Raw genomic sequence first — 285,392 nt, 5'->3', positions numbered from 1 at the left:
GGGGAGTTGGAGAGTAGGCGCGCGCCTCCTGCCAAGTCACGGGAGCCGTATTGGCACGCCTGCCAGTGAGAGCCTGTGCACTGTGAGGCACATGTCCTAAAGAAGGCGGTGAGTCTTGTACTCACGCCTGCCACTTCCACGAAACACATCACCACGCGGCTAAAATGGATTACCGCGTGAACTAGATAGTCCCAGGGGAGTTGGGGGGTAGGGTAGCACCTCCTGCAAGTCACGGGAGCCGTGGTGGCACGCCTCCAGGTGAGAGGCTGTGCACTATGAGGCACATGTCCTAAAGAAGGCGGTGAGCATTGTACTCACGCCTGCCACTTCCACGAAACGCATGACAACGCCTCCAAAATGAAATCCCAGGTGCACTAGACCCAGGGGAACCTCGGCAATAGACGCGCAACTCCGGAAAATCACGGGCGACGGAGTGGCATGCGTGAGAGTGGGAAGCTGTGCAAGAGGAAGGGGTGAGCCTTGTACTTACGCCTGCTACTTCCACGAAACACATTACCACGCGGCCAAAACGGAATCCTGGGTGCCCTAGATAGTCCCAGGGGAGTTGTGAGTAGGCGCGCAGCTCCTGCCAAATCACGGGAGCCGTAGTGGCACGCCTGCCAGTGAGAGGCTGTGCACTTTGAGGCACATGTGCTAAAGAGGGCGGTGAGTCTTGTACTCACGCCTGCCACTTACACGAAACACATCGCCACGCGGCTAAAATGGATTCCCGCGTGCTCTAGATAATCCCAGGGGAGTTGACGGATAGGCGCGCACCTCCTGCAAGTCACGGGAGCCGTGGTGGCACGCCTCCGAGTGAGAGGCTGTGCACTATGAGGCACATGTGCTAAAGAAGGCGGTGAGCCTTGTACTCACGCCTGCCACTTCCAGGAAACGCATGACAACGCCTCCAAAATGAAATCCCAGGTGCACTAGACCCAGAGGAACCTCGGGAATAGACGCACAACTCCGGGAAATCACGGTAGACGGAGTGGCATGCGTGAGAGTGAGAGGCTGTGCAAGAGGAAGGGGTGAGCCTTGTACTCACGCCTGCTACTTCCACGAAACACATCACCACGCGCCCAAAACGGATTCCCGGGTGCACTAGATAGTCCCAGAGGAGTTGGAGAGTAGGCGCGCACCTCCTGCCAAATCACGGGAGCCGTAGTGGCACGCCTGCCAGTGAGAGGCTGTGCACTGTGAGGCACATGTGCTAAAGAAGCCGGTGAGTCTTGTACTCACGCCTGCCACTTCCACGAAACACATCACCACGCGGCTAAAATGGATTCCCGCGTGCACTAGATAGTCCCAGAGGAGTTGGGGGGTACGCGCGCACCTCCTGCAAGTCACGGGAGCCGTGGTGGCACGCCTCCGAGTGAGAGGCTGTGCACTATGAGGCACATGTGCTAAAGTAGGTGGTGAGCCTTGTACTCACGCCTGCCACTTCCACGAAACGCATGACAACGCCTCAAAAATGAAATTCTAGGTGCACTAGTCCCAGGGGAACCTCGGCAATTGACGCTCAACTGCGGGAAATCAAGGGCGACGGAGTGGCATGCGTGAGAGTGGGAGGCTGTGCAACAGAAAGGGGTTAGCCTTGTACTCACGCTTGCTACTTCGACGAAACACATCACCACCCGGCCAAAACGGATTCCCGGGTGCACAAGATAGTCCAAGGGGAGTTGGAGAGTAGGCGCGCGCCTCCTGCCAAGTCACGGGAGCCGTATTGGCACGCCTGCCAGTGAGAGCCTGTGCACTGTGAGGCACATGTCCTAAAGAAGGCGGTGAGTCTTGTACTCACGCCTGCCACTTCCACGAAACACATCACCACGCGGCTAAAATGGATTACCGCGTGAACTAGATAGTCCCAGGGGAGTTGGGGGGTAGGGTAGCACCTCCTGCAAGTCACGGGAGCCGTGGTGGCACGCCTCCAGGTGAGAGGCTGTGCACTATGAGGCACATGTCCTAAAGAAGGCGGTGAGCATTGTACTCACGCCTGCCACTTCCACGAAACGCATGACAACGCCTCCAAAATGAAATCCCAGGTGCACTAGACCCAGGGGAACCTCGGCAATAGACGCGCAACTCCGGAAAATCACGGGCGACGGAGTGGCATGCGTGAGAGTGGGAAGCTGTGCAAGAGGAAGGGGTGAGCCTTGTACTTACGCCTGCTACTTCCACGAAACACATTACCACGCGGCCAAAACGGAATCCTGGGTGCCCTAGATAGTCCCAGGGGAGTTGTGAGTAGGCGCGCAGCTCCTGCCAAATCACGGGAGCCGTAGTGGCACGCCTGCCAGTGAGAGGCTGTGCACTTTGAGGCACATGTGCTAAAGAGGGCGGTGAGTCTTGTACTCACGCCTGCCACTTACACGAAACACATCGCCACGCGGCTAAAATGGATTCCCGCGTGCTCTAGATAATCCCAGGGGAGTTGAGGGATAGGCGCGCACCTCCTGCAAGTCACGGGAGCCGTGGTGGCACGCCTCCGAGTGAGAGGCTGTGCACTATGAGGCACATGTGCTAAAGAAGGCGGTGAGCCTTGTACTCACGCCTGCCACTTCCAGGAAACGCATGACAACGCCTCCAAAATGAAATCCCAGGGGCACTAGACCCAGGGGAACCTCGGCAATAGACGCGCAACTCCGTGAAATCACGGTAGACGGAGTGGCATGCGTGAGAGTGAGAGGCTGTGCAAGAGGAAGGGGTGAGCCTTGTACTCACGCCTGCTACTTCCACGAAACACATCACCACGCAACCAAAACGGATTCCCGAGTGCACAAGATAGTCCCAGGGGAGTTGGAGAGTAGGCGCGCACTTCCTGCCAAATCACGGGAGCCGTAGTGCCACGCCTGCCAGTGAGAGGCTGTGCACTGTGAGGCACATGTCCTAAAGAAGGCGGTGAGCCCTGTACTCACGCCTGCCACTTGCACGAAACGCATGACAACGCCTCCAAAATGAAATACCAAGTGCAGTAGACCCAGGGGAACCTCGGCAATAGACGTGCAACTCCGGGAAATCACCGGCGACGGAGTGGCATGCGTAAGAGTGGGAGGCTGTGCAAGAGGAAGGGGTTAGCCTTGTACTCACGCCTGCTACTTCCACAAAACACATCACCACGCGGCCAAAACGGATTCCTGGGTGCACTAGATAGTCCCAAGTAAGTTGGAGAGAAGGCGCGCACCTCCTGCCAAATCACGGGAGCCGTAGTGATACGCCTGCCAGTGAGAGGCTGTGCACTGTTAGGCACATGTGCTAAGGAAGGCGGTGAGTCTTGTACTCACGCCTGCCACTTCCACGAAACACATCACCACGCGGCTAAAATGGATTCCCGCGTGCACTAGATAGTCCCAGGGGAGTTGGGGGGTTGATGCGCACCTCCTGCAAGTCACGGGAGCCGTGGTGGCACGCCTCCGAGTGAGAGGCTGTGCACTATGAGGCACATGTGGTAAAGAAGGCGTTGAGTCTTGTACTCACGAATGCCACTTACACAAAACGCATGACAACGCATCCAAAATGAAATCCCAGGTGCACTAGTCCCAGGGGAGCCTCGGCAATAGACGCGCAACTCCGGGAAATCACGGGCGACAGAGTGGCATGCGTGAGAGTGGGAGGCTGTGCAAGAGGAAGGGGTGAGCCTTGTACTCACGCCTTCTACTTCCACGAAACACATCACCACGCGGCCAAAACGGATTCCCGGGTGCACAAGATAGTCCCAGGGGAGTTGGAGAGTAGGCGCGCACCTCCTGCCAAATCACGGGAGCCGTAGTGGCACGCCTGCCAGTGAGAGGCTGTGCACTGTGAGGCACATGTGCGAAAGAAGGCGGTGAGGCTTGTACTCTCGCCTGCCACTTCCACGAAACACATCACCACGCGGCTAAAATGGATTCCCGCATGCACTAGATAGTCCCAGGGGAGTTGGAGAGTAGGCGCGCACCTCCTGCCAAATCACGGGAGCTGTAGTGGCACGCCTGCCAGTGAGAGGCTGTGCACTGTGAGGCACATGTCCTAAAGAAGGCGGTGAGCCTTGTACTCACGCCTGCCACTTCTGCGAAACGCATGACAACGCCTCCAGAATGAAATCCCAGGTGCAGTAGACCCAGGGGATCCTCGGCAATAGACGCGCAACTCCGGGAAATTACCGGCGACGGAGTGGCATGCGTGAGAGTGGGAGGCTATGCAAGAGGAAGGGGTGAGCCTTGTACTCACGCCTGCTACTTTCACGAAACACATCACCACGCGGCCAAAACGGATTCCCGTGCTCACTATATAGTCCCAGGGGAGTTGGAGAGTAGGCGCGCACCTCCTGCCAAATCACTGGAGCCGTAGTGGCACGCCTGCCAGTGAGAGGCTGTGCACTGTGAGGCACATGTCCTAAAAAAGGCGTTGAGTCTTGTACTCACGCCTGCCACTTCCACGAAACACATCACCACGCGGCTAAAATGGATTCCCGCGTGCACTAGATAGTCGCAGGGGAGTTGGGGGGTAGGCGCGCACCTCCTGCAAGTCACGGGAGCCGTGGTGGCACGCCTGCGAGTGAGAGGCTGTGCACTGTGAGGTACACGTGCTAAAGAAGGCGGTATGTCTTGTACTCACGCCTGCCACTTCCACGAAACACATCACCACGCGGCCAAAACCTTTTTTCGGGTGCAATAGATAGTCCCAAGGGAGTAGGGGAGTAGGCCCGCACCTCCTGCAAATCACGGGAGCCGTAGTGGCACGCCTGCGAGTGAGAGGCTGTGCACTATGAGGCACATGTGCTAAAGAAGGCGGTGAGCCTTGTACTCACGCCTGCCACTTCCACAAAACGCATGACAACGCCACCAAAATGAAATCACAGGTGCACTAGTTGCAGGGCAACCTCGGCAATAGACGCGCAACACCGGGAAATCACGGGCGACGGAGTGGCATGCGTGAGAGTGAGACGCTGTGCAAGAGGAAGGGGTGAGCCTTGTACTCACGCCTTCCACTTTTTACCAAAGACATGACAGCGCGGCCAAAACGGATTGCCGGGTGCAGTAGATAGTCCCGGAGGAGTTGGAGAGTAGGCCGGCACCTCCTGCAAAATCCCGGGAGCCACAGTGGCACGCCTGCGAGTGAGAGGCTGTGCACTATAAGGCACATGTGCTAAAGAAGGCGGTGAGCCTTGTACTCACGCCTGCCACTTCCACGAAACGCATGAAAACGCCACCAAAATGAAATCCCAGCTGCACTAGATGCAGGGCAAACTCGGCAATACACACGCAAGTCCGGGAAATCACGGGCGACGGAGTGGCATGCGTGAGAGTGAGACGCTGTGCAAGAGGAAGGGGTGAGCCTTGTACTCACGCCTGCCACTTCAACGAAAGACATGACAACGCGACCAAAACGGATTGCCGGGTGCAGTAGATACTCCCAGGGGAGTTGGAGAGTAGGCGGGCACCTCCTGCCAAATCGCGGGAGCCGTAGTGGCACGCCTGCGAGTGAGAGGCTGTGCACTGTGAGGCACACGTGCTAAGAAAGGCGGTATGTCTTGTACTCACGCCTGCCACTTCCACGAAACACCTCACCACGCGGCCAAAAGTTGTTCCTGGGTGCAGTAGATACTCCCAGGGGAGTTGGGGAGTAGGCGCGCACCTCCTGCAAGTCACGCGAGCCGTAGTGGCACGCCTGCGAGTGACAGGCTGTGCACTATGAGGCACATGTGCTAAAGAAGGCGGTGAGCCTTGTACTCACGCCTGCCATTTCCACGAAACGCATGACAACGCCACCAAAATGAAATCCCAGGTGCACTAGTTGCAAGGCAACCTCGGCAATAGACGCGCAACTCCGAGAAGTCACAAGCGACGGAGTGGCATGCGTGAGAGTGAGTCGCTGTGCAAGAGGAAGGGGTGAGCCTTGTACTCACGCCTGCCACTTCCACGATGACAACGCGGCCAAAACGGATTGGCGGTTGCAGTAGATAGTCCCAGGGGAGTTGGAGAGTAGGCGGGCACCTCCTGCCAAATCGCAGGAGCCGCAGTGGCACGCCTGCGAGTGAGAGGCTGTGCACAATGAGGCACATGTGCTAAAGAAGGCGGTGAGCCTTGTACTCACGCCTGCCACTTCCACGAAACGCATGACAACGCCACCAAAATGAAATCCTAGGTGCACTATTTGCAGGGCAACCTCGGCAATAGACGCGCAACTCCAGAAAATCACGGGCGACGGAGTGGCATGCGTGAGAGTGAGACGCTGTTTAAGAGGAAGGGGTGAGCCTTGTACTCACGCCTGCCACTTCCACGAAAGGCATGACAACGCGGCCAAAACGGATTGCCGGGGGCGTTAGATAGTCCCAGGGGAGTTGGAGAGTAGGTGGGCACCTCCTGCCAAATCACGGGTGCCGTAGTGGCACGCCTGCGAGTGAGAGGCTGTGCACTGTGAGGCACACGTTCTAAGAAAGGCGGTATGTCTTGTACTCACGCCTGCCACTTCCACGAAACACCCCACCATGCGGCCAAAACTTATTCCCGGGTGCAGTACATAGTCCCAGGGGAGTTGGGGAGTAGGCGCGCACCTCCTGCAAGTCACGGGAGCCGTAGTTGCACGCTTGCGAGTGACAGGCTGCGCACTATGAGGCACATGTGCTAAAGAAGGCGGTGAGCCTTGTACTCACGCCTGCCACTTCCACAAAACGCATGACAACGCCATTAAAATGAAATCTCAGGTGCACTAGTTGCAGGGCAACCTTGGCAATAGACGCGCAACTCCGGGAAATCACGGGCGACGGAGTGGCATGCGTGAGAGTGAGACGCTATGAAAGAGGAAGGGGTGAGCCTTGTACTCACGCCTGCCACTTCCACGAAAGACATGACAACGCGGCCAAAACGGATTCCCGGGTGCAGTAGATAGTCCCAGGGGAGTTGGAGAGTAGGCGGGCACCTCCTGCCAAATCGCGGGAGCCGCAGTGGCACGCCTGCGAGTGAGAGGCTGTGCACTATGAGGCACATGTGCAAAAGAATGCGGTGAGCCTTGTACTCATGCTTGCCACTTCCACGAAACGCATGACAACGCCACCAAAATGAAATGCCAGGTGCACTAGTTGCAGGGCAACCTCGGCAATAGACGCGTAACTCCGGGAAATCACGGGCGACGGAGTGGCATGCGTGAGAGTGAGACGCTGTGCAAGTGGAAGAGGTGAGCCTTGTACTCACGCGTGCCACTTCCACCAAAGACATGACAACGCGGCCAAAACGGATTGCCGGGTGCAGTAGATAGTCCCAGGAGAGTTGGAGAGTAGGCGGGCACCTCCTGCCAAATCCAGGGAGCCACAGTGGCACGCCTGCGAGTGAGAGGCTGTGCACTATGAGGCACATGTGCTAAAGAAGGCGGTGAGCCTTGTACTCACGCCTGCCACTTCCACGAAACGCATGACAACGCCACCAAAATGAAATCCCAGCTGCACTAGATGCAGGGCAAACTCGGCAATGCACACGCAAGTCCGGGAAATCACGGGCGACGGAGTGGCATGCGTGAGAGTGAGACGCTGTGCAAGAGGAAGGGGTGAGCCTTGTACTCACGCCTGCCAATTCCACGAGAGGCATGACAACGCGGCCAAAACGGATTGACGGGGGCAGTAGATAGTCCCAGGGGAGCTGGAGAGTAGGCGGGCACCTCCTGCCAAATCGCGGGAGTCTTAGTTGCACGCCTGCGAGTAAGAGGCTAAGCACTGTGAGGCACACGTGTTAAAGAAGGCGGTATGTCTTGTACTCACGCCTGCCACTTGCACGAAACACATCACCACTCGGCCAAAACTTATCCCCGGGTGCACTAGATAGTCCCAGGGGAGTTGGGGCGTAGGCGCGCACCTCCTGCAAGTCACGGGAGCCGTATTGGCACGCCTGCGACTGAGAGGCTTTGCACTATGAGGCATATGTGCTAAAGAAGGCGGTGAGCCTTGCACTCACGCCTGCCACTTCCACGAAACGCATGACAACGCCACCAAAATGAAATCCGAGGTGCACTAGTTGCAGGGCAACCTCGGCAATAGACGCCGAACTCTGGGAAATCACGGGCGACGGAGTGGCATGCGTGAGAGTGAGACGCTGTGCAAGAGGAAGGGGTGAGCCTTGTACTCACGCCTGCCACTTCCACGAAAGACATGACAAGGCAGCCAAAACGAATTCCCGGGTGCAGTAGATAGTCCCAGGGGAGTTGGAGAGTAGGCGGGCACCTCCTGCCAAATCGCTGGAGACTTATTGGCACGCCTGCGAGTGAGAGGCTGTGCACTGTGAGGCGCACGTGCTAAAGAAGGCGGTAGGTCTTGTACTCACGCCTGCCACTTCCACGAAACACCTCACAACACGGCCAAAACCTATTCCTGGGTGCACTAGATAGTCCCAGGGCAGTTGGGGAGTAGGCGCGCAGCTCCTGCAAGTCACGGGAGCCGTAGTGGCACGCCTGCGAGTGAGAGGCTGTGCACTATGAGGCACATGTTCTAAAGAAGGCGGTGAGCCTTTGACTAACGTCTGCCACTTCCACGAAACGCATGACAACGCCACTATAACAAAATCCTGGGTGCACTAGACCCAGAGCAACCTCGGCATTACACACGGAACTCCGGTAAAGCACGGGCGACGGAGTGGCATGCGTGAGAGTGAGACGCTGTGCAAGAGGAAGGGGTGAGCGTTGTACTCACGCCTGCCACTTCCACGAAAGACATGACAACGCGGCCAAAACGGATTGCCGGGTGCAGTAGATAGTCTCAGGGGAGTTGGAGAGTAGGCGGGCACCTCCTGCCAAATCGCGGGAGCCGTAATGGCACGCCTGCGACTGAGAGGCTGTGCACTATGAGGCACATGTGCTAAAGAGGGCGGTGAGCCTTGTACTCACGCCTGTTACTTCCACGAAACGCATGATAACGCCACCAAAATGAAATTCCAGGTGCACTAGATGCAGGGCAACCTCGGCACAAGACGCGCAACTCCGGGAAATCACGGGCGACGGAGTGGCATGCGTGAGAGTGAGACGCTGTGCAAGAGGAAGGGGTGAGCCTTGTACTTACGCCTGCCACTTCCACGAAAGACATGACAACGCGGCCGAAACGGATTGCCGGGTGCAGTAGATAGTCCCGGGGGAGTTGGAGAATAGGCGGGCACCTCCTGCCAAATCGCGGGAGCCGTAGTGGCACGAATGCGACTGAGAGGCTGTGCACTGTGAGGCACACGTGCTAAAGAAGGCGGTATGTCTTGTACTCACGCCTTCCACTTCCACGAAACACATTAGCACGCGGCCAAAACTTATTCCCGGGTGCACTACATAGTCCCAGGGGAGTTGGAGAGTAGTCGCGCACCTCCTGCAAATCACAGGAGCCTTAGTGGCACGCCTGCGAGTGAGAAGCTGTGCACTGTAAGGCTCACGTGATAAAGAAGGCGGTACGTCTTTTACTCACGCCTGCCACTTTCACGAAACACATCAGCACGCGGCCAAAACTTATTCCCGGGTGCACTAGATAGTCCCAGGGGAGTTGGTGAGTAGGCGCGCAGCTCCTGCAAATCACGGGAGCCGTAGTGGCACGCCTGCGAGTGAGAGGCTGTGCACTATCAGGCACATGTGCTAAAGAAGTCGGTGAGCCTTGTACTCACGCCTGTCACTTCCACAAAACGCATGACAACGCCACCAAAATGAAATCCCAGGTGCACTAGACGCGCAACTCCGGGAAATCACGGACTACGGAGTGGCATGCGTGACAGTGAGACACTGTGAAAGAGGAAGGGTTTAGCCTTGTACTCCCGCCTGCCACTTCCACGAAACGCATGACAACGCCACCAAAATGAAATCCCGGGTGCACTAGATGCAGGGCAACCTTGGCAATAGACGCACAACTTCGGGAAATCACGGACGACGGAGTGGCATGCGTGAGAGTGAGACGCTGTGCAAAAGGAAGGGGTGAGCCTTGTACTCGCGCGTCCCACTTCCACGAAAGACATGACAACGCGGCCAAAAAGAATTGCCGGGTGCAGTAGATAGTACCAGGGGAGTTGGAGAGTAGGCGGGAACCTCCTGCGAAATCACGGGAGCCGTAGTGGGACGCCTGCGAGTGAGAGGCTGCGCACTGTGAGGCACATGTGCTAAAGAAGGCGGTGAGTCTTGTAATCACGCGTGCCACTTCCACGAAACACCTCACCACGCGGCCAAAACTTATTCCCGGGTGCACTAGATAGTCCCAGGGGAGTTAGAGAGTAGGCGCGCACCTCCTGCAAGTCACAGGAGCCTTGGTGGCACGCCTGCGAGTTAGAAGCTGTGCACTATAAGGCACATGTGCTAAAGAAGACGGTGAGCCTTAAACTCACGCCTGCCACTTCTACGAAACGCATGACAACGCCACCAAAATGAAATCCCAGGTGCACTAGACCCAGGGCAACCTCGGCAATATACGCGCAACTCCGGAAAATCACGGACGACGAAGTGGCATGCGTGAGAGTGAGACGCTGTTCAAGAGGAAGGGGTGAGCCTTGTACTCGCGCCTGCCACTTCCACGAAAGACATGACAACGCGGCCAAAACGGAATGCCGGGTGCCGTAAATAGTCCCAGGGGAGTTGGAGAGTAGGCGGGCACCTCCTGCCAAATCGCGGGAGCCGTACTCACGGCTGCGTAGTGGCACGCCATGCCTCATAGTGCACAGCTTCTCACTCGCAGATTGGCCACTACGGCTCCCGTGACTTGCAGGAAGTGCGCGCCTACTCCTCAACTCCCTTGGGACAAGCTAGTGCACCCGGAAATAAGTTTCACCCGCGTGGTGAGGTGTCTCGTGGAAGTGACAGGCGTGAGTACAAGACTCACCGCCTTCTTTAGCACGTGTGCCTCACAGTGCACAGCCTCTCACTCGCAGGCGTGCCACTACGGCTCCCGTGATTCGCAGGAGGTGCGCGCCTACTCCCCACTCCCCAACTCCCCTGGGACTATCTAGTGCACCCGGGAATAAGTTTTGGCCGCGTGGTTATGTGTTTCGTGGAAGTGGCAGGCGTGAGTACAAGACACACCGCCTTCTTTAGCACGTGTGCCTCACAGTGCAAAGCCTCTCACTTGCAGGCGTGCAACTACGGCTTCCGCGATTTGGCAGGAGGTGCCCGCCTACTCTCCAACTCCCCTGGGATTATCTACTGCACTCGGCAATCCGTTTTGGCCGCGTTGGTATGTCTTTCGTTGAAGTGGCAGGCGTGAGTACAAGGCTCACCCCTTCCTCTTATACAGCGTCTCACTCTCACGCATGCCACTCCGTCGCCCGTGATTTCCCGGAGTTGCGCGTCTATTGCCGAGGGTGCCCTGCAACTAGTGCACCTGGGATTTCATTTTGGTGGCGTTGTCATGCGTTTCGTAGAAGTGGCAGGCGTGAGTACAAGGCTCACCGCCTTCTTTAGCACATGTGCCTCATAGTGCACAGCCTCTCACTCGGAGGCGTGCCACTACGGCTCCCGTGATTTGCAGGAGGTACGCGCCTACTCCCCAACTCCCCTGGGACTATCTAGTGCACCCGGAAATAAGTTTTGGCCGCGTGGTGATGTGTTTCGTGGAAGTAGCAGGCGTGAGTACAAGACTCACCGCCTTCTTTAGCACATGTGCCTCACAGTGCACAGCCTCTCACTCGCAGGCGTGCCACTACGGCTCCCGCGATTTGGCAGGAGGTGTCCGCCTACTCTCCAACTCCCCTGGGACTATCTACTGCACCCGGCATTCCGTCTTGGCCGCGTGGTGATGTGTTTCGTGGAAGTGGCAGGCGTGAGTACAAAACTCACCGCCTTCTTTAGAACGTGTGCCTCACAGTGCACAGCCTCTCTGTCGCAGGCGTGCCACTACGGCTCCCGCGATTTGGCAGGAGGTGCTCGCCTACTCTCCAACTCCCCTGGGACTATCTACTGCAACTGCAAATAAGTTTTGGTGGCGTTGTCATGCGTTTAGTGGAAGTGGCAGGCGTGAGTACAAGGCTCACCGCGTTCTTTAGCACATGTGCCTCATAGTGCACAGCCTCTCACTCGCAGGCGTGTAACTACGGCTCCCTTGACTTGCAGGAGGTGCGCGCCTTCTCGCCAACTCCCCTGGGACTATCTAGTGCACCCGGGAATATGTTTTGGTGGCGTGGTGATGTGCTTCGTGGAAGTGGGAGGCGTGAGTACAAGACTCACCGTCCTCTTTAGCACATGTGCCTTACAGTGCACAGCCTCTCACTTGCAGGCGTGCCACTACCGCTCCCGTGATTTGCAGGAGGTACGCGCCTACTCCTCAACTCCCCTGGGACTATCTAGTGCACCCGAAAATAACATCACCACGCAGCTAAAACTGATTCCCGGGTGCACTAGACAGTCCTAGGGGAGTTGGGGAGTAGGCGCGAACCTCCTGCAAACTACGGGAGCCGTAGTGGCACGCCTGCGAGTGAGAGGCTGTGGACTATGAGGCACATGTGCTAAAGAAGGCGGTGAGCCTTGTACTCACGCCTGCCACTTCCACGAAAGGCATAACAACGCGGCCAAAATGAAATCCAAGGTGCACTAGACCTAGGGAAGACTCGGGAATAGACGCACAACTCCGGGAGATCACGGGCGACGGAATGGCATGCGTGAGAGCTAGAGGCTGTGCAAAAGGAAATGGTGAGCATTGTACTCAGCCCTGCCACTTCCACGAAACGCATGCCAACGCCGCCAAAATGGATTCCTGGGTGCACTGGATAGTCCCAGGGGAGTTGGGGAGTAGACGCACACCTCCTGGAAATCACCGGCGCCGGAGTGGCAAGCGTGCGAGTGAGAGACTCTACACTATGAGGCCCATGTGCTACAAAAGGCGGTAAGACTTCTCCTTATGACTGCCAGTTCCACGAAACATATTACAGCGCGGCCAGAATGAAATCCCAGGTGCACTAGACCTAGGGGAGCCTTGGGAATAGACGCAAACCTCCGGGAGATCACGGGCGACAGAGTGGCATGCGTGAGAGTGAGAGGCTGTGCAAAAGAAAAGGGTGAGCCTTGTCCTCAGGCCTGCCACTTCCACGAAACGCATGCCAACGCGGCCAAAATGGATTCCCGGGTGCACTAGATAGTCCTAGGGGAGTTGGGGAGTAGGCAAGCACCTCCTGCAAATCACGGGCGACGGATTGGCAGGCGTGCGAGTGAGAGGCTGTGCAAAAGAAGAGGGTGCGCCTTCAACTCAGGCCTGCCACTTCCACGAGACACATGACAACGCGGACAGAATGGAATCCCGGGTGCACTACATAGTCTCAAGGGAGTTGGGGAGTAGACGCCCACCTCCTGCAAATCACCGGCGCCGGAGTGGCAGGCGTGCGAGTGAGAGGCTGTGCACTATGAGGCACTTCTGCTACAGAAGGCGGTAAGCCTTGTCCTCACGCCTGCCACTTCCACGAAAGGCATAACAACCCGGCCAAAATGAAATCCTAGGTGCACTAGACCTAGGGGAGCCACGGGAATAGACGCACAACTCCGGGAGATCACGGGCGACGGAGTGGCATGCGTGAGAGTGAGAGGCTGTGGAAAAGGAAAGGGTGAGACTTGTCCTCTGGCCTGCCATTTCCAAGAAACTCGGCGCGTTTTCTCGGACTTTGCAGGCATGCCACTCGGCCGTGCCCTTTGTCTCAGACGCGCGCTTTGCGCGACCAGTTACCCATGGGACTGCTCTACGGGCGCATTGAGTTTCAGCTGATTGGCCCACGTTTCAGATCTTATGCAGGGGTTAGAACATGCCTCCTCGGCGCGTTTTCTTGCACTTTCCAGGCATGCCACTCGGCCGTGCCCTTTGTCTCAGACGCGCGTTTCGCGCGCCGAGGTACCCATGGGACTGTTCTGTGGGCTGATCGAGTTTTAGCTTATTGGCCCACGTTTCAGATCTTTGGCAGGGGTGAGATTATGCCTCCTCGGCGCGTTTTCTCGGACCTTGCAGGCATGCCACTCGGCCGTGCCCTTTGTCTCAGACGCGCGCTTTGCGTGCCCAGGTACCCATGGGACTGCTCTACGGGCTCATTGAGTTTCAGCTGATTGGCCCACGTTTCAGATCTTATGCAGGGGTTAGAACATGCCTCCTCGGCGCGTTTTCTCGCACTTTCCAGGCATGCCACTCGGCCGTGCCCTTTGTCTCAGACGCGCGTTTTGCGCGCCCAGGTATCCATGGGACTGCTCTACGGGTTCGTCGAGTTTCAGCTGCTTGGCCCACGTTTCAGATCTTTGGTAGGGGTTAGAACATGCCTCTTCGGCGCGTTTTCTCGGACTTTGCAGGCATGCCACTCAGTCGTGCCCTTTCTCTCAGACGCGCGTTTTGCGCGCCCAGGTACCCATAAGACTGTTTTACGGGCTCATCGAGTCTCAGCTGCTCGGCCCACGTTTCAGATGTTTGGCAGGGGTTAGAACATGCCTCCTCGGCGCGTTTTCTCGGATTTTACAGGCATGCCACTCGGCCGTGCCCTTTGTCTCAGACGCGCGCTTTGCGTGCCCAGGTACCCATGGGACTGATCTACGGGCTCATTGAGTTTCAGCTGATTGGCCCACGTTTCAGATCTTATGCAGGGGTGAGAACATGCCTCCTCGGCGCATTTTTTCGGACTTTGCAGGCATGCCACTCGGCCGTGCCCTTTGTCTCAGACGCGCGTTTTGCGCGCTGAGGTACCCATGGGACTGCTTTGTGGGCTCATCGAGTTTCAGCTGGTTGGCCCATGTTTCAGTTCTTTGGCAGCGGTGAGAACCTGCCTCCTTGGCGCGTTTTCTCGGACTTGCAGGCATGCCACTCGGCCGTGCCCTTTGCCTTAGACGCGCGCTTTGCGTGCCCAGGTATCCATGGGACTGCTCTACGGGCTCATTGAGTTTCAACTGACTGGCCCACGTTTCAGTTCTTATGCAGGAGTTAGAACATGCCTCCTCGGCGCGTTTTCTCGGACTTTGCAGGCATGCCACTCGGCCGTGCCCTTTGTCTCAGACGCGCGCTTTGCGCGCCCAGGTACCCATGGGACTGCTCTACGGGCTCGTCGAATTTCAGTTGCTTGGCCCACGTTTCAGATCTTTTGTAGGGGTTAGAACATGCCTCCTCGGCGCGTTTTCTCGGACTTTGCAGGCATGCCAGTCGGCCGTGCCCTTTGTCTCAGAAGCGGGTTTTGCGCGCCCAGGTATTTATGGGACTGCTCTACGAGCGCATCGAGTTTCAGCTGCTTGGCTCGCGTTTCAGATCTTTTGCAGGGGTGTGAACATGCCTCCCCGGTACGTTTGCTCCGACTTTGCAGGCATGCCACTCGGCCTTGCCCTATTTCTGAGAGCCGTGTGTCTCATGCCGAAGTTCCCATGGGACTAGACTTCACGCGCCCAATTGAGTTTCAGCTGCTTGACTTGCGTTTCAGATCTTTGGCATGGGTGAGAACGTGACTCCCCGGTACGTTTGCTCCGACTTTGCAGGCATGCCACTCGGCCTTGCCCTATTTCTGAGAGCCGTGTGTCTCATGCCGAAGTTCCCATGGGACTAGACTCCACGCGCCCATTGAGTTTCAGCTGCTTGACTTGCGTATCAGATCTTTGGCATGGGTGAGAACATGCCTCCCCGGCACGTATCCTCGGACTTTGCAGGCATGCCACCCGGCCTTGCCTTATTTTTGAGATGCGCGTTATTCATGCCGATGTTGCCATGGAACTAGTCTACGCGCCCATTGAGTTTCAGCTGCTTGGCCTACGTTTCAGATCTTTGGCATGGGTGAGAATATGCCTCCCCGGCACGCTTTCTCGGAGTTTGCAGGCATGCCACTGGGCCTTGCCCTATGTCTCAGAGGCGCGTTTTTTATGCCGATGTTCCCATTGGACTAGTCTACGCGCCCATTGAGTTTCAGCTGCTTTGCCTGCGTTCCAGATGTTTGGCATGGGTGAGAACATGCCTCCCTGGCCCGTTTGCTCGGACTTTGCAGGCATGCCACTCGGTCTTGCCCTATTTCTTAGAGGCGGGTATCTCATGCGGAGGTTCCCATGGGACTAGAGTCCACGCGCCCATTGAGTTTCAGCTGCTTGGCGTGCGTTTCAGATCCTTAGCATGGGTGAGAACATGCCTCCCCGGCACGTTTCCTCGGACTTTGCCGGCATGCCACTCGGCCTTGCCCTAATTCTAGAGGCGTGCCTTTCATGCCGATATTGCCATGGGACTAGTCTACGCGCCCATTGAGTTTCAGCTGCTTTGCCTGCGGTTCAGATCTTTGGCATGGGTGAGAACATGCCTCCCCGGCACGTTTGCTCGGACTTTGGAGGGATGCAACTCTGTCTTGCCCTATTTCTGAGAGGCGTGTGTCTCATGCCGAGCTTCCCATGGGACTAGACTCTACGCGCCCATTGAGTTTCAGCTGCTTTGCCTGCGTTTCAGATCTTTGGCATGGGTGAGAACATGCCTTCCCGGCACTTTTCCTCGGACTCTGCATGCATGCCACTCGGCCTTGCCCTATTTCTTAGAGGCGCGTATCTCATGCCGAGGTTCCCATGGGACTAGACTGAACGCGCCTATTGAGTTTTAGCTGCTGACCTGCGTTTCAGATCTTTGGCATGGGTGAGAACATGCCTCCCCGGCACGTTTGCTTGGACTTTGCAGGGATGCCACTCGGCCTTGCCCTATTTCTGAGAGGCGTGTGTCTCATGCCAAGGTTCCCATGGGACTAGACTGCACGCGCCCATTGAGTTTCCGCTGCTTGGCCTGTGTTTTAGATCTTTGGCCTGGGTGAGAACATTCCTCCCCGGTATTTTTCCTCGGTCTTTGCAGGCATGCCACTCGGCCTTGCCCTATTTCTGAGAGGCGTGTTTTTCACGCGGACGTTTCCATGGGAGTAGTCTACGCGCCCCTTGAGTTTTAGCTGCTTTGCCTGCGTTTCAGATCTTTGGCATGGGTGAGAACATGCCTCCCCGGCACGTTTCCTCGGACTTTGCAGGCATGCCACTCGGCCTTGCCCTATTTCTGAGAGGCGTGTATCTCTTGCCGAGGTTCCCATGGGACTAGACTCCACGCACCCATTGAGTTTCAGCTGCTTGGCCTTTGTTTCAGATCTTTGGCATGGGTGAGAACATGCCTACCCGGCACGTTTCCTCGGACTTTGCCGGCATGCCACTCGGCCTTGCCCTAATTCAGAGAGGCGTGCTTTTCAGGCCGATGTTCCCATGGGACTAGTCTACGCGCCCATATAGTTTCAGCTGCTTTGCCTGCGTTTCAGATCTTTGGCATGGGTGAGAACATGCCTCCTCTGCACGTTTGCTTGGACTATGCAGACATGCCACTCGGCCTTGCCCTTTTTTGAGAGGCGTGTATGTCTTGCCGAGATTCCCATGGGACTAGATTCCACGCGCCCATTGAGTTACAGCTGCTTGGCTTGCGTTTCAGATATTTGGCATGGGTGAGAACATGCCTCCCCGGCACGTTTCCTTGGACTTTGCAGGCATGCCACTCGGCCTTGCCCTAATTCTTAGAGGCGTGTTTTTCATGCCGATGTTTCCATGAGACTAGTCTACGCGCCCATTGAGTTTCACAGCTTTGCCCGCCTTTCAGATCTTTGGCCTGGGTGAGAACATGCCTCCCCGGCACGTTCGCTCGGACTTTGCAGGGATGCCACTGGGCCTTGCCCTATTTCTGAGAGGCGTGTGTCTTATGCCGAGGTTCCCATGGGACTAGACTCCTCGCGGCCATTGAGTTTTAGCTGCTTGGCGTGCGTTTCAGATCTTTGGCATGCGTGAGAACATGCCTCCACGGCAGGTTTTCTCGGACTTTGCAGGCATGTCACTCGGCCTTGCCCTATTTCTAAGAGGCGTGTTTTTTATGCCGATGTTTCCATGGGACTAGTCTACGCGACCATTGAGTATCAGCTCCTTTGCCTGCGTTTCAGATCTTTATTATCGGCGAGAACATGCCTCCCCGGCACGTTAGCTAGGACTTTGGAGGCCTGCTACTCGGCCTTGCCCTATTTCTGAGAGGCGTGTTTTTCATGCCAATGTTCCCATGGGAGTAGTGTACGCGCCCATTGAGTTTCAGCTGCTTGGCCTGCGTTTCAGATCTTTGGCATGGGTGATAACATGCTACCCCGGCACGTTTGCTTGGACTTTGCAGGCATGCCACTTGGCCTTGCACTAATTCTGAGTGGCGTGTTTCTCATGCCGAGGTTCCCATTGGACTAGACTCCACGCGCCTATTGAGTTTCAGCTGCTTGGCCTGCGTTTTAGATCTTTGGCATGGTTGAGAACATGCCTACCCGGCACCTTTCCTCGGACTTTGTAGGCATGCTACTCGCCCCTGCCCCAATTTTAAGAGGCGTGTTCTTCGTGCCGATGTTCCCATGGGACTAGTCTACGCGCTCATTGAATTTCAGCTGCTTTGCCTGCGTTTCAGATCTTTGGTATAGGTGAGAACATGCCTCCCCGGCACGTTTGCTCGGACTTTGTAGGCATGCCACTCGGCCTTACCCTATTTCTTAGAGGCGTGTGTCTCATGCCGAGGTTCCCATGGGACTAGACTCCACGCGCCCATTGAGTTTCAGCTGCTTGGCCTGCATTTCAGATCTTTGGCATGGGTGAGAAAATGCCTCCCCGGCACGTTTCCTCGGACTTTGCAGTCATGCCACTCGGCCTTGCCCTATTTTTGAGATGCGTGTTTTTCATGCCGATGTTGCCATGGAACTAGTCTACGCTCCCATTGAGTTTCAGCTGCTTTGCTTGCGTCTCAGATCTTTGGCATGGTTGGGAACATGCCTCCCCGGCACGTTTGCTCGGACTTTGCAGGAATGCCATTCAGCCTTGCCCTATTTCTGAGAATCGTCTGTCTCTTGCCGAGGCTTCCATGGGACTAGACTCCACGCGCCTATTCAGTTTCAGCTGCTTGGCCTGCGTTTCAGATCTTTGGCATTGGTAAAAACATGCTTCCCCGGCACGTTTGCTCGAACTTTGCAGGCATGCCACTCGGCCTTGCCCTATTTCTTAGAGGCGTGCTTTTCATGCCGAGGTTCCCATGGGACTACACTCCAAGCACACATTTAGTTTCAGCTGCTTGGCTCGCGTTTCAGATCTTTGGCAGGGGTGTGAACATGCCTCCCCGGTACGTTTGCTCGGACTTTGCAGGCATACCACTCGGCCTTGCCCTATTTCTGAGAGGCGTGTGTCTCATGCCGAGGTTCCCATGGGACTAGAATCCACCTGCCCATGGAGTTTCAGCTGCTTGGCCTGCGTTTGAGATCTTTAGCATAGGTGAGAATTTGCCTCCCCGGCACGTTTGCTCGGACTTTGCAGGCATGCCACTCGGCCTTGCCCTAATTCTGAGAGGCGTGCTTTTCATGCCGAGGATCCCATGGGACTAGACTCCAAGCGCCCATTCAGTTTCAGCTGCATGGCCTGCGTTTAAGATCTTTTGCATGGGTGAGAACATGCTTCCCCGGCACGTTTCCTCGGACTTTGCAGGGATGCCACTCGGCTTTGCCCAAATTCTGAGAAGCGTGTTTTTCAATTGGAGTTTCCCATGGGACTAGTCTACGCGCCCATTGAGTTTCAGCTGCTTTGCCTGCGTTTCAGATCTTTGGAATGGGTGAGAACATGCCTTCCCGGAAGGTTTCCTCGGACTTTTCAGGCATGCCAGTCGGCCTTGCTTTAATTCTGGGAAGGGTGTGTCTCATGCCGAGGTTCCCATAGGACTAGACTCCAAGCGCCCATTGAGTTTCAGCTGCTTTGCCTCCGTTTCAGATCTTTGGCATGGTTGAGAACTTGCCTCCCCGGCACGTTTCCTCGGACTTTGCAGGCATGCAACTCGGCCTTGCCCTAATTCTGAGAGGCGTGTTTTTCATGACGATGTTCCCATGGGACTAGTCTACGCGCCCATTGAGTTCCAGCTGCTTTGTCTGCGTTTCAGAACTTTGGCATAGGTGAGAACATGCCTCCCCGGCACGTTTGCTCGGACTTTGCAGGCATGCCACTCGGCCTTGCCCTAACTCTGAGAGGCGTGTTTTTCATGCCGATGTTCCCATGGGACTAGTGTACGCCCCCATTGAGTTTCAGCTGCTTTGTCTGCGTTTCAGACAATTGGCATGGGTGAGAACATGCCTCCCCGGCACATTTGCTCGGACTTTGCAGGCATGCCACTCGGCCTTGCCCTATTTCTGGGAAGCGAGTGTCTGATGCCGAGGTTGCTAATGGATTGGTCTACGCGCCCATCGAGTTTCAGCTGCTTGGCCTGCGTTTCAGATCTTTGGCATGGGTCAGAACATGCCTCCCCGGCACGTTTGCTTGGACTCTGCGGCCATGCCACTCAGCGTTGCCCTATTTCTGAGAGGCGTGCTTTTTATACCGAGTTTCCCATGGGACTTGTCTACGCGCCCATTGAGTTTCAGCTGCTTGGCCTGCGTTTCAGATCTTTGGCATGGGTCAGAACATGCCTCCCCGGCACGTTTGCTCGGACTTTGCAGGCATGCTACTCGGTCTTGCCCTATTTCTGAGAGGCGTGTGTCTCATGTCGAGGTTGCCATGCCAGTCGTCCTTTGCAGGCAAGGCCGACTGGCGTACCTACAACGTCCGAGCAAACGTTCCAGGGAGGCATGTTCTGACCCATGCCAAAGATATGAAACGCAGGCCAAGCAGCTGAAACTCAATGGGGGCGTGGACTCTAGTCCTATGGGAGCCTTGGTATGAAAGACACGCCTCTCAGAAATAGGGCAAGGCCGAGTGGCATGCCTGCAAAGTCCGAGCAAACGTGCCAGGGAGGCATGTTGTGACCCATGGCAAAGATCTGAAACGCAGGCCAAGCAGCTGAAACTCAACGGGCGCGTAGACTAGTCTCATGGGAACCTGGGCATGAAAAGCACGCCTCTCAGAAATAGGGCAAGGCCGAGTGGCATAACTGCTAAGTACCAGCAAACGTGCCGGGGAGGCATGTTCTCACCCATGCCAAAGATCTGAAACGCAGGCCAAGCAGCTGAAACTCAACGGGCGCGTAGACTAGTCTCATGGGAACCTGGGCATGAAAAGCACGCCTCTCAGAAATAGGGCAAGGCCGAGTGGCATAACTGCTAAGTACGAGCAAACGTGCCGGGGAGGCATGTTCTCACCCATGCCAAAGATCTGAAACGCAGGCCAAGCAGCTGAAACTCAATAGGCGCGTGGAGTCTAGTCCCATGAGAACTTCGGGAAGAGACACACGCCTCTCCGAAATAGGGCAAGGCCAAGTGGCATGCCTGCAATGTCCAAGCACACGTGCCGGGAAGGCATGTCCTCACCTATGCCAAAGACCTGAACCGCAGGCAAAGAAGCTGAAACTCAATGGGCGCGTAGACTAGTCCCATGGTAACCTCGGCATGAAAAACACGCCTTTCAAAAAAAGGGCAAGGCCGAGTGGCATGCCTGCAAAGTCCGAGGAAACGTGCCGGGGAGGCATGTTCTCACCCATGCCAAAGATCTGAAGCGCAGCCCAAGCAGCTGAAACTCAATAAGCGCGTGGAGTCTGGTCCCATAGGAACCTCGGCATGAGACACACGTCTCTCAGAAATAGGGCAAGGCCGAGTGGCATGCCTGCAAAGTCTGAGCAAACCTACTGGGGAGGCATGTTCTGACCCATGCCAAAGATCTGAAACGCAGGCCAAGCAGCTGAAACTCAATGGGCGCGTAGTCTAGTCTCATGGGAACCTCGCCATGAAACACACGCCTCTCAGAAATAGGGCAAGGCCGAGTGGCATGCCTGCAAAGTCCGAGCAAACGTACTGGGGAGGCATATTCTGACCTATGCCAAATATCTGAAACGCAGGCCAAGCAGCTGAAACTCAATGGGCGCTTGGAATCTAGTCCCATGGGAATCTTGGCAAGACATATACGCCTCTCAAAAAAGGGCAAGGCCGAGTGGCATGTCTGCAAAGTCCAAGCAAACGTGCAGAGGAGGCATGTTCTCACCCATGCCAAAGATCTGAAACGCAGGCAAAGCAGCTGAAACTATATGGGCGCGTAGACTAGTCCCATGGGAACATCGGCCTGAAAAGCACGCCTCTCTGAATAAGGGCAAGGCCGACTGGAATGCCGGCAAAGTCCGAGGAAACGTGCCGGGTAGGCATGTTCTCACCCATGCCAAAGATCTGAAACAAAGGCCAAGCAGCTGAAACTCAATGGGTGCGTGGAGTCTAGTCCCATGGGAACCTCGGCAAGAGATACACGCCTCTCAGAAATAGGGCAAAGCCGAGTGGCATGCCTGCAAAGTCCGAGAAAACGTGCCGGGGAGGCATGTTCTCACCCGTTCCAAAAATCTGAAACGCAGGCAAAGCAGCTAAGACTCAATGAGCGCGTAGAAAAGTCCCATAGGAACATCGGCATGAAAAACACGCCTCTCAGAAATAGGGCAAGGCCGAGTGGCATGCCTGCAAAGTCCGAGGAAACGTGCCGGGGAGGCATGTTCTCACCTGTGCCAAGAACCTGAAACGCATGCAAAGCAGTTAAAACTCAATGGGCGCGTACAAAAGTCCCATAGGATTACAGCATGAAAAACACGCCTCTCAGAAATAGGGCAAGGCCTAGTGGCATGCCTGCAAAGTCCAAGGAAACGTTCCGGGGAGGCATGTTCTCACCCATGCCAAAGATCTGAAACGCAGGCGAAGCAGCTGAAACACAATGGGCGCGTGGAGTCTAGTCCCATGAGAACCTCGGGAAGAGACACACGCCTCTCCGAAATAGGGCAAGGCCGAGTGGCATGCCTGCAACGTCCAAGCAAACGTGCCGGGGAGGCATGTTCTCACCTATGCCAAAAACTTGAACTGCAGGCAAAGAAGCTGAAACTCAATGGGCGCGTAGACTAGTCCCATGGTAACCTCGGCATGAAAAACACGCCTTTCAAAAAAAGGGCAAGGCCGAGTGGCATGCCTGCAAAGTCCGAGGAAACGTGCCGGGGAGGCATGTTCTCACCCATGCCAAAGATCTGAAACGCAGCCCAAGCAGCTGAAACTCAATAAGCGCGTGGAGTCTGGTCCCATAGGAACCTCGGCATGAGACACACGTCTCTCAGAAATAGGGCATAGCCGAGTGGCATGCCTGCAAAGTCTGAGCAAATCTACTGGGGAGGCATGTTCTGACCCATGCAAAATATCTGAAACGCAGGCCAAGCAGCTGAAACTCAATGGGCGCGTAGTCTAGGCTCATGGGAGCCTCGCCATGAAACACACGCCTCTCAGAAATAGGGCAAGGCCGAGTGGCATGCCTGCAAAGTCCGAGCAAACGTACTGGGGAGGCATGTTCTGACCCATGCCAAAGATCTGAAACGCAGGCCAAGCAGCTGAAACTCAATGGGCGCGTAGTCTAGTCCCATGGAAATCTTAATGATACTCGCATGATGGCGTGCGGACGTGTATCTGAAGGCTCCACGAATTCCGCCGAATTTGTTGCCACTGAACTTTCTTCATCTCCCTTAAACCAATATCTACATTGGGACGACAAACAAAGTCTATTCAAGTGGAAAGGGAGCCTAACACAACTTCAGGAATTTTGTTCGAAAGTCCTAAATTTGGAAGTTTCTGCCACCGCGAGTCCCTCTGAAAGGTCTAGTTCTTTGAAGTCGAAGACAATCACGCTGGTTTTATTTAACAGTACCGGTACCCTTCAAGTCCAAGGTCCGGATACAAAAGCAATGAAAGCCAAACTGAAGAAGCTACTCCAGATACCGGCTGATGACGACTCAGTTATTCTCGTGAATGAAGAAGCTTCTACTCCGGCGTTCAACAAGAATGCCAAATCAGTACAAGAGGAGTTGGACTGTCTGAAATCTGAAGTGCTGAACATATGGGCTCATATAAAAGAGAAACCTAATGAGGAAGACCTGAGATCCGAAAATTCTCGACTTAGGGAGATAATTCTATCTTTGAAGGAAGAGAATAAAAAGTTAGTCCAAGAACGCGATTCTTTAAGTTTTGCATTGCAAATCGTATCCAGAGAAGCAGCTACTCAATGCCGTTCAATGAGTAACACCTCTAACGAACATACCATTGTCCAAAATATGGATGAGTCAACACCTTGCGCCAACAAAGAACAAGGCTTCATTGTGAAATCAAAGAACAAAAGAAAGAAATCGAAAGGTAAAGGAGGTCCTAATAACACCCTGACAGGAAAAGAATCCGAACCCGAAAAACAACCAAAAGAGCGCACAACCCTGCTCATAGGAGATTCGATGATCTCAAGAATACCTGGAAAAGATCTGGGAAAAGCAGTTGGCCACAGGGTTATAGTCAAGCCTTTCTCGGGCGCTACGACAATGGCCATGAATCACTATCTCAAGCCAAATCTGGAATCTTCGCCCAATGAAGTGATTTTACACATTGGGACTAATGATCTTAAAACCAGGGAACCAAAGGCTGTTGCGGAATCGATCGTGGATCTCGCGAGACAGATCGAGAGCACCTGCGATACTACAGTTACGCTGTCGGAGCTTGTATGCAGAAAAGATAAGCTGGACCAAGCAGTGAAAACAGCCAACAAGCATCTAAAGAAGTTCTGCCATCAAAATGGATGGAAATTAATCCATCATGAGAACATATCTGATAGTGGACTCAACAAAGGTGGACTGCACTTAAATTTTAAAGGTAATGAGCAGTTTTATAATAATTTTAAATCGCACCTAGAATGAGATAATGTGCTGTCCGTCAATGCCGTGCGGGATCAATTAAACAACCAAAAAGACGAAAAATCTGTCTCAATATTGCCTCCTTTGCGCGGTTTTAGAATGGCATCACTCAATATTAATCAATTAATTACTCATATAGACGAATTAAGAATCATATTAGCAAATAATGATATCGATATTGTTTCCATAAATGAAACGAAACTGAACGAGAGTATTCGAGATCAAGAAGTTCATATTCCGGGATACGTAATAGTTCGCCGCGACAGACTAACAAAATGCGGCGGAGGGGTATGCTTCTATGTAAAAACTTTAATCAACTTTACAGTACGAAATGACCTACACATGGATACACTAGAAAATCTTTGCTTGGAAGTCCATAAGCCAAATTCAAAATCTTTTGTGATTGTTACTTGGTACAGACCACCTGACTCTCCTATTGGCATTTTTTCACTTTTTGAATCCCTAATTGGGAGATTGGATAGTGAAAATGTAGAATTTTTTGTACTGGGAGACATGAACTGTGACATGATCACGACTCGATATGACAATAACACATCCAAATTAAGGAGTATTGCTGATGTCTACGGACTCGAGCAGCTTATCTCTGAACCGACAAGGATAACACCCACCTCATCAACTCTAATTGATTTAATCTATACCAACTGCTCGGATAAGATTGCATGTTCGGGAGTTTGTCATATCGGAATAAGTGATCATAGCATGGTGTATGTATATAGAAAACTTTCCCTGAATGGGATGTCTAACGGACATAATTCTATTACATACAGAAATTTCCGAAATTTCGATCGCCAAAAGTTTCGTTATGATATTCTATCTCAATGTTGGGATAATGTATACGAGTCTTCCAACCCAAACGTGATGTGGCAGCAATGGAAATGTACATTTCTGGCTATCGCTGACAAACATGCCCCACTGAAAACGATGCGCGTTCGTTCACGGAGTTCTCCGTGGATTACCTCTGAATTGAAAGACCTTACGCATAATAGAGACATATTAAAAATCAAAGCTGGCAAGACAAATGATCCTAACGATTGGGCATTATTTAAGAAACAAAGAAATATAGTCAATAAGCAAATACGCTCAGCTAAGCCAGCTTATTACCAAAATAGTTTTAATAAGCAAACCATTGACTCCCGAAAGACCTGGCAGACTATAAACGAGCTAACTTCTCGAAAATCTGGGAAAACGCCAGTGGCGTCACTAAAAGTGAACGGATTAACGATAACTAATCCGTTGGAGCTATCAAACGAATTCAATAACCACTTTGCTAATATTGGTCCAAAACTTGCCAGTGAGCTAAATTGTGATAGTGGTAGCTATCAAAGATATCTTACCGCAACAGATAAACGGTTTAAGCTCCAACCCACCAATCCAACTAAAGTATTTTCACTTTTAAATAAACTAGACAAGTCAAAAGCAACAGGCCTTGACAAAATATCTGCTAGGCTTATCAGGGAATGTGCTGATCTCATTTGTGTGCCGATATGTGATATTTTCAATCAATCTATTAGCCAAGGGACGTTCCCAGACGACTGGAAATAGGCAAGGATTACCCCTCTTTATAAACAAGGTGACCGCGGTGATGCTAACAATTACCGCCCAATATCGGTGATTCCAATAATGGCGAAGGTGTTTGAAAGGATAGTTTATGAACAGTTATATGCCTATTTGGAAGAGCACGATATTTTATGTCAAAACCAATCAGGGTTTCGTGCTAATCATTCGACTGTAACAGCTTTGTTGGAAGCGACAGATTCTTGGGCATATAATATTGATAACGAGAAAATCAATGGAGTCATTTTTCTAGATTTTAAAAAAGCTTTTGACACTGTTGATCATCAGATCCTTCTATAGAAACTAAACTATTATGGTATACATGGAAAATCTTTCAGATGGTTTCAGTCATATTTGGAAAACCGAACACAAAAATGCTCTGTCAACGGGTCGCTATCCAGTAGCTACTCGTTGACTTGCGGCGTCCCTCAAGGGACCATTCTCGGTCCATTATTGTTCTTATTATATATCAACGATCTTCCAAATTGCTTATCAAATTGTAAACCGAGAATGTATGCCGATGACACGCACCTCACATATGCGGGAAGCAATCTTGAGAACGTTCAGTTTTGTCTAAATGAAGACCTAGAAAACGTCTTCAACTGGCTACAAGCGAACAAACTCACGTTGAACATGACTAAAACCGAATTCATGCTAATAGGGTCGAGGCAGAGACTGAATACTCTCACAGCTTCACCAACAATTAGAATGAACAATACTCAAGTGAGCCAGGTTTCAGCTACAAAATCGCTTGGTGTAATAATAGACGATAAACTCGATTGGCATAGTCACATCGAAAAACTAACGAAAAAGATCGCCTCTGGTATCGGGGCCCTAAAGCGAATTAGGCACCTGATCCCAGCATCAACCTTACATCTCATCTACCAAGCTTTAGTAAAACCTCACTTTGATTACTGTGACATTGTTTGGGGTAGCTGTGGGAAAACGCTACGAGACAAACTGCAGAAATTGCAGAATAGAGCAGCCCGTGTGTTGACATTCTCTAACTATGATGCTGATGCAACTGAGCTACTCGAGTTTTTAGGGTGGAAAAATCTTGCACGCCAGCAGGAAATCCATGATGTTTAGATGTCTGCACGGGCTAGCTCCAAGGTATCTATATTCAAAGTTTACGTGGCGTGACTCTGCTTATGACCTCAGGGACTCTGAACATAAGCTTAATGTTCCACTACCGCGCGCTAATTATTACAGAAAAAGCTTTAGCTACAATGGCGCTACATTATGGAACAGTTTACCACGCGATATAAGGAACACAGAGTCTCTGGGGTTATTTAAACGTAAGATCAATGACATTTTTTAAGTCTAACGCACGGCATTCACGGAAAAAAGCTTTAGTGTTATAGTATGTAGTTTTTAATTTTAAATATCTTAGCGAATGTGATATGTATTTTTATAGGCTGATGAATTGATCGTGTCTAAATAAAGATTACAATACAATACAATACAATACAAACCTCGGCACGAAACACACGCCTCTCAGAAATAGGGAAAGGCCGAGTGGCAAGCCTTCAAAGTCCGAGCAAACGTGCCGGGAAGGCATATTCTGACCCATGCCAAAGATCTGAAACGCAGGCCAAGCAGCCGGAACTTAATAAGCGCGTAGACTAGTCCCATGGAAACCTTGGCATGAAATACACGTTTCTCAGAAATAGGGCAAGGCAAAGTGGCGTGCCTGCAAAGACCGAGCAAACGTGCCGGGGAGGCATGTTCTGACCCATGCCAAAGATCTGGAACGCAGGCCAAGCAGCTGAAACTCAATGGGCGCGTGGACTCTAGTCCCATGGGAGCCTCGTCATGAAAAGCACGCCTCTCAGAAATAGGGCAAGGCCGAGTGGCAGGCCTGCAAAGTCCGAGCAAACGTGACGGGGAGGCATGTTCTCACCCATGCCAAAGATCTGAAACGCAGGCCAAGCAGCTGAAACACAATGGGCGCGTGGAGTTTAGTCCCATGGGAACCTCGGCATGAAAAGCACGCCTCTCAGAAATAGGGCAAGGCCGAGTGGCATCCCTGGAAAATCCGAGCAAACGTGCTGGGGAGGCATGTTTTGACCCATGCCAAGGATCTCAAACGCAGGCCAAGCAGCTGAAACTCAATAGGCGCGTGGACTCTCGTCCCATGGGAACCTCGGCATGAAAGGCACGCCTCTCAGAAATAGGGCAAGGCCGAGTGGCATGCCTGCAAAGTCCAAGCAAACGTTCCGGGGAGGCATGTTTTCACCCATGACAAAGATCTGAAACGCAGCCCAAGCAGCTGAAACTCAATGGGCGCGTGGATTCTAGTACCATGGGAACCTCGGCAGGAAAAGCACGCCTCTCAGAATTAGGGCAAGGCCGAGTGGCATGCCTGCAAAGTCCGAGTAAACGTGCCGGGGAGGCAGGTTCTCACCCATGCCAAAGATCTGAAACGCAGGCCAAGCAGCCTAAACAGAATGGACTTGTGGACTCTAGTCCCATGGGAACCTTGGCATGAAACACACGCCTCTCAGAAATAGGGCAGAGCCGAGTGGTATGCCTGCTAAGTCCGAGGAAACGTGCCTTGGATGCATGTTCTGACCCATGCCAAAGATCTGAAACGCAGGCCAAGCTGCTGAAACTCAATGGGCGCGTAGACTAGTACCATGGGAACCTCGGCATGAAAAGCACGCCTCTTAGACTTAGGGCAAGGCCGAGTGGCATGCCTGCAAATTCTGAGCAAACGTGCCGGGGAAGCATGTTCTCACCCATGCCAAAGATCTGAAACGCAGGCCAAGCAGCTGAAACTCAATGGGCACGTGGACTATTCTCATGGGAACCTCGGTCTGAAGAGCACGCCTCTCAGAGATAAGGCACGCCCGAGTGGTACTCCTTCAAAGTCCGAGCAAACGTGCAGGGGAGGCATGTTCTCAGCCATGCCAAGGATCTGAAACGTAGGCCTAGCAGCTGAAACTCAATGGGCGCGTGGACTTGTCCCATGGGAATCTGGGCATGAAAACCGCGCCTCTTAGAAATAGAGAGCCTTCTCCTCACGCCTGCCACTTCTACGAAACGCATGACAACGCGACCTGAATGGATTCCCGGGTGCACTAAATACTCCCAGGGAAGTTGGGGAGTAGACACGCACCTCCTGCAAATCACCGGCGCCTGACTGGCAGGCGTGCGAGTGAGAGACTGTGCACTATGAGGCACATGTCCTACAGAAGGCGGTGCGCCTTGTCCTCACGCCTGCTACTTCCACGAAACGCATAAAAACGCGGCCAAAATAAAATCCCAGGTGCACTAGACCCAGGGGAACCTCGGGAATAGACGCGGAACTCCGGGAAATGAGGGGCGACGGAGTGGCATGCGTGAGAGTGAGAGGCTGTGCAAAAGGAAGGGGTGAGCCTTGTACTGAGGGCTGCCACTTCCACGAAACGCATGACAACGCGGCCTCAATGGATTCCCGGGTGCACTAAATAGTCCCAGGGGAGTTGGGGAGTAGGTGCGCACCTCCTGCAAATCACCGGCACCGGAGTGGCAGGCGTGCGAGTGAGAGGCGGTGCACGATGAGGCTTATGTGCTACTGACGGCGGTGAGCCTTGTCCTCACTCCTGCCACTTCCACGAAACGCATGACAACGCGGTCAAAATAAAATCTTAAGTGGCTTAGCCCTAGGGGAACCTCGGGAATAGACGCGCAACTCCAGGAAATCACGGGCGACGGAGCGGCATGCATGAGAGTGAGAGGCTGTGCAAAAGGAAGGGGTGAGCCATGTACTCAAGCCTGCCACTTCCACGAAACGGATGACAACGCGGCCTGAATGGATTCCCGGTTGCACTACATAGTCCCAGAGGAGTTGGGGAGTAGGCGCGCACATCCTGCAAATGACCGGCGCCGGAGTTGCAGGCGTGCTAGTAAGAGGCTGTGCAAAAGAAGGGGGTGAGCCTTGAACTCAGTCTTGCCACTTCCACGAGACCCATGACAACGCGGCTAAAATGGATTCCCGGGTGTACTAGATAGTCCCAGGGGAGTTGGAAAGTAGGCGCACACCTCCTGCAAATCACCGGCGCCGGATTGGCAGCCGTGGGAGTGAGAGGCTGTGCAAAGGAAGGGGCTGAGCCTTGAACTCAGTCCTGCCACTTCCAAGAGACACATGAGAACGCGGCAAAAATGGATTCCCGGGTGCACTAGATAGTCCCATGGGGAGTCTGGGAGTAGGCGCGCACCTCCTGCAAATCACCGGCACCAGAGTGGCAGGCGTGCGAGTGGGAGGCTGTGCAAAAGAAGAGGGTGAGCCTTGACTTCAGGTCTGCCACTTCCACGAGACACATGACAACACGGCAAAAATGGATACCCGGGTGCACTAGATAGTCCCAGGGGAGTTGGGGAGTAGGCGCGCACCTTCTGAAAATCACCGGCGCCGGAGTGGCAGGCGTGCGAGTGAAAAGCTGTGCAAAAGAGGGTGGTGAGAGTTGAACTCAGGCCTTCCACTTCCACGAGACACATGACAACGCGACCAAAATAGATTCCCGGGTGCACTAGATAGTTACAGGGGAGTTGGGGAGTAAGCGCGCATCTCCTGCAAATTACTGGCGCCGGAGTTGCAGGCGTGCGAGGGAGAGGCTGTGCAAAAGAAGGGGGTGAGCCTTGAACTCAGTCTTGCCACTTCCACGAGACACATGACAACGCGCCCAAATGGATTCCCGGGTGCACTAGATAGTCCCATGGGAGTTGAGGAGTAAGCGAACATCTCCTGCAACTAACCGGCTCCGGAGTGGCAGGCGTGCAAGTGGGAAGTTGTGCAAAAGAAGGGGGTGAGCCTTGAACTCAGGCCTGCCACTTCCACAAGACACATGACAACGCGGCAAAAATGGATTCCCGGGTGCACTAGATAGTCCAAGGGGAGTTGGGAAGTAGACGCGCACCTCCTGCAAATCACCGGCACCGGAGTGGCATGCGTGCGAGTGAGAGGGTGTGCAAAAGAAGGGGGTAAGCCTTGAACTTAGTCCTACCACTTCCACGAGACACCTGACAACGCGGCCAAAATGGATTCCCGGGTGCACTAGAAAGTCCCAGAGGAGTTGGAGAGTAGGCATGCACCTCCTGCAAGTCACCGGCGCCGGAGTGGCAGGCGTGCGCGTGAGAAGCTCTGCAAAAAGAAGAAGGTGAGCCTTGAACTCAGGCCTCCCACTACCACAAGACACATGAGAACGCGGCGAAAATGGTTTCCACTGTGCACTAGATAGTCCCAGGGGAGTTGGGGAGTGGGCGCGCACCTTCTGCAAATCACCGGCGCCAAAGTGCCAGGCGTGCGAGTGAGAAGCTGTGCAAAAGAAGGGGTTGAGCCTTGAACTCAGGCCTGCCACTTCCACGAGAGACATGACAACGCGGCCAAAATGGATTCCCGGGTGCACTAGATAGTCCGAGGGGAGTTGGGGAGTTTTCGCGCACCTCTTGCAAATAACCGGCGCCGGAGTGGTAGGCGTGCGAGTGAGAGGCTGTGCAAAAGAAGGGGGTGAGCCTTGAACTAGGGCCTGCCACTTCCACGAGGCACATGACAACGCGGCCAAAAACAATTTCCGGGTGCAGAGGATAGTCCCAGTGGAGTTGGGGAGTAGGCACCCACCTCCTGCAAATCACTGGGGTAGGAGTGGCTTGCGTGCGAGTGAGAGACTGTGCAAAAGAAGGGGGTGAACCTTGAACTCAGGCCTGCCACTTCCACGAGACACATGACAACGCTGCCAAAATCGATTTCTGGGTGCACTAGATACTCCCAGGGGAGTTGGGGAGTAGGCAAGCACCTCCTGCAAATCACCGGCGCCGGAGTGGCAGGCGTGCGAGTAGAGGCTGTGCAAAAGAAGGGGGTGAGCCTTGAACTCAGGCTTGCACGTCCATGAGACACATGACAACGCGACCAAAGTAGATTTTCGGGTGCACTAGATAGTCCCAAGGGAGTTGGGGAGTAGACGCGCACCTGCTGCAAATCACCGGCGCAGGAGTGGCAGGCGTGCGAATAAGAGGCTGTCCACTATGAGGCACATGTGCTACAGAAAGCGGTGAGCCTTGTCCTCACATCTGCTACTTCCACGAAACCCATGACAACGCGGCCTTAATGGATTCCCGGGTGCACTAGATAGTCCCAGGGGAGTTGGGGAGTAGACGCGCACCTCCTGCAAGTCACTGGTGCAGGAGTGGCAGGCGTGTGAGTGAGAGGCTGTGCACTATGAGGCACATGTGCTACAGAGGGCGGTGAGCCTTGTTCTCACGCCTTCCGCTTCCACGAAACCCATGACAACGCGGCCTGAATGGATTCCCGGGTGCACTAGATAGTCCCAGGGGAGTTGGGAAGTAGACGCGCACCTCCTGAAAATCACCGACGCCGGAGTGGCAGGCGTGCGATTGAGAGGCTCTGCACTATGAGGCACATGTGCTACAGAAGGCGGTGAGCCTTGTCCTCACGCCTGCTACTTTCACGAAACGCATGACAACGCGGCCAAAATGAAATCCCAGGTGCACTAGATAGTCCCAGGGGAGTTGGGGAGTAGGCGCGCACCTCCTGCAAATCACCGGCGCCTGAGTGTCTGGCGTGCTAGTTAGCGGGTGTGCAAAAGGAGGGGGTGAGCCTTGTCCTCACGCCTGCAACTTCCACGAAATGCATGACAACGCGGCCAAAATGAAATCCCTGGTGTACTAGACCCAGAGGAACCTTGGGAATAGACGCGCAAATCTGGTAAATCAAGGCCGACGAGAGTGGCATGCGGGAGAGTGAGAAGCTGTGCAAAAGGAAGGGTTAAGCCTTGTACTCAGGCCTGCCACTTCCACGAAACGCAAGACAACGCGGCCTGAATGGATTTCTGGGTGCACTAGATAGTCCCAAGGGAGTTCGGGAGTAGGCACGCACCTCCCGCAAATCACCGGCGCAGGAGTGGCAGTCGTGCGATTGAAAGGCTGTGCAAAAGAAGGGGGTGAGCCTTGAACTCATGCCTGCGACTTCGACGAGACACATGACAACGCGGCGAAAAAGGATTCCCGGGTGCACTAGATAGTCCCATGGGAGTTGGGGAGTAGGCGCGCACCTCCTGCAAATCTTCGGCGCCGGAGTGGCAGGCGTGCGAGTGAGAGGCTGTGCAAAAGAAGGGGGTAAGCCTTGAACTCAGGCCTGCCACTTCCACGAGACACATGACAACGCGGCCAAAATGGATTCCCGGGTGCACTAGATATTCCCAGGGAAGTTGAGGAGTAGAAGCGCACCTCCTGCAAATCACCGGCGCCGGAGTGGCAGGCGTGCGAGTGAGAGGCTGTGCACTATGAGGCATAAGTGCTACAGAAGGCAGTGAGCCTTGTCCTCACGCCTGCCGCTTCCACGAAAGGCATGACAACGCGGCCAAAATGAAATCCCAGGTGCACTAGACCCAGGGGAGCCTCGGGAATAGACGTGCATCTTTGGGAAATCACGGGCGACGGAGTGGCATGCGTGAGAGTGAGAGGCTGTGCAAAAGGAAGGGCTAAGCCTTGTACTTAGACCTGCCACTTCCACGAAACGCATCACAACGCGGCCTGAATGGATTCCCGGGTGCACTAGATAGTCCCATGGGAGTTGGGGGTAGGCGCGCACCTCCTGCAAATCGCCGGCGCCGGAGTGGCAGGCATGCGAGTGAGAGGCTGTGTACTATGAGGTACATATGCCACAGAAGGCGGTAAGCCTTGTCCTGACGCCTGCCATCTCCACGAAACGCATGACAACGCTAGTAAAATAAAATCCCAGGTGCAGTAGACCCAGGGGATCCTCGGGAATAGACGCGCAACTCCGGGAAATCACGGGCGACGGAGTGGCATGCGTGAGAGTGAGAGGCTGTGCTAAAGGAAGGGTTGAGCTTTGTACTTAGGCCTGCCATTTCCACGAAACGCATGACAACGCGGCCTGAATGGATGCCCGGGTGCACTAGATAGTCCCAGGGGAGTTGGGGAGTAGGCGCGCACCTACCGCAAATCACCGGCGCCGGAGTGGCAGGCGTGCGAGTGAGAGGCTGTGCAAAAGATGGGGGTGAGCCTTGAACTCACCCCTGCCACTTCCACGAGACACATGACATCGCGGCCTGAAAGGAATCCCGGGTGCACTAGATAGTCTCAGGGGAGTTAGGGAGTAGGCGCGCACCTCCTGCAAATCATCGACGCGGGAGTGGCAGGCGTGCGAGTGAGAAGCTGTGCAAAAGAAGGGGGTGAGCCTTGAACTCAGACCTGCCACTTCCACGAGACACATGACAAAGCGGCCAAAATGGATTTCCGGGTGCACCGGATAGTCCCAGGGGAGTTGGGGAGTAGACGCGCACCTCCTGCAAATCACCGGCGACGGAGTGGCAGGCGTGCGTGTGAGAGGTTGTGCACTATGAGGCACATGTGCTACAGAAGGCGGTGAGACTTGTCCTCACGCCTGCCACTTTCACGAAACGCATGACAACGCGGCAAAAATGAAATCCCAGGTGCACTAGACCCAGTGGAACCTCGGGCACAGACGCGCAACTCCGGGAAATCACGGGCGACGAAGTGGCATGCGTGAGAGTTAGAGGCTGTGCACTGTGAGGCACATGTGCTAAAGAAGGAGGTCAGCCTTGTACTTAGGCCTGCTACTTCCACGAAACGCATGACAACCCAACCAAAATAGAATCTTAGGTGCACCAGTCTCAGGGGAGCCTCGGGAATTGACGCGCATTTCCTGGTAATCACGGGCGACGGAGTGGCATGCGTGAGAGTGAGAAGCTGTGCAAAGGGAATGGGTGAGCCTTGTACTCACGCCTGCCACTTCCACGAAACACATAACAACGCGGCCAAAATGGAATCCCGGGTGCATTAGATAGACCAAGGGTAGTTAAGAAGAAGACGCGCAACTCCTGGAAATTACGGGCGCCGGAGTGGCACATGTGAGAGTGAGAGTCTGTGCACTATGAGGCACATGTGCTAAAAAGGGCGGTAACACTTGTACTCACGCCTGCCATTTCCACGAAACGCATCACAACGCAGCCAAAACTAAATACCAGGTTCACTAGACCCAGGGGAATATGGGAATAGATGCGCATCTCCGGGAAATCACAGGCGCCGGAGTGGCATGCGTGAGAGTGAGAGGCTGTGCAAAAGAAGGGGGTGAGCCTTGTACTCACGCGTGCCACTTCCACAAAACACATGACAACGCGGCCAAAATGGAATCCCGGGTGCTTTAGATAGACCCAAGGGAGTTGGGGAGTAGACGCGCAACTCCCGGAAATCACGGGCGCAGGAGTGGCACGCGTGAGAGTTATAGGCTGTGCACTATAAGGCACATGTGCTAAAGAGGGCGGTGAGGCTTGTACTCACGCCTGCCACCTCCACGAAATGCATTACGACGCGGCCAAAATAAAATCCCAGGTGCACTAGACCCAGGGTAGTCGGGGAATAGACGCGCAACTCCGGGAAATCACGGGCACCGGAATGGCATGCGTTAGAGTGAGAAGCTGTGCAAAAGGAGTGGGTGAGCCTTGTACTCACGCGCGCCACTTCCACGAAACACATGACAGCGCGGTCAAAATGGAATCCCGGGTGCAATAGATAGACCCAGGAGAGTTGGGGAATAGACGCGCAACTCCTGGAAATCACAGCCACCGGAGTGGCATGCGGGAGATTGAGAGGCTGTGCACTTTGAGGCACATATGCTAAACAACGGGGTGAGCCTTGTAGTGACGCATCGCACTTCCACGAAACACAAGACAACGCGACCCAAATGGAATCCCGGGTGCACTAGATAGTCCCAGGGAAGTTGGGGAATAAACGTGCAACTTCTGCAAATCACGGGCGCCGGAGTGGCATGCGTGAGAGTGAGAGGCTGTGCCCTATGAGGCACATGTGCTAAAAAAGGGGGTCAGCTTTGTACTTACGCCTGCCACTTCCACGAAACGCATAACAACGCGACCAAAATAGAATCCCAGGTGCACTAGACGCAGGGAAACCTCCGGAATTCACGCGCATTCCTAGGAAATCACGGGCGAAGGAGTGACATGTGTGAGTGGGAAGCTGTGCAAAAGGAGGGGATGAGGCTTGTACTCACGCCTGCCTCTTCCACGAAACACATGACAACGCGGTCAAAATGGATTCCCGGGTGCACTAGATAGACCTAGGGGAGTTGGGGAGTAGACACGCAACTCCTGGAAATCACTAATGCTGGAGTGGCATGCGTGAGAGTAAGAGACTGTGCAAAAAAAGAGGGTGAGCCTTGAACTCACGCGTGCCACTTCCACGAAGCACATGACAACGCGGCCATAATGGAATCCCGGGTGCACTAGATAGACCCAGGGGAGTTGGGGAATAGACGCGCAACTCCTTGAAATCACGGGCGCCGCAGTGGCATGCGTGAGAGTGAGAGGCTGTGCACTATGAGGCACATGTGCTAAAGAAGGGGGTGAGCCTTGTACTCACGCATTGCTCTTCCACGAAACGCATGAAAACGAGGCCAAAATGGAATCCCAGGTGACTCTAACTCCGAGAAGTCACGGGCGCCGGAGTGGCATGCGTAAGAGTGAGGCACATGTGCTAAAGAAGGAGGTGAGCCTTGTAGTCACACATGCCACTTCCACGAAACGCATGACAACGCAGTCAAAATGGAATTCCAGGTGCACTAGACCCAGGGGAGCTAGTTGGGGAATAGACGCGCAACTCCGGGAAATCAGGGGCCGCGGAGTGGCATGCGTGAGAGTTAGAGGCTGTGGACTATAAGGCACATGTGCGAAAAGAGGGGGTGAGCCTTGTAGTTACGCATGCTACATCCCCAAAAAGCGTGACAACGCGGCCAAAATGGAATCCCAAGTGCACTAGACCCAGGGGAGTTGGGGAATAGACGCGCAACTCCGAGAAGTCACGGGCGCCGGAGTGGCATGCGTGAGAGTGAGGCACATGTGCAAAAATTGGGGGTGAGCCCTGCAATTACGTATGCCACTTCCACGAAACGCATAACAACGCGGCCAAAATGGAGTCCCATTTGCACTAGACACAGGGGAGTTAGTTGGGGAATAGTCGCGCAGCTCTGGGAAGTCAGAGGCGCCGGAGTTGCATGCGTGAGAGTGAGGCACATGTGCGAAAGAAGGGGATGAGCCGTGTACTCACGCAAGCCACTTCCCCAAAACGCATGACAACGCGGCCAAAATGGAATCCCAGGTGCACTAGACCCAGGGAAATTGGGGAATAGACGCACAACTCCGGGAAGTTACGGGCGCCGGAGTGGCTTGCGTGAGAATGAGGCACATGTGCGAAAGAAGGGGGTGATCCTTGTAGTCACGCATGCCACTTCCACGAAACGCATGAAAACGCGGCCAAAATGGAATCCCAGGTGCACTAGACCCAGGGAAATTGGGGAATAGACGCACAACTCCGGGAAATTACGGGCGCCGGAGTGGCTTGCGTGTGAATGAGGCACATGTGCGAAAGAAGGTGTGAGCGTTGGACGCACGCATGCCACTTCCACGAAACACATGACAATGCGGCCAAAATGGAATCCCAGGTTGACTAGACGCAAGGGACCTCGGGAATAGACGCGCAACTCCGGGAAATCAGGGGAGGCGGAGTGGCATGCGTGAGAGTGCGTCTCCCCGCACTATGAGGCACATGTGCGAGGCAGGGGGAGAGCGTTCAACTCACGCATGCCACTTCCACGAAACGCATGATAACGCAGCCAAAATGGAAGCTTAAGTTCTCTAAACCTAAGGGATTTCGACAATAGACGCGCAACTCCGGGAAACTAGGGGCGCCGGAGTGGCATTCGTGAGAGTGTGTCCTTCCGCACTAAGAGGCACATGTGCGAAGCAAGGGGTGAGCGTTGCACGCACGTATGCCACTTCCACAAAACGCACGACAATGCGGCCAAAATGGAATCTCAGGTTCACCAGACCCAAGGGACCTCGGGAATAGACGGGCAACTCCGGGAAACCAGGGGAGACGGAGTGGCATGCGCGAGCGTGCATCCCCCCACACTATGAGGCACATGTGCGAAGCAAGGGGTGAGCGTTGCACTCACGCATGCCACTTCAACGAAACGCATGAGAACGCGGCCAAAATGGAATCCAAGGTTAACTAGACCGTAGGGATTTCGGGAATAGACGTGCAACTCCGGAAAATCAGGGGCGCCGGAGTGGCATGCTTGAGAGTGTGTCCTACCGCACTAAGAGGCACATGTGCGAAACAAGGGGTGAGCGCTGCACTCACCCATGCCACTTCCACGAAACGGATGACAACGCGGCCAAAATGGAATCCCAGGTTAACTAGACCCAAGGGATTTCGAGAATAGACGCGCAACTCCGGAAAATCAGGGGCGCCGGAGTGGCATGCTTGAGAGTGTGTCCTACCGCACTAAGAGGCACATGTGCGAAACAAGGGGTGAGCGCTGCACTCACCCATGCCACTTCCACGAAACGCATGACAACGCGGCCAAAATGGAATCCCAGGTTAACTAGACCCAAAGGAGTTCGGAATAGACGTGCAAGTCCGGGAAATCACGGACGCCGGAGTGGCATGCGTGAGAGTCAGTTCCACCTGCGTCGAAGACACGTGTGCAAAGCAAGGGGTGAGCTCTGCACGCGCGCATGCCACTTCTAGGAAATGCATGACAACGCGGCCAAAATGGAGTCACAGGCTCACTAAACCCAAGGGAGTTCGGGATTAGACGCGCAGCTGCGGGAAATCATGGACGCCGGAGTGGCATGCGTGAGAGTCAGTCCCAACGCACTCTGAGGCACAAGTGCAAATTAGTGGGTGAGCCTTGCACGCACGCATGCCACTCTTAGGAAACGCATGGCAATGGGGTAAAATGCAATCCCAGGTTCACTAGACCAAGGGACTTCGGGAATAGTCGCGCATTTCCGGGAAATCACGGGCGGCGGAGTGGAATGCGTGAGAATGAGTCCCTCTGCACTCTGAGCCGCCTGTGCAAACTAATGGGTGAGGTTTGTACTCACGCATGCCAGTTTTAGGTGACGTATGCCACTGCGACGCCCTTGATTTCCCGTAGTTGCGCGTCTATTCCCGAGGTTCCTTGGGACTAGTCAACCTGGGATTCCATTTTGGTCGCGTTGGCATCCGTTAGCTACAATATGCGTGCGTGAGTACAAGCCTGACTTCTTTGTTTTTACTTGTGCCTTAGAGTGAGGTGGGACTTACTATCACGCATAGCACTTTGGCGTCCCTGATTTCCCGGAGGTGCGCGTCTATTTACGATGTCTTTTGGGTCTATTAAACCTGGGATTCCATTTTAGTAGCGTTGATATCCGTTAGCTAGAAGTGGCGTGCGTGAGTACAAGTCTCACCTCCTGGTTTGCACTTGAGCCTTAGAGTGCGGTGTGACTCACTATCACCAATAGCTTTTTGTCGCCCCTGATCTCCCGGAGTTGAGCGTGTTGTTGATTCATTTTTGTGCCGGCGAGGCTTTTTGGTAGCATTTCCAGCATTGACATGGTAATGATTTTTGTAGGTACTGCAAAGCCAACAGAGTAGACCGGCTAAGGGAGTTTCGAATGCCCTATCAAGCAATCTTCTTTTTGTTTCCTCGATGTTCAAGAGTGTTGTGCAAGTTCCACCTCAAGACAAGGGCACTGGTTTTAAAGCCTTGCGCTTAGATAAATTCGAGGGAAATTACTTTAAGGGTAGTGATGATGATGATCTAAGCAATGACCCTAACAAGTTTGATAATAGTGATCGAAAAACCGAGGGGAAAAAAACAAAACAAAACAAAAAAACAAAAACAAACTCGTTGGACTTTAGAAAGTGCCCACGATACACTGACTAGTACTGATGAGTGCACTATTTGCCACAAAAACACAAACTCATTTTATTGCCTTTCCACTTTCGAGTTATGGGTGTTACGAAAACGAAGACCCTCGAAAACGAAGACGTAAGACCTAAGACCCGGTCTTCGTTTTCGTAGTACGAAAACGAAGACCCTGCATTAACCAAAAGAATTGCTTACTTTTTAAGGATAATTTTCCAGCAGAGAAAGCTTAACGACCGTCAGAATCTATTTTAGCTATGAAATACAGTAGAAATTGATTATTTATTGACAGAGCCCAAGAGTCATTTTTCCTGTACAGAACGCATTCTCTGTTATTCTGTCACGCAATGCTAACTATAAATCAAAGGCGGCTAGCGTTCGAATTCTGCCTGCTGTTCCAGAATAATAATATGTGTTGTAAGTTTACCCGAGGAAACCCTCGAGAATATCAACACCAAATTGGCTAGCATAGCGAAACAGAACAGACAAGAAGGGCGTATGATAATACGGGTAGTATAATAATGGGAAGAAACGCGTGAAGTGTAATGTATTTTATTACACGACTCGGGCAGTCAGAGGGCCAATAACTAAAATCAACCAATCAAAATGCTCTATTGCCGGTCCAATATTCTCTAAGTATTGGACCGGGCACTGTCCCTAATGGTCCCGAATGATACCGCAATTGTGTCCCTTTGAACCTCAGTCGTATAGTAAATCTCTTATTAACCAAGCTTGCTCGGGACCGTACTGGAAGAATATCGGCCCTCGGTCTTTTTTGTACGGACCTCCCTGCGCTCGGTCCGTACTGTGAAGACCTCGGGCCGATATTCTCCCAGTACGGCCCTCGCGCTTGGTTAATAAGATATATATATTACTAAGCGTTGTTGCTGTTTAATGAGTGTTTAAGTTGTAATTTCTACGGTTTTTTTACTACTGGGTCTTCGTTTTGGTACTACGAAAACGAAGACCGGGTCTTAGGTCTTAGGTCTTCGTTTTCGAAGGTCTTCGTTTTCGTAACACCCTTCGAGTTATCGCACAGATGCCGTGAAATCTAGAACTTGTTGAGTTAGAAGTCATTGCCTGAAAAAAACACTACCCAAATGTCAACAGTCGACAAAAGAGAGCCAAATTCCTTTTTGCTTCTTCTAGGCTTCTTTTTCCAATTTCTGTTGGTGTCGGAAGAATATTTTCCTCTAATATCAAACATTGCAAATACAGTAAAAGCCCGCGTGTAAGAACCTGATGTTTTTTTCATGTCTGGCAAAATAGGTTCTTATGTTTGGGGGTATTTACCGACAACTTAAGCAAAACAGGTTCTTAAAATATCTTAAATGAAAATTCCATTAAATAATTAAACTGTACAATACACTGTGTACTGAACAATGTACTTAATTGTACAGTTTAGAATTTTTACACCCAGGAGTACATTTTTTTTTAAACTTGCTCTGATACATGACTGGGAGCCATGAATACAGTGGGGAAACTGTATTGTTTTTTACATGTTTTATTGAAGTATCAGATGTAAAGAAAACATTTATTTTATCGTTACAGAGATACTTTGCTACAACATTGTTTCATTATCCAGAATGACTCTTCTTATAAGAGCCATGCGGGTTTTGCTGAGTAAACAGATTCTGACATTTTTGGGTATTAACAAAAACATAGGCAATGTTTTGGTCAGAAGTTCTTTTCAGACTAATGACTAACCAGGCACTTTTAAATGCGCTTGTGCACGATGCAAAACGTGTCCCTTCATGCACAACACTGATAAAATATCGGGACCTAAACGATCCATTAAGATCTCCGATCACTTCACGTGCACCTCCGCCAATGTAATCTACTGCATAACTTGCACTTATTGCAAAAAGATATACATCGGCGAAACAGGCAGAAGACTAGGTGACCGATTCCGAGAACACCTTCGAGACGTGGAAAGGAATGACAAAGACACATGGAAACCAGTCGCTAGACATTTTAATTTACCTAATCATTCTAAGCAACATATGGCAATCTGCGGTCTTTCCTTACACTTAGGTAGCACGGAAAGCTGTAAAAATCTTGAACAAAAGCTCATCTTTTAAAGCGGCAGTCTAAATCCCACAGGGATCAACGAACGCTTTTTATTCCACTAATCTATTCTTGTTTTTCTCGTTGCCATGTTCCCACCAATAACGTAGCTCCATTTTCTGCCTTTAAAAGCACACACAACCCACAATTCCTCTATTCGCTTCGACGAAGGGCTAACGCTCGAAACGTCAGCTTTTGTAATCGTTACGGTGGCCAATTTACTATAATTTCAACTTTGTTGATATATCCAAATTATTTCGTTACCCCCACCGACGCAGCCCCAAACAGTTTCTTTCGAAACTATCAGCCTTTATTCTTTTTAAACTAGTTGCTCTACATGATGATAAACTTTTGGGTTATAGATTATGGGGTCTTCTGATGGCCTCTGAAAGTAGTTGTCTTAACGATGCGATTTAAGGAACCGCTAGTTTTTTGGAATTTTCATTGAAACGTTTTACTCCTGACTGATACCTTTTTGTACCAATCAATCTGTGATTTGTTGTAGGAGTTCATTTGCCTCAACGCCAATGGTCGTAGGTTTCGCTGCGAAGGAACATGTGAGTCCCTGGTAAAACAAATTGAAGGTGGAGTGGAAAATTATTTCAAATGTCAGTTAAGGTTTCAACAAGAAGGTCGTGTTGAAGAGCATACCATAAAAGTGATCCCTGAGTTTCAATCTGAGGAGGTAATGTTCTTTGTACTTGACATGATCTATTTTCAAAGATAGCAACTTAAGAAAAAAACCCAAAACACAAAGTTAATGAAATCTGACGTTGCTTCATCTCCCGTAGATTCACATACATCTTATCGACCTTACCATAACCGGTTGAAGGTCGATTTACCGGTACTTGCGGAAGAAATGTCTTTGCTTATTAATGAGCTCCCTAGTTTATATTCGCCCTTCCAGTTATAGGCCAATGTTCTTAGTGAAGAGTACCTTTAATGTATACTCCTCCATAATTTTCTCCAGTTCAAGCCACATCAATAGAATAGTCACTAAACCTAGTGAAGATATTGGAAAAAATTACCGTCACGTCCAATATCGTGAAGGTGGAAGTCCCTGATTAACCTTGAACCGTACAGCCAGGTTCCTAGTCTTTAACTTTTGGTTTTTCTTTTCGTTTAAAGTAATCAACTAATATATCAAAATATAATTTTCATATGAAACGGTTTATTTTTGCACCACCTATATGTCCCTCTGAATATTGAAATTGTTAAACTCCGTATTTCTCTGGTGTAAGAACCATTTTTCAACTTTTAATTGCTTCGTGTGGTTTTAGTGACCGGAGCCTGTAAAGGGCAACTTTGACGAAAAATCAAAAACTCCTTCAGTTATCTTCGTCGTCGTCGCTATGGTTACCATCATGAGGAAAAACAGTGAATCTTCAAATTAACTATCCCCCCAATAATAACCCAAGTCAATTATTCACTTATAAAGTTTTATCGTAAAATTAAATGACTCTCAGATAATTATAATACATATCAAACGAGCGTGTAGTATACATAATTGCATCTTGAAATGGAAGGGAAGCCTTAATATAAAGCAGTCTTATTCGACGAGTCATAACCAGGAAAAATTTATTGACCTAAAAGGTACAAGAAGAACAATTTTAGAAGCCTCTCTTATTTATTTATTTATTTGATTTCTTTTTTAAGATTCAGTTGGTGCATATAAAAGTACCTCAAGTGGCGGCAGTTATTCTTCCTCCTTGCAACTTGTTGGTGAAGACGATTTAGTAACCGAAAAGATATGCTGGGATATCAGCCAAGAAAAAGGAAGTTCTTGGAAAAATCTCCTGCGGAAACTCGGCATGAAATCAGTATCCATTGAACAATTAGAAGAGAACTACAATAAGGCTGGAGTGGCTGAAGTTTGTTTCCAAGGCCTTTTGATAAGGATGAGAAATTCTGGAGGGAAAGCAACACATAGTAGACTGCGTGAAGCGCTCCCTTCACCTCGTATGGGTCGTTCTGATTAGCTAAAGCAAATTCCTGTTAAGATCGTTTAAATAAATGCAGCAGCGGTGGAGGTTAATGTAGATTTATGTTGGATGCAACTTCAAACAGTATAGTGATCGATGTAGTGCGAAAATGTTCTTCTAGCAAGTAGACTGAAAGGCAATGCTCTTACAGAAGTCTGTTAGTGCTGTTGGTCCACCAACGGCTTCGGAGTGTTAATTATAACCCTCTAATTTTTAGGTGATCACATGTATCATGGTGTGCCGGGCTTTGTTTACAGTAATTGTCACTTACTTCAGTTGACCTAAATTTCAATCAGCTCTCAGTTGGTATTTTAAGTATATAAATAGACCTCGAGTCTCACCGATAACTTACCTTTGCAATCGTCATCGTTAAAATTAAGATCTGGTACATGGTGGAGTTAAAGAGTAGAGGTTTAAGAGTTGTAGAGTGGTTACAAAGTAAAGTTCAAATTGTGTTTTAAAAACATCTACTGCCATAGAATAAAGTGTCTGCTCTAGTTTTGAGACTTATTACATAGTCTATACGTGATATTGATATTATATTCGCATATAACTGCTTCTTTGGACTATCGATGAACAGTTTGTATATCTCAGTGACAGGTGGACGATAGTATATATAAACACATTGTTGTAAAATTTTGTTGATGGAATGTTTTTCCATTGTTTCAACCATTGCTTAATTAAATTAAGTCTTTAACAGGAGTTTAAAAAACTAGTCATTGACAGACAACTTCTGCCGACAACAATCTACATTATCATTGCTTCACCTCAAAACACCATTTAACATCCCTTAACGTTTTGCTCCAGAAATACCGTAAGACTGGCAGCAAACCTAAGAATCAGCAAAATACAAACAAAAAAAGCGTTGGCAACACTATAACAAAGTGGTTAAAACAAACTAGAACTAAGGGTGTATCTAATAATGGTAAAAAGTATGTTGAATATTATGTAATGCTATGTATTATGTATGATATTTACTATAGTATAATCCGAAAACCTACCCATCCACCCACCAATGTAAGAAAATACTATATGGATGCATTAAAACTATTAGAGATAAAACTCAAGTCTATGTTGTGAATTCTGTGAATTGCGTACTATATATTGGGATAATAATTCTTTGACATACTTGCCTGAACTGGCTCAGTGTAAGGCATATTTCCAGTAGACTTCTGATGTGTTAAGAATGCTTTAAAATGATTTGGTCAGTTGTTCTCTAAAGTGACTGGCCTAATAGCTGTTTTGAACTTCTTGAAGAGTTTTTCCCTAAATCCTTACATTTTCTTTACCTACAACCTGACCACAATTTACGTAAGTCCTCTATAAGATGATAATACTTGCTAGAATTTTTGGGGCAGCTTTATGTTTCTGACTTTGATGATCATAATAATGCTAATTGAGTAATTTCCAGGAAATATACAAACAGTTCATAGCTAAAGAGTTTTCATGATAATGAATTAATTAGGAGAGCTTTCGATGTTATCATGCTAAAATTATTTTAATAAGTTAAGATCACACCTTGTGATCAGTAATTCCCAGGAGTTCTGTGTTGAAATTTAAAGCAGACTCCTTTAATATCATTGTCACAAAATGATTCTATAGTTCATGAGTCTGTTTGTGTTTAAAAGACATTTTCTGCACTGCAAGTGTTTAACACACACCAGAACAGTTTGAAATAAATTAAATGTTTGACTAACTGTTTAAGCAGAATGGAGAGAAGGATAAAATTATTTCCTCATTCTTCCCCCCCCCCTCCCCCACCCCTTTCATAACAAAGCAGGGAAAAGGCAAACTGTTTGTACGTTCAGAGGCTTGTCATTAATACTTGTGGGACCACAAAGCGAGAGGTCACTTGTCTCCACTAGACTACAGAAAGAGCCACTGCTATTATTACGGAATCTCAGGTTTGCAAATTTTCTACGCCAATGCAGAGCCAACAACATCAGCACAACCAATATGTTGTAATAGGTTATTCTACAGTTCTTTTTCATTTATCTTCCCCCTCTGTTACCCATAATTATTTTCAATACTTTGGTCAATAATAGCCAGCATTTAATCAGCAGCTCTTGGGTAGACAATGCTTGTTTCATGCATAACTTCACGAAGTAATGATCAACTTTCAAAACTGAGGCAATTTACACATCAAGTAAAGCTACATTTCTATAGCAAGACACTTTATAGCAATACTATCATAAACACTAGTTTAAATGTTGATCAGTGGCATAAATGCAGAACAAGATAGACAAAAGCAGACAGGTGACTCTGATAGTAACATGGATCCCCCAATAAAAATTAACAAAGTAAAAATTGTACAAGTACGAACATGAATAAGGTACATGTATCTCATTCAGTATCTGAGCAATTGCACAGCCACCCCTCCCCTAACCTAACATTAACCTTAACTTGCTGTTGGCTGACTGTTGTTCGGTAATTGAGGAGGGGTTGGTGCACAGTTGCCTAGATACTGATACTGATTCAAAACATGTAACAAGAAGGTAAATAAATAAGGTAGGAGGCTTGTTTTCCTTTTCACAATGTTCTTCAGAGCCATGCTTTGGCTTAAATGTTCTAAACATGGAAGCATTACCTTGGAAAGAGAAAAAGAAGTCCTCTGTCTATTTCTCTTTGTTAAATGATCTCTATGTCGTAACTCCTTCTCCATTAACATGTCTGACAGCACTTCCACAGACGTCGTAGAGCCTTAGGCGAGTTTCGGAAGTAAATGCACATAGCAAATCGTTTCGAATTCAGCTCCTTGTGACACGTACAATAAAAGGACTAAGTTGGGCTGGAATGATAAACTTATATTTGTGGAAACAATACAATCTTAGCGAAGAGTGGAGTCAAGTAAGGGCAAGTTTTTGAAGGAACGGTGGTGCTGCGTCGTTGGGGGTAGTACAAGATAATTCGGTTTTCATGATAACCCAAGTTGAAGAAGTAAATTAGACACAGTAAAGAAGTTTTAAAGCTGAAATTTCGAGCGTCAGCCCTTCGTCTGAGTGAAATGAAAGAGGGAGGGCGAGAGCAAGAAATGAAGAGCTAACGTTCGAAACCTCAACTTTGGAAATCTTCACGATAACTAATTTACATTATTGACTCAGTCGATAAAGCCAAATTAAATCATCTCAACAGAAGTGGATTTCCTCGACACTTTGATCTAAAGATAATTTTTTCTCTGTTGTTGTTTGCTTGTTTAAGTTTCTTTTCTTTCTTTTTTCGTTTTTGTTTGCTTGGTTTTGTTTATCGTCTCAAGGAAGTGCCAGATTGAAGGGAGTGCGAAAACATCAACAACCCATTTAAAATTTCTACACTGCAGTGGACGAGTTTAAGAAAAAAATATATATTGATACCTGAATTTAACGACTTTTGCAAGAACGATATAATGTTCTTCTAAGTCAACCATTAATAACGAGCATGAATAGTTGTTCCTAAGCTAAACAAATAAACAGACAAACAAGCAACAAAAACAAACCAGAACTGAGACTGTTACTAACAAATGTAAACAATTCCTTATCAAAGATTTTTAAGAAAATTTAAGAAAGCAAATCCATTTTTAAAAAACCTTTGCAAGCCAACGAGCTTCTGTCAGGGAAAATGAATGCATTACATTTTAACTTAGCTTAGATTTAAAATGCACTAACAATCAAAATTGTACTTTAGATCAACCGCACTATGATACGGAAATCTTTTCTGAGCCTTGAGAGAAAAAACTCTTAACCTCGTAACCAAGCATTGAGTTAATAAATGAAAATTCCTGATTAAAATTTGATTCAGTGAATGCTTTCTATAAAGCCATATTTACCGCCGGTAAATGAATACTGAACACTCTAAATTACTCAACATGCTCGATCACTTAAAGTGTAGCCTGCGATTCGGGACACTAAAACAGCAGGCTTGACTTATCCCAGATTTGATCGCAAAGGCTTTTCATTTGGAGAAAAACTTTCCGCTACATGCAACGTCCACGACACTACTACATTTTAGCATTCCATTCATTTCCTATTTAGCTTGATCTCTTTAGGTGGTGGAGGGTCATCCAAAAAAGCCCTTGCAGTAGGAGACAGATTGTTACTTGGGACTTCCTGTTGACATCCAGTGGTACTTTGGTAATGCGTTATATATGATAACACCACTTGCCAGATCTGCAAGGGTAAAAGTAGAAAGGTCAGTCTTAGATGATTAGTGGAGTTTCCCTTGACCATATGGTAGACAGGCGCTATTAGTCATTGCCACACCCTTAAAAATACCCCTGAAAGACTAACACAATGGGTAGGGGGATGCTATGAGAAACAAGAGGGTTATCTCTTTTTCATGGGCAATGATGGCGTTTCTTGAAGCAAAAAACAAACAAGCAAACGAACGAGCAAACCAACCAAGCCACCAAAAACAAACCAACCAAAATTCCAAAACTAAATTAGTGGCTATGGTTGACTCAGGCTTCGCCCTCATCGATAATCACTTGACAGAAATCTCATACTCTAATTGTTTGGAAGCGAAGCGAGGCCAATCAGATTGAAGCATTTGTGATAGAAAGCAACAACCCCGTACAAAACTGTTTAGACATTTCAATGCAATTTTTAATTTCCCGCCACGCAACAATCGTTTCCAAAAGGAACAAACTTGCCCCCCTCCCCACCCCTAGTACAATGTTGTTGGGGCTTAACAGCTCAAGCATGCATTTCTTGTGTTACCGCAAACAACATTGCAATAGGGGAGGGGGGGAAACAATCTTTGAATTTGCGACGGTTTTGCATATTTGTCAGGGTGAGTGCAAAAAATAGCTATTTTTGTAATGTGTCTCAACAGGTTTTGTCCGAGGTTGAAGCTAGTTACTTTAACTGTTTTCATGGTTGATTCAATCAGGAGTCATCCTAAAGCATGTTCCGATTTTCAACCAGCACTTTGACAAACTTTTACATGTACCTTTCCTTCTTTTACAAGCTTCAAAACAGCCTCAATGTCAGGCGCCATGTATCGGTCTTTCTCCCAAGGCCTAAGGGGCAAAGAAAAAAACAAGAAAAAAAAAAGGTTTGAACTCTGCGATTGGTCAAGAGGTCTCGTGCCACCCTCTCCACCAATCAGATGCGAAACTTGCGTAAAACTCCAAAAGCCAAAATAGAGGCTAGAGTCCGAGCTCCGTAGAACATTATGTAATTAAAATGATCATAACATTTGGTTTGAATAAAACTCCAAAAACTTGTTAAAAATTCCAAACTGAGTGATTTGAATAAGTGTGAAGGAAAACTCAATAACAACAACCAAACTGAAATCTGTAAAGAAAAAAAAAAAAACAGACACGCGACAGAAGTGTCCACGTCGGTTTCCAATGTCAAGGCCAAAGTTCCCTGACGTGATTGGCCAATTCACGGAATCATGCGCGCCACGCGTCAAAAGAAAAAAAATTCGATGGGGAAGAGAAAGGGAAAAAGTGAAATTTAAATTTCAAAGCGAAAGAGATTTCCTACAACTTGTACCGATCGTTACTTAATCATTCACGTTTTCCATTTACTCTCGTATATTTCCATTTGTTCTTAATGGGCTTTGTAATAATTTTCTTTTTGTTTTTGTCTAAGGATACTTGATGGAGATATGCTCTAAAGTAAAATGAATAAAACTTACTTTACAACTTTCCGAACCAGTGAGTAAACAGCTTCTAAAGGCTCTGTTGTCTTTAAGGGCCGCAAAAATTCAATTCCTTGACAAGCTGCCAACAATTCGATAGCAAGGACTAAAGAAAGAGACGAAAAAAGTTCATAATGGTTAACTTCATTAAACAATTATAACAATAATAATGGTAACAATAATAATAATAATAATAATAATAATAATAATAATAGTAACAGGGGTGTAGCCAGGATTTTTCAAACAGGAGGGGGGGGGGGGGGTCACAGAGGCTACTCACCATTTACACCGCTGCTCTCCCACGTGTATCAACGGGCTCAGTCGTATTATCACAAATGGCTTTTACGGGCAAGATATTGTCGTGGCGTTTTCGCCACCTGAATATTGTAGGTTGTTTGCTCTAAAGAAGGCCTACCAAGGGGGTTCACGGGCACCCCATGACCCCCCTGGCTACGCCCTTGAGTAATAATTCTGATGTTTATTATAGTACATGGGCAAATGAAATAACGACAGTCATGTTGTGACATCAGGAGATGTAAGGGATAGCTGGACAAACGCTAAGAGGGAGGTACAATTATAATAACAATAACGATAATAATAATAATAATAATAATAATAATAATTATGATGTTGATTATAGTACATGGGCAAATTAAATAGCGACAGTCATGTTGTGATATCAGGAGATGTAAGGGATAGCTGGACAAACGCTAAGAGGGAGGTACTAAGTTTCTCTTCTAATATGCCGCTGCTCTGCTGTGAAATTTTTCGCGTACAGCATTTATTAAACTTCACAAAAGCCACCGGTTCGAACATTCGCTTATATGAGCTCTCTAACTTTGAAAGTCTACGATCATTAGTCGGGGCAAATGTTAACCACATTTGGTCAACGTTAGCTACACCTGTCAACTAAATGAGATAAAAAAAAAAAATAAATAAATAAAAAACAGCAAAACAATGGAAACAGACAAAATATGAAAAAAAAAAAAGGAAATAAATAAATTCCTTTAACACCGGAATAACTTCATTTATCACCCAAAGATCGAGCACATAACTGTTAATTGTATCAATCTGCATTATGGGAGCAATACCATGCTTGCACTGAGGGTGCTATAGATTATATAACCCTATTTCATTAAACTTTCAGCATACGCAATAACATAGCTCTCTGGCTCCCACAATACCGCCCTGCCGTAAAAGACAATCAGGCTTCCTTTCCTATCCATACACACACACACAAAAAAAACATGTTCTCGCCTTTTTCCACATTCTTAACCACGTTAAGAGCTTTTCTGGCGGAAAATCCTCCCATGGACACGTGATCCTCTTTGGCAGCTGAAGTAGACAACGAGTCAACTGAGGAGGGGTGGCAAAGGACTTTATTTTCTGAAACTAAAAAGAAACAGAAGTTAGCCATAGCAAAAAATAAATCATCATAACACTTGTTTAAAAATATCTCCCCTACCTAAAGATGCAGCGGTGCAGTGCGCGGTCATGAAACCTACGAGGAAAAAAACAAAAATTAAACGGTCAGTGATATTTATACATTAATACTAGAGCAAATGCTAATCTAAATAATAGGCTGAGTTACGTTCGCATTTTGTTTGGTTCTTAATAATAATCTAACTAATAATCTATTGAAGGATCGACGCATAGATGACTTCACCATAAACAACATTTTGTTTTTCATCACGAAAAACAAATAGATTCTATGTTGCCGCAGGTCTATAGAGTGATAGCTTGCAGGAGAATTCAAAATGTGGTGTAAACATCACCGAGTGACACAAACGGCTACAACTCGTGTTCCCCTTTCTTGTTCTTAATGATAATGGTAACGACAATGATGACGATAATGATAAAATTAATCGAGTTAATACCATCAAATATATTGGATAAGGAGATCAGGATGAAATTACAAAGATCAAACCCCACTGGAAGTCATAAAACACATGATCCATTCTTATCGAATTTAATTTAATTTGCTAATTTACTCCATTTTCACTGCATTAATTTGCAGTGGGGAAGGACTAGAAAGGAACATAGGAACCATTCGTGCTAGTCTTCCTTCCCACCCATCCCACCCCAGGGGAGGGCATCCATCACACAGCAATCTCGTGTGTGGGAAATTAACGTCTCCTACCCCAACCCTGCAGGAAACGGGATCTAAACGTCTAAGAGGTGACAATGTCCTCCCCTTTAGCCTTAGCTCGCCCCCTTTAAAAAGTTTTGAGCTGTCCCTCAAAACATTGATAACTGTAATATATGTCAATAAGTGAGGCGGCTTATCAGTCGGTCAGTCGTTGGTCGGTCTTAAAATCTAAAGGGTAATGATGTCTTCAACTTTAGCTTAAGCTCGCCCCTTTTACATAGTTCTGAGCTGTCCCTCAGTCCACCAGTCAGTCGAGTCATCGATAATTATGTCAGTAGGTCAGGCGGTCAGTCGGTTAGTCGGTCAGTCAGACACTCCAGTTTTCTGCCCCATCGTCAGCTAGTTAGGAACTATTACCGGAATTGAAACCTCCGTCCTTTACAAGAAATGCTGGGAGCTCACTGAGGGCTGCAAAGACAAAATAAAAGTATGTACGAAAAAGCTCAAAAGTGATGAAATGGTACGATCGTGCGACCACATTTTCTCGGCTTGACGGGTTTCTGCTATTTTATAGTTACGGGACTACGCTGCGCACGCTTCGTGCGCTCCGAGCACCGCGAATATTACAGAAAGTAAGGTGGCCATTTGTGCGCCTTAGTGCAAACGGATATTCCTGTAAGCTCCTGTAAATGTGTCAAATGTGTGGACAAGGTGCGTGTTCAATCTATTGAGTGCGCTTTACTTTACATTGTTGTAGGAAAGAAAGAGTTTTGAAGAATTTTGACTTGTAGGTAGCTTAATTTCCTCAGCCTTTGAAGTTGCAAAGAAGGTAGCCACAACATGCAGTATACATTGAAATAGTCCTTGTTCAAAATTAAACAGATTACTGAAAAGTAATCGAGATAAAAACAATTTCCGCATTTTGAATGGCTAAAGCAAGATCATGATAGCACAAGGTTTGTGGTGTCCAAAGTTTAAATTCAACGGCTCGAACTTCCATAAAAAGAGCAACTAAACACTCTCGAGTCGAGACGACCGTTTGCAATCAACTCCCTGTATGTCCTTCAACTTTCTGTGATTCTTACCTGGATTTACGAGTCTTTCTATTCTTCTTTCGCTCATGTTAGCCAACTCGTGGACACCAATAGCCAGATAATCAAGCACCTAACCAACGAAAATAAAACGTAAGCTATTAGTTCTTTCAGCATTTTTGTTTAGTTTGAGCTAACCGCCATTTTTTGTTTACTTTGAGCCAACCGCCATTTTTGTTTAGTTTGAGCTAACCGCCTCCCGGTTAGCTCAATGGATAGAGCGCTGGGTTCGAGCCCCGGCCGGACCAACACTCAAGGTCTTAAGATAATTGAGAAGAATTTGCTACCTTTCTATAACATCAAGAAATGGTTAGATATTCTAGTCTTCTCGGATAGGGACGAATAAATGAAGGTCCCGTCTCCTGCAGGGTTAGGGTAGGAGACGTTAATTTCCCACACACGAGATTACTGTGTGATGGATGTCCTCCCCTGGGGTGGGTGGGTATATAGGGCGCACTTAATTTGGAGCCTCGCTCTGTTGTGCAACCCTCACCACACTCTGGTGAAAGTGATTAAATAAATAGTTTTGTTAGCCAGTGAGTTGGTAAGTTAGTTAGTTTGGTACGAGGTACGAGGCTTCAGTGAAGTCTTACTGAGGACAAGAATTAAATAAAAAATAAAAAAACGCAAAAGAAACGGGAAAAAATCGAAAACAAACAAGAAAACAAACGTAACTAAACAAGCAAAAATAAGTAAAAAATCCGAGCAAAATACTATAGAAAGAGAACAATTAAAATCAGTGTTAAACTTTGACAATGTGTAAGACATGTCTATGACATCTCAGATGATACCTTGGCAGGATATTCGCCGTGAAAGTTTCCGCAGGACAAAACCTCTCCACGTTCAGCAAAGACAATCTGATTAACATGGATTAAGTTTACTATCTGGAAATGTTTATATTAATTGACTAACAACCAAACATTTCCATCACATTTTAGTTGTCTAGCATACCATTCACCCGATACCCATCATCATATGATGCGTAGGTTCTACTTATTTTCATCGGCTGAGGAACCATCACATGACTTGCATAACTGCCCTCAAGTAAGAGTCTGGTAATCGTAAGCATCGTCCCATTATGCTTCGCTGCAAAGAATATCGTGCCCCTAGTAAGTAGTAATTGGCCCTTTCTATTGAAAATAGAGGATCACATTCCAAAGTTATTTCTAATGATTACTATGAAAAAAAAAATCAACAACAAGAAAAACAACGATAACAACAACAAAAACGATAACAATAACAACAATTTTTGAAATCAATTGCTGATTTTGGAGATGGCAGAAGATCGTTACTCGTAACTGTCGATGCAAACCATACATTTTTGTGGTAGAGTGAGCCGAATCTAGTTGGTTGCACACCGAGTAAAGAGCTCTCGTTCCCAAAAATAGCCATGCTTGGCTTAGCTTAGTGTTATGAAAAGTGTATTTGTTATGTATCGCATTTCAGTATTCTTAATGTAAAACATCCAAAAGCCTCTGCACTCATTACGTGCCTATAGAGATGGTTTACTAAGCTGAAGGATACAGGATTGTCTGTGGCACTGTTCATCTCAGTTGTGATCACATCCTGTACGAAATCGATGGTATCATTTGCAACCCCATGGACCTATAGAATAAACAGCAACTACACGTTGGAAGAATTACAGGACAAATTTTCACTGACAATTTTCGTTGCCTGCCATACTCTTCTCAAGACGTCAAAACCCAGAAAACGTCGAGTTTAAACCCATTCCCCCAGAAAATAAGAAAAAAATAAAACTTAAAACAGAATGAAAGAAAAAAGATAAATAAAGAACATAACCACAGGCGTGTCGGTAGTAAGAATTTTCCTCTTATTTTGCATATTCACCCCGTTTCCCTGTTAATATTAATCTTGTTGTATCATTGCGATGATGAAGCCTGAACTTTCATCAAGGTTTTTTTTTTCTTTTTTTTAAGAACAAAATCCAAGTTAAATGGCCTGTGAAGCTAACTGTAACGCGTCTTACCTGCGGGCAGCAGCGTAAAGTGTACGCGTCTTGGACGCGGTTGCAGAATCTGTGACTCTCTGATAACACATAATAAATATGAATGAGGTACTTGCTTAAGAACAAAACCTAGTTACAATAATTTCATCAGCCAAATGCTAATTTAGAGAGGAGAACGAAAACTATTGTGAACGTTATCGTCATTTCCAGGCTTTACGCTGGCATCAGAAAGACAGGGCACCCTGGGGCTGGGAACTAATGCACTGACAATTCTTAGATTTTGACGAAACTGATCTCGTCTTTACCATTCGCTGTTTGGCCGTGAGATAAAGACACTAGATCGAGAAAATAAAGTCGAGGCTTCCTTGAGAACTTCCAAGGAGAAACATTGTGAAACGAAACTCTCGTCTTTTTAAACAGCTGTTTCTAAGAGGCCTCACCAATTTTTTTTCTGGTGGTAATCTAAGAAACTGAACCTGGGTTATCGCTCAAAAATATAACTTTGGTGAATAAACGTAAGATCTATACTTGCCTGCTATTTCTGACGGATACACACTTGAGTGCAGAAGAGAGCGCAGTCTCTGAGCGACACGACGCTGGCCAACGTGGGGGCGCGCTCGTTGGATTGCTGAAGGTTCCAAATGAATTGGCTTTAAAAATATTATACTGAACTTTGTGCTTTATAAAGAGGACCCAAATTTTAAAAAAACGTTTTGCTCCACTCAATAGATAGTACAAATAGTGTCGCACAAATAGTGTCACACTAGTGTCTCCTGAACAGTACGAATGAGCAACACTCACAAAACGCTTGTGACATTGTAACGATAAATCTTTCAAGTTAATCTGTCGGTGGCTGGGAAATGAAGCTCTATGTAATAATACTTACAAACATCAAAGGCTCGTGTGGTTCCCTTCAATACTTCAATTGACATGGCGGCAATTATATCGGCCTGCCTCGCAATCATACGAGAACGTTCCACAGCTAAATAAACAAAAGAAAAAGAAATTTGGAAATCATAGTTCTGACACGTCGCTGTGCAAAAATCTAATTATAACTAACGGCTGAATATGTTGTTAAAAATATGATCCGGTCTTCGAGTGATTTTATTGTATTAATAATAGTTCATAAGTCCAATACTGCAAATTCGTTTCTTTAACTTTAACCAATGTATTCGCCGCCGAAGTCTTTTCCAACTGGCGAGCGAAATAACTCCTGAGCTAAGTAAGTTTTGGGTCACTTCACTTTATGATTGGCTCGACCAATCAGATGCACATGAAAAAACAACCGCAGCTACCACCTTCCACCCTCACGTTTTCCCGCACTTCAGGAGACTTCTCTTTGAATTCTCATTGGCTCTCTATGTTTTCTGTTGCTCTGATTGGCCCTTGTGATTATTTAGCTTGAGTTTTAAGGCACGCGATTAAAATTCACCTTACGCATGCGTGAACCTTTTTCAGCTTGCCAATGGCACTTAGAGCATAAGACACATAAAGAAAGAAATAACAAAATTAAATGTTACTTTCCATTTTTACCTTCAGCACCAAGAGAAGTTATAAACTGAGTACCGTTAATCAGAGCAATCCCCTGAAGAACAAAAGAAACAAAATACGTTAACAAATCTCTTCTCTTCGTGAATGATAATTGATATACGAGTAAAGAAAAAAGTAAGTAAACCACCTACCTCTTTCGTTTGCAGCTGTAAACGATCCAACCCATGAGCCTTTAGAACCTGCCATGGTAACAGTTATTAAAATTACTCCTAAAGCGCTTCGTAAGACACTGAATAGTGTAAGGTCATTAATAGTACTTGTTATTAAACCTAAACCTTTTCACTGCCAAGATCGCATTAGTAACTCTCCCTACTGCCTGCCATATAATCGTATGATGTTACTTAAGAAAATGTGGTATTTGATCAACTAATGATCCCTTAGTTTTTCTTTACTCTCGTCATCTGTCTGCTTGATATTGTATTGACAATGTAAGGTCATTTATGGGAGTTTAAGTGTTGATGGAAAGAAACACGAGCACGAAAGAAGGAACACAAGTGAACGAGAAGCGCTACAAAGTATTGTAAACGAGTTTCAGGGTGTTTGCAAATGTAGATGTGATGAAACGCTTACGGGTACGCGTTGATCTAAGCCTGATATGAACCAAAAGCACTGTTTTTATATTTGGAAATTCCTTTCCTTTCCCGGGTTCAGATGATAACCAACTCTTGGTTTATTATCATGAATAAAACACCATTGTAATTATTGTCATCAATATTATGATCATAGTAGTTATATTTTCAGGTGTTCATATGGAAAAACCTAAACTTTTTACTACAATTAAATACATTTGCAAAAACGCTCGTGCGTCATTATCTGTTACCAAGGCAGCATCCGCCCAGCCACTTTTAGGACTCCACATCTGCCCCTCCCCCATTAATCCAAGCGCCAGATGAGATAAGGGGGCTAAATCGCCGCTTGCCCCCACTGTCCCCTGCTCAGGAATCCATGGGAGACATGATTCTGTAAATAGAGAGTGAGAGCGCACACGTGCAAGACTGGGAGCTGTTACTGAAGGTAAGAGGTTAGGCGTGCACTAAAGCTATGTGGACCATCGATTCGAAGCTTATGCTGGTCTTTAATCCTCTAACTCTCACTTACTCTAATCAGTAATTCTCTCCTCTAGCCTCTATGCATTATCTTGTAAATTAGTTACAAGAATATGATGTTAGATCAAGACAGTAACTTCTACCCGGTAAGTTTGAGTATTCTCGAGACCTGTCTGCTGAATGTTGTGTGGATGTTAATCACTTCTGGGGGCTAAATAGTTAAGCATAACTTGTCTATCGTAAGCAAGCTTGGGACTATAAAAACGTTGTGGGGAAACTACTTTAAATTACTGAGAACCAATAAAACATTTAAAGGAAACATGTCGCTGTTTGTGAAAATATTTCCACTCATACCATTAAAGGCTGCCACAAGCTGTTTTAACGTCTTGAGTGAAATTCCACTGAAACATTACAGAAGGACAAAAGTCAAGTGATAGCGCAAAGGAGGTGCAAAAGGCGGTGAGCGTTTTCAGGGGTGGAAAATAAAGGTTGTGGGTTGGGCCTTTGCGTAGTGCATTTTAAGTCAATGTTTTCTTGTAATTCAGGAATTACTAAGTACCAATTTTCCCATATAATCGCAAACAGCTGAAAGATGTGGAGAGAACGATTTCTCAGAGTATTAGATCGTACAGATCCCTAGTATTTTGCCTCGTAGGAGTTGGACAGCTTTTTCCACTGTCACCTTCTCGACTACAACTGGAGGACAATCGAGGGGGCGCTATTTTGGTTTAAAACGCGTATAAAAAGATATGTATGTACAACATGTGTATGAAATGTTTAACCAACCTGTGGCCTTTCGCTAAACCATTGATCCTCAGTGCAAAGAGCATCCGTGTGCGTTTCGTTGACAGAGGTCTGCCCACACCTCGGATTGAAGTAAAGATAACTCGTAAAGAAGAATTGATCATGAAACGTCTTACTTATTGCCCAGAAATTTTGAAAAACCTTTCGAGTACTTTAAAGCTGTTGCCGCCATTCTTCGACATTTGCCATATATAGTCATTTTTAATCACTTAACAATGCCTATTTTTACAAAAGTAGATTGGCTTTTCGTACCTGCAGCGTGCGATCTTACGACATTCTCTTGGAGTTCCCTTAAAAAATAGTATTAGAGAAGTAATTGATAAATAATTAAAGTGAAAAATATATGATTTAAAAACAGGTGGGAAGAAAATAACGCGGCTAAATCATACGGCTTGGAAGAAATTGATATGCCGAGCTATGATAGCGATTTACTAATGCGTTATTGTATAATCTTGTTCAATCAAAAGAAGGAATTTATGGAAAATGACACTTACTCAAGTTTGTCTTTGGGTATCGCTACCTTTGAAAACATTCCGAAGCCGGTTGTCACGCCATACATCACTAAATGAGAATTAAGGAATCAAAACTGACTATACGGTCTGTCAGACGAGTTTAATTAACAAAGAGTTAACATCACAGCGCACACTATTTAGTTATGGATGCGCGAGGGAGGTTGCTAAGCACTGAAGAAGCGTAAGAGTCGCTCGAGGCGATAGCCGAGGGAGAGTCCAACTTCTTGAGTGCTTAGTAAACCTTCCATGTGCATCCATAACTCAATAGTGTACACTGTGGTGTTTACCTTGAGGGCCACTAGTTACTCAGTTGAAATACTGTCCCGGGTTACCCTCGTTAAATAAAGTTGATTGATTGATTGATTGATTTGTTTTATAACACTCCCATAAAAAAAAAAACAACAACAGTTATTTGCGAGATATTTGCTTACTTTGAAACATCTACTCACGTCAGCAGCGTACATCCATGGGCAAATAGTAGACACTGATTTGACCTATCAGAGCGCGCGCTTTACGTGATTTTTGTAAAAAAAAAAATAGTTGACATTCCGGTTTTCCCTTCCGGCTAAATTCTCTGTAAGTTACTCAATAGGGACTTTAAGCAGTCAGGGTGGCAACGCCACGGAAGACGTCGGTTAAAAAATGATTTTCTTCTTTTAGTAAGAACTTCGAAAATGGCTGTTTGTGTTTACCGTCTCATAGGGCGCCAGACATCAAACTCAACATATTTGAATTTGAAAGTCCAAAAAATCTGTATATGATTCATCTTTCAAAGGAGCGAACCAACCTCTCTAAATACAGTGGTTACGAACTGCGAATGCCGCACAAACGAAGGAAAAATTGGAAGAACGGACTGCTTGTCAATAGTGCATTTATTCTGTATAGCAACTCAGTATTTCTGCACATAATTATTTAGAGTGCTTTTCGATTAAATGTCGCGAAACCAAACCAAAGTAATAAATAGCAAAAGCCAATCAGGAGAAAAGAAAATACCTTTCGGAGCCAATGAGAAATCAAAGTATAACTGACTAGACTGCCTAAAGCGCCGGAAACGCCAGCGACCAGGCCGTGATTTGTTTTACATCAGCATCTGATTGGTGGAGAAGGTGAGGTGAGTTTTCTGGACCAATCACAAGGCAGAACAGACCAAAACCAATGAAAACTCGCTCTAACTAGCGGTTAGAACTACAACGAATATCAATTTACCTAAACTATTTATCTAAAACAACTAGCTGATTACCTTTATTTTCTCGCACAATGCCATCCAGTAATTCCCTTGATTTGTTCACCACGTTTTCAGCTTCTTCCGAAAGCTGAAAAGGAGATCAAACAAACAATCAAGGAAACACCATCAAGGGCAAAAGCAGGTAAAACAAGAAAACGCAAAAGAGAACAAGGAGACAACACAAAACATTATTTTGGTCAGCATTGAAACAGTACGATCAGCAAAAGATGAGCAATTTACAAGTTCATTTCTATAAAAGGTCTGCTAATCTAAATGATAAAAAACTTTCTTATGATGAAATAGCAAGGAGCAGTCCTCAAGCGGCCAATATAGATTATCATAGTAACTGTACATGTGACTGCTGACAATCAACAAAGTCTGTCGTTTTGTTTTGATTTTCTTTTTGTGAATAATTAAGTATGCAAGGCCATGAGCCGACATCCGTCCAAAAGAATCTCAAAATGGTGCAAAAGTTCATTTACTTAGTAAAGTTAAGCAGTTATCTACCAACTGATCATTTTCCACATTGAAGGAGTTTCAAAAACTTTTTTCATAAGCAGCTGCCAAAGGTGCAAGAGGCGACTGTGGCCGGAAAATGGGTCGTGAGGCCGAACCAAAACACTAGAGCCTGTCGAAGATGGCAGAAATCTTATTGACGGCGGAAGTAGGTTAGTAATAGCCTTTCAATAAAACATCAGTGAATGCAGTTTAAACATACCTTTATTTTGAACTTGCCTTCTCCCAGCGCAACGAGAGTTTCAGTGGACAACGAACAGCCATCAAGCTCTACGAACTGCAAAGTTCAGTAATTCAAAAGCGTTCATGGAGATATACCCGTCAGCAGTGTTACTTTGATAGACACCAGCAAATAGTCTTTTTTAACATTTAAAAATTGTATTCATTATAAGGTTTTTCATGTCCATTTTTCATGATACTTCTTAACAAGTTCAATTGTTTAACATCATTCACTTCCTTTTTACTCTTCAGTGCAGAAGAGGGTTAATTCAGTGCAAATAAAGAAACGACCCAGACATTCTGATTGGTCAGAATGATTGGTCAATGTCAATGTCAAGGTCCAAGTCAAGGTTAATGTCACTTGCAGGGTTTGAATAAACTATTATTGCACGTGATGTGCGCGCTTTTCTTATGCGTAGTTATGAGAAGCTACCTCGTATTTTTTCATGTTTATTATTAATAGATAATCACATGATTTTCTCGTGCAATTTGGAATAAGTAAGCACTTGTAAATTTTTTCAAAGACCACAATTTGCACTCGCCCTATATGCTCATGCAATTTTGTTAGTCTTTGAAAAAATTTACTCGTGCTTATTTATTTCAAATTGCACTCAAAATCATGTGATTACCTATAGGTATTGAAAATAAAAGGGAAAAGTTTCTGAAAGAAACTGTGATACTGAATCAGTGGGAGGTATAACAACATAATTTGGTTGATCAACTAAGTTGATAATATAAATTGGCCAACAAAAAGAGTGTCGATATTGACCTTTCGAGTGCTAGCCCTTCGTCAATTGCTATGACCAAGGACTACTTACACTCCTAACATCTTAAGAAATGCTCTAAATTATCAACTGAATTGATGAAACTACATTTTCTTGGAAATAAAGGAATGGTAGATGGATGGCATAATAAACCAAATTGCTTATTTTCAAATTCAGACTTTTTTATTTAAGAGATATTCAGCGAGGGAGTTCACCTGTTCATGTTTATGAATCTTGTCCGCCTTTTCTCTTCTGTGGTATTTGATTATAAGTTTAGAAATAACTCCTCTTTTAACAACAGAACTCATTGATGCCTCAAATCCTGCTATGAATGCAAAATGTTTGGAGACAAATGCATGAACACCCCCCCCCCCACCCCTTAAAAGAAAAATTTGGTCCAAAAAAAAAAATAAAAATATAACATCTTCATATGGTCCTAAATTCAAACAGGATGCTAGTGTAGGTAGGACGCTGATTACTCCAGCTCCCACTCCTCCCCTAAGGCTCCTTCCATGCAGGCCCTACCCCCCAGGGGAGATAATAAGATGCTGGTGAAAGTAGAACCCTGACTCCTCCAACCAAGGCCATCTCTATGGAGATAAATTTATGGATGAATGGTTACACCCTGCATTTGAACTGATTTCCCAGGTAGGTTATTGCTTTGTATGTAGTTCAATATGGAGTTAAAGAGGACTCTGTTAGAGTGAGATGTCATGTCCGAGAAAACAACTAATTGACCCAAACCTCAATCTTGACACAGTCTGAAGCATATGGATCTTAAACTAGCATAAACTCTACACACAAGGTAAAGTCATTTGAAATATTTATTAATGCAGCAAGGATACAAAATAGTATCTGGTGAACGTAAGTTGTTCTGTACCAAAGCTCCAACTTCTACACAAAACATTAGTAATCAAAATTTTAATCAATGCAAATTACCTATAACTTATTAATGGCTTAAGATGGATGTTGAAATATTATGATATGAAGATCAGTGTATCGGAAAATGAATTAATTGGCAATCAGGGGACACGAGCTGCATTATGAAACTCCTTTAACTAATTCGTGCAGTCTTAAGTTAAAGTAACCAGCTGAAAAGGTGTTTAGCATATAATCACTAAAAAAAAATGTAACTCATTAATGACCTGACTCCTTTCTCATCAGATGTCAATCACTCAAATCTCTCATTTCCATCACTTGCATAATTATGTAACATAACCTTAGTGAAAAAATTGAAACTAAAAAAAAATTGATTTGTATTAGTTAGGGGTAAGATTTTTCAAAGCCCGACACTCCATTATGCATAATTTTATAGTTAATTCTTAGATAAAGGAAACAATAGCGAATACACTTGATTAACGATTACGGCTTTGTTTTAACGGTATGGCGTTATGCAGAAATTTTCTAATTTTAGCACAACACTGGAAGAACTCTCCAACCAAACGGGGAATGGTTACTAAAGGTTCTAAAAATTGCCAAACTATAATATAAACAATCTAGACAGTACTACGAAAAATGTTTTCGTAAAAAAAATCCACCTTTAACTTTTCTGGACTTATACAGCTTTAGTAAGTTGACAGCTTGAAGTACCTCTAGTGTTCCTTTGAAATAAACGGTAAATATTTGGTCTGCAGTCATGCGTTTTATTGAATTTTGTAAGTCGGTATAAACTCGCCAAAGATCTGAAAATCTAGGTCAAGCAAATTGTTTGGAAGATCACACAAGGTCGAAGCGAGTGTAACTAATGCACGTCGAAAACCCTTTAGTTATGTTCCTTGCTTCACTTTGCAAGGGTGCGTTAAACATTAATTTCATCAAACGAGTGTCTTACATAAAGGACAAAAATTACATCATGCCAGCGTCAACATAAGAGCTACTCACCAGAAATATGAACGAAGTCGTTGTCGTTTAGAACTTCGTAAATTGAATCACTGGGATGCAAACTTCCTCCATTTTGAGCTAAAACAGCCTCGAAATCTTTACCATATTTTTCTGAGTCGTTTGTGTCGCTCGCCCGACGAAGTATCTCCTCGATAAGCCACTGAATTGGAGCTTTACCTTCCCCGCATGGAACAACAAACCATTTTCCTTTAAAACGAGCTAACACTCTCATAATTTCCCTGTTTTTCACTGCTCCGTTCTCGACTGTAATTTCGATTCGTGCGGGTTGTTTCCGATGATGAGGTTAAGGTCAATGGTACTGCGGGCGAATTGCAAAAGAAATGATGGCATCAAAAGAGCACAAGAGATAAAATTCTTGTTCGTTCAGTTCATGCAGTTATCATAACGAATTAACATCGTACGACAACTCACAGGCGGCATAGCGTAAAATATCGACTGGACTGGACTGGACTGGACTAGACTATTTTTTGGACGATTTTTTTGGACTATTTTTTGGACGATTTTACAAGAGGGGAGGCACACCTTTAGTACTCAGGGAGGGGTGGGTGCAGTCGACAAGTACTGAGGGAGGGGTGGGGGAAGAGTGTTATTACTCAGGGAGGGGTGGTAGGTGGTTGTAATTGTAAACACTCCTGGTTGATGGAGCTTTTACTCGATCGTAATAATTATTGATTGTTTTTAAACTGGCGCGCGGAAGGAAATTTAGTGGTGAACAATAAAAACAATAGAGTGTTTATGTCTCAGAATTATCGGTCTGATAGTTGCCCCTTGGAAATTTGATGTTCTTAAAACAAATATTTGCCCGAGAAGCACTGCATTGGTAGAGGGGATTACATGATGCTTTGGTTTTATCAACTGAGTCGATCATGTAAATTGGCTAACGTAAGGGTTTCTGAAGCTGACTTTTTGAGCGAAATTAAGAAGGGCTAACACTCAAACCCAGGCCTCCTATCACTCGAAACTTCAGCTTTGTAAACTCTTATGGTGGCTAATTTACACTCAGTTGATAAAATAAAATTAAATTAATAAAATTAATAAAATTATCCTAAGAAAAGTAAATTACGTTTGAGACTCGACACTGTGATCCAAGGCTAGTTAATTTTATTTCTCTATCATTGTTGTTTGTTCAAGTTTGCTTTGTTCGCTTTCATTTTCTTTATTCTTCCTTCATTTAGTTTTGTTTATTGTCTACAGGAAATACTAAATTAAAGGTAGTGCTTAAAACCAACGACCCTCTTTAAATTTTTACACGGTGATGGATGATTTTGAGAAAAAATATATTGATATCTGAATTAAAACATCGATGCAAGATCGATATCCCGTTCGTCTCAGTTAAGTATTGATAACGGGAATAAGTGAATATTCCTAAAAGAAACGATAAACGAACAAACAAACTCCGAGCCAAACCACATATGAGATAAAATAAACATTTTCTTACACGAAAGTTTTCAAAGGAAATTTAAGACAGCAAGTATAGTTTCCTGTTTATTTATTGTGAAATCTCTTCACTATTTACATAACGGTAATATATATATATATATATATATATAGGAAGTCTGCAAGTCGATTTTCGCGTGGAACAGTGCTCAATACGTTGAAGCAGAGCAGAATAAATATTATGAGAGGAAAAAAGGACGTAACTACATTTCCTGACAAGCCTGTTTCGTGAATCGCTTCACTCTTCAGGGGTTTAAACCCCTGAAGAGTGAAGCGATTCACGAAACAGGCTTGTCAGGAAATGTAGTTACGTCCTTTTTTCCTCTCATAATATTTATATATATATATATATATATATATCTTACAAATAAAAATTATACAAATAAATTATTACCAAACCTTAGCAAGCCAAAGAGCATGTCTGCATATGGAATTGTTTAATTTTGACTTGGCATAACTTTAAAGTACGCTAACAATTAAAATGAAATTTATTACCAAAGGAAATAAATTATTTTATGCACCCTGCGCCGCGTTTTATCATTATCCCGGATGGGTTACATCCGGGACTTACAATGGCAGATACTTAAAACATCCGAGCTTGTGATTTCGGGCAGCACTATGTGACACATCTTTTTTTAAACGCCTTGAGAAACAACTCTCGGCCTTGTAACCATACATCGAGTTAATAAATGAAAATATTCTTGGTTCAAACTCGATTAAATGAAGTTTTCCATAAACCCATATTTATTGCCTGTTAATGAATATTGAACATTCTAAAGTACTCGAACACGATGCAAAAGTAGACAAATAAAAGTGATGCCTGAGAAATCAAAACAAAGTATTCAATTGACATGTAGTCCGCTGTACGAAGTCAATCTCGTCTTCAGAGCCCGCTTAACTTTTGGGTCAGCAACGACAGTGCAATATAACACATGACCAAAAGAGACCAATGAGTATAAAGTTAAATTATCTGCATGCCCAAAGAAAAAATCGGATGAGCTTGGAGAAGGGAGCGGAGTACGAAAGCTGAAGAAACCTCGCCGATTTCTGCTTCTGTGTGTTTGCTTTTTGCTTTGTAAATTTGCAATTTTTTTCGCCTCACGCTATATAGGAGATTAAAATCACAGGCAATAAGTTATGATAATTAGAATTTATCTGTGATGTGATATCAAAAGTTTTTAGCTGAAGAAAACGTTTCCGTTACACGCAACGTCCACGACGCTGCTACGCTATTCACATCCCATTCATTCTTTATTTAGCTTGATCTTCTTAGGTGGAGGATTGTCATCGGACAAAGCACTGGCAGTAGGGGACAGAATGTTACTGTGGAGCTCCTGCTGACATCTGGTGGTGCTTTGGTAATGCGTCATAAATGGTGACGTTACCTCCCAGATCTGCGAGGTAGAAATGCAAGAGTAAGTAATGTAGTAAAGTCTGTTTACGAGCCTAGTGGCCCATTAGGCCGGTGCTTAACTCCGTTTTCTGTAGCATGAAGCGATTAGGAGTATTTCTACTCCCCCCTGGATGGGATGCTAGTCCATCGCAGGGTTACCCCCAGCATTAAATTGTCGGTACCCATTTATCCACCTGAGTGGAGAGAGGCACTGTGAGAGTAAAGTATCTTGCCTAAGAACACAACACAGTGTCCCGGCCGGGGCTCGAACCCAGACCACTCGATCCGGAGTCGAGCGCACTAACCATGAGGCCACCGCGCCTCCACAGAGATGCAAGAGTTATGTTGTAAATGCTGCGTGGAAATTCCACACCCTCGGAAATATCTTTGAGAGAAAATTGGAATATGGAGGGAGGGGATGCTTTATGGCAGAAAGAGGTCACCTCTTGTTCATGAGCAATCGTTGCTTTTCATGAAGCAAGAATATAACAAACAAGAAAGCAAATTAAAAAACATACCAAAATACATAAAAGCCAAGATAACGAATGTTGATTAACAGACAAACTAAGCGCTATAGTTTCTTTGGGCATCAACCAAGTCAAAAATCACGTCATAGTAATCTCGAACTCATAGGTACAGAAGAATAGCGTAGTTAATCAGATTGCAGCATTTGTGATACCACTTTACGGCTGATCATCATTGTTTTTCTCATGCTTGGATCAATCGGGAGTCACCACAAAGCATGTTCCTGTTTTCAATTAGCACTTGGTTAAACTTTTACACGTACCTTTCCTTCCTTCACGAGTTTCAACACAGCCTCAATGTCAGGTGCCATATATCGGTCTTTATCCCAAGGCCTGAGGGCCAGAAAGAAAAAGGAAAAAAAAAAAAAACATTGATTTTAGTAAACCCTGTAATTAGTGTAGTAGTCTAGCACCAGGGACTCTCTCATATAAAAAGATACGAAACCAGAACCAACTGGATCATTTACGTTCCGCCAATTTTATGCATTTAATGTAATTTTCTCTGTCCGGATTGAGTGTGTAATTATTTGTGGTTTAAGGATACGAAATCTACATGCGCTCTAAAGTAAAAAAATGTAAAACTAACTGAGCGACTTTCCGCACGAGCGAGTGGACAGCTTCTAAAGGTTCTGTTGTCTTCAGCGGCCGCAGAAACTCGATTCCTTGACAAGCTGCTAACAATTCGATGGCAAGGACTGAAAAAAACCATTTAACATCAACAACTGTAAGGTTCATAACAAAATAGAATTAGGATCTAAATATAGCTATGCTGTATACGGCGACCAGTGTTATCCTGTCCTACCGAGAATTCATTCTGCCATGCAGATGAACTCGACAAACATATTGTAATCTTGAAATTGAATATATGAAAATCATGTATGTGAACTGCGGGTTATCGTATACATTCACAGTAATTTATTCGTCTCTTCACGGGTTTGTTACGGTACCGGGTGTCGCAGAGGTCATGGGTTTAAAATTCCATGCAGGGCCGAATTTTTGTCAGGCCTTATTTTCACTACTGCTCAACTAGTGTTCATTATCACGAAGATCACTTGGATATTTATGTTCTGACCTTTTTCGACATTTTTAACAACGTTAAGAGCTTTTCTGGCGGAAAATCCTCCCATGGACACGTGATCTTCTTGGGCAGCAGATGTGGACAACGAATCAACTGAGGAGGGGTGGCAGAGAACTTTATTCTCTGAAACTATGAAGAAGGTGAAGTCAGTCAAAGGGAAAAGGTATTGTAAAACTTGTTTAAAAACATATCGCCTACCTAAAGATGCCGCCGTGCAGTGTGCCATCATGAATCCTAGGAGGGAAAATGAAAATGAAAATGAAACACTCGGTAATATCAGGGCTAACACTAATACTCGTAGTTATCACTTTGTCGGGATTTGCGATGCATTTCACGGACTAAAATAGAGATTTTGGCGGGCTAAATTGCATTTGACATTATAACGACCCAACCCCAAAAGACGTTATAGAATCCAAGATTCAACGATCACTGAAAGTCTAAAAGAGTAATGATATATTCTCCATTTGCTTAAGCTTGCCCCACTAACAAAGCTTTTACCAGTCTCTCAGTCAACCAGTCAGTGGAATCATCGATAATTAGTCAGTGAGTCAGTGAGTAAGTGAGTCAGCGAGTCAGTGAGTAAGTGAGTCAGTGAGTCAGTGAGTCAGTGAGTCAGTGAGTCATGAGATTGAGGTCGCATGGTCTGTCGGTCCTGTTTTCTGCCCGCCCGTCTGCTCATCAGTTCAACTGTTCTGAGGAGATGTGAAGCAATTAGAAAATATTACCCGAATTGAAACCTCCTTCCTTAACAAGAAACGCTGGAAGCTCACTTAGGGCTACAAAGACAAAATAAAAATATTTATCTCACTGCTCACAAGTGATAAAATATAATAAAGAAAATACACGGGTCATTTAGATGCCTTGAGTGCAAACGGACATGCGCGCATTGGCAAGTCAATCATCATAAATCTCACGAGTGCGCTTTGTGTTGCACTGTTGCCTCAGAGAAAGTGTTTTGCTTTGTTTTGTTTTGTTTTTTTTCTGTTTTTGTAATTATGTTGACTTTCCAGGTAGTTCAGCTTCCTCAGCCATTGAAGCCAGAGGCTAAAACATGTATAATAGAAAAATGCCACTGTAACTGTTCTGCTTTAGAAAGTATACAGACAATTTTATTCAAAATAATAACAGAAACAAACAAAGAAACAAACAAAAAGCATGTCCTGAACGGTTACCAAATGTTTAGGTACAGTTGCCTGAATTTGTACAAATAACACAAATTTCTGTCTTTTGATTGCTAAAGCAAAATGACGTAAGTGTTCAGTTAAAACTCTCGAAATTCCATAAAAAAAGGAATGTCGAGTCGAAACAACCTTTATCATTCAAAGTTCAGGCATTCCTTCACTTGTAATATTATTTTTACCCGGATTTACGAGTCTTTCGATTCTTCTTTCGCTCATGTTAGCCAACTCGTGGACACCAATTGCTAGATAATCTAGCACCTAACCGACGAAAATAAAAAGATAAGTTATAAGCATTTCATAAATGTTGTTTGGTTTTGTTAGTTGTTAAGTTATTTAATTTCTCTGCTTGTTCGTGGCTGAAGTACGAGGAGATAAGGACGAGACAGGCTACGTTACCCCAGCCCCCTCACGCTCGTATCATAATTTCGCGTCAACAACGAGAAAAAAAAAAAAAAAAAAACAATTCAATCAAAAATAGGAAAATGTAAAACAAACAGTAAAAACAAAACTAACACAAAAAACAGCAAACAACAACAGCAAATTAAAAGAACAAATCCAAACAAAGAGAACATAAAAAGAATACAACTTAAGTTAGTCTACAAATGAGAAAATATGTAAACAACAAAGAAATCTCCTTTCAGATGATACCTTGGCCGGATATTCTCCATGAAAGTTTCCGCAGGACAAGATCTCGCCCTGATCAGCAAAGACAATCTGATCAACATGAATTAAGTTTATTATTTGAAACAGTTTAATTTTGCTACTCACATTCAAAAGCTCAGTATCTGAGCAACAGCGCACACACCCTTCCCTAACCCGACATAAATTCTAACTTGTTCTTGGGTTCTTGTATTCTAATTCTCAAGCATCAAAATGGCTCTGCACGCGTTTCGTGCCTACAAAGACGACTTAATTTATTGAAGGATACTGGGTTGTCTGTGGCACTGTTCATCTCAGTTGTGATCACATCCTGTACGAAATCAATGGTGTCATTCACGATCCCATGGACCTACAGAATATACAAAAAATGAATAAAGGCTGATAGTTTCGAACGAAACTGTTTGGGGCTGCGTCGGTGGGAGTCACGAAATAATTTGGATATTTCAACAAAGTTGAAATGGTAAATTGGCCACCGTAACGATTACAAAAGCTGACGTTTCGAGCGTTGGCCCTTCGTCGGAGCGAATAGAGGAATTGTGAGTTGTGTGTGCTTTTAAAGGCAGAAAATGGAGCTCCGTTGACACGCTGAAGGAATTAAGTCTCAGACATTTCCAGTAAGAAATATGTCGCAGTTCTCAATTCTCGCCGAGTTTATGCCCATCGACCCCAAAAAGAAAAGAAACATAAATCATTAGGTAAGCGTAGGTTTTTAGAATGTTCGTCTTATTTTGCATGTTCACATCGTTCCCCACTTTATTCTAATCTTCTTTTATTTATGTATTATTGAAATGAGAAAGCGCGAAATTTAAGAAAAGTGACTTGTGAAATTATCAGTAAGGTCCCCTACCTGCGGACAGCAGCGTAAAGTGTACGCGTCCTGGACGCGGTTGCAGAATCTGTGACTCTCTAATAAAATAAAATAAGCATGGATGACTAACTTGTTTATAGAGGAGATCGAAACCTTTTGTAACGTTATGGTCATTTCTAGGCCAAACGCAGTCGTAAAAAAGACAGAACACCCTGGGGCTGGGTATCAATACTCAATTTATTCTGGCATTCGTCTAAAGAAACCCAACTTGGGTTGTTGCCCGTCACTTTAAAACAGCAACTTCGCTAAATAAACTTAAGAGTCATACTTGCCTGCGATTTCTGACGGATACACACTTGAGTGAAGGAGAGAGCGCAGTCTCTCAGCGACACGACGCTGGCCAACGTGTGGGCGCACTTGTTGGATTACTGAAGGTTTCAAATGAATTGAATTTAGAAATTTCACGGTAAACTTTATGATTAATCTAAGTGGATACAGATGAATTTGTGCAAAGTAAGTTTCTTCATTCTTAAAAGTACCATCATGTGCGAAAGAATACGACCTCTCTAAAGTAAATATGAATCAGGCTCTGTGAACTTCTGAGAGTTGGAACAAGTTTCTGCTATACTTTGCATGGTAAGATTTTCAAATGCATTCGTCTGTGTTATTCCTACAGAAGCCGAGATCTATTTACTATCTAGATATACGCGAAAACATTCCCTCATCCTTCAAACTGATCCTGTTGTTTTAAATGAGTTTCTCGAGCGGTTTCGCAGGGGAAAAAAAATCGGCTAAAACAGTCCATAATATTAGTACAGAACAACTGATCGAGGATTCTGAGCTCCTTAAGGCATTTTGTTATTGTAACAAAATAACAAACAAACAAACAAACGAAACAAAGGAAACTTATGTACGTAACCGATACTGCTGTGTCAAGACTCACAAATGCTTGAAATATTGTAACGATAAATCATTGAAGTCAATCTGTGCTTGGTTTCGAAATATTATTCTCTCTTATTATACTTACAAACATCAAAGGCTCGTGTGGTTCCCTTTAATACTTCAAGTGACATGGCAGCAATTATATCGGCCTGCCTCGCAATCATTCGAGCACGTTCCACAGCTGGATAAACAAAAGAAAAAGAAATTTCGAAATGAAAATCGTCTGAATTTACAATTTTATCTTTTGACAAGTGTCACTGTGCCAAAAATCTAAATACTTGGTTAAAGATATGATCCGGTCTTCGACTAATCTAGTACTATTCTTATTCGTTTATGAACGACTCCAGAAAACTCCAAGATCGTTTCTTCAGCTTTCACCAATATATTACTCACTGATTGAAGTAACTTTCATTTCACTCGCGAAAGTTCAAAGGATTGACTACATTTTGCGTTAGTCCACCCCATGATTGGCTTCAAAACTCGCCCTAACCTTTGGCTCAACCAATCAGACGTACATAAAAAGCAATCGCGACTTCGCCCCTCGTGTTTTCGCGCCCTTTTAGAAAATTATGCGCTTCTTCTGTGAATTCTCATGCACAGAAGAAGCGCTCCCTTAATTTACTCGGATTGGCTATTGCGATTACTTTAGCTTGAATTTTAAGACGCTTAATCAAAATGTGCCCTGCGCATGCGTGAAGCTTTTTCAAAAACACAGCAATTGATGGGGAAATAAATGTTTTCCAGATTTACCTTCAGCACCAAGGGACGTTATTAGCTGAGTACCGTTAATCAGAGCAAGTCCCTAAGGAGGAATTAAAAAAACACCTTTAACAAATCAACTTCTTTTTAAAAAGATATAACAATAAAACTAAAATAACATACTTCTTTAGGTTGTAGCTGTAAACGCCCCAATCCATATGCCTTTAGGACCTGCCATGACAAAAACGTAACAATACTGTTACATCACTCTGTAAGATAAACTCACTTTTTAATGGACGAAAATAAGCAAGTCTCCAAGTGAGGCATTTCATCTTAAACCGGAGAGAAGAAATATCAGTTAAGGAGAAGCGCAGTGAAGTACTGTAAACGAATTTCAGGGTGTTTGAAATTACAGAAGTGAGTCAGGATGTTAATCTAAGCCAGATATGAACCAAAGGCATCGTCATCATATAGACATTGCTTTGCTTCGACGCGTCAAAACTCTCGCCTAATAATTATTATTACTACCACTGAAACCCTATATAAGTACATATTATGACGTAACTTGCACGAAACGTGCGCTCATATTGGTCAAAAATATATTGTCTATTTGCCAATATATACTCACTGAAAACTGAAAAATATATATCCTGCCAAATAGCGCCACGCGGAGCGAATTCCTAGATTTTAATTTGTAAAGGCCTTTGGCTTAGGGAAACGAAGAGGACACTTCGAACGTCAAAAACATCGCTAAAGATTTTATTTTTCTAACATCACCAAATTTTATTTGTAAAATGCAGTTTAATTATGCAACAAACCACGATTCCTATTAGTTTACCAAGTGTTCTCCCAACATCTTGCGTGGTTTATAATAACCGGTAAATCGATGGAAAGTGTGGCTTATTGCATAATTATGATCATAACATCAATTAATTTTTAGAGGCGTTTACATGGAAAAACCTCAGCTTTACTACAGTTACAATCTTTGTAAAAACGCTCCTGCATTTCTTTTCCTTACCAGGGCAGCATCTGCCCAGCCACTCTTGGGACTCCACATCTGCCCCTCCCCCAGTAATCCAAGCGCCAGATGAGATAAGGGGGCTAAGTCACCGCTTGCCCCCACAGTACCCTGCTCGGGAATCCATGAGAGACATGATTCTGTAAATAGAGAGTGTTACAGTGATTGGGGTACACGTGCAAGACTGGACCCTAATATCGAAGGTAAGAGATTACAACTGCACAGAGAAAAGTGAGCCATCGAGCCGAAATTTATTCCACCTTACACATGCAAGACTGGACCCTAATATCGAAGGTAAGAGGTTAGAACTGCATAAAGAAAAGTGGGCAATCGAGCCGAAGGTTATTCCACATTACACATGCAAGACTGGACCCTAATATCGAAGGTAAGAGGTTAGAACTGCAAAAAGAAAAGTGAGCTATCGAGCCGAAGGTTATTTCACATTACATATGCAAGACTGGACCCTAATATCGAAGGTAAGAGGTGAGAACTGCACAAAGAAAAGTGAGCCATCGAGCCGAAGGTTATTCCACATTACACATGCAAGACTGGACCCTAATATCGAAGGTAAGAGGTTAGAACTGCAAAAACAAAAGTGAGCCATCGAGCCGAAGGTTATTCCACATTACACATGCAAGACTGGACCCTAAAATCGAAGATAAGAGGTTAGAACTGCACAAAGATGAATCGACCATCGAGCCGAAGGTTATTCCACATTAAACACGCAAGATTGGACCCTAATATCGAAGATAAGAGGTTAAAACTGCACAAAGATGAATCGACCATCGAACCGAAGGTTATTCCACATTACACATGCAAGACTGGACCCTAATATCGAAGGTAAGAGGTTAGAACTGAACAAAGATGAATCGACCATCGAACCGAAGATTATTCCAGTCTCTTATCCCTTTAATTCTCAAGATCTGATCGTTAATTCTCCCCTCCAGCTGCTACACATTTCCTGGTAAATTAGTTACAAGAATTTGGAATTAGATCAAGATGGCATCTTCTGCCTGATAAGTTTGAGTATTCTCATTACCAGTTTGCTGGATAATCTATGGATATTATAAAGGGAAGTTAAATCTTGATCACTTCTGGGAATTAAAGGGTTAAGCATAACCGGTCTATCGGACGCAAGTGTTTCGTTAAAAATTAATGACAATCACGTGATCTAGAACATTGATTGACATTTAAGCTTTGTACTTTATATCACATTTGAGTCAGTAAATCAGTTTCAAAGGGAAGGGTCTAGTATAAGTTGCTAAACCGAATCAAGCCTTCAAGCTAACCTGTAGCGAACGGTCCGCCACAGAAATAAGTAAAACATGATTGTCAATTTATATTCTTGAGCTATTTTGGAGTCAAATTATTGTATGAGAATTTAGTTATACATAGATACAAACGGTTTTGTATTGTCCTTTTTGCCAGATCGAATAATTGCAATATCGTCAATAAATAACATTCAAATTAAACGATTTGTGATGGATCAGTTCGTCGGCATTACTTTCTACGCGGAACAACAAGCTTTGGGAAATTGTTGGGAAACTGCGTCAAATGAAAAGCTAAGAACCAACAAAAGCATCTAAAAGGTTGAATAAAGGCTGACAGTTTCTAAAGAAACTGTTTGGGGCTGCGTCGGTGGGGGTAACGAAATAATTTCAATATATCAACAAAGTTGAAATGGTAAATTGGCCCCCGTTACGATTATAAAAGCTGACCTTTCGAGCGTTAGCCCTTCGTCGGAGCGAATAGAGGAATTGTGAGTTGTGTGTGGTTTTAAAGGCAGAAAATGGAGCTACGTGATTGGTGGGAACATGGCAACGAGAAAAACACGAATAAATTAGTAGAATGAAAAGCGTTCGTTGATACCTGTGGGATTTAGACTGCCGGTTTTGAAAGATGAGCTATTGTTGATGAGTTTTACGGCTTTCAGTGCTACCTAAGTGTAAGGAAAGACCGAAGATTGCCATATGTTGCTTAGAATGATTAGGTAAATTAAAATGTCTAGCGATTGGTTTCGATGTGTCCTTGTCATTCCTCTCCACGTCGCGAAGGTGTTCTCGGAATCGGTCACCTAGTCTTCTCCCTGTTTCGCCGATGTATATCTTTTTGCAATAAGTGCAAGGTATGCAATAGATTACATTGGCGGAGGTGCACGTGAAGTGATCGGTGATCTTAATGGATCGTTTGGGTCCCGATATTTTCTCAGTGTTGTGAATGAAAGGACACGTTTTGCATCGTGCACGAGCGCATTCAAAAGTGCTGGGTTGGTCATTAGTCTGCAAATAACTTCTGACCAAAAAACTGCCTGTTTTTGTCGCGTTTGAATGAAATGAGCGGAGGCTGCGAAAAGATGGTGCTTGTCTCTGGATCGTTTTGAAGTAATTTAAAGTTTTTAAGAATGATGGATTTAACTGAGTAGTTGTGAGGGTGAAACGTGAGAGTGAATGGAATGCGGTCGGAAGTTTCCTTTTGTGACGTTTGTAAGTGCTGAATGTCGATCAATAAGTTGGGCGCAGTGGTAACTCGCTTGAACGACAGAATCAGGGTAACCACGTTCATCGAAAAACTGGCACATTGTGGAAAAAATCAGAGTCATCACTACATGAACAACGAAGTCTTAGAAACTGAGAAAAAGGAATGAAATTCTTAACGTGGGATGGGTGCGAAGACGAATACAACAAGTAATTATGCGAGTCTGTAGGTTTGTAATACACACTAGTGCATAAACCGTTGCCTTCAATTGAAACTTTGATGTCTTAAAAGGATAAAATATTTATAGAAATTTCCCAGGTATATTTCAGAGCCGGGTGAAAAGAATTGACTGCTGTTATGAAATGAGTCAGCTCCTCTCTGGTAGAGGAGGTGGCGCCGATACAGTCGTCGATGTAGCGACCGTAGAGTTCAGGTTTGGAGCCGTTGTATTGGCTGAAAATTGGTGTTCGACAAAACCTACAAAAGGATTGGCATAGCTAGGTCCCATTTTGGTACCCATGGTTTGTTTGAAAAAGTTGTCCCCGAATGAAAAACAATTGAGCGCGAGCACTAGTTCGGCTAAGCGTAGTAGCGTTTCAGATTTAGGTTCCTTAACAGTACGTTGATCAAAAAAGTGTTTAAGGGCCCGAAGACATTCGCCATTAGGAATGACAGTGAAAAGAGACGTAATATCTATGGTGAAAAGAAGTTTGTTTTGGCCAAGGAAATTAAAGTCGCGAAAAATTTGAAGAGCGTGTTGGCTGTCTTTAATATATGATGGTAAAGTTTTGACGATGAGAGCTATAATTTTGTCTGGATAGCTGGAGATAAGTTCAGTAGGGCAACTGCAAAGGTTATACGCTTCTGTTTATGAAGACATTTCTACTCATACCATTAAAGGCTGCCACAAGCTGCTTTAACGTCTTGAGTGAGACTCCACTAGAAAACAAAACAAAAGAAACAAAAAAACAGAAGCACAAAAAAATTAATTAAACAAACGAAATGCGATGGCGGGGCGTTTCCAAGGGTGGAATGTAGGGGAAAGGGGGGGAAGGGGGAAGGGGGTAGGGGGGGAGGGTGAGGGAGAGAAGGGGAGGGGCTTAAACCAACTAAAGTACATGCCCTCGTAAAAATGTCCCAAAATTTCCCTTGCGTTGTCCAGTAACAGAAGCAAATCATTTTACAGTCTTAACACTATCCACTCTGTCTATAATTAATTATAATCAGTTTCTGAAAATGCCCATGTGTGCAAGTGTTCAAAAAAGCGAACAAGAAACAAACAGAAAACAAAAAGTAATGAAAAAAATAAACAAACAAATAAACCAAACTGACAAGCAAAAACGAAAAGCACCCTCGCGAAAAATCGTCTCTTAGAGATGCCAACAGAGTACCAAGAAAAAAACAGCCAACTCGTCAACGAGGCTGTCACCTGATCATTCAACACAAGGGAAGAACCATTGCTTCATCTATCTATTAAACCACTTGTATGTAAAGGTGCTCGATCTTGCCATTACCAAACGAGTGGTAGTTTAATAACAGTTCTTTGAAAATTAGCAAAAGTCCCTCACTACTTTCTTTCTCTTGCAAAGTTTCAAGTATCAGCAACATAAGTCCAAGCGGACAAAATAAGTTTTACCAACCTGTGGCCTTTCGCTAAAACATTTATTCTTAGAGCAAACAGCATCCGTGTGTGCTTTGTTGATAGGGGTCTGCCTACACCTTGGGTTGAAGCAAACATAGACCGCACATCATTTACTATTTGACGCAAAAATATAAATTTGAAATACTGTCCGTCCACATTATCTGTTACAAGATGCGAACAGTTTTCCGAGAGCGAAGCTCGAGAGAAACTGTGAGCTTCGAGGAACAGGTAATGTCCACGGGGCAAATAGACGAGCATGTTTTCGCGCAAAATAGAGGCTCCTGTGTTTATCATCCTTCAAATATTTTGCTTATGGTTAAAAGAAAATGTCAACGAACAACTCCCTTTTTATTAAGTGGGATGTTCACCTTTTAGTGTTCTCTCGTCTTAAATTGAACTTTAAACGAAGACCTATTTTAGTTGACGTAAGTTTGAAAACTGAGGAATACCACTTGGATGATATCCTTGGATATCCCCCAGTTTTGGTTAGGAATAGTCGGTCACGTGATGCGTTTAGACCAATCGTGCGCTTTCAAGAATATTTTATGGATCCTAAACAGATTTATGACGTAGTTTGCGCCAAATTAGAGCGTGTGCATGTCTTTATTTAACCGCTGAGCGATGATACAAAACTACTCTATTACCTGCAGCATGCGATCTTATGAGATTCTCTTGAAGTTCCCTTAAAAAGATAGTGTTAAGTTCGTTATCAAAAAATATACGAAGTGTGAATAAAATGGTTTCAATCAGGTGGTCACAGGGAAAGCGAAGGAGACAAAACTTGCCTCTTTAATTAAAAAATCATACTGCTGGGAAGAAATTAATGTGATGTGACTCCATGGTAACGATCAGATGATACCTCATTTTGTAATATTTCGTTCAATCAGAAAGTAGCATCAAAAGCAAATCATACTCACTCAAGTTTGTCTTTAGGAATCACTACCCTTGCAAACATCCCGAAGCCTGTTGTTACGCCATATGCCACTAAATAAGGGGAAAATAAGTAGAATTAAGCAATTAAAACTAATTACAACCAACCGCTTTCTCAGAATTTAAGATTCTCCCATCCTACAAACTCTACATAATCTAGTTCATAAAGACTCGGGTACAGCAAGGGTCTTTAAAAAGGCCAATACATTTAATGAACAAGTAAAAGAACGAGAAATAGGACAGCTGACTAAATAGTGAAAGAGAGATTTCGAATGCGACAGTTCCGACGAGCCAACAGAGGAACAAAGTTATGTATGATTCATAACTTCCAGACGAATGAACTAATCTCTCTAAAGACAGTGGTTACAAACACTGAATGCCGCGTGAACGAAGGAACAACTGCAAGTGGGACTCCTTTTAATGGTACAATGAATCTACGCCAATTAAACCTCACAATAACGCGGTGTATGTGTGCATTTTTAATGACTGAACTCGAGACCAGATGACTTTTTTTTTTTACCTATCATAAATACCCGTCCCCGAGACGGAAGTGTATAGCTAGAAAGTTTCCAAATTAATCCTGCGCCATTACGCGCAAAACAAAAACCTTTGATCGAGCGATTTTCAATTAAGTGTCGTAAAACCCCGACCAAAGTAATCGCAACGGTCAATCAGATGAAGGAGAATACCTTTAAGAGCCAATGGGAACTCAAAGTAAAGACAAACGAACTGCGTAAAGATGAAATAAACAATTTTTAAAACTCGAGTTTCCAGATGGGATTTGAACCCACGACCCTCCGTGATCTAGTCGGATGCTCTAACCACTGAGCTACAGGAGACTCTATGGTGAGCAAGGGTCAATTAGTGGGTATTGACTGGAACCGCATCACGCGGCTACACAGCCAAACATCAGCTAGCGCATAGAAGCTCACTAACAGCATCACGCTGTCACATTAAAGCATCACATGCAGCCAACCAGCCTCCAAAGTGAGCATGTAAAGATGAAATAAACAATTTTTAAAACTCGAGTTTCCAGATGGGATTTGAACCCACGACCCTCCGTGATCTAGTCGGATGCTCTAACCACTGAGCTACAGGAGACTCTATGGTGAGCAAGGGTCAATTAGTGGGTATTGACTGGAACCGCATCACGCGGCTACACAGCCAAACATCAGCTAGCGCATAGAAGCTCACTAACAGCATCACGCTGTCACATTAAAGCATCACATGCATTAAAGCATGAAAAAAGTCGAACACCAACATAGCGCTAACTCGCCGAAAACGCTTCAAAATGGCCTGAGACGCTCGGAATCAACAAAGAAAACAACAAGGCAATAAGGTAAGCCCATTTTATTTCAAAACAAGACATTTTTTTTCTCTCTTTTAAGGCAAACCGATAACATCCCATACAAACCTTTATAAATGTAAAACGTTACGCAACACGGTAAGAGTCACGTCTGCTTTTCTAGGAGTGAGCTTGGGCTGCCTGTGACCTTGCTGTCAGAAATTTGATAATGCCACGCGACCACAAAAGCCAGATAGGGAGTCCGTACCGCTGTCTTTACCTTTAAAACTACACTTAAGGATAGTTCGATGATCGAACAACTCAACAAGCACTGTCAGATCGAAGGATAGCCAAATCTTACAGTGAGTTCAGGTTGATTGCTCGAGCGACATCACGTATCAATTTAGCGTTGACACGACGAAATTAATCCCAAGGCTGTCACGCCCCGCATGCGCTTGACCGTGGTCATTCGCGCCTTTAAAACAGCTAGCTACAAGACGCGTTGCTGAACAGATTACCTTTATTTTCTCGCACAATGTCGTCCAGTAATTCCCTTGATTTGTTCACCGTGTTTTCAGCTTCTTCCGAAAGCTGAAAGGGAACCAACCAACCAAAACTAGAAACAACATCAACAACAAAAGAAGAAAAAGCAAGAAACCAGAAAAAAAAAAAAAGAGAAGAGGAAATAAAAGCAAACACATAACCAACACACAACTTTATTTTTTGAATTTGGTCAGCATTGAAACAGCACTTAACAGCAAAAGACTAAATTTAATTTTTCCTTTGATAAGAGTTCTGCTAATCTAAAGTGGTAAAAAAAACCTTCTTGCGATGTAAGTGTAAGTAGCAGTTCTTAATAATAAGCGTGACTTCAGACAACAAACTATTTTTTTTCTTTTTTTTTTATGAAATATTAATCTTAGGAATGCAGAGACTGCTGACGTGTATAGATAGAAGAATCTCAAAATCGTGCACGTCCATGTGCTTACTATGAAAGAGGTACTCTGGCTCGGAAAGGTCGTAAGGCGAAACCCAAACACGAGAACCCGTGCGGTATGGAGGTTATTCATACCTTTATTTTGAGCTTGCCACTTCCCAGTGCAACAAGAGTTTCAGTGGTCAACGAACAGCCATCAAGCTCCACAAACTGCAAGGTTAATATGAATAGAGTGACGGGAAAATATCCACGGGCGATGTCACTTTGATCGGCACTAACAAACTAGTGATCGTTAAGCGTTTGGAAACCACTTTCATTTCGTTTTGTTTTTCTTTATTTTTGTTCATATTACTCCCTTGCAAGTTCAATAATATTATTTATTTTCTTTTGACTTTCATTTTTCCCCACCAAGTATACATTTGCTTTGATTAACTTAATTTTTATTAGTATTGGAAATAAGGGAAAACTGGATCGATTGAATCATACACTAAATGATTTGTCTAAAATATCATTAATATCATACAATAAATGATTTGTCTAAAATATAATATTAAACTACACATTTATTTTCAAAATACGATTTTTCTATTAAAGGTAGCTTTGGTTAGTGTTGATTTCACCTGTTCACGTTCGTACGCCTTCTCCAAATTTTCACTTCTTTGGAATGTGATCAAGTTAAGTTCCAACTCCTCTTTAAGCCATTACAAGTAATCTTGTATTGCTACATTTATGTCTCACCTCTAGCAATGAGGGCAAAATTTTATATTAAAAAGAAAAACAAACAAACAAACAAATACACTCCCTGTTTTTCAAAAAAAATTTGAGTCTAGAAAAAACAAAAACAAAAAAAAGGAATGATTATATCATTCATGAAAATGTAACCTCCTGATATGGTCCTGAATTCATACAAATAGGACTCTGATTACTCCAGAATCTTCCTCTCCACCCAAGGCTACCCCTAACCAGGCTTTGTCCCCCAGGGGAAATGACAAGATACTGATGTAAGTCAGACCCTGATCACTTCAGTTCCTCCTCTCCACCCAAGGCTACCCCTAACCAGGCTTTGTCCCCCAGGGGAGATGACAAGATACTGGTGTAAGTCGGACCCTGATCACTCCAGTTCCTCCTCTCCACCCTGGGCTCCCCCCATCCAGGCCTTGTTCCATGGGGGGGTATGGTAAGATGCTGGTGTGAAAAGGACCTTGATTCAGCAAGCCCCCCCTCGCCATCCAAGGCTCCTCCTATCCTGTCCCTCTCCACCCAGGAAAGATGAATTTATTGATGCCACAAAAGCAGCCCATAACAGGTTACCCCCTGTAATTTAACAGGTGACATTTTCTTTTACACCTAGTTAAAATCTGGAATGAAGAAGGGCTTTGTTGGAGTGAAGTATCAAGGCTAAAGAAAATGACAAGCTGACCCAAATCAAAGCAAGGGACTCTTAGAACAGAGTTAGTGTAAATAAGGACCCTGTGTCCTTGGTAACATATACATGTAGAACTACATTTATTATTATATACTCAAACTGAAGTACAGGTCACAAGTAAACAGGTAAACAAAAACCCATCTAACCCACTGACTTCTGGGAGTGACCAGTGTTTAATTTCTCCTTACAACATCACCCCTGAATCAAACATAAAGCTCATAAGAATAACAGAAATGGTCACCAATTTAAAGAAGCTCTTGAATGTTACACAGATTCCCCTTGTCCGAGCCCCTTAGGAAATTTATGGAGAACAATATAGAGAATGTGCATACTGATATTAGGGTAGAAAGGTTTTTAAAACTTTTATGGGTTTGCATAAAGCAAGGATACAAAATAACATCTGGTGAATTATAGCCAGTCTCTCTTGAAGCTCCAATATCTGCACAAAATATAAGTAAACATAACTTGAATTTGTGCAAATTGCTTTTGATATTGTAATGTCTGGAGTTATAGTTCACCACTAAATTTTCATATTGGTTTAAATCAATCACGTGACGCGATAGTGTTCATCCGTGGAGAGACACTATCAGCCCATAGTGCCCGCCCACGGAAAATACCCAGATGGATAGTGCCCATCCGTGGAAAATACCTGGATGGATAGTACTCATCCGTGAAAAGTTTTGAATAGTTTGACGACTGCGAAGTTAGGCAGATCAGAAAAACAGTGACTTTTCAATTCTGACAGGTATAATGTATTATTTAGCCAATGTACGGTTGCGAGTTATTGACATTTGTGACAAGCTGTAGGTGCGGAAGAAAATTTAGTGGTGAACAATAAAAACAATAGAGTGTTTATGTCTCGGAACTATTGGTCTAATAGTTGCCCCTTGGAAATTTGATGTTCTTAAAACTAGCATATTTGCCCTCGAAACTTCGCTTCTTGGGCAAATATTTGTTTTAAGAACATCAAATTTCCATGGGGCAACTATCAGCCAATAGTTCCTCGACAGAAACACTCTACTGTTTAAATAGTTGTAGAGATCTATAGATCATTTTACTAGGTAATGACTCCGCTGATAGTCGCGTGACATGTCTTAAATTATTATGTGGGTATTCATCAACCATTATTTAACTAACAGAACTTTTTTCTGCCATAAGCAGGGTATAAATAATCCTCACATGAGAACCGGCCTGCAGGCTTAACAGAAGGCAGCGAGAGGACTTACAAGTAATTGTAGACTGCCTGTTAATAGCTCTTTTAAACCCATGCTGTAGACATTCTGTAAATATCAAACTACTTAAATTTGTTTGAGTATTTACAGTATCCGCTCAAAAGGGTTTTTAATACATAATCACATAAAAAGAAACCTCTCATTTATATGACTAGCATGTATTAACTAAGCAGAACATTACATAACTTTAACAATAGACTGAAACTAAAAGTAGACAAACTACATCAGTTTCATAGCCAATAGTATTACGTCAAGTCATGTCAATCAAACTCAGTCTCAGGCTGCACTACTGACCACCTATTTCTCATATGACCCAATTGATAATAATTTGAAACCTTAGCCACAAAACAGACTTAAGTTACAAGAAAAAACTTCTCATTTGATCCCACTAAGGTTGCTGAAACCACTTCATTAAAACTCTTAATGGAACTCCCAATAAATTCCCAATGAATAAATAAACTCCCAATGAATTGTTACTGAAGGTGTCTAATAGATTTACTTAACAACAATGACATCAACAATTAAGGCAGTGCTACGAAATACTCTATCAGAAATAAATAAGCTCTTTTTCCAGACATAAAGAGCTTTAGTTGACAGCTTAATGAATGCTTCTTTCATTTGAAATGGGCTATAAATCCCTCGCCAGCCATACCTGTTGTTTTACCCAATTTAAAATTCGAGGAAACTTGCTAAATACCTGAAAATCTCGATCAAACGAAACGTTTGAAAAAGTACACGAGTTCGAAGCGAGCGCAATGTACATGGAAAACCCTTCTGTTATGTTCTGTGCTTTACACGAGAAGGTTCAAACAATTTGATCAAAACACGTCTCATGTGACATACAAAAATTGCATCATGCCGGTATCAACTTATTTAAGAACCACTTACCGGAAATGTGAACAAAGTCGTTGTCGTTTAGAACTTCATAAATGGAATCGTTGGGATACAAACTTCCTCCACTCTGGGCTAAAACAGCTTCGAAATCTTTAGCATAGTTTTCTGAGTCGTTTGTGTTGTTCGCCCGACGAAGTGTCTCCTCAATAAGCCACTGAATTGAAGTTTTGCCTTCCCCACATGGAACAACAAACCATTTCCCGTTGAAACGAACTGACACTCTCATAATTTCTTGTTTTTTACTACTCTGTTCTTAGAAGAGGAGGTCGTACGCTATGGCAAATGTATAAATTCGATTCGTGCGTGTTGTTTTTGAAGATGAGGTTGAGGTCAAAATGATATCACGGCACAACAGTAGAAATAGGTCAAATTCTTGTTTTTCCAGTTTTCTGATGCAATCATCATTAAAAAATTAACATCGATTGGGCGGATAGAGATGAAATTTCGCTCAAGTATGCGTTTCTAGAACACTTTTGTGACTTAAAAACACGTAAATCCCCACACAAGTTCGTTCCCACGCAACTAAAACTCTGAAACGGCGGGAATATTCGATTACGTGCAGAAGCCAAAAATATCAACCAATCATTTAAGGACACACCTCGGACGTGCCTCCGAACACACCTCCACCAAGATCGCGCATATGATTAAAAGGACAGTTCGCTGACAACCGGTAGTTCTTGTTATGATCTCAAGTAACAATGGCGTCGTTGAAGGACTTATGCAGTGGTCTTGAAGTTGACCCGCTCCCTCCGCGGAGAGAACGTGACAATTCTGTTCCTCATGCGCCTGTTAGGACTGTAAATCTTACTGCAGATGAACGAAGGGTATGTTTTTCTTTTCTTATTGACATCAAGGATTAGATCTTGGGAAGATCTTAAAGCGCCAACGTGCTCTCTTCGAATAGTCTAAGTGCTTGTATTTGCATACATTTCGAGGATGTAACACTCAAGCTTTAATACGTATCGCCGTATTATTGTTTTACGGAGTTCATTTTGTTGACCGAAAATCAAATTTAGACCAATTTGCAGCTTAATTCTATCCATCGTTAAAATAAAAGATTTTCATTTATTTTACTTTAATCTACCGTTCACTCCACCATTTAATTAAATATCTTGTGACAAATTGTTATCATGATGCTATAATGATGTTAACTTCATGACAAATATCATTATTATACATTAGACTTACTATGAAATATCTTACTGGTCGAGAGCATTCAGTCAATATACAGTGACATGTGAAGTTGATATAACCCAATATCTGCTTCAGAAATAGCTTTTCATGTTGAGTTCAAAATCTGCCTAGTTTCTGAATCTATTGTATGTATAGTGTTCAAACTTTTGCATGAATTGAAAGTTTGATCAAGAACAAAGATTCCTAAAACACCAAGAGGACAACAAAAAGCAAGCGTAAAAATTTCTGAATTTAAGATAACTCAGACCTTCATTTTGATAATTCACTATACCATGCTCAACTTCATCTAATAATTGCTTATTGTAAAGCTGTTATTGTAAATATATCACGAATGGTAATTATTGTAAGCTACAACAGGTGTTGAAAAGTTGATATAGGATAAGCATACAGTGTCGACGAAAAGAACTGAGAATTATGCCTGAAAGTAAAATTGCTTTTTTTAGCTAAGAAAACCAAAATAGGCTAATTTGATGCAGATACCTTCATTTATTGAGCCATAGTACGCTGAAGAATTGCATTAAATTTACCCTTGAAAATAGCTTAAAATATCGATCCCCAAACTGAGGAACACCTTGCAACCACACCCGTGAGCTTGACAATTTGTATAATTGGCAATCTTAGTCTCATGTTTTAGCCCAAAATTGTTAGCCTTGAAAAAATGTATTTATTGTTTAGAAATGAAGGTATACGTTGTTGTCAATTACTTTAATTACCATGCAACACTCAAACTTTACATTTTTAGCATTATACTTTTTATTAAAGCAGTTAAAGTACTCCTTTTTAAAATTCACCAGTTCACAACAGCAATATTATTTTGATAAGGTAAAACTCTTTGAAAAGTAATGTTGCATTAACACCCAAATCCTATGGTTTCATGAATAATAGAGGTTCAGTAGCCAGGGCAATAAGCACACTGAACTCCAAGGAGTTGAAGTTTTTTTTTTTAACTTTAACCTTAGAGTTCCTCTCTTTGCTCAGGTGTATAAATGACCAAATGCTGAGGGGAGTGGCTAATCTGCAATAGACTGGGGAGAGTGATGACACTCCTGGTTGCATCATGCTGTTAAAACAATATTTATTGTGATCTCCATGTAGTCAGGGCTTAGAAAATTGAAGGATTTGAAAGGGAATCAAGTGGAGAGACCATAGCAAACCTAACAAGTAAAGAGCTTAAAGTTCTTTTGGTCAGAGATGGTAGGGTTTGATTTAAAACCAGACAAAATGGAAGAGACAAAATATAACAAAACACAAAACAAAAGCTAACTGAAAACATCAAATACGAGTACAGAACAAAACCGAAAACCAAAACCAGTTAAAACAAAAGTAAAGAGCACCGATGTTCTTTACAATGTTCTTTATTTCAAGAGGGTAAATACATGATTACCCCAGTAAAGAGTTTTCTAACACAAAATTTTCAAATCAGGTGATTTGAAAATTGGTGGGACTGGGTTAAATATGAATCTTGTATTACATAAGTGTTGAGTTTGACAGTTTTTTCTTTCATCTACAGTTAGCATTGCAGAATGCATTGAGATATTTTCCACCTACATGCCACCACATTCTTGCACCAGAATTTGCTGCAGAGCTAAGACAGTATGGACACATTTACATGTATCGCTTTAGACCTGACATTGAAATGAGGTGAGTATATTTAACAATTATTCCACGAACGCGCGTTGGATATGAGATGATAGATAGCCAAATTGCTCTATTGCCGGTCCAATATTCTCTAAGTATTGGACCGGGCACTGTCCCGAATGGTCCCGAATCATGATACCGCATTTGTGTCCCTTTGAACCTCAGTCGTATAATAAATCTCTTATTAACCAAGCTTGCTCGGGACTGTACTGGAAGAATATCGGCCCTCTGTGTTTTTTGTACAGACCTCGCTGCGCTCGGTCCGCACTGTCAAGACCTCGTGCCGATATTCTCCCAGTACGGCCCTCGCGCTTGGTTAATAAGATATATTTAATCAGAGGAAGTATGTCTGTAACTGGAATCATCATCCAAGTACTTTAGATGAGAAGTTTAATGTGAATTTCACTCAGTCTGATCACCTAGCAGTATTGGTTGAAAACTTCACTTGGTTGGCAACCATGCATTACAAAAATATGAAAAAAATGAACAGAAAAAAAATTGTAGAGAAAAGGAAATTAACCAAAAACCATGTGACAGTTTCAGGAAGTTGGTTCAGTCACAAATTGCCAATGAGGATCTTAAGTGCAAACCCAAGGCAAACTTTTCATATTTCGGCTTCTAAAACTATTGAAACTTGAGAAAACACCATATGAATAGAATCATCATGATCATACATTTTTTATACATTTATTTACCTTTCACTTGTGTTTGAAATTTTCCTGCAAAACAAACATGAAAGTCATATGGAGACTGTTCCTGGATTTTACCATGATTACAAGTGTCTGAATACAAAATCAAACATATTTCTAAATTGAAAAAGTTACTTTTTGGAAGTTATTGACAGTTAATTATAAAATTTTATTTTTGACTATAGATCATGCTTTATTGTTATTCAGGGCTTATCCTATTGATGAGTATCCAGCAAGGACCAGACAAGCTGCTGCTATTATGTTGATGATAATGAACAATCTAGACCCTAGGGTAGCCCAAGTGAGTTCATTCATTACATTCAAAATGGTGCCGCTGGTCCAAAATGGCAGTCCTGTCATGAAGGCAATGGACTGTACATTGATAATTCTGAGTTCAAGCTCTAGCAAGCAATCTCCATAAGAAAGATATATCTCTTTCACAAAGTGCCTCTTGCTATGAAGGATTAGAAGGCTTCTACACAAATAAATATGGTATTAGTGTCAAAGAGATAGTGAAGAGGGAGGTTGTGAAACTCTGATTCACTTTGTGCTGTAGAAACTGAGACAAGCTTAAGGTGGCATCTATTTAAGAAAGATAAGTGGGCAGACCTTTGCCGTAAAATGATTTTGTCATGGCATTTTCTTCTTTTTAGTTCCCTCATGAGCTTGTGACATATGGAGGGAATGGTCAGGTCTTTTCAAATTGGGCTCAGGTAAACAGACTTAATCAGAGGTTTTTTACTAAAGTCAAATCTTTCCTGTTTAATAAAAATGAATGAATTTTGTACTTGATGGTAAACTGAAACTTAATGTCCTTTGTTTAGTTCAGGATTGTGATGCATTACCTGTCAGAGATGACAGAAGAGCAGACACTTGTCATGTGTTCAGGGCACCCACAGGGACTGTTTCCCAGCAGTCCATCAGCTCCAAGGGCTGTTGTCACTAATGGCATGGTAACTAAGACAGATTATGTTGTAATAATATGATTATGATCTTTTAGTAGAGGGTGTTGTGATTGAGTTTTCTCTAGCCAAACCCAGTTGATATGCCCTGACATGTCAATGATACCTTAAGTTTCTATAATAAAGAAATGGATAGATATTCTAGTCTTCTTGGATAAGGATGAATAAACTGTAGGCCCTGTCTTCTGCAGGGTTAGGGGTAGGAGACGTTAATTTTCCACGCACGAGATTACTGTGTGGTGGATGTCCTCCCCTGGGTGGGATGGGTGGGTGTTGGCCCTGAAAAGCCCCTATGGGGAGTGGTCAATTAAGCTATGTATGTATGTACTGTAATGATTTATTTTCTTACATGGTTTGATGCTACTCTGGTATAAAGATTTAATCAATGTTACCTGGGAAATTACAATTCATCAGCACAATGTTTCAAGACTCCCGTCAAGTGCTTTCATTAAAGGTTGTTCTGATCATTCCAAAAAGAGGCCCTTTTATGTGCTAACTAACTAGTGGCCCTTTTTACTGACGAGGTGTGAATAGGCATCAGATAGAAACCCACCATCATCATAATTTAATTTATTTATTTTCTTGTTTGTTTGATGAACCCAGGTCATTCCCAACTACTCTTCAAGAGACATGTATGATAAACTGTTTGCCCTGGGAGTGACTGTGTATGGTCAAATGACAGCTGGAAGTTACTGCTACATTGGACCTCAGGGTATTGTTCATGGAACAACAGTAAGCAATATGTAAATCACTGAATTCTAACTTTAAGCAACTTGCTAAATTGTACAAGTGGTACAAGCTTGTTCGGTCAAGATGAATGTTTTTTGTGTGTTTTTTTATGGACTGAGAAGAAGTCGATCAAAAGTCGAGGTCCATAAAAACAATAAAAGAAAAGAATGAGGCCAATATCTAGTCATCTTGACCGAACAAGCTTGGTCAATAAAGCATTTATTATTTGACAAAAATATTTTGCTCTAATAAGAATCAAAAATGACTTGTTCATTCCGAGAGCCCGAAAAGAAAGCTAACTGTGTTTGTAACACAATAACCCTCGAGAGTCGTTTATATTTTCATTGTTTTGACAGTAAGGTACCCATTGTTGCAATTTGTTTTGTATGGTTGCACAACCTTCTTAGGGGGAAAGGTGGTTTCGTATGTGGCACAATGCGGTTCATTCATAAACTTTCATTATTGGTACGTTTGATCCCAGATCGTTGTGTTGAACGCTGGAAGACGACATTTGGGAGTCAATGATCTTCAGGGAAAGGTAAGGAATTCTCTGAATAGTATAATTACACTACTTCATATATATTTACTTTTTATTAATTTTTACATGACTTTGAGAAGCAATAGCCACTATTATAATAATGATTTTCATTTATAATGATAGCTTTCGTGTATGTTTATCTATTTTCCTATGCTCTGTTCATTAGGTTTTTGTCACTGCCGGTCTTGGTGGAATGAGTGGAGCCCAGGCCAAAGCTGCTGTTATTGCTGGCTGTATTGGTGTTGTAGCAGAGGTATGATATTACCGTAACACAACATTGTAATACGCTTTTCTAACTTGGTCAATTGTCGCTTCTTCGTCTATTCATCTGTCCTCTAATCCAGTGGTCCTTCTCGACGCCTTTTAGATCGTCATTCTGTTTCCATCTTTCTTCCGTTCATTCCTTGGTACCTCACTTCGGTTTTGGGTTCGATGTTTTGCTATCCGTGTTCCTTAAGGAGACTGACGTCTTTTTCCTCCAACCACGAGTCTTTGTTGGCGGCCCTAAATCACTTCTTTCAACTCTTTCTTCAGGTTGATGAAGCTGCGTTAAAGAAAAGACACGAGCAAGGGTAAGGTGCTCTACGGAATTTTACTGTTCCAGGCTGTTCATAATCCTCATTAGCGGACCTGGGGCCTGTTTCTCGAAAGTCCCGGTAACTTAACGGGCCCGTAAAGCTGTTCTGTCTTCATTCAAGATGGGGATTTCGAAAGTTTTGAAAATGATACAATAAAACTATCGGCTAAAGAGACAAAAAGGACTGGTTTGGGTGCTAGAACCTGCTTTCCTATCCTTTAAATTTTGCTTTTAAAACATGGCTTCGTGCCCGTTAAGTTACCGGGACTTTCGAGAAACGGGCCCCTGCGTTCTAAAGATTCCGAGTCAAAGTGCTCAAACGGTGACATGTGCACTTAAAGTATCACACTCCACTCCGCAGGCAACTTTTGATTCTTTTGTCTGCTCAGGTGGCTCATGGAATACTCATCCGATGTTGACCAATGTGTGGACATGATCAGGTATGCGCTCCGCAAGGCACTTGAAAAATACAAACATAATACACTTTTTAGATAATTAAGGGGTTATATATTTCATTCTTCTTTACCCTTTTACGTTTTATGTTTCAGAAAAGCGCGAGAGTTGAAGAAGCCTTCCAGCTTGGGATATCATGGCAATGTTGTGGACTTATGGTACATATTCATGTCCTTCTTAAATTACTTGGTTCGTCATGTTTTTTGAAACAATATTTTCAATTTTCAGAGTCCTTTTTAGTTAGGCACGTGAGTCAGAAATAAAACCCTTCTCTCTTCAGATTTCCCTCTTTTAATCGTTTTATATGTTTTCCGAGCTTCTCAAAAGGATTTATGGTGTGCTTCTTGAAAGAACTTGATTAAATGACGGCTCAAATTCAAATAATCTTAGCAAACTATTTGACCTGCGGGAAAAAACGAGTGAGAAATCCGCGAATGGTTTTAATTTCGTATTTGATTGCTTGAGAAAATACCGCGACTCCTGCCTGTGCAAAACCAGTGAAATTCCCTATTGCTTTTGAAGCCCATGAAAATCATCTTTAAGTACTTATTTGTTGCTTGCTTAAAGGGAGCGTCTTGTACAAGAATATAAAAAGACTGGCGACCTTCTTGTGGAGCTGGGCTCTGATCAAACATCACTTCATAATCCGTTTAACGGAGGTTATTACCCTGTTCAGGTTAGTATCAGCTCGAGGGCAAATCTGTCTCTCCAGATCTCGTCTCGTCTTTTATAATTTAATTTTTCTATCTATTTTTTTTTTGTTGACGAAGAGTACCAGGTCAGTGACGCATTTCGTAAATTCAGTTAAGCTTCTTTTAAACGTTGGTTTGGTATATATATCTAGGTAACCTTTGAGGAAGGTAAAAGAATTATGAAACGTGAACCAGAAAGATTTAAAGCTCTCGTCCAAGAAAGGTGAGGGAATAATCTTCTTTCTGCTTCAACCTGTTTAGATTTTCGCCGTTCCAGCGCCAAATGTTGACGTCATGAAGTAAACGCAATTCACATATTTTGTTTCTACGTTGGATTTTGTTTTGTTTTGTGTTTGGTTTTGTTGTTTTTTCGATTCTTTCTTTATTTATTTTAGCGATCTATTTTACAGTTACGTTCTAGGTATTACTTGTTTGATATATGTATTTTTAAGACATGAATGTCTATTTTTTATTAGAATCTCGCTAACGGCTAGATGCGTTTACCGGCTGTTAGCCGCCACACCTTAACTTCAGCATAACGTATATGAGCAGTCTTGAATTTCAAATGGGAACTTAATTAATTTGCCCTGGGGGGCTCCCGTTCTCAGATCGCGCAAATTTGATGATTTCAAGTTGTTGTTTTGCAGAGGACGGCCAAGAAATGTACAAAGTTTTGAAACGCACGTGCTGAGCAATTTTTCTGCTCATTAGATCTTTCGTTTTGGCACGTCTTCGTTACCGTCGCCGTTGTGGCTTTCTTAAGGTCCCTAATAACGTAATGACGGTGTCATATTTGTATTTTGCCCAAATTTATGATAAAAAAGTAAGGGAAGTTCCCCCAGAGGTAGCTGCTTAGCTCTAATTACAATAATGGATGGGCTGAAAATGGTTGGAAAGAGCCGCACTTGGACAGTTCTGTCTACTGTACTATTTCAGCTTACGTCGACAAGTGGCAGCGATAAATGAACTCACTGATGGTGGAATGTTCTTTTGGGACTATGGAAATGCGTTTCTCTTAGAGGCAAGCCGTGCAGGTAAGCACGGACACAACTGATGAAAATTGCTTCCCTCTCAAATCATATTTTTTCGATTAATTTTTTTTTTCACATTTCCGAGTGGCGCTTTTTGCTGCTGTGAAGTTTTTACTTGTAAAGAAACTTTACTTTACTTTATTTAAAGAGGGAAGCGCAATAACCTGTTAAAGATTTCTAACCTGCGGCCCTCAACCCGTTTTAAACGTTTTAGTTCTTATCATTTTTATTTGGGATTCATCTATCTTTCTTCTTATACTTAGTTGATCTGAGTAGAACACGGTGATGTATTACCGTATTTCCTCGAACAAGCGGCTGGGCGCTTGTTTAAAATTTCGACTAAAAGCGATGGGTGCGTAATCGAGGAAGGAGCCTATTATTCTCCCGTAGTGATTCAGCTGTAGTTAAGCTTAAAAGGTTATGAATTAAGTGGCAATAGACGCAGGTTTTATTTCCTTTCCTACTATTTAAGGAAGTGAAAGAGGAGGGGAATGCTTTTTGAGGGGTGGGGAGGGGCGCTTGTTTGACATTATTACGGGGGGGCACTTATTTTGGGAGGGGCTATTAGAACGTAGGCGCTTGTTAGAGGAAATACTGTCAGCATAATTTAATCCCTTCGTTTGTTTGTTTTTTGCTACGCAAACTGTCCAAACCGAAGCGGTGCAAGTTACACCGCCATAACATGACGCTATAGCTTTGAAATTTTTCGGCTACAGGCTGAAAGTCAAACTTTACGTGTTTGGCGGATGAAAATATCTTTAAGCAAAGGGATCTTGGCCTTTTTTTAATTTTTTAGATTTTTTTTTTCTTTTCCTTCAGTTTTGATTTTTTTTCTTTTTCTTTCTCTTTCTTTCTGTATAGGAGCTGATGTTAATAAAGAGAGTGCTCCGCTAGGCGTTTTCCGTTACCCTTCATATGTACAAGATATTATGGGGTATGATTCATGATTAAGGCCAAAAATCATGATTAAGACCAGATTCCCTCAAAACAGTAATTGGTAATTTAAGCAGTTTTGTGGTACAAAAGAGAACTGACGCAATTTGCAACTCAGTTCTTATAGATAGGTGCAGTCTTGTCATATGTCGTAAAAGTATTGCAAACGGTGTAGTATTGCTTGACAAATATCAATCTTTTAGGATTCTTCGTTTTCATCTTTAGTATAAAAAAGGACCATGATCTGTTTCCTTCCTTTCTCTTTGTTTATCGTAGGTGACGTTATTGAGACTGAAGTTGTATGAATAAGCTGCGCTTTGGTTCATTAACAAGACTTTCTTTATTTTCTTTATAGAGATATATTTTCTTTGGGGTTTGGGCCGTTCAGGTGAGTTCATTACAACGCGTTACACAGGTTTCGACATGATCAAAGTCACGCAAGGCATTGATCCTCGACAATGTGCTGCAATAGTCCACTTTACAATTGCGTGCTTAGTTGCTAAGCCTTTGAACAGGAGTGAGGCTAGGGGTGACCTTGTTATGATACAAACTTCGCTGCTTTTGAAATATAAATTACTTTGTTATTCTGCCAACTAGATACTGGTCTCTACCACAACAGAGTCACCCTTAGCCTCACTCCAAATCAGAAACTTGCCAACTAAGTACACAACTGTAAAATGGCCTATTTACCATTATTGCTATCATGGGCGTTATCAATGTTAATGTAATTCATGTTATTGTACATTGTAGTCACCATCTGTCTTCTCATTGGCTAAACGCCCACAGTTAATTTTGGGAAACAGCACAACCTACAGATTATTCACTAATCTGTACCTACAGATTAGTGAATAATCTTTAGGTTGCGCGCGCGCAATGCATGATTTCCGGTGGAACAATATCAAGTTCACGGACAGCGAAGTAAGAATGGCTTCTCGATTGCTTCATCGACCCGGCGAGAGCCGAAGCCGAAGGCTTCGGCTGATAACACTTACCTCGACCTTGATTATTCCGGATATCACAAAAACCTCATCCAGTAATTGTTTATAATTTCATTCCGTAGGTGGGTCTGCACAACAGGCCTGGCAGCTGATTTAGCGACAACAGACGATATTGCCAAAAAAGTCTTCCGAGAAATCATTGCAGAAGGATGTAAGCTGGGATTCATTTGCTTGTTAGTTTGTAGGCTTCATTTTCAGCGGCCATGTTTTAAGCCTTTGAATTATTTTCCTTGTTTTCAGTATCCGCTGATGTCCAGGCACAATATGAAGATAATTTGAAGTGGATTGAGGAAGCTCATCAACACAATCTGGTTATTTGCTAGTTAATTTTTTTTCCTCTATGAATCTGAAAAAAGAATATGTGACATTTCACATTTCCTGAACCTGATGCTTTCCTGTTAATTGCGAGCTCAACTCCTTCTTTCGCATCCACCAATCTCAATCATGAACCGTTGAAAAAAGTTTTTGCACTGCTGCATTCTGTTTGGCAGCGCTCCTCGCTATCTATGACGTGATATATAGTGGTTAAAGTGAGTAGAGGGCTGTTTTGAACAAAATAAATAAAATCACGAGGCAGTCTTGTAGTAAAGTTTTAAATAACTACGGATTTTAAACTAAAAGAATCACATTATTCGCCCTAGATTCCTATTCTTCAAGCAGTGCTAACTGAATGGGCCTTGCCCACATCAAGGATCACAAGATAGAAATCTCGAGCCCTTAACCGAATCGTTAAAAGATGCTAAACACTAACCAGACCCTGACTGACCAAGGGAACATTCCTTGTCTTCGACTTGCAGGTAGTTGGGTCTCAAGCAAGGATTTTATACTCAGATCAGCGCGGCCGCGTTGCTCTCGCAGAAGCGTTTAATAAGGCAATAAGGGAAGAGATATTGTCGGTTAGTGGTTTAGCGTTTTGAGATGTATTTTTTTTTTAACTATGTCAGAAGCTGTCTAACCCTCTTACTTCCGAGATCTCAGTAATATGGATTCTCCTTATGTTTGCCATACAAATCTTATGATGTCAGTTCAGAGAATTTGGTATTGGATCAACTAATTATCCATTGATTGATAATTTTCTTTATTCTCATCATCTGTCTGTTGGATATTGTATTGATATTGTAAGGAGAAATTCTGTCTTGGTCACTCATTGGAGTGAGAGGGTGCAAAAAATGATGTCAGTTATTGTACATTCGCTCTTAGGGGCTGATTAATATCAGTCTACATCTAATTATGATAACAGGTAAACAAACAAACAAACGGACGCCAAGCAGAACACAAACAAACAAGCAACGATAAAAAGAAAACAACAACAAACAGCAAAAAACAATGAGAACTAGGCTTAGTTGCCCTATGATTAATAGTAGAAGTTAACGAAGACTTATTTCTTTACCACATCTGTTAGAGCATACCTTCTCTCTAACTAATGAGTATATTTGTCCGTGGCACCTTTCCAGGGTTGTGTAATTATCAGTCGAGACCACCATGATGTTAGTGGAACAGACAGGTAAACTGATAGAGCTTTATAATTGGTGGAGATTTCGCACTCACCTAATTACCGTCTTTTATTTCGGCTCAGCTCACATAGTGTTCTGTGTTCGGTTTGCAACGTGTTCATTTATGAAAAAAAATCGTGCCTCTGGGTAAGCAGTCAAAGAAAAGAAAATCATGCGTGACTGTCTACTTTATGCATAACGTGCTTCTTTTTTTTTTTTTAGTCCATACCGAGAGACTTCAAATGTTTACGATGGATCCAGTTTCTGTGCAGGTTTGTGGTTTAATAGTACAGCTCTATTCTTTTGACTTGAAGAACGCAAGATTTTTTTTCCTCTTGTCGAAATGTGGTTTTTCTCTACCTTTTCTTTTGTCTGCTTGTAGCTGTTGTTCTTGAAAAAGACTCTGTTGGTTGTCATTTGGTTAAGACAACACATTATCAAAATGATCCAATTGAAATAGTCGTGTAAATGTCGTCATTTCCAGTCTAAGTGATACTTGCGTATATGTTTGTTTGTCAGACATGGCGGTTCAGAATGTAATCGGAGATTCATTCCGTGGAGCAACGTGGGTCGCTCTTCATAACGGGGGAGGAGTGGGATGGTAAGTCTTCATAACGGGGGAGGAGTGGGATGGTAAGTCTTCATAACGGGGGAGGAGTGGGATGGTAAGTCGTCATAACGGGGGAGGAGTGGGATGGCAAGTCTTCATAGTGCTGGGGGGTGGAGTGGGATGATAAGATCGAATGTCTCTGTCTTTTCTCTCCAGGAGCGAAATTTACCAGTAATCAGTCCTCTTTAGTTGGTTTAAATGTGGTCTTGGCCATTCAGATGTTAAGCTACTGATTCTTTGTTTTGTTTTAGGGGTGAGGTTATCAATGGAGGCTTTGGTCTTCTCTTAGACGGATCAGAAGTAAGTTAGGTTGATAGTCGCCTAAAGGTTTGATTATCCAACCGTTCTTGGATATGAAATAATGGTAAATAATTTCCTCGTGCATATCTAAAGAATTTCTAATGGTGAAGGAACACCAAAGGCTAAAAAATTTCGTTATATTTCCGTTTTGATTAAAAAATTCTTTTTTCTTTCTTTTTTTTTTCCTTCTTTTCCTTTTTTTTTTTTTTCGTTCTCTGACAGGAGGCCAGTAAAAGAGCTCGTATGATGTTATCATGGGACGTCAATAACGGAGTAAGAGAAAACTTATCTTTTTTTAACTCTTAAAAATTGGATGACCCCACTCTCATTGCCCCGAATACTTAAACCGTGTCCATGTTGGTGTCGTCCATTCAAAAATGTAATCTTTTATGCAGGTCGCTCGTCGCTGTTGGTCAGGGAATGTTCACGCAAAACACGCTATTTGCAAAGCCATGGAGGAGAATGGGTTACTCAAGGTGACAATTCCGAACCAGGTGGAGGACGTGACTTTATTGGACAACGCCCTGAACAGTAGTCAAGAATTGCCTGACAGTACAAACTAACAAGGAAGGATAGTTTTAATATCGCACGAAGAGTTCATCGCAACGATCCATTGTTCGAGGGCGAAATAAGATCAATCAATCAAAAAAAAAAAAAAGAAAGAAATACAGCGGTGTTAATGAACACCAGTCTACCCAAGTCTACCTCGAGGGAAAATGTGCAGGTTTGCGTTGTGTTTACCAATTTAGATCATTATGATCATAGTTATAATGGTGATATAGTAGTCGTGGACTTGCCAGGACGTGGCTGTTCTTGTCCACTGTTTCCAGGTCAAAATGGAATTTGGGATGTTGGGAGGAAGACCAAAGGACCCGGAGAAAAACCTCGGAACAAGGACGAGAGCCAACAAAAGACTCAACCCACATGTTATGCTAGGTGTGGGAATTGAAACTGGGCCGACAGTAGTGGGAGGCGAGCGCTGTCACCTCTGTACCGTAGGACGGTGATGGCATGGACAATCGGCGTGGATAACTGTGAAAATAAACTAATTTACATTACATCTCATTGCTCTCAAAGGAAAAAAATAACAACTCTTTGTATTCTTAGAAAAATCAATCTTTTATGTGTACGATCCTTCGCAGTAAAGCACTATTTGAGCAATAGTGAAAATCAGACCTGAAAAAAATTTCAGGCCTGTACGGGATTCGAACCACTGACCTCTGCGATACTAGTGCAGCGCTCTACCAATTGAGCTAACAAGCCAACTGGGAGCAGGCCATCAAATTAATTCGACATAAACCCGTAGATGATAAATCAAACAACAACAAACATATGAAACATATGTATGAACTGTGGTTATGAAACGTTTATTTGTACGACCTTCGCAGTAAAGCACTATTTGAGCAATAGTGAAAATCAGACCTGAAAAAAATTTTAGGCCTGTACGGGATTCGAACCACTGACCTCTGCGATACTCGAATCCCGTACAGGCCTGAAATTTTTTTCAGGTCTGATTTTCACTATTGCTCAAATAGTGCTTTACTGCGAAGGATCGTACACATAAACGTTTCATAACCGCAGTTCATACATATGTTTCATATGTTTGTTCTTGTTTAAAAATCAATCTGTTTGCTAAAACATTAACACTATGGAGAATAGGCAGGTTTGCAAATGGTTAAACTATTTCGATAGGTATTTTGCTAACAGAATTAATAAAACGGTTGAAATATTTCGATATATATTTTACAACCAGAGTTAATAAAAATACCCAATGTATGTGCTAAAAAATTCAATCGAGGGTGTCATGGAGTGTGTCTGTGTATTTTACGTTATGTTTCCCAAGGCAGCATTTATAGCTTGAGGAAGAGCTATTGACCAGCAGACATTTCCGTCATTTAATGTATGCTGTTTCAACTTTTATATTTAGGGTGTTTAATAAATATGCTGTGATGAAATTGATTGAACGTATTAACTTGGTATTCATACAGTAAACCTCTCTCTCCATGAGAAACTACAAATTACATCTTTAAGTGACGCAGTAGATGCTGTTATCTTAGTATGTCACCAAACCCTTCCTTGTAATTCGTAAGGAACTGTTCATCAAACAAAAAGGTTCGATCTAGCGAATTAAACGACTGCAACAAAAGAGTGGAACGAACCACGAACAGTAAGCAAAAAGGACAGATCGTCTTAAGATTGCCCACCACAAGACTATTTGGTAGTGAGTTTTTACGACATCCAGTAGTCAAGAAATATTCATGATATCTTAAATCCGCATGCGGTGCGCATCAGTCACGCTCGACTGCGTCTCGCGCACCAATTTTCTCTTCATACCATATTTTGACGTCATACTGAAGAGAGATATGGCAACATGGAAGCTATGTATTAATTTGATACTGATTTTTTTAAATTTTTTCTTTGTCTGGCAAATTTCTGTTATCTTTCCTTGTTTGCAGGGTACCTTCTTGCATACAAAAAAATTTTCATGTTACTTTTAATTAGTTTGGTGCACAGCTACACACTCTCTACTCACTCACGAACCTGACGGTATAAACAGTGACTAGAATTGGCAGTCGTCGCAGCCTTTGCTGTAACACGCTCGCAGACTTAATTATATATTCTCTAACGTGTGCTTAAAGTGAAAAGTGATCGTGCGAGGAAGGGTGAGCGATCACATCCTGAATTTTTTCAGGTTGCATCACGTCTTTTGCATTAAATAAGCGGACACTATGTGACGGAGCGTTGCTGAATTTACGAGAGTATAAGCGAACTCAACTTCGACAACAACACTGTTCAGTTATTGTTTTCACTGCTTGTCTAACTTCCCTTATTTTCCAGAAGTAGATTATTGGGTTTAGAGCAGAGTTCAGCGCGACAAAGGAATCTGCTATTTCCGCGGCAAAAGATGACACGTGTCTATTATTAGCAATGAACGCTCTCTCCACACCGAAAGGAGTATAGCATACAAGCAATGTCAGTTGAACCAAAAGGGCGCTTGATACTGTCTTTCTATAGTGCGAAACATTCAGTTGGTTTCCTCCATTGTTATGATGTGCATGGTGGATATGGTCTTGAATTTGAGCTTGGTGACGAAGAAGCTTTATAAATATCGTAAAATAGCAGAACGTTGAGATAGTGATAAACATCAGAGTACCCAGGAACGAAATGGTGAAAGCAATTCTATTGTTATAAAGAGCTGACAATCCACTAGCACTGCTACCGACCCAGGAAGCAGCTAAAACAAACTGCATTCGTCTTAAAGTCACCACCTGCCTGTATCTTAGCCTAAGTGTAAGTGCAAGAAGTCTGTCTACACTCATCACCGCCAGTGTAAGAAGAGACACTCCACGGAAAGTGATAGACACGATCCAGGAAGCCAGTTTAATTTGAGAACAAGTCTTGGCGTTTTCTTGAGGCATCACATAGGCGATATGAAGAGGCTGGAGTAAAAGACCTACACCAAGATCTGTACAAGCAAGGCACTCAAATAAAAGCTTAGAAGGAGGATGAACGGATGAAACCTTTCGAAATGCAACAAGAATCAGGGTGTTTCCCAGAATGTCTGCGATGCAAATTGCCACGTTGAATGCTAAGAGAAATCCCAGTTGTTTACCATCCAGATCTATCGAGCACGAAATAACATCTACAACTGATATGTGGTTTCTGTCTTTGTGTGCATTTTCCATCTTGAGGTAATCGTCCTGTTTTTTGTTTTTTGTTTTCCCTTATTAACGTGCTTTCATTTGCTGTATCTATTCTGTTATGGAATGATTCTGGCAAAAGTCTAAGATCCTCCTAGTAAATATTGAGCCTCCCATGTTTAGTGGAAGAAAGTCGTCGGCAAAACTCATCAACGTCCTTTTATTGGCTGTTTTTAAATTTTGGACCTAACAATGTTCAATACCCCGGCAATGTCTTTCAACTAAATGACCAATGGAAACTTTCCATAATTTAGCCTGAAAGTACGAGCGCAAAGTAACAATGTATCTTGCCCGGCAAGGGAGCTTACAAACCAAATAGTAATATATTTTTTTTCATCATTAATTTTGCCGGCTCCAATAGCCATTCATTTCTTTTAAACAACGGCCCGTGTTTAAAGCCAGATTGGAATAGTCTCAAATAAAATTTAATTTTGTACTGCCGTGATGTTGTCACGGTTGGCTAATTTTAAGGTCGTCAGCTGTTCTCCAGTTTCTTCGCTCTGATAAACATGTAACACAGGTGTTATGTTTTAGAAAAATGGAGTGCAGCTGACACGGAGAGAAATTAAAGCTTAAGAAAGAAATCCTAGGATACATTGATTCAAAAGAAGAACAGTGAATTCTATTGGAGCAATTTAAAACTGGCATGAGTCATGAGTGTTGAGAGAAAAGGAAAACAGAGTTGGCTGATTGAATTTTCAGATCTGAATTAACGAGTGCCAGACTAAAACCAGGTAAAATCGATAGATCGTATTTATTTCTTTATGACTCTCAACGATTATTATTTTTTGTTACAATTTAAAAGGAAATCAAAAGACGGAGATCAGAAACAGCTCAAAACTGGCATGAATCATCGATAGGTAGTTGGAAACATAGTAAAAAGAAATGACGAGTCAGAAAATTTGGCAATAAACAAATATGAAAGCAATAAGAATTCCCCAACTGTGCATGATGCATGCGGCAATGTTCTTTGTTTTTTAACCCTGACGCTGGCGAAATGAATCACCGGGAAGCTTCCACTAATCATTCAGTCGCAAGTAATTGCAATGCCATTAAAAGTTCTGCACTGTCAGGTCCAAAAGCTAAACCCATAACAATTACAAAGAGCCCTTTAGGCTTTAAATGCAAACAGATTACTTCAACTGATGAGGAGAAATCTTAGGCTTCGCCAAAATTTTTATAAAATCATTCAATTAAATCCAAACCACGTAAGAAGATGAAGAATATATCTACAGATGGAAACCAAAGAACAGCTGAAGATTATATTTGGTGCAGGAATAAACTGGATGGAGCACAATTACTTTTTATCTCAACATTTGATACAGTCATTTCCGTCGCAGCCATTCTGGGAAACATCCTGATCCTCATTGCACTGCGAAAAGTTCCATCGCGATCCCTTCATCCACCTTCGAAACTTCTTTTTGAGTGCCTTGGATGTACTGATCTTGTTGTGGGCATTTGCCTGCAACCTCTTCGTATCGCCCATTACAATTCTCAAGAACAGAGCAAGACTTGTTTTATTGCTGCATTGTCATCCTGGATCGTAGGTCTAATTTTATGTGCAGTGTCTCTACAAACGTTAGTTTTAATTAGTGTGGACCGACTTCTTGCTCTCACACTCAGGCTAAGGTACAGGCAGGTGGTAAATTTGAGACGAGTGCGGATCACTCTTGTTCTAGTTTGGCTGGGAAGCATTCCTACTGGATTTTCATATTATCATTTTAAAGGTGGAATCACATCTATGATCTCCTACTCAGGTACATCGTTGTGCTTAACAATCTCAGCTTTCTGTTTTATTACAATATTTGTAAAGATTCGTCGTCATCAAGCCCAAGTCCACGATCAAATACTCAATGGACAGCAAATCAGGGGACGCAACCAACAGAATTTCTTGCGCTTCAAAAATACCGTAAAAGGCGCTGTGTGGGTGCAGCTGACACTGCTTGTATGCTATATTCCCTACACCATGGAGATAGTGTTTAATGGCGAAACTGGAAAAGGGCCAATTTTCGTCTCTCTTCTAGCGGCATCTTTGGTTGCCTTGAACTCTGCTCTTAACCCAATTGTCTACTCGTGGAAAATGAAGGATGTTAGGCAGGCAGTGAGGGCGACCATTAGACAGTTTTGTTCCTTTACTTAATTCACGAACTGTCCACAAAACTTCGCAAGAGACCATGATCGCTTTTTGTGTTTATCATCTGGGAATGGAGAACAGCTGAGAAGATGAAAGAAAGAAACCGCGGAAATATTAAAAACAATTACAAAATTACGCAGAATTTAGGTATTAATAACTCAACCTTGATTTGAATCTTCACGGTTTTTGAAAACGTTGTTGGTAGTGCCTGATTAGCAAAGCCAGCAAGATTCGAAAATGAAAAACATCGCTGGGAGCTCCCCAACCACGCATACAATGTTCTTTGTTTTTGCACTCTGTCATTCAACACTGTTGGGTTCACAAAACAGATAATGTATAAAAGTGAAGAAACCGGAATTCATAGCAAATCAGTGCGACTGTGCTGAGCCTTGAACGGGACCAGGAAAATCTTAAGCCTAATGCCAAAATTTTAAGTGAATCCATCCCATTACAAAGTAAACACGTTTTCTCAGTGAAACCACGAAAAGAATGGAGACTATATCCAAAGAGGGAAACGAAGCACCATCCAATGAAATTATCGGCAGCAATTATCTGAATGGAATTCAATTGGTATTTATCTCAACTTTTGATATTGCTATTTGCATCGCAGCCATCTTGGAAAACATCCTTTTCCTCATTGCACTGCGGAAGGTTTCCTCTCGAGTTCTTGGTCCACCTTCGATAATTTTTTTTGGGTGCCTTGCATGTACTGACCTTGGAGTAGCCATTTTCCTTCAGCCTCTTCGTATCGCCTTTTATCATTCTCGAGAAAACAGCGAGACTTGTAAAAAGCTTCATCTGCGGCATGAATTGTCGCTATCATTTTATGTGGAGTGTCTCTTCTTACGTTAACTGCGATCAGTGTGGACAGACTTCTCGCCCTTTCTCTCAGGTTAAGATATAGGCAGGTGGTGACCTTAAAGAGAGTACAGCTTCATCTGGCACTGTGTTGGATCGGTACTGGTGCGAGTGGATTGACAGGCCTTTACAACATAAGGATTCCTTTTATGATCTCGTTCGTAGGTGCGCTGGTGTTCGTGATAATCACCACTTTTTGCTACATCAAGATATATATAAAGCTTTTCCATCACCAAGCCCAAGTTCAAGACCATATCCACCAGCAACAATGGAGGGAACCAACTGAATATTTTACTCTACGGGAAGACTGTGACAAGCGCTCTGTGAGTGCAACTGACATTACTTGTTTGTTATATTCCTTTTGGCGTGGAGAGAACGCTCATTGCCACTGAACACTCGAGACCCACCAGTGTTCGCGTCGATTTTAGCAGCGTCACTTGTTACTCTGAACTCTGCTCTAAACCCAATTATCTACTCCTGGAAAATGAAGGAGGTTAGACAGGCAGTGAGGACGACAATTGGAGAATTTTGTTCCTCAATTTGAAGCCGATTATTGTCCTCTAAATCATCCTGTTAAAGACGAAGCATTTTACTTCCCATAGCCTGTAACTCATCGGCTTAATTGAATCTTTCCTTCATGCAAGCCATGGAGGCAGAAGCCATCACCAAGGCCTATCGTGAGATTATGACCTTAACTCTGATATAAACAGTCCTATGAGAAACACACACATTGGCGAGATCATAGTTTACAATCAGTGAGACGTGTAGATAAATGCTAGAATAATAATTGCTGGACTAAAACAAAGGAAATTTTAAAATATTTCATCAATGCTCTCAAGGCAATTCAAAATAGGCAAAGAGCCGACTAAATGAAAAGTTAAACTGAAGAAAGGGCAATCTATAGAGATATTCAGCAAGGTACAAATTTGATTTGATGAAAATGAATCAAATCTTATCGTCTGCCCTTGCTAATGCAACTCTTATTTTTGTGCTTACTCATTTTGTATGAGACACTTAGTTCAGAGTGGTTGCCAAGGTATTGAACTTTCAATCCAGGCCAGGTCTTTTGAAAAAAGCTCTCAATAACCTATGAGAATCAGTTTATTGGCTTTTTTTATCATTTGCCATTGTTAGTTTAAGAAATGTTTGATAAAATGAAAACCCTAGTCTTTAACCGTTAATAGAGGGTTCAGTTTAGTTTGAAATACATCATCCTTTCAAGATTGAAATGCTTCTGCAGAGACCATGCAACTATTAAAAGAGGATGATGAACGCATCGATAAACCTAAACCAAACAACTCCTGAAGATTATCTCAAGTGCGAGATCCCTTTGGATGGATATGAACTGGTATTTTTATCTTGGCAATTTCCATCGCAGCCATTGTAGGAAAAATTTTGATTCTTGTTACATTTCGGAATGTTTTAGCTCGAGCTCTTCCCCCACCGTCCAAACTCCTTTTTGGGTGATTGGTTATATCAACTAAGTTGAAATTGTAAATTGGCCACCGTAAAGAATAAAGAGGCTGACGTTTTGAGCGTTAGCCCTTCGTCAGAGCGACTGGAGGAATTGTGGGTTGTATGTGGTTTTATATGCAGAAAGCGGAACTACACCATTGGAGGGAACATGGCAACGAGAAAAACACGAATAAATTAGTGGAATGAAAAGCGTTCGTTGATACCTGTGGGATTAAGAGTGCCGGTTTGAAAGATTAACTTTTGTTCAAGAGTTTTGTGGCTTTCCGTGTTGCCTAAATGTAAGGAAAGACCGCAGATTGCCATATGTTGTCTAAAGTGATTAGGTAAATTAGAGTGTCTAGCGACTGGTTTAGATGCATCCTTGTCATTCCTTTCTACGTCGCGAAGGTGTTCTCGGAATCGGTCACCTAGTCGTCTTCCTGTTTCGCCGATGTATAACTTTTTGCAATTAGTGCAAGTTATGCAATAGATAACATTGGCGGAGGTGCACTTGAAGTGATCGGTGATCTTAATGGATCGCTTGGGTCCCGATGTTTTCTGAGCGTTGTGAATGAAGGGACAAGTTTTGCATCGTGCGCGAGCGCATTTAAAAGCGCCGGGTTGGTCATTAGTTTGGAATGAAATTCTGAACAAAAAATTGCCTATGCCTTTGCCGCGTTTGAATGAAATAAGTGCAGGTTGCGAAAAGATAGTGCCACTCTCTGGATCGTTTTGAAGTAATTTGAAGTTTTTAATAATAATGGATTTAACTGAGTGGTTGTGAGCGTGAGACGTGATAGTGAATGGAATGCGATCGAAATTTTCCTTCTGTGACGTTTGTAGTGCTGACTGTCGATCAATAAGTTGGGCGCGGTGGTGACCCGCTTGGACGACAGAAACAGGGTAACCACGTTTTTCGAAAAACTGGCCCACTGACTCTGATTTGTGGGAAAAATCAGAGTCATCACCGCATAAACGACGAAGTCTTAGAAACTGAGAAAAGGGAATAGAATTCTTAACATGAGATGGATGCGAAGATGAATACAACAAGTAACTATGTGAGTCTGTAGGTTTGTAATACACACTAGTGGATAAACCGTTGCCTTCAATTGAAACTTTGATATCTAAAAGGATAAAGAATTGTCGGAAATTTCCCAGGTATATTTTAGAGCCGGGTGAAAAAAATTGACTGCGGCTATGAATTGAGTAAGCTCCAGTCTGGTAGAGGAGGTAGCGCGGATACAGTCGTCGATGTAGCGACCGTAGAGTTCAGGTTTGGGGCCAGTGTATTGGCTAAAAAATTGGTGTTCAACGAAACCTACGAAAAGATTGGCATAGCTGGGTCCCATTTTGGTACCCATGGCAGCGCCGTTGGTTTGTTTGAAAAAGTTGTCCCCGAATGAAAAAAAATTAAGTGTGAGTACTAGTTCAGCTAAGCGAAGTAGGGTTTCAGATTTGGGTTCCTTAACAGCACGTTGATCAAAAAATGTTTGAGGGCCAGAAGACCTTCGCCATTAGGAATGACAGTGTAAAGGGATGTAATGTCCATGGTGAAAAGAAGTTTGTTCTGGCCAAGAAAATTAAAGTCGCGAAAAATTTGAAGAGCGTGTTGGCTGTCTTTGATATATGATGGTAAAGTTTTGACGATGGGAACCATAATTTTGCCTAAATAGCTGGAAATAAGTTCGGTAGGGCAACTGCAAGCCGAGACAATGGGCTGACCTGGGTTGTTAGGTTTGTGAATTTTAGGTAAAATTAATACAAGGTATTATTTTAGGTAACAAGGTTACAAGGTAGAATTTTAGGTAAAATTAATACAAGGTAAAATTAATAAATACAAGAAGTTCTAGGAGTGGTTATGATGAGATTTTTTGCAGTGGCCGGCAATTCTTGTTTAACCTTTTAGGGTGCCCTGCTTATACTGATCTTAATGTGGGTCTTTTCCTCCAACCAGTTCGTATTACCTTTTATTATTCTCCTGAAAACACCAAGACTTGTTTACATAGCCTTCTTACATCCGAGTTCCTCGGGGTTATTTTATGTGGAATATCTCTACTCATGCTAACTGTAATTAGTATGGATAGACTTTTTGCCCTAACACTTGGTCTGAGATACAAGCAGATGATGACTTTGAAACGAGTGCGGTTAATTTTGGCTTTTGTTGGCTCTTTATCAGCACTACTGCCGGGATTGGTTACCCTTTACAACAGTACCCTAAAATAACTTTAATGATCTCGTTTATAGGCACAGCGTTGAGTAGATCAATCTCGACTTTCTGCTATATTTCGATTTTTGTAAGCTTTTTAATCAACAAGCCCAATTTCAACCCTAACCCTATACCATCGACAGCTTAACGATAATGGGAGACCGTTGAACATTGCGCGTCACTGAAAAGACGGTAAAAAGTGCGATGTGGGTGTAACTGACATTAATTCTTTGCTTTCTTTCTTTTAGCGTGAAAAAAAAAACGCTCTTCGTGTAAAACAGATCCGAGTCAGCATTTCTTACGAATTTAGCGGGGTCTTTTGTGTCGCTGAATTCTGTTCTAAATCCAATATTCTACTGATGGAAAATAGGGGAGGTTAGGCAAGCGCTGAGGGCGGCGATAGAACAGCTTTGTCTGGCTACTTTACCTCACTGATTATTTTGTAAACTCCCAGAGAGCCATCGGGTAAAACACAAAATTTATTTTCAGTAGCTTTAAATCAATAGCCTTCCTCATTGAAGCTATGCGGGCAAAAGCCACCGACAATCTAACTCCGATGATGATGATGATGATAACCATTAACACTGTTACGACTTCTGCTTAGATTATGAAAGTGCAATCACTCCTACTAAATAAAGTCCTATGCAGGGTTACCCACTTCCAAAATATGAGACTGAAGCAAAGGAAAATCTTAATTATAATGCCTTAAAGGCAATGGAACATGGATGGAAAGGAGTGAACGCGATGAAACATTAAACTGAAAGAAAGAAACCTTTAGAGACATTTAAGAAGCAAACAAATGCAATTTAATGAAAATGATTCAAATTTTTTATAGGCTCTCCTAGCTAGCACAATCGCCTGTTTCTGTGTTTTTCATATTGTTACCATTAGAGCAACGGAGTGGACCCCAAGAGATTGGACCAGAAAACAGGGTCCTTCCAAAAACACGATGGTGGGATGATCTCACCAGAAAGCTAGGACCTGCATGGTCGAGATTGGGTAAAGTCAGATGCCTGTGGGATCATTTCAGGAGGGTTTCCTCCGCCGAGAATAAATTTAGCCCTCATGATGATGGTGATGATGATATTGTTACCGAAGCAACCGGTGAAAAGCTTATATTTAAGAAAGTTTGCAAAGGTATTGATCTTTCAGTCCATGGTCAGGTCTTAAAAACCTCACCATAACCGATGACAATTAGTGACTAGGTTTTCCTTGTCATTCACCCAAGAAGGTTAAGAATTAATTCATAAAAGGAAAAACTCTAGGCGTAAGCCAGAAAAGAGGATCCTGTTTTTTTGGAAGTATATCATCCTATGTGGGTTTAAGATGGTTTGTAGAGACCAGACAAATATTCTAAAGAGGATGGAAAATGTATTAAGAGACGAAACCAAACAACATCAAAAGATTATACTATCAATTGTGGAAATCGTTTGGGTGGATATCAACTGATATTTATCTCAGCATTCGAAGTAGCAATATTTATCTCGGCCATATTAGGAAACAGTCTGATTCTCCTTGCATTTCCGAGGGTTCCAGCGCGAGCTCTTCATCCACCCTCGAAACTCCTCTGAATGTCTAGCATTTGCTGATCTTGGTGTGGGTCTTTTCATTCAAACTCTGCGTATCGTCTTCTTCAATTCTCAGGCGAGGAAGCACCGATTTTTGCTTTGTTGTTTCCTATGCAGGCTAAGTTGTCGGTTCTATTTTATGTGTAGTTTCCCTCCTTACACTAACTTTAATAAGTATGGACAGACTCGCCCTTACACTCGGGCTAAGATACAAGCAGGTGGTGACTTTAAAGCGAATGTGGTTCATCTTAGCAGCGATTTGGGTTATAAGCATTGCTAATGGCGATGTGGCCCGTTACAGCCAGCCACAGTCTGTCATGTACATGTATTTAGATACTTTATTGTGGGTTACAATCTCGACCTCTTGCTACATAACGATTTTTAACAAGCTTTTTCATCACCAAGCTCTAGTTCAAGATCGCAACATCCATATCAATGGAGGCCTAACGAAAGACAGTCACAAGTGCTCTGTGGGTGCAGCTGACATCACTTCTTTGCTTTCTTCCTTTTGGCGTGGTAAAAATGCACTTTCCTACAGTTGGAATCGAGTCATCGTTTTTTTTCAATTTAGCAGAGTCTTTTTTGTCACCAAACTCTGACCTAAATCCTATAATATACTCCTGGAAAATTAAGGAGATTAGACAAGCACTTTGAACGACGATAGAACAGGTTCGTTTGGCTTCTCTTCCTCACTGACTGTAAACTTCTTAAAGGTTTTCCTTTAGGGCGCAAAACGATTTCTTTCCCACAGCATTAAATCCATAGCCTAGATTATTTACCACATGCAGGCCATGCGAGGGGAAGTTATCCTCAGACCCCATCTCTGTTGATGGGGAATTAGACTTTGATTTTCATTACCGCTTAGGTTCTTCAGGAACCTGAATCATTCTACCGTCAACGGTCCAATGCAGGATTAGCCACATGTGTAAGATCAGACAATACATCAAATTTAATTAAAGTGTTAAACCAAAAGCAATAGGTGTAGATGAAATTTTGATTAGCATTTGCTAAATTAATAATAAGGGAAAATCTACTACATCTGGTTACTATACTTTATTGGCATTGGAACATGGAAAGGGGCCAACGCGATGTAAAAATTAAACTGAAAGACAGAAACCTATGGGAGCATTCAACGAGTAAAGATACATATATCAAATTTAATGAAAACGATTCAAATTTTGTAGGCTCTCCTAGCTAGTACAGTCTCGTGTTCAATTCTTACACATTGTCACTGAATTAATTGATGAAAAGCCCTGACTGGTTATGTATTTTACGTAGGTTGCAAAGGTATTTAACTTTCAGTCCATGGTTAAGTGTTGAAAAATCTCTAAAGAACCTTATAAGAATCAGTTCAAGGCTTTCCTCATTATTCAGCACAGGAAGGAAATTGAAAGGGAAAATTGAGCATTGAGGGGAACCAACGCGATGAAAAAAATAATGTGAAAGAAAAAGCGTATGGAGACATGTAACGAACAAACAAAAACAATAAAATATATTTCAGTTTGAAAACAGTTTTAATGTTAAGAGCGCTCCTAGCAAGTAGAATCTCTTGATTTTTTTTTTATTATTAACGCATTGCTATTGAATTAATTGATGAAAAACCTCAATAAGCTATTTAATTTAAAAAGATTGCCAAGGTATTGAACGTTCAGTCCATGGTCAAGTTCAAATAAAAAACCCCTCAATGACCAATAAGAATCAATTCATCGCCTTTCGTAGTCACTTACCACAGGTAGGTTATGAGATGAAATTGTTTTCAAATAATCTTATGCTTTAGCAGGAATGGAGGATCCAGTTTAGTTTGTAAAACATCTTCCTTTTGCATTAATATGTTTTTATTGAGACCAAGCAATAATTTTTAATAGGATGGAAAACACACCTAAAAACGGAAACCAAACCGCAGGTAGGTTACCACAGGTAGGTTGTGAGATGAAATTGTTTTCAAATAATCTTATGCTTCAGCAGGAATGGAGGATCCAGTTTAGTTTGTAAAACATCTTCCTTTTGCATTAATATGTTTTTATCGAGATCAAGCAATAATTTTTAATAGGATGGAAAACACACCTAAAAACGGAAACCAAACCACAACTAAAAGTTATATTAAGTGCGAACTTCATTTGGATGGATGTCAACTGATGATATGTTAGCATTTGAGGTGGCGATTTCAATTGCGGCCATTTTAGGAAACATTCTGATTCTCGTCGCATCTCGTCGGAAGATTTGTGCCGCAGCTCTTCATCCACCTTCCAAACTTCTTTTTGAGTGCCTCGCATGTATTGATCTTGGTGTGGGCCTCTTCTTCCAACCTCTTCACATGATCTCTTACAATTCTCATGAAAACACTGAGTCTTGTTTCTGTGCTTCACTTGCATCCTGGATCACCGGTAAAATTTTATGTGGAGTATCCCTTCTAACGCTAAACGTAATAAGTGCTGATAGACTTTTTGCCCTTACACTTGGGCTACGATACAGACAGGTGGTGACTTTTAGACGAGTGCAGCTGATTCTAGCCTTGTGTTGGATTTCGAGTAGTGCTAACGCATTAGTTGTCCTCCTTTACAACTTTAACATTGCTTTTGTAGTCACGTTGATAGGTACAGTGCTGAGTATAGCATTCTCGACTTCCTATTACATTACGATATTTGCAAAGCTTGTCATCATCAAGCCCAAGTTCAAGATCATATGTGTAGTTTCCCTCCTTACACTAACTTTAATAAGTATGGACAGACTCACCCTTACACTCGGGCTAGATAGGTACAGTGCTGAGTATAGCATTCTCGACTTCCTGCTACATTACGATATTTGCAAAGCTTAGTCATCATCAAGCCCAAGTTCAAGATCATATCCCCTATGGACAACATAGCAATGGTGGAAGCCAGCTGAATATCCCACGCTATCGAAAGACAGTGAAAAGTGCTCTGTGGGTGCAACTGACCTGGTTTTTTTGCTTTCTTCCTTTTGCCGTGGAGAAAACACTCTTTGCCATAAATGGACTCGAGTCATCTTCTCTCTCCAATGCAGCAGCGTCGTTTGTGTCACTGAGTTCTGCTCTAAATCCAATAATTTACTCTTGGAAAATAACTTAGGTTAGACAAGGAATAAGGGTGACTTAAGTACAGCTTTGTTCACACTTGAGTTTATTGTTTGTCTCGTAAGCTTCTTCAAAACATCTTTATGTAAACGAAAAACAAAAGTTTTTTTTTATCTAAAAGGAGCACAAAAATATACAGACGCAATTTAATGCGAACACTTGACTGAATCGTCGCAGATTACAGGAAAAAAAATATTCCGTCTATATTCAGCAAAGTCTATACCTAGTTTTAAATATTGAGGTAGCCTTTGATATGGAGATATATACTCTCCCCAAGTACAGTTTAGTTCTTATTGACTTAGATATACTTGAAATTAGTGAAGGAACATCGATATTATCTGCATATCTACCTACGGGCTAAAGGCATATCTGTAAACAGGAAAAACCATTTAGAGGAAAATAAGACGGCTTCTGTATAGGAATAATGATATATACGTTATGAAATATGATATGCATATTGAATTTAGGTACTTACAAATTAGCCTTAATATAATGTATTCGCCATGTAGGCAATGTGAACGTCACACGTTACACATGACTCACGAATACAAATACCCAGAATTGATTTTTAAAGGTAACGGGCTAGGAAGGATATTCCCTCCAATATTTTCAAAATATATAGTATTACACGACTAACCGTCACTCCCGAAGAAGCGCCCTGCATACATGTTTTATTGAAAGATGGCGGAGCTGTTAACGATCATTTCTTTATTTCGGTTTTGATTGTTGTAACCTCTCCCTTGCATTACAGTATAGGCCTTATTCAGCGCTATGTCTGAGAAAACTGTTCTCTGATTCGTCGCAAGATAACGCCAGATGGGCCGAGGTACATTAGATGTCTATCATCTGATTACTTGAGTCGACTTAGATAAAGGTCTCATATTGAGACAGCTGCGAAGATAATGTGCATTTATGAGTAATTAGTCTCATGATTGCGAGGTGTTTTTTTTTTTTTCTCCACTGGAAACACTGTGCGTATATTATCTGGTTCCAAAGAAATCAAGGTAATAAGCTTCTTACTGCTAACGGATAAATTAAAAAGGTGAGCTTTATTGAGTAGGAAGTGAAATTGTTTATGACTCATAAACGGTTTTCAGCATCTTAATTTTATGGCGTTTTTGTCAAGGGGTTAGTGATTGTTATCTCTTGAAAGCGAACTTATTTAATAGTTTCTTTGAACCTGAGTAATCAAGTTCCCAATTGATCTTTTGAGAATGAGATTGCACTTCTGTCCATACACCTCGGTTAGAAAATTAAATTGGAATGAACTAGTCAATGAAAAGAGACTGATATTGGTCATTTAATGCATAAATGGATTTTCTTATATCGATCTAATGCATGGATGTCAAGAATAAGAATACATCAATCTCCGTCTACCTTTATTTGCATGTTTTTAACTTATAATTGCTATTAGATGACTGAAAACTTGATAACTACCCCTGAATCAGTCAAATTCGCAGGTGATTTTTAAAAGAAACCTTCGGCAAAAAAATACCTCACACTTTTATTTTTCGGTTGAAGAGATACGAAAGGTGTATTTGAATTCTCTACGTGCGTTTTAGCTTTCCCAAAGTGACGCCTAATGCGACTCAAGAAAACATCACCAGCGGACAAACCCATTTGTCCTTTACTTTACGGATGGGTTAAACATTGATTTAATCAACCTGTCGTTAATACTTTTTGACGTTTTTTCTAAACTTACCACTTTATAGGTGGACTTGGAAAGTCGGTGATATCAAAGAACAAGAGACCGAAATCCTGTTATTAATGGCGAGTGCAACTGGGGAGTTACCATCGAGATCATTGTTTGCTTGCTCCAATGTTCTCAAAGGACAACTAATCTATATCTTGTCTTGCTTAAATGTTCTTATAGCCATTACATCTTTTTCAGGAAACGTCCTGATAATCGTTGCCCTTCGAAGGGTATCCTCGATTCACTCACCGTCAAAACTTTTATTCAGTTGTTTAGCTTTCACTGATCTTTGCGTCGGCATCATACTACAGCCTTTGACGATTGTTTATTTCTGGTACCCAGTGGTCTCCGATTTTTGTGTTTATATCGGATACACCTACTCAACTTTAGCCCTAACGCTTTGTGGAGTATCTATGTTCACGTCCACTGCAATCAGCTTGGACAGATTTTTCGCACTGAAACTTGGGGTAAGATACAGGTATTATATCACAAAGAAGCGGATCTGGGTCTTTGTATTTATTTCTTGGCTTGCTAGCAGTGGTAATGCAGTCCTGTATCTATACAACAGTGATGGCTTTGCAAATACCACCATAGTAGCTGTGTTACTCTGCATATCAACGTTAGTGTTTAGTTACAGAAAAATCTACCGCGTACCTCGCAATCACCAAACTCGAGTACAACAACGGCTATATGTCCATCAACCCAATTACCCGATACAGAAAGACGGTGTACAGTGCACTCTGGATATCGGCAGTACTAGTTGCATGTTACCTTCCATTCGTCGTAAATATATTGATAGCCTACTTCATTGGCATAAACTCGCCGATTCTTGTCTTAGCAACGGAGTTCGCAGTAACTCTTGTTCAGTTGAACTCTTCTCTGAATCCATTGTTGTACTGCTGGAAAATTAGGGAAGTTCAACGTACGGTGACAAACTTATTCAAGCAATTCCTCTGCTGCTAGAGTTTATCGAATAATGTACTTTAATCTTGGTTGGGTTTATCCTTTTCAAATCGCTTCCTAACAAAGAATGCGAGAATAAATTGCGCAAATATAATAATGCTTAGAGAAGGAGGAGTATTTAAAAAAAAAATAGGAATAATCGATTGGAATGCGTCTGCAAAATCTGACTTTTGGTAAAGTGCCCAAATTACCACAATAATTAGAAGTAGATAGGTAGTTCTGTAGCAAGCACCAAGATAACGTATATATAGTTGGTATCTTCTGATATGAATATATTGCTATGCGACTTTAGTTCTTATGGGCTAAGGTGCGTGAAATTTGTCGAAGGAGTAATGGCCTTATCTAGAGGAAAATAAATTGACCTCTGGAAATTTATTAACACATGTTGATAGGTTTTGGAATATATCTATTCTTTAAACTTTTTAACTTACCGAATAGCTCAAGTTTAATTCTTTTAACATGCAGGACATGCCAGCATCACACTTCACAGATGGCAGGGGAATTCTAGGGCAATTTTAACAGGTTACAGGAAGAATATTTCTTTCAATATTTTCAAATAGTCTATTTTATTTGCTCGAACAAGCGCAGCCTTCGGATAAACGCCATGTATGCATGGTCCATTGAAAGATGGTGACGCGGTTAACGAACGTTTCTATATTTCTTCTTTGATTGTTATCACCGCTTCCTTGCTTCCTTTCTTTAAAAGCTTTTTTCACTCGTAGGTCATATCACAGGCCATTCGTAGAAAGATTGTGAGATATCTACAAGATATTACAACATTTATCACCAATCCCCCCGCACCTCCAACCACGACCGACGGCCCCCTTTTCATCGCGTTACGGCAGTGACCTGACTCGGCTCTACGTCCGAGAAATAAAACCATTCCTTGATCCGCCGTAAGATATCACCAGAAGGGCCGAGGTACATTAAATGTCCATCATCTGATTACGAGAGGCGACTTAGACTTCACTCTCCTATTGAGACAGCTGCAAGTGAAGTTTACGTGAATCATTTGCATTTACGAAGAATAGAGTCATGGATCCTATACTCTCACGGTTTTTTTTTTTTTTTTTTCATCTAGAACATTGTGTGTATGGTATTGGGTTTCAAAGCAATTAAGGAAAAAAACTTCTTACTGCTAACGCAACAATAGAAATGGTGAGCCCTATTGAGTAGGTAGTGAAATCGCTCATGAATCTAAATATGGACTTCGACATTTTATATTCGTTGTATTCGTGGCACTTTGGTCGGGGTTAGCGATTGTGATAAGTTGGAAAGAAAACTTATATTCGGGTTAATTTTGGTTTGATCAAATTAGTTGATAATGCAAACTGGCCACTGTGAAGAGTTTCAAAGCTGACGTTTCGAGCGTTAGCCCTTCGTCAGAGAAACTTACCACCTTTATTTATTTTCACCTTGACTACTCAAGCTAACGTAGTTTTTTGTGCCTCTTGTGTGCTTCTTAAAAATAATGAAGGAAAACAAAAACAAAAGCGGAAGGAACTAGGCGTTGAAAATGATCAGTATCAGTCATATATATGGATTTATAACATAGATGTTAAAAATAACAAAAATAATTAATCTCAGTCCATGTTTATTTGCATTTATTTTTCAACTTACTATCACTCCATGAATGAAAAACCAATTGAAAAGTAGATAATCCTAAATCAGCCGGATTCGCAATTGATTTTAAAAAGCATTCTTCACCAGAAAAAACCTGCACTCTTTTTTTTTTTTCGAAGAGATACGAAAGGTGTAATTGAAATTTTAATTGCGTTTTTAGGGTTCTTAAATTGACGCTCAATATGATTCAAGCAAACATCACCAGGAAACTAATGAGGCTGTCATTTAATTAAGGGATGGTTGAAAACTAGATCTTATCAACTCTTCGTTAATACTTTGTGACGTTGTTTTTGGTACGTAATCATTTTATTGATGGCCATGAGAAACAAGCGATAGTAAAGAACAAGAGACTGGAATTCTGGTATAAATGGCGAATGCAACCAGGGATTTACCATCTGAATCATTCTTTTTCTGCGCCAATGACCTGAAAGGAGTACCACATTATATTTTGTTATCCCTGAATCTTCTCATAGCCGTCACATCTTTTTCAGGAAACCTCTTCATAATCGTTGTTCTTCAAAGGGTAACCTCGATTCATCCGCCATCAAAACTTTTATTCAGTTCTTTAGCTTTCACCGATCTCTTTGTTGGTGTGATAGTACAACCTTTGTCGATTGTTTATTTCTTGTATCCAGAGGTGTCCAAACTCTGTAGTTATATTGGCCACATCTACTCAGGCGTAGGCCTCATGCTCTGCGGAGTATCTATGTTCACAGCCACGGCAATAAGCGTGGACAGATGTTTTGCACTGATGCTTGGGGTAAGATACAGGCATTATGTAACAAAAAAGCGGATCCAGACCTTTATGGTTGCTTCTTGGCTTGCTAACATTGGTAATGCAGTCTCAATGCTGTACAATGATGCCTTTGCATATACCACCGTTGGAGCTGGGTTGCTGTGTTTGACAACGTCAGTGTTTAGTTACGTAAAAATCCACCGCGTCCTTCGCAATCACCAAACTCAAGTACAACAACAACTATATTTCCAGCAGCCCAACAGGAGAGAAATTCCAATCAAAATTGCTCGATACAGAAAGACGGTGTCCAGTGCACTCTGGGTATCGGCAGTTATGGTATCATGTTATCTACCATATGTTGTCATTACATCAATAGTTTACCTCTCTGACATATACTCGCCTATTCTTCTCTTTGCCACGGAGTTAGCAGCAACTCTTGTTCAGTTGAACTCTTCTCTGAATCCATTGTTGTACTGCTGGAAAATTAGGGAAGTTAGAAGAGCAGCGACAAACTTACTCAAACAATTCCTCTGCTCCTAGACTTTGTGGAGTAATGTATTTTACACTTAGTTGGGTTTATCCTTTCGAAATCGCTTCCTTACGAGAAAACGTGAAGGTCAATTGTGCGCACGTAATAATGCTTGAAAATGAAAAGATTTTCGATGTAATGAAAAATAAATAAGGTAGTTTCCCTTATTACTGCTATAACTTTGATCAGTAATTCTGAAGGAAACACTAAGGTAATATTTAGCTGTTGGTGTGTTCTTCAATTCCTTTGCTTTTAAACTTCGTCGGTTTCTTTTCATTTAGCGGCATTTGGAGATTAGTCACATGGATGCAATGAATCCTCCACAGAAAAAATTCATGATAAGGCAAAGAAACTTTGAGTAGATGCCGGGAAGATAATTAACTATCAATTTAACAAACATATAACATCATTTGCTTGTAAATAGCTTTCATGTCAAATTTGACTGAGCAAATACTTGTCTGCAAAGCATTTGAGAGGAAGGAACAGCGAGAGATTCAACGTGAAGCGAATAAGAGACTATAAAAACAAAATCATAATGTTTTCAAGACCGTGATTGTGTTCTAGGTCAGAGTTAATTTCTGTCGGAATAAAACCGGATACGTTTATAAAACAAAGCTGGCGACCCATCAGTTTATCACAAAAATGATAATTATCATAGCGATTAGTATTAAAAGGACCAAATGTACTCCAATCATGATTTTGTGTTGTTTATTGGTAAAATAGTTCTGAAAATTTAATAAAGGGAGGTGTCCAGTATTTTAACAGCTGCTCACGTAGTTTCACATAATTAACCCCAGAAGTAAGACTTCTTTGCTATTGGGAGATCTCGTAATGCATGTCTTTATCTAAAGAAAAAAATAATCAAGTTGAGGAGAAAAGATATGCTGATGCTCCGAAAGAAAGGTGAGACAGACTTATCTACTCAATCATTTTTAACATTTCTGATCAAGGTTCTACCCAGTGCCTTATCTTACCATTTACTTACTTGAACTAACATGAAAAGGAATACCTGATGGTTTTCAGCAATAGACAAAATGGACAGTCGTTGTTTTAAGTTTTTACGGATCGAAATGTGTCCCGTGCACACATACAATTCTCCTCGAGTCACGATCCTTCAGCCCCCAGAAGTAACGACAAGACAAAATGAATAGCGACATTGTTAGTGGAAGGGCAGATATGAATTCGGAAAAACTAATGAAGGGGATAAGTTTCCACAGAAACTGCGTCGCTGCGTCGGTAGGGGATATTACGAGATAATTTGGTCATTAGCCGAATTTGTAATGTAAATTTGCCACAGTAAAAAGTTTCTAAAGCTGGCGAGTTGACTATTGGTAACTCTCTACATTCGCTCTGACGAAGGACTAAAGCTCGAAACGTTAGCTCTAGTATCACTTTACGGTGGCCAATTTACTTTATCATCATCCTTTCTAGACCGAATTATCTTTGTTGAATTCGAGTCCATACACGCCCCTAATCCCAGCATCAAACCCGGGTCACAAAAGCGACTGCGGCGATTTCCAGTAGGAATATCCCTGTTTGTGTTTTATAGATCCTGAGTTACGAATGAGTAGAGAAGAAGGGTCTCACAAGAAAAGAAAAAGACTGAAATTTTGTCCAATGATAAATACCTTCTAATTGATAAAGATAAATTTCAAACCTTTCCAAGAAACAAGCATTGTTCATGTTTACTAAGGACGTCCACGATTTAATAATGGTCTTAATGTCATTGTGACTGTGAATTCACCTTCGTGAAACTTTAAGGCTTTGAACGCCTTCTCTTTAGTGTTAATTTACTCTAGTGAAGGGGATTTTCAAGCTTTTAAAGTAATAAAAGTAATGACATATAGGTAGTAAAAGTGAATGATTTTTCACTGAAATGTCATAACAAGAATCAGTATTGCCAATGTAGGTTCTGGGATTAGAGATGACTCAGTATTGAACAACATAAAAAAGGAAAGATTTCGATTAGTTTCGCTATTCGTGGATCAGATTTAAAAGCTAGATCTCTGTTTGAAACTAAAACGATCGCAAGCTGAAAACAAAAAACTGTAATATTTCATTATGCAGACGTGATCTTCATCGAAGTCATGTTTCTGGTGCTGATTGCAAGAGCAACTGTCACAGCAAGAAATGGACGCAAAGTGTTTTATTTTTCACTAAATCACTAATGATTAAGAACACGTTTTTGCAGCTAGAAAGCTTCATTAATAATTAATGAAATCTATGAAAAACTAGCAGATACACGCCTAAATCAATTAATCGTTCATTTACATTGATGTCTTTATTTCTCAATTTTACTATTTTAATTATGAAATTAAATATTTTAAGGATTGGCGAAAAAAATTATTATTTCACATTACTTGCACATCTTTTCAGTGTGCATTGCATGTTCGCTTCTTTGGAAAAAAAATCCAATTCAAATCTTGTCAAGTCACCAAATAAACACCTCTGAGCTTTTCATTTGAAATTGGTTTCCAACACGATCGAAAGATAATTAAATAGCTCCCCATCGAGACAAAAACATATCAAAACATAGCAAAATGGTGAAAAAGGGTGTCGGGCGCGAGTGACAGTTAAGAGACAGTAAGTTCCGAGAATCCATCACTAAACCTGACAGCGTAGATTGGTTGTCTCGTCAGCCATTTCCTGCCAATATTTGCAAGTGCAATTTACGAAAAAATCGAAATTAAAATGAATTATTATTGACATGAAGTTACCGCTGACGTGCAGTTTGGTTTGTCTTTCGCATTGTCGTGGAAATCAAGCATTTTGCAATTAATGCTTCACGAATTGTGAACAGAATCGGTAAATTTGAATGGAAACGTCCACGTTATCTTATAAACGATGTTCATTTGCGATTCAAGAAATTTAATAGTAACGACAACAATAAAGTAATAATTGTGTCGGTTCACTTAGCGTAGGAAACGGAGTTTTTCATTGAGTCTGTTTTAGTGTCTTTAAAAAAAGAAATCTCCTTTCTGTCGAAAGCTGCAAACTGAAAACTGTGTCCTATTATGTAGATTAGGAGCGATTCGGCAGCTGTTTCCATAGTGTGATATTATGGTGATAGCTAGCTGTTGAAAGCTTCTTTTCTGGCACCAATATAAGATCTGATGATTCACGGTATTTTGATCAAGGTCGTTCTCAAGAATCGTGACAGCGAACAGGAATTATGTGTAAGTAAAAATGTAATCGCGAATTGTGTTTTCTTATCGCGACAAAACCTTCATTGTCTCAGTGAGCGTGAGGTTTGTTACCGCAAGTTATTTACTCAAATTATAATGGAAAAATTAGAACATCCAGCGATTTTAATATGTTCTGATAAGTCAATTTTGCGAGCCAATTGTCCGATCTAGCATTTTTTTAACTCACCGAAGGGTGCAAAAGCTGAAATATGCGATAATTCAAGTCTGGCTTTATTTGGAGATGAAACCTGAAACGCTTCATTACCGTAATCTTTTTATTTCGTCTGTCATTTGTTTAAAATGTTTTTCTAACTTAAATAACTTTATACTTTTGATTATGTAGAAGAAAAGGCAACTAAGTTTACCACATGTTTGCTGACTGATCTAGCATGGGTTTTCGACAAGGAAATTTGGTTCTAATCCACAAAAAAAAAGTAGAATAGAGAAGTATTTTATACATGGGTAGGGCAGATTCGTGAACTATTAAATATATAACGGAAGCACAGAAGGGTAACAATAATATTTAGAGGTAACGCGGGAAAAACCAAAACAAATAGTCAAATAATTCACCGATATGAATAGCGTAATCTTAGGTCGTAATTTAATAACTTACTTGCAGTGTGAAATGCGAATTGTAGCGCGAGAATGTACAACAAAGAATGACATTCGTGATGTCGAAATATGTTTGTAAGTTTAAAATGTTATTTGTTTCATGCCTCCTCTTAGTATAATTAGTATTGTCATTTCTACTAATGATGGTTTAATACTATGATATTTTTACGTTGTAGGGTACATTGTGCGACCCTTTACTGAAGGTTAATGAGGAATGAGAACGTCTGCAAAAAAGCTAATAGGCCTCTTATGCATGGGAAACGAAATTATATACAGAAGAGTTGAGAGGATTTTAGTTTCAAAAAAAAGTCAGCACATTCGATTCTGAGGAAGGTGAAATGAAGGCGAACATTTCAGGGGCTGGAAACAATTCCACATTTCATGAAATGCTATGCTCCTCATATCTGACAATTGAGCATCGATATATACTACTGCCAATAAACTTATTTATATCCGCCACAGCCTTTCCAGGAAATGTCCTGATTATCATTGCGCTCCAAAGAGTATCTTCGCTTCATTCATCATCAAAACTTTTATTCATTTGCCTCGCTAGCACAGATGTTTGTGTGGGCCTCATCTTGCAACCCGTTTACATAAGTTATTTTATGTCACCAGATAATTCTGTCCCATGTTACTACATTGGAGATATGTCTTACATGCTCTCTATAATATTTTGCGGTGTATCCGTGCAAACATCGACTGCAATAAGTGTTGATAGACTTTTTGCCCTCTTACTGGGCTTGAGATATAGGCATATCATAACCTTAAAGCGAGTATGGATCTTTGTAATTGCAGCCTGGTTCACAAGCACTTCAAATGCAATATTTTATTATTACAACGAAGCTGCTTCCATGTATTTTGCTTGTACAGCATTGTTATTGAGCATAACAACATCAACGTTCTGTTACGTGCAAATTTACCGTTTCCTTCTTCATCACCAAATACAGATACAGGAATATGCTCCCAAAGAACTATCAAACCGTGGAAGCCGTCTGCTGAACATTGCACGATATAAAAAAACAGTTTCCAGTGCAGTGTGGATCCAAGCAGCCTTACTGGTTTGTTATCTACCGTTTGTCATAATGACGACCATATATGTTACCAGTGAGGAGTATACGCCAATCATCGCCTTTCTTTTAGAGTTAACAATATCTTTTGTGCAGTTAAATTCGTCTTTGAATCCATTTCTTTATTGTTGGAAAATAAGGGAAGTGAGAAGATCAGTCAAGAATTTAATTAGAGGTTTATTCGTCACAGTTTGTTAGCAGAGTCCAACAAATAACTATCTCCTGATCATTTTAGCCTGATTCGCACGAAACGTTGTCAACGATGACAAAAAAAAAGATATGAAACTTGCAACAGCAAGGTTGATTTGATATCTTGGCTGGAAGTTGTTATGCGCTCTAGCACAAACAGTGCTTCGCACGAATACTTTCCCATTATGCTGCTCGCGATTTGTTTGGAAGGTAGCTTCGCAACGGACCAAACTTTTGAACACAGCTTCATCTATACGTGACCCTCTTCCCTTAACTACAGGCGTGCTATAGCCCATTGCAGAAACGCGAGAGGACCAGGACGAGTTTCTTATATTGATTACATTGAAAATCTAAACATGTCAACTGAAATGTTACTGAATGAAAAGCTACCCAGTCAAGTTTGAGAGTTTTCAGCGGAAAAGCGTCCAGATCGGAGCCTTGCAAAAGTTGCAAAAATTCCAGACAAACCCTTAAAATTTTTTGGTCTCTCTACCCAATCCATACAAACTCTATTTCAGGGGATATTTGAAGAGCTGTCATTTAGCCATTTTCCTCCTCTAAATACTTCTATTCTTGCTTAAGACTCTCAAATTTAGTTGATCTTTCATTTGAATATCTTAGTTTTTCAAACAACCACGGAAAACAACCACACTCTATCCCAGCCCTCTCATGTTATCATTCGCAGTATATCTTGACGAGTTCATGTCTGTCCCAAGGCACTGCCAGGCAACGCAGAATGCAGCAATGCATGTAAAGACATAGTGCTTGACCGGCCCTCTTTAGAATCGTAATTTAAGATAATTTTACCGTGCAATTAACACTACGGCTGCTCACTGCAAGGGCTTACACTGCTGTTTAACAGCCAATAATGTCATTTTTCACCTATACACGCGATTGAGGTGTGGGCTTACGCCCACTATTGTAAGCATCTCTCCCAAATTGATAGGTTTCTGCAAGCGGGCTGTACATTATGGTTATACCGGCAAATATGTACTTGAACTTGAACTTGAACTTGAACTTGAACTTTATTTTTATTTAGACACGGTAAATCTATCAGATAAAATAATAATATTATTACAATCTATTATTACAGTTACAATCTATTTTAATCTATATATACATGATCTAAAATTTAAAAGTAAAATAGAAAAAAATAAAGAAATTCTGCTTTACATAGATGCCGTGTGTGTTTTGTCGATTCAGAGGAAGAAAATGCGACAACCATCTCGGAAGGATTGAAGTGATTTTGCTTGCCGCAATTCAGGGGACAAGCTATTCCAGATAACCGCACCGCTATAGCTAAAGCTATTTTTCAGGAAATTGGTGCGAGGCAATGGAACAGCTAGTGGAAACTCATAAGTGATGAGATTAAAATCAAAGATAGGCTACCTTGGGATAAGATAATTACTGATAGTACTCATCCCTTTCATGAACTGCTTCCACCCCAGAGAACAAGGAGCATAAGGAAAAGGGGACACCCTAATATCCAGCCACGTGTCAGTACTGAACTTCATAAACGCTGTTTTGTGAACAGTTGCCTTTTTCAATTGCATCTTGAATTGTTATTCATACTTTTCTAAATAGTTTGTCATTAGTTTTTTTTTTTTTAATAGCAGTTAGTTATATGAAATTGTAAGTCCAGACGAATGACCCTGGGCATATTTCTTGTGGTACTTATTACTATTCATGAATAAAGAATTTCGATCAATGCGCCATCTAATTTCTCTAGCTAATATATGACATTCAACCTGTTGCCTCGGCATTACTAGCTTGTAGTAAGTATATAACCAATACAAGCTGATGTGCATGTAAAGACTAATTAAGGTCAATTGGAACGAGCAACTCCTTGAGACACAAACACTTTTAATTTCATTAAAATTTGTATCTGTTAGACCGTAAGCAGGAACACTATAACAATAAATGAAGAAAGAATAATGTATTAAAAATAAATGTGATTATTCAATTCATGAACAAAGGATTGATTTCATTTTATTACTACGGAGTTATAATGCACAGATCAGTTTGAAGCTTCGACATCATCCCACGGGTAACCCTTGGCCATTTACTTGTGGGGAGTTTGAGCCTTGCATTGGTGGTGTGAGAACTTTGAACCGGAACTGTAAATTTTTCTTTTTTTTTAGTAGGTTTAATGAGATTTATCTTTTAGTATGGAGACTGTCAAAGTGAGGCTCAGAAGTAGAGGGCTCAGAAGAAAAGGTCTGAAAGAACGTCAGGGTTGCTAATCTTTAAAAATATTGACGGTCGTATAGATCGATGCATAACAGATTGTGGCGGAAAAACCCGAGAAAGACAAGAAAGGAAACTCCATTAAAATGTATAAACATAAATTTTTTACAAATTTTTGGAGAACAAAAATAAAGAGAACAGTGATAGATGAAGGATTTAAATACACTATAGTTTAAAGAAACCCGTTAAAAGAAGGCAACGTTAATGTTTCTGACGTGATGACATTATGTCTTGATGTAGTACATAGATATGTTGTATCCTACATGGGGAGTTGAGGTTGGTTAACAGTTATTGCCTCCTGCATTATCCTTATTTATAACATAACCAAAGTAAAGCGCGCGCTCTGATTGGTCAATTTAGCGTCCCCCATTTGCCCATGGGTGTACGCTGCTGACATGAGCAAATGCAAAGACTATTTTTCCGCGCGCGCTTGTTTTTTTCTGGTCAAGTAAGATTTGTTAAATAAAAGGGAACTCTAGCTACAGTGTGTTAATGTTATGTTATAAAACAAATGGTAAACACCACAGCGTACACTATTGAGTTATGGATGCACGCGGGAGGTTTGCTAAGCACTCAAGAAGCTAGAGTCGCTCTCGGCTATCGCCTCGAGCGACTCTTACGCTTCTTTCGTGCTTAGCAACCTCCCGCGTGCATCCATAACTCAATAGTGTACGCTGTGGTGTTTACCATTTGTTAATTGCCGCAGGTTGCTATATAAGTAGTTCATCAAGGCCTGTAGTGCATCTCACTCCGCTTGAAAAATGTTATTTCTCCCTCGACAACCAGATATTCTTATCCTAATATAGGGCAATGTTTTCTTAGGTATATGGCTCCGCTAGCATTCCAGGATACTGATCAACTATCGAAGCGGAGTTAAAGAAGGGAAGGAAACAGTTTTTCCAAACGAACATTTGCAGTGGGTATGGCCTTCCCCTGGGTTAAATCCCGTACAGGCCTGAAAAAATTCAAGGCCTTGTTTTCACCACTACTCAAATAATGTTCATTACTGCGAAGATCGTTCAGTATCAGTGTAATGTCTATGTATACTATAGTTTTAGGTACATTGGTGTGCTCAGGGCTTCCATTGATAACAGACAGCTTTTTGCATCTGAAGAGGCTACCCTGAGCGGTATAAATCAATAAAATTTCTTCTTCTTCTTCTTCTTCTTCTTCTTCTTAATTTATTAGATTCGCTGACAGGCAGGGACACCGCAACAGCTTGCGCCAATTACTGCGGGCCCAGTAAACCCACCCATCCCACCCCAAGAGACGACATCTACCACACAGTAATCTCGTGCGTGGGAAATTAACGTCTTCTTCTTCTCGTATGTAAGGTCTTGGTCGTCGGAAGTGACCGATTGTTTGGAAAGCCATACCAAGAGAGAGAACTATTGTGGAAGATTGTTAATTTCAAGGAACTTTGGAGAAAACTATAAGTTTGGGCGGTAATGAGCTAAGATGCAGTTCGTGGAGGGCTTAAGTAAGATATTGAGGACAGTAACTGTATTATCAGTTGGGGTAGCTCCTACGTAAGAACATTACACGTCGTTAACTAAAGTACTCAATTTTATAGGATGAGGGTGTTTTTCTGTCGGTTGAATTATACCGTAACAATAACGAGCACTCATTTGATGAATTCTGAGTGATATGTTTATTTGCAACGAAAAATTTCCGGAAACCAAGTGAGAGATAATATTACCTCTTACAATAATTGCTAGTGCTGCTCTTTACTCTGCGGACGCTTATTTCCCAATGTGACAGGTTAGGTTGATTAAAGCAGAAAAAAAATACTATACACGAGACTTCTTTAATTAACAAGCATATCACAAATTGTCGATATCATATCCTACTGTATGGTCTCTTTTTTAATTTGATGGTCCGAAAATTTCAAGAAAGAATGTAACCTTCATTCAAGGAGAGCTTTAAGTTTCTTCCAAACAGTTTGATGAAAACCTTGTCTTAAAATTCGACAAGTGTTGACCCGGGTGAAAAAATTGTGATCAACTTGATTATAATGTAAAGATTTTCAGCAACTACTCAACGTCTGGGAACTCGATTTTTGAAAATTGTTTATTCCATTGTTACATGCTCACTTTGGAGGCTGGTTGGCTGCATGTGATGCTTTAATGCATGTGATGCTTTAATGTGACAGCGTGATGCTGTTAGTGAGCTTCTATGCGCTAGCTGATGTTTGGCTGTGTAGCCGCGTGATGCGATTCCAGTCAATACCCACTAATTGACCCTTGCTCACCATAGAGTCTCCTGTAGCTCAGTGGTTAGAGCATCCGACTAGATTACGGAGGGTCGTGGGTTCAAATCCCATCTGGAAAAACTACTTAACATGTCCTTTATTTTCTAGATTGACTTTCTCTCCCTCTTGAGGATGTACTCATCGCAGGATAAGAATGGAATATGAAGCAATCGCCACTATTTTGGCACTTCGTACCTTTTTTATTTATTTATTTATTTAATCGCTTTCACCATACTTACAATACTAAAAGGACTAAAATATACATATGAACAAGACACAGAAGAGAACGGAGGACAAGGGTGCGGGACACACAACAGAGCGAGGCTCCAAATTAAGTGTGCCCTTACGAGAAATATACAAATACTAACTATGTAAACAACAGACAGTGTAAAAAGTATATAAAAAAGTATATACAATAATAAAAGCAAAAACGAAAACGATATGAATAAATCCCTTATGCGGCCGATAGAAAGTTCTAATAGCAACAGTTACCATCTAATAGAAGATCACGTGACCTGCTGCATTTGCAGCAGATCGACTTCCAGGTGTTGAAGTTAGTGACGTCATAGTTTGTACGAAAAGCAGCGGAATAGCGTTGGAGTACGTGAGATTTAAACTGATTGAGAGAACTAATAATACGAGTGGATACAGGTAAGGTATTCCATAGTTTAGCGACACGATTAAAGTAACTAAATTGAAAGAGCTTTGTACGGCACTTAGGAATTAGTACGTCTAGATCAGAGCTATGGCGAGTAAGACGAGTGCCTTTGGGCCTGACATAATCAGCTATGGGTAAGGTGTAGTGGCCAACGCGACACTTGAAATAGAAAATTAAGTCTTTCACTTCGTGCCAGTATGTTAACGGTAGCAGGTTGAGGCGGGAAAGGCGCTCATGATAAGAAATATCCTCTTGCCAGTGCGTGTTTAAGATGAATTTTGTTGCCCTGCGTTGAAGACTTTCTATTTTTTTTATGCCACCGATCGAACTGGGAGCCCATATCTCGCTAGCATAGCCAATATGTGATCTGACAAACGTGAGATATAGTAATTTCCTATGATCTGTAGTGAATGACGAAAGACTGTTGCGTCGCAAGAATGCAAGCATCCTATTGGCCTTAGCTAATATAGTGTTGGTGTGAGTGTCCCATGTGAGGTCGGAAGAGATAGACACTCCGAGGTCTTTTACTTGAGTGACGTGATTAAGTGAGATGTTGTTCAACTTATAATCGTAGCGAAGTGGGTAGCGCTTACGTGTGACGGTTAGTACCTCACATTTAGAGGTGTTAAACTTTAGGTGCCAATTATCACTCCAGCCCTGCAGCCTGTCCAGGTCTTTTTGGAGTGACTCACAGTCCTGTAGACTATCAATGACACTGGAACACTTTGAGTCGTCGGCGAAGAGTGCGAAATGATTCTGTATCACCGGCGGGAGGTCGTTCCCATAAACTAAGAACAGCAGAGGACCAAGGATACTGCCTTGAGGGACTCCTGATGGGACTGGGGAACGACTAGAGGTGAAACCGTGGACCAAGCACTGCTGACCACGTCCATCTAGATAACTCTCAAACCACTGGAGAAGTTTCCCACTGACACCGTATTGGGAGAGTTTCAGAAGCAACCCTTGGTGGGAAACACTGTCGAAAGCCTTCGCGAGGTCCAGATACACTATGTCCGACTGCAGGCCCTTATCAAGAGACTGGCCAATCTCGTGATAGAACGTTAGAAGCTGGGTGACTGTAGATCGACCCTGAAGGAAACCGTGCTGAGCATTGTCAAACAAAGGACAAAGAAAATCATTAAAGTGCTTGAGTATACATCGTTCTAATACTTTGGACACAACGCACAGTAGAGAGATAGGTCTGTAGTTAGTAACGTCCTCCTTTTTTCCTTTCTTATAAACAGGAACGACAAGTGCGTTTTTCCATTCAATGGGTAGTTTACCCTCCCCAAGAGATAAATTAAAAAGGGCGCAAAGAGAAGGTGTTAATTCCCTTGCACACGTCTTTAGCACGGTTGTAGGGAGACCGTCAGGGCCCGGAGCTTTACTCGGGTCTAGATTCGAGAGCACTTTGTAGACCTCGTCCTCGCACAGCTCTAAGCTGTCGAAGACGGGCAACCTGCCGTCGGGCGGCGTAAATGGCTTAAGGGGTACCTCAGGCGCATGCGTAAACGTAGAATAGAAAAACTTATTGAAGGCTTCTGCCATCTCCACCCCGGAGGATATCTGACGTCCACCGTACGTAACATTAGCTGGTATAGAGTTTGACTTGGTTCTGTGGCGGAAATAACTCCAGAAGCGTTTTGGATTGGCTTTCAAGTTGTCGCCGAGAGAAGTGAGATATTCCCTTAATTTCCTGTTTATCAGTGCCTTAGATACTTTTCTTAAAGTCCTGAACTTTTCCAGGTTAAAAGCGTTGTTGTGTTTCTTCGCTGCACGTCTGGCTGATTCTTTCCTCTTCAGCAAGTGACGAACTTCTTTGTCAATCCACGGAGGTGTGTTTAAGTCCCTGACTCTGGCTTTAGGGATATTAGCATCGATAACATCCAGAAGGGCGGATTTCCAAATGGACCAGCAGGCGTCAACATCAGAGTCACGTAATACGCTATTACTAATAGCAGAGCTCTGCATAATCTGCCGTTTGAGGTTCTCGAAGTTAGCTGATTTAAATTTATAGGCATAGCGGGCAGGTTTCTTTACCCTACGAGGCCTAGCAACCAAGTTAAATTCAAGTAGGTCGTGATCGGTCACAAGGCCAGCCAGTAGAGGAGTTAAGGTCGCAATGTTCATAATGCGGTCAGGTGCATCAGTTATTATTAAATCCAAAATATTCTCCTTGCGGGTCGGAAAAGGGTTCACTTGCAGTAGAGAGTGGTCGAGTAAAGTTTCACAAAAAGCGGAATCGGCAGAGTTCGTAAAGTTCGAAAAGCCGCAGCCTTCAATCCACTTGATGGCAGGATAATTGAAGTCCCCAAGAATTAAGGAATGGCTCTTGAGGAAGCGAGCAGAGATATTTTGATTAAATGAAAACAAAAGCTAAATCTATATCAATTAAAAGAAGGTTTTTAATCAAGATCCTAATTTTGGACTGAGATATTTTTGATATATTTGAGATATTTTTGAGATATTTTTGATATTTTTGATATATTTTTCGAACAGAGATATTTTGATTAAATGAAAACAAAAGCTAAATCTATATCAATTAAAAGAAGGTTTTTAATCAAGATCCTAATTTTGGACTGGTTAGAAACTGTAAAACAATGAAAAATCGAGATTCAGATCCTTTTTGTCGTCGTTGATATCAAATAGATATCGGCAAAAGTTTCAGGAGTTTTAATCTGATATTTGTACTTATTTGGGAACAGCTGCTAGATGCTCTGAAGGCTTGGTTACACAGGCTTAGGAACAGCTGCTTGATGCTCTGAAGGCTTGGTTACACTCTGCAATAGTAGTTACATAATAACCTTGCCTTTTTTCTTATCAGCACGTGCGTCTTAATATTTCACGAAGATCTTTGAGATCTGGCGCAACGAAGAACGTCTTAAAAGAGCTTTTCTCGCCATCTACTCGTGGTAAATGAAAGTAGCTCGGCTCCAATGGTCAACTTTACTGCATATGATGCCAACGCGACATTGCCAGAGCCATTCTGCGTCCATGGGATTAACAGATTAGATCAAAAGATACTGTTTTCTGTTGTAAATATTCCGCTGTCACTGACTGCATTTTTGGGTAATGTTCTGGTAATGATTGCTCTCCATGAAGTGACCAGCCTTCATCCTCCATTTAAACTACTTCTTAGCTGTCTGGCGAGCACGGACCTGTGTGTGGGTCTCACGACTCAGCCACTCTTCATCTTGGTGCTGTGGACCCAGGAGCACTCAACTCCTTGTTTTTTCGTAAAACTCATTGCTCATATCATGGCAACAATTTTTGGAGGAGTGTCCCTGGCCACACTTACAGCGATCGGCATAGACCGACTCTTAGCTCTTCTACTGGGCGTCCGATACCGGCAAGTGGTAACTTTAAGAAAAGTGCAGATCTGTGTCACGTCATTTTGGCTCTTGGGTATTGCAATTGCTACTCTGTACTTTTACCATTTTCTTCTCTCATTGGTCATCAGTGCCATATTAATGCTGATTCTCATAGTATCATCTATGTTCTGTTACTCAAAAATTTTTTGCACTCTTCGTAAGGTCCAAACTGATGCGTACCTAAGAGAATCGAACAGAATTCCAACCCGTTGCCCACAGTTTACGGGGCGATACAGAAAAACAGTATCAAGTGCATTATGTGTCCAAGTATCAATGGTGTTGTGTTATCTTCCATACGGAACGCTCGTTATCGTTTTTGCAATGACTGGAATACAGTCGCCAGCTTTAGATTTTGCATGGGCCGTCACAGTAACTTTGATTTTCTTTAACTCAACTCTAAATCCGTTTCTTTATTGTTGGAAAAACAGAGAAGTGAAGCAAGCAGTGAAGGAAAAGATTAGACACATTTGCTTTTTCTTAAATTGACTGTCTAAACAAAGCATCGAAAGCAATCAACACGGCCAAATAATATCATCAGCTGATATTCCTTGTTCTTGCGCGACGAAAATTTTCCAAAAATTCAAGGGCTGTCGCACAAGTAGCGATCTAATTCAACCTTGTCTTAATTTTGGCAAATCGTAGGCCTTGCGTCTGCGAAGAATCTTAGCTTGAAACTTTGAATTTCATCCCTGCTCCCTTCCATAAGAATTACGGATAGGCTATATCTCTCTGTAAGGCTCTCGTGTTGCTCAAACCCCCAAGATGAGCGCCAACATCGATGTCTTCAATTAAAATAATTTTGATCTTAGTGTCCATTCGGCGAACAACCGAATAAAAGAATCGACCAAGCGCTTTGGTCTATTAGTGGAGTTAGCGCTATATAAATTATGTTAAATTAAATTAAATTAAAGAAGCGACCAGCTGTCTTCATTATAATTGAAAGATTCGCCTTAAAATAAATTGCGTCCACTCCATGACTGTGGCATGAATCATTTACTGCGAATGGATCATTATGACAATAAAGTCAAACTAGTTAGTTAGTTGAAATATTGGATGTTGAAACTTAAATGTTGTTTAACAAATTACAACAAACTGCAGGTGGTAAAATCTTGATGGCTAAAACAATTTAGGCCACCTTTCAGTGACAAACCATTTCTTCTCATTGTAAACATGGCTGTCTGTCATTTTATCCTCCGATTCCCCATATTGGCCTTAGACCTCAAATAGAAGTGACTTTAAAACCGGAATTATCCATAGGAGATAGGATATGAAAGTAAAACGAATTAAAAAACCGATGAATGAATAAAGGAATAAAGGCTGATAGTTTCGAAAGAAACTGTTTGGGGCTGCGTCGGTGGGAGTAACGAAATAATTTGGATATATCAACAAAGTTGAAATGGTAAATTGGCCACCGTAATGATTACAAAAGCTGACGTTTCGAGCGTTAGCCCTTCGTCGGAGCGAATGACGAAGGGCTAACGCTCGAAACGTCAGCTTTTGTAATCATTACGGTGGCCAATTTACCATTTCAACTTTGTTGATATATCCGAATGAATAAAGGGTTCGATTCATTGCCTCTGAATGCTTCAGAATAATGCTATAGCACCAGAAAACGAAATAATCGGTCTGGGCAAGGAATTTTCGCGATATCTCTCAATAATAATATAATTCATTCATTTGTTGGCTTCAGAGTTATATTTTTTTAAGGAAAATCTAAGTCTGTAGGTGAATAGGTTAGAAATTAAACAAACCACAGAAAGGTGTCGCGATGACGAGTTTTATTTCAGTTTCAAGACAGAAACAGGCCAGTGATTTTAGAATCCTTTGGCTATTTATCTCCAGTTGCAATATGGGCAGGTTTTTTAGCGGTTGAAAAGAACACTTTTCCTTCGACATCCATATACGTCCATATTTTTTCTTATTTTTAATCTAATCGTACGTAATGATTCTGATCACTTTGTTTTCATGGGTTCCATTCAATTTTGAAAACCTCAGTCATATGGAGTATTTGAAAAGTATGCAGCAGACATAAAAATATATTTTCGAAACTTTGAATAGCAATTCTCCCGGAAATGGAGGAAGGAGAAGAAATATGATGCTTGCATACGAGAATAAAGGGAAAATGTTCATATTTTAAAACGCAGATCGCCGCGTTCATAAGAGATAGAAGGGGCTTTAAACACAAACTATAGGTCTCTTTGTGCTCTGGTGTTTACCCATGTCATGTGGTTAAGACATCTAATTACTCAGTCAGCCTCTCCAGCTCTTGATTTTAATTTGGAATGAACCTGAGTGCGGTCTGAGATATACGTTTTCAACAGTGTAGCTTATAATGTAGATTGACCTCTTAGTAAATCTGTCATAGCGAACTTATCACCGTCATGGCTGTTTCATTCTTGTGAAAGTTGTGAATATATCGCGATTTAAATGCAAGTTGTCTTTCGTAAACCAGGGTATTAAATCCTCCCGGTCTATCATCACAAATACCGAGTTTGTAACTTATTTAATGACCACGGACACAAATTTCGGTCGTTGTGATCTTGACAATATTCGATCTTAAACTGTTTGTTTGCAAGTATAAAAAATTTCGCCTTTAAGTCTTTATTTTGTGCTTTTTGTTTTTAATTATTTCTTTTTGAACTGTCAATAAAATGGCAAGGTTAACGGAATCGACAAGAAAACAATCATGCAAAAAAGGGCGTTATGGTTATGCCAGTTTTGGATGAAAACTCTCAATTTGTAAACGAAAGTATAATTTCCATATCTCTAAGGTAATAAATATCGGTCGCAGCTTTTTCAATATGCAAAAAGTAAGTATAACCTTGCGATCAGTCCATCAACAAAATAAATTTTAGAAATTTGAACATTCAATATTGCCATTATTTATTTCCTGTATGTCATGATAAGAGTTAGTCATTACCCTGCATCATGACAAACAACAAAATTGAACAGGACGAATGGCGGGCATGTTCTCTGCCTCACAAAGGATCATTTGAGACTTTACGATTATGCCCATTTCGTAGAAATCTTCCAAGATAATAAATAAGGAAAGGTGGTATGTTGAAAATACTACAAAAGAAAATAAGTGAACGTGAATTTCTAAAAATTCAAACTGATGGTGATAATTATGATGATTTATAGTTAAGAAAAGAAAAAAGAAAACAGAGGACAGCACCTGGTGAATAATGATCTTAACACTTTTCAGTATATTGCTCATCATATTTGACAGTGATCTTTCCCCAGGTCGTTGAGTTGTCTTTTTAGAGTAGGGTAAGCATAGAATCTGATAGAACAACAGCTTTACCTACGCTGACATAGAATTAAGAAGTGGCACGAGAAGGAATTGAGTTACACGCGATAAATACATCGGTACAATATTGGAGTGATTCTTCAACTAATTTTACAAATTTCGCGTCAGATTTCAAATTTGGAGTGCTGTTCTTTCACAAGGCAGGCCAGCCAAAGGACTCAGGGAAAATCTTCAAAACAAGGACGAGATAGAATAGCATTTTGAAACTATACATTTAACGCCAAGTCCAGGAGTAAAACCAGTGCAAGAACAACGGATGATTAGCCTCGCCTGTGTGACCTCCCTGCTTATCAATAAACAAATGCATCAAGATCGAGATAAAAAATGACCAACTGGACTGAAACTACCACCCAGACGATAATTCAAAAGCCACATTGTCATAATTCTGTTGATGGAAAACAGCAAAAAATTCTGTACTTAGTACTCAATATTCCTCTATCTATCACGGCATTTCTGGGAAATTTTCTGATCCTCGTTGCACTTTAAAAGGTTTCATCTATTCATCCACCTTCGAAACTTATGCTAGGTCGCCTTGCTTGCACTGATCTCTGGGTTGGCTTCATTGTACAGCCTCTAACCTATGTCACCCTGCTGGTATCTCCAAGAAACTCTAGAAGTTGTGAGATTCTTAGATTAATTGCAAATATCATGGGTTTGATTCTTGTGGGAGTATCGTTGTCTACACTCGCTGTGATTAGTGTGGACAGACTTCTTACTCTTTTGTTAAATCAGAAATACAGACAAGTGGTAACTTTGAGAAAAGCTAAACTCCTCATCGCCACTTTGTGGCTTTTGAGTGTCACCACTTCGACAATGTTCTTGTATAGTTTCCGAACTACCTTGGTTATCATTTCAATCGTGTTGATAATATGTGTCGCGACGTCAACCTTCTGTTATTCAACAATCTACTTGACCCTTCGTCATCGCCAAGCTCAAGTAAAAGACCATTTCCTCCAGGTACAACAGTTAAGAGGAAAAACTCCACTGAATGAACTGCGGTACAGAAAGACTGTCTCCACAGCTCTGTTGGTGCAAGTCACATTGGTGGCTTGTTGTCTTCCGTATGGAGTAGCAGCGGCCATATTTGCTATACATGATTCGAGAACCCTTTTCATAAATATTGGTTTGTCTTGGGGAATAACGTTGGTTTTCTCAAATTCGACGCTAAATCCAATTATTTACTGTTTTAAAATCAGAGATGTAAGACAAGCAGTTAAGAAAACGATGATAATCCTTTATTCTTTCTTTTCAAATGACTGAGAGTCACTTGAGAGCCTACGAGGCGTTAATTTTGACAGCTTTGCATTGACTGGCGCACTGAGACCATCTCCGTTTATCACCTTAAGTTCCACGTGGGAAATCAGAGTATGTTACTTCTTAAAAAAAAAAAACTCTGTTTAATTTTTTTTTACTTAGTTAAATTTCAAATGATTTGGTCGTGCGTACAAAATAAAATGATTTTGGGATGTTTTTGAGTCGAATAACCTTGATTCGTTGTTTCTTGGACATTAAATCGATTTTAACAGATTTAGGGGCGGACGGGAAAAGTGTCAGAACAGGTTGACACCATGACCATATCAAAAATCTTAAACTGAATGTGACAAGAAAATATCACCTAAGAGTGATAGCCCGTAAATGTCGAACCGAGTCGGACAGACATATTCACCGGTTTGGTTCAAATTTTGCCGAGTAACTTTGTTAAGGGTGCATAATACGAAATGGATATTTTGAAGTTGATATTTAATTTGCATGAAAAAATTGCGGCTCAGGGCTATTTGGAGCCCTATTGGACCTGGAAACGAGGCTGACTAAGAGCAATTTTAAAACGCCTAAGTTTCCTTTGCTTTCTCATTTTTTTTATCTCTTCTTAATATCAACAAATCTGCATCTCTTCCTCTTTGTTTTGTCTAGTAAATTTCGTACAAAAAAAAAAGATAAAGGGAGCCCTATGGAACATGGAAACGAGGCTCACCAAGAGCAATTTTTCAACGCCTGAGTTTCCTTTGCTTTCTCATTTTTTTTATCAGTTTTTAATATCAAAAAATCTGCAACTCTTCCTCTTTGCTTTGACTGGTAAATTTCGTAAAAAAAAAAAAAGATTAAGGGAGGGTTGTAACACGCCAGTCAATTACCTTAGTTTAACGTGTTTTAACATCCCAGAGAAAAAAATCAGTAAGTTTAGAAGCTTTTAGCACCGTTGATATGTCGAGCTAGAAGAATTTGTTAGTTACTACCACAACATCTGTAAAAGGTTGCATCCTGCAGATAATTCAGAGCTCCAGGGCAATTTTAATGCGCTCCCGTACCCTCCAGGGGAATATGATAAAGGTCTTGGGCATCTAAGAGGCAGTCTCTCTGAAAGCGGTACGGTGTAGTTCGGTTCAAAATGTTGATTTCTTTCAAAATTTGGCCATAAATCATATTTAACCTCAAATTTTAATCTCAACTCAGTTCAAAAGTCCAAATGAGACTCAAAGACCAAAAACTTGGCAGTTTCTTAAATGTTCATAGCCTTGATTCTCATGCCACAAATTCCGATTTTGTGGCATTAACATCAACGTTAAACGAGGGAATGCAGCTTCCTAACGCAAATTACGGCAATTGGACTTATCACCGAGTTGTTTTGCTTTACCCCAAGGCATTAGGGCATGTCTGTGTAATGGCAATGGTAATGGTAACTTTATTTATACCCGGTATTTTCTTCAGGTACATTTACATTTAAGTAGAGAAAACTAACTGCCTAACTAAGCTAGAATGTAAGATAGAAAACTAAAAATAATTGAGATGAAAAGAAAACACCTGCTTTTCAAGGAGGCCGTGTGTAAAAATTATTTCACCGAATCGAAACTTAGGTCCCCTTATTTTCCCTTAAATGCATTATGGGATGTAATGTCAACACTCCTTCCCCTCCCAGTCTTTCTGGAAAGATTTTTTCAGTTTCAGTTACAGTTTCTGTAGGAGCAAGTTCCCATAACCCACGTAAAGCGATTACTTCAATGTCGCCAGACTTTTTATGTTTAATTAATAATCATCCTTGAGTGCTTTTAAAGAGTGAGTGCATCACTGATCCGTCACTGCCTGTTACTCTTGTTGCCATACAAAAATAGAAACAAAATCATCGTATTGTATTAAAAGCTTCCGTGTTGGGCTTAAGACTTTGTTCTTTCGATTTCAAAGCTGGTCGCTGTGACTGTATTGGACAAAAGCAAAGACGTTGATTCGAATGGTTCCTGCAAATCTGACGGCAGCACACGTAAGTGTATCTACATATATTTTGTGTAGATTTTAAAGGAAAGTGAACTTTGAGGTATAAATTCAAAGATTCTTTTAAGTTGCATGCCTGTTCATGTTATAATACTTGGCGACTTACATCTGAGTGCAGCATCTTTTATCTAATCGACTTCATACTGAGCTGATTTCCGTTTGCAGACAACCAATATTAATCGAATACTTCATGCTTAGCTTAAATTCAGAGTCTTGTTCTGTCATCTCTTTTCAAGGAAATTCTTTTACATTATGGCGCTTGATTCAATTAAAACTTAATTTCCTCCTTGCGAAACTGACATTACACTCAACTGGGCCTCATCTGTGCAAATTTTTGTTTGATAGTTTTTAATAATAGTTTTTCTAAGAATTTTTCATCCTTTGCTTGAAGTGGATTGCGCATTTTGAGTTGACTGAGTCTAAGGCACCAAACAATTATATTCAAGATGAAATTGCGATATGCAGCGGTTTGTTTAGAAATGTAATCCAGTCGATAAAGTTTGTATGCTTTTCAAGATCTACTCAAATTAAACGTTTTCCTGCATCGGTCTTCCAAATTTCGTGGCTGTCGTTGCCTCTTACAGCATATTTTGATTCCCAAAATAATGAAGACAAATATGCTTTCAATTTATGGCTGTGGGCTGTCGCTAAATACCTTAAATTCTTCTTGAAAGTGTTTATTTCCTCCCATAAGAGTCTTTTAAATACGATTTCATTTATATTCTTTCTAGAAATGATTACGTTGCCTTTCTGAAATAACTTTGATCCGAGTTTTACCACTCTGTAACAAGAAATACGAGTGTCTTGGGCTTCGGTTGAATGATTTGTATTTGAATACTTCGAATCTATCGGACACCAGACGCCGACGGGAATAGAAAACTCGTAAAAATCCTCTAACTTCTGCGACTAGCACTAAACTGGCCGCTCAACCAGGAAAAAATGAATCAATAAGCTACACAAACAAGGAAGAACCAGACTGAAACCGTGAGAGTAAAAGAGATCTCTTAGGTGTTATTTAAACATTTAACTCTTTTATTCTTTGACGTAGTTTCCCTCCAGGCTTCATTTTAAAATATAAATTCTTTTGTGGCTTAGTCCAATTAAACAATGAGAGTTTTAGAAAGAATGGGCGCGTGAACACAAAAGGACAGTGGTCAAAACAAATATATTTGTCATGAATTCTAGTAATTGCTCAGCCACATTTCACATCATCATCAAAAACATTATGACGATACTGATGCAAACTTAGATAGAACCTCTCACTAATGTGTCTTGATTCTTACCTTAATAAAGTCACCGTATCATATGTGGTTGGGGTTTTCAAGGGAAGGAAATTTGCTTATTTTGCAAGACACAGCAAGACACTGAGTACTGCGTAGAATTTTCATGCACTAGTAACGCATACACTTAAGCTATTGAAAAGTTGTAGCTGTTATTACAGCCGGAGGCTTAAAATCGATGTCAGTCATAATAACATGTTAGGGGAACTCCCTTTAAACCCTTTCTCCGTTCCTTTCCCAGGTCTCGATGTAATAAACGTATTTAGTTTTACTTTACTTCCGGTTGCATGCGGTCACATTAAATAAGTGCACGTTAATGAATGCCAAAAGGAACTTTAATGAAAGAGATTTGTAAAAAGGCTTGATCACCTAGTTTAGGTAAAGGAAGATTGTCTGATAACAAACTTGTGGTTTCTTGAAGGTTAGATGTGGATATGGCTGCAGCTTTAGAGTACAAGGAAGAACAATTGAACTACTACAGGATTTGTTATGTCGTCACCGATGTACTGACTGAGGGCCTTCGAATAATCTTTAAACAAGAGTGGGACAATCGATACAAGACAACAATAGGAGAATGGAAAGACGACCCAAAGAATGGAATGGACTTTTGGAATGGTGAATCTCCTCGAAATAGAAGCAGAAACGCTCGTCTGTTGACAACCATGAGAAATGGTGATAGAGCTGAATGGGATTGTACCATGCTGTTTTACGCCATCCTTTTTTCCGATTGCATCCATGGCCTCAACCCAGTCCTTTACTCGCATATAGATGACCTTAGAAAATTTCGAAATGAGGAATTTGCCCATATGCCACGAGGCCATCTTTCAAGTACAGATTTCCAAAATGCACTTTTAAAGATAAAGACTGCATTCCACGCAGCTGGTCTTTCCACGTATAGAATAAATGAAATCCAAAATCAGACAAATTTTCCAACGGAAGAATTGAGAGATGTCCTTGACAAGATTGAAGACCTCAGACAAGCTGTCCAAAAGATGGAAGTGGAACTTCTGGAGAAAGAAAATGAAGTACAAGAAATAAGAGAGCAACGAGATGTCCTCAAGGAACAGTTACACGGCTGTGTCCTTCCATTTTGCATTCTCCCTCCAAAGCCTACACACGATGTTGCAGCACGCGAGTGGGAGATTGATGAAATAATCAAAGAGCTTAAAGCACTTAAAAGCGCCAATGATGGGTTAAGCATGCTGTATTTATCAGGAAATCCAGGAAGTGGAAAATCTCAGTTAGCCCGTTCAGCAGCCAAGCGACTCAACGACGAAGCCAACGAGCTTCCTTTCGCTATTCCATTTGTCATGACTCTTAATGCTGAGAATTCGGAAACTCTTTTGGAATCGTATATTTCGTTCGCTAGGCATTGCAAATGCCCGGAATATTCAGTCACAAACACTGTTAGTTCCAAGGCCCTGAGCACAGACGAGAAAATCTTAAATCTCAAGACGTTGATAAGCACTAAAATTGAGAATTACACTTCGTGGCTTGTGATAGTTGACAATGTCACAAGCGTATCTCGAGTACACTTTCACTTGCCAGATGCAGGGAACGAGCAGTGGGCGAGAGGCCAGATGTTGGTAACAACACAGGACACAGTTTGTATCCCGGCAACAAGCTCTTCCATCCAACATATTTCAGTCAGCGCAGGGATGCGTCTAGATGATGCCAGGTCTTTATTACGAGTGCTCTCTGGTGTCACAGATGCCAAGTTAGAAGAAAAAGTCGCGCAGGTGTTAGACTTTCAACCACTTGCTTTGGCGAGCGCTGCAATTTATTTGAGTCAAATCCGTCAGAACAAGTCTACATTGGGCTGGAGTGACTATCTCATGAAACTAGAGAGAGGGCAACGAAGTGCAACCGAGACCCTTCTTTCTCAGACCAATCCAGGCTATCCCAAGTCCATGACGAAAGCAATTTCTCTTGCTGTCGAAAAAGCTATGGCAGACGACATAGTTTCGCATCATATGTTCACGCTTCTCTCCATGTGCGCACCAAACCCGATCCTACTGGACATCATCATCCAGTACATTAAGGAAATGGATGAAGAATTTGAAGATGAAGATATGATTAGAATGAGAATCAGTCGCTGTTCGTTGCTTTTATTTGAAGAAGAAGAAGAAGAAGAAGAGGAAGAAAAAGACTGCGTTTACATTCGAGTGCATGGAGTCGTCCATGATGTTCTTAACTCTGCGACCAAAGACTTTGCACGGGACCAGCACGTGAAAGTAGCAAATAAGGTTTTAACGTCATTTTCGAAGTTCAAGGACCTAGATTTTGTAATTATTGGCAAGAGGATAGTTCCTCATTTAAAGGCGGTGATCTTGAAAATTCAACATCTATTATTAGAACAAGGGATTCCCCATAACTCCGAAAGTGACTTAACAACTTTGTGTAGTAATCGTCATGTTTTTTCCGCTCTTGGCCGTGTGTGTAGAAATCATTGCGAGTTACACGCGGCACTTATCTATTTCAAAGTGGAACTAGAAATTATCAACTTGGGTAAAGGATGTGGCGACAGCGAAAAGGCAACATGTTACAACGACCTGGGAATTGTCCACATTTACCAAGGTCACTTAGAACACGGAAAAGCCTACTTTAAGAGTGCATTAGAAATTGATCTGAAAAACTTGGGACCTGAACATGTTGATGTTGCAGCTTCTTACAATAACCTGGGTAATGTTTACCGTAAACTTGGCGAAAGAGAGGAAGCAAAACGCTGTTACGAGCGAGCACTAGACATTCGTGAGAAAAAGCTCGGTGCCGATCATGTTAACGTCGCAATTTCTTACCATAACCTGGGTGGTTTACTAAGTGACCAGGGGGAGAAAACGACAGCCAAAGACTATTACCTACGTGGACTGGACATCTGCCTGAAGAAGCTTGGGCGTGAGCACGTCAAAGTCGCAACTTTCTACAATAACCTTGCCAGTGTGCTCTTTGATCTCGGTGACAAGGAGAGGGCAAGGCACTACTATAACCTTGCATTGAACATCCGCCTTAAAAAGCTCGGAGCTGATCATGTTGATGTCGCAGCGTCGTACAATAACCTGGGTATTTTGCACTGTGACCTAGGCAACCTCGAGAAGGCAAAGGATTATTATGAGCTTGCAATGAACATTTTCCTGACAAAACTCGGATCTGATCATGAGAGTGTTGCAATTTCTTTCAATAACTTGGGTAATGTGCTTAGTAAAATGGATGTGATGGAGAAAGCAAAAGACTACCTTGTGCGTGCATTAGACATTCGTGTTAAAAAACTCGGACCGGAGCATGCTGCTGTCGCAGATAGTTACAACAACCTGGGCATTGTACACAAAAAACTTGGTGAGAAAGAGCTGGCAAGAGAGTGTCATTCACGTGCACTAAACATTCGAATACGAAATGTAGGAGCTGAAAATGTCAAGGTCGCAGCTTCTTACAACAGCTTAGGTGGAGTGTACAGAGACCTCGGTGATTTGAAACGGGCCAAGAATTGCCATGAAAAAGCACTGGAAATTCGTTTGAATAATCTTGGACCCAGGCATGTTGATGTCGCGACGTCTTTCAGTAACCTGGGTATCTTGTGCCATGACTTGGGTGAACTCAAGGAGGCAAGGGATCATTATACACATGCCCTGGGGATTCGATTAGAAAAACTGGGATCTGACCATTGCAAAGTTGCAGCCTCTTACAATAACCTAGGTGTTGTCCATTGTGACTTAGGTGACCGAAAGAAAGGAAAACTTTATCACAAGCGAGCACTGAAAATTCATTTAAAAATTCTTGGACCTGACCACGAGAGGGTTACAGTCTCTTGCAAAAATCTTGATGTTGCACGCGGTAACCTTAAAGGCAGAAAAAAAACGTTTAAGACATTTCGATCAAAACCAAAGCCCTGAAAACGTTCACGTAATAGATGCTAAGAGCAATCATCACAGCTATATGAGAGAAGATAGAAAGCGCCGCCTATTGGAATTCTGCAAAGAAGGAGGAAAAATCTTCTAATTCGACGGCTCATTCCTATGTTGTGCATTTTCACTCGAAGTCATCTTGTCTGTTACGTACACGTTGCTCCTCAACCGCTCCACTTCTTTTGTTGAACGTAAAATTTGGAGACTCGAATTGAAGCACTCGTTATATTAAGTAAGGAACGTTAAACTTGAGTTAAGTTTGTTCAGTATAGTCTGATATGGAAATATCCTGAGTACCATAGCTTTCAAAATACCAACAAGTAATCGCTTAAAAACATGCACAGTTGTAAAGAGGTGATTGTGAATAGCTAGCAGTTCATCTTTCAAACCAGTCTCATTCCTTTTCAAGATGTTTCCCCTTTTTTACGTTTCACCGTGTTGTTTCTGATCTCCCTATGAATGTTTGTCCAACCATGTGACGCCGAATCCTTTCTCAATAAAGTTTTACATTTCTTAGTGGTGGCTAAAGTTTCTTAGTTGTCGCCAAACTCTCCTTAGTTGTCACCAAACTCTTTTTAGCTGTTGCCAAACCCAGTCCTTAGTTGTCGCCGTAGTCCCGCTATTGTTTGAAATGACAAAGAGCTTAGGGACCCACATAAACGAGACCTTTACAAGCAATTTCGAAAACAGAAATCTGTTTTCAAACTCGGTCAGACTGTTCCAAAAGTCTCTCCTACCGACTTATCTTAGTTGTCTTCGAGGGAAATTGAATAAAAGGACAGCTCATCCAGAAAATATTCGCCGACTGCAAGCTAATGCAATTTTGCTTGAGTGACCTCATTAATTTTTATCATGTCCACTAATCGGTAACAGCCAACTTAATTTATCTATCGCCCAAGAAAAAAAGGACGATGAGTGTCTTTGTAGGATGGAAGCCTTTAAAACGAAGATTTAATTTAAGCTAACAAAACTTTTTAGCAAAAATATCAAACTATGATAATTTTCAAGCTCTTGTTTCCGTTCAATCCAATTATTTCAAAGAAAATAATTTTTAGTTAATAATTCAATTTCAACGGAATAATAAAGAACTCTCTTCCAAAAGGTCAATTAATGTTTCAGCTAAAGTTAACAGTTGTCTAAAAATGTAAGGAGTGCTACTGGTACGCCAATAAAGAATCGAATGTCTATCAATGATCATCTTTCCAGAAGACCTGATGGCTCCAAAAGGGCTTGAGTGTCAAGTATACTTGAGGATAACGGTAAAATCAGCACTCGAGCCAAGTGACTCATCCAGCCGTACCTAACCTCCCTTTCCGTAGGCATGGAGCGTCTGGGGATATCATTACTCTCCCATGGGTGGCAAGGTTTCCCCCAGTATTTCACCAGGTCTCCCTGGCACATTCCCGGTACCCTTGTATATTCCTTGGTGGAGAGAGAGAGACTGTAAGAGTAAAGTGTTTTTCCCAAGAACACAGCTCACTGACCTACCTAGGTCTCGAACCCGGACCTCTAGGCCCGGAGTCCGGCGCACTAACAATTAGGTCAACGCCCCTACCACATGATATTATATTTAATATTGCAGTAATGTCTCGAATAATCCAGACACAACACCAAGAAATCAATCGAAAACAATCTACTACTAGTTTTACAGCTCAAAGTATTTTCAAAAGTTAAAGAGGCATTACCATCAAATATTGTTTAATGGACTGTTTCACGCAATTCTATAAAGAGTTCTTTTTCGTCTTTCATATTTGAAAGGCTCTGCAAAAAAATTAAACGGCTCGGCCTAGGTAATTCATCGTTGGGTATGTTATACAATCCTGGCCACATACATTTCGATTTCGATTTCAGATTGCCTTCTCTCAAATAATACAACTTGTATTTACTAAAGTTTTCTAAATTTGCCATTTGTTCTCTCTATGATATTTCACTCCTGATCCATCTCCATCGCCATGTATCAAGGAGGATCTATGGCGGAATAACTAATACAGAGGGTCTAGGATTTTTCGAAAGATATATTTAAAAAATTGACATTCATGAAGATAAAACATCACCCTCCTCTGGTTAGAAGCGACGACCGATCAAATGACAAGACTTTTTAAACTTAAGTCAAGACTCGCTGGTTAACATTAATGAAAGTGAATCATGACTAACCGGCTAAAGTGATAGTTTCTGCACCCAGGACGCCACTGTATTATTTCTTAGTTTCAACCCTAACTAACCAACGTAGACCGTATGCTAAGTTGTTGCCAGATGTAATTCTCTCTGGTTTCTTTTTAGGTTATTTTGTCGATATTAACGTAGTGGTGTCTCTTTCCTCACACACTGAGATAAAAATTATAAGTCTATGTCACAAAGTAAAGGATAAAATGTGGTAAAAAGGTGAATCATTGGAAAACATGCAAAAAATTCTTAACTTACAACTCTAACTTGTATTTAAAAATTAAGAAACTTACATAAGAATCTTTGGGACGGTGTGCATTAACTTTGAGGCAATGAATGAATTTGTTTCTAAAATTATATTTTGTCTAAGATAAATGGATTTAAACTTGAGCTCACCAACACAAGGGACACAGATAGTTCTCAAAAGAAATCAAACGATAGTGATATACTAGTTAAGTAAAATATAACTGCGGTTAGATCGTTTGTTTAGTTTAAGAAACTGAAACTAAACAAAACTTTCAAAAGAGAAAGGGAAGGGAGGGGAGGAGAGGGGAAGAGTTGACTTCAACATATATAGTCTCCAATCCCTTGATCTTTCTTACTTTCATTCTTTATGTTGTCAAGAGCAACAGACAGTAACAGAGAGGTGTGTTGGGTGCTTCGACCCTTTAAATGCACGCAGGGCCTATTGTATATCAACAATTTAGTTGGGGACATTGAAGTAGTTGCTTTTAGTGAGTCACTGGAACGGAGCCCCTCCAGAAACTGGAAGTTAACAAAATTTAACAGACTGACAGACTTGGACAGTTGACTAAATCATAGACATCCCATCACGTTTTGGGGTAAAGCTAAACAACTCTGTAATCGAGCGAGCAGTGTTAAAAAGTTGGAAAATTTTCTTGCTACACGCTCGGAATAAGACGATAAAAAATTATTTATCAGCATACTCCGCACAGGTAAACAGAGCTTTTTGCTCGCGCTGATTGGCTAGTTCGGAAGGGAATAGCAAGTACTTTTAACCCTCCAGCAGCCGATGAGACAAAACGCGTGTCAAGAGTTTTTTTCCGGACCATTTTTCGGTGTGTTGAAAGAAATAGACTTAGGTTTTGGTGTCTGGTATATACTAAAATATAATAAAACCATTATTCACCTCAGTGTCGGTGAATTTGAAGGATATGTAACTGGCCGCTCCATTGCTCGGTAAATATCGACCACTATTCGCTACCGCTTTTGTAAACAATAGTTATTATTTTATCCCTTGCTAGGGTAATGACATTTTGGCAGGTCTCGTTGCTTACTTAATTTTTCTTCCGACGACTTACAGCCGAATATCTACTGTACGACTAAGCGCCCAAAATAAAAGCCTGCGATGATTAATTTTTTCAGATCCTTGATTTCCTTCCTAACTTGGCTCTACTAATATGAATACCATTGATTCACAGCAGCGGTAAAAGGTTCAACACTATTTTAAAAGTTGTTAATGCAACAGTCACACCAGCTAGAGATAGCTACATCGCCTTACAATACTCTTAACCTCTTGTCTCACGGCCCTTATCTTCCAGAAATAATAAAATGGATTTAGATTCGAGTTAAGGTACACAATAAATTTTCCTACTTCGGAAAACAGAGAAAATATTGGCCTGCATTTTTCCGTTGAAACTTGACAATAAGAAATATAAGGGCACTTAAATGTGGAAGGTAACAGAACAGAAACGCAATTTGCACGCATAGTGCGCGGGAGACTGGTATCTGATTTTTTTTTTTTGTTATATTTAATACGATTTCCAGCCCAGCGTTCTGCTCTCCTTGGTGAAGATGGCTTTGTACTTGCATTTCTTAGCGACGAAGTCCGTGGAATATTTTCGCGTAACAGCATGTTGAGACAACCAAACACAGTAATATCGCTGTACTGGTGACATATAAGGCACTAAACGGGGAAATGATTTTTTTCACGGCTAAAATACCACTTAATAAGGAAAATGAATCAATGGAAAATTGTACGCGTCTTAAAGTCACAACCTGCCTGTATCATGGCCCTATCATCAACGCAGGAAGTCCGTCCACACTTATCTCAGTAATTGTCAGTAAGGATACTCCAACGAAGAGCGTTGAGGTGAACGTTGAGACGTCATGAAGATAATCACAACGTTTCGACTGCGCCGAAAACCACTTGCATAGGTTGTATCCGTGCAAGCAAGACAACCGAGTACAACTTTCGATGGTGGATGACAACACGAAACCTTTCTCAGAGCAGCAATGATAAGAGCATTCCCCAAAAATGCAACAAATGGAAAAGGGATGTTTATAACTACATGTAACCTTCTACATTTCTTCAATATTTCTTAAGGACCTGGAGATCAAATTAGGGAATGAGACACTTGGTTTTAAACATGCTGATGACTGCACGATTATTGCTCCGATATTTCATGATATAGATTACTCGACAGAATTAATGAATCAGTTTGTACGGCGGTGGGCAGGCCAAAACAGAATGAAGTCAAACTCAACAAAATGTGAAGAGCTTATTATGTGTAAAAAAGGATACATCGCCGATGCCTACAATATTATATTAGGCATACCACAGACTAGTGAAATTATCGGTTAGCTCAATGGATAGAGCGCTGGACTGTTGTGTGGGAGGTCGAGGGTTCGAGCCCCGTCCGGACCAACACTCAGGGTCTTAAGATAATCGAGAAGAATTTGCTACCTTTCTATAACATCAAGAAATTGTTAGATAATGGGGTAGAATTCCAACTTTGCCACTTCATCAAAAAATTTGGAATCAGCACCGCGATTTTATGACGTCCTTTGCAGCTTTTCTCACGCCGTCGATCTTCCAGCAATAAATAAATGGATTTAAACTTGAGTTTAACAGCACCAGGGACGTTGCTAGTTCCACAAAAAACTCATACGATGGTAGTGATGTCGTACCGGTTAGATAAAATATCACTGCGAGTAGATAAGGGACGTAACAAACCAGGAATGCCAGTTGCACCCATACTGCGCTGGACACTGTCTTTCTGTATCGTGACATTACAATCAAGGGATTGCTCCCTTCGCTCATTTCTTGAACGTGAACAACTTGAATCTGATTCTGATGTCGACGAAGTGTTTTATATATTCTTGTGTAGCAGAAGGTTGAAGTTACCATACAAAGCAGCAGAACTGTACATACGATGTGCGGCATAACAAAAAAATAGACTACCAGCATAATGGAAACCACAACACTCATAAGCCAAAATAAAACAATGGTGAGCCCAGCGCGTCTCAATGTTACTACCTGCTTGTATCTCAACATCATTTTCAAGGCGAGAAGTCTGTCCACGCTGATCGCTGTAACGGTCAGCAGTGATGCTCCTCCAAACAACGTAATGCTAATAAAAGTGATTATTTGGAGATATCTCAGACATAATTTGCCGCGAAGTAATAGATTCATGATGTAGAGGGGCTGTGAAACGGCGCCAACACATAAATCAGTAAGTGCAAGGGATGCAAGGAAAATTTTTGAAGGCGGATGAAGGGACGTCATTTTCAGAAGAGCCAGAAGAATAAGACAATTCCCTATTAAAGCGATCATGGCAGAGGGTATATTCAAAGATACAAGGAGGATTATCTGGTAAAATTCAAGATTTATCCCGCAGAAGACCTCTTGTTTTGTCCAGTTTATGTCTTTAGATATGTTTAAACTCGACATGTTTAGTCGTTGATATGACAGGAAATCAAGTCAAGGCTTGTCTTAATGACCTCTCGCTCCAAAACTCTCCGAGCCACACTGATAACGTCAATCTGTAGCATGGTAAAATATTAAGAGAGCACTTTTAAAAAAGTCCGTGAGCATTACATATAATCTAAAATAAAAAATATAAAAAAGGAAATATAACATTTAACTTCAGAGGATCCTTTCGAATTATGGCATCATTTTACTTTTTTCTCGCAAAACGCTGGAGCGCATAAATCAGTAAACCAAACATTCATTTGACATTTATGCAACTACTGAAACTGTTGAAAAAAGGAGCTATTTACGAGGAAAAGGTATATTCAGGAAGAAAAAAAATAGTGTTACCGACACTAATAAAGATGATAAGTTTCTAAAGAAACTCTGGAGTTGCGTTGGTGGGGATTGTAACACGACAGTTTGGTTTAATCGAATGAATTGATAATGTAAATTGGCTACCTTAGAGACTTTCTAAAGCTAGGTCATCATCACTGTGGAAAACCATTGGTTTTTAATTTTTAGATACATTATTTGCCTTGGAAATGGCTCATTTTTAAACTTAAGAGAAACTACATGCACTAGGTTTTCACAATCTTCATTCATTGCTCAAGTAAAAAAAAAACCGCATGCATTATTTTATACCTCAGTTTAAACTCAGTAAAAACGCATCTCGCACAGAGTTTCTATGACTCTGGGGTTGAGCGTTGAAGCTTGCAAATTGACATTTTGATTCAGAATCTTTTCTTTATCTCACGCTCGGGACAAGACAAAATACCAAAACAACTTTTATCATATTATCCCTTGTTCGAGTAATCACCTTGTAGCAAATCTTGCTGCATGGTAAAGTTTTTGCTGACGGTCTAAATTGCCCACAGTATATTTAACTCACCTCTTTTAAAAACGAATTAAACGGATAAGTGGATCATTTCGAATAGTTTTTAAATCCTCGTTCGTATAAAGTCTAACTTGGCAAGCCGCATAGCATGAGGTCATCCTCCCAGAGCCTCGGAACCTGGAATTGCAGAAAACATCAAAACTATGAAAGATCTGTTTGTCATTTGATCTACACAGCTGCGAGGAAACTCAAACTATTCATAGGAAATACAATATTTCACACAGTAAAATCAAACAAGATGAAGGAGATTTTGATGTAAACAATAATTAAGTGGCGCCTATGTTTATCTACGAAATGCGTACGCTCTATCTCGCTGTTTGATAGATATATAATTGGAAATTTGAGCTGTACATGTTCCTTTCCTTTATCGAGACGAAAGTGATCAAACTTATCACTAGTCCATGTGTTAAAAAGCGAGAGCTTTAAGTTTAAATATGATTTTTTGTTATCATTTTTTATAGATGCTATGACCTGGCTTCCTAGCTTCCTCTTCCTTTTTTTATAAACGAAGTGATGTTGGTTTGATTATTTAATGACGTTTGTTTGCACAACTGGTATGTTTTCATATGTAGTTGATTGTCATGACGAGATTTCACTTTGAATTTTAATCAGTTTGTTGCAAATCATATATTCATTTTGGGAACTTGGATTTGTTTTAAACTTTAATAACAAATATTTATCCACAAACAGGGTATAATTCCCTGTGGTAGAAAGGATATATACCAATCAAAAACATACATAACTGAACTCGCACGCTCAGTTAAAGGGAAAGTACGGTCTAGAAAAATTGTATTTAGATCAAAAGTTCCTTACTTGCATTGTCCTAACTGGCTATTCATTTGAGCTAAAAGCGTTTTGTTTGCGAACAATTACGTTCCAAAAATCGACATTTTCAAATTAAAATCCACCATGTTTGTTATGACGTAGCAATAGTCAAGCATGCTAATTATATCCCTGCTGAAATGGATGTAAACAAGAAAAACAACGGCAAGGGGGGCGCCACTCATTCAATTCTCGACTTCGATTTTAACCTAGCCGAGAGGATGTAATACATCCATTTCTTTCAAACGAAACATGGCTCGTCTTCAGGGGAAGGAGATACCTCTGTTGGGGAGAGATGAGAGATGGTCGCCGGGAAAATGAATTTGAAGAAGAAACGTCGACCCGGTGCTCAGTCGCTCATGTCTTGGAAATCGCGAGTCGTTCTCTTGCGGCAACTGTTAAGAGAAACCTACGAAAAACGAGAATGTAACCTCCTAATAAATAAATGTACTAGGACACCGAATCGATTTGAATGGCAAGGGTCTTTTCCTGAAACAAATCCAAGCTGTGGAGTGGTAGTTACTTTGCTAAAGAAGACCGCACTGCCCATCACGGATTAATTTCATATTGCTACCTCTGAATGAGACGAACAATTTTTGCAGTCACAGGAACCCAGCTTCGGTGTATAACAGAACGCGAGCCATTCGGAACAAAGAACAACCCCAGTTGGCATGCAACAATTTAGAAATGGTAGACTTGAAGATCATTCTTCGTATGCCTAAACACTTACTAAACTGATCAGAAACACTTATTAATTGCCAAAATTAACGCAGACAAAGCATGGCAGAAGTTAATTGTTACGAATTATATTTTGTTTGATTCAGCATTAACCTTTAATTTGCAAGGGTGTTTTTTTATCTTTATTGCTTAGAATTAGCTTTAATGCAGTATTTTTCATTCTAAAATGTTTGAAATGTCGCGACTTGTGAGAAATGAGCTTTGTTACTTTCGACGCATGCCAGAAAGTCGCCTCTGTCATACAGTGTTTACATTAGAAACTACCTCAACATAGCTTAAGCTAAAATGAAAGTATAAGCACAGCATAATTACGTAAGGTAGTTGGTTGGAAGACACAAATATTTTCACTTTATTTTTATCACGTCCAATCGGTATGATAAAGCGAAATGTGGGCGCCTGCCTGACGAAGGATAATTTGTATTTATCGCACACGTGTCTGTCTTGATTATTTGCTAGCTATGTATTAAACACCATTAGTTATTTTTCGCAGGTGAATGTGACTGACGGGGAAAAGAAAATTTACTCAGTGGAACCATATCAGACTTAGGAAAGACAAGATATGTTTATAGCCTGCTTGGAAAAGCGTAAGATGTTGAAAATCGGCTACGGTCAAGGGTAATTTGGTTATATCAACTCAGTTGAAATTGTAAATTGGCCGCCGTAACGAATAAAAAAGCTGACGTTTCGAGCGTTAGCCCTTCGTCAGAGTGAATGGAGGAATTGTAGGTTGTATGTGGGTTTAAATATAGAAGCGGAGGTACGCCATTGGTGGGAACTAGGCTTTTGTACATTATGCTAGCATTTTTTCGAGCATTTTAGTGAGGCTAAAGCATTGAGCATTATTCGAGCATTTCAGTGGCATTTTCCCGGAAAATTAATTTTTTGCGAGAAAATAAAATAGAAATTAACATTTTTCAGTGCCGCTTTTAATTCACGAAAAAGCTTAATACAGCTGAGTGGAGACTGAGGACAAGTCAGTGGTTTTACCTTTCAAGACTCAAATGGCGGCCATGTTTGTTTTCTTCGTGACCCGTGTAATTTACACTGGTCACGAAGAAAACATAAACCTGTATAAGTTGTCGTTACTTGCAACACTTGTACGTAAGTGTAAACTTTCAAATTAATTTAAAAAAACCTTTGTATATGAGCATTATAAAAAACTAGATCATTGGATAATGCAATTCAAGACTTTTTATTCATAAAACTTATATTGGCTTTATTCATAAAACTTATAGTGGCTTTTTATTATTTTTATTATTAAATAAAATTTAATAATTTGATTTAACGTTTTTAATAAAACAATTATTCCACTCGCGCTTGTAGGATATGAGATGATTATAGCCAACTCGGCGCTACGCGCCTCGTTGGCTATCTATCATCTCATATCCAACGCGCACTCGTAGAATAATTGTTAATCATCCGAGCATTTTAGTTACTTTTTTGGGGGAGACCGAACATTTTAGTGGGAAAAATGGAGCATTAAGGTGGAGCATTTTAATGAGGAAACAAAAGCATAATGTACAAAAGCCTAGTGGGAACATGGCAACGAGAAAGCATGAATAAATTAGTGGAATGAGAAGTGTTCGTTGATACCTGTGGGATTAGGAGTGTCGATTTGAAAGATTAACTTCTGTTCAAGAATTTTGCGGCTTTCCGTGTTGCCTAAATGTAAAGAAAGACCGCAGATTGCCATATGTTGTTCAGAATGATTAGGTAAATTAAAGTGTCTAGCGACTGGTTTGGATGCGTCCTTGTCATTCCTTTCTACGTCGCGAAGGTGTTCTCGGAATCGGTCACCTAGTAGTAGTCTGGAAAAGCCGAAATCCGGAATTCCGCCGGCATTTCGCCGGAATATTTCAACGTCTGTTTTTTAATTCAAAACGACTCCGATAATTTTCCGAAGAGTGTACGAGCTCCGAATATACTCCGATGATTAACACGAAGATTATTCGATGGTTTCCGAAGTTACCCAGAGAGCCATGAATTTTTGAAGGCTTGGTTTTTTCAATTCTTCTTTTTTCTTTCTTTAAGATTTTTCCGAAGAGTGCGCAAGCTCCGAATATGTGCTCCGAGGATTAACCGATAACTATCCGAGGGTCTCCTTCTAATCCTTTCTTTTAAATGAAGCTAGGAGGAAACTTCTCAAAATGTAACGGATGTGAAGGAAGCTTTCAAAAAGACTCTCAACCTGTTGATAGCATGGCAGTCATTGGACGTTTAGAGGTGGACTGGTATCCAAATCTGTACTTAGATGGCACAAAATGTTGGAAGTTAGGAAGAGCACAAAGAAGATACTACCATATTAACACAGCATGTCTGTGCACACGTCGTCCCTGGTTCCATACAGGCCACTTGCAAGGTCTGTTGAGAAGAACTAAGGGAGGCCTGTCTCTAACGGAAGAGCTTATCGCTTTCGTTAAGCAGCGCTTTCCCGGAATTGAAATTGAATAAATGGCAGACTGTCTAAGGCATTGCTATATTTTCTTTGTACCATTTTAAGGAATAATCGAGATCGCTTAAAGGGACGCTGACCATGTTAACCTATAATTTGACGAATGATTTGCAGTTTATTATTTAGTTTCACGCCGTTAAAAACTAGATAAGTTTATAATTAAAAATAAACAGAAGACGAAATAAAAAAAGTCGATAAAAAACAAATGAAGCCGGCGGTTCGATTGTTCCTCAAGGATCTCCGTGTAACTTCGGAGACCCTCGGATAGTTATCGGTAAATCATCGGAGTACATATTCGGAGCTTGTGCACTCTTCGGAAAAATCTTAAAAAAAGAAAAAAGAAGAATTGAAAAAACAAGCCTTCAAAAGTCTAGGGGTCTCTGGGTAACTTCAGAACCATTGAATAATCTTCGTGTTAATCATCGGAGTATATTCGGAGCTCGTACACTCTTCGGAAAATCATCGGAGTCGTTTTGAAATAGTCTGTTGAATATTTCAACAGACGTTGAAATATTCCGGAGGAATTCCGGATTCCGGCTTTTCCAGACTACCGTCACCTAGTCGTCTTCCTGTTTCACCGTTGTATAACTTTTAATTTTGCAATAAGTGCAAGTTACGCAATAGATTACGTTGGCGGAGGTGCACGTGAAGTGATCGGTGATCTTAATGGATCGCTTGGGTCCCGATATTTTCTGAGCGTTGTGAATGAAGGGACAAGTTTTGCATCGTGCGCGAGCGCATTTAAAAGTGCCGGGTTGGTCATTAGTTTGGAATGAACTTCTGACCAAAAAATTGCCTATGTTTTTGTCGCGTTTGAATGAAATAAGTGGAGGTTGCGAAAAGAGAGTGCCGGTCTCTGGATCGTTTTAGTAATTTAAAGTTTTTTAAGAATAATGCATATAACTGTGTGGTTGTGAGGGTGAAACGTGAGAGTGAATGGAATACGGTCGGAATTTTCCTTCGAAACGTCAGCTTCTTTATTTGTTACGGTAGCCAATTTACAATTTCAACTGAGTCATATAAGCAAATTACCTTGTTACCCCCACCGACGCAGCACCACAGTTTCTTTAGAAACTTTTAGCCTTTATTCATTTGGTCAAGGGTGGCGACTGAGAATTTACCACACACGGTATACCACCATTTCAAGCTTCAATTTATTCGTTTACAATAAAATGGTTCGAAAAAATTCAGAGAATAAATAACTGAAGTTTGTCTTGAATACGGAAAAGGTAAGCATAGCTTTCAGTTCGAAGCGAAGGTCAACAAGGAAAACTTACATACCTGTATATCTCGCAGGAAATCTTCGTTTTGGCAGTTCTGAGGTTTTGCAGGGTTTTTGCCGGCTAACTTTAATATATCACTTTCCGGTAGCTTGTGGAGGCTTGCACCTTTTCCGTTTGAATCTTAGTATGTATTTTCACATTCAACCACACGACAGTTCACCTCATTTCAACTATTAGAGGTAATAGAAATTGTTTTCAAAAAAAAAAGTCAATCATGTCAACAAGGACAAAGCGCCGAACAAGTTTGACTATTGGTACGTCACAATGACGTAAATAAATATCCAAGATGGCGTTTTTCTAACCACGAAAGTGGTAAAAATGGGTAACTTCGAAGCGCTCTTGTCGCTAATACAAAGCAGACTGGACAAAATGGCAGTTATTTTCGAACTCCTGAGGAAAAAGTCTTCCAATCGAGATAAAATTTTTCTAGACCGTACTTTCTCTTTAATTTCTGGCAATAAAATACTAAGAGTGGATGCCAGATAGAAAAAGTGGGGTGGAAAAAAGCTCTTAAAAGTTGACTGAAAACTTTTATGTAAAATGACGTGTGGTTTATAACCTGCCAAAACATCGTGGCTTAGGTCTAAGGGTAAAATTGCAGCTCTGAGAGTAAGCGTCGAGTTAAATAATTCTCAGCTTTAATCTGTGGGGGTTTTTCTCTAAGAAATTTGTCAAATCAGTGTAAGAAAAGGTTACAAATCGATTTCCGTAATAAAGAGCTAATTCGAAAAATTCTCTGTAAGGGTTTCAACTAAAGATGCAAAAGAAAATGGAAAAGCACGGTTCAAGAGATTAAAATAGGCTCAAAATTTCAACGAATAATCCGAAAGCTTTTTTTATTACTTTGTTCAAATAACATGTGACTACAACGTATCAGTTTATAATGGCTACAAGTTACTTCAGTGATCGGTGAGTACCGGTAAACAGAACTAACTAGGCTCTTACTTTATGTTGCCCAGTCACAATTCAAAGTCTCGCTTCCAACATCAGGCTTGGTAGCTCAGTTAAGCACCTGACTACTATCTGGGGGCACAGGTTTGAATACCGCTGTAGCCCGGTTCTTTTGAGGCTTCTCTTCGGCAATCCCTTTAGTGGGGAGTTTAAGAAATGAGGACGGCGACGCCGTACACAACCTCGGTTAAAAAATGAACTTATATTTTACCAACGAGTCTCGCGATACTCTAAAGTCGTTAAGTTTGTTTCTCACCATCAAAATTTTTTCGAAACTGGACCTGGAACGCAGCATTAACTTAGAGATAGAAATGTAAAAAAAAAAATATAGTCATCGTTGTTCACGTTCTCCAGATAACGCAAAGTTTGATCATTTCACGTCGTTGGTTTGCAGAGGACGCAAAGAAATTTACCAAAATTTGTAACACAAGTACACAGCCATTGTTTTGCTCATTAAATCTTGTTTGGTGACTTTTCTGTTGTCGTTGCCACCGAGGGTTTCTTAAACTCCCTAATTACAGCTAATAATTACCGCAACATCAAACGGCTGAACTGAACACCACTTTTGTTAATTTTGCTACAGCCCTTCCAACAACGCCCGAAAAAGAAAAGCTGTTCATTGCCACTGTAAATTAATATCACTTTGGAAACGAAACGGCTGAAAGCAGACAGTAAGTATTTGATTTGTTGTCATTGCTCGCAAACCTCTGTCATCTTAAATCATAATGTTTTCATTTTTAAATTCTTCTTCTTCTTCTTCCGTGATTTTTCGGGTTCAGATTCATGCCCACTTTTATCCTTAATGGGCGTGTTGGAACCCACATTCTTCACCTCTATGGAACTATCTTGATGTGACATGGAACGTGGAAGAGTTTCCTCAAGCACAGCAGATCCCGGGCTTCCTGAGTCACTGGATTTGTGTTTCCTCTTTTTCTTATTTGACTTCAATAAAGAATCTTCACTGTTTCCCTGTTCCTCGAGAACCTCTGTCTTTCGTTTCCTCGGCGATTGTACTGAATACTGCTCGCCATTTGCTATTCTCTCTGCCTTTGGTTCAAATCCAAACTGGGTGAGAACAACTTTATGTCCATCCTTATTCTTTTTCTTACTTGGAGAATAGTATTTCTTATTTTTATCACTATCTTCACTTAGTGTTTCTGCCTTTACAGCTTCCCGTTTATCCTTTATATGTTTTGGTGATTCAAGAACAATCTCTTCGGTAATCTCGTTTCGCTCTCTATTCGTCTTTTTCTTCGCAGATGAACTTGATACTACGTCGTCTGCGACGTTGCTCGATGTTCGCTTTGTTTTCTCTGTTAAATTAAAAAAAAGGTAAACTGTGAACAAAAACAGTTGCTTCAATACAGACGCCAGAAGACACATCTTTCCAGTTTTATGTTGTAAATCGAACGAATTTCGAAGTCTTTCAGTAGTTCAGAATTCAGAAGACTACAAACGAACTCACACTGAAAAAATAATCGATGAAAATCTGATGAAATTCTACTTTTTGAAGCAAAAGTATTTGAATTGTTTGTTGGGTCATTAATTCCAAGATTTAGGATTGCAGACATAAGAAATAACTAACTGACAGACGCTGAGGCATACTGTCACGTGCCGATCAATTCAAAGCTTGAACACTCCCCTGCCCCTCCCCCTGGGCAACCCAAGCGCATTTGACAGTTGTCCGTGTCCAAATGGCGACCAAATACTGACTTGGTGAACTTTTCTTAGGAGATCCTAGGACTTCTTGGTTGGTGGACAGAGGAACAACCCCAGACTGAATGACACTCATCTGTCCACTGAATGTTCCGGCTAAAAAATAACAAGGATTTCCTGAATTAGCAGTGCAAATGACCAAATACTGTCATCGCTCTGATAGTTCCCCAGAGGCTTGAATATACCCTCGTCTTTCAAACAGGGCCTCGTTCAGGGGAAGAAGCTTAGAGGAGAGCCAAAAACTTTCAGGGTCCGAAAAAGGTGTCATCAACGTGCTGGTAGGTCAAAACCCTACCAGCATTTAAATAGAAACTGTTTTAAAAAAAGGCTTTTAAACTCATTGCTATCATTTTCAAGTCTAATTCAACAACTCATTTTAGCCCAAATAAATGACGAAAAAAACACTTTTTTGGAGTTTATTGGGGAAGGAGCAAAATGGGCATTTGTTATTGGGCTGTATGACAGAAAATATGTTTTGTTGTCTTGTAAGTCTTATCATTTTAATCCTTAGGAGTGACTGAAATCTCATTTCTCTTTACAATCTCAGCCTAGGATCAAACATTTAGATCAGGAGAATAAAGGAAATGATCACCAACTAAAGAAGCTCTAACTTGATTGTTAACAAATTCTCCTTGTCAGCACCTCGGGAAATGGATAGAGAACAGTATGGAGAATATGCATCCTGATACAGTGGAACCTCAATTTAATGAAGTGCCAAGGGACTGGGGAAATTGGTTTGTTATATCGAAGGTTTGTTATTTTAAGGTTCTGTGGTGTACATTTTGCTGTAACTTTAGCCAGGCTGAAACTGAAGTATTGTTCGTTATACCGAGGACTTCATTATATAGAGGTTCGTCAAATTGAGGTTCCACTGTTAGCAGGTGTAAAACATTAAATGGCATCACTGTTACCTGAACAAAAGGATTTCTGCTTTGAGGATGGTAGCAAGACAGTAAAAGAAGACAGCTGAGAAAACACAAATGAAAGCAGTTCAGCAAACATTTGAAATCAATAAATTAGAACAAGCAGAACACTATTGCTCCCAACTTGCAGTACAATTTGAAAAGTGGCACAGTAAGTGTTCATGATTACCTCAGCAGTGCTTCCTGCTCTTGAATGCATTTCATACCTTTTTTCTCTACCCTGTGAAAGTATAAACAGACTGTCAACACAGATTTTACTTGGTAAATACAAGTCATTGTAGAACTCGCTTAGTTGGACCTATCAGACTGGTTTCCACATATATAGTTAACAACTCTGTGTCTCATCACATGCAGTGACGGAAGTTGTGTTCTGAAGAAATGTATGTTACAGTTACATGACTTGTATGTATATTTTGGCAGTCATGCTGAGGAAAGCAACTCTTTGAAAGCATGAGGACAGTAACATCTACAATGTAAATTGCTTGCTACTGCATTGGAGAATGAGAATCCTAAGACAAACAACAGACCTATTAAAGTAAATTTGGTTTTATCAACTGAGTGGATATTGTAAATTGGCTACTGTAAGGAGTTTCAAAGCGGACGTTTTGAGGGTTAGCCCTTCGTCAGACCAAATGGTGAAGGGCTAACACTTGAAAAGTAATAATAATAATAATAATAATAATAATAATAATAATAATAACACCTTTATTTAGACACGATAATGTTTAAAGTTGAACAGCTTGTGGGGTCGTGTGTAAATCCAAATTAACTCTAAATTAAATAAATTTAAATGATGATGGTTTTTGAGGAGAGGGGAAAACCGGAGTACCCGGAGAAAAACCTCTTGAAGCAGAGTAGAGAACCAACAAACTCAGTCCACTTATGACACCGGGTCCGGGAAGCGAACCCGGGACACATTGGTGGAAGGCGAGTGCTCTCACCACTACGCCAACCCTGCTCCCCAAAAGTCAGCTTTGAAACTCTTTATGGTTGTCAATTTACATCATAAACTCAGTTATTAAAACCAAAATTACCATGTTAAACTCCCTCACCAATGCAGCACCACAGTTTCTGGCTTTAGAAACTTACCCCCTTTACTAAACTGACCAAATATCCTACAGTTCCCAACACAACAATAGCTACTACACTATGCAATCATGAAATTAATTAAGAGCTGCCTCTTTTTTCTGACAGTCACTACATGAACGATAACATCAACAGTTGATCATGTACATGTACCCTGATCATTGTGATCATCATCATGGGAGAGGTCCCTAAGGAGGGCTGTTGTCATCATCATGGGAGAGGTTCCTAAGGAGGGCTGTTGTCTATACTAGCGACTGACATGTCAATAATCTTAGCAGAAGTCAACATCAACGTCACTGGACCCTGAGTTCAAACCATTAACTGTATTGGGAACATGACAATATAACATGGTACAAAATAAACAAAGCTTACTGTAACCAACTAATTAATCGTAATACTACATTAACCGATTTAGTAATTTTTAATTTACTGAATATCTTACAACAAGCACACCTTGTAAGTACCTGTGTGATATCAGGAGATAAAGCTTGTGACCCATTCAAAATAACGGTCTGGCCTGTTAGACTTTCCAAGTTAAACTGTGAAAAGAAAAAAAGGCAGGTCAGCACACACATGCAGCTGTCATCAGCGGGTTGAAGAATTTGTTCCCTATCAGATTTGTCAATCTAACTACTTAATTGGATCATGAATATAACAGTGATCTTTGTAGAAATGAACACTACTTAAGCAGTAGTGAATAAAGCCTAAAAAAATTCAGGCCTGTATGTAAATTGAACCCATAACCTCTGCAGTACTGGTGCAGTCTTCAAACAACTGAGCTAACGAGCCAACTGGGAGGAGGTCATTATGTTGGTTCATAAGAGACCCGTGAAGTAATGAATCAATGACTGAGAATATATGAATATCATATATGAGAACTTTGTATCAAGAAATGGATAATTTATTACCGTTAGTAGTATTACTGTGAAGATCGCTCCAATATTTGTTTTTTTAATCCACAGTTCACATAAATTATAATATATTCATACATGTGAATTCACAGTCATTAATTGGAACAGTTTCATCTAATAATCTGGGTCTGCTTAAGTTATTTTTAATTCCGCTCAGTGATTGGTCCAGAAAACTTGTCCTACTTTGTCAAACAATCAAGTTCAACTCCAAAACCAGGTAACTTGTATCATTGGTTGGTTGTGTTTCCCTGTGCTGAATGCAGTTTGCTTGTTTTTGCATTGGGTTGCCATTAACTCCTTGTAATATTTCATTCTAATTGGCTGTTGCAATTACTTTGGTTTTGGTTTCATGACACTCAGTGGGAGCATATTTTGGGGCAGAAAATTGAGTTGGATACTTACATCATAGGGTACTCTCATGAGCCAGAGGGAAGAGTGGTCATGATCAGATACAACATCTTCCAGCCCTGGACATTTGTTGGAATCATCTAAATTCACAGCTTCAAAGCCGACAGGACACTGAGATCTGCAGGTGGGAAATAATGGTGATAATTAGGGCTTTTTCCCAAAAGATACAGATGATCAGCTGAAATGAAATCACTACTTCCGCACTAAACCAGATCGGGCTAGTAACCTCAAGTTCTACATCTACATCTACATTTATTAGTCTTGCAAAGGGGGGCCATCACGCAACGACAAGCTGAGCTTGCTTCTATTGCTGCAGAATTCATTAAAAAGATTCAACCAATTATAGCCAATTATTACGGTAATTACAATCATCGTATCAGAGAAGTAGTAAACATTTTACATTTATTTATCAACCAACACTTTCCAGGTACCGTTGTTCCACAAAGATCCTACAGATTGAGTACCCGATCACAAGCACACTCAATACACTCTAGCCAGCATACTGAGAAGTACGGCTTTACTCCCGATCTTAAAGGTAATAGTACTTCCATGAGCTAGGTGAGCTGTATATACATGTATCAATAACTGAACGAAAACTTTAGTATCCAACAGACATAATTATGAATTTTTTTTAGCTTACCTCAAGTCTTTCTGAGAAGACGGCATTCTATTTTTCCTATCCCTAAAAAAATTTCGAGAGCACTAGTTTGGCGTGCAAGATCAGAGCATCGTAAACAATTTCAAATTTTTAACACACGATCTCCTAGTTTCGAAGATTCGAGGCCATGTGGAATCATTGCGACCGTTCAGAAACAGCGGCCCGAAATCAAGTGCAACTTTATGTAGTGTGAATTAAATATACCCCCGAACTCCAGACTACTCTCGGCCGAACGTCCAACTTCTCTACGTGACGTGGCTTTTACACTATTTGGCGCTATATTCGCGTGACCCGTGTGTGACTCGATTTTCACCTTTTCGTTGCATTATAAAAAGCTTTAACACTGATATTTCATTCTCCCTCTGCAAAATGTTCCAAGGACTAAAAGGCCGAGCGAGCGATCTTTGTCATGGACGAATCGGTTTACGCAGAGTGCTCGTTCGCGCTCTTTCTTCAAATGGCGTTATTTCGGGTATGAAAAGAGAAAATCACTCAATGTGGTGCTTCGAAAGGAATAGATGGAAATGTCTTGTGCATTTTCAGAAAAGATACCTGCAAGACATAAGAGCAAAGGTAAAAAATTCGCTCAATACATTGTCAATGACTTACTTTTTGTTTGTTTGTTTTTCTCTCCTTTTGTTGGGGGAGGGCAGGGTGGGGAGGCCGGTGTTTTCTAAATTAGTTAAGGAGGGGGAGGGGGCCTGGGTTAATGGATGAAGTTCTAATCAAATGTATCTAGTCTAAGGTTATCTCATTCAGAAATGCTAACCATCTGGATCTAAGATAAAGTGGCCTGGTAACTGGTCCAGATGTTTTGGTTTATGATTTTGTTGTTGGAAGAGCTTGGATTGCTCTTACAATAATAATTTTTAAAACAGATAAACACATACTTTATTCCAATCTTTTGACATAATACTGAAAATGTACCCAACTTCTTTGGACCAAAGTTGTAGTTGCTTCATGCTACTGTAACAAGGATGTTGCTTTGGCATGTGAAAGGTCACACTTTGGGCTTTGCATATGTCACCAAAACTAACCTATGGAATAATTAACAAATAGATTCCATGTTGCTTTGTGTCTGTTCAGTAACAGATCCCAGATGACATTAAAATGTGGCAAATAAGGTGCAGCAGAGTGCGTCACTGTTTACTTACCACATTTTGATGTCTTTAGTTATCTATTTCTAAACAGACCCAGGGCAACATAGAATCTATTTGTTTTAAATGATAAAAAAGAAGAAAAAAATAGTGATGATGTCCTCTACATGTCTGCCCCTCCAACAGATCTAAAGTAAGTACCAATCAAATTCCCTGGAATGATAAACCAGCCTATCTTGTACAATTTAACACTGCATACAGCCTCACACCAGCATCTTGGCACTTACAAAAAACAAAACCTGTCCCTTTTAACCCTTCAGCTCTGAAGATCTGATTGTTGATTCTCCCCTCTACCTGTTATACATTTTCTTGTAAATTTGTCATGAGAATTTGGTGTTAGATCAAGAGAACAACTTCTACCTGATAAGTTTGAACATTCTCATTACCTGTTTGCTGGATAATGTATGGATATTAAATGAGAGAAGTTACATGTTAATCACTTGTGGGAGTTAAAAGGTCAACCAATTTCAATTTTCATTGTTGCTCCAGAAAGGTGACAATATTATCCTCATGGGAAGTCCTGGAGCAGGAAAAACTTCTGTTGGAAGAATCCTTGGGAGATATTTGCAAAGAGAAGTTATCGACATTGATGATGATGTTCTTGAGAAGGTGTGGAGAATGACAGTTGCGGAAAAGGTAAAGTAAAATATTGCACTTTAAAATATATGTATATGTGGACAATCCTCGCAGTAAACCACTATTTTTTCAGACCTGATTTTCACTATTGCTTAAATAGTGCTTTACTGCGAGGATCGTGCACAGAAAGGTTTCATAACCGCAGTTCAGATAATTATATGTATTTCATATATTCGTTGAGTTTAAAATATGTTCACTGCTGGGCCATATTTTGTTATTTACATTCCCAAGTATGTCTTTTTTCACGTGAAAATTGAGTGTTAACCTTTTTTTATGTCTAGTTGTCACAAGTGGGCTCTGATGGTTTTGTTGAAGTAGAGGGGCAAGCTTTGTTACAGTTCTTTCCCAGCAAAGCTGTTGTGTCTTTGAGTGGATCCAATCCAATGCACACAGCAGCCATGGATCACACCAGATCACTCGGCACTGTTGTCTACTTAGATGTGGCAGATGAAGAGATTTTGAATCGGCTGGCTGCTATGAAAGTAAACAGGATTGTTGGGCAGAACGAAGGTAAGAGATGAATTCAGGGGGGTGATGAAAAGAAAGTGTGATATGAACAACGGAGTAGTGTTTGATTTGATATCAAATCCTCAGAGCAAAAATTGTAAAATACGCCTGGCCAACAGAGCAGAGAAATGATGCATTGATCTTAGAAGTGAAAAGGAAAAGTGAAATTTCAAGTTCATCAGGCGAACAGTGGCAACTTCTTTTAAATGAATGTTATGTGAAGTTTAACAAATGGTAAACACCACAGCGTACACTATTGAGTTATGGATGCACGCGGGAGGTTGCTAAGCACGAAAGAAGCGTAAGAGTCGCTCGAGGCGACAGCCTCGAGCGACTTGAGCTTCTTGAGTGCTTAGCAAACCTCCCGTGTGCATCCATAACTCAATAGTGTACGCTGTGGTGTTTACCATTTGTTTTATAACATAACATTGATGCACTGTAGCTAAAGAGTTCCCTTTTATTTAACAAATCTTACGCGACCAGAAAAAACAAGCGCGCGCGGAAAAATAGTCTTTGCATTTGCTCACGTCAGCAGCGTACACCCATGGGCAAATGGGGGACGCTAAATTGACCAATCAGAGTGCGCGCTTTACTTTGGTTATGTTATAATATAAAATAAAAAAAAGGGAAAAAATGAACACATTTTAGGTAGGATCTTTTGGACTGGACATTATTTGCTGCTGGAGGGGGGGGGGGGGCATTGGAAGATTTTGTTTTTGTCACAATAAAGTTTACCTGATCCCCTCCAAGGCTCTTTCATATTTTTATGCCTCCCCTCCCCTCATTGACAGTTAGTTGGCTGTTAATTGGCAGTCAACGTTCTGTTGTTACGAGGGGAGAGGGGGGAAGTTGGTAGGAGGATTTTGCTTGTGTCACAGTCAAATTTACCTGCCTTCCCCCACTATGCTTTGTTGTATTCCTATGACACCCCCCTCCCTCATTGGAAGGTAGTTGGCAGTCAATTTTATAGTCCCCCCCTCCCTTATACTTTGTTAGCGACGACTGATCCCCCTCCCAGTCCTCCTGGAAACCATGTGATCCCCAAAATCCTCCAACCCCCTCCTCCCTTAGGTGAAATAATGACTGTTACCTAATATTTATGTCTTTTTCTGTCCACTCCTTGCTTTTTTAAGGTATTAGTATGAGTGAAATTCTTCAGTATCGAAAGCAGTTTTACGAATCTAGTTATGATGTTCGTGTCATCTGCGCCAAAGGAGACTCCATCGAAGAAATCGCTAGCAAAGTTCGGAAAAGTTTGGCAGAATTAAGTTTCGATCAGGGATTTACAAGCACAAGACAAGAACACTCTGACACTGGTGACAGTCCGGGATTTTTACAAGTAGTGCTAGAGGGACTGGCGTCTGATGGGGGACTGTATGTACCGAAGAAAAATATACCACACCTTGGTGAAGGTGAGACTAGATCATACAGTAATTTCAATTGAGTGCCGAAAGTTACGCGGGATTCCTTTAGTTCGTTTCAATTCGCCATGCGATTGGTCAACAAAAATCGCGCAATCCTGAAAACCAATCAGATTCTAAACTGAAAAACCAATCCCGACTTGATCAACCGCGTTTTCGTGCGCTTCAAGAAGTTTGGTCGTTTTTGCTTCGAGCTCTCAGCGTACGATTTTGCCCTGAGTTAGCTCCTAGTGACATTTTTGTCATTACTTTGTTATGAATTACACTTTAGTCACTTGCGGGCAAACGCAAGAAACCAAGTACTCATTGGTTCTCCTGTTACATTTTAAAGGTGAAAGGTTTGTGGGAGCGTTTTGAAATAAAAGCAGAGCCTAAGAAGGCTGACTCAAAGCAATTCATCCATTTTTTTGACGCTCACTCGAAAAATGCTCAGTCTCTTTATTGCTGCAAATTATGATACTTAACGATAAAGAAAACACCATCTCCTCGTTACGTTGAAGATAGATTGTTTTTAAGGAGAAAAGTCGTTTCCCTCACAAGTTCTTTCCGCTTTATAGGTCAGTGGGAAAGGCTTGTAGACTGTAGCTATCAAGAAAGAGCTTTGCGAATTCTAGAAACTTGGATTTCACCAAGCGAACTTCATCCATCGAGTTTGCGCCAAATGATTTACAAAGCTTACTCCAGTAATTTCCAGCACAAAGCAGTTGCCCCAGTTGTCAAACTTAACGACCAGTTCTATCTACAAGAACTATTCCATGGTCCTACAGCTTCTTTTAAGGACATGGCTTTGCAGCTGACACCGCAGTTTTTTAGCGAAGCTATCGCTCGAACGTGTTCCTCAGATGGAAATCTTAAGCGTCTCATACTCGTTGCTACATCAGGGGACACAGGGAGTGCAGTACTTGAAGGCTTTAAAGATAGCTCTGACACTGACGTCCTCATTCTCTACCCGGAGGAAGGTGTTAGTTCGATCCAAAAGGCGCAGATGGTTTCGTGTGATGGTCGAAACATGCGCGTGGTCGGAGTGAAGAGCGACTTCGACTTCTGTCAGACTGCAATTAAGACGATCTTTAATGATATGTCGTTTAGCAAGAAACTAGCAGAGTCGTATGGTGTGCAACTGAGTGCGGCGAATTCCATAAACTGGGGAAGATTATTACCGCAAGTTGTTTATCATGCCTCGGCGTATTTGGATCTTGTTCAAGCTGGAGTTATCTCCATGGGTGAGGAAGCAGATTTGTGTGTACCAACAGGAAACTTTGGCAATATTCTGGCTGCCTACTATGCGAAGGTTGGTAAAAGAAGAAGTAAGCTTCACAAACCATATCACTTATCTTTTACATTAAAAAGGAAAATGGAAATGACGATTTTAGCTGTTTTATGAGATTACAAAGAGTACAGGTTTCAAGAATTCTTTTTTTATTATAAACACGCAAGGAACATTACTTACAGCACTTAAATTAACTACGTTAAGGATACGGACACGGAATTCTCTACGTATACCCTACATTGCATTACATTGCTCGCAGTTATGGTACTTATAGTACTCTTAAGATACACTTGATATTTATACTTAGTCCACTTACATTATCCTACTAACACTACTTACAAAGTGATACTGCAAACAACACACATTTAGAGACACATTTTTCTTTTAAAAAAAGAGAATTTTTTCACTGAACATTAACAGTTATGAAAGACAAAAGGCTAAAATGGGAGTGGAATAGATACGAGTAATTGCTTGAAAGGATCCCAAAATTACAGCGGTTAACAAACTTGATTTTCAGAGGCTTCAGATTAGGATTGAGAGAGAAGAATATAGCCTGCGTGCAGGCTCACATTCTAGAATTTTAGAATTCTAGGCATAAATATTTCTCTTTAACGTTAACAGGAAATGGGAATTCCTCTCAAGAACCTGATCTGCGCCTCCAACGAAAATAACATCCTCACAGAATTTTTTCACTCTGGTTTGTACGACATGAGTAAACGAAGGCTTCAACAGACCATTTCTCCATCTATTGACATTCTCAAATCCTCCAACCTGGAAAGATTACTTTATCACGTTACTGGACGAGGTGTTCCTGGGTTGATGAGATCGTTGGAAGAAAATAGGAATTTCCAGGTATGTTTTTGTCCCAACCAAAACCCAGTTAAAGTCGAACTTCGATTATCCGGACTCGTCGGGACCTCGGTAAATAGTCCGGATAATCGAGTGTCCGGATAATCGAAAATATGAATATTAATGAGATAGAAATGTAAACAAAAGGTATACAGCAAAGAAAAAATCATTTTAATTGTGATATCTACACAGCCTGTATGTATTTACAAGTAACGCATCACAATATTTCTGTCTCGTTCACTTGCGAATTTTGAAAAGCGCACAAGATAATACGCTGTTTCAACAGTCTTTTGAAATGATTATTGGGCTTTTTGCGACTCTGAGTTTTCAAGATCACAACTAATTAATATTCATGAATAAAATTGGGACCAGAGAAGAAAGTCCGGATAATCGAGGTCCGGATATTCGAGGTTCGACTGTATATTGGCTTGTTGATATCTTTATTGTTATTTCTTTGTAAACAGTGTACAACTAATTTGGATGTTTTTTTTTTTTTTTTTTTTTTTTTTGGCTTTTGTGATTGATTCATTGCAATGTTACGATCACTTTTTTTAAAATTCCGAGGAAAGTAATCGAGGACATTTCCCCTCAAAGCAACATCTATTGCAGCTTGCAAGAGGTCATAACCTCGATACCGTGTCACACACGAAAACATATAAATTTTATTTTCTTGCTTTTAAGTTGTTGAATATTTTGCAACAGTTAGTTATGTAATTGATGCATGATACTTGCTGGCTTTTCGACACGTGTCAAGTTGGTCTTAAAAGTGTTCGTCCCCTTTTGTGCATGTGTTAAAAAAGCGTCTTCAGTGTCAGATTTTTTGGCGTCACCATCGTCAAAAGAGGAAAAACGAAGGAAAGCAAACAAGAAATATACCGTACTCATTCTCAACCCGTCTCCTCATTTCTGTAGCTTTCTTGGACAAATATTCCGTGTTATTTTCCAAGTCTGATAAGTTGTGTAACCATCGCTGGCGCATGCACGCACACGTGCTCTGTTGACTATATAAAGTTTCTTTTTCTCTTACCCGTGCACTTGAATCATTTTCATTGCTAAGTGAGCAGCAGCCACCTAAGATGTCCAAATTTCTGCCAAAACTTTTCAAATCAAGCGATCGCAAGAACTGGAGGAGAGACATGTTGATCATCCCTTGCCCAAAAGAGGTGTCCGTTTCTACAGAACTAAACAGTGGCCTTGGCAGGCGGCTCCCCTGTTAGGATATAAACGAAAGTGTCATTATCGTGAAAGATGAAGAAAAATCAACCATTCCTGTGAAAGGTGGCTTTGATGAAGGTAGCCTCGGGCTGAAAGAGAAGTCAGAACGTTTGATTCCATCCGTGGACAAAAATCTTCAATTGACAAGAAACTAACACTGGTGGACTTGAGAAAGAGGTGTCCTCCTGGGTTTAAAGAATTCGAGGTTGCCCTTGGATCGCAAGACCTAGAGGAGGAAGTCGCCTTACAGCTGTGGGAAGATATTTTCAAACCTTTGCAAAGCAGTTTCGTAGGAGGGAAAAAATTGTTTTGGTCAGATGTCGGGTAATGTGAGCAAAAGAGGAAATTTTGTTAACTTCGGATTTCTGTTCAAAATAAAAATTCTTCTGGTCTTGCAAAGTTTTTTTTATTGTCGGTAGTTATTGTTTCAATAAGAAATTACGCTTAGTCTTTTTATTTCGAAGTTACTCTCTGTTTTCGCTCTAAACCTACGGGTTTGTACTCGCAAGTGGAGAGCGTAAATTTTTCTTTTCCTTAATTTTTTGCCGTCCTACTTTTTCTTTTTTCATTTCGTTCCCTTCGTCTAGGAATTCGCTTAGCATAGCAATCAAAAGCAACTTGTAATTGAAAAAAAAATTAATGAAAACAAAAAAAACAAAAACAGTACTACCTATCAGATACAATGAAATATATGAAGTTCATATATTTTGAACTGCGGTATTAGATACATATGGTGCACGATCCTCGCAGTAGATAGCGCTATTTAAGCAATAGCGAAAATCAGACCTGAAAATAAATAGGCCTGTACGGGATTCGAACCACTGACCTCTGCGATACTAGTGCAGCGCGCTACCAATTGAGCTAACAAGCCAACTGGGAGCAGGCCGTTAAGTTGATTCGTAATAAACCCGTGAAAGTGATAAATCAGATACAATGAAATATATGAAGTTCATATATTTTGAACTGCGGTATTAGATACATATGGTGCATGATCCTTGCAGTAGATAGCGCTATTTAAGCAATAGCGAAAATCAGACCTGAAAAAATCCCGTACAGGCCTGATTTTTTTTTTCAGGTCTGATTTTCGCTATTTACTGCGAGGATCGTGCACCATATGTAAGTACTACCTATGTAAGTACAATTTTCGATTTCAAAATCCCTTTTTGCAATTGGACAATCTTCCGTAAAAAATTTTGTTTTTAGACGCGATTCAAAAATCCAAAGTGATAAATTAGTTAAACGAATTATTATGAATAGTGATGCGACTTTTGTCCTTTTTAGCGTTTGGACGCTATACAGAAGAATGATAAATGGGAGTACAAAATACCTTCACCGAAATCCTTTAAGAATAAAATTCAAAGAAGAAAGTTGCCATGACAGATCGACTGCGTTGAAAATAAATCGTCCTTTTTTACTTTCCGTTTGCCGACTGTGTTGTTTGTCGACTGTATTGTTTGCCGACTGTGTTGTTTGTCGACTGTGTTGTTTGTCGACTGTGTTGTTTGTCGACTGTGTTGTTTGTCGACTGTGTTGTTTGCCGACTGTGTTGTTTGTCGACTGTGTTGTTTGCCGACTGTGTTGTTTGTCGACTGTGTTGTTTGTCGACTGTGTTGTTTGTCGACTGTGTTGTTTGCCGACTGTGTTGAGACGGACATTTTAAAATGATTGTGATGCAAATCATTTTTCGGTATGCAAGTTAAGAGGTTCCTAATTGCATTAACGTTATAATGGGAAAAAACCAAACCCTCCATTGTTTCTCAAGTTGCTAATTAAAAGACATTTGTCCTTTTTACAAAAATGAACACGAAATATCGAGTTCTGATGAGAAAATCAAAATGTTGTTCAAACGAAATTTTGTCTTTTAATCTAACTTTCAGAATTTTTAACACAACTTTACGCGATTTTATTCCCTTTCTTTGATAATCCCGACAAATCTGCATATTGACATATTTAATGTATGATGGACGATCCTCGCAGTAGATAGCGCTATTTGAGCAATAGCGAAATTCAGACCTGAAAAAAATCAGGCCTGTACGGGACTCGAACCACTGACCTCTGCGATACTAGTGCAGCGCTCTAACCAATTGAGCTAACAAGCCAACTGAGAGCAGGCCGTTAAGTTGATTCGTAATGAACCCGTGAAAGTGATAAATGAGATAGAATAAATATATGAAAATCATATATTTTGAACTGCGGTATTTGATACGTATGATGGACGATCCTCGCAGTAGATAGCGCTATTTGAGCAATAGCGAAATTCAGACCTGAAAAAAAAAAAAAAATCAGGCCTGTACGGGACTCGAACCACTGACCTCTGCGATACTAGTGCAGCGCTCTAACCAATTGAGCTAACAAGCCAACTGAGAGCAGGCCGTTAAGTTGATTCGTAATGAACCCGTGAAAGTGATAAATGAGATAGAATAAATATATGAAAATCATATATTTTGAACTGCGGTATTTGATACGTATGATGGACGATCCTCGCAGTAGATAGCGCTATTTGAGCAATAGCGAAATTCAGACCTGAAAAAAATCAGGCCTGTACGGGACTCGGCCTGCTCTCAGTTGGCTTGTTAGCTCAATTGGTTAGAGCGCTGCACTAGTATCGCAGAGGTCAGTGGTTCGAGTCCCGTACAGGCCTGATTTTTTTCAGGTCTGAATTTCGCTATTGCTCAAATAGCGCTATCTACTGCGAGGATCGTCCATCATACGTATCAAATACCGCAGTTCAAAATATATGATTTTCATATATTTATTCTATCTCATTTATCACTTTCACGGGTTCATTACGAATCAACTTAACGGCCTGCTCTCAGTTGGCTTGTTAGCTCAATTGGTTAGAGCGCTGCACTAGTATCGCAGAGGTCAGTGGTTCGAGTCCCGTACAGGCCTGATTTTTTTCAGGTCTGAATTTCGCTATTGCTCAAATAGCGCTATCTACTGCGAGGATCGTCCATCATACGTATCAAATACCGCAGTTCAAAATATATGATTTTCATATATTTATTCTATCTGACATATTTAATGTTTAATTTCTGGGGAAAAGCAACGTATTAACGACTCAAATGCAAACTGAGGTGCCGAAAGGTTTTTTTCTTCCTGCTCGCCATGGCAACCAAAGCGGATGCAAGCTTGGAGCGCAGGTTTGGTTGCAGGGAAGCCTTTGTTCCTAATATCATTGATAATCTTCGTTTCTTTCAGATTTCTGGTGATCTATGGAGTCACTTGTCAGGTGTATTCAAAGCTGATTGGACAACAGAACAGAGGTGTCTGGATGTGATTCGATCCACATATGAACATAATAACTACATCTTTGATCCTCACACAGCAGTGGCCAAAGACGTAGCGGATCGCTTTGCAAGTCCTCGTCGACCTCTCATCATCTCCTCAACTGCCCACTACAGCAAGTTTGCATTTGATGTTTTGAAAGGATTGTCAAAATTACCAGCATCTCACGATCCTTCGGACTTGTTTGGGAGTCTGAAAAAACTTGGCGCTAACCCTTCTGCGCATGCCAATCTTGAGACTGTTGTCAAGCGAGATCAGAAGCAGAATACCACATGCTTAGCGGAAACTAGTGCTGTCATGAAGGAAATAGACAATTTTGTTGTTCGGTGATTTTGGATCGGGATATTAACTGAATGTTATCGATCCTAGCCCTTTGTATTATTACCGGGACATTGTGTTGTGTTCTTAGGCAAGACACATTACTCTCATAGTGCCTCTCTTCACCCAGGTGTTTAAATGAGTATCAGCAATTTAATGCTGGGGGTAACCCTGCGATGGACTGGCATCCCATCCACGGGGGAGTAGAAATACTCCTAGTCGCTTCATGCTACAGAAACCGGAGTTAAGCACAAGCCTAATGGGCCACTAGGCTCGTAAACAGACTTTACCTTTTTTTTTTTTTTTGTCTCCATACAAAAAGCCATCAACTTTGAAATAAAAAAAAGAGCTCTAAGACTGTATTCAACTCAGAGAACGCTTCGTCTGGACAGTATGCAAGTCAACGTAGGTAAATAAAAACATTTTTTCTCAACATGTTTCCCTGTAATCCCAAACATTGAAGGTTCCGGAATTTTTCCTCACGTTAAAAAACTTTCAATCAAATATAAAGGTTGTGAGAAGAAACGAAATTATTACCGATTCAAAAAGCTTCCGATTGTCGACAAATTCTCCTTTGTCAGCAGCAGAGGAAATATAACAAACAGAACAGTGTGAAGAATTTGAACACTAATATTATCTATGTGCAGGCGTTAGCAGTTTTCGGAGTAGGAATTTTTACAAATTTTTGTAAATTAGTATTCTAAGCTTAATTTTGTAGGTTTTAGTACTTTATCATATTATAAGCCTTTTATTAAGCTTTTATTAAGCTATTTATTAATGGAATTTGTAAATTCATGCAATTCAGCCTTAGATGGCTGTCCGATATGGATTCAATTAAAGCTCTACTTACTTACATGAAGAGGTAAAGGGTTAATTAGATTCAACATAAGATGAAGTACGCTTCCCGCGTTTCTACACAAAGGTGCCAAGGGGGGAGGGGAGAGGGAAGAGCGAAGTATGTTTAGAAATACTTTTACGAGACTCGAGAGTTCAACACTATCGTCTGTACTATGAGAAGTATGATTTCTTTCATTAATGTATAGGAGACCATTTGATCCGAGATTTCTCGCTTTTACTTCCGTCGTCCGCTATCAAATCTGCTTGAAGAGTTAAGTAGTGACAGAGGAGACATTCCTGACGTTTTTCCGATAACCTCACCGGGAGCTTGTAAACCAGGCGTTATGGGAAATAGAGGGCGAATAACAGCCCAACAGAAAACAGTCATGACTTGTGTTAGGATAACCGTCCGAACCCATACTCGTACGGCTTTGCCTATTTTTGTAAATGAAATATGGAGAACAGAAACTTTTGAAAACCAACGAATCGTGAAGTTATTTGCGCCCGACAGGGCTTCACCATGTTCAGAAAGAAAGAGGTTTCCATTCCATGGTGTAAAACATGAATGTAAAATGAAAGACGTCGGGCAGATGGCATTCAAAAACGTGCTTGAGGGAGGTGGTGGTCAAGCCCAGCAAAGGACAACATTGGAAGATTTGAAGCGCAAAAATCCGCCAGGTATAAAGAATTTCAGACTGCAGCTCAGTGGTTCGCAAACGCTGAACGAGGAAGTCGCTTACTGCTGTGGGAAGATGTTTCCAAGCCTCTGTGCACTTTTGATGTGCTGCAAACGGACACTACATTTTTAGAGATGGAATTGTGTAGCTATGTCAATAATGGAAAGTCAGTTGAACACAGGCTGGTACAAGTTGAGCGTTAAAAACTCATTTTGTTGCAAATAACTGTACAGTTACTGGAATTTAAAACGTCAAAAGATTTCTTTGTTTTGATTGGTTTTCACAATCGTTAGCTTTAGAATTATGGAAGGAGATCCAATCTCTTATTGGAAAAGGTATGGTAGTTTGTTCACTTGGTATCCAAGTTGTCTCTGGGCAAAATATTTTGAATTTTATTTGTCCTTGAAGTAAGTCATGTCTCCGTTATATAGCTAACTAACAACAATTTTATTGTTGTGAACGAAAGGAACATTTTATATCCCATTTTCCTCTGTTGTTAAACTCAATAATATGAATTATTTCACTAATTTGTCGAAAGCCCACAGTTGTAGCAGCAAATGATATTAATACCGTCAATGGATGTTATGTGGTGATACAGAAAAAAAAAGAAACAATTGAAAATAGTTTGCGTGCAGAATTTCATTGAAAGACAAAAACACAATACGGGACAACCCCACTTTTTAGGAACTAGTTATTCGAAAAAGCGAGTTCATAAGGTTATTTGATGAAATTTCAAAAGATTTAAGGTCAGTATGTAGTCTCGAATTTCTCGGTCATTTTGTTTTACAAAGGCACTCAAGGGCATCGAATAAACTAAACATATTCTAACTCCTATTCCGATAATATATCGGCAGAGACAAATTTCGCTTAGTACAGGGAAATAAACATGTATAGAATTCATGGTTTCCGTGGAGAGACTTATCAGAAACAATGATCTCAGCCATAGCTGAGAAAATGTTGCATCACGTGGTTCTTGAAGGAGATGCATGCTCCAGAATCAAGTGCGGCCTAATAACGCTGGTAACTACATTGCCATCTTCATCCGGTCAAAAAAGCTCAAGATTCTCACAGTCCCATGATGCTACACGCGTAAGAACATGTGCGCATGGGGTGTAAATACTTCGCACAGCATGATTTACTGTATTTGCTTTCCGCGAATTTCGGCCTTCTTGTCTCCCGAGCGGTAATCAAAAACAGGTTGTATCAAATCATCAAATCATCACTCAGACCGCACGCTGGAAACAAGGTAAACTATGGCTCGTCTATATCGAAAGTTACTCAGGTCAAAACATGATATAAGAAAATGACCATAGATAAGTATAGTTCCCCATTCCTTCTGAAGAGAAATTGTTCGGATCCTCAAAAGTTTGGAATGGCCACAACAAGACCAAGAGTTGCTTCCTGATCGTGAAAGAAATGGCACATCGTACGTCGTTGGAAAAGATGATTTAGAGAAAAAAAAAAAACGGTCCAAACCTGCGGTGCAGAAGGAAGAGAAACCGTGTCAACATTGCAAGATTTAAAGACAAGCCGTCCACCCGGGTTCCAAAAATTTAAGGCCTCGCTTGGTTCTCCAAACCTGGATGAAGGAAGAGGTCGCACTGCAGTTGTGGAAAGATATTTTTAAACCTTTGTATACTGGCGATTTTCTCAACTGAATTGATTCGGGACATTTAGAAATGTAGCGTGTCTATACAAATTATCTAGTCATGGACTAGATATCCAAAGGGACAACATTGAACTTTTTTGTGGTATCAAAAAAAAGAATGAAACGTTGCCATTGAATGTCAATAAGAGGTAAAATGTGCAGGATATAGACTCATTTGTGTTGCTTTGTTTGCTTTTGGGGAGCATTTATTTTCCAATTCCACCATCAAAATATGATTTGACCCAAAAAAGTTTTGATGCAAAATTGATTTGATTCGGCATGAAACGATTCAGTAACCATGACACATTTGCTCAGGGCTAACACTGGATAAGTCAGCTTTAGAAACTCTGTACGGTGGCCAACATACATTATCAACTCAGTAGCTCATGGATAAAAGCAAATTATCGCGAAGAATAAATGTCTAAACAGATTTGCTGACAAGGTTACCTCGCTTCATTTTAGAATTTTGGTGGAGAGATTCACAAAAGCGTCGCCGAGATACGAACAAAAAAAGTCGCGCATTTCAAGCTTAAGGTGTGTTTAGGATATCATGCGTATATTTATCGTTTATAGATGGGCAAATATTGCAAATTTTTTTTCGAACAACCTTAAGTAATTGAAAAATAATTTTCGAGTAAATTAATTTTGTTTGTTAAACCAAATAATCCGTTTGAGTTACATTAGCTGAATAACCAAATATTTTGCAAACTGAGACGTTTGAAATTCAACGTAGTAGGCACTCCTGCTTTTGTTGTTTTGCTTTCTTAGTTAAATTTTGATTTTATTGTTATGAGTTGATCCTTAAGAAATTGATGGAGTTTCTTGCCATCTAAGGATTCGAGAAGCGTAAGCAATGCGCTAATTTGGTAATTTTCAGTGAAATTATGCCGAACAATTTAGAACAACATCGTTTGGATTTTAACTAATTGGCAAACAATTTTCACCTGAGAGTATCTGACTCGCAATCAATTCGCCAGGGTAAATATGCCAACTCAGGTTGACATCAAATTAAAGAGACCGGCATTGCACCATCAATTAGCAACCAATTAGTAACTTAACCATGAGTAAGGCGAAGACAATAACGGCCACTGGAGCCTCATTAGTAATTACTAAGAACTTGTGAAGCTTTCGCCACAACTCTGACGTAGTTTGTTACCATAGTAATTAAGATCCACCGAACGGAATTCGCTGGCGAGCTATCGCTTGCGCTGAGATGGACGAACAGCCATCATCCACATCCACCATTACTTAACTTGATTTTTAACTATATTTTCTTAGGTCTGGGTCTCCGCTCTGAATGCAAGAGCTCCGCTGATTTCAAAATTCTGACTTCAGATTAAGTTTTCTTCATCACAATCTTTTCCTGTAAAAATCGCGAAAGTCAATTCTTGCGAAAGACGCTTTATTCCAAAATAGCGAAAATTGAGTATCCTAATGTCTTCACATGAAGTAGCCCTTTCTGCTTCTTTTTTAAATATAAATCATTTCAAATTCAAAAAGTATGATCAAGGCAAAGAGGGACATGTAATTAATATAGACATAACAGTGAATAAATTAAGCTCCTTGATTGGTGCTAACTTGTGATCTATTAGAGCTAGCATAGATGCAGAGATGAGATCACCATTAACAACATTTTCCTTCTTTATTATATAAAACAAAGAGATTCTATGTTTCTGTGCTCCTTTTCAGTAATAGATCCAAGAAGACATCAAAATACAGTAAGAGTATTAGTGACACAGCTGGCTGCATCTTGTGTGCAACTCATTTGTTCTTTCCACATTTTGACAACATCTGTGATCCACTACAGCACTGGTACAACACAACATTTAGTCTACTTGTTGAATAGACATTACACAGAAGACGGCTTTTAATAACCCTTTAACTCCCTGAAGCGATTCACATGAAACTTCTCTCTATCATTTCCATAAAATTATCCAGCAAACATGTAATGAGAGTATCCAAACTTATCCAGTAAAAGTGGACATCCTAATCTAACACCAAATTCTCATAACTCATCTATAAGGAAATGTGTAGCAGCTAGAGGGGAGAATCAACAATTGGATCTAGGGAGCTAGAGGGTTAGGGAAATGGTTCTTAGATAGTGATTGGTGGCTAACACAAGATGACTTCTAATGGAACAAAAACAATGGGCAAAAAAATTGGAGATGTTTGAATCACCTTCAAAAATCTGCAACATGTCACTGCCATATACTGCTGCAAAAAATGTCCTCTAGTGCATCATTTGACACATCATTTTTAAAGCAACAACACTGAGTTAAAATCAGCAACTGAACACTGGGATTCTGTATCTTCAGCTTTGGATCTACAATTTACAGTATATGACCGTACTATATCTAGTGACTATGGATAAAATTTTATACAAAAAAAAAACAGTTTGGGACTCGTCTTGAAAGAATAAGCACCACTTGCATAAACTGTGGTATCAGCTTTGCACAGCGTTCAGCAACAACTCATAGGAAACATGAACATCCAACAGACATATTCTAGTTTTTAATTTTGTATAGCATAGGTTTTTGTCCACTCCCTGGCTGCAATAGAATAAACAAAAACAAAAAAAAGAATTTTATCAGTATAGTCGTAGTAAGACAGATTCAGAGAACGAGGAAGAAGGCTAGTTGGGAAAGGGGAAGCAAATAAATCATTCATTTAGTGTTCACCCCTAGACTCCCAGGAGTAACCAAGAAGGAATTTTTCCCTAAAATATTAATACAATTTCAAGCAGACAAGTAATAGGAATATAGAAAAGTACAAAGCAGGGGATTATTGGTTGATCCCAAACCAAATTCTCTAAAGTGACATCATAAGAACTATATAGAAGACAGTGAGGAGAATTTTTAAATGAGATCTTGAAAGCTTAAGGGTTTATCCTCTCACTTCCACATTTATCCTGATTTCTCTTAACTGTACACCATATATCAGGGCTTGACACTAACAACAGCCAACTAGCCACAGACTAGTAGAAATTCAGTTTTGGCTAGTGGTTTTTTGATTTCCATTAGCCAGTTTGGCTAGTAAACAAACTGAAATTCTCGTAACATCTTAGTTGTCACTAGCCAATTGGCTAGTAAGTTGAAAAGTTACTGTCGAGCCCTGGTAGTGCTGAGAATCCCTGATTTACTCTTCCCACGCCTTCTTCTCTTCACCTTCCTGCTGGACAACATATTGATTTTGTAAATATATCTTATTAACCAAGCGTGAGGGCCGTACTGGGAGAATATCGGCCCGAGGTCTTGACAGTATGGACCGAGCGCAGCGAGCTCCATACAGAAAAGACCGAGGGCCGATATTCTTCCAGTACGGTCCCGAGCAAGCTTGGTTAATAAGAGAATTATTGTACGACTGAAGTTCAAAGGGACACAAGTGCGGTATCATTCGGAACCATTCGGGACAGTGCCCAGTCCAATACTGAGAAAATATTGACCAGCAATAGAGCATTTTGATTAGTTGATTTTAGTTATTGGCCCTCTGACTGCCTGAGTCGTGTAATAAGAGAAATTATTCACTAGTCTCTGCTGGGAATGAAAAAGGTAACAGCATAAAAAGGGGTTGTGGTCACTCTTAAAGAGTACATTAAAAAATTAAACTCTAAAGTTTGTCTTGCAATTCACCCTTCAACTCCCAGAAGTGATTAACATATAACTTCTTCCTATAATAACTATACATTATTCAACAAGCAGGTAATGAGAATACTCCAACTTATCAGGTAGAGGTTGTTATCTTGTTATCTCCATTGGAGCCCTGGCTAAACTGGGCAGAATTAGTGGAGGAATTGAAAGCACTCCAGAAGTAGATCGATTAAGTCATATCTATATTTAATGGTATGATAATGTCAGATAACAGGGCTCGACACTAACAGTAGCCACAGACTAGTAGAAATTCAGTTTTGGCTAGTGGTTTTCGATTCCCACTAGCCAGTTTCGCTAGTAGTAAACAAACTGAAATTGCCATAACATCTAAATTGCCACCAGCCACTTAGCTAGTAAGTTAAAAAGTCAGTGTGGAGCCCTGGTTAAGAAATCTGAAACAAAGGATATCATGTTTATACTTACCAGTAACAAGAGCTTCACTTTCATTTAATTTCCACTTTTCTGCAACATCATTAGCCAAAGGATCATCTGGGTTTGGTGCACTAAGAAGAGCTTGGATGGACAACAGAACTGTGCGAATCTGAAGAGCGGGGCTCCATTTATCTATTTTTTAGAAAAAAAATTCAAGCAGTTGTTGAAGTGAAGGTATGTCCAGCTAACAACTTTAATCCATCAGGACTGTGGTCTAGCAGTGCCCAGTGGCCCCTGGCACCTTACTTTTGCTCTTGGGCAACTCAGGAATTTTTGTCTTTTCATAAAAAGCATATGCTGGGAACCCTGGATTTCACAGTTTTGGAGCACTAGGCTCCCTTCAATTTTTCTTAGGACACAGCCTAGATCCATTCCTATACAATAACTTTGTTTTGGAAATTTTTATACATACATGCATGAACAGAGAATGCACCAGTGCCCTCTACCTACAATAACGGTTGCAATTACTCCTTTGACTCCCAGGAATGATTAGCAAGTAGCTTCTCTCCATCATTTCCATACATTACCCAGCACACCGGTAATGAGAATACTCAAACTAATCAGGTAGAAGTCATTATCTTGATCTAATACCAAATCCTCGCTGCTAACTTACAGATAAATGTGTAGCAGCTAGAGGGGAGAATTAAGAGTCAGATATTGGGAGTTTAAACACGAAGGCACGCTATAAAAGGAGCCTTAGGTCCCACTGGACCATTTGTCAATCAACTGTCGTGTGATGTAGAACTCTTAGAGTCAAGTCAGCAGCTAATCCAAAGCCGTGATCAGTGGGCACAGTCCTCAAAATTGTTTTATGTCTTTATCACAATACAAGAATTTTTGAGATTTGTATTTCCTTTCTCCAATGGAAACTGTCTTTATTTGTGGCGGTAAATTTGAGATCGAAGTAGGTGGTTCGCATGTTACCTCATGCCACCATGCTGGTGGAAGTAAACAATAGATATCTCATTAGCTCTTTTTGTTTGTCTACCAGCATTTGAATTTGACCCGCACACCTCAACGATAAGTGACAAATGAGCCTAGGTCTTCCCAGGGAAGACTTCCTTATATAGCGTGCCTTAGTGTTTAAGTAATGATGCATGACTAATTAGGCTGCAGTACCAACAAAGAAGTTTCCAGTCAGTTTTTCCCATAACAAACAAACACACAAAAAAAGTTTTTTAAAACCCATCAATAAACAAGTTTATATGAAAATAGAACAACTAGCGTTAACCTAAGAGTAACTAAATTTTCAACGTGTTTTTTTAAAAATAGAGATCAACTCTGATCGCATTTACAAAGTATTTCATTGATTAAGAATCACTGCTGATCTTTTAACCATCAGAAGCCGCAGCGATCAGTAAGAAAGATACGTTACGTAAGTCAGCGTCTTTCGGAAAAATGAAACGTGAATGTGCATTAAATTTTAATCGGCACCGTACCTTTAAGAATATCCAAGCAGATTCGTCCGAGTTTGTCCACATTAGGGTGGTAAATTTTCGTCATAAATCGAACCTTGGGTGCAGCCATTGGGTACTCCTCAGGCAGAAAGAGCTCTAGCTTAAATTTCCCTCCCTCGAATGGAGTCTAGTATCCGTAATCGCAGAACAGAACGATTAGCACATAGAGAATTTGGATTAAAAAAATACACGACTTCGTATCAATCAAACTCATATAGAACTGAGATCAAGATAAAGTCAGTTACCTCAGCGGGACCATCAATGACGACATTAAAGTATCTAGCGTTATCATCAGCTGGGAAAGCTGTTATTCCAGGCACTGGCTCTGAAACTAAACGTTGCGTTTCCTGAAGAGAAACAAAAAGCGGCTTTTTCAGAATTTTGGGATTTCATAGCTGAGGCTACAGTTAACAAGATCTTGGCAAAAAAGCATCAAAGTTCATCATATTTGCTATTCAGAAGCGAAAGAGTGCCGTAAAAACTTACCTTTATAATTCTTCGCGGAAGTCCGCCTGCCATGTTACCGCGACTTCTAGCTGATATTCACCTGGAAGTTTTGTGATGTTCCAAAATGGCGTATCGTCCTTCGTCCTTTGATGAATGCTGGCTCTGTGAGCCCGCAGTACATAAACCCGCTTTTTTTTTCCTTCCCAGTATTCCTCGACCGCGTTAGTTTTTTTCCCTTTCGTGTGAGGTCAGAAGCAGTATGATTAACTTTCAATTCCTCTCCCCAGCTTTTATTCATGACATGATTATTATTTGTTGCAAGGGGAAAATATGGGACCCGAAAATGGTTACATGCTGGCATACATATTTCTTTGAGAAACTTGTTAAATAATATGTCCAAGATTTTTATAGGTTTGCAGCTGATCCCATCCCCTCCCCACCAAAAAAAATCGCCTGCTCACGAAATCCTTGTATTTCATTCCGAGATCGGCCTATGTGAAATTTATCGATATTGCGTGACTCTAACAACTTTTTGGTTTTCAAAGCGTCAGCCTTACGCCAAAAATAAATTGGCCGCTGTCGCTATTTATAGAGAAAAGAAAAGAAAGGTAAAAAAAAGTGTGATTATGCGATAATCTGATTATTTTCAGTTTGGAAATTGTCACGAATATGTCACGCGCGTCACAATCATGTGCTTTCCATCTCAGCTGTCACGAGACTGTCAGGTAAGTTGCGTGGAAAACCAAAATCGCAACATGGCGGCTGGAAAAGGACTTGCTGAGGTAATCCTTAATTTTCTTTCAGCGTTTTAGCGTGAATAAGATAACTGAAATTGAGATACTAAGTTTATCTTAATTAGAAAAATCTAGAGAAGAGATAAAAATGGACGCGTTTGAGAGATAGATCGTCGTGTTTGAAAGACTGCGCTACGAGACGAGACCTGTAGCTAAAAAGACCGGTGTTTTTTCTTCGAGTTTCCTTTAGAAGCTTCCGAGCGGTATTACGGTTTATTCACAGACTTTTAAAATTTACCCTTCGTGGTTCGAATTCTTACTCGATCGACGATGTTGTTTAGCACATGGAAGGCAAAATTATTTACTGACCTAATATCAAGGTAGCCTCTTATTTTGTGGTGCTTTTTGGAATGAAAGATGTAACCCATTTCCTTGCTTTTATGTCTTATTTACGTGATATGGTTGCTTATCTACTCAAGTTTTTTTCTGTGAGGATACTAAACCTTGTAAGATATGGCTCTATTTTGAGAATCTCATTTCTCTAATCAAGTAGTTATTGTTAACTGTTGTACCTTCTTTCCCAGTGTTTTGACCGTCATCTCGTGCATTCGGTTCCAGGCCACCTGTGAGCAATCCTTATCATTCTTTAGCTCTTAACCATTAAACTCCCATAAGTGACCAAGACATAATTTCTCCTTACAATATCAAAACAACAATAAGAAGACAAGTGATGCGAATGCAAAAGAAAAATGTAAATTAGGGAATTATTAGTTGATCCAATACCAAATTCTCTCAAAGTAACATCAAAAGAATTGTATGGCAGACAGTATGGAGGATTATTATCCAATTGTGTTTTGTAGAGTACAAATAATGCGTAAGACGAGTACAAAATATCATGTGAGTACAAATATCATGCGATATTTGTACTCCAGAAATTTCTGCGAAATTCACCCGCACTGAAATAACAATTTAGCGTGTTGGATAATAAATCTCTTATTAGACGTTTAGTTGTGTAGTATCGCGAGTATTTTTACTCGTTGTTTGTATTTTAACTCGCCCTATGGGTTCGTCAAAATACGGTGCAACTCGTAAAAATACTCAACGATACTATACGACAAAATGTCTAATAAGATATATTTACTAATGAGATCTGGAAGTGAAAGGGTTTAAGGCTCTCTCACACCTGGTGGTTATATTCTAGGGTTCTTTATTTTATTTTGTTTATTTTGTTGTTTGTTTTGTTGCTTCTAGTCCCACACTCACAGACTACTTATTTTACTTGTGGCTGTCTATCATATAAGAGATGACAAGTGGTGTAGGTGATCAGATCGCAGAATTTGTGAAAGAATAAAAGTAGATTAATTCTTGTAGGTAACTGCTGTGATTTTGATTTTTATTCATCACCAGGATCAGTTTCTTGACAAAGCTGTTCAAGTTTACAGAGAATGTGCCAAAGTTGCTTCAGTGTCTAAAGCAAGACTATCAATACTTGAGCAAGACTCAAACTCCAACACAGTTGAAATAAGCATCAGCTCTCAGTGGTCTCAAAGAGATTTGGAAAGAAATGAAAATCACAGCTTTCTCAGAAACCACATTGCAAGTTATGACACTACATCGTTGAGTTTAAGTAATATCAGGGAACCTTCTTTTCCAGTGGAAACTCAAAACTTGTAAGTTCAATTTATTGAAAACCCTTAATTTGCATTAATGACCAAGACAGAATTTCTCCCTACAATATCAACACAGTAGCCCAGTTCCGAATTACCCTTGGCCTCATTTTCAAAACAAGTCCTGGTGCTCATCCTTTCATATGATAATAAGTTTTCATTCACATGCAAATTAAACTCATTTTCACAAGAATGGTTGAGCACCAGTCCTCGTTTTGAAAAAGAGGCCAAGGGTAATTCAGAAATGGGCCATTTCAAGCAGACAGGTGACGAGAATAAAGAAAAAGATCAACGAGGGGATTATTAGTTGATGCAATACCAAATTCTCCAGAATAACATTGTAAGAATTGTATGACACAATGGAAGGTAATTAGATCTTGGGAATGAAAAAGTAAAGGTGGCCATATTTGAAGTATGGTTGAGACCACAATATCTTTGTTGTTGTTTTCTAGAGTATTGAGGGAATGGCAATAATAGGTTGCATGTATATATTAGTCATACATTTTCTTAATGGACATCCCCCATTTTTCCTTTACCTGATAATTTTAAACACAAAAAATAATTTTAATGACCCATATATTTTATGGTTGTAATTAGATCAGTATGTCGAGATTCATCTTTCTGCAAAGTTGTATGAAAAGTTCAATTGCATATTAGGTTTGTAGCTACCTTGAACTGACAAAAAAATAAGGTGGCTCTGTACCATTGTTACAGCAAGGTTACTGAATCTTTGGAGTTCAGTTTTACTGTGGTAATTATACTCAATTCTCAGTGTATAGATATTTTGTGAATATGATTCTTTATTTAATTAGACAACTGGGGAGTACTTCTCTGAGTGGACGGTACCAGGCCATTCTACGAAAAGTACCAGGGAACAAGGGACAGGAAGATAAACAATTCCTGGAGGTAAGAAAATTTTGGTCTGTTTGCTTTTAAAAATCTCAAGGGCTCTTTAACCCTTTAATTCCCAATTGCAAGATCTGGTTGTTAATTCTCTTTTCAAGCTGGAAGTGAGGCGCATTCACTCCAAGAGCTCTCTGTCCATCAATTTTTTTTCAATGAATTTTTAAATTGCACAGTGGACTTTGCCAAAAAGGAGGAACAGCCTGTAGTCCATCAACTTCTTTGAACAAACTAAGCAGCAATTGCATTACTTGAATGTGCGGAATCATTTTTGATGTACACTTGTCATGAGATCTGGCAATACTTTCCTCCATAATTAGTTGTAATTTGTAGTATCAGCCACCACTTTACAGATATTGCAATCACCCCCCTCCCCTCCCCTATTAGGTCAGAGGACTCCTCCACACTCTCTCTCTTTAACTATAAAGCTTTATAATTATCCATATTCTGAACAGATCTGGTCTCAAAGTCATCTTGTCAAGAATGTTGATGTTTTAGCTTGTGAGAAGCATGGCAAAATTTACGAAGATTGTGAGTACTAACTTTCAGACATGAAAAATTTTAATTTTGCACAGTACTAGTAAATTATCTTTTTTCTGATCTAGTTAATGGCTAAAGTTATTTGCTTTGTTTTCGTTGTTGTTTATGAAAAAAAGTAGCCATGCTGTTGTATGCTTAAAACACCCTTATAACAGTTAAAATGATAATGATAATATGGCCATAGAGTGCTCGGGAGCTAGGAATCCTGCCTGTTGCCTGCAAGTACACTTGCAAATTGGATGTGATGCAGAAGTGTCTTGTGTACTTCTTGCAAAGTCGTCAGAAGGTGATGAGAGATCTGGCACTAAAAAGGAGACCCAGGTCTGTTTCAAACCTCCAGCTGACTCACGTCACCTTCCAGGGAGCTCGCAAAGCCCACAATATGCTGGTGCAATAACAGCAGTGGGAGTCTGCCAGCAAGTTAGGAATCAGTGCTGGCTTAATTGCCACCAGAATGTATCCTGGGGCCCGTTTCTCAAAAGTCCTGGTAACATAATGGGTCCAAAGCCATGTTTTAAATTCAAAATCAATTTTAAATGATAGGAAAGCAGGTTCTGGCACCCAAACCAGTCCTTTTTGTTTCTTTAGCTGATAGGTTTATTGTATATTTTCAAAACTTTTGAAATCCTCATCTTGAATGAAAACAGAACAGCTTCACAGGCCCATTAAGTTACCGGGACTTTTGAGAAATGGGCCTCTGGTCCCAATAGTATGAATCAACCTAGTGTATCTATGCCATTCCTCGGATGGTTTCCCATTCCATTGGAAGATTACTTGACAGATTTTCCTCAGCATTTCATCAATATCCATATAATTTCCTGAATAATTATAGAGGCAAGGTGATAGTATAGGGTCTTGCTCAAGAACACAACACAGGGCTCTTACCTTATAAGTGTAAATTAATGTGAAATGTCATTAGCCATTAAAACTGACAGTGATTTTTATCATCAAAAATAATTTGGTGTATTAATTTTGTAGCACAGTTTGGTTGTCTGGCTTGGTCAGTATCAGAGAAGTACCTGTTATATGTGGCTGAAAAGAAGCTGCCGAAAGCTGTTTCATATTTTGAGAAACAGAAAGGTACCGTAGACACTCAGCTGTTTTGAGAAAGGTTAGGAGAAAAAAAGGGCAAAAGTTCCTGAGAGGCCTAAAGCACCATACATGAACTTCATAAATATATTAATTTTTTTTCATGGCTTATTATAACTGCATGATTTTTTTTTTTATGATGATGTATCATTAATTATACAATCATGAATTCTTTTATGTTAGGTGAGGTTGCCTCGGACAAACCCCCTCCAGAAAAGGTAATATTTCTGTTCTAGCATCTGCTAGGTATGGTTAGCTTCAATTACTCTTTCAACCTCTTTAATTCATTTCAATTCATTTTGATTTAATTTCAAGGGAAAGAAATTTGATTTCAAGGATGACTGGGGGGAGCAGCTTGTCTCCAAGTGTTCTCCTGTTATTGTTTTGTTTGACATGGAGATTGATGACATCAGAGTATTGGAAGGAGTTCCTGATAACGTGTCTGCAGGCCAAGTGAGTATGAGGATGACAAAATGGAATTGAATCAGAATCTACTGGGGAAAATTACAGGCAAATCGCAAATGTAATTGTTACTCAGCAGTATCAGATGAGCAGTAAATATAGTCAGGGTAAATAAAATAAAATAATATAGTCTGAATAAAGGGTCTTTGAGTTCGGCATACTCCCCCTTAGAGCTGATTTCGGGCTTAAGTTTTCTAGTCTTTAGTGCCTCAAGGAGGCGAAGGTTTCCTGAGTCATTGTGGTTGTCGATTATGTCAAGTTTTATTTTTGCGTTTTTGGTGATCCCTTGGCATACGAGTAAGTGCTTGAACACGGATGATTTGTCTTAGGTTGTTTATTTTCTGCATAAACCTTTTGTTCCGACTATTTCTACCGCATTTACATACCTGCCATTGTTCTGTTCTATTGTCTGCTGAACCTCTATGATCTAGCCTAACACCTCACCTGATATGCTCTTCACTTCAAAGATTCCATCTACATTCCCTGATGATGCCGTAGATCGGCGAAAGCTCGAAAAACTAAATTATCTAGCGTACCTGGCCTCACTTGACTTACACGTCTGACTTTATAAGTTAAAAGGCATCTTGGAATTGATTCAGAATGGAAATGAATCAGAATGGAAAAGAAGTTGATATCTATTTTGTTCCTCAAATCTTGTGACTGACTTTCTGTTGTCTAAATTTGTCTGAAATCGTACTTGTGATTAACAAATACGACGCTCCTTCGCGTCCCTGCGATTTTGATTTCAGTCATTCTAATCACCGCAGTCTTAACTGGACTCCACTAGGATTCATGATCATAACCAAAGACCGATGTAGTTCTTGTATTTTTCAGGTCCGCTGGGGTCCAAAAGATGAAAGTGTTGTGTTTGTCGGTTGGTTCAATGAGCCGTACAGACTTGGCCTCATTTATTGTCCTATTAGAAAGTAAGATCAATTGAAGAGTTAAACTTTTGGGATTTCAAGGTGTAGACAAGGTGGCGTAACGCTTAGCGCAGTCCAGGGCTCGACAGTAACGGTAGCCAACTAGCCACAGACTAGTAGAAATTCAGTTTTGGCTATTGGTTTTCGATTTCCACTAGCCAGTTTGGCTAGTAAACAAACTGAAATTGTGGTAACATTTAAGTTGTCATTTGCCACTTGGCTAGTAAGTTGAAAAGTTCGTGTCGAGCCCTGGCGGCCGTCCGTCACATTCTCTTAAAATTACGGTGTCCAGAAAGGCAATGATCTTTTCATTTTGTTCATTGAAAAAACGGGGTAAATTATCGCGATCACGTCATCTTGTTATCTATACCCCCATAGACCACAGGTGTGGACCTATCAAATTACATTCAGAATCCAGTCATTCTTGCAATAAATTATGTTTCCTCTTCTGTCTTCAGAAATGCCTTGTACTCACTATCGCTAGATGGAAAAAGTCTAGGTGAGTCTCACGAGATAAATTTAACGTTAGGTGATATCTAAGCAAAAGAACAATACTTTATTATAAATGATTCATAAATGCATTTACCAATTGTGTCGTACCCAGGGGATTCGGAGCGAAATAGAAAACGGCGCGAAGGAGCAGAGAAGGTTTGGGACGGGTCGCGTTCATTACAAGACCCGTCCTAAACCACACCAGTTTTGAAATCCGCCGCTTCTATCGTGCTTCGGTTTACTAATTGAACTCTTGAAACAAGTGAAAATATTTCAATTGAGTTTAACATAATTACCTACTTTTGATTTTACTCAGAACAATTGACTGACGTCAAGTACGCCGTCCATTCACCCCGCTTCAATCATAAGAAAGACAAATTGGTAAGGGAGAAAGACATTGGATAGTTCTAACTGTTATAGTATGACAAAAGACTGCGAATTAAGTTTAGTGCGAACCATGTATTGGTACGTTGCAGTAATTCATAAAGGATGGAAAGTGGAAATTCAAATTTTTTCCTAGCCTGTTAGCAGGCACTTATCAGCGCTTTAGCGTGAATGTATGCTCGCCCACGGGTATGTATAAGGCCTTGAGCAACGCAAGCCGGCGCCAGATCTGCAAGTGGTCTCAGGTCTGATTGTTGGCGCCAGATCCCCTGCTAACTCCCCCCCACCCACTCTCCCTCCCTCCCCCCATTTCGTCCCGACTCTTCCCGCGGACGGAGAAACGCGCGTCCTGCAGCGCTAATCATGAGGACCTGGCGCGAAAGAATACAAAAAGAATACGCAGGGTGAGGAGGAAGAGAGAAATTGTAATTTGAAATTCAAAAACTGCTCACAGGAAAATCTTTTCCTTTCAATTACAGCAGTATTCCCAATTTCGGTCTTCCCTTTGCGTTCCGTACGCATTGGCAATATGGTCGTCTTCGTCGTGATAAACAACGAAGTGAAACTGGCTTAATTTCATCTGTCATTCAGTCAGCCGTTTATACCTTGTACATATGTTTCATTAAAAAAGTTAATCCACGTTAAGATAATTTATTGATTTGAAAATCGTTTTGCAGATATACATGGCACTGGATATTGGTGGGGCGCATTTAAAATGTGGAAGATTAATGCAGGTATGGAGGTATTGCCTTCACTTATTAACCGGTATTGCGTCTTTTGTTTTTGTCAAAATGTAGTTTCTGATGATTTTCCAGACGAATGCCGAAAGTCTCGCGAAGTACACCTTTCCTATTTTGGGAATTTTTTTTGTTTGTTTGTTTATCGCCGGCGGAAGTAAATTGACTGACAAATTTCGCATTTTATCTTTTAGTATGACTGGATCGCCAAGACCACTTCAACTATTATTGATGTTGTGGACATTCCAGAAAGTAAGAATGGTCGTTTGCTCTACAAATTTGTTTCTGTCAAAGTGATAGACTTTTATTAAGGAATGCTATGCCCCGCGACATCGGCAAACTTCGTCCACTAATATCGTGAAAGAGATAGACTACGAGCAGGTTCTCATTATTAGCGCCTGGGCACAAGTGACTTCGCGCGCGAGAAAGTGTGAGGCCTTGAGGAACGCGAACCAGTCAGCAGTCTGCAAGGGAGTCTAGTCAAACCCTCGGCGAACCTCTTCCCGACTCTTCCCCAATCTTCCCGCGGTTGCCAAAATGAGCGTCCTACTCGCAGGCTAGGATATTTGAGTGTCGCAAATGAGTTGTGTTTACATTGCCAGTTGTGGTTGAACCACTAACTGTGTTCTTTTCTTGATAGAAGGCGGATTTCCAGGGATATACAACCTGTACTTAACACTCGCTGATCGATGTTGGACGCCAGATGGACACAGTGTCATTCTCTCCACCGTGTGGAGGACTTCACAGGTTTTCTCACAAATCCTTACATTTGCACCTCTTGAAATAATTTTAGTGAAATGATTTGAGTTACTATCAAAACTACTGATAACAGAATCAGCCCTTGATTTGTAGACTTGAGTAATCAGACTTTACCTGTGGGATTTATGAGCACCAGGAGGTATTTTTTTATAGACCAATGAAATTGCACAAGTCCGTAGGGCACGTTCAGTCATGTTGGAGATGAAATAACGAGGCTTCACGTCACCTTTAGGCTTTAAGGATCTATTAAATAGGTCAGTACGTGAGACATAAAACAGTTGGTTCTGACATACATTCACTACTTTTTATTCCTTCAGAAAATTGTCCTCATTAACTGTCAAGACAAAACAGTAACAAATTTGACTCCAGGTGAGTCTGCTTTTCCCATGATGCCAACCGAGCCCAAGAGCGAACCGTGCGGGCCCTTAATTGGGGCGAAAAAACGCGGCTCTGTAATTTACAGTACGGAGCGGATGGATATTGGCCACTGTTGGGAGTCGTTATGGCTGACGTTTCGAGCGTTAGCCTTTCGTCATTCGTTCTGAAGAAGGGGTAATGATCGAAACGTAAGCTTTCGAAACACTTACAAGTGGCCAGTTTACATTATCAGCTCAGTTCCTATACCGAATTACCTTGAAATACTGCCCCCCCCCCTCCCCACCGACGCAGCACCACACTTTCCCCCCGTGAACATCTTTGTTATTAAATGCTTTTCTTTCTTCCCTTCACTAGCTCCTGGATCGTGGAGCTACCTTGATATCAACAGTAACATCCTTTTAGCTTCGTATTCGTCTCCAAACTGCCCACCAAAGTTGGTAAGTTACCTTTATTTTCTTAGCTCATCTTAAAATCAGAGTACTTTTTTGAACACTAGTATCTGAGTTCATTGTTTTTAATTGAATTCGATTTTGGACTCAAGTGTCCGATTTTGCATTTTAAACCGTAAGGTCTGATCTTGGATTTTGGACACCAGTATCTGATTTTTAGTTTTGGACAGTGGTGTCCGATTTTGGACGCTGGTGTTGGGTTTTAGACACTTGTGTCCGATTTTAGTTACAAGAGTCTGATTTGAGGCAATATCGTTCAATGTGGATACCCTTCGCCCTTTTTTTTGTCAGATTACAAGGCTGCAAATAACGGCCGGTCAACGGACAATGTTCGGTCAAAAAATTGGATACTGACCGGACAAATCCTTGGATTGCCGGACATTTTGTCGGGTCCTTTGCCGAGTCGGTAAAGGACTGTCCAAAGAAATTTTAATTTTTAACTGTTTGATAATCACAAGGGACAACATTCATGTTTCCGAAAGAAAACAAAAAAAACAATATAAAAGTAGACAAATTAGTGGTCGAGAAATTCCCGGCAGTCGCAAATTTCCACGATGTCATCAAGTCCTGTCGGCAAAGTGTAATATCTAATTACAAGTGATTTCGCCAGATGTAAAGTAAAACGGACACTTGCGGTTGTATCTTGCGTAACCGTTCCACGTACTCAATGCGAGGCTGCTTCTGCAGTAAAGAGTAGTAAAATTATTAACCTGTAATTTTTATTGCCAGACCGACTTGGATTCAGTTGTTTTTTACTTGTAAAAGGATTACTGTGCCATCTGCGTTCACTATCGCAAGAGTTCCGACTGTTAAAATTTGACCGGCCAAAAAACGGGTAGTGTCCGAGCAAAAGCATGTTTGACCGGACAACGTGACCGGCGACTGCCCGTTACTTTTTTGCAGCCTTGGATTAGAACAAAATTATCCAGGTCATTTCGATACTGTTTTACCAACGTTGTTGTCACTTAAAGAAGCTCATTCATTTTCTCTAGATGGCGGCAGCTTTACCAACTGATATCCTGGAATCTGGCTTGTCTTGGATAGAAGTAGGTCAGTAAACTATTTGATCATATGAACCTCTTTGGAAAATAGAATACATAAACAATAGCCTTAATTTGGCTCGAAAATATGCTCGGATATTTTTCCGCGGTCAATCTCTGTTCCGAGAGGCGAACAGCTTTTCGCGAGCAAAGGTCGAACGAAGCACTCAGCTTTGATAAACTATGTTCGGATCTTTTTCGGCAGTCAATCTCTGTTCTGAGAGCCGAACTGCTTTCTTCGAGCAAAGCAGTCAGCTTCGAGAAACAGATAAGGTATAAGGACAAATATACGAGCATAATTTCGTGCCAAATGGAGGGTAGTGTACTCGTGAATCGTTTTACTCACTAACTGAACGCTTCAACTCGGTGGAGTTCACAATCTTTGCAGTTAACTTCGCAAAGGACAAATATAAAATGTCTGCAATAGTTATATCGAGCGTTTTAAAACTAACACGCTCATTGGACCTGATGCTCTTGACCCGTTTGTTTTAAACTTTCTTCGTTTTGATCCAAATTTCAAAAATATATTTTACAAATAGACAGTTTAGCGTGGTCTGTACTATTATTCGTCATTACAGTGATCAAAATGTTGTAGACTCGCGAGGCGCAGTGGAGTGGGTCGGCAACAAATTTTTACCTCTGTGTTGACGAATATCGTTGTCGATAAGGGTACAAACCACGCTAAACCACTATCGATTTTTTTTTTAACCACAATGTTGACGTCAAATAAAACGATTCTTTCAGTGCGTAAACATTGCGTGACACGTTGACGGGAGCAGCGTTCTATGTGTTCTTATCGACAACGGCAAATTGGCGAATCAGATTGCAACATGACTGCTAATTGTGGTAATTTTATTGTTATCAGATCTCTTTGAGGAGAACAAAAAACCAATTAAAAAAAACGGCTTTTTCCTGAAATTAACGGAAGATTTGGAAATGAAAATGATCCTTCTCATTCCATGGGTCATAAAAATAATTTTCACCTATTTATGATTGAAGATTACGTGACTTGCTACAAGTAAGGTGTCCTTTCTTTTTCAGCTCATTCTGAAATTCTCAACCTGGAGAAGGAAATTACATGGAAGGTGATGACAGTTGCACCCAGCGAGAACTCAGGTAAGAAAGTGATGGGAATAAAAGAAGAGCTGATCATTTTAACGCAGAGGTCTCAATAAGAGCCGGTTAGCAGCATTATTCCGCCGCGTTAGTCCCAGACCTTCCTCAGTTAAGCCTACATTTCATTCACACGATAGGACCTGGGTATGAGTTTACCGCCGCCTCTAAGGCCACTTACCGTTGTTTGTTGAGCCTGCGAGCAGGCTCACGCGTTTGGTTTTCGCCTCATGGTCCCTTTCCGGGCACAGCCACCTATTACACCACTGGCAGTCTCTTAGGGAAAAAATTATGAGAGAGATTGAGTACCACGTTTACGTGAAGCGGTAAGTGTCAGCTTGCCCTTTCACGTTTCACGTAAAATAGCGAGAACCTTGCTGCTTTAGCTTCGCATGAGCTCATGTCATTGGTGGATTTGTAGGCGCCCTTGTATAGGTTAAAAGGAAGAGTTTTGATGTCTTTTCCCGGCAATTTACTTCTACTTTGTGGGAGAAAAAGTGAAGACAAACTTGCGCACAAGGCAAACGTGTAACATATTACTTTCACGTAGAAACGGCAAAGCGCAACCGGCAAACGTGAAAAAATGGCGGGAAAAACAGTCACGTGGTCACTCTTGCCATTCACGTTTCGTGTCAAAGCGGGAGTGCATCTCTCTATTCAGGCTTCTGTAACGTAATGTATCTTTGTTTACGTAGCTTTTTACCTTTGAGCGCTATTTTCTAAAGGAACCTTAGGAATATTAGGTTATTTTGTTCTTAAGAAGCAGTTTTATCGACACTTTACACTTTGCATAAGTAGCGAGTTAATGTAACATTTAACCAGGAAATTCAGCGATAAAAAATTGTACACTTTGTCGACTCAACAGATTTCAAAGATGAATATGAAGCCATTTTCATCAAGCCAGTGTCGAGAGACGAAACGAAGCCCCCGCTTATAGTTTTCCCACACGGGGGACCCCACTCTGCCTTCATGTCAGATTTCTCTCTCTACATTGCTTGTCTCTGCAAACTTGGATTTGCAATCCTCGGTGGTAAAGTATACATTGTTTTGTCACGGTTTTATAAAGTCTTAACGCCTTTGCGGTGAGAAGGGAAGATGCAACAAATCTTGTCTCTTAAGTGGTATCAACATGACAATATTTTCGACAACAAAACTTTCGACGAAAACGAAACCTCCCAACTAAACGCGGCGAAGGCTGACCGTGGAATGCCTCGCCCTAGTAATCTCAAATTACAAATTAGGATCCAAAACAGCACTTTATCCCGATTAGGATTAACTCAAATTTCATGTTGTTAAATCGAACAGTTTTGCCAAACTGTGCGCGCCTTAACCCCTTGATCTTCGTCTTACTCTTCGCTAGTTAACTTCAGGGGATCGTTAGGATTTGGCCAAACACAGCTTCATTCCCTGCCCGAAAACATCGGAACGCAAGATGTTCAGGATGTGCAGGTAATAGTTTGGGGGCGTTTCACTGGTCTGCGCAGGTGCAAATGGTAGCGCTTTCACTTAATTTCGTTTATTTGTAAGTATACAACTTGGGTTTGATAAAATTCTTTGAGCTTGAGAATGTAAATGATAGTCAGTCCTTTACGGTGTTTTAAAACTTTCACGATTACTTTTCCGAAAACTTTGAACGGGACAAAAGTTTGCTTGGGCAAATTATGGTCAGAAATTGTTAACATTGTCTCTCTTTTTAGCTAAGAACTTTTCAACCTTGGACTCTCATGAGTGACCAAGACAGAATTTCTCCTTGCAATATCAGTACAATATCAAGAAGACAAATGATGAGAATAAAGAAACATATCATTAAGGGGAATATTAGTTGATCCAATACCAAATTCTCCAAACTAACATCCTAAGAATTGTTTGGCAGACGGTGAAGAGAATTAGTGTTATTTGGTGGAATTGTGTAACTTTTAAGAGGAAGTTTTACATAAGAAATGTTACAAATCAGTTCAACGCAAATTTCCGTCCGCAGTCATGAAGTCTTTGTTCTAGAATCTTGATTTCTCTTTCTTGTAGCGTGCGGCTCTAAAGGTTCTAGGCAGTGGCGAAGTCGACACATCAAACGTGTTTATTACGGGGGGATCCCACGGGGGATTTTTGACAGCGCATCTCATTGGAAAGTATCCGGTAAGAACACTCGTGATTCGCCTCTCTATGCTAGCGTGCAGAGGAGGCGTAATTTTGGCGAAGCATTTGTACAGTAGTGATATTGCAAGCTCTTGGTGAAAATTATAGCGGCCATCTTTGATTTTATGGCAGCGGAAGGCTGGGGAGAGAAAGAAATTTGACTTTAAATCGAAATTGGCCGGTTGGATGAACAACCGCGAGCTTGCAAAGTTAATGCCCCCTGATAAGACGCCTGGGTTGCAGGCTACATCTCTGTTCGCAATTGTACTTTATGTACAGTTTTTCTTCTCTAAAGGCCACCAAAAAAGCGTCAAGAATGCGCGCCTTGTATGACACCCTTTCGTTCATACCACATTTTGACGTTATCGCTGAACAGACGTACGGCAACATGGATTCTACTTGTTAAGTTCATTTCTATAATTTCTCGTGCTATCTTTTTGTTCCTTATGGCACATTAGGATTTCTACAGAGCTGCTGCTATGCGGAATCCCGTTGTAGAAGTATCATGTGAGTAGATATGTACAATTGCGGGCACCGTTATCGGTTTTTATTGGTACTTGTTAAGTATGTAAATCCCTTTAGGTTTAGAAGAAATAAAAGAAATCTCGGAAGAAAAAGAGAGAAGTGGCTTTCCCCTCCAGGCCACCGTAGTTACTTGCTATTTTTTGTGTGAGAAATATGAGTAAAAGTAAAAGAAATGTAAAATTGTGGTCTGACAGGACAATCAACCCAAATACTTAGGTACATCTTTTAACCTCAGCAATGCGATTTTCTTATTGCACGATACAAACAATGAAGCAAACAATGCTCTTTGAAAGGTTTCTTTGTCGCGTGCGGATTGATTTATTGGAATAGTATGCCATACAACTTTAAGAACATGTTAAGACCGTTTTCAGGCTGAAATCGTTAAAAGAAAGAACGTTCGGCTTCGGCCCCAAAAACGTTTTCTTAAAATAAAAAAGGTGTTTATACACTAAGATATGAATTTTTAATGCGCTTATCTTTATACTCATTTTGTTTTTGTTTCTGTTTATGTTTTTCATGGTTAATAGCTATGGTGAGCTTATCAGACATTCCGGATTGGTAAGTCGGCCCTTTAGTAATGAAGAGAAATTCTTGTTATTTCTGTATTTTTTTAGTAGAACGTTTGTTTTGTGTAACTGTACCAAGTTTGGCCCAAGTCGAGAGTTAGGTGACCTAGATCATGTACAGAGGGCCAGAGGAACATTATCTCAGTAATCTTCGATACAAGCGTGAGACGTATGGTGTAAATAATAAGCGGTAATCCGTAGTTTTACAACTAAGATTTAGAGATTCGCTGTGCCTTCAATATTTTTTTCAAAAGAAAAGGAAGTAGAGTGCGGAAATTAGGAAAACGATCACACTTGGGTTTCTTTCCTTTCTGTTTAAGATTTCTTTCTCTTTTTTTCTTTTTTTTTCTTTTTGTTTCCTTTTTTTTTTTTTTTTGCTTTGTTTTTGTTTTTCATTCTCTTGTTTTCTTCTTCTTTTTCGTTGTTTCAATTTAACAGGTGTTTTTTTGAAAATGGAGAAGAGTTTTGTTATGATGCTGTCCTAGATGGTCAAACATTAGCCAGCATGTTTGAAAAGTCCCCTATCGTCCACATTAAAAAGGTAGGGGACATGCGTGAAAGTAAACGCGTTTTTCGCATTTATGTTGCGTGACGGAGGTAACAAAAGGCACATGTGGGAAGTTAAGAAAACGATAACAGTCTTTTTATAGAAAATATTCATCGAGATTTCATTTTGTTGCAGGTTAAAACGCCAACTTTGATCATGTTGGGAGAAGATGACCTTCGGGTTCCTCCAAGTCAGGGAAAAAAATACTACAAAATTTTAAAGGCTCAAGGGACTAAGGCGAGGTAAGTTCTTACTATAGACGGTTACAGGAAGAGCTCCATTCGCAGAAAATTTTTATGTGATAGGTCGAGAGAGAGTGGTGCGAGCTCTCTGGACCAATCACAGAGCGAAGTAGAGCAAAATAAATCAATTTTGGATTAAATTCGCCACTCCGTCAAAAGTTTCTCTGTAAAAGAGCAAATATTATTGATGTTGACGTTATATATGCGGCTATCCTCCAATAGACTATGAATATAAATGCATGTTTAGTTCAGCTTACTGTACGACATTATATCATACATATTCCAAAATTGTTTTTTTTTTTTTAGGTTGCTTTCGTATCCTGATAACAACCATCCAATCAGCAAAGTCGAGGCCGAGAGCGACGCACTTATAAACATGGCAAGGTGGTTCCATGAACATTTGTTGAAGTAACCTCCGGCCTCTATTCCGTGATCGTCACTGGCAGCGTGGAGAGTGGACTCATAAGTTTGTGTATCAGTTCCTCCGCCGTATAAAGGAGAGACAACCGGAAATAAAATTTGGTGCAGGATACGTTTTCTCTGTCGGACGAAAATGGCTTTCCGTAGGGAGGGGGTAAGAAACGTCTTTCCATCCCCACCATGAAAATAAACCATTTACGTTGAAAAAGATAAAGAGCAACTTTTGAAGCATTTTTTTTTAAGCTACATTTGAAAAGGACGTTTAAAACGTTTCTTGAACTGTCGGGGGTAGATGTAGCTGCTCGATATAGTTTGTTGTATTACAGATATCATTTAAAAAGCTATGGTTTGAGAATATCATTGACAATTAAATTAAAGGTGTAAGGTAATTTAAAACAGTGTGTTAAGGAGTGTGAAGCAATACCACTCCGATGGGATACGTTTGAATCATGTTTTACGTAAGTTGCTGTAAGCCTCGTTTTCAGAACGAGGCGAGAAACTCCTATTGAGAAAGATGTTATTTTGTTTTCATCATCAGTAAAAGTTTGATCCACGATTTATAGCCTGACTTTGCAAGTGATATTGACTCTGTATAGTGCAACAATTGCTTAAATGCTTATTTAGTTTAGTTGAATTCATTCGCCACAGGAATGGCAGGAGAAAGGAACAGAACTTTCCTTACAATTGGCACCTAACCCCTTTTTTACCCACCCATCCCATCCCGGGGAGGACATCCATCACACAGTAATCTCGTGTGAGGGAAATTAACGTCTCCTACCCCAACCCTGCTGGAGACGGGACCTCCATTTATCGTCCCTATCCGAGAAGACTAGAAAGTCTAACCATTTGCAGATATTATTACAAAGGCAGCACTTTCTTCTCAGTTAATTAAAGACCCTGAGTGTAAAGGTGTAGTCTGATCGTCCGGGTGAGTGTAGTCCTGAGAAGGACTGTTGTCGGTGGCAGTGACTGACGTTTCGACAACCTGTGCGGAAGTCATCATCAGAGTCAAGACTTGACTCTGAAGTCATCATCACTTGACTCTGATGATGACTTCCGCACAGGTTGTCGAAACGTCAGTCACTGCCACCGACAACAGTCCTTCTCAGGACTACACTCACCCGGACGATCAGACTACACCTTCACATGTTGCCCCCGGGTTCAAACCATTTACTGAAAGACCCTGAGTGTTGGTCCGGCCGGATTTGAACTCACGACCTCCCGCACAACAGTCCGGCGCTCTACCAATTCGGCTAACCGGGAGGCGGGAGATTTGCTATTTTGTCCACTAGTGGCCGATTTGGGATTTTGTCCACTACTGGCAGATTTACGATTTTGGCCACTAGTGTCCGATTTGCGATTTTATCCACTAGTGGCAGATTTGCGATTTTGGCCACCAGTGGCAGATTTTACGATTTTGGCCACTAGTGGCAGATTTGCGATTTTGTCCAGTGGTGGGAGATTTGCGATTTTGGCTACTAGTGGCAGATTTGTGAATTTGGCCACTTGTGGGTGATAGCCTCTAGTTGCCACTACTGGCATTTTTTCAATTTTGGCCACTGGTGGCTGAATTACGATTTTAGCAACAAGCGGCCGATCTGTGATATTAGCCACGAGCGGTTGATTTGCCGGCCACTAGTGGCCGATTTACGATTTCCTTTCGTTCAGCATGCTCTTCCGAGGAGCGAGGGTAACAGCTGCGGTAAGATGTGAGTTAGTTTAACTTATTGAAACTGAAAGGATCTGCTAAGACTTCGTACGCAACGCCTGCCCAAAGATTCTCTAATTTTACTCTTTATTAGAACCTTAAAAAAAAATAAACGCGTTTTATTTTGCATGAAACCAAAGCATTTACCAAGCTAAAGGGAGCGCTGGTGGCAACTTTGTGGTTTCTAAGACTAGGAGTTTATATCCAATCTATTGATCTAAGCAGTACAAGTACAAAGGTCTGTTAGTGTGGCTCTTTTCCCAAGGCATTCGATTCATCACGCTTTTCAAATTTCTTCTTGATTATTAATTAGCTGACCGGTCGTGCAAACTAAACTTTGCGCCAAATGTATGACGTATCAGCCGATTATTGGCTGAAACTGTTAATCCATATTCATCAGGAATTGTAGAATCTTCAGCAAACAACGTTGTCTATCGAAGAGTGAAGGTGTGTCGTCGTTTTGTAGCAAATATAAAGTTACAACATAGATGAAATGCGACACCTGACTCCCACAGAAGAGCAAGGAAAGAAGTTTGTGTTACTATGAAAAAAGGTAAGCATTTCTTTTGAAATTTTTTCCAATTTTTATGTAGGGAAGCTGAGCAAGTCTTAGCTAACGCGTCAACACGTGTCAGCTGGTTGATTCGAGCGGTTTGTCAGCTTGAAGTTCGAAGGTGTTGCCCTTTGCAGAAGCTAAACGTTATCTCTGCAATAAGCTGTAGAACAAAGAAATTACTATCTTTGTGGATAGATACTTGAATAAAACAATTTTGAGAAAAATCTGTAGTTAAATACCGCCACCTAAAACTTGAAAACTTCTGTGCCAAATTTCTCCCCTGCAGAATTTTTACAGGACAGTACAACAATACAATATCCATCCTTCAAAGCTTAGTACAATTTCTTGTAAGTAATTTCAAGCTGTTCCTAATTACATCTTTAACTTTTTATTTTTAGGAAAATAAATGTTGTCAGAAGGATGGAACTCAAGGATCAAGAATAGAAAATGGATCCACAATTTTTTGGAAGGATACTGCAAAGATAAGATCTATAAAATTGTTGAGTAACTAGCAAAAATGATGGCTGTCTAAATATATCTTGTGTATGTAAGACTTTATTCCGAACCAATATGTACTTAGAATTGGATGGAATAACTTGGTAAGTGATTAGTTTACATTTCGCCACCATTTTTGAATTAGTTTCTAATGATACGGACTGTCACACAGACCTTGATCGACAGTAAGTTCATTTGACATCACTAATACCTCTAATTTGGGAAAAATTCATCTTAGAACCTGTCTGCGGATTATTATCTTATCGCAGGTAGCAACCACATTTTTACTAAAATTTGACCACAAAAATACTGAATTTTTTAATTTCGTAGCAGTGATCGCTTTTTTGCTTGACAGTTCGTATCATTGAAATATCTCAGTTGATGTTACAAAAGGTGATATTTGTTAAGTGGCAATCCAATGAAAGAACTTTGACAAAAAGAAAATGAGAGCCTAAAATTAAAATTTGGGGTTGGAAGGAATAGATTATAATTTACCCTTCTTTTCTTTTTACCTTAATTCATCAAATGACTGAACACAATTGACTTACAAACTACACTTGTGACTGTGACATTCAGCGCTTAATGATTACCTCGCGACAACGACTGACTTTGGAAAGATTGTTTACAAACAGAAGACGGACTCCTCTCAACAGATGTCAAAAACAAGCATCTGACAAACAACTTCTATTTGAAATTGAACTAAACGCTGAACAAAAGCTATTAAGAGACCGTTCTGGATAATTTGAATGACGAATCCAAAGACATCAAGCAATGACTGATCTATGGATTGCACGAAACATATATCTCGACTTTAATGACTTCTAATCAAACTGATGAGACTGGGTTAACCAAAACAGCTCTTTTCTGGCAAGACAACACTTACTACGACAATTACACGTGACCATGGACTGTTTCTGTCTCATTTTTTCCAATAAAAACCAACTTGATTTGATACACGTATTAATCTCGACAAGATCTAAATTCAGAAGTTAAATTTTTTCATAGAGAAGTAGTTCTTTAGCGAAATTGAAACAAAAGCCTTTACAGTGCCACATTAAAACTTGTATCTACCGTTTTGTATTATCAACTGAGGCCGAATCTAGTTTGCAAGAGAACATTGGCTACAAGGTTACAACAAGATTTCCAGTAACTGTACATTGTGATTAGGTCTTTGTGCGTGGCAATGTTCTCTTGTCTTTTTAGAAGCTTTATATTTAAATCTTAATGCCTGGTCAAGAGTACTTCAAAAAACTTGCTGAAGATAGATTGCATTGTTACATAAATCAGTGGTAAATGAGTTCCTAGGAGTGATTAGATAAAACGGCGAGAAATTCAAACAAGCGAGCTTGTCTGCAACTTGAAAAATGAATAGATCACTTTCAAAAATGGCTGCCGGATTAATATTCTTTTGTTCAAATTTAAATTAGCCCTTCTTGCCTAAATATCAATTTTCATTTTTCGAGGAAATGAAATTTAATTGAGAAAAGAAGATGCAGAATTTTGTTTCGCATTGCTAAAAAATGTTATTGAAATTGACGGAGAGCAATTCAAGCTCTCAAGCTTCATTGATTCTTTTAACAAAATCGCAAAACATTTCAATATATTACAGAAATATTTGGCGCACACTTGACACTTCGTTTGGACAATTGATATAAGGGAAAAGATAAATAAATATGCAACCGAAGACACAGTATTCGCGCAAGAATAAATATTTTTCTTCAAATTCTTATCGGAAAGACTTCCGTGTAACCCTTAGCCATTCTCTAAAAGAGACTAGTCCCAAAGGCAATCTGTTTTTCCGCCATTGTTTCTTTTTTTCAAGAACTGAATACATATTGAGTATCTGGCTGAAACCACAATCCAACGATTTATTCTATTGCCTTCTCTTGTTTAGAACTCGGTACTTCTAAATTCTGATGTTTCAATTGCTGTCATTTTTGCTGGTTTATGTAACACTATTTTCTCAATTCGAACTGTAAATTTGGGCTTAATTAATCATGAAGCAAAATTTATGAATTTTTAATACAGTCAGCGTAATAACTTCATAGTTGCTCTTAAGACCAGGCATTTGGTTTTAAATATGTAGTTTAGATGTTCATTGTTTAAGAAGAAAGATCTTTGGTGCTGTCATTCGGTGTAACACAGGACTACATAAACGAAACTTTTAAGAACTTTGGCAGTTGGTTCTTAAGTGAAGAGGAAATTGAGGATTTTCGATTATAAGGAAAGAAAGCAAGCGGAGTTACAGGTCAAAATCTCGTTTTTTATTGCAAAACTGTTTTTCAACGATTTGTTTTGAAAACTATATTAAATTAGTACATAGCTAGCAGAGTCGCGCAGTCAAATTCATTATACGTAAGCGTGCTCAAAATCCCGATAGTGCACGCTGATAGCGTCAGCAAATCCGACTTCGCCAGAAATTTTTTTTTCGCGCGAGCGGCCATTGCTAGTGCGGGGAAAAATAATACATTTCGCGACAATAATGGATACAAACAGAAACTCGGCCTGCTAGTCCGAAAACGAAGACAATGTTTCGACCTTTTCCCATGGGCTAGAGTTCTTAAATGAGGCAGGAAAAGAGAAAAACAAAGGAAAAGGAGACTCGGCATCAGCGCCGTCACGATTTGCTTCAACTGATATTGTTGTCCGTTTTTCGCGTCGCATTTGATGCACAATTCCACCGGCTATGTTCTAAAACAATTGGTTCATGCTTTCAGCTGTGCACTATCGAGTTATGGAGCACGTGGGAAGTTTGGAGAGCACTCAAGAAGCTAGAGTTGCCCTCGGCTATCGCCTCGGGCAACTCTTACGCTTCTCTCGTGCTCTCCAAACTTCCCGCGTGCTCCATAACTCGATAGTGCGCGCTAAAGCATGAACCAATTGTTAATTATCGCAAGTTTTGTTTTCTCTGAATTAGCGAAAACATTTTGACTGGAGCCTAATTGTAAAATGTCTCGGCTCTTGTAACTGAAACCAAATTAAGATTTATATGCTCCAACAATGATAAGATTGTATTTTCTAAAATTGCTCTATGAATTCAGTTTGACTTGAACCTTTGCAATCTGGGCGTACCATTTCTTAGCTCTGACGATTGAAATAAAATACAAATACTGATTTCAATTACTCTATTTGTCGCGTTTTCAATACAAGTCTTTAAGGTATGGATGGAGGTTTTAATGACAAATATACATTTTTGGCTTGATCAAGGAAAGAAATTAAAGAATTAACTTTTATGGTTAAAACCAAAGTGGAAAATAGAAAACAGGTCTGTTACAATTGACGACTCTATTTCGCTGCGCCAATTAGCGCAAAAGTTTTTCCTGTATTACACTAGATAGCTGACTTTATTTAAGATCTTTTTTCTAGAAACAGCATCATGGCAAACCATAGTTAAAGGAAAAAGACATCGGCTTTATAAAATTTCGCCATGATGCTCTCTTATCTTTAGCTGCTAAACAGCATCTCGTGCCCGAAGAAATTGCGTTCAAAAGTTTTGCGAAAGAGATCAGAACTTAATTTTTTTCCGCTGGAAAAGAAATTGGCATCTAGTATGAGATTTTTTTCGCACGAGATGCAGTTTAAACAATTTTTTGGCGGGAAATTTGAGAAAAAACCTTGTTAAAAATTTTTGCCCAGAAAGTTGCCAGGGGAAACTCTGTGCAAATTGTCAAGATTTTCCCGCCAAAAGTCTTGGTATATATACGACAAATTTTTCTTGACACTTTTCTATTAATTTAATTCAAAATTACTTATCTACTTAAAGAGATTTTAAAATATTTGCTGATAGAAACACTTGTTTGTTATTGAGTGGCTATTGTAAAAGACAATATAAGGATTGCACGAACTGAAAAATGACTTTATTTTCACTGACTTCTTTATTAGAATACAACAAAATAGAAACAAAGTCTATTGACATCTGAAGAATTACAAGAGAAATAGTACGAATTCAAAAAAAAAAATTCGGCGCATGCGTTGTTTTGAGCACCGTATTTTTTCTAAGTTTTTTGGCGGGAAAATTGGCCACATTTGAACAGAAGTTACTTACAGAACGAATAAAAAAAATTGGCGCACGCGTATTAGAAGCCTCCCGTATTTTTTCCGGGAGATTTTAATTTTTTTTTTTACATTTGTCTTCAAGTCCAGTTAGTTGTAAGCGTTGACTCGCCGCATTCTTGAGAAAAATGTATTATGCTTGTATTGTTTCCTCGGATTGAATCTTCTATCTTCGATGGAGTAAAAGTCTTTCTTGTTTGATTCACACTTGAAGAACCAGAAGTATACACAAGACGGACTAGTACTGCAAGATAGTAAAAATAAAGGATACATCACCAAACAGCAGTTTAATTTTTTTACAGAAACAACAACTTTACGCGAGATTTAAGCAGCATTATTAATTTATTGACTGTGCTATGCATGAACGTATCCTGAATCCTGCAATAAACCTAAACGTAATTCTTGTTATTAATTCGAAGAATTTGTTGATGTTGCCGTTGAAATTCCTCTGATATCATAACAGAATTAAAAAATAAATATCTCATAAACTGAGTTCTGAAATTTGGTTTTCGTCCCCAATCAATTGTCGAGTCAAAATTTAACTTTAAACAGATCAAATGCTGTGCTCTTTTGTTCATACTGTCCATAAAAAGCCTTTGAAATGTCAAATGGACAAACTTTTTGCAAACCTCTGTTCGCCGAATAAAAACACGCATTTTCAATTGTCTAAAAATTGGTGACTATTCAAATAACAATGAAAACTAAATTCCCGAGCCAGGTTTCTTTTTCTTTTTTTAGCGCAAAAAACTGCATTTTAAATCATTTTTTTACAAACTAGTTGAGTTTGTGAAGGTTATAATGTCATTTCGTTATCGTTCGCTTTGTTTCCTTTTAAGCGACCAAATGCGGCAAGATCGGCTGCATAGCTACAAAGTTTATCATGCCCTTAATTCAGTTCTTGCCTTGAAGAAACAATAAATTGCCTTTGGGATAACATGTACATCTTTGTTTTACAAAAGTATGGTGTTACATGAGAATCTTTGCCAAATTTTATTTTCTTATCTATATTTTCAACAATAATGCTTTAGAAATTTCAGGTTTCTCTTCGCTGAATAAAAACATGCATATACATTCTTTGGCATGAAAACAAGCGAATACTTGAATCAAATTAAATGAAAATGGAATCTCTGGACGATGTGTTTTTATTTTTGTTATTCCTGTGGCAACATACAATTTTAAAATCATTCTCTTTAAAAAAAAATTGAGTATCTGAAAGTCCATATTAATATTTCAAATTTCCAAATTAAATGCTGCACTCTTCAAATACATTTTTGGCTGGAAAGCCTAGAGCATGTCAGATTAAAGATTCGTTTAACTTATCATGCAAGTTTCTTTCCGCTAAATAAAAGCATGCATATAGATCCCCTCGTGCGTAGGTGAAACTCAGTGAATATTTGAATGACAATAAAACAGAATCCCTAAGCGAATTTTTTTCGTTTGATTTCTTCTTTTTAAGAGTGACTACATATATTTTCAAAATAACTTTCGGCAAGATTTCCGTATGACCCCATACAATTCTTGGATAAAAGAAAAACAACAGATTACCTTTGGGACTTCGGCTTTGATTTTGATTGGTATGGGGTTATAGGAAATCTTTCCTAACTTTGTACCAAATAATTGTGTTTCTGAAAGCTTGGATTCTATTTCCTATCGTTAGTCGAGTACAGTAATCTTTTATGTGGTTAACTGCTCTGATCTAGTTCAGATTTTCGATGAAAAAGACAAAAAAGACGAAAAAGATGAAAAAGTCTAAAAGGGTCAGATCGCATAATCCTGCTTTGTTTTTGCATAATTTTGTTCGTTGAATAAACAAATGTTCAGTTATATCCTCTCGCTCGAAAATAAGTGGGCGACGTTATACTGAGAAAAAAAAGCTGCAAACTGTTCTTGAGAGAATTATTTTCCAGAAATAACTTCGACTCATATGTTTGTTTAAAAATTTCAGCTAACATTCTGGTGATTTAAAACTCTTTTAAACAGTGCTTGATATGAAGTAAAGTATCCTATTCCTGAGATGAATTTGTTCCACGTGAACGTTTTTGAGTCATTTTTAATTGTTTTCATTTAAAACTGGACTTCATCACCTTCCCGATATCTAAATGAACACAAACTGAGCTATATACAACATCTAACCGTTATCATTCATTATGTATGTTCAAACTATTTCTCTGGACTACCCTGAATATTTCTCGAGATACCAGCCAAAACTCTGCATTTTTGGTAAGAAAAGAATAAATATGTTCGTCTCGAGTCTAAAGTTTACATGAAATATCTGGGCGTTCTTATTGATCAGAATCTCTCTTGGAAATACCACATTGATACTATTGTTACAACAATTAGTAAAAATGTTGGGCTACTTGCAAAGCTACGCCACTCTGTACCTCGCCAAATACTATTGAATATCAACAAGTCATCAATTCACCCTTATTACACGACTCGGGCAGTCAGAGGGCCAATAACTAAAATCAACCAAGCAAAATGCTCTATTGCCGGTCCAATATTCCCTAAGTATTGGACCGGGCACTGTCCCGAATGGTCCCGAATGATACCGCACTTGTGTCCCTTTGAACTTCAGTCGTATGATAAATCTCTTATTAACCAAGCTTGCTAGGGACCGTACTGGAAGAATATCGGCGCTCGGTCCGTACTGTCAAGACCTCGGGCCGATGTTCTCCCAGTACGGCTTTCGCGCTTGGTAAATAAGATATATTTATTGAACCTATGGTCTTGCTGAGCGCCTGGGGTCAGGCACGCAAGACTTATCTTAACAAAATTCTTATTCTTCAGAAAAGAGCCCTTCGTCTGCTGTACTTCGCAGACTAACATGACATGCAATTCCTTTATTTCTTATAGCAGACATAGTCCGTATCAACCCTAATGCACAATATCAATAATGATAAAGCCTCAGCAAACATACTAAATCTATTTAAGAAAACGTCTAATATTCATTCATACAATACACGATGGTTTACGTCTGGAAAGTTTTATGTTAAAACTTCCAGACTAGAAATACAAAACGATTTCTTCTCTCGGATCGGAGTAAAGCTGTGGAATAAGATACCAAGCTGTATAACGGATCTCCCAAAGAAAGCTTTCATAGTAATAATAATAATAATAATAATAATAATAATAATAATAATAATAATAATAATAATAATATTTAACGAGGGAGCCCAACTCGCCATGGCGGTTTTCAGTGGGGCACTCATATTCAAGAAAGTCCTTCCCAAATTGCTATTTGATATCATAACTATATTCAAACCCCCATGATCATTACAAAAGTAGATACACAGATACACTTAAGTTTAAAATTAAGTCTTATTGTGTAAGTAACGACTCCTTGTCCCTAGATACCCGGTAATTTGGCTGTTGTTTTTGCTCCTAATGTGCTGTCTGAATACGGAAAACAGTTATTCAGGTACTTGTCTTGCCCCGCCACGATTAGCTTTCTAGCTATCTGCGGGGTAAACTATCCCACTTTTATTTTATGTAAAAAGACCAAGGAATAAAAATTGTCAATTGTCAAAATACCTCTTTCGGTAAAGATCATTAGAGTATCCAGTTTTAAAAAATTGATACAACACAGGAAAGTAATATGATAATAACAATTTTTGGACCAAGAAAGAATCATCAATTGTTGTGAAGAATTCTAACCACTATGTTCCTTACTGATATTGATAATAATAATAATAATAATAATAATAATATAACTTTTATTCACTATAATCACTAAAAGTATTTACAAAAATTATGATGAAATGCTTAAAAATCGAAAACAAATACGTGAAAATGTCCAGTAAAAATCCCAGAAAAAGCTCATGGATACACACTTCTTATAATAATTATAATGATCATAATTAAGGTATAAATATTACATATAATAATAACAATAATAATAATAATAATAATAATGATGATGATAAAAAATATTTCGAAAATTTGATGTCATCTTTTCGAGAAATCTCTTCTTATGGGAAATATTACTTTGAGTTTAATCTTAGTCTCAAGAGCTAAAGGCCTTGTTAAATAAAAAGCAAAAAGGTTTTTTTCAGTTCGCGGTAAACTATGAACAAAAAAATATATCTCTTTTGTAAGATAATTTTTATTTTGGTGTTGACATGGCTAACTGTAGCATTCAGGCGAAGATTATTATTAAATGAAGGAAATTACCTTCATTGAACGACATGAAAACAAAAAGATCAAAACTATTGAGTCTATCCGAGATATGAAAAAAAATAATTGAAAATAATTTTAAAAAAATTTGAATCTTTAGAGAACATCCATTTGTTTTCTACTTCAAGAGCTGAGACACCTAACCACAGGGGCTCAGAAAGTACCGTTTTTATGAAACCAAACAATTCCTTTTTAACTGAAGAGACCATTACGCCGATCAGAAATCGTAACAGCGTTCTAGAGGAAGAAAGATTGGGAGAGATATACATTTTAGTGATACTGTGATTTATTTTAGCCTCCATCAGGATATTTGAGGCTCTCAACTAGTCTGGCTTTATGTGGTTAACTGCTCTGATCTAGTTCAGATTTTCGATGAAAAAGACGAAAAAGTCTAAAAGGGTCGGATCGCATAATCCTGCTTTGTTTTTGCATAATTTTGTTCGTTGAATAAACAAATGTTCAGTTACATCCTCACGCTCGAAAATAAGTGGGCGACGTTATACTGAGAAAAAAAAGCTGCAAACTGTTCTTGAGAGAATTATTTTCCGAAAATAACTTCGACTTCTGTATTTGTTTAAAAATTTCAGCTAACATTCTGGTGATTTAAAACTCTTTTAAACAGTGCTTGATATGAAGTAAAGTATCCTATTCCTGAGATGAATTTGTTCCACGTGAACATTTTTGAGTCATTGTTAATTGTTTTTATTTAAAACTGGACTTCATCACCTTCCCGATATCTAAATGAACACAAACTGAGCTATATACAGCATCTAACCGTTATCATTCATTATGTATGTTCAAACTATTTCTCTAGACTACACTGAATATTTCTCGAGATACCAGCCAAAACTCTGCATTTTTGATAAGAAAAGAATAAATATGTTCGTCTCGAGTCTAAAGTTTACATGAAATATCTGGGCGTTCTTATTGATCAGAATCTCTCTTGGAAATACCACATTGATACTATTGTTACAACAATTAGTAAAAATGTTGGGCTACTTGCAAAGCTACGCCACTCTGTACCTCGCCAAATACTATTGAATATCTACAAGTCATTAATTCACCCTTATTACACGACTCGGGCAGTCAGAGGGCCAATAACTAAAATCAACCAAGCAAAATGCTCTATTGCCGGTCCAATATTCCCTAAGTATTGGACCGGGCACTGTCCCGAATGGTCCCGAATGATACCGCACTTGTGTCCCTTTGAACTTCAGTCGTATAATAAATCTCTTATTAACCAAGCTTGCTAGGGACCGTACTGGAAGAATATCGGCGCTCGGTCCGTACTGTCAAGACCTCGGGCCGATGTTCTCCCAGTACGGCCCTCGCGGTTGGTTAATGAGATATATTCATTGAACCTATGGTCTTGCTGAGCGCCTGGGGTCAGGCACGCAAGACTTATCTTAACAAAATTCTTATTCTTCAGAAAAGAGCCCTTCGTCTGCTGTACTTCGCAGACTAACATGACATGCAATTCCTTTATTTCTTATAGCAGACATAGTCCGTATCAACCCTAATGCACAATATCAATAATGATAAAGCCTCAGCAAACATACTAAATCTATGTTAGAAAACGTCTAATATTCATTCATACAATACACGATGGTTTACGTCTGGAAAGTTTTATGTTAAAACTTCCAGACTAGAAATACAAAACGATTTCTTCTCTCGGATCGGAGTAAAGCTGTGGAATAAGATACCAAGCTGTATAACGGATCTCCCAAAGAAAGCTTTCATAGTAATAATAATAATAATAATAATAATAATAATAATAATAATAATAATAATAATAATTAACGAGGGAGCCCAACTCGCCATGGCGGTTTTCAGTGGGGCACTCATATTCAAGAAAGTCCTTCCCAAATTGCTATTTGATATCATAACTATATTCAAATCCCCATGATCATTACAAAAGTAGATACATAGATACACCTTCTAAGTTTAAAATTAAGTCTTATTGTGTAAGTAACGACTCCTTGTCCCTAGATACCCGGTAATTTGGCTGTTGTGTTTGCTCCTAATGTGCTGTCTGAATACGGAAAACAGTTATTCAGGTACTTGTCTTGCCCCGCCACGATTAGCTTTCTAGCTATCTGCGGGGTAAACTATCCCACTTTTATTTTATGTAAAAAGATCAAAGAATAAAATTTGTCAATTGTCAAAATACCTCTTTCGGTAAAGATCATTAGAGTATCCAATTTTAAAAAATTGATGCAACACAGGAAAGTAATATGATAATAACAATTTTTGGACCAAGAAAGAATCATCAATTGTTCTGAAGAATTTCATTCTGCTTTGGTTTTAGCCAAAAGAGTTACTAACCACTATGTTCCTTACTGATACTGATAATAATAATAATAATAATAATAATAGTAATAATAATAATAATAATAATGATGCGCGAGCTGGTGGGAGGCAGAAGCACAGACGTACTGCGAAAGATGCAGAGGGCAGTGCTCTCGGGCACGCTGAATATTACCCGGACTTTCAAGGTGGCAGTTTGACTTTCTGTTAGAAGGAGGACCGTAGACACAACGGAAAAGCTTTTTAGGATTAGTTAATGTACACTTATTTTTTTACTCCATGGCTCACAGGTTACGGTTTTCGCGCTGTGCTGCCTGATTAGAATGTAGCATTCAGTTGATTTCTCTGCGACATAATAATAATAATAATGATGATGATGATAAAAAATATTTCGAAAATTTGATGTCATCTGAGAAATCTCTTCCTATGGGAAATATTACTTTGAGTTTGATCTTAGTCTCACGAGCTAAAAGCCTTGTTAAATAAAAAGCAAAAAGGTTTTTTTTCAGTTCACGGTAAACTATGAACAAAAAAAGATATCTCTTTTGTTAAAATAATTTTTATTTTGGTGTTAACATGGCTAACTGTAGCATTCAGGCGAAGATTATTATTAAATGAAGGAAATTACCTTAATTGAACGACATGAAAACAAAAAGATCAGAGCTATTGAGTCTATCCGATATATGGAAAATAGTTATTGAAAATAATTTTAAAAAAATTTGAACTTTTAGAGAACATGCATTTGTTTTCTACTTCAAAAGCTGAGACACCTAACCACAGGGGCTCAGAAAGTACCGTTTTTATGAAACCAAACAATTCCTTTTTAACTGAAGAGACCATTACGCCCATCAGAAATCGTAACAGCGTTCTAGAGGAAAAAAGATTGGGAGAGATATACATTTTGGTGATAATGTGATTTATTTTAGCCTCGATCAGGATATTTGAGGCTCTCAACTAGTCTGGCTTCATTTTTTGATAAGAAGAATTTAACAAAATTAGCGTGTAGTGAAAGGCAGTTTTGGACCATATCATATTTTAGTTTTAACCTGAAGAACGAAGACATTCAGCATCTAGGCTCTACGAATTTGTTCTGATCTCGATGAAAAATATCAGATCGATTTGTTTATCAGAGATTTATAAGAATTCTGGGTAATGGTGATGTAAGTACTTAGAATATGACAGATTTTTTTTCCGTCTCAACTTCTTGGTGTCAGGCTAACCGATTAAACAATTCTGCATTGTAAAACCTGTGCAATTTTTAAAGATGAATATCGTCCAATTGAAAGTATAAAATGGATATCTGAGTTCGTTCTGCACTTTGTAACCTGATCCTCAATTAAAGGGGTATTCGATAGATGGTCATAATGTCATGATATCTAAAAGGTAATTCTTTGACACCAGTGCTTTTTCATCGAAAGAAAAGAGATGAACAACGCTGTAAACTATTGAAAAGCGGTTCAATCAGAAAGATATCTAAGAAATCAGACATCGAAGAAATTACATTTGATTCTTTGTTTGCAATTTTTCTTTATTTTCGACTCTCAAATGTTTTGAATTGGAGACTGTTAAATCCAGGTTTAAGTGTTTAATGCAGGCAACACTCAATCAGGCAATGCAAAGAACTTCGTTTCAAAAGAAATTAAACACTAACCTTGTTAGAAGTTATCCTTTTTTAATCTTGGCTTGAATTGCCTGATCTCCAGAAGCTCTTTAATTCCATGTTTGACGCTTTCTGCCAGGGAAGAAACGAGAAAGAGCTTATGATTATGTGCATAACCACCATTAGGAAAACACTGTTTATTTTGAACTCTATAACCCGTAAAAAGCTTAGTCTTTCTTTACGAGGCCAAATATACATATCAAAATGCGGCAAGTATGGATAAAAAGTATGGACATGAAAAGAGATAAATAAATTATAATTTGAATATATCAACAAAGTTGAAATGGTAAATTGGCCACCGTTACGATTATAAAAGCTGACGTTTCGAGCGTTAGCCCGTCGTCGGAGCGAATGGGTTCGCTCCGATGAAGGGCTAACGCTCGAAACGTCAGCTTTTATAATCGCAACGGTGGCCAATTTACCATTTCAACTTTGTTGATATATTCAAATTATTTCGTTACCCCCACCGACGCAGCTCCGAACAGTTTCTTTAGAAACTATCAGCCTTTATTCACTAATAAATACATTAGTTATCAAAATATGACAACAATAAATTACAGATTTCTCACTGTTGCCCGCATGATCACGTGGCTCAAGAAGAAGTGACATGGCGGCCGCTACTAAGAAGTTGCCATATTTTGTATCATGTATGACAAGCTAATCCTTTTTCACATCCAGCTATCCAATTTAAAATGATTTTTAGGGCGACGATATCGATGGGACACACGGACACTGTACTTCTATCAAAAATGTATTTATGCGTTGGTTATTTACCTCAAGAAGAATCGTGACAAAATGACTTCCATGAATCCTCGACGTCCAATTTGAACCACCTAGGTCAGCAACGTCAAGAAACACACGCCAAACTTAACAGAGCGGACCATATGTAAGGTTACAACGTCGAAATGATGTGTTTCGTGGCCCCAGAGAAGCTGAAAAAGACGCTGAAATTTCTTGTAGTTCTTGCCTCTTTCCACGTGCAAGACTGCTCGTAGAAATTAATATCAATATTTGAAAATCATTTGTAATTCAAATGAGTTTTCCGACTTTGTAAGAGGGGGCGAAAAGCATCGAATGGCTCTTGAGACACTTTCGTTCACTTCGAAAAACGAAAGAGGTTTTTTGGTTGAAGACTCATTCTTAACATAGTTGGGAAACCTCTTTAGAGAGGTGCATATAACGTTTAAATTGAAGAAATGTTAACTCGAACTAAGATAAAATAGAGCCTTGAACAGAAACATATTCGGCTTGCTAAATTTACCCTGTTGCTTCTATCAAACAAATAATCATTTACATTTCGTTTTGTATAATTGAAGAATCTGTTGCCATGAAAGATGTTTTTTCATTGTCTTAATGATCTAAGAAAGAAACTTTAAATCGTTTGCCTCAGGATGTAAAGTCACCAGTAATCGTACCGAGATTGCGACATTTGGTCTGCTGTATCGCTTGCCCTATTTAAGTCGATGTAATCACTTCAGTGTTTACCTATCGCTGTACATCTACGTAGCATGATGAAGTTCGATGCTGTTGTTGCGTTTGGTGTAGTATCCTTGCTGAATTTTGACCCCAACAAGTTCAGTCAGATCCCTTTGGAGTCCTATTTTTGAAACAGAATCTAAACGAAAGGCATTTTTGGAAGAGTACCATCAAGCAGACTAAGTTTCCGTGTTTTGTCCATTAATAGCAGAGCTGATTGTCTCTTCTTGTGTTAACGTAGACTAGGATCCATCTATGAAGGCTCTCTCACTAAGTTTCCTAAAATAATTTTTTCGATTGGGCGCAAGATATCATATTCATATTTTTGCGCTGTGAGCGCAGCGCAAACGTCAATTCTCAGGCTAAGTCTATCAGGTAATTGCACCTTGTTACTGGAGCTGCCTGTAAATAGAAAAAAAAATGCTTTCTACGCTTGGTGTGAGATCCTTTTATGCCACAGCAGCATGTTTGTGGAACAGTTTGCCCGCTGAATTAAGTGCTATCCCATCATTGACAATTTTAAATCGCAATCTTAAGACCCATCTTTTGGTCGGGTTTTTCTTTAACAGTTTTAGACCAGAAATTTATTTTATTTAATTTTTTATCAAAATTATTTAATCTGATTTGTTTTATTCTATGGTAAGTCTAATTTAAATTTTACGTGGTGTACTCAGATTGTTGTAGAACAGTTTTCAAGGTGAATCAATGTAAAGTGTTTCTAATCATTTCTATTTAAATAGCGCTGTGGAAATACTCGTATTATTATCATTATATTATTATTATTATTTCTGAAATTCTTTTAATACGAACTAGTAGTTGCCTTCGCGATTTTTATATGTAGGTCGTTTTTGTTATCAAAGTTAGTTTGGGTCTGATACGAGTCTGATCCTAGAGAACCGCATTATTATGATTATTATTGTTGTTGTCATCATCGTTACTAACCGAAGCATGTATCCAATAGCTTTTCTTAGATTTTTATCAGACATTTTAAGCCTTTTAACATGATTTTTGTAGATTTTTAGTGATTATGTCAAATAAAGTATTATCATTATTATTATTATCATTGTTATTATTATTATTGTTATCATTATTATTAGACCCTACTTTTCGTGCGCCACACTCTCAAAACTGCACACGGAGTTCTAACTTCTCTTCATTTTGTATTTGACTCGCGCGACGGACTTCGCCGAAAAGGAAGGACTGTTCGTAGTCTACTGAGTTACAGGGAACACATTGGCGAGCTACGCCATAACGAGGTCTAGATAAAAGGCCTTTTGTGTACTACGAGGACATTCAGTGTTCGATACGTGGGGAAAAAGGGTTGCAGTAGTTTAAAGGAGTAAATTACATTGCTCATGACAGAGAAAAAAAAATTCAAGCTTTCTACAGGAGTCTTCACGCCATTTTTATTTCAAAAAGAATCATTTTGACGTCTAAAAGATAATACATCACAAATTCTAAATACCATACGCATATCAGAGACTACTTGGCGTATAAGCGTAACACGCGAGAAACAGAGAGAGAGCAGACTCCCAGATGACTTTCACGCGCGTTAAGTCTCGTTCGCTCGCTGATTTTCCCGAGAAAAGCACTCAGGCCATAATTTAAGGAGTTATTCCGTGCTATTTCGTTTCTGTGAACAGTTTTGAGTAATCATAAGTCAAAAGGAGACAATTTCAATGTAACTCTTACATGTAGGGTTAAAAATTTAATCATGGCAATGGCAAAACTCGCCAAAAAAATTATTTCTCGTGGAAACTTTTTTGGTGGAACTAACAGAGATTTCTCCATTATTATTGTAGACAATATGTAACCCCCTACGGTTGCTCGTTACATACACAAGGTATACGTCTCCACTAACCGCCGATTTCCTAACTTAAACACTAATAGCTGTTATGAGAAATTAGCCACCAATGACTGATTTGATATTTTGGGGACTAGTGGCCGTTTAAAGGCTTCAGCCGCTAGCAGCCGATTTAAGACTTTGGCAAAAAGTGGCCGATTTCCGATTTTCGTTAGAAGTGGCCGTTTTTGGCCATAAATGGCAGACTAGCGATTTTGGCCACTAGTGACCGATTTGCAATTTTGGCCACTAGTGACCGATTTGCAATTTTGGCCACTAGTGACCGATTTGCAATTTTGGCCACTAGTGGCCGATTTGCTATTTTAGCCACTAGTGGCCGATTTGCTATTTTAGCCACTAGTGGCAGATTTGAAATTTTGGCCTCTAGTGGCCGATTTGCAATTTTGGCCACAAGTGGCCGATTTGGGATTCTGGCCACTAGTGACAGATTTGGAATTTTAGCCTCTAGTGGCAGATTTGCCATCGTGGCCACTAGAGGCAGATTTGCGATTTCGCCCACTAATAACCGATTTGGGATTTTGCCTACTTGTAGCAGATTTGGTATTTTGGCCAGTAATGACCGATACTCATAGTCTTAAAATAAGTGAGAAGAATTTGCTACCTTTCAATAATCAAAAAATGGATAGATATTCTAGTCTTCTCGGATAAGGACGAATAAACCGTAGGCCCCGTCTCCTGCAGGGTTAGGGGTAGGAGACGTTAATTTCCCGCGCACGAGATTACTGTGTAGTGGATGTCCTCCCCTGGGGTGGGATGGGTGGGAATTGGCCCTGAAAAGCCTCCCTGGGGAGTGGTCAAGTAACGTATGTATGTATGCATGTATGTATGTATGTATGTATGTATGTATGTATGTATGTATGTATGTATGTATATTTGCGATTTTTGCCACTGGTGGCAGATTTGCCATTTTTGCCACTAGAGGCAGATTTGCCGTTTTGGCCATTAGTGGCAGATTTGGGATTTTGGCCAGTAGCTACCGATTTGATATTTTGGCCACCAGTATGTAGTATTTGGGATTTTGGCCACTAGTTTCCGATTTGGGATCTTGGCCACTAGTGACAGATTTGCGATTTTGGCCACTATTGGCCGATTTGCGAATTTGACCACTAGTGGCAGATCTACGATTTTGGCCACTAGTGGTCAATTCTGGGATTTTGGCCACTAGTGGCAGATTTGCGATTTTGGCCACTAGGGGCTAGGGGCAGATTTGCAATTTTGGCCACTAGTAGCAGATACACGATTTTTGGCCACTAGTAACCGATTTGGGATTTTTGCCACTAGTGGCAGATGCGATTTTGGCCACTTGTGGCAAATTTTCCATTTTGGCCACTAGGGGCAGATTTGCGATTTTGGCCACTAGCTAATGGCGGATTTGCGATTTTGGCCACTAGCAACCGATTTGGGATTTTGACCACTAGTGGCAGATTTGCGATTTTGGCTACTTGTGGCAGATCTGCCATTTTGGCCACTAGGGGCCGATTTGCGATTTTGGCTACTAATGGCAGATTTGCGATTTTTGCCACTAGTAGCCGCTTTGGTATTCAGGCCACTAGTGGCAAATTTGTCATTTTGGTCACTAATGGCAGATTTGTTATTTTAGCCACTAGTGGTCGATTTGCTCTTTTGGCCACTAGATGCCGATTTGCGGTTTTGGCCACTAGTGGCAGACTTGCGATTTTGGGCACTAGTTGCCGATTTGGGATTCTGGGCACTAGTGGCCGATTTGGGATTTTAGCCACTAGTGGGGGATTTGTCATTTTTGCCACTAGTCGCAGATTTGCGATTTTAGCCACTGCACTAGTGGCAGATTTCTGACTTGGCCACTAGTTGCCGATTTGTGATTTTGGCCAGTAGTGGTAGATCTCGGATTTTGGTCACTAGTGGTCGATTTTCGATTTTGGCCACTAGTGGCAGATTTTTTAATTTTGATTACTGGTGGCTTATTTGGGATTTTGATCACTTGTGGCAGATTTCTAATTTTTGTCACTGGTTGCCCATTTGGGATTTTTATCAGTAGTGGGAGATTTTCAATTTTGGTCACTAGTGGCCATTTGGGATTTTTGCAGCTAAATGCTGATTTGGGATTTTGGACATTAGTGGCAGACTTTTTATTTTAGTTATTTGTGGCCCATTTACGATTCTGGCCATTAGTGGCCGTTTTGGGATTTTGGCCACTAGTTGCAGATTTGTGATTTTAGCTAGAAGAGGCCAATTTGGGATTTTGACCCGCACTAGTGGCAGATTTGTGATTTTAGCCAGTGGTTGCCGATTTGGGATTTTGGCCACTACTTGCTCATTTGCGATTTTTGCCACTAGAAGCCGTTTTAGGATTTTGTCTTCTAGTGGTCGTTTTAGGATTTTGACTACTGGTGGCCGATTTGATATTTTAGCTAGTAGTGGCCATTTTGGGATCGTAGCCTTTTGTGGTTAAAAGGATTTGGACGGGAACAAACGGTGGTTCTATTAAGCTCTAAAACCTTGTTTTAGGGAGAGTTACCTAGCTACAGTGTTTGTACCTTTGCATCGTGGGAGTTTCTTGGGCTGGTTTAGCGCCGTTTGGCCCAGTTGCTAAGAGGAAAGGTCAACCGTAGAAACTGAAGACAAAATTTTTTTTTTTTAAAAAAAAATAAAAGAAATTAATTTTAAAAAACTACGTTAATATTAAAAAAGTAACAGTAATTGGCGACACGAATTCTTAATTAAAATATTTTAATTGCATAACTTGCAGTGACTGATTCGTGTCTCAAGAGGCAATATGGGAACGGGGTCATCTAAACTGCATCTGCTAACAAGTGACTGCTTACTTGCCCTCCTTTTTGCCCGGGGCAACTTTTTAATGCCCTCTGAAACTAACAGTCTCTTGATATTTCGATAGACGTTGCACGCTAAAGCACGGGATGCACTAGGTGCACGATCGCGAGTTGCTGAGGGTTCCCGAATCAGTTCAAGTAACTGCTTTTTTTCTCACACCATAGACATTGAAATTTCCAATTGCAATAATACTTTTCGAAAAATTTCGTGTTGCTTCATTTCATTTTGCTCTATATTGGCACCCTGGTTCAGTGCAAGACAACTGAGTCGAAAGCTGTTCCCATGATATTTGGTGGGAAAAAACGTGATTTCTCTTTTTTTGTTAACCATTTTGGCAGCAAATATTGTGACTTTCCTAGGATAGCACGAAAGACTTCCAACTTCTTTCTCTTTCTTTTCGACCTACTGTTAACGGCGGGGAAAACAGCAAATTGTTGCCGTTTTCATTATACCTTATTGTAAATGGCTGGAAAGGTACCAACCGGAAACGGAGTAACTCAAATCAGCCGCCTACAAAAAGCACATTTGATGAAATTAAAATGACTGTTGTTTCAAGATTTTCGTAAACAACTAAAAAACTAAAATATTAATAAACGAGGCTGTAAAAGGTTCGTCTTACCTCTTTAGGTATGGCCCAAAATGCTGTTGATATACTTTATTAAATATCGAAAAAAAAAAAAAAAGAAAAGAAAAGAAAACCGCTTTGTTTGCTAATAAAATAATTACAATTGATATCAGACCCATCGCATCTAAACTGATTTGTCTTGGTAAACAAGTGGAGTGAAAATAGAAAGTTTGTTCTATAAAAAGCCTAGTTTTACAGCTAGTTTTCTTGATCAATATATCCCATATATTAGAATTTTGCATGGGCCATGAGCAGCTTTGCCGGGCGACGATATTGAATACCTGGGGTGAATGAATCAACTAATCGTATCTTACAAATATCGATTCACTCTTTTATCGGTGCTCAGTAATATTGCCTGTGCTTTAGAAACATACCCTCAAGTTACCCTACGTTAACCAGTAAAAAAAAGTCTCGGTGAAAAAAACTACGGGTCAGGTTGACCGTTAACCAAAAAACGGCAAAGAAATTTATTTAATTGAAGGGCTTAAAAATTGACAAGTTAATCGTAAAAAATCTCTCTTTATCCCAACGAAAAGAAATTAACCGTAAGCCGTAGAGTTAAAATGGCCAAAATTTTTAAGCGATAGTCGTAAAAAGCCACCACCCCTTGGAGACCCTCGGCTGTCTTTTTCTTTATGCATGAGCATCCTAGCTGCTAAGCTCTTTAAAAGCAGCATTTGGGAATAATTCAGACATTGATCTTTCTATTCACCGGTTTCTGAAGGGAATGAATATATTTGCAGAGCTGAGGACCAGGCCTTATGGCAGGTGTTTTCCATGGGTAAATTTAATAATAGTAATAATAATAATAATAATAATAATAATGAAAAAAATGTATATTCGAATTTCACGGGAAAACGCGAAAGTTCAGCCGATTGTTTTGGGCCAGATTCATAATTTTATGTACATGACAATTCTTCTTATAATGAACTCTTCAACAAGCTAAAGGCCCACTAAAACGCTAAACATTTCATAAAAGAACCTTAATGCAAATTGTATCTTGCCATCAGTGTATCTGTTTGGCTTCCAGTAAAGCGAGCATTGGTGAATGATTAGCTCTAAATGATTACCTCTCCAGGTAAATTCTATCGATCACATTTTCACGCAATGTCTGGACTTGATCCAACGTCTAAGAAGATAAATTGAATACTAGTACATGCATTTCTTGTTCCTTTCCTCCGATTTGTGGGCAAAAAAAATTAATTTCAAATTGCTGCACTTATATTTTTCCTCTATCAAAAAGTAACATTTTCAAGAACGTATTCACGGAAACTGTCAATAAATTGCTTCATCCGGAAACCTCGCCCTTACCCCCTGTCGTTTTGGCGGAAACTACGGGTCTTTCCCGTTAAAAACAGACCTTGGACAATATGTGACAACACGAATATTAATACCACTCGGATAACGACCGGAAATAAACTGCACGTAGAAATTATGTGCCTTGATCGCTACTTCAACAATTTAAATCTCAAATAGTGCAACTTTGAAAAGGCCTTGTTGTTTGGTTAACACCGGCAAGTGCTTTCCTCTCCACTTTGAAACGGAATTTATTCGTTGTCACGAAAAGTTTGAACCAAAACAAAACAAAGATCGATATTTGTCACACAAAGTTGTTTTGGATTCGAGACAAGCCTGGGCATATCTGCTGCGTACTGCTATATTTTCGCGCCAAATGCACGAAATCGACTGGTTTAATTACGATATGTTAACAGTTTACAAATTCCCCCATTTAACACTCCTATTGACCTTAAATGATATCTTTTTTTTGTATCAAACGTTTTTAAATGCTCTCTAACAAACGTGGCGAAAATTTAACTCTAATTTCGTTTTCAGTCTGACGAGATCTGGGGAAACAAATCTTACACGTGCCGACCGCATGCTGTCTGCGTGAAAAAGTTCGTTTACACAAAAAGATTAGATTGGTTAGCTAGAGTAAACTATAACACGAACAAAGAAGCACCCTTTCTTTCAGTTTTCGTGTTTTGATGATAAAAAAGAGAAATACACGCACGATATCACCCATGTCATCACATGATGAAGTGTTTACACCACTGTTTTTTTTTTTAGTTTTTGTTCCGGCAAAATTTGGCGGGAAATTAATTGGGAGCGAAACTGGCTCAGACCCATCTATACCGTGTCAAGGTCATATAGGATTAAATCATGATACAAATCTTGAAAATAAAACATTTTTTGTTTAGATCTACAAACGGATGTACGTGCAGATGAATAAATTTGCTGTATGTCGCAGGGCTATTTCGCTACAGAACAACCTCCTACCGACATTAGGGACAACTTGGAGACAGAAAAAAATGAATTTTTCTTGAGATAAATATCTGGATTTCTCCGACAGCCTTTAAACAAAGAGTCCTCACTTTCTTGTATAATCCTTTCCGGAGACAATGGCAGTCGTCTATACGACTTATTATCTGATATGGAAATTATTTCACGTCACATATGTACGTGTGTGTGTTATACACACGTGCCTTCTGTTGATGAGTGTTTTTAATGATTAATTCTTCATTATGGGCGAGGATCCAATCGACACCGGTTCCTTCCATATTAACATCAACAAAATAAAACACTAACCTGTACCAAATAGATTCTGTTTTTTGCGACCTTGCGAGAAAATGCAACGTTAATTGCAACGGTGCTACATCATAACAATGCGACTACATAAATAAAAAAGTGAAAGTGAAAGCGCGCTCATCATGTTCGACCTTTTTTTTTCTTTGTTCTTTTTTTAAACAAATGGGTGATGGGTCAAGCGACAACATCGCGTCTCATGAAAAAGGAAAAAAAGGAAGAGGGGTATAATCTGTACCTTGCTCCAGGGTTGTTATTCATAACCCGTTAATTTTTGCTATTTCAAAGCGGTATAATGAGACTCCCAAGGTTAAACGCTACGGATAGTAATTCGGACTTTTGTTTTCTAAGCTGTCAAACTCCAAGCCTTCCTTATTTATGTGACCGATTCCTTATTTATGGAATCTTATCTATGTGACCGAATGAATGCTGTGACGACTACTACAAAATGATGGTTCTTAGCAACGTCGCTCAGGCTTTTTCGCAACTCAGAGAATGAAAACAGACCTAGGTGTGACATCGGGAATTGAAACAGAATAAAACTGGTCAGTGACCCGGTAAAAAGTTGTACTTCTCTGGGGCGGGGGGATCCAGGATTTAGTCAAGGGGGGTTCGGAGAATTGTTCCCCTCCCGAGGGGTCCGAGATTTTGAAAATTAGGTCTTCGGCAACATGATTTTCAGCGTTCTGAGGGTCAATTTAGGGGGGTTCGACCGAGCCATCCCTAGATCCGCCCCAGCTTCTTTGGAAATTGTAAACTGTGTAAATGGCTGACTACTTATAGTTCGTCAACGTTCGAGTCACCAGTAGTGCGTGACGTGCCACACTTATGCAACTTGTTATGCAACGTGACTTTGTTATGTAACGTTCAACAGCAAACGAACCTCTGCCCCACATCAACAAACTATACGTCCACATGTGTACTTTCTAACTTCGAAGATTTTTTTTTTTTTTAAACTCGGACTTTTGATCTCCATGACAATAGCCATCATTTTGACCTTCATCTTTAATTTTAATTTTTTTTTCCACCAAACTATCGATGTCAAAATTGACCGGGTTCGCGATAATAAGATTTAGAAGCCCGAAATACGATTTAAAATTCTTCAACCGTGTTAACAGGTGACCTCGCTTTACAAGTGTAAAACGATCGAAACACAAGAGGAAGATTATCAGGGAAAATCTGCAATATTACGATTTACTATGTAACCTCTCAAGCGTAATCACTCGTAGAATGAGATTTTACGGTCCTTTAATTGTTTACGAACGCAAAACTTCCAGATGAAGATGAATACAAATTAAAACGTTGCCGTTGCCCTCGCGATGTTCTTGGAATGTTACCAATTGACGTCAACAAATGTTTGATACGACCTTGACTTGGGAATGCGGATTTCCGTCGACTATTATTTTTCACGTCTCATCGATTGTTTCTACTCATCGATGTTACTGAAGAGGAAAAACGGGACAACTCTAGAGTAAGATTGAATTTACTTCCACCATGACTAAAGTAGCACAAATAGCAGTTGGGAATCGCATGGGTAAATTTTTTATTCTGTGTCATTAGTACAACTAGCAAGGTCACATGCCTCATTTCATCACTATAAATGACTTAAGTCTAGGGTACAAAACGACATGGCACTCGTCCAAGGTGCGACACATTTAAAAATGTCACGCTCTGCCGACCACAGATTTCACTAGAAGGACGACGAACTGAAAAACAGCACATTGATGTGATCCGTGGTTCCTGTTAAAAAGGAAAAAAAAATGCTTGCGTTACTTTTGAAAGGAAAACAGAATTTTCCGGTTACTTTACCCTGGGTTATGCGAAGAGTGAGGTGGGGGGGGGGGGGGGAGGGAACGTAAGGATGTTCGTCGTCACGTCCGGTTTTCATTCGGTTTAAAACAAAGAAATGATATTACAGTATGGAAAGCGTACGAGGTGAGACCGAAAACAAAACTGGGGAAATCATGCGACCGCAGTGCGTGGAAATTATTTACATGTGACTATCACATGAATGTATTCTCTTGGAAGAAAACATTCCTTCGAACTCTGTGTCAACTATCAGTAATAAAAAGTTTCCCCACAACGAGTCAAATCGGCAACAAGGGTGATGGCAAGTCCACAACTACACCTTCCGTCTTATTTGAAAGGATTACCGTTGGCAAAACAATCTCTAAATACATTTGTTTGTGTACCAAAACGAAAGTGAAAGACATCAATTTTTGGGAACTTTTTGTTAATAAGATTTGTTTCGATATCAACAAAACTTTATTCAATAACTTCCCTGTCTTTAGGAGACATCATCTTTTCTCATGCTTTCCTATATCTCACGAAAAAAAAAATCCGCCATAACTTCGAATAGAGAAAATAAAAAAAAAAAGTTCAAATAAAAATGAATTGTCGGGATTCTTCCATACGCGACATCTATTCCACAAAACATGCTAAAACAAAAAAAAAAAAAACTACAAGAATTTCAAAATCGACTAGACCAAGTTAATCCTTGTCGGCTAGTTTGTTGCATAAAGCCAAGAGTAGAAAAACTGCTGATAAAAAAAAAAAAAAAAAAAAACACTTAACTTGAGAGAAACCGACAAAAAAAAAAAAAAAAGAAAATGATAAATCGTGCTACTGTTATGCCCTCATTGTCGTAACTTATTGATCGATTGAAGGTTCGGCATCAACATCAACGCGGGCAAATTTCATCGTGTCAAAACAATTCTAACAAAGCCGTCAAGGTTGTACAAGGTTGTAATATTTTCCGAGGAAACAAGATCTTGCGCATTTTGCAACAACCACTTTGAATCCAACTGAGTATAACGCATGCTTTTCCTTGCGTTTACGGCAAAACAATATCGCTCTTTGGGTTTACCACTTCAAGTTAGTGTTGTGTTCGGACTTGTCAAATCCGAGAACCTTATCGCTGAAAGTCACTTTGAAACAAGTGTCTTGAATCTCATCGATACTATAAACGTCTTTCTGTAAAGCTTACTGGAAAAAGCTTTACAAAGACTTCTAACCTGATTAGGTGACGATCTGCCAGAAGCACTCACTACTTTTCGGTTTTTTCCATAGAATATTTAGACGGACTGTTTGTGAAAGCGTTTTGATAACATTCATAAGTGTAGCCAATATTCCCCCTTTCCTAGAGACAGCGGGAGGCTTCTTTAAACCCGCGCAGTAAAAGATAGGGAAAACGAGCATAAATTTGAAAACGTGTATTGCTGACAGCGCGATAAATTTACTCTAAAATTAATATCGAAATATCAACATCGCCCCATCATTTTCCGTAAATGTTGTTGTTTTTGATGACTCTCCGCCCAAAGACTAATTCACCTTTAATTGAAGAGAACAATCGCCAACAAATCATATGGTTGAAGCTGTTCAGGGATGCCGGTACTTTAAAATGCCAGGATGAAATTTCAACTCATAACCTCCAAATCGATCTCTTTGAGACAAAACGTAGTTAGCGAGAACAGAAATCAAAAGAACTCTTATCTCGGAAGGATTTAGTTGAATTTCCTCCCTGTATTGCTCATGACACATTAAATTTAGTAATCTCGAACGTGTGGCAGCGAGATCAGTCTATAAATATCCAACACAAAACCCTATTGTTTTGCCACAAAGAGAACTTGAAACTCCCAACTTTTGGACAGTGCGAGTCGTTTGCTAATCTGTAACAAAATCCTTAAATGAATATAAACACCAAATCAAAATCGAGTTTTCCTTCAAGAAGTCTCCTTTATTACAAAAAATAAGACCATTGTAACAATTTTCTTTTCCATCGTCGAATTGATGCAATTCACGCAGCCACACAGAATTGTCTGGTCTTAAGCTGCTGGTAACCAAAAACCTTTGAAAGGCGAATTAACATTACATTACAAATCTGTCGCATTTTCAGCGTATGTAGAAATAATATCATTTAGCTACTTACATATTTACATACGACTTTGGGTGATTATTTACAAAAAAGTTTGATATTTTACAAGAGTCTACAAAGTATTGCGCTGGTTCGATTAATTTAACGGGCTGGATGTAGAAAAGCACCATTAATATTTCCTATTGTTTTGTATTTTCTGTGGCAAAAAGAACATTATTAATATTAAAGAAATTAATCAGAGAAAAAGTTTGGTACCCGCCAAGAAAGAAACCATCTAGAACTCTAAGGTTTCGTGATAAAAGCGCGCGGTTGGGTTTATAAAAAGCAGGAACCTAACTAAATCTTTTTCTGTCACAATACAAATCGACCTAAACTAAAAAAATTGCATACGAAAGACAATAAGAACGTGAATGTTGCCCTGTCCCGACAGCATTGAAGAGAATTAAGTTTTCGCTCGAAGCATACGACATCAGTTCGCCAGCAAACCAAGCAACGTGACTTCAGCGATCTCTTCATAAAAGTTTCCGGAAGACAAATGTCAAGGTCGATGATTTTTATCCTTTACCCTAATTTTTTTTCCCGATTAGCCTGTGTCATTCAGAAAATACAATATCACTAATGATTTCGCGAGTCACAGTCGATCAATTAACCAATGATGCCAGTCAGCGCTGACGAGTAAAAAGATGAGAGAAAAAAAACAACATATTTCGATGAATTAAAAATTTTGACCTTCGTTTGAAAGTTGCGCAATATACAGTGACAGCAAACTACGGAAAGCTAACGCCAGTATTTGAATGTCACTTGATATCTGTTATTTAGCTGAGCTCAATAAAATTAAGCAGATTTTTAAAACAAAATCAGAGCACATCTTCTTCGACAGAACGGTCGGGCCGGGCTTTCAAACGTTTCATACCACGGTTGAGCAGCGTTTGTTGTTATGGAAAATCGATTTTCGTTCTCTCCGCTGTAACATCCTGATCTGCGAAGTGAGATGAATCCCATAGCTTTTAATCTTGTGTTTGTCAACAATGGGGCGATGAAACATGAGCCATCAAGTACAAAACCAAACACAGTTGTGCTCGATGTGCCAGTCTCGAAGCTAGTGTCGTATTGCGTGAAATAAAAATATTTTCCTTCGCCGTGCGATTCGATCATCTTCAGGGCTAGCAAGAGAATGCGTAGTGTCATCTGTAAATGAGAAAAAAAGGGAAATAGAGATTATTTCAGTATTTCTAGAGCGTTACGATCGCTGAAAAAAATTCTAAGGCGAAGGGCAAAGACTATGATTATTACAGTATCATTCCCGCGCTATTAAAAAAGCGGACAGTATGCGATCAAGTCATGGTTATAAATATCTACAAATAACAAAATTGTTTTCATCGCTTCCAAGCACTTACCTCATGAGTGAAACAACACGACAAAAAGACTTTCAAGTGTTGAGCAGATTCCACACAAGTCTCCCAACAACGAAGACGCCGGCAACAGCACACATCGCCTTGATTGCGTCAACAACAATGGCCTGTTCTTTGTCAACTCGCTGTCGTCTAGCGGATGCTTCAAGATCATCCGCGATCTTTCGAAGCTCCCTTCCCACCGAAATGCACGCTCTCCGTTGTGATGGAGACTCGTCGGATGATAGAAAGAGTGTGGATGCCATCCAGATACTTGCACTTTGGAAACAAGACATTCTTATTTTCACCACAAGTTTGCTTTATCTCTGATTTCGTATCTGCTCGTCTTCTGGAGGTTTAATATGGTCTAGCGCTCGCTCGTGCCAAACACACGACTTTATTGCTTCAGTTAAACTAAATTTTGATTGACACCCATGAGCAAGCTCTGATTGGATGCTTACGTGACGAGTGTCATGCCACTGACTTCACGGTCAATGAAAACAAAAGGGGCCCCACTCTTGTGCTAAATTCGTCAAATTAACTCATGCACACATTTTTGCAGTTTCCAAACTCACGTATTTCACGACAATGCTGCGCGACCTTGGGAATTCCCTGAACGCAATATATGTAAACAGTCGAATAACGGGTCTATGCACGACGAATAAAGAAACCGCACACACACCAGCCCTAAGAAACAGCCACAGATCTAGCATCCCCTCCCTCGAATAAATCCTCTAAGTTCGCCACAACCAGATGTATCTTTCGGTCAAGTTTGACCGGGCGTTATGGTTTCCACGCAATCAAAACAAAACTTCTTTTTCAGACGTGACTTCACATTGACCTAAATTATCATACGCAGATCAACGTAGTTCACATGAAAAGCGGTGACCCAAATCACAGCCCAAGAACACAGCTTTTCTGAAGTGCACTAGAAATCGGGGCTAATATAACTCATGGCTTTAAGCCAATGTTGGCTTCTTCGCTTTTATAAATAAAGAAAAACGGGAAGATAAACATTACCGCAAACTTTGATCACAACAGAATTAAAACAGTATGTTGCAATAACAAAATGTTCGGTACCCTCTAAGCAACTTCGAAGTAATTGCTATCTTCAAAGTGACCAGGATAATTTTTTTTCCTTTTCTTATTCAAATGCGACGAAATTACTAGTGCGAAGTTTACGCCAACTCATTATTTGATTTGAAAATGTTTAGAGCAGTGCCATAGCTACAACTGCTGGTATTGAAATAATAATGGCAATTTTCCAGTTTTTGTTTCACCAGTCAACTGACTCATGAATAAAACACCAAGGCGAGAAAAGAATACGTGAAAAAAAAAAAAAAAAAATTCAAGACCTTTTAAGAAGATTAGCGCGACTTAAAATCGTCTCAGAGCCCGTGCGCGTTCACCAGTCTGCGTTTGGTCATCTCAGAGAAATTTGCTTATCGCAATACCGAGGAAGCAGGTTACAAAATTTGAAAATGATATTCTAGTTTTCCTATGTCTTGGCATGCGATCCAGTGGGTTGCTGAATCAGCAGGCGCATAAATTAGGACAGGACATTTTCCAGAGGAGGATCATAACGTCATTAGACGATAAATTCCCTTTCTTTTTTTTTTTTTTCTTCGTGTTTTGGCGTATTACATTGGCCTCTGTTGACTTCGCACTCGACCTTGCAAAGCTTCCGTGGAATGAATCACCCGAAATGAAAGTGAAATATCTGTAGGGCACAAAAAAAAAAATTTACCTGTGTTTTTCGGCCAGAAAATTACCCATTTCCTCCGGCGTGGTTAATGTGCCTGGACAGGAACTTAAAAGATATTATTTTACAAGCCAGCAAATACAAAAACAAAACGCCAACGGCTTACTCAGAATGTCATTGATGATGAACCTAAAAGACTGTTTAGACTAGGTAAAATTACTATTTTTAAAATTCTGTTATTCAAACATAAACATTAATTTCGACATTGGAGTTCGAGAAGGCCTTATTGACTACACTTTGAGAAGTATGCGTGCATCAGTAAGTCGAGCGCTGAGGTATATTTTAAGCAAATTTGGCGAACAATCAGCTTTGGCAGACAAGAACACTTGTCTTTTGACGAGATTATACAAGAACAAAAACAAAACCCGTAGTTTTCCTCGCTGGACAATCGGCCTTTTACATGATCAAATTCTACAAGATTGACGGACTGTTGGATTGAAAGTATCAAGAAAGACCACCATCTGTGAATATCCCTCGAGATTCGTAAGTTTGTCGTCAGTGAAACTAAACCAAGAAAGATAGCCGCGGATTCGTCGAACTTAAGCGCAGCGCTAAATATATCTAAAATCACTAAAGGGATTACTGCTGAAATCAGGCTAAGCCATGAATCAAGAATCAACAATCGAATAAGCTTTGGGCCGCTAAATTCCCCCTAATTTCTTAACAAGGTCACCTCTTTCACCAACAAACACACGACAAGATTGTCCGCGGTATAACGAGTGGTTTTTCAACTGAATGTTTGAATCAAACACTACCCGGTTTTGTTGTTGACATAAAAAAAAAGAGAATTAAAAAAGCCGTAATTAAAATTAAATAAATTAATAAAGACCACAGCATAAAGGGAAACAAAAAAACGCATTTGAATTTAAAAGGCTCTCGAAGGGTTTCCTGGCTTTGAGAGCATGTTCCTCCGCCTTCGCATGGGTTTTTCCTTCATGTCAAAAAGATTAAAAACAAAAGTTCGATCTCAAGAAGCTGTCACGTGGAAATGACGTCGCAACCAGTGTTCGCCCACGATCTTCACTCACTTTCAAAACAACGGAAGAAAGATGCAAAAATACACTAAACAAAATTCATGCCCCAACGCCCTCTCGAGAATATTTGTCCTCGAGTCTAAAGTGAAAGCATCAAGTTCAATTTTGTATTGAATTTGAATGGATTCTGATAGCGTAAACCATTTAAAGTTGGAAAGGTATCGAACTATCTCCAAGACAAAGCTGTCTTCTAATACTAAATTGTGCAACACTGCATGTTGTACTTTGGGTTTTGTGTGTTGCTAACACTAAAAACCATTTCCGAAAAGGAAACGTTTGTCTCCATGCTGTAAAATTATTTCAGGCCAACGTAAACAACCTCGTCGTTGCCCTGTTATCGCAAACAATAATTTGAAGCGAACACACTCGATTATGTCTTCCACTAGACAATAAGTGTTTTGATTTTGATCAAAGATTCTTACAGTTCGAAGCGAGGCAATATCGCAATCATAGCCATTGGCATAAACTCAAAATCTCGGGCACAACTGTTTCTTTAGGCAAAAACAATGCACTCCTCCTCCCATATCACAGGCCGTTGCTAGCGAAGTGGGCAAGCCCGCTTTTTGAACAAAAGGTGACTGTTCCGCGGCGGTGGATTCTTCTCGAGAACCTCGCGAATCTAATCAAAGACAGCCGCAATATCAGGTTAAAGCTTAACTCCAATTGTGGCTTTCAACGTGAAAGCCGAAATGGATCTTCCTTGCTGAATGGTGGCTCTGTGCATTACTGTCGGTAATTATTACAAAAAGACAAATTATCGTTGCAAAAATAGCGTCAAAGTATCGCCGAAAATACCTCAATATCTTCACCCCTTGTAATTTGTCTTAAGTGGAAGAGCTGAAACGATGGCAGACTGACGCCGGACAAGTGGTATCTTTTGTAAACGTTACTTCGCTTCGCTAATGTCAAAGACAAGTTAATTAACGAGGGGTTAATAAGTCTGGAGCACAATCCTTTTCACTGCAGACCTGCTCTAAGTTCAAGATCTACTGATCGATAAAGGACGAAGAAAAAAAAACCTGCTCATGTTTGAATCAAATCTCCATACAAAAACAACACAACACAAGTGTTGTATTAGGGTTTTTCAGGCCCAATCTAAAATGGAAGTACTGTTACTATGGAAAAGCAGTTTCTTTGTCAAAATGGCTCAACTTCCAGACCGATACAATCTTTAAAAAGTGGATTCTTTGCAGAGCAAGCTATGGCTACAATCCAAATCTAGCTACGTAAGAACAAAAAGAACCCTTCTATTATTTTGTGTGATTTAATTAAAACCCCACAACCTATTCCAGTTCACTACACTCGGACAAAAGATGTTTACCTAAAAATTGTTTTGACGCACTTTGGACCAACGATATTTGCTCGTGTTAAGTTCCACCCTACACAACCTCCGACGCAGAGCACAATAAAGCTGTTTGTTCGGTGCATGCATCACAACGACAAAAGCAATTTTCTTTTCAAGTTTAACCGATATACCACAACTTGGAATTAAAATTCAACCCTTTAAGCAATTAACCTTGATTAATTGCTAAAATCGCAGAAAACCATTGTTTCTTTCTCAACCGCCGGAAACACTTAAATTTTCACGGTGTATTGCCACAGTTGTTGCTTCAGCAATGAGGACCGAGTCATTACGGAGAGATAAACCTGTAATTTCTCTTTTCAAAACAATACTAAGATGTGCCTTCCTGTGGAGAGAATCGCTACATTTATCAGGTAAAAAATGACACCATTTCGTTTTCTCAGAGATTTACTGTATTGGCCAGAGCGGTTAAATAATCTTGGTTATCTAAAAGTAGTTTCCTTCGATTTCTAGGCTTTTAAAAACCTGAAACTTCCTTCATTATAATTTCTTATGGACTTAGAAATCCTCAACCACGGGCACAATCGAAGCATCAGTTTTTCCCTTTGTGACTTCAATGCAGAAGGAAATTACATATTCTCTCAGAGTCAATTTCGAAACGTGTTAATTAGCAGGAGACTTACTCCTGTCTAATATACCGAAAGTGGAAACATATCCTTTTAACACTCAGTTCCTCGAAGGAAGCTTTCAAAATGAGTTTGAGGGAAAATCACTTGAAAACACAACTGCTACAGACCAATTAACCCTCAAATTACAGACTGTAATTTTGGCAACATATGGACATACATGTTTATTGGAAGCTCTTTGCTGAAGATCCTGACATCAAAACACAAAATGTCTGATACAAAAAGGTTATATCATGATCGCTGAGCGACATGATTCATCTGTTTGGATCACAAAAACCTTTACATTTTAAACAAAGCAAATCTCGCCTAGGCTACATCAGACAAACAAGCAGATATAAGGCAATTTTTTCTTTCGTTTTTTTCCGGCTTGTATTAATGTTGAGCGTGATCTAAATTTGAGAATATGGCGAAAGGCTTCTCACTGCAAAAGGACAAAGTGGAATTTAACACGTAGAATTCTGACAAACTGAAAATGTGAATTTCCTAAACGAAATTTTGCAGTGACATGCAAGGTCAGCAGTTTCGATCCCCTAAAATTTATGCACACAAATGAAAAGAACAATAAATTCGAATGACGATTGGGAACTACAAATAGCGTTTCAAGCCTGTTTTCCTTGCTACACGTTGTTATATAATTGTAAACTTCGCAAGCCATGGACATTTCGTTTTATTTTTTGTAATGCATTAAAATGAATGTTACGCTTTGTCGCTTTGCAATTTGATTTGTGAATAACACCTTACTTCAAGGGATCCGTAAAATTTACAAAAGCTACGAGGCAGTATTCTAGTATTTCCGTATAGAAAGACGCGACAAGTTGTGTAAAGCGTTCTTGGCGATGAGAGTCACATCCCTCATACATGCCCATTCCAAAAAGCAAATTTAGAGGCGATATTGCGAAAAGGTGTGTCAAAAATAAACCCTGGTGGGTGACTGTTCAAAAGAAAGCTCTCCCTCTGTCGTGATCAGGGAGTTTCGACCTTAAATTTGCATTTATCCTGCAAGTGGCAATTCAAAACGGTTAACGGTACTTCCATGCGGTGTAGTTCATTTTAATGATTAATAAAGGTTCCTTGCGTGTATTTTTCTAATGGTATTTATTTCAAACGGGTGGATCGCCTGCAGTTAAACCAAACGCCTAATTGAACGTTTAAAAATCTGGGTTTCCATGAACAATGGATAGGGTTTGTAATGGTCGCGCGACATGTCAAAACAAATCCTTTTTAGCTCATTGCTTCGTAAAGTGTCCAGCTGTGTCAGAACCACAAGTTTTTATAGAACTCACTCTTCAATTTGAGTTTGACTTTCGAGAGCGAACGGAAACGATGTGGTCAAAAGACGACATATTCAAAACAGATCGCCATTATCCTTGGAAAATCAGCGTATGACCTGGTGACCTCGTCGCTTGTTTTCGCGAGAAGAAAACAATCAAAAGCAATACGGCTTCGTGGCTAGTAACACGCAAAGGCTAAGGGGCACAGAAACACCTGACAATGCAAGAAAGAAACACTGCGATTCCATACGAAAAAGTCAAAATAACAACGTGTTTCCGGTCTGGTCAAAATATGTGCTTCGTTTGAAATCAACTTCGACCGTCGCGTGGTCGAAAACGAAAACATCATAGGCATGATTCTACGTTCTATGAAAAACGGCAGAAATCTCTGCGGACTAATCACCGTTTTGCGTGCTTCTCTACAGCAGTCCGTTCACAATATAGTCACGCGAAATAACGTACAATAGACTAATTAAAGGCTTATAGAAATTAAACTGTAAAAACAAAAGCAAAAACCCCCAACACATAAAACCTATCACTGTTTTCTAATATTACTTAACAACAGGGCGCGAAAGAGCTCAAACGGGTTCTCGTAAATTCATATCTGAGAGGTGCTATTTTTAATTTTTAATCCTCTGTCCACCAGGGAATCCTAGCTCAAACAACATGCTGTTAAATAACAATAAAAACGTTCTGGTTTCTACAACGATAATGGTGTGGTAACCGACCTATAGAATGAAAGAGGGCACGGTTTATTCAACTTTCTCCCGGTACGCAAGGTTTAATAAAACACGGGTGAAATTTCGCCAACGAAAGTTTAAAGGCAACGGAATTATTGTTTCTGTACAATATTATCTTTCATCGCCTACTCTCTCGACAACCAAACATCCATAGTCATAAAGGAGGCATTTCTTTCGCATAGGTCAGACGATATATTGAATTGGGAAAGTAAGTTTTTTTACGGAATCCACACATACAGAACTTGAAACATCAGTTCTAGAGTCAAACGCTAGTACAGTTGTGTCAGCCCGGAATTCTGAATCTGTAAAGAGTGGGTCCTGTTACACAGGAAATTTTCTACACCGGGAGAGTTTCGATCGCATCGAACAAGCAGCAAACGACACAACACTAACTTTCGCTATTTATAAGACGTTTGCGAACTCATTTTATTAGACCGAAAATATTTGCATTTGTTGCTCATGAATAATAGACAAATCTTCGTAGGAATTCCTTTTAAGTATTAGAAGAGAAATAAGCAAACACAGAGATACTTTTGTGCCCATTTACTCTTAACGAATACCTCCATAGACGTCTAATTCTAATCGTTTAGGAAACGGGTACAATCTTGAACAATGTACACAAAACTACTTCATAAAGCTTACCTCCAATGAAGGATGCGCTACGGTGATGGCAAAATGCGTTTGTAAGCAACAGTAAGCTAAATTCTATTTGTTTTACCGACGCGTTTGTTGTACTATTCGGTCGGCAGTAATAAAAAAAAAAAAAAAAAAATGAACATTACACGCCATTTTTCGCATAAATTCCACTAATGTAAGCAATATTGTTCGTGTATGTATACTGCGGCCTTACTCACACTTACGTGCGAAATGACGCCAGTTGTTCTTAAACTGAACGTAGCATTCATTAAGCCTGGGGTTGCACTTTAGTTTAACAAGAAAACCTTGCTTCGTCAAGAAACAGCACTGACTGCACAGTTTTTGCCGCGTTTGACTCGAAAGAAACATCTCAGATCTGTCTGCATCACTTCTTTATTTGTTTCCTCCCCAAAGCAGTACAGTTCGTACCTCACACTACATTTCCTTCGATTTGTTACTCTGTTTCGAGGAATTCTCAGCTAAAAAATGCATTTCCCTGTAGGAAGATCGTTCTAAAAATTTCAATGCTGACTTTAAATAAATAACGCTCCTTGACCGGAATATTCCGAAAAACAGGAATTAAATTTGAACATCTCTCTTACGTTTTCTTCATATGAAAATCAAATACGTTCATCCAAGCGAAACCAAAGGGTGTTGTCTTTTTATCACATTATCAATCTTTCAGAAAAACAGTAACGTCAATAGATCTATTAAGTGCAACATCTCAAAAGCAAATAAATCCAGGATGCTTGCAGAAGAAGCTGCATATAAAAAATCGTAAATAAAAAGCAGTTACTTTTTCGAAATGCAAGCCTCGCACTTCGTTGAAAACAGAAACCACTACAAGTAATAATTGAAGATCTTTTTCTTAAACTACATGGAAACGTTATTGCAACCATTCCATCAAAACGCAGACTATTTGACCAAAAAGAATTTGACCAATAAAGAAAAATCATTTTATACTTCTCCTATTTAAGACAATAACAGAAGAAAGAACGTGAAAAAGCCTCGATTTTGGGCTGGTGCCACCTAAGTAACTGGAAGGAAATAATTTTTCTACAACGTGCTTACAACACCTTTTTTTTTCTAATTAAACGGAAGTCCTTGAAATGGGAAGTCCTTCCTCACGAAATCGTGGGCATAAAAAACCCACTACTTTAATTTCCTCTTTATCAAGATTACTAACTCATTAAGAATCTTTTCTTAAAAACCACGACATTTTTAATTGCAAAGTTCCAAAACAAAGCTCGATGGCGAAATGAAAAAAGATGAACACTTCATAAAAATTTACATCACGAAGGATATTTAGACCTCGGTTAACCATGTTACGTAAGTTTGAAGCATTGAGTGGAAACCTACTTCACTTACAAGACTGCTGACACTTTGCCTAAACATAAATTTATAGAGGATTATAAGAGTTTTCTTGGGCAATTGTCATGTGCAAGTTGTCTTGGCTACGCGGTCAGCTATCAACAAATGAAATCCCTCCGATTATCATGATTTTCTTTACAAGAGTAACGCCTTGAAAAATTTCTGTAACTGTGGGAAGGAAATACTTGGATACGAGTACAATTTTAGCGAGCACGTAGTCAGTTGTTTCTAGAGATAGGCACTTCAGTTAATAAGTTTTAAGCAAACAACTCTGATTGTTTTCCGTTTACTTAACAAATTTTTATTTTATAAACTTTCATGTCCTCTAACCCTGTTTATTGCCTTGTATACCTCGAGGATTACCTGAGAAAAACAGCTACGTGATCTAAAGCACGAACCTCAACAAAACTCTGTGCCAAACAATTAAGGAAAGGATCATAGCGTAGGGAAAAAAAAAAACATCGAGATCTTTAAAAATAACACAGAATTAATAACTGCAGCTAGAATCTTCTTTTCGCTGAGTCAACAATTCGGAAATTAAAAAATTTCGCACATGACGTGTTGTCCTCCAGCGCCATAATCCACAAATAGCCTTTCAAGATACGAATTCCGGCGCATGTGATCCTATTATAGATCAAGCGCCTGGCATGATCAGGCGAAAACCCGGTATCACTTTCTAAATCAACAAATAGAGAAAGAAAAATCATTTTGCCAACGGGTAGTTTCCTGAAATGCTGGAATCATAACAAACTTAAAAATAAACCAAATCTATCAAAAACAGAAGCAATTTTTTTTAATAAAAAGAGCTCCCTTCCAACTTATTTTCGGTTAATTTTCAGTTTCTTTTTTCTGTGCTGTCAAGAAAACTTTTAAGAGTTGTATGAACTGGATTTTTGCCTAAAACCCTTAATCATTATCATCAGGGTTAGAAAAAGTTTATGAAATGCAACGCCAAATTTCCAGAACTGTTACTGTGAAAATTTTCAGCATGCCACGAAAAGAGAAAATATACGGCCTTAAACAAACAAGTTCTACATGTTGGGTGACAGTGGTTTACAAAGACAAAATTTTAGATCAGGAAACTTCGACGGCTTTTGAAAGTCCAGTATTTCGTTGCGCAAAGCAGTATCCTTTGTATAAAAACGAAATGACATCAATTTTGCACGAAAAGGATTTATTTCTCAGCATCACGAGCCTTAAATACAAAAGATTCCACATTCAAGAGTCAAGATTGGATTTGAATAACTTCTACGTTTCTATTTTTAGATGTTACTCAGGTTTCGAAATGTCATGGTAATACAGAAAGTATTTGAGGCATTTCACGTTTGTACTTAAAACACGCGTTTAAAAATAAACAACAAAAAAGGCAAAATTTGAGTTACTACATAGTCACTATCACTTTATCACTGCCGGCTAAAAATAGGCCGCTTGACCCCAACTATGCACTGAACAATCTATGAACTTACAGAAAAAAAGGATTTCTACAAAACTAAACGTACCGTGGAAGGAAAGAGATTAAAACATTAATTTAGTGACGCATTTAACTGATGACGGTCGACTTAAGTTTCGTAAGGACTGAATATTTTCAAGCGTTACGCACTTCCTTGAAAATGGAATTTCTAGAATGTTTCAACCTACGATGATCTCACTTTGCAATACTCACTTAAATCATGGAGAAATAATTTCTTTCCCTTTCTTTTTCGGTATCCAAGAGCAAAAATTAAAAAAGAAAGCGACATAGACGATATCATCTTCCATTCCTTGTAGCATTAAAAATAATTTTGGGGAGTGTTTTTCTCTTCTCTTGAGAGAGGAACAGATTTCCGCGGTCCCAATAGTCTGAAATTTTTGATGGGGACTAGTTTTTACAATTTTTTGTCCAAGCTAGTGGAAGAAATTAAATACGTTCACTTTTTCTTTATTACTAGTTGAGTCACAGCACCCTCTTCTTGAAAGCACCGATCACAACAACAAAATCAAACAAAAATCCTCTTCTTCTCTCTTAAAGCTTTTGCCAGCTTCTCTCGTCGACTTCGATAATTGTACTTTTGGTAGCGTTTTAGTACGAGGGATCATTTTAATGAAGCATTGGCTTTTTTTGACGGTATAAGGGCTGTCCGCTAAAATCCTAAATATCAGCCGACAAAATCTTTCTGTTATAAGTTGTCTACTGAATAGAGGCTCTTCCACCTTCGTTGCTCAAAGACTCGCGAGTTATAGAAACAAGAGCTTTTGTTGTTTTAAATAATTAACTTAAAAGTATTGAAACGACAAATTAAATGGCCAGGAAAACAGAGAGATAAAGAAACACCTTTATTGCAAAACGGAAACGGCAAAGTTGAACCAATGATTCGATATCTCCTCTTTAAATCTTCCAGTAAAACCAAACGACAAACAAACAAAACACATCAACGAACCTACAGGCAAGTGGAAAAGGTTTAGTTCGTGGCGCTTGGCGCTTAAAAGCGTGCGTGCGTGCGTGAAGCATGTTCGAAACCTTCCGATTACAAAATAGCAGTCCAAGATTACCAATAAAAGAAAAGTAAAACGTCAAACGGAATAATATACTGTGCTTTAAAGGAAAGTAAAAACAGGAGCCGTTTTATTTCGAAAGTGGTTTTGCCTCGGTGCGTGTGCCTGCATCGACAACATAACATAACATAACATAACATCAACTTTATTTCAACACGTTAAGTGTTTAAAGCTTCGCGCTTATGGGGTCGCGCATTTAAACTAGTCCTAAAACTAATATCTATTACAAACTTCCATACAAAATAAAAGTAAGATTACTAATAGTTAATAATTATAAAAAATTGTGCAATACATGTGATATAATCTGCATAAAATATAGTTAAAAATAAAAAGCCTTGATCACAGACACAAACAGAAAGCATCAACGTACAGTGAAAATGCCATCAATTGAAAAAAAAACTTAAAACTGCCTCGTCAAGTTCGGGGGAAAAAAATCCTTTTAACAGGCGATCAATAACGTTCGGGGAAGAATATAAACGCCAAAGGCATTCTTTAATTTTTTTCTCAACGACAATGATGAGTTTGAAACCGCTTTGCATGGCACTGACACGGTTAAAACTGTGGATGAATGAAGAAAAAAATTCCACGAAAAAAATTCCTCAATTACTCTCGGCACTTCGCCTTTGAACTTTATTCTAGGTTAATGAGGGCATGAAAATTAAAACACAACTGGGAAAGACTTGCAAGCCAAAGAACTTCCTCTGCCGAATAAAATCCCTCAATATTTCTAAAACATCACAACAAATTGTTCTAATTCCGTATATGTCCGATTACTTGTACCATTTGTAAAAACTCCTGTTTTGTTGCCTAATTGCTCGCCTCCACTGGCCAATACAGTGCTTCTAATATTTAATGACTTTCGTCGGTCCTCACCGTTTGAGACTTCCCATACCCCCCACTTGCCAACAAAATAAAACTTCCACACAAAAATTCCATAAACAATGCTTACATTTTATCCTACGAAACGCCTTTAGGCCTCGTGCAACTCGTCCCTTATATCAGAGCAAAACTTTGCATACCACTCGCATTTGTAATGAGGGCAAATTTTCTTTCTCTCTTTTCTTCTAGTCGAAACGATGAACAAAAGCAATTTTGTATCCATGTGATTTTGAACAAGTTCGGAAAAACCACAATACTGTTAACGACTGCGAACAAAGATGAGTTACTTCCGTGTCTCAATATTTGCTTTCTGGGGACACCAGTTCAGATCAAAAACAACGAAACAACCAAAAAAAGGCTACAGAAATAACTCGTTACCTACTGACAGAGTTGGCACTCGATATCAGTATTATTCGAGTACGGAGTCGATTTTCACCCTCGACTTAAAAAATTCGAAACTAACTTCGAATAATTGAATTCGAATGTTGACTACTGCTCATTCAACCGAAACACTTTACTATCGCAAAAAAGTAACAACAACAGCAACAACAAAAGCGAGGTATTTTTTTTTTTTCTAACAAAGAGTTCTTCGTTTCAACCAAAAAGAAAAGTACCACCAAGAAAAACTATTGATTGACGAAACGTCGAAAGGAAAAATAAAGTTTCAAAAATGTTCGATAACTGCGAATCTATTCTTTAAAGTTGGTGAAGGGGTTGAAGTAAAATCGAAGCTCTAGGGAAACAACCATTGTATTGAGACAATGCACACGGAATGTATTTCCGCGACTAGAGAACTAGTTATATATAGAACACATACTCTATTTATAAATTTGTTAAAATATAAACGAAATCACGCGTATGGAGATTAAGACAATCCAAAATACAATTGTGGTGAAAAACGTTAACACTAGTAAAATAACCTAACACGAAAGAGCAACCTAAGAGACGTCAGCGAACTACCCTAATACGTTGGCGAAACGATCTGAGCCGTTAGCAAACTGGTCGTTAGCGACACAACTCGTAGGCGAAAGGACTGGTGACAAACCTTGGTTATGTAGGACATTCCAGCATCCGTTCTTGCAGTGCTTGCTGTACGTGCTCGGCCAGTTTTCTTCGTTTTCTTTTACGGATTCGTTTTTTCTAGGTAACAGAGAGCAAAAAGATAGGAGTCCAGTTCGAGATATCCTGGAAAAAATTCTCTACTTATAAACCAAGATTGTTCATCGCGAGTAATTCTTTGGTAAGAAGCGTAAGACTAAATTTATATTGTAGGGGTATCTATAACTTTTTTCCATAAGCGGCTGTGTCCGAAAAGGGGCCGTAAGGCGAAAGCAAAGCACGAGAGCCGGCTCCTAGGCTAATCAGACAGCAATAAAAGGTCTTATTGGCGGTGGTAGACCGCAAGCAACCACCTTTTTTCGAAACCCCTGTTTTTTTCTTGTGCTGAAACAGATTGCAGTGACTTAAATTGAATGCGCCCTTGTGTGATTAACAAAGAATACTTTTGGTGCCCTTTTTCCCGCAATTAACTTCTTCTCCGTGAGAGAAAAAGTGAAGGAGATCTTACGTACACGGCAAACGCGAAACAGGTTACTTTCACGAAGAAACGGCAAAGCGCAACCAACAAAAGTGAAAAATGGCGGGAAAAACAAGGTCACGCGGTCATTCTTGCCATTCACGTTTCACGTAAACGCGGTGCTAACTCTCTCCATTATTAACATTACTATTGCCATAATTGTTCTCGTTACTATTATTATAATTATCATTATTATTATCATTTCTGTTGTAATTATTTTCAACATTTCATTTTTATCATCACAGTATTAACAGCTTAGTATTCCCACTTTAGTATCGTCCCCAGTCTTTCTCTTCTTGCTCTTCAACATGGACAGAGGGTTTGGTCCCCCAGGCATCTTCCGTTTACGTCTCGGTTGAACATCTGTCGTGGTGTCATTCAGTTGATCTAACGTTTCTTTCTCGCGCGCAGAGGGCTGCAGACGGGAAATTTGAACCTTAAACGCAATAGATGGCATTAGCCAGAGTCAAATCAAAGTAACCTGATTGCAGGCGGTAGTTGGTATGCGCGAGATTCAGCGCGGCGAATATAATCGGTCGCCATATTAGACGGGTAGAAGATCTGGGACGAGTGACAAAGCGAAGGGGAGGGGGGAGGGGAGGAAAGCTCAGAAACTCCCTCCCCCTCGCCTTATCACTCGTCCCAGATCTATCACCCGTCCAATATGGCGACCGACTATATTCGCCGCGCTGAATCTCGCGCGTACAATCTACCGCCTGCAAGTAGGCTAAAATGAAGGAAACTAAAAACAACGTAGTTTGGAAGATATGATTCCAACTAGAATGTGGAATAAAGCTAGAGAAAAAAAAAAAAGAAAAGAATAAAAACAATAACGTAAAGAGGCTTAACAATTTACGCCCTTACATCAATATACATATTCTCCCTATCGTTCTCTATACATTTCCTGAGGAGATGACAAGGAGAATTTGTTAAACAATCAAGAGCTTCTTTAGTTGTTGCTCATTTCCTTTATTCTCCTGACCTTAATGTGTGATTTAGGGGTGATATTGTAGAGAGAAATTAGATGCTCGTCATTATTAGAAAAAAATGGGTCAAACTAATGCTTTGCATTTTTTACTTGCGCGCAATTAAAACAGTTACTCTTACTATCTTTGACTGACCAACGCATGCGTGATAGCTGAATAATTTTTCGAAGCCACGAGAGGAAAAACGCATTCCTGTCTTTCTTTGTGTGTAATGAGACCAAAAAGTGAATTCATGGAAAGAAAGAGCAGTAGAAAAGTAGAAACAACAAGAGAGAAATAATGAGGTTACATAATATGAGAAAAATAAACACGGATGTCAAAGGCGCCGTCAAGACTTATGGTGTAAATGCGACGCTTTCTCTTTAGGTCACGCAACGTCGTGGAAAAACAATTGTTCGCTTTCTTTTTCTTTCTTTTTTTTTTTTTTTCTGTGTTAGCCAGGACTAATTTCAACTGTAAATCATGACGGACCTAAGACTTAACTGACATGTACGCAACAAGGCAATAATAAATCATCCGGTCTCACGCAAAGTTAGAAAAAAAAATTATTTGCAGTAATATTAAAAGTACTCGTAATTATAATAAGATGACCAAATGTTCAAGTGGAAGCACGAAAAGAGCCGGTGGTTGTCGCTACAAAGTTCAAAAACCGGTTAAAAACTCAAGTGGAATCGCACAAACTTCGAGTGAACCACTCGACTTACACGTGTTTTTACTTTACTTTGAAGTGCGCTATAGACTTTACACGTGTTTTTTACTCTGTATAAAGTTTTGAATATCTGGAAAACAGGGACTTTGTCCTTTCTCTAATTGTTATGTTTTGAGATATTTTGGAATCAGGTTTCAGCAAATGTTTTCTTTTTTTAACTAAAACAATATTTGGCGAACCAGTCCTTGCAGGTAAACTGCGAAAAAAGAAATGGCAGAAAATAAAACTTTAAAAAAGATCAGTCCCTCTACGAAGGTTAGATTATTGTCTCCCTTATATCGGGCGAGTGCCATTAACAACCGAGATACGAGCTACATATCGACAGCTAGGCAAATTTAAGGGAGTTCTCTGTTCTTCGTATGGAAATTTGATCACACATTTGCCGGTAGATGTTACCGAAGAGTTTGAAGTCTAGCACAACAGAATGAAAATAACGAAATGGAGAGAACTGTTTTCCGACACGGAAAATTGTTCATAAATGCCAATATAACTGTGGGGAAAAATTGAAAAGAAATACCAGTAAAGCGAAATACCTTCCATTCCAATACTGAGTGTGCCTCTTCACTTGGCCGGTCGCGAGCGAGAAACGATTTTCCTGAATAAATTGTTCGCAGCTTTGTATCAAAGCATTACATTAACGCAATAAGAACACTACTAAAGTCGTTAGAAAACTCTCTTTTGCACTTACGCATTTCATGAGCCTAAATGTTTTTTTCCATTTAACAGTTCAAACGAGCTGCGATAATCAAAGGCTACCCGGCAGAAAAAACAACCATATGAGGTTTGAGCCCACGAAAACAAAGTTTAAATCGACCAGCATTTTGCGAACAAAGTGCAGCTCTTCGCTCGGCCAATTAGCAGACGAGAAATTTCAAAGTGGTTGTTAAGATGGCTTCAGGGATCTACACAATTTTGTCGATGACACAACTTTCAACTAACTGCAAACACGCTGTTGTTGACATTATAAATCCGTCTTTTGATCATAGTTAACCAGAAGGATGCGTGGTTTCTTTGCAGCGCTTAGATTACATTGTAACGGTGAAAAAATTTCCAAAATTATTGCTTCAATTTTTTCTGGCTAGAATTATTTGAGTTGAGGATACACTTGGCAAAAAGCTTGAACTTGGCATAGTGATGGGTCATATCCAACACTTTGTGGCTGCGTTTGTCGACACATCTTCCCGCTATATTTATTACCGAGCTAACAAAGTCCCATATCAAATTTTTTTCTTCTCATTTAATTTGTTTTACAAAATAATTAAAAGATAAAACTTATTGATCGAGACGTCTTCTAAGTACCGCTGGCGCGTGCTGCGGTAACCACATGCGCGTCAAGCGTGTTATTCGTAGGAATCAAACCCACTCCTAGCGTGTGCAGTTTCGCGCGTACAATAGGAAAATTACACGCGTGCTGAGGTTTACACGAAAATCTGTGCATTTCAATTCGTCTTTTGTCATTCTCTTTTCACGTATATGCGTGTACCCTTTCACACGAATGCGACGGCTGTGGAAGATTGCATTTCACTCAAATTGTCCTCTAAATGATCATAAGATCCAATCAAAACATTGGTGTAATTCAGCTTACTTCACGCGTATTTAAAGAGATGACAAACCTGGTGAGATGCTTGATAGGACGCCCTTGAAGGCTTCTCCAGGAGTATCGAGTTGTGATTAATAAATAAAAGTGGTACACCTGTAAAAAACGTGAACAGGGCCAGGAAAATAAATGAACAATTAGGGGCTCGACAAAAAGTTATTCTACAATCAAAAAAAGAAGATTTGTTGGTGATGCTGAGGGAAGCAGTAGCTTGTAAACTGTGCATGGTAGCACTGAGTATGCAACCAACTAAATTTCTTTGAAAATGGAAGCTTTGGAAGGAAAACTTAAAGCACATTCGAAGGTAATTTTTGAGCAGCAATACACACTGGAATTTTAAAATATCTTATCCTACATGTAGAGAATCGTTTACACTATGTAGCTCAACAGAAATTTTCTTTGCCATTTAAATAGAAAGCACAGGAGGAAAGAATGAAATGAAACAGAATGCTACCTGGAATTTTCTGCAAGAGACTTCTTAGAGTTCTGTCTTGTGAGGCAACAAAAAAGCCATTTTTGTTCTCAGTTCCTTTCAAAGAGAAGCAACAGAGATAATTCACATGTATTGAAGGAACTTTCAAGAGTAACATAATGTGATCTTTTTATTAAATTCAAATACCAAAGCCATGCCAACTGGAATATAATCTGTCTGGCTCATGAGAAGGGCAAGAAAGGACATTAAAGAGGAAGACAAATGATGAACTATATATACATGTAAGAGACTAACCTGGCGGCCAGGTTAAATTTAAATCAATTGATTTAAAACTCAAAGAAGCTTTTTATATATATAAGATCAAACCTGAACTTAACAAACAATTACAGCATTATAACACTTTTCTAGCATTGTAGTTCACACCTTTAATTTCATGTTTGTTGTCACGCTGTAATTAGTACCAATTAAAAAGTGCATACAATTTATCTTCTTATAGAATTACCAATCATATTCATGATACATTCCGCAGCTGGCACAGCTCCCTTATGGTGGCCACATTTCCGCAGCTGGAATCTCTTTGCAATCAGCACAGCACCTGCTAGCTGAGGACCAAGAGCTGTACCTTCTTCTATTACACATTTTGTCGTCACTTGTCACAAGTCAAGTTAACATTGTGCACAAAACTTAAAAGGCTACCGGTATATAACCATATACTTTGGCTTAGTGACTTATCGCAACTTAGAGAGTAAACATTACAGCAATAGTTTGTTCATCTGGAATCTATCGACCTCATAGAAAAATGTGCCGAATTCTGATTTCGAAAGAAAATGATGGCAAAGACAATAGTTCACCCTATGAGCAAGGCTTTTTTGTAATAAAATGGTTAGAGGGAAATCTCTGCATACCATTCGCAACTGTTCACTTTTTTAAGTAGTATGATTTACTCTTTGTCATATTATCTTGAGTCATTTATTCCAACATGAAAAATTAATGAGAAGGAAGCCAGCAAAGGTTACTTAGGTAAAATAGACAAAGACAAAATTTGAAAGAATTCACCAAGAAAGGCCAGGCATGACTTAAACATGAAGGCGCGCTATAAAAGGAGCCTTATGTTCCACTGGACCATTTGTCAATCAACCGTCGTGTGATGTAGAACTCTTAAGAGTCAAGTCAGCTTGAGCTACAGCTACTCCAAAGCAGTGAACAGCTGGTGCATTCCTCAAAATTGTTTTACAATACAAGAATTTTTGAGATTTATATTTCCTTTCTACAATGGAAACTGTCTTTATTTGTGGCGGTAAATTTGAGATCGAAGTAGGTGGTTCGCACGTTACCTCATGCCACCATGCTGGTGGAAGTAAACAATAGATATCTCATAAGCTCCTTTTGTTCGTCTACCAGCATTTGAATTTGACCCGTACACGTCAACTGTGAGTGACAAATGAACCCAGGTCTTTCCTGGGAAGACTTCCTTATATAGCGCGCCTTTGTGTTTAAGATAGAGAAGATTTAAACAGATTGCGAGGGACAAACCTAACGCTGCTTCTTCGAGGTTCCTATTTCAATAGTCGTCTAGCGCTAGCGTGGCAGCTGTTCTTGTTTCATGAGTTGGTGCATGTTGTCTGTCGTTTCTCTCAAGTATAATTTATATTTATTAAAAACTGGATCATTGGATAATGCAATTCAAGACTTTTTATTGGCTTAGCCATTATGGTATATGAGCCAATATACCATAATATACAAATATGGCAAGCGTACGCGTCAGCTTAGAATTAAAAGGGAGCTAAAAAATTTAAGATTTGGTAGAATTTGTCTAATATCTTGGGGGTGTTTTTAATAAAACAATTATTCCCCTCGCGCTTGTTGGATATGAGATGATTATAGCCAACTCGGCGCTACGCGCCTCGTTGGCTATCTATCATCTCATATCCAACGCGCACTCGTGGAATAATTGTTAACTATTCATTTGAACGAGTGCACAGTAATTTTGAACCTTCATGAAGAAAGGATACATAACTGAACCGATCCATCCAAGTATTTGGGAAGCTGTTCCTTGATGTTGATCTTGGTCTGCAATGCTGCTTGACAGAAAGTGCCATCAACTGAAGACAGAACAACACCGAAATGAAATTACACTTCGAAGCATGGCCGACAAATAAAACTGCCGGAAGTCACATAAAACAGGTGTATATAACACGCAGAAGCCCTCCATTGACTCCAAACTGAGGTGGTTTAGAAAAGAAAATGTGGTTAACAATTCCTCTCACCTAAAATTTGATAAGGTTCAAATATTCCAAAGGAATTTTTGAACAAAGTTAGATATCTCCTTGCATGCTTCACTCGTTTGACTTTCATTTTAAACTCTCAGGAAGGTAACCGCTGGTTGGTATGTTTCTGGTCGCAGCTTACAAAGCCACGTGATCACCCTACATCTTCTCTTCGAGCGTGGACGGGATCAATATGGCCGCATTGTTCTTTGTCCTTGCAATTTTAGCTGTTTTTGCGCCTCTGAACTCGTCAGGTAAGCTGAAGTTAACTTGAAGTAAACTTTCAATGTATCTTCTAAGTTGAAGACGTGGTTGAAAGCTTCCAACGGGAAATAGATATGAGGAATCTTCAAAAATTTTTTTTCGCCACACGAGGCAGCCATTCATTGGTCAATGTACTTAGAACTTTTCTCGAGTGCTTTTAGATGTAAATCTCCCAGTTTTTACCAGACGCATGGCAGTTATTCCTTGACACCTTCTGCCGTCTGCATCGTTTTGTAAAATTCAGCGGCGTGTTACTTTATTTGAAGAATGGCGAGCACGATCTCTAGCTAGAAAAACTAATAAAAGTATCAGTGGATAAAATGTCTTTTGTGTGTCACAGAATGTCTTCTCAGTATTCTAATTTCACGTTGATTTTCATTTAAGGGGATACATGTGTTGGAGCAAAACCAACCACAGACATCTATACCACAAGGAACATTTTACTGTCATCAGAAAGTGTGTTCATTGTTGAGTTTTCCCTCAAATGTGAGAATGGTGCAAAGGTGTGTACTCGTGCAACGTAGAACTTAAAATCATGTCATTGAAAGTGGTTCACTGCTCAATAGATTAAGAAACCTCCAATATATTTCCAACGATTTGTATGATCCATGTGAATCAGCCTCTTTGTTGTTCGCCAGTAATTTTTCCTTAAGCTGAAAGTCTAGGGAATCATTGTGTGTCTTCATAGTTCACTAGACCTTTCTTAATAAGCAAACTGAATAGTTTTACTCTGTGGATGCAAGTACAAAAAATTTATACTTTGTTTTGTTTTGTTTTGTTTTTTTTTTTATGTGAGCAGGATGTAAACCTGTATGCTGAAGTAAATGGAAAAGTTATGCCAGTCACAAGATCCACTGATGATGCATCATACCAGGTTTGTAATTAAATTTGTATTTGATTTCAGAATGATCAAAGTGAAATTAGCAGGGAATTACATACGTAATGTACTCTAGAGTGAACAAATTGCTCCCAAGAATAAAGTACACTATGATAACATTTGCATTTCTGGATTTTTACCTTATGCTTTATGCTTGCTGCATGTGCCTTAAAGTAGCAATTATAGCAAAACCATTATTGCCTCAAGAGACTAGAATGTTGTCTCGGGTACAAAAGCTGAGTCTACATATATGTGTGCCATATATGCGTGCCAAATGGTACCAGTGCTTATTCCAGTCTTCATGGCATGGAGGGACAAGAGGAACAGCTGTATTGCTTCATTTTGTTTCCCTTGGATGAGATGCTGGTATTTCATCAGGTTTCCCTGAGTTACTTGTAGCTGCTATGTACTCATTCACACTTCTGGGTGGGAGGGAAGCATTTTAAGAGTACTGGGTCTCATGTAAGAACACAAGACAAGATCCAGCTAGGTTGCAAGCTCAGTCCTCTAGACATTGAGTCCAGAGTGCCAGCCTTCAGACCATTGGGCCTTCCTTAATGTTGGTTCAGTGGTAGTTTTAAATGAAATTCAGGGAGCCAAGGTGGAGCACTTCCATCTCATGTGACCTTGTTTTGATTCCCAGCTCAGCTCTCAAAACCTTGAGGACTGAATGTCCTGCTGGTTCTTATTTTTCATTTTTTTACAACAACTAATAAGCTAAATTCCAGTGAAGCAAATGCCTTGAATGATTCTTGGTTTGATAATCTTTCCAAAGACAAGCATGATGAATGTGAATCAGCTACCCTAATGTACAGTTCATGTACAAATGATTACACCATTGCATGTTCTGATATGTCTTTGGAAGACTCAATTTTTCTTTTTTTTATATATATAAATCTACTTCAATGATGCATCAACTTGAATTTTATCATGTTTATTCATAGGTCAGCTGGGCAGAGTCACACAAAGAAGCCAAAGCGGGTGTCTACAAATTGAGTTTCTATGATGATGAGGGATATGCAGCGTATAGAAAGGTACACTGTGCTCTAAGAAAAATTGAAGGAGGCTCAGTGCTCTGAGACTCTGAAATCCAGGGTGTCCAGCATATGCTTTTTATGAAAAACGAAGACACCTGAGTCACCCAAGAGCAAAAGTAAGGTGTCAGGGGTCATCGTACACTACTAGACCACAGCCCTGTTAATGTTGGGTAACACTGGGCAGTTAGTCATCACATTAGATCTCTGTGACAGACCACCCCCCCTGGGCAGTTAGTCATCACATTAGATCTCTGTGACAGACCACCCCCCTCATCTCCTGTACTGCTTTCAAGTAGTTTGCTATAAATCTTATTATTTACTGTGAGGATGTACAACTGTACTTTGGATATGCATGATTTTGAACCAGTTTGAATTGTGTCAATTACTTTTGAAGAACAATGTTTTTTGGGGGCAAAGAATTTCTAGACCATAGCACATGAAGCAAATTGTCACAGAAATCTGTGTGCTGTTTATGCAAGAAACTTTCATGCCTTCTGTTTCCTGTCCTTGATAGTGTAGTAGGTACTCATATGGTTTTACGTATGATGCACGATCCTCGCAGTAGAGAGCGCTATTTATGCAATAGCAAAAATCAGACCTGAAAAAAATCAGGCCTGTACGTGATTCGAACCACTGACCTCTTTGATACTAGTGCAGCGCTCTAATATTGTTTTGTTTTCCTTTTTTTTTCCTGGTCTCTTTTGTTAACTCTGTTAAATTTATTATAACAAGGATTCTCACCCAACTTACAGATGTTAACCCTTTTTCTCCCAGAAGTGATTAACATGTAACTTCTCCCTATAGTATCCCATACATAATTCAGCAAAAAGGTAATGAGAATACTCAAACTTATCAGCTAAAGTTGTTATCTTGATTTAACACCAAATTCTCATAACGAACTTACAAGGAAATATATAGCAGCTAGAGGGGAGAATTTTAAAACAATCAGATCTTGGGAGTTGAAGAGTTAAGCATTTCAAAGGGCAGTCCAGTAAATGATGACTTGTATTATTATCTGTCAATCCAATGAGAAAGATGATTACAAAATATACCGGAAGTCTGATATCTGTGACCTGCTCTTTGATAATCAGACACAGTAATCAGAAACAAATGATGAAATGTTATCATATGTAGCATGGTACCAACATGTTCTCATCACACGCAATTTGCTTTTAGGCACAGAGAAGTGGTACACCAAGTGAAGCCAAGGCCTTGTTCTCCATTGATGTTAATCATCGGGTGAGGAATGCTTTCACATTCATTGTTTTTGTACCATTTTATGATCTTGTTCTCTTGGTTTCTTTAAAGAAGCAAAAGATTCTGTAGAAGAGTGTCTAACTTCCCAAAGACCTTTGTGATGAACATAATCGCTACCATGATGCAAATCATGATTAGACGTTTTATCCTCTAAGAAGTTCTGAGATGTCTTTGGGAAGGTTCACCCCAAGTACTTTGTAGTGTGAAAATTTTAGCCAAGACTTTCAATTTGGTTACCAAAAAATCTTTGTCATTCACAATTAGACTTGTTCTTTTTACCTTGTGGTATTATATTAGCCATACTGTACAATGAGGTTTAGGTATGGACGTATAATTCACTCACTTTCTCACTCTATTCTAGTCTGTGAGACAATTAATCTATGCTTGAAACATGGAAACACATTATCGCCTGCCTCCCCTTTTAGGTTTAGTTCTGTTCGCTAAGTTGTGCAATTGTCTTCTGTTTTTATGACTGGGGAAAGGGATCTAGGCACAGTTGTTTTTTATTTACATTCTCTTCTTTACTTGTTTTCCCATTCTATCCAACCAACAGTTTTTGGTTACCCACATGTAGAGTGTAACCGTACATTTGGCAGAACATAACAGAAAATATTGTGGCATGGCCCTTTAAAATGTTGATTTGTTTCTTGAAGTTTAATTCAAAGTTAATTAACTGTTTTTAGGGAGCTGGCCGTGAAGGATTATATGTACAAACAGAGTTTATCGCTGTTGTCGCAGCTTTGTTGATTTGGTGGAGTGCCAACAATGTTAAAAGTAAACTACAGGAATCCTAGGCTGGCTCAATAAGTTCAAAATTTTTACTTCATCCACAACTGTAAAACACTTTTTCTTTGTATTTAATAAAATTGGATACAAAAACAAGAACTTTGAGTGATAATTCTTTGATTATTTAAGCATTAAGTGTGAATATCAATGCAACCTTTCCAGATTTTGCAGGTTCTGTACAATCATAAATACAATTACAAATAGATATCATAAATATCTGATCTGATTCTTGGCTAAATAAGTTAAAAATGCATAGTTAACAAATATTTGCCAAAGTGGAGGTAACTGCATGTATCAAGGCTGTGGTCTAGTGCCTGGTGGCGCCTGGCGCCTTACTTTTGCTCTTGGGCAACTCGGGAATTTTAGTTTTTTTCATACAAAGCATATGCAGCGCACCCTGGATTTCATGGTTTCAAAGCACTGGGCTCCATTCAATTTTCCTTGGAGTACAGCCTCGTGTATTCTCCACTTTCATCAACAGTGAGGTGAGTGTCAATTTCATATAAGTAGGGGCTCATTACCTGTGTCATGGCTGTGATTGGTGCCGTCAGACACTAAAACAGGAGCCTAGAGAAACAACTATGGAAGTTGCCTCTCTCTGACCTACTGACGTGAGAGTTTCATCCCATAGGTACATGTACACCACTAGTACATATATACGTATGATGCACGATCCTCGCAGTAGATAGCGCTATTTAAGCAATAGCAAAAATCAGACCTAAAAAAAAAAATCAGGCCTGTACGGAATTCGAACCACTGACCTCTGCGATACTAGTGCAGCGCTCTACTAATTGAGCTAACAAGCCAACTGGGAGCAGGCCGTTAAGTTGATTCGTAATAAACCCGTGAAAGTGATAAATGTACAGATATGTACTTCAAACCACCTTTTGAAAAACACTTATGGGCGGTATTTAAAATTACTAATTTAGTTAGGAAACTTGCCAAACAATGCAAATGCAAATAAAAATATTTTCTTCATAAATATGAAATCATTATTTGAGAATTTGATTTTTTTTCTTGGTTAACAAATTCAGATATAACAGCACGGATTCGCTTTGTGTTCCAAAAGCTTCCTAGACTGTAAACAGGCGACTTGTTAGGAAGTGCGCGAAGGTTTATTCAACCGGACATGTTTAATTTGAAGTTAGAGTCGATGTTGGGCAAGGAACAAGATAGGAGGAAACTCCCCCACCCTCACCCCCTCATTATTTTTTACTGTTACTCATCCCCCTGGTACAAATTTATTTCTCTCTCTAGCCTTCCGATTTCATTAATATCAAAGAAGACGGCCATAAATTTGAGCACTCACTCATCAAAATTACGTCTGCAGAGCAGGTCAGAAGCTTCCCAAAATCTCCAGAAGTATATATTATAGTTCAGTATGTTGCGTATCTGTGTCTAACCTGGCGGCATCAGCATTTATCATCACGTGATAAAAGTAATTAATTGTCTTTTCATAATTCTTCACTCCGATTCTTTCATTAAATCCATGAATTCGCTTGGTATCCTCGGGTGTCAAAACTGATGGCATAAATCTGTAGACAGCATCTGTCAAATCTAGGTAATACTTGGTATCTGTGTTTGCTATCATAAGTCCTGAAGATAAATCGAACAGGGAAAAAGTTCAAAATGCCTTGAACTATAGCACTTCTAGTAACGAGCTATACTTACAAGGAGGGGTGGTCTTGTTTGCCCTTCCCCACCCTGGAAGGTTTGTCTTTTCGAAAAAAAAAGTCAATGACATCAGGAAACCCTGGCAACATTGGTTTCATAAGCGCTTACCTGGCGATACGCCCACTTCTGGGAATACTTGCCGCACGCTCTGAGAAATAACCTGCGGAAAACAAACAAAAACAATAAATGAAAACCATTTTCTATAAATGTATGCAACTGGAAAACAAGTTCTTTGCGGAGTTAGTCTTGAAGGTCGAAGTGAAAGGGGATTTTACCACGGTTTTACGTCGAGCCAAGGCGAGGTGTGCCTTCGGGTCGATGTGAGTATCAGAGCAACTGCATACCTACCCCTCACCCAACAATTAACTTAAGACAGGTCAGGGTTCATGATGGGTTAGGGGAGGGGTGGGTGCACAATTGCTCAGACAATTAACAATTATTCCACTCGCGCTTGTTGGAGATGAGATGATAGATAGCCAACTCGGCGCTACGCGCCTCGTTGGCTATAATCATCTCATCTCCAACAAGCGCGGGTGGAATAATTGTTTCATTAAAAAAAAAAAAAAAAAAAGCCCCCAAGATGCTACACAAATCTTTTCGACTTTATTTTGTAAGAAGAAACCGGATGTTACAATGTACAGATATTAGATTATGGTATATTGGCTCACTACCCTGCTGGCAGAGGCGTTTATTTGTTAACTTCCCCTATGGTCCACGTAAAAATAAAGTCCTCTTCGCTCGGCCTGTTAAATCTTCTTCGAGCATGCGCCTGGGAATTATCCAAGTTTGTGGATAATCTGATTTGCAAAACCGGACAGAACCTGTTTTAAACACGTTTTTATGGGCACGTATCCTATTTAGCTATATAGTTGGCCGAGTACTACCGGGAACTAATTTGTTTCTAAGAAACAGGCCGCGCATGCGCGAAGAAGATTTAATAGGCCGAGCGCAGAGGACTTTATTTTTACGTGGACCGTAGGGGAAGTTAACAAATAAACGCCTCTGCCAGCAGGGTAATTGGCTCACATACTATAATGGCTAAGCCAATAAAAAGTCTTGAATTGCATTACCCAATGATCCAGTTTTTAATAATGAGATTGATCCAATGGTAAAAGTACAACAAATAATTTACTAGTCGCATCTCGACAGGGTCCCCAAACAGGCAAATAAGACGTAACCACCATCCACCAATGTATTTAAGACACCCTCTCCCCTATTACCTACTCCCTTATGTGACCACCACCGCTGCCACGACCCCTATTTACAAGAATTTCTGGCAATAATCCACTGTTTTTTTGAAAATCATACCTGGAATCCAAATGAATGTTTATCCCAGCTAGAGAGGGGTGAGGGCTTTTCTGACTGCACCACACGAATATTTACACGATCATCGTTAATACAGCGACGGTCATGCTCCAGAACCTACGCAAGAGAACAAGATTCCATTCACTTTTTCCGTGTAAAGTTTAGATCTTTCTTTGATCTTTTTTTGCCTAAGAGAGTGGAGCACGTTTTCCACACCAATCACGGGGCGAGCAAAGCAAAACCAAAACAGATTGCTGCAAAAAAGTAGAGCGATATGTCCTCACCTCTTCAATTGTGTTACTCGGATGAATCCGATGGTTTACAGTAACTCTTGCAGAAGAAGGTATCACGTTTGCCTGTGTGGTGGTGAAATAATGGAAAGAATGAAAGAAAAATTATATCAATATCATACTTTTCTCTGTGCAATGCCTACATTGCTTATTTTTCCTTCTATGCCCACATTTCGATTGGTTCTTGTACGTGACCTGTCGGAGGACTAACGCATAATTGACATCGCAATAAATTTTTTTTTTCATCATATAGAACGAATAGAAACAAAATTATTTTATAACAAACCTTGACTCCTGCGTTGAACTGAGTTACAGCGGTTGTTGTCCGAAGGAAAGCATTTGTTGCTGGTTTCTTCTCAAGGATTCTTAAAACAAAAAGGTCAACTTTTACATTAAAATAGGCCGTAAATGTCAGGTGAGAAAACGTACGGTGAGCAGGTCTCCTGTAGGGGAAGGCGGTTTTTTTGTGTGTACACGTCAGGGCTTTTCTTCCTTCTGCGTATATTTTTCTTACCCAAAATAAGGGGGGGCCCCCTCCCCTAGATCCGTCACTAACGTGTCACTTATGGACCTAAAAGTGGCTTATGCGCACCACAAAATTCTCCGTGGCTAAGTAGTAAAGCGAAGGAACGCGGATTCCGCAAACGGCAAATCTAGGGTTCAATTACGCGTGGCTGCTCAGAGTTTTCCTCTGACCCGCGCTCGTGGCCAGTCGATTAGTATTTTCTTTATTTTATGGCTGTCTCTCAAGGACTGGGAACTACTGAATTCACAAATTTGATTGGCTGAAATTAATATTAAAAGCGGTCTAGATTTTTTCATCTAGACTGGTCTAGAAAAAAAAGGTACAAAGAATATAAAGAATTGGCATCGAAGACAGCCATATGATAAACATCTTATTAACCGAGCTAGGTCGGTCTGTATGGGAGAATCTTGACCTCGGCCGCTGGTACAGACCTCACTGCGTTCGGTCTGTACTGGCGACCTCGGTCAAGATTCTCCCATACAGACCTCCCGCTCGGTTAATAAGACTAAATCTAATCTAAATCTAAATATCGTTATGTCGGCAAAATCGTTTAGGACATCACGCCAACTATAAGATAATAATAAGTGAAGCTATACTACATATACAACACTATTAAAAACTATTGAAAATTATTAAAAACTATTTAAAACTACCGATAAAATAAATTTAAGTTAGTGTGCTTTTAAAAATATGGAGGGATTGGCTAGAAACAGTTTCTTTTCGGAAGTTTGTTCCATTCAGTTATTGTCCTGGGAAAAAAAGAAAATTTAAAAATATCTTTATGTCCTTTCGGTACAATAAATTTAAAATCATGGCTTCCTCGGGTTCTCCTTTCTTTGTTTGTTATCAAATAATCCCCCCAATCCCCATCTAGGAGGCCGTGGCACATCTTGTACATAGTGGAGAGCCTTGCATGTCTTCTCATTGTTTCAAGTGTGTCCCACTGTAGGTCTTGCAGCATTTCCGTCACACTCGTTGTTCGATCGTAATTTCCAGTGACAAAACGGGCTGCTTTCCGCTGTACCCTTTCTAGAGCGGCTCTATCTTTCTGGTAATGTGGGTCCCATGCGCTACAGGCATACTGGAGTTTTGGCCTCACAAGTGTCATATACACGGTTTCTTTCACTGACTTTGGACAATTCCACAGGTTTCGCTTGATACGTCCCAGGACCTTATTTGACCTAGATGTGATTGTTTCAATGTGTGGTGACCACCTCATTTTGTTATCGAGCATTACCCCCAGATAAGGGTGAGATTCCGCTTCTAGGATTTGTCCACAGAATACGTATTCTCGCTTTGGTGGATCTCTCTTGGTTGTAAAACACATGATCTTACACTTTGAAGGATTAAATTCCATCCCCCACGTTTGTTGCCAGTCTTCTAATCTATACAAGTCCTCTTGGAGATCGGCTGTGTCTTCATCACAACAAATTGTCCCAGAACTAAGTATTTGGAAACTGTTATTCATTTATTATTACTTAATATGTAACATACCTGACAACAATTGGACTGAAAAGCCACAGATTTGCTATGATAGGCCTCAGATAGACTGGAACCTAAGAAAAGCGTATTAGGAACTTGAAGTATAATACAACAAGCTTATCAGTGGAGTGCTTGTAAGAGCTTCTGCCGTATAAAGCTCAAAGCTTTTGTTTGTTTCTCACGGAAAATATAACTTCCACACACATTTATATTCACAGATAACCCAACGTTGTCATTTTAGTACCTCTGTAATACTTGTTAATTATGCAATAGAGGGAAATACAAGGATTTGTGCGGAGAGAACGGTTTCACCTATAAACAAAAAATGTATGGAATTCTTAACTAAAGAATAAAGCTGACATCCCTTCGGTACAGGGTTTCTCTGTCACCAATGAAGTTTTCAAATCAATCGTAGCGATTTAGCTTTTTTTTTTTCCTATAAGATTCCCCGCTCCTACATCGCCATGAATCGAGGACAAAACTACCCTGGAGGCAAAGAAACGCGCTACTGTAGCGAGGTTAGGTATTTTTTTTCCCAACTGAAATCCCGAGCATTTTGAGCTTGGGTAACCTGCGTGTTGTCGTACCCTCCCCTACAAAGCAACCCTAACCCTCGGGGGGAGGGTACGTCTCTACGTAGGCTAGAGTTTGGGCTATCTGTGCTATATTACGCCTCCCAATAAGCTTTACCTGAGGGGCAAAATTTTCAAACATTTCCCTGACTGGGCCAGATGAATCGAATACAGCAGGCATGGGACAGGCTTCTAGTCTATGAAAAACAAATGAATGGGATGGAATTGGTACGAAGGGTATGACAATCAAAATCGGCAAATATAGAGGCGACAGGGAAGAATGAAGTACCAAGGAACTAACGAATGGAAATATTAGGACAGATAGATCGAATAAACAAATGAATGAAACGAACGAACGAAAGAAAGATCGTGCTGACGAACGAACGACTGTGCTGACAAACGAACGAACGAAAGGCCGTGTGCTGACGAACTAACAGACGGGCGAAAGAAAGCGTACGAAAGCAACGAACGAACGACGCACGAGCGAGCGAATAAATAAATGAATGAACGAATGAACGGAAGAAATAAAGAGCTACCTTAGCAAACAAATAAACGAACGAACGAACATGGGAACGAATGTACAAGCGAGCTGAGGTAAAGAAAGAATGAACAAACGAATGTCGACGAAAAAGAAACGAGCCGAATCGAAGAGCAAACGAGCCAGCGTGCAAACAAACAAACAAAAAATATTTAAATAAGTAAATGAAACACTCTGTAAACAGAATTTTCTCGATTTGATAACGCCACCTTACTTTGACTTACTTTACAACAGCATTAGAGAGGATTCCAATACTGGTCTGTCTGGGTGGCATTGAAGAGTGGCCAGCTGAAGTTTGCACACTCAGTTCCGCCATAATGTAACCTTTCTCTGCTACTCCAATCCTAATTTCAAAGTAACATACCAGTCACAGATCCTTTATATTTTGTTACCACATTAGTAACTCTACTTACAATCTGCCATACAATAATTGGTTTGATGTAAGTTCAGAGAATTTAGTATTAGGTCAACTAAAAACCCCCTAAAAAAAAATCATTATTTTTCTTCATTTTCATCACTTGTCTACGTGATATTGTATTGATGCTGTACGGAGAAAGGCAAAATAAACCCAGTTACAGCTAATAACATGCTCGTGAGCGGTGCAAAGGAATGACCGTTCCCCCCTTAAGAAGCCCCCTTCCCCCCACCCTGCCCTTCTCACCCCCACAACCCAGCTTTTCTCGCCCCAGTACTCCACTCGGGCATGGCTCCCCTTTAAAACCAAAAAAGATGATATCCATTGCATAGCCACAAAATCATTGACAAATAATTCAACTTTCACTTCAACCTAAGGGGGAATGCCTTCCAACGTAACTATTTTAAAGCTATCACACACAGAGTTGAGACATTCATTGTTATTTGTGTTACTCACAAAGCATATGGCATCTTTAGCCCTGGAAGAGCATCTTTAACAATGACTGTTCCCTCATCGACTAAAAATTCCAGCTTCACTCCTTGAGATCTCAAGTACACTGCAATTTGCTTTGCTCCGTCAATTCCTAGGACCTTTTTGAAAATTCATCTATCCACATCAGTGAACAAAAAGATGGCAACATCTTTACCAGGCTCTCTCTTTTTCCTGCTACTCCCCACCACTTAGGTTTAAGTTTAAGTTTAACTAATTTGCCACAGGAATGGCAGGAAAAAGGAACAGAACTTTCGTTCCAATTGACACCTAACCCCTTTTTTACCCACCCATCCCACCCGGGGAGGACATCCATCACACAGTAATCTCATGTGTGGGAAATCAACGTCTCCTACCCCAACCCTGCAGGAGACGAGACATCCATTTATCGTCCCTATCCGAGAATGACTAGCAAGTCTAACCATTTGAAGATATTATTACAAAGGCAGCACTTTCTTCTCAGTTAATTTAAGACCCTGGGTGTTGGTCCGGCCAGATTTGAACTCGCGACCTCCCGCACAACAGTCTGGTTCTCTACCAATTGAGCTAACCCGGAGGCTTCTCTCTGTCTCACCCTAAATGGGGCTGGGAGGGGGAGGGGAGGGGTGTGTGTGTGTGTGTGTGTGTGTGTGTGTGGGATGAAAAAACCCTTTAAAAGGGGTAGGAGACATGGTTCATAATCTACAAATGAGTTAATATGACTTACTGCCGTGTCACAAACTAAGCATGGCGTGACACGAGATGAGTGTGACACAACAATTTGCAACATTACCTGACAAGAGAGGAGATAACATGCCACAAGTGACATGCAATGACCTAACCTGACATTGCACCTCACAACATGACTTATCACAAGATACGTGATATTTTTACATGAAATGTGACATCAATACACAATATGCCACCATACTGATGGAACACGATTATACTGACATCCAGGGATTTCATCAGAAGCCAGCAAACAGCAAATTCAGGCGGCTACTCTCCACAACAGAGCTGCCTACTCTGGCCATTCCACCTCCTGGTTTTTGCATGTTTTTTGGAAAACATTCAATATATTCTAAAGGCAGTCATCAATAAACAGGGCTGGCTCTAACGGTAGCCCACTAGCCACAGACTAGTAGAAATTCAGTTTTGGCTAATGGTTTTCAGTTTCCACTAGCCGGTTTGGCTAGAAAACAAACTGACATTGTCATAGCATCTAAGATGTCACCAGCCACTTGGCTAGTAAGTTGATAAGTTCAGTGTTGAGCCCTGAATAAAGGTGTTTTTTGTTGATATTTTGTCTCCTTTTTGGTTGTTGGGTGATTTTCATAACGAGTTCTAACAATTTGATCAACTTGATTGGTTCACTGTGCACCGTGTTGAATTGACAAAAGAGAAACACTGGTGACAAATCTACCTCAATTACTGCTGAACTGTTTTCTGCCTACTTATGTCCTAATATATGCCTACTTCCAAAATTAATGAAATCCCTGGTCTATCACATGTGACATCACACTACACAATGAACATGACTGACATAAAATAAAATAAAATTTACCATGTAACAAGACATAAAACAATAAAATATTATGTGTGAACTACCCCGACATGAGTGAGTGCCTCAAGAAATTAAAGAGCCTCAAGGAAACTGGGTTGTCATTAGAACCCTGTAGGTGGCTGTCAGACCTTTCTGAGCCAGCTACTTTGGGAATTGTGATCAAGATAGAAAATATTTTTTTGGAACTGACTCTATCAACCATGTCTGGCTAAAAAGAGTTACTCAAATGTGTCCTAGAATGCTAGAAATCACATCTCAGAGAGTTTCAAATTCTAAAATTTTCTGTGGGAGCATGAAACATGTCATGGGCACTATGCAAGCATAATTCAATTCCACTGCCATAGATCATACATCCATTTAAGTTTTTTAAGACAAAATATGAACAAAAATATGAACAAAAATATGAACAGAATAAATTTTACAACACCAACTCACCTCTTCATCATGACCAAAAGCTAAGAAAAAGCTTCGCTGTGGTTGGTGACCTTGTTTAAGAAGAAAGTTAAGAGCTTCCAGGGAGCCCTATGACAGATGCAAAACAGCAATGATTAACCCATTAATGGCTGCAGCTTTTGTGGAAAACTGTGTTTTGAAGCTAGTCGAGCAGATTTCGGGTCACTGTTGTGGTTTTAAAAGCTCAAACTTACCAAAAACCCCTTGACAGCTCGTGCACTCGACGGCCTTTTTATCCAAATGCAAAATGGCGGCCTGAAAATCTCGGGCACGCGCAGAGAGCAAAATTTCGACATAGTTTTTGGGTTGAAAAGTCATGCCCCACTTACGACTTCTACTTTTCTCTCTTTCTCCTGCCCTTTTTTTCCCCTCTCCTTACCTGAAGTTTCTCCTCACTTGCTGGAAATTGAGTAGGCTTCATTTTGGTGTAGAGATTTTTCAGAAACTACTCATTATTTTCAAAGCACATGCTCGGAAAGGTAGGTGGGTAGTGAAACACGATTTTCGTGCAGATTTTCAGGTCAAAGTGACACGGTTTTTTGGCTATTTCTCCAATCTCCTTCACTCAGTTGCACTCATTCTGGTATCGTCTGTAAGATATTTTCAACCTGTTCAAGTAGGTGCTCAAATTTGTGCTCCAGGGTTAAAAGTGATGATGTCACAAGGCGTAGAAAGGGTGTGGGTCCCCATGGGCGCATACGGGCGCACTGGATGTCAATGGGTTAACAATAAATTACTGAGTTGTAATTAGCTAATTGCTGGAGGTGGGCAATCCTGCATCCACATTGAAAATTAAACAAGAAGCTGACGGCAGGCAGCCAATATAGACATCATTAATTACATCTCTTTTTTTAATGAGATTTTATAATATTTTTGATGAAGCTTAAACTAAAATCTCCCTGATACTAACAAAGGCATTTCTATAATACCATGACTCCATTTTTGTGATCCAAAGTTCCTCTTCCCCAGAAGTATCCATCCTGGACACGCCCTTCAAAGGGGGGCACATCCCATGATTCATTGGTGGCAGGTACTACATCAAAGTGACCAGCAATCAGATAGGGCTTTAAGGATGTATTACTTCCTTTTATGGAAATTAACAAACTGTAGTTTCCAATTACTCTAGGTTCAACAAGGGGATGGCTAAACACATCAGAAAACTCTGCAAGAAATAGATAAAAATCATTCCTTGTCATCAAATTTGTGTTATACTTGTCTTCACATAATTTTTCTGAGCTTTCATAGATCAGCATAAATCTACAAAATTCAAGTCCCATACCGACAATTATCTTTTTCCACTTGGGAAATGTTGGACCACTTGAATTCAATCATTACCAAGAAAGACAAATCATAAAATAGTTTTCACATAAACATACATTATTTTTTTAAGTATTGTTCCATTTTGCTTGTCTTTCCCAATAAGTATTTATATCTCTGCATCAGAGAGGGCAATTTCCCAGTCTTGCTTTGCCATACCATAAGCCCTTTTTCATATCATGCACAACAGTTCTCAGATAAAATTAGAAGGCATAAGGCAACAGAAACCTTCCTACTGTCAGATCATTTTTGATTTTTCAGCTTCTTTGCAAGTTGTGATCTAAGGGCTGACTCTAACATTAATATGTGGCTATGCCAGATCATCATACATCTATAGGAATTCATAATGATATCCCTGCAGAGTAGTTAGGAATTCATAATGAAATCTTTACGAACCACGAAATGGCAAACAAGAGAGAAGTACTTTTGAGTGACACTTAAATTCAATTCCGCTATTTCATACTCGCTGTCTTCGAATTCACATTTCAAAACTGACACATCATCATCATCACCATCACCATCTTTTATTTGTTTGGGCAGGTTGAGTTTATAGCAGCAATTTGCTGATGTGGACCTGCTATCTTCCCCATCCCACCCCAGGGGAGGACATGCACCACACAGTAATCTCGTGCGTAGGAAGTTAACGTCTCCTACCCCTAACCCTGCAGGAGACGGGGCCTACGGTTTATTCGTCCTTATCTGAGAAGACTATAATTTCTATCCATTCCTTGATATTATAGAAAGGCAGCAGATTCTCCTTAGTTATTTTAAGACCATGAGTAATTTGGTCCGGCCGGGGCTTGAACCCTCGACCTCCCGCACAATACAATCCAGCGCTCTAACCAATTCGCTGCAGTAAATCCTTGAAATCAGCCGAAACTTGAAAGGTTTTCCCTGAGGAGAAAACAGAAAAAGTAACTCATTGTAAATCTTGCTCATATAACCCTCACCTTTCAGAATAAACTGAAGGAAATTGTACAACTCTTCCCGATTGTAATTTCCAACGTTCCAGGAAACCGTTTGAAATGATAGCGCAGTTTGAAACCTTCTCTTCACGTCCTCATCTGCATTGATATAATCTAAATCACTTGGTCTGCATGGGTAGGCAGCTGTTGGCTGATGAGAATACATCACAGTTCTTGCGATAACTATTAGGATGACCGTACCAAGGGCTGTCACAAGTAGGTATGAAAGTTCGCGAACGCCCGCCATGTTCACCTTATGTGTCAGGCGTTCCTGTTAAGTCACGCAATCCAACTAGAGCCCAATTTTACGCTCGAAAAAAATAGAAGGGGACTGGGGTAGAGGCATAAGCATCCCATTCTGAAATTTCATTCTAAAGGAAGAATGATTGCAAAGAAAGTTAAAAGAAATAAAATCAAAAGGATTTGTGAGCCATCAATTGATCTTAACAAATTACACGGTATTCTATCGCGATTAACTTACATTTAAATTCAAAACAGATCACTTTTTGGTACAATGAATATATGAAGTTCACATATTTTGAACTGCGGTATTAATACCGCAGTTCAAAATATATGAACTTCATATATTCATTGTGTCTGATTTATCATCACGGGTTTATTACGAATCAACTTAACGGCCTGCTCCCAGTTGGCTTGTTAGCTCAATTGGTAGAGCGCTGCACCAGTATCGCAGAGGTCAGTGGTTCGAATCCCGTACAGGCCTGATTTTTTTTCAGGTCTGATTTTCGCTATTGCATAAATAGCGCCCTCTACTGCGAAGATCGTGCATCATACGTATCTAATACCGCAGTTCAAAATATATGAACTTCATATATTCATTGTATCTGATTTATCATCAAGGGTTTATTACGAATCAACTTAACGGCCTGCTCCCAGTTGGCTTGTTAGCTCAATTGGTAGAGCGCTGTACTAGTATCGCAGAGGTCAGTGGTTCGAATCCCGTACAGGCCTGATTTTTTTCAGGTCTGATTTTCGCTACTGCATAAATAGCGCCCTCTACTGCGAAGATCTTGCATCAGACAGATCACCTTTTCTTTGTAATTTCATCTGATTTCCTATTAACATGAGCTTTGGTTCACAAGTGATGCGGTGTACTTTTGAATGTTCTTGCCTTTGTGAGCTTAGATTGTCATGGTTGTTGGCTCTTATTACAAATTCCATTCTTCTACTGATCTTCATCATGTTGCTAATAACAGATTGGATACGGTATTACGTCGTTACATTATCTTTTCGTATTATTTTGTTTGTTTACTTGTTTATTTTTGGAGCTTGCTTTTTATGAGCTTAAACTACCGACGATTCAAAAGGAACAAAGCTCTATTTCCGTCATTATCTATTGCCTTGTGGGGAGGGGGATGGAGGCCAGGACTTTGGTTGTGTCACAATACAATTTACTGATCCTCCCCCCCCGCCCCTCCCCCCAGCCCAAGGCTCTGTGGTATTCCCATGATCCCCTTCATTAGCAGCTAATTTTCCATATTTCCCCTTTATACCCTCTAAGAGACGACTGATCCCCCTCTTGGCCCCTGTTCCCCCTGAAAACCATTTGATCCCCTCCGACCCCTCCCTAAGGTGATGAGTAATGTCTGGTTTTTTCGGGCTTGATTGGTATTAAGATTTTAAGTGACCTATGTCTTAAAGCTTCTAGCTTCTTTTCAATCAACAAGCAAGCGAAATGATATTCATCTCACCTACACTGCAAATACCTCATCTAAGTTTCCTTCTGTTTCAGGGTGTATCCTTCAATGTGATGTGTGTCAACCAGGATCTCTATCTGATTATGGCATCTGATAGGGTAGAATTACACATCTCGCGGGGAGAACGCTCAGAACACTCGAGTTTAGGACAAAGTGTAGGTCTTACTTGTGGTGTTTCGTTTTTGTAGTTGTACTTTGCTTTTTCGTGGTATGTTGCAGAGATCGGAACAGCATACACAAAGTTAGTGAAATTCATAACTGCTGCACAACCAAAATTTAAACCGCATCTTTACTGAACCCTATACATATAACTTTTATTTTTACATTTAAACCGTCTGTCGAGTTTTCAACAAGTATCAATAATTCTTGAAACTTGAATCTCCAGCAGTCATTTACAAACGGTTGCACTTAAATTTCAGTTAATATCTTCCTACAGTTTTTTTGCTGAGGAAACTTTTGCTAATATCTGACAATATTCAAATTTATCTACTCACGCCTACATCTTTAGTATCTAGTATCTACGTTTGCATTGACCATCGAAGAAAACGAGAGACAAAAGAAGAGAAAGAGCAATTGTTATAAGTAGATGAATTCTGGTGTCAAGTTTGACTTCAGTTGTAGCCTCAGGGCCTTCGGGATAAATTATTCTGATTGAGCAGGATTGGCGACACGCTGCTGAGAATAGCCATAACAAAAATAACCTCCTTGTTCAAGGGTGAAACATTCAAAATAATGTGCCAAATTAAAATGGTGCCGTATTTGCTGCTTTCGTGCTTTTCGGCGCGTAACAATCAGCGGCAAATTGAATAAATTCATAAACGCCTAGACAGATGGCAAGCAAATTAACATTGGGTTTCTTTCAATGCAGCTAAGTTTAAAAGCGACGGTGAGAACTGGAAGTAAACCGATGTCAAATCTCGATGATTTAAAAATGCTTTCTTTTCGCGATCGACGCCTCCGTCATTTTTGATATCGTCAAACGAACGTTTAATTTCTAAGGATGATACTTTATCAGCTGTGGGTTGCGAGTTTTTTCTCGGCACCAAATCCATTGATTCGGTCGTGTCGCCAATCATTTCATTTGGTGAAAATGACAAATCATCTGTCGCAGGTTGTGTAGTCTTCATAATGAGTTGTTCGTTCAAGGGCTGCGCATTCGGTGTCTCTACTATACCAAAACGCCTGATTCTGACCATTCCATGTTCTTGAGCTGGTTTAAATGAAGATTCCTCGTTAATCTTTTCAAGTCTAGGTTGTGACTGCAGCTTAATAAATCTAAAGGAATCGTCCAATTGAACTGAGCCGGGGTTATTCCTGTTTGTAGTTCCTGATAGGGTCTTGTCCGGGTCGTTGGCAAATCCCTCTCTAAGGAAAGAAATCTTCCTTGACGCTTTTCGATGGGAACTTTCTGGACTGTTAGAAATTGAGTGCTTGTAAAGTCTCTGATTTTCCTTGAGCTCCAAAGGGCCGCCATTGTCACTTCTCGATCGGCTCAATTTTCGCCAAACAAAAGAAAAGGATTCGCTAATAGAGCTGATCTTTCGTAAATAACTCAGTTCACTTCTATCCACAGAGTCGTCAAACGACCCATCTTGTTTACGTTTACATAAGCTGGTAAGTATTCTCCTGAACCCCCTTTTGAAATCCCTGCTGAATATCCAGTAGATAACGGGGTTGAAAATACTGTTAGTGTACGTGAACATTCTACAGATGATTCCGACTATTTGTGAGTGATCTTGGTTCAGTCCGTCCCCAAAATCTGACCAGAGCCAGAAAATCTCGTTTGGTAACCTGCAAGTGGCGAAGACTATGACGACCGTCACGAACATTTTGGTCGCTCGAATATTCTGATTAGCTTTTCCCAGCAAACTGTTATGTCTCTGACCTATCGTTACTCGGCTTGCTTTACGCTGAAAATCCATTTGGCGGTTGTTATAGTTTCCAACTACGTTCACTTGACTTGGACGTTGTTGAACTTTCTCAAACATGTTTGCACTTGAGCGCAAGTTGGACAGAGTCATGGTGTACATCACGCTCATGAACGCTAAGGGAATTCCGTACTGGCCAATAAAAAGAGCCAGTGTGTACACCTGCCTGTAGTGAAACGCTGGCCATGTTTCTTCGCAAGACTTGGTGGACCCTTCGCCCACCAAATTCAGGTAATAAATGTAAGGTACCACAAACAACAGAGCCACAAAATGCATTATCACTATAGAACATTTTACTTGCTTGGAACTGAGTCTTTGCTTAAAAGGATGCATAATAACTCGGTAACGATCCAATGAAATGATGGCCAGTGTCAGTGATGCAGAAATGGCAGACAAAGTTGCAAGTGGCCAAAGAGTTTTGCAAAGGATTCTTCCAAAGGGCCAAATGTAGCCTTTTTCCTCCAGTGCCAGGTCAAATGGAATGCTGGCCAGAGGGGTTATTAAATCGCAAACTGCAAGGTTGAGAATGAGCAGATTTGAGGGGTTCCTCATTCGTTTCATCTTGCAGATGACGATAATAACCAGAGTATTCCCAAGAAGACACAAAAGAAGAATGAGAGAGTACATCGTGATTTTGAAAACCTTGAACGAAAGAGTTTCCTTGTTGCTATCTTCTGTCGAATTTAGGTTGACCGCCATTTTTTAAATGGCAATGTATAGTAGGGTCTTTGTGGATTCAACGTCACATACCCGTTGTAAGTTTTGCCGAATTCCAGTATTTGCTTACAGGTGAAGAAAGCTAGGAATTCTATTGTGCACGATTGGATATGCGTGACAGGAAAGCTTAGCGTCCACAAGTGCCTCGTTGATCACACGAGATGAACACTTTAAACAGGAAGTGGAGTGGGTAACACATCCAGAAGAAATGGCGCTTCTGTGATCAGCCTAAAGCGTGGAAGAAGAAAACACATTGTTAAAAGATTGAATGCATCTTGTTTTGACAGAGATTTATTATCATTGTCGAGGCCAAGTGCCACGATGATAAGGTATGTATATGACGTTTAGAGTACTGGTAATTAGCGATACGATACAAGGCATTTGATTTGCTCTTGCGAAGACTTTAGTCTTTGCTCCCAGCGGGACAAACTCAATTCAAAGACAGCAAAACGTTTTACATGTGGTTCGGATGAAAAGGTTACAACTGAGGGCTTTTCTTATGTTTCGTCTGAAATCTGAATACTTCAGTTGAACACCGAGTCATTTACAAGTGGGTGCTTCTTGCCCTCTCGAGAGGGGCATACCTTCTTCAAATAAAGATTTGTATCTTGAATAACCTATCAAATAAAATATGTACCTCGGGTCATCTTAGTTTTAGTTTTTAATAGCTGTATCATTTAACGGGCGCCTTTGGTGCGTGAATTTGGCCATGCTTAGAGAATGAATTGCATCTGTTTTCTAAATGATGGATATAAAAAATAGCTAAATTATTGATTTTTGTTTTGGCTTTAACGTTGGTAAAACAGATTTATATGCACGACTTATCTGGCATTGATCCTTATTATATTTATTTTATGAGCTGCGGATTGTCATGTCGCCTTCAGAAGTTAAATTTACATTTTACAAGCTATTTAGAAAACTCTCTTCTCAGTGATCTTCGAAATACGACTCTGCGGCCATCGTTAAGTCGGTGCAACTCCAAATTTTCTTTTCAGGATTCATTCAACCGCAAAAAATAAAAGGTATACTTACTTGCAAATAAAATATCTTCCGGAACATTCCATCGACGTCACTGTCAGTGCTCATCCGATAGGTTTCTCTCATCTGTTGGTGTATTTTTGTTTCGCCAATAGAATCAAATCATAATTTATTTTATAGCAATAAAACAAATAGAAGTAGGCGACTTCTGGCCATTGATGGCGGCCAACGAGGCTTTATTTAATTTTCGGAATGAAGAATATTCTACGATAACGTTGTCGGTGTGAATTGACAGAATCAAGCCCCAAACCTTAAAAAAAAAAAAAAAAAGAAAAGAAAGAAAGAAAACAGAAAACATTTTAAAAGCTTAGGAAGCAGGGGGAGGGTAAAATTCCCACGCGCCCAAGAAAACAACCAAATAGGTATCTCGTTTATGCGAAAATGTAAACAAACTATTTTCTGTGAAAAAGAAGATACTCTGATTTTGAGTGAAATGTTTTTATTTCAGAAGGAACGATCGAAAACCACAGAACAGCTGCGTCAAAAGGGTAGAAAAACAAAAAACCAGAACAGAGTGGCCTATGAACGTTTCAGCAAAGGTCGCATCAAATCGTTTCTACTTCCTCTGCGATGATGTGTCCAGTAGAAAACAATGAAAAAACGACATAACCCTGTCCACTTTGATATTATATATTATATATATTGCCATTCTGTTCCCTACACATATGGCAAATTTCTTCCTCCAATGGTACAAAAATAAATTCCGCTTGGTATTTTTTCCAAATAACTGTTTCGATTTGTCAATTTTTACCCCTAATGCCTATCGCTGTTTTATGGGTAACGGCTAACTGCATTGACACCCTCTGCAAACAAAAGATACATTTCTAAAGAGCCTGAGAATTCCAAAGGGACCATTTTCTACCCAGCTGGCGAGGGAAAAATGACCAAAATAAGTAGATAAGAAATGAATAGATAGATAATCCCTAGGATTGGATTGACATATTTTCTTTAACATTAACATACTGGCGTTCGTCAGTTCTATCATTCGGTCAGATTGCCCGCTTCATGAATCAGGCTTTTGATAAAAAAAAAAACAACAACAACAAAAGTACCTTTGCTGCTATTTCATGATTTATGTTTCAAATTTTGTAATTAGGAAAAAGTTTTCTTCGTTGTTGTAGTTGTAAAAAGCAGTGTTGTTTATGTCCCCTTCTGCGAGTCCGTCCGCTTTACCGACTTTTTGCGTGATACGATCGCGCAGCGAAAGTTGCCTGCGGCTAAAATTGGACGCCTTTTTGATAACTTCGATGAGCCCTGTGTAAAACAAAAAAAAAAACTGCTATCTAAGTTTTTCTTCCAAAATGGTGATAAAAGTTCCTAATTCAGTTATTTTTATCTTGCTCGTATCCGGAAGGCAAAGATCTTTAATGGGCATCAGATGGGAGTTGTTTTATTTTTAGCTAGACTTGTTCAACGAAGGAAATGTTACCATGAACACTGCCTTTCAAACGACCTTTAAGAGTTTTATTATGCAGGAAATAACAGCATTGTCCCCTCAAGAAGGAATCGCTAACGCAATATAAAAGAAAGAACTCAGGAACTAGAGAAAAGCGTAGAGCGTATGTAACACTCGTACACCACCCCTATCATTTCTAAACACTTGTGCAACAACACCCCCACCCCACCCCACCCCCCCCCCCCCACTACCCTCACGCTTTTATCCCGGTGGTCATGTCTGGGTGGTCGGCCATGAAACAGTTGACCACAAGTCATTGTGATAAATCTTCGTCATGCGTAACACTCGTTAGAGTAGCTAGGGAAAATTGGCTGATGTTCTCTTCTAATTCATAGAACATTTCCCTGGCCGGCATCAGTGAACGATTTCAAATATTTGTTACCAGAAACTTTAAAACCTTAAAAATGATGTTAAAGCTTCAGAATAGCTGTACGTGTTAAATTAATTATTTTTTTCAAGAATCGAATCTAACAGTAAAACCACGGCAAACCTGGTTTGTTTCTTTGTTTCTTTGTTTTTTTTTTTTTAATCAGTTAACACATATTTTGTTCTATTATGCCAACCGGTGTTTACTTAAAATAATTGACATGCAAATTAGTACGCATTCAATATACGAAAAGAAGGTTTGGGTTCGTTGGCGAAAAAAAATTTGTCAGCTATACGAATAAAAACTGTATGAAAAACATTTTGCACTCATAAACAGTAAAACATTTAAGAAATTTGTAGAAATCGGCTTTCATTTCGGCTTTCATCTGCTTTCACATGATTTTTTTTTATCTAGATTTGCAAACACATTGGAACCTAGTGTTTCAAATTGGACCTGGATAATGAATAACATTGGGTTCTTAACAAAACTCATGCATTTCTACTTCATACGTCTCGGTTATACATCTAGAAAAAAAAAAACTGTTCTGACCCTATAAGAAATAAAAGGAAAAGTAAAGGAAAATAAATAGATACTGAGCAAAGAAAATTTAACCAAAAACATTTTTAAAAAAAATAGAGACGGATATATCCAGAATACTTTCTTTGCGTGGTACGCATACCAAGAATTCTCGATCATAGCTGTAAATTAATCAGTCACTTAATACCTTGGACAGATTTTAAGAATGAGATTTGAATAAACTCGCTGTTGCGAGTATATTCATTGGTTTATCGTCAAGTATTGAAGCGATTCAAATTTCATTTCTATTTTTTAAAGATAAGTCGCTGTTGAAAAAAAAAAAAAGATCATCGTTTTCATTAGTCTCAGGTAGATGATATGATTTCTGCTGCTTTGTACTACGAGAATATATTTGCGGCCAAGCGCGACTCATTTTGCGCAACAAACTTGTTCCTAAATTTTTTTTTTTTTTAATGACAAATTTACCCAGCTCTCAAAGTGAGGCTTCGTAGCTCAATTGGTAGTAGATCCTAACAAGATTTGATAAACAGTTTACAATCTCTTGTACCAAACCAGTATCTGGGAGCCCGCTGGGCCTAAGCTTTTAAAAGCTTTGTCATTGCAATTGCTTAAAATGCAGCCACTTGCGAAGATCATTGCTTTTCCAAGAAAATAAGACAATTACCTGCGTTCTTTCTTTCCTTCTTGTTCATCACTGTTTGTTTTGGCTTTTTTTTTTTTACTTCTACGAGAAGCTCACTTGTATCTCGGGTAGGAAATGGCTGCTAATCGTTTTAAACTTTGGCTTTGTACGTCAAATCCATTCATCACCTACAATTATTCTCAGGCGTAAATGCGCTTAAGGATAACACCCTGTTTCCAAGGGTGCGCTACCTTAAAAATCGACCTCATATTGCACGCGAGGGCTCACAGATCAGATCATGGATACATTTAAAATCCAAACCTCGAAGTGTTTTTTAAAGAGTTTCAGGTTTGTAGATCTACCAGCTAAATTAATTAGTTTAAGTCACAGGCCAATAAGTTGTCTTCTGTCAAAGATTATAAACGTACTTATCAACAAAGCATTTCAATTAAATTTTTCTGTAGATCGTTGCGTTGATTTCGCGTAAATCCGTCTCATCTGTAGCCCTCATGTTTCTCCATTCTGTCCGAACAGCTCTGGAGAAAAAATTTCTGAAATACAACCTGTTAAATTCACCCGTAAGTTCCTCTGTAGCCACGCGGAAAACTGTTAATTATTGAGCAGTTTTTAGCTTTCTTGGCGAAGATCTCTGATATTTTCACGGGATACGCCGCATTAATTTTCTACATGTCATTCTCGCCCTCCTTGGAGTTGTACATTCTCACAATTTCCGTCGCGATAACGGCCGCGGGTTATTACGTCCGAAGCCCCGAGGTCCTGTTAGGAATTTCAAGATCTTATGCGCAGATGCACCGCTGTTGATGACGGCCACTTCACATCGAAGGAAAACATGGCTTTCAAGAACGTGTAACAACGTACACTGAAATCACCAGCCCTGTGTCATGAAGATTTCAGTGGTATGATGGGAACAGACGTTAAAGACGGATAAAGCTCATTTATCATGCTAATACATTTTGAAGAAGCCGGGTGAAAGATTTCATTACTGTAGCTCGCACTCGTCAAGCAGGATCAAATACGTTGAAATCTGCAGATGTTGTACTTCCTAACACAGACAACATTTTTGTCGTAAAGATGGATTCTAACATAACATCCAATGCAAGTGTAACAACACTTTTTCCTTTCTATTCCAGCCAAGTGAGTTATGTTACTGATGCAATAAATGCGAGCCATGTAAACGTTTCTACAGACTACCCTAATACGGCGCAATCGCTCGACTTTTGGATCGTAAAGCTTGTCCTTTATGGCGTCATTCTGCTCGGAAGCTCCGTGGGGAACAGCCTTGTAATTTACATCATCGTCAGCAACGTCCGAATGAGAACAGCCTCCAACTATTTAATAATGAACCTGGCGCTGTGTGATTTTGTCACGCCAGTTTTCAGCATTCCTTTTGATTTCTTTCTTGAGGAATACAACTACATCTGGATGTATGGCGCAGCTATGTGCAAAATCCTGTGGCCTTTGACAACAATGTCTTCTACTTCGGCTGCGTTAACCCTAGCCGCAATCTCGCTCGATCGCTATCGCGTTATAATGCACCCATTTCGACCACGTTTGACGATGTTCAAGATCAAATGCATAATTGCCGCAGTTTACGTGTTTTCACTGTTGATGGTCGCTCCGTATTCGTATGTCCTTATTCTGAAAGGAAATGAATGCCGCGAAATATGGCCTGATATCTCCTTCAAGAAGTATTATACCTTGGGTCTTTTCCTTGTGCAATATTGCCTGCCTTTGATTTTTATGGTGTTCATGTATTCGCTTGCGCTGAAAAATTTGTACACTAGCGCAGACAAGACCAGCGGCCAGAAAGCCGAGCAAGAACAGGCTGCCGTCAGCCGAAAAGTCAGTCGGACATCAACGAACTCGCGATCGTCAGCAGCCGAAGCTGAACCGAAATTGAAAAAGGTGTCGTCCACGGTGCGTTTGGTGCGTAAATTCTCATCCACTGTCAGGAGAGGGAAGACAGAAGCAAATAAAAGAGCAACTAAGATGTTTATGGCCATAGTAGGAGTTTTTACCATCTGCATGTTCCCCAATCAAGCACTTTGGTTATGGGCGGACTTCTATAATGAGGGGCAGAATCCAAGATTCTTGAACGCAGTGATAATCTGTTGGCTTTTCACGTATGCCAACAGTGTCTGTAACCCGGTCATTTACGCTGTTTTTAGCCGGGACTTTCGCCGAGGTTTTAAAAGAGCTTTTAGAAAAGCGTTCTGTTTACATCGATACAAAAACCGACAAGTATATAAAACAGACATGGTCGAAACGCTGACAACAGAGCTGAAATGCGTAGCTTCTGGAGAGACTGAGAAACGAAAGAGAAAAAATGCTACTGTGCAACGACCTAAGCTTTATCTTTTGTGATCGCTGTGATCTTTTGTAAATGAATAAGTTTCAGAAATAACAGTAGCATATAAAAAAATGCGGAATATCTTAAATGCGAGGGAAGCAAAGATCGCTGTATTGTAGCGAACAAAACCATGCTATGCATTAAAAAAGGAAAGCTTTTTGCTCTACTAAATTCAAGAAAAATTAACAAAAAAGTTTTAGGAAGAAAGACTGCAATGGGACATTTGAAGATAAAAGCTTTGAGCGTAGTAAGGATTTATCTTTGAAATGGACAGCTAATTTGTGGTCATGGCACAAACAGATGTTTAGCTCTTAGTTGGTAACTAACGACGAAATTTACATACTTAAAAAAAAATAGACAGCTTATTATACCCATGGATCATGTTCAATTGCGAGATTTGTATAGTTATCAACTCCCATAGCATAAAACAGTTTCGAATCGAGACAACCCCATGAATGTTTCTTTATCAGGCCCTCCTTGTGGAAGATTTTGAGGATTAATAGAAATTTCAAATCTAGCAAAAGCTTTGCGCTGGGAAGATCTTAGAATTCTTAAAAACGTTTAGATGCTTGTGCCGGTATGGTACCAAAATTAGGAATTTGGAAGTAATATCAACGGTATGTTGCAAATGCAATGTCTAATTTTACTTCCCATCAACTTGAACAGCTTTGCGCTTTCAAGTGTCACTTGAGGTTTCTCCTTAGCTGGTGAAGACAATTAGCTACAATTAATTTCCTGAGAAGAGATCAAGAATGAATAATTGCATTTACCTCCAACGATGTCCGTTTTTTGTGGTATACGTCTTTTTGTATTCCGAAGAGAAAGCTCTAATAATTCTGTTTGCTGTCATGTACACTCGTTGAAATAGACAGAACGTCTGCCCTATGAAATATTTCACATTTAAATTATGATCTGCTCTTTCAGACGATTGTCTACTGTAATTGTGGGGCATGTAGCAGCCTAACGGTTACTGCGTTGGGTAGATGCGATATGTTCTTGGGCAAAATACTTTACATGCAGTGCCTCTCTCCGTCCAGAAATGTAAATGGTACCTGCGAATTGTCAGGGAAGCCTGATGAAATGGTGGGGGAGGGGGTTAGGGTTAGCTTGTGATAGAATAGCTTCCCATCCAGGGGGGGGGGTGTAGTTATATTCCTAGTCGCTTAGGAAACTGGGATAATATTCGGCGAGCACAGACAATGATCGCAAGAATAACAATCGTGACGGGAATGGATTCCAAAAGAACCTGGTTCAAGTCTTATTTCCTTGAACCTTTTGCACCATTCACCTTAATTTTATCACACTCTTTGGCCACTCAAGAATCACAACTTTTTGCCATACTCCCTTCTATAGTTCGGTTAATGTAACGAATCACCGTCGTTAACGGCGCGAAAGAAGCGGACAAGTGAAAAGACGAGGGAGGCTTGGGTCGAGGGGTCGGCTACGCAACCCGGCCTGGAACAGGCTGGGACGCTAAGATTCTGGCACTTCGTGCGAGAGTTGTAATGAAAAATCACGTACGTTTGACAAGTCAATCAAACATCGTCACTTTTCTAATCCTTCCTTTGACGTGCGATATTATCGAAGGAGTTAATGGACTTCCATCTTAGAACGATGTTTACCCTGGTACCTGTTCTTCAGATGTTTGCGTTTAAACTGCTTCGCGTGTGCCATGTAAATCATTGAGTAAGGAGAGGCTTTTCACTCCTCGTTTTTACCGAGCGCCGATAAAAATAAAAAACTTTATTTCGTGCAAATTTCTCGCATACGGAAACAATTACTGTTTTCTTAAACTGTGGGAACCAAAAAAAAACGAATGTTACAGAGCAAACAAAACATCAAATTAGATAGTAAGAAAAGAGTATCTTTAATTTCATATAGATGGCAAGACGTGAAATTTAATGAGTCTTTTAAAGCGGTCTTTTAATATTCGACATTGTCCTTCAACTGTATACTCATAAATGCAATTTAATTATATACAATCCCAGAGTTGCATCGGTCGAAGAAACTTTTTAAGTCATTTTAGCTTTAACGTGGTGACTTTTGAAGGTATATTTTACCTGGTGAATGCGTTAGTTATTTAAAACGACGAACACGCATCGTAGCCTTGAGATGTACGTGTTCATTTTTCGTCGATATTAAAAAAAAAAAAAAAAAAACCGGCTTATCCTTACTAGTATGTTGATTTGACTTTAATTTGTTTAAGGATTGTGATAACAAATTGTTTTTTTTGCATAAGATACATATTTGTGGAGTGAAAACCCTACTCGAGTTTAACCCTTGTGAGAATACCTGCACATACGAAACCACGAGTAAAGAGGTTTAAGGCAAAAGAAAAAAAAGCTTGAGCTTCAGTTGTGTAAAACCGCTTCAAGCCATGGCAATTATGCTTCGTGACATCTGCGGCGCATTTAGAAAAAAAAACCTTAAAATTCACATGCCGTTTTCTGTTGTGCTTCAAAGCAAGACTCACCGGTCCTCGAATCTAGCAGTTATTGCTGCTTGAAACATTTTATTGCCTTTCAGAGCAATCGCTTATCTCTGCACGGTAAGACACCCTTCCATTTCACTTTGCGGGGGGTTTTTTTTCTTTTAGAAAATAAGCCTAACTTAAAAATTCACATCTTCATTTAGAAGACCATTCACATGATTAAACGACTCATTGCAAAGACATTATTCTAAGCCTAATTGATATCTTCTGCTAGTTCAATAAGGCAAAATTTCTAAAATTTCTTTCTACTTCTAAGGCAAAATTTTCCATTCTCAGTATAGGTACAATTTCAGACCTCAGTAGATTAGAGATTGAGTTCGCTCCCGGAATACCTTGTTAACCTTCATATTAAAAGTTTGGTTAATTTTAATAAAGTTTAATTTGCTAAGACATTTAAACTATACCACGGCTTTGAAATTGATCTGGGATTAGGGTTTTTAATGAAATTTAAACAAAGAGTCGGTAGTAAGTAATTAAAAGGTTATAAGTTCAATACTAGCTTCTCAAGTAATTATCTATCGCCAGAAAGATTTCTCCCGAGAAACAAAGGTTTTATGTATTCTGCCGCTTTAATTCAAAGGAATAAAATACAAGAACAGTTATTCTTTTTCTGATGTTTTTATACATATTCAAGAGCATAAAATACTAACACACGAGCAGATTTATATTAGGCATAGGTTTTAAATAAACTTCTAAGGAAAGAAAACAGGTTTCCGTCATAGGAGTTGACAGTGCACTTTAAATGAAAGATTTTATCGATAGCTTCTTTAAATTAACCTCTCAGGATTAATGCGCTTTAAAATGTTGCGTGTCGGAAAACAGAATAAGTCAAGCACGTTAAAACATTGAGTGAAACCATGGACAAAAATAGAATTTTGCAATAACTAAAGACTGTCAGTGATATTTGAATCACGTCTTTGCATCACGCAAGGCCGTTTCCAATCGCAGCTTATTTTTTTCAATTTACCGCATAAGAGCCGCAAGGCGGCAACTGCAATTGAACAATTAAATAAGTTAATCTAAGTTTTGGAGTTAATTAAAGAAGCAAAGTTTGAGCTTTCGTTCCTGAATATGCCCGTGAACCAAAGGTCACAAAACGACCTTTTGCGCGTATTTTGCGTGTGTTGTCTGTCAAATGACCACATTAATTCCAGATTTTTCCTTTAATCTTTTCTTTCTGTAAAAAAAAAATTTCAATTTCAAGGAGGAGATTAAAACCTCCCGTCGTCCGTTTACCCCAAACAGTCTTTTATCGGTTTAAACTAAACTTTAACGATTTGAAAGAAAAACTAAACAGAACTTTTTCCAAACAGAGCTAAACGTCATTTATACACATCACGAGGTGCGGATAAATGACGCCAAGTATTTCCTGTACGGTAAATTGAGTCCCCCGTGTGTTATTGTTGAAAGTATAATCTCTCTTGGCACAAAGTTATTTGTTTTATCGCGCGCGCGCATCTAAGAGCGAAACATTAGACACGCATCGACTCGTGATCCCTCAGTAGTGAGGCTTAGTTGATTCCAGCCAAGTCAACTCGCTAACAGCTGCTTCGATCGTCAACTGGGCTAAAACGAAATCCTTCTCGGCCAATAACAATAAGTTCAAACTTCGAAGAAGTTGAAAGTTCCCCGCGCCTTGGTCAAAGCGCCTTACAGTGAGAAATGAATGGCAGCGAGACAGTCTCAGCTGGACCGAATAGAAGCTTTCCCACTGTATTTCCACATAATGTGCAAGGTGAATCTCAGGCCTTTAGTGTCATAAAGATATTCTTCTATTTCATCATCCTATCCGCCAGCACTTTTGGTAACAGCATGCTTGCTCACATCATCATTCACACGAGAAAGATGCGGACCGCTAGTAACTTCCTGATATTAAACTTAGCCATTTGTGATTTAGTGACGCCGTTGATAAGCATTGTGTTTGATTTTATCCTTGAAGAAAATAATTATGACTGGATTTACGGCGAAGCCATGTGTTCCATACTTTGGCCTACACAGACTTATTTTACTTGCGCGTCTTCGTTAACGCTTGCTGGAATCTCGCTGGATCGCTACAGAATAATCCTTCATCCATTCAAAATTCGCCTCACCAGCAAACAGATTAGTTTGTTAATTTTCCTGGTACATGTATGCTCGCTAGTCGCTGTTGCTCCTTATGGTTATTTCCTCGTGCTGAGAAATGGTTCTTGTGAGGAAAACTGGCCCAAATTTTCCTACAGACAGGCTTACACTTTTTTTTTGTTTCTGGTTCAATACGCAATGCCGCTCGTAATAATGATATTCATGTACACAATGGCTGTTCGAGCACTATGTCAAACTTCAAGGAAAACACGCGACAACTCAATATGTGCAAAAACTCCGCAATTTATCGTCAAGAAGCTTAAACTTGAAGCTAAACAGCAAGAAAAACATCGTGGACTATCTAAATCCCACTACACATTTATCAGACGGCTTGGCAAGCTCAATACAAGAGACATTTGGAAAACTCCTAATGCAAGGGCGACAAAAATGTTCATAGTGATTGTGACTGTCTTCGCAATATTTATGTTCCCCAATCAAATTGTGTGGTTGTGGGCAGATTTCGGTGGAGGGATAAATCATCCAGACTTTACCAAACTTTCCATTATTTGCTGGTTGTTTACATACACCAACAGTGTCGTGAACCCAGTAATTTTTGGTTTATTTAGCAAAGATTTTCGCAAAGGTTTTAGGAGGATTTTTCACAGCCTGCTGCGTTGCGAGAGATTAGTCGGGAAAGAGGATCTTGTAAGATTACGACGTCAAAGTACTAGCAAAACTCGTTCAGAAACGACGGAATCACATGGCACAGATTACGGGTCGTGTACAAAAGACAGCAACATGTCCTGTCTTTTTCAAGATGAACAAAAGACACCGATGTTGGGAGGAAAAACTGATCATCAGTTTCACGAAATGTCCCCACCCTTAGCTCAACCAAATTTCGCTTCGAACAGAACCGCGATAAAATATTTCAGCAAACAGATGGTACCAAACCCGTTAAAAGCTTTTGAGCTCGAAGATGCAACTCGTCACTCCAGTGGCCTTCTTAGAGAAAATTATGTTGAACAATGGGGTACTTTGTCTAATTCAGAGTCTTACATTGAAACTTTGACTGATGCGCTGAACAGCTCGCCGGAAACTAACTGTTAGAGGGCCACCGCAAGACTGATGAACACACAAAGGGTCAGACTTTTCCATCACAAGGTCATTTTTGAGTCCCGACGAGGTTTCCTACGTATTGTAGAATCGCCATTGGGCGTATAGTTCACGCTGGGCTCCTTTCAACAGAGTTCTAGAAAGAACAATTAATGCAGTTTATACTCAAAGTTTTCTACGTGAAGCAGCTTTGCATATTGAATCATAAGCTAGCATTTTATTTGTCTGTTGCCTTATTGCTGTTCTGAATCCTTGAGTGTTGCCGGAGAGAGATAGCTCTAAGCTTTACTCTTTATAACTTATCAGCAGCTTATAAAGTAATCACGCAAAACAAAAGTTCAAATTCTAAAACAACTTCTGCGAATTTAAAAAGAGGCCGTGATCTTTGAAGTTCCAAGACAAGCGTTCTTTGTTACGAACGTTTCTCGAGTAATGCTAAATAGCGTCATTTCTGCAAGTTTTGAGAATAATCTTTGCGTCTTTAGTTTGATTCCAAAATCTTTGAGTTCTTTTCCTGTTTATAACTTCCAGCCTCCTACGCATTTCTCAAACAAAGCTTTCCATTACAACTCGTTTGACAAGATTTAACTTACAAACTCCGGAAAAGTGGTTAGGAAGTTGGCGTGTCTTTGTATCCATAAATACATTTTCTAGAATTTCTATCCGGTTTTGTGAAGTATTCTTTCCTCAAAAATTAAAAAACCAAACAATTCGAGTCTAAAAATAATGTATGGAGTTTAAAGAGCAAGTTATTGTATGCCTTAGCCAATGCAACGCGACCCTCTATTACAACAATATATATTTGTCAACTGCTTCTTTGTTAAACAAGTGCGTAGCATTCCCGTAATATGTCTTTGTCAACTCCTTTATGGCTCAAGTGTCTCGCTCAAAAAGCGGTCGTCAGTAGCAGTTTTATCTTTAGAAAGCACCGTCAGTGTGGAATGATTTGTAATATCCAATAAAAAAGGGTGTGGGAAGATTAAATATGTTAAGCCTCAATAAGATCGTGAAAGATGCGTTCGAAAAAAATTCTTTCTTTCTGGGTTAGAATTGATTTTCCGTTTACTCTTAGTTGTTCAACAACAAAATCAAAATAACATAAAGCAAATGAGAAGAAATAAGAGAACACTTGGACACAAAAAGAGAGAGAGTGGATAGTGCTAGGAATTTTCGGCAGGGGTGCTATACTTCGTAAAGTTCTTTCAAAATTAATGCACCCCCTTTTAACGATTAATTTCAAGGCGAGCCTGGTATATGATGTGCTCTTCTGGTGTAAAAGACTTCTGATATTGTAGAAGTATAGTGTTCGTAGATAATTTTGACGTTCTATCCAGCGATTTTCGTTTCCTACAATTATAACACTGTTAAGCATGTTGGAAGTATTTAGAAAGACGTCTGCCCTCTCTGAAATCGATGAGACGGTATTACAGTACAGACACAAGGGATTATTTTGTTGTTTTTTAAGATAACTTTTTATGTACAGGTCGAGTGCGTTTCCTGTTTTAGAAAGTCACGTTCTACTTTTTCGTTCCGTTCTTGCACGAACAAGTTTGTTTTCTATGTGTTTCAATTGCGGTGACTAAGTTTTCCATACCAACCAGTCATGTTGAATGTCAGGGCATTTTGTCTAAAGGAAATCTTTAATTCTACTGTCATCCACTGCTTTTCCATTATATTGAGTATGGGTGCCTGTTATGGAGTTTCCGGATCTTTTCTAGGCTACACATCTGCCACAGTTCATGAACAGTATACGTGCATTCCTTCATAGGATGTACTTTGACTGATACGATAATCTTGTTAAATTGGCTTAGCAGCTTTTACCGTTAGAACTGAGAGCAGATCTCAAGGTCGAGAGATAGCATTGCTTTAAGCAAAGAATAGGACTCCGATCCTAAAAAATGCTTTTAGTAGGATTTATCGTTTGTCAAAAGGCCAAGCTCAGTGGGAACTTGTGTGGCGAGTTAGAGATGGTAAATGCCTTTCTCCGCGCAATAAAACACTGGAAGGCGAAACAGTTTAAAGAGAAAATAACTGTATGCCTTAGGCAATGCAACACGACCCGCCATTACAGCATCTATCTTTGTCAACTGCTTCTTTGTTAAACAAGTGCATGGCATTTTCGAACCTTTGTCAACCTTTTGTTACTCAAGTGTCTCGATCAAAAAGCGATCGTCAAGTAGCAGCATTTTCTTCAGAAAGAAGAGACTTCAATCCTAAAAACTGCTTTATCATGATTTATCGTTTGTGAAAAAGGTCGATTGCAACGGGAACTTGTGCGGCGAATCACAGCTGGTAAGTGCCTTTCTTCACGCAAAAACCTGGAAGGCAAGATAATAGTTTTTTTTTTTTTTTTTTTTTTTCATCTGTCTGCATGGCCACTGAATTACATGTAGAGCCTATAAAGTTTTTTGTAGTTTAAAACTTTTTAGACGGGCCGACATGACTACTGCAGTTCGTGAAATAATTTCTTAGGTCTCCATCATTCACCACATTTTGGCTGTGTAAACATTACGACTGATTCTAAAATCTGTTCCGGGATTTTCCGTAGAAAATTGGATAAATAAAGAAAGGATTTTATTCTCGAGCTATCTACATGTTATCCTGGAGGTCGGGGCTAAAAATAACGAAAACAAGACGAGTTTAAAAGAAAAATTGCACGTCTAGAGTCTTTCGCGAAGGAAAGATATGGTCAAAATAATAGATTCCGAGATCTGCAAAATTTAACCAAAACCTGTGACACTTTTTCTTTAGGACATTTTACTGAAACTGACAATATGACCTCCATAGTCCTCAGACGGTTCATTGAATCGTTGCCTCGAGGCAGAAAGAAATCTAAAAATAAGGGCTGTGAAGGAACAAAAGCTCTTTCATAGATTCATTCATCGTCAACGCCTTTGACAAGGATACACCAAGGACGAGACAACGGAGATATAACTAAAGCTTGAGTCGATTATAGCGTTAACATTTGATTGGAAGTTATCTATTTGGCTGGATGAACACACTTCTGATAGTACAGGAATATTGCAAGACGAATTTTAACTTGTGAGGTAATTTCACCCTTGACCCACTAACTGGATTTAAAGTGGACGCTTCACAGGTTGAGGCTTTTGTTAACGAGATTACTTTTCGCCATTGCATCCAAAGATTTCCTGCGTTTTTATTTGGACTCGATAAAATTTCGTCTAGTCGAGAAAATATTTTGATTAATGTCCTATTTTAGGTTATTCTGAATTGAGCCAATTATCAATATTTAGCTTAATTAAGCTAGATTACAGCAGCTATGCAACTGTTGACAACTGCATTTAGAGATAACCTGTGACCTCAACTGCAGCCGATGATGTCGAATAGTTTTTTTTTTTTTCATAGCGGTTGCAAGCTTGTTTGCAGCTGAAGAGAGCCGTCAGTATCATGTCTCCAATCAGATCTATTCAAGTGCAGAAATGATCTAGATTCCTGTAGGTAAACAGCCATTCAACCCTGTACACCCTAGCGTCAATATGTATATTCTCCATAATGTATTCTATATATCTCCTAAGATGCTGACAAAGAGAATTTGTTTAACAATCAATAGCTTCTCTAGTTGGTGATCACTTCCTTTATTCTCCTGACCTTAATGTGTGACTCAGGAGTGAAGCTGTCAGGTGAAATAAGATGTCAATCACAGAGTCTTAAGTAATTGCCAGAAAGAGGCCCCTTTAAGCCTAAATTTTACCAGACTACTTCATGGAAGTTACCTAAAAATTGCAGTTCAGCGCGTGCGAGGATCATTAATTTCAACGCTAAAATTTTTCTCACAGATCATAATGAAATTTAGTCACCAATAATAATTGTTATCAGATCTATGAAACTACTCTTCTGTTTTGCATCAAATTGTCCAAATTTACGATAAACGAACGAATGGACGGATAAATGAGTCATTAGATAGCTAATTGAATAGATAAATAGTACATGAATCTATAAAGAGTAAAAAGTAGAATAGAAGTACGTTCCTCTTCTCCTAAAAAGAATATGAACAAACAAAAAAACAATTGCACCGCTGTGCCAAAAAGAAACCAACAACAAAAGTTACATACAAAGGCCATGTAAACTGTCGTTTCAAGACGATTTTGTGATAAAAAGTATTGTAATATTCGACGAATTAATAAAGATAGCAATGTTTTCGGCGTGGGTGCGGTGCAAATTATTTTGTTAGGACGATGTAATCATGAAGAATGTCATTAACGCAGTATGAATATTTTTGCTTGTTTCTTCGGGTGGATTTTAGCTATAGCGAGAATCCACTTAAGTTATCACCATAGTTCGGCTTTTTGATGGAAGAGATGGAATGTGGCTCAAATGGTTGATCAAGATTTGCGCAGTGGTATCAGTTTCCTGAAAGTTACGGTCATAAATCTCGTTGTTTTTTTTTAATCTAGAATAACAAAGAAGTAAGGTAAAAAAACGCTATCGTCTGAGAAAATGGTTCTGCTCGTTTTCCAGTGGCCTGTTACAGATCTTTCAGTTAATAAAGCGAAGCAGAGTAGAAAGCCGGAACGACTTTAGTAGCGGAGGAGCAGAGCAGTGGCCCGAGTCGGGTAGTGCAATAACTGACGTATCTATGCGACCCGACCCGGGCCTCTCTCGTTTTCGCTCTTCAGCTACGATTGCTCGTCTACCATTCCGTTCCCTTTTACTAACTAAACGCGCTAGTTTTCCAGTGGTGCGCAAATTTTCCAAACGCTTATGAATGAACACAATAGATGATGGATATATCTTGCCTCGCATTTAAGTGCGTAAAGTAGAGTGAAGACAATTAATCATAATCACGAGTCTGCAAAGAAAGTTAATCGTGATTTCTAAGGCGTGAAATTTCATGAACGTTTTCTCGGCACGGATGTTATTGGCTTTACATCATAAGTTATATGGGAAAAACCATAAAGAGACCGCGTCTACGGAAAAACCAGGACGGATTTTTCCATGTAATACGGATTCATTTTATGGGATTTATGTATTCAAAATAAAATACAGACAGTCTGTAGACAGCTCGCGTCAGTGAACAAGGTGGATGTGGCCTGAGACACGGACGCGAACTCTTCGAACATTCTATCATATGTACGCAAGGCTGAGAAAGTTATGCCCGCTATCTGCATAGGAATTACGCTCTGGAGGGAACTCTCGTTAAACAACCTATGTTATATGTTCAAGACAACGCAAAGAAAATAAATTTAAAGCTTATTAACGTTCTTGAAATTATACGACAGCGAAAATCACGACCAGCTCTGAGCCACATAACATCTTCTCCGCAGACACATGTTGTCTAGACATAGTTGACGCGCGTGAAATTGCGCGACAGTGAAAATTCCGACTTGAGAGTAGATGTTTCCCATATTTGAGCTGAGTTGATATAAATAGTGCCCTCCCAAGTATAGAAATTACTTGTGTCTCGCCATGCATTTTGATTCAAAGATCACTCACTGATTCAAGTACACTTCAAATAGAATTGCTATCTCTTAATTTTGTAGCAAATGTCCTTATTCTTAAAATCATGCTAAACGCATGGTAATGTTAATATTTCCGGTCTAGTCCCGCCCTGAATAAATGAGGCGCATTCTTCGAGCTAATAAAATTGTATTTTAGAATGCGCTTATGACAAATATTCTGGGAAAGTTTCAAACCTAATCGTCAGTTTCAGTACTGACGAGTGACAACAGATGCTTGAAGTAGACAAGAAAAGAAATATTTATGCGTTTATCAAAATTGGTGCGCACGACTTGAAACTTTTAAATGCATTCTTGCATAACAACTCTCAGCAGATTATGGAATATTTCTAGGTATTGAAAACGTTTATGGTCTTACCTAACAACTTATAGCCTGTGTATAGCCGCCCCATCAGGGGATGGGGCGGCTTTACGCAGGTTAAACATTCATGAACGTTTTCTTCGCTCCGACGAAGGGCTAACGCTCGAAACGTCAGCTTTTGTAATCATTACGGTGGCCAATTTACCATTTCAACTTTGTTGGTATATCCAAATTATTTCATTACTCCCACCGACGCAGCCCCAAACAGTTTCTTTCGAAACTATCAGCCTTTAAACAACTTAAACCTTCTTGCCAGTCGAGGGCAGTTAAAAGATTTTGTCTTTTTTTCTCTTTTTTGTTTATCTATAAAAGTGGCTTTAAATACTGACACGGCAACAGTGTTGTCGTAATAACATTATTACGTTTCTACCAGCGTTTATGTTTAAGCCCGAGGGGGATGGGGACCCCGAGAAAAAGTTTAGTTAAAATTCCAACCCTCAGGCCCTTAGAAATGAGTAAAAACAGATCAAAAGTTGAAAATGATATCCGTTAAATAAACAGATTTGTTGTGTTTGATACGTGACTGGTTAATATGATTTTCCAAGTTTTGAGAATTTTATTGCGTGTTTTCCAGGATGGCCCCATAGAGCACTTGTGATTTGACAGCATTCCTCCTTGAAAAAAAAAAACAATCTTCCCTATCCTGGGGCCCAGACTTTTAATCAAATTTCTGAGGGAAATAGAGATCAAGGGTTCCACGTATGCGAGAGGTCCCTTCTCCACCCTTGGGCTAAAAATTGATGGATGCATCACATGAAAATTGACAGTGGCAGCCCATAAATTTTACAACGACTTA

The 285,392-nt window shown here is 40.6% G+C and overlaps 21 protein-coding genes, 1 long non-coding RNA gene, 2 other non-coding genes and 1 pseudogene across 32 annotated transcripts; 15 read left to right on the top strand and 10 right to left on the bottom strand.

The window, feature by feature from the left end:
• The first annotated feature begins 23,371 nt into the window (after positions 1–23,371).
• LOC148731938 (uncharacterized) lies at positions 23,372–24,826 on the top strand. Its single transcript, XM_088761414.1, has one exon. It carries the CDS (start codon positions 23,597–23,599, stop codon positions 24,587–24,589), a length of 993 nt encoding a protein of 330 aa, XP_088617540.1. The 5' UTR covers positions 23,372–23,596; the 3' UTR covers positions 24,590–24,826.
• Positions 24,827–47,321: 22,495 nt separating this feature from the next.
• LOC111335749 (histidine ammonia-lyase-like) lies at positions 47,322–63,760 on the bottom strand. Its single transcript, XM_088759921.1, has 24 exons — positions 63,253–63,760; positions 62,217–62,265; positions 61,587–61,623; positions 60,591–60,665; positions 59,888–59,960; positions 58,630–58,696; positions 58,388–58,425; positions 58,118–58,196; positions 57,686–57,732; positions 57,106–57,245; positions 56,417–56,464; positions 56,268–56,319; positions 55,621–55,716; positions 55,267–55,362; positions 54,756–54,814; positions 54,293–54,373; positions 53,560–53,625; positions 52,763–52,841; positions 52,095–52,145; positions 51,054–51,089; positions 50,846–50,980; positions 49,586–49,694; positions 48,890–48,959; positions 47,322–48,108 (listed from the first exon to the last, which is right to left on the bottom strand). Exons 1-24 carry the CDS (start codon positions 63,482–63,484, stop codon positions 47,959–47,961), a joined length of 1,965 nt encoding a protein of 654 aa, XP_088616047.1. The 5' UTR covers positions 63,485–63,760; the 3' UTR covers positions 47,322–47,958.
• Positions 63,761–65,130: 1,370 nt separating this feature from the next.
• LOC111335750 (histidine ammonia-lyase-like) lies at positions 65,131–84,395 on the bottom strand. 2 transcript variants are annotated; one of them, XM_088759919.1, is made up of 24 exons: positions 83,829–84,392; positions 82,099–82,147; positions 80,903–80,939; positions 80,418–80,492; positions 79,864–79,936; positions 78,048–78,114; positions 77,775–77,812; positions 77,129–77,207; positions 76,381–76,427; positions 73,014–73,153; positions 72,179–72,226; positions 72,047–72,098; positions 71,382–71,477; positions 70,683–70,782; positions 70,394–70,448; positions 69,815–69,895; positions 69,535–69,600; positions 69,066–69,144; positions 68,431–68,481; positions 67,904–67,939; positions 67,700–67,834; positions 67,214–67,322; positions 66,891–66,960; positions 65,131–66,104 (listed from the first exon to the last, which is right to left on the bottom strand). In XM_088759919.1, the coding sequence occupies exons 1-24, from the start codon at positions 84,058–84,060 to the stop codon at positions 65,955–65,957; spliced, it is 1,965 nt and encodes a 654-aa protein (XP_088616045.1). In that variant the 5' UTR covers positions 84,061–84,392; the 3' UTR covers positions 65,131–65,954. The 2 variants fall into 2 exon arrangements, with proteins under 2 accessions (XP_088616045.1, XP_088616046.1); XM_088759920.1 differs by lacking the exon at positions 67,700–67,834 and having other exon boundaries at positions 83,829–84,395.
• Positions 84,396–84,493: 98 nt separating this feature from the next.
• Positions 84,494–98,626, top strand: LOC111335759 (urocanate hydratase). Of its 2 annotated transcripts, XM_022941755.2 has the most exons (25): positions 84,498–84,658; positions 86,539–86,669; positions 87,563–87,656; positions 88,009–88,068; positions 88,180–88,308; positions 88,921–89,049; positions 89,528–89,584; positions 89,751–89,837; positions 90,119–90,156; positions 90,551–90,601; positions 90,710–90,772; positions 91,182–91,290; positions 91,459–91,529; positions 92,243–92,340; positions 93,199–93,271; positions 93,626–93,658; positions 94,331–94,419; positions 94,509–94,579; positions 95,066–95,164; positions 95,723–95,772; positions 95,984–96,033; positions 96,281–96,362; positions 96,623–96,671; positions 96,894–96,944; positions 97,067–98,626. In XM_022941755.2, exons 1-25 carry the CDS (start codon positions 84,533–84,535, stop codon positions 97,232–97,234), a joined length of 2,058 nt encoding a protein of 685 aa, XP_022797490.2. In that variant the 5' UTR covers positions 84,498–84,532; the 3' UTR covers positions 97,235–98,626. The 2 variants fall into 2 exon arrangements, 1 of the variants encoding a protein (XP_022797490.2); XR_016001148.1 differs by lacking the exon at positions 96,281–96,362 and having other exon boundaries at positions 84,494–84,658; positions 97,067–97,156.
• An 816-nt stretch (positions 98,627–99,442) lies between these two features.
• Positions 99,443–100,357, bottom strand: LOC148731937 (adenosine receptor A3-like). The gene has a single exon (XM_088761968.1). It carries the CDS (start codon positions 100,355–100,357, stop codon positions 99,443–99,445), a length of 915 nt encoding a protein of 304 aa, XP_088618094.1.
• Positions 100,358–101,588: 1,231 nt separating this feature from the next.
• Positions 101,589–102,512, top strand: LOC148731936 (adenosine receptor A3-like). The gene has a single exon (XM_088761967.1). It carries the CDS (start codon positions 101,589–101,591, stop codon positions 102,510–102,512), a length of 924 nt encoding a protein of 307 aa, XP_088618093.1.
• Positions 102,513–112,991: 10,479 nt separating this feature from the next.
• On the top strand, positions 112,992–117,919 carry LOC148731935 (adenosine receptor A3-like; annotated as a pseudogene). Its single transcript, XR_016001867.1, has 2 exons — positions 112,992–115,498; positions 116,124–117,919. The product of XR_016001867.1 is annotated as an adenosine receptor A3-like (transcript).
• LOC111335753 (adenosine receptor A3-like) lies at positions 116,331–117,239 on the top strand. The gene has a single exon (XM_022941748.2). It carries the CDS (start codon positions 116,331–116,333, stop codon positions 117,237–117,239), a length of 909 nt encoding a protein of 302 aa, XP_022797483.2.
• An 86-nt stretch (positions 117,920–118,005) lies between the features above and the next one.
• Positions 118,006–122,914, top strand: LOC111335772 (melanocyte-stimulating hormone receptor-like). Of its 2 annotated transcripts, none has more exons than XM_088761507.1 (2): positions 118,006–118,131; positions 121,202–122,914. In XM_088761507.1, the coding sequence occupies exon 2, from the start codon at positions 121,364–121,366 to the stop codon at positions 122,288–122,290; it is 927 nt and encodes a 308-aa protein (XP_088617633.1). In that variant the 5' UTR covers positions 118,006–118,131; positions 121,202–121,363; the 3' UTR covers positions 122,291–122,914. The 2 variants fall into 2 exon arrangements, with proteins under 2 accessions (XP_088617633.1, XP_022797504.1); XM_022941769.2 differs by lacking the exon at positions 118,006–118,131 and adding an exon at positions 120,168–120,404.
• Positions 122,915–126,786: 3,872 nt separating this feature from the next.
• Positions 126,787–126,859, top strand: Trnas-aga (transfer RNA serine (anticodon AGA)). Its single transcript has one exon. It is a non-coding gene; the product is annotated as a tRNA-Ser (tRNA).
• Positions 126,860–130,353: 3,494 nt separating this feature from the next.
• Positions 130,354–131,786, top strand: LOC111335745 (adenosine receptor A3-like). Its single transcript, XM_088761592.1, has one exon. The coding sequence runs from the start codon at positions 130,374–130,376 to the stop codon at positions 131,292–131,294; it is 921 nt and encodes a 306-aa protein (XP_088617718.1). The 5' UTR covers positions 130,354–130,373; the 3' UTR covers positions 131,295–131,786.
• A 5,414-nt stretch (positions 131,787–137,200) lies between these two features.
• LOC111335744 (uncharacterized) lies at positions 137,201–143,077 on the top strand. 2 transcript variants are annotated; one of them, XM_022941735.2, is made up of 2 exons: positions 137,201–137,371; positions 139,089–143,077. In XM_022941735.2, exon 2 carries the CDS (start codon positions 139,097–139,099, stop codon positions 142,547–142,549), a length of 3,453 nt encoding a protein of 1,150 aa, XP_022797470.2. In that variant the 5' UTR covers positions 137,201–137,371; positions 139,089–139,096; the 3' UTR covers positions 142,550–143,077. The 2 variants fall into 2 exon arrangements, with proteins under 2 accessions (XP_022797470.2, XP_022797468.2); XM_022941733.2 differs by having other exon boundaries at positions 139,084–143,077.
• A 2,881-nt stretch (positions 143,078–145,958) lies between these two features.
• Positions 145,959–149,468, bottom strand: LOC148731934 (melanocortin receptor 4-like). Its single transcript, XM_088762215.1, has 2 exons — positions 149,329–149,468; positions 145,959–148,510 (listed from the first exon to the last, which is right to left on the bottom strand). Exon 2 carries the CDS (start codon positions 148,416–148,418, stop codon positions 147,507–147,509), a length of 912 nt encoding a protein of 303 aa, XP_088618341.1. The 5' UTR covers positions 148,419–148,510; positions 149,329–149,468; the 3' UTR covers positions 145,959–147,506.
• A 5,970-nt stretch (positions 149,469–155,438) lies between these two features.
• LOC111335768 (uncharacterized) lies at positions 155,439–161,459 on the bottom strand. The gene is made up of 7 exons (XM_022941764.2): positions 161,265–161,459; positions 160,619–160,742; positions 159,770–159,844; positions 158,389–158,439; positions 158,208–158,262; positions 157,294–157,392; positions 155,439–156,893 (listed from the first exon to the last, which is right to left on the bottom strand). Exons 1-7 carry the CDS (start codon positions 161,288–161,290, stop codon positions 156,301–156,303), a joined length of 1,023 nt encoding a protein of 340 aa, XP_022797499.1. The 5' UTR covers positions 161,291–161,459; the 3' UTR covers positions 155,439–156,300.
• Positions 161,460–161,512: 53 nt separating this feature from the next.
• Positions 161,513–172,376, top strand: LOC111319760 (threonine synthase-like 1). Of its 3 annotated transcripts, none has more exons than XM_088761027.1 (7): positions 161,513–161,855; positions 162,929–163,075; positions 163,357–163,585; positions 164,716–164,994; positions 165,561–166,294; positions 166,895–167,125; positions 168,180–169,775. In XM_088761027.1, exons 1-7 carry the CDS (start codon positions 161,652–161,654, stop codon positions 168,180–168,182), a joined length of 1,827 nt encoding a protein of 608 aa, XP_088617153.1. In that variant the 5' UTR covers positions 161,513–161,651; the 3' UTR covers positions 168,183–169,775. The 3 variants fall into 3 exon arrangements, with proteins under 3 accessions (XP_088617153.1, XP_088617150.1, XP_088617151.1); XM_088761024.1 differs by lacking the exon at positions 168,180–169,775 and adding an exon at positions 171,539–172,376 and having other exon boundaries at positions 161,517–161,855; XM_088761025.1 differs by lacking the exon at positions 168,180–169,775 and adding an exon at positions 171,539–172,376 and having other exon boundaries at positions 161,664–161,855; positions 162,933–163,075.
• A 4,357-nt stretch (positions 172,377–176,733) lies between these two features.
• Positions 176,734–181,269, bottom strand: LOC111335761 (ubiquitin-conjugating enzyme E2 N). The gene is made up of 5 exons (XM_022941758.2): positions 181,128–181,269; positions 180,887–180,988; positions 180,624–180,768; positions 179,176–179,316; positions 176,734–177,654 (listed from the first exon to the last, which is right to left on the bottom strand). Exons 1-5 carry the CDS (start codon positions 181,158–181,160, stop codon positions 177,617–177,619), a joined length of 459 nt encoding a protein of 152 aa, XP_022797493.1. The 5' UTR covers positions 181,161–181,269; the 3' UTR covers positions 176,734–177,616.
• A 461-nt stretch (positions 181,270–181,730) lies between these two features.
• LOC111335762 (acylamino-acid-releasing enzyme) lies at positions 181,731–197,753 on the top strand. Its single transcript, XM_022941759.2, has 25 exons — positions 181,731–181,870; positions 183,230–183,492; positions 184,302–184,395; positions 184,848–184,923; positions 185,911–186,012; positions 186,205–186,239; positions 186,337–186,474; positions 187,318–187,409; positions 187,865–187,905; positions 188,215–188,279; positions 188,960–189,016; positions 189,214–189,271; positions 189,660–189,766; positions 190,096–190,147; positions 190,511–190,593; positions 191,598–191,655; positions 192,687–192,761; positions 193,624–193,788; positions 194,119–194,207; positions 194,781–194,891; positions 195,350–195,398; positions 195,944–195,974; positions 196,421–196,523; positions 196,665–196,771; positions 197,078–197,753. Exons 1-25 carry the CDS (start codon positions 181,778–181,780, stop codon positions 197,181–197,183), a joined length of 2,250 nt encoding a protein of 749 aa, XP_022797494.2. The 5' UTR covers positions 181,731–181,777; the 3' UTR covers positions 197,184–197,753.
• Positions 197,754–203,785: 6,032 nt separating this feature from the next.
• On the bottom strand, positions 203,786–215,986 carry LOC111335756 (uncharacterized). Its single transcript, XR_002695377.2, has 3 exons — positions 212,918–215,986; positions 212,135–212,215; positions 203,786–204,247 (listed from the first exon to the last, which is right to left on the bottom strand). It is a non-coding gene; the product is annotated as an uncharacterized LOC111335756 (long non-coding RNA).
• Positions 215,987–223,028: 7,042 nt separating this feature from the next.
• LOC111335751 (rRNA-processing protein UTP23 homolog) lies at positions 223,029–246,683 on the bottom strand. 2 transcript variants are annotated; one of them, XR_016001142.1, is made up of 9 exons: positions 246,550–246,683; positions 246,295–246,384; positions 244,785–244,931; positions 244,304–244,378; positions 243,866–243,945; positions 240,826–240,993; positions 240,027–240,121; positions 228,515–228,566; positions 223,029–223,242 (listed from the first exon to the last, which is right to left on the bottom strand). XR_016001142.1 is itself a non-coding variant. In XM_088759900.1 (8 exons), exons 1-7 carry the CDS (start codon positions 246,635–246,637, stop codon positions 240,032–240,034), a joined length of 738 nt encoding a protein of 245 aa, XP_088616026.1. In that variant the 5' UTR covers positions 246,638–246,683; the 3' UTR covers positions 223,029–223,242; positions 240,027–240,031. The 2 variants fall into 2 exon arrangements, 1 of the variants encoding a protein (XP_088616026.1); XM_088759900.1 differs by lacking the exon at positions 228,515–228,566.
• On the top strand, positions 246,665–250,869 carry LOC111335752 (translocon-associated protein subunit delta). Its single transcript, XM_022941747.2, has 6 exons — positions 246,665–246,803; positions 247,198–247,316; positions 247,613–247,687; positions 248,635–248,724; positions 249,904–249,966; positions 250,668–250,869. The coding sequence occupies exons 1-6, from the start codon at positions 246,743–246,745 to the stop codon at positions 250,776–250,778; spliced, it is 519 nt and encodes a 172-aa protein (XP_022797482.1). The 5' UTR covers positions 246,665–246,742; the 3' UTR covers positions 250,779–250,869.
• LOC148731933 (small nucleolar RNA SNORD61) lies at positions 250,079–250,152 on the top strand. Its single transcript, XR_016002184.1, has one exon. It is a non-coding gene; the product is annotated as a small nucleolar RNA SNORD61 (small nucleolar RNA).
• On the bottom strand, positions 250,816–262,620 carry LOC111335773 (N-fatty-acyl-amino acid synthase/hydrolase PM20D1.2). Its single transcript, XM_022941770.2, has 12 exons — positions 262,325–262,620; positions 260,987–261,219; positions 260,040–260,126; positions 258,029–258,162; positions 257,382–257,501; positions 256,738–256,816; positions 256,060–256,121; positions 254,326–254,404; positions 254,034–254,105; positions 253,753–253,866; positions 252,553–252,604; positions 250,816–252,366 (listed from the first exon to the last, which is right to left on the bottom strand). The coding sequence occupies exons 1-12, from the start codon at positions 262,584–262,586 to the stop codon at positions 252,140–252,142; spliced, it is 1,521 nt and encodes a 506-aa protein (XP_022797505.2). The 5' UTR covers positions 262,587–262,620; the 3' UTR covers positions 250,816–252,139.
• A 1,709-nt stretch (positions 262,621–264,329) lies between these two features.
• Positions 264,330–266,706, bottom strand: LOC111335758 (neuropeptide Y receptor type 4-like). The gene has a single exon (XM_022941754.2). It carries the CDS (start codon positions 266,682–266,684, stop codon positions 264,900–264,902), a length of 1,785 nt encoding a protein of 594 aa, XP_022797489.2. The 5' UTR covers positions 266,685–266,706; the 3' UTR covers positions 264,330–264,899.
• Positions 266,707–271,297: 4,591 nt separating this feature from the next.
• Positions 271,298–273,932, top strand: LOC111335742 (neuropeptide FF receptor 2). Its single transcript, XM_022941731.2, has one exon. It carries the CDS (start codon positions 271,815–271,817, stop codon positions 273,105–273,107), a length of 1,293 nt encoding a protein of 430 aa, XP_022797466.2. The 5' UTR covers positions 271,298–271,814; the 3' UTR covers positions 273,108–273,932.
• A 3,039-nt stretch (positions 273,933–276,971) lies between these two features.
• LOC111335754 (galanin receptor type 1-like) lies at positions 276,972–279,570 on the top strand. The gene has a single exon (XM_022941749.2). It carries the CDS (start codon positions 277,247–277,249, stop codon positions 278,750–278,752), a length of 1,506 nt encoding a protein of 501 aa, XP_022797484.1. The 5' UTR covers positions 276,972–277,246; the 3' UTR covers positions 278,753–279,570.
• Positions 279,571–285,392: the final 5,822 nt, after the last annotated feature.

The sequence above is a fragment of the Stylophora pistillata genome, chromosome 5 (assembly GCF_964205215.1).
Source record: "Stylophora pistillata chromosome 5, jaStyPist1.2, whole genome shotgun sequence".
NCBI classification, from domain to species: Eukaryota; Metazoa; Cnidaria; class Anthozoa; order Scleractinia; family Pocilloporidae; genus Stylophora; species Stylophora pistillata.
This window is presented reverse-complemented; position numbering and strand designations above follow the sequence as displayed.

What these genes read in the sequence shown, in the direction of transcription:
- LOC148731938 (XM_088761414.1), top strand. Translation starts at nt 23,597, where the DNA reads ATGAAAGCCAAACTGAAGAAGCTACTCCAGATACCGGCTGATGACGAC.
- LOC111335749 (XM_088759921.1), bottom strand. Translation starts at nt 63,484, where the DNA reads ATGAGAGTGTTAGCTCGTTTTAAAGGAAAATGGTTTGTTGTTCCATGC. An exon ending in CATTGTGCGAGAAAATAAAG is followed by an intron (nt 58,697 to 59,887) that starts GTAATCAGCTAG and finishes ATTCTCATTTAG; the next exon opens with TGATGTATGGCGTGACAACC. An exon ending in GCTGGGCGGATGCTGCCTTG is followed by an intron (nt 56,465 to 57,105) that starts GTAACAGATAAT and finishes TTACCATGGCAG; the next exon opens with GTTCTAAAGGCTCATGGGTT.
- LOC111335750 (XM_088759919.1), bottom strand. Translation starts at nt 84,060, where the DNA reads ATGAGAGTGTCAGTTCGTTTCAACGGGAAATGGTTTGTTGTTCCATGT. An exon ending in GCTGGGCAGATGCTGCCCTG is followed by an intron (nt 72,227 to 73,013) that starts GTAAGGAAAAGA and finishes TTGTCATGGCAG; the next exon opens with GTCCTAAAGGCATATGGATT. An exon ending in TACAGCTACAACCTAAAGAA is followed by an intron (nt 72,099 to 72,178) that starts GTATGTTATTTT and finishes ATTCCTCCTTAG; the next exon opens with GGACTTGCTCTGATTAACGG.
- LOC111335759 (XM_022941755.2), top strand. Translation starts at nt 84,533, where the DNA reads ATGGCGTCGTTGAAGGACTTATGCAGTGGTCTTGAAGTTGACCCGCTC. An exon ending in TTACTGCAGATGAACGAAGG is followed by an intron (nt 84,659 to 86,538) that starts GTATGTTTTTCT and finishes TTTCATCTACAG; the next exon opens with TTAGCATTGCAGAATGCATT. An exon ending in GTATTGGTGTTGTAGCAGAG is followed by an intron (nt 89,838 to 90,118) that starts GTATGATATTAC and finishes CTCTTTCTTCAG; the next exon opens with GTTGATGAAGCTGCGTTAAA.
- LOC148731937 (XM_088761968.1), bottom strand. Translation starts at nt 100,357, where the DNA reads ATGGAAAATGCACACAAAGACAGAAACCACATATCAGTTGTAGATGTT.
- LOC148731936 (XM_088761967.1), top strand. Translation starts at nt 101,589, where the DNA reads ATGAAGAATATATCTACAGATGGAAACCAAAGAACAGCTGAAGATTAT.
- LOC111335753 (XM_022941748.2), top strand. Translation starts at nt 116,331, where the DNA reads ATGGCGAATGCAACCAGGGATTTACCATCTGAATCATTCTTTTTCTGC.
- LOC111335772 (XM_088761507.1), top strand. Translation starts at nt 121,364, where the DNA reads ATGAAGGCGAACATTTCAGGGGCTGGAAACAATTCCACATTTCATGAA.
- LOC111335745 (XM_088761592.1), top strand. Translation starts at nt 130,374, where the DNA reads ATGGTCAACTTTACTGCATATGATGCCAACGCGACATTGCCAGAGCCA.
- LOC111335744 (XM_022941735.2), top strand. Translation starts at nt 139,097, where the DNA reads ATGGCTGCAGCTTTAGAGTACAAGGAAGAACAATTGAACTACTACAGG.
- LOC148731934 (XM_088762215.1), bottom strand. Translation starts at nt 148,418, where the DNA reads ATGTCGAGTTTAAACATATCTAAAGACATAAACTGGACAAAACAAGAG.
- LOC111335768 (XM_022941764.2), bottom strand. Translation starts at nt 161,290, where the DNA reads ATGCCGTCTTCTCAGAAAGACTTGAG. An exon ending in TATCTCCTGATATCACACAG is followed by an intron (nt 158,440 to 159,769) that starts GTACTTACAAGG and finishes ATACTTTCACAG; the next exon opens with GGTAGAGAAAAAAGGTATGA. An exon ending in GAGCAGGAAGCACTGCTGAG is followed by an intron (nt 158,263 to 158,388) that starts GTAATCATGAAC and finishes GTGTTTTCTCAG; the next exon opens with CTGTCTTCTTTTACTGTCTT.
- LOC111319760 (XM_088761024.1), top strand. Translation starts at nt 161,652, where the DNA reads ATGTTCCAAGGACTAAAAGGCCGAGCGAGCGATCTTTGTCATGGACGA. An exon ending in GATTGTTGGGCAGAACGAAG is followed by an intron (nt 163,586 to 164,715) that starts GTAAGAGATGAA and finishes TGCTTTTTTAAG; the next exon opens with GTATTAGTATGAGTGAAATT. An exon ending in TGGCTGCCTACTATGCGAAG is followed by an intron (nt 166,295 to 166,894) that starts GTTGGTAAAAGA and finishes TAACGTTAACAG; the next exon opens with GAAATGGGAATTCCTCTCAA.
- LOC111335761 (XM_022941758.2), bottom strand. Translation starts at nt 181,160, where the DNA reads ATGGCAGGCGGACTTCCGCGAAGAATTATAAAG. An exon ending in TTCCGCGAAGAATTATAAAG is followed by an intron (nt 180,989 to 181,127) that starts GTAAGTTTTTAC and finishes GTTTCTCTTCAG; the next exon opens with GAAACGCAACGTTTAGTTTC. An exon ending in TCATTGATGGTCCCGCTGAG is followed by an intron (nt 180,769 to 180,886) that starts GTAACTGACTTT and finishes TACGGATACTAG; the next exon opens with ACTCCATTCGAGGGAGGGAA.
- LOC111335762 (XM_022941759.2), top strand. Translation starts at nt 181,778, where the DNA reads ATGTGCTTTCCATCTCAGCTGTCACGAGACTGTCAGGTAAGTTGCGTG. An exon ending in ATCATAAGAAAGACAAATTG is followed by an intron (nt 188,280 to 188,959) that starts GTAAGGGAGAAA and finishes ATCGTTTTGCAG; the next exon opens with ATATACATGGCACTGGATAT. An exon ending in CAAACTGCCCACCAAAGTTG is followed by an intron (nt 190,594 to 191,597) that starts GTAAGTTACCTT and finishes CATTTTCTCTAG; the next exon opens with ATGGCGGCAGCTTTACCAAC.
- LOC111335751 (XM_088759900.1), bottom strand. Translation starts at nt 246,637, where the DNA reads ATGAAAGTCAAACGAGTGAAGCATGCAAGGAGATATCTAACTTTGTTC. An exon ending in GGATGGATCGGTTCAGTTAT is followed by an intron (nt 244,932 to 246,294) that starts GTATCCTTTCTT and finishes ACTTGTGACAAG; the next exon opens with TGACGACAAAATGTGTAATA. An exon ending in CCTATCAAGCATCTCACCAG is followed by an intron (nt 240,994 to 243,865) that starts GTTTGTCATCTC and finishes ATTGCGTTTAAG; the next exon opens with GTTCAAATTTCCCGTCTGCA.
- LOC111335752 (XM_022941747.2), top strand. Translation starts at nt 246,743, where the DNA reads ATGGCCGCATTGTTCTTTGTCCTTGCAATTTTAGCTGTTTTTGCGCCT. An exon ending in CTGATGATGCATCATACCAG is followed by an intron (nt 247,688 to 248,634) that starts GTTTGTAATTAA and finishes GTTTATTCATAG; the next exon opens with GTCAGCTGGGCAGAGTCACA. An exon ending in GATATGCAGCGTATAGAAAG is followed by an intron (nt 248,725 to 249,903) that starts GTACACTGTGCT and finishes ATTTGCTTTTAG; the next exon opens with GCACAGAGAAGTGGTACACC.
- LOC111335773 (XM_022941770.2), bottom strand. Translation starts at nt 262,586, where the DNA reads ATGGCGGGCGTTCGCGAACTTTCATACCTACTTGTGACAGCCCTTGGT. An exon ending in CTCTCTAATGCTGTTGTAAA is followed by an intron (nt 256,817 to 257,381) that starts GTAAGTCAAAGT and finishes TGTTTTTCATAG; the next exon opens with ACTAGAAGCCTGTCCCATGC. An exon ending in TTCAGTCCAATTGTTGTCAG is followed by an intron (nt 254,405 to 256,059) that starts GTATGTTACATA and finishes TTTTGTTTTAAG; the next exon opens with AATCCTTGAGAAGAAACCAG.
- LOC111335758 (XM_022941754.2), bottom strand. Translation starts at nt 266,684, where the DNA reads ATGGCGGTCAACCTAAATTCGACAGAAGATAGCAACAAGGAAACTCTT.
- LOC111335742 (XM_022941731.2), top strand. Translation starts at nt 271,815, where the DNA reads ATGGATTCTAACATAACATCCAATGCAAGTGTAACAACACTTTTTCCT.
- LOC111335754 (XM_022941749.2), top strand. Translation starts at nt 277,247, where the DNA reads ATGAATGGCAGCGAGACAGTCTCAGCTGGACCGAATAGAAGCTTTCCC.